The sequence below is a fragment of the Salvelinus alpinus genome, chromosome 7 (genome assembly GCF_045679555.1).
Source record: "Salvelinus alpinus chromosome 7, SLU_Salpinus.1, whole genome shotgun sequence".
NCBI lineage: Eukaryota > Metazoa > Chordata > Actinopteri > Salmoniformes > Salmonidae > Salvelinus > Salvelinus alpinus.
The window spans coordinates 41484127-41772484 of NC_092092.1; the positions used below are offsets into that span (position 1 = coordinate 41484127).

The 288358-nt window shown below is 43.6% G+C and overlaps 7 protein-coding genes and 1 pseudogene across 22 annotated transcripts; 6 read left to right on the forward strand and 2 right to left on the reverse strand.

Annotated features, from left to right (window-relative positions):
• The first annotated feature begins 6862 nt into the window (after window positions 1-6862).
• On the forward strand, window positions 6863-25417 carry LOC139581042 (autism susceptibility gene 2 protein-like). Of its 8 annotated transcripts, none has more exons than XM_071410364.1 (17): window positions 6863-8762; window positions 12255-12419; window positions 17512-17547; window positions 17672-17701; window positions 17815-17863; window positions 18036-18414; window positions 18619-18839; window positions 19078-19397; window positions 19509-19550; window positions 19709-19795; window positions 19882-19965; window positions 20196-20234; window positions 20687-20758; window positions 20971-21124; window positions 21613-21696; window positions 21796-22000; window positions 22165-25417. In XM_071410364.1, exons 1-17 carry the CDS (start codon window positions 8454-8456, stop codon window positions 23759-23761), a joined length of 3873 nt encoding a protein of 1290 aa, XP_071266465.1. In that variant the 5' UTR covers window positions 6863-8453; the 3' UTR covers window positions 23762-25417. The 8 variants fall into 8 exon arrangements, with proteins under 8 accessions (XP_071266465.1, XP_071266469.1, XP_071266470.1 ...); XM_071410368.1 differs by having other exon boundaries at window positions 19897-19965; XM_071410363.1 differs by having other exon boundaries at window positions 6868-8762; window positions 19697-19795.
• A 939-nt stretch (window positions 25418-26356) lies between these two features.
• On the forward strand, window positions 26357-58130 carry LOC139581043 (helicase SRCAP-like). The gene is made up of 32 exons (XM_071410372.1): window positions 26357-26579; window positions 28400-28474; window positions 28616-31779; window positions 33904-34158; window positions 34320-34505; window positions 34662-35001; window positions 37018-37202; window positions 37362-37440; window positions 37564-37653; window positions 37849-38025; window positions 38261-38472; window positions 39898-40075; window positions 40183-40319; window positions 40718-40887; window positions 41187-41379; window positions 41577-41713; window positions 41982-42168; window positions 42274-42601; window positions 42842-43063; window positions 43233-43397; window positions 45197-45346; window positions 45476-45916; window positions 45999-46141; window positions 47344-47654; window positions 47859-48061; window positions 50207-50376; window positions 50622-50818; window positions 50941-51055; window positions 51152-51277; window positions 51588-51770; window positions 51869-51952; window positions 52086-58130. The coding sequence occupies exons 3-32, from the start codon at window positions 28870-28872 to the stop codon at window positions 56322-56324; spliced, it is 12513 nt and encodes a 4170-aa protein (XP_071266473.1). The 5' UTR covers window positions 26357-26579; window positions 28400-28474; window positions 28616-28869; the 3' UTR covers window positions 56325-58130.
• A 1068-nt stretch (window positions 58131-59198) lies between these two features.
• LOC139581044 (syntaxin-4-like) lies at window positions 59199-71899 on the reverse strand. The gene is made up of 11 exons (XM_071410373.1): window positions 71664-71899; window positions 71156-71257; window positions 70686-70785; window positions 67053-67127; window positions 66856-66926; window positions 66644-66752; window positions 66394-66467; window positions 61030-61167; window positions 60637-60747; window positions 60456-60542; window positions 59199-60332 (listed from the first exon to the last, which is right to left on the reverse strand). Exons 1-10 carry the CDS (start codon window positions 71691-71693, stop codon window positions 60465-60467), a joined length of 888 nt encoding a protein of 295 aa, XP_071266474.1. The 5' UTR covers window positions 71694-71899; the 3' UTR covers window positions 59199-60332; window positions 60456-60464.
• A 6757-nt stretch (window positions 71900-78656) lies between these two features.
• On the forward strand, window positions 78657-200321 carry LOC139581045 (rho GTPase-activating protein 44-like). 2 transcript variants are annotated; one of them, XM_071410374.1, is made up of 22 exons: window positions 78657-78930; window positions 173869-173908; window positions 175353-175472; window positions 175571-175647; window positions 176024-176135; window positions 176327-176403; window positions 177250-177361; window positions 177473-177541; window positions 177867-177948; window positions 178438-178565; window positions 178660-178771; window positions 181307-181388; window positions 181552-181632; window positions 182246-182359; window positions 182620-182711; window positions 183267-183447; window positions 184863-184883; window positions 185431-185619; window positions 187598-188128; window positions 189261-189379; window positions 189587-189958; window positions 191059-200321. In XM_071410374.1, exons 1-22 carry the CDS (start codon window positions 78878-78880, stop codon window positions 191211-191213), a joined length of 2919 nt encoding a protein of 972 aa, XP_071266475.1. In that variant the 5' UTR covers window positions 78657-78877; the 3' UTR covers window positions 191214-200321. The 2 variants fall into 2 exon arrangements, with proteins under 2 accessions (XP_071266475.1, XP_071266476.1); XM_071410375.1 differs by lacking the exon at window positions 184863-184883.
• A 7054-nt stretch (window positions 200322-207375) lies between these two features.
• On the forward strand, window positions 207376-235083 carry LOC139581046 (nuclear distribution protein nudE-like 1-A). 6 transcript variants are annotated; one of them, XM_071410383.1, is made up of 10 exons: window positions 208139-208291; window positions 216933-217033; window positions 221246-221399; window positions 222639-222787; window positions 225279-225415; window positions 225661-225837; window positions 229735-229823; window positions 229967-230121; window positions 230499-230533; window positions 231772-235083. In XM_071410383.1, exons 2-10 carry the CDS (start codon window positions 216939-216941, stop codon window positions 231780-231782), a joined length of 1002 nt encoding a protein of 333 aa, XP_071266484.1. In that variant the 5' UTR covers window positions 208139-208291; window positions 216933-216938; the 3' UTR covers window positions 231783-235083. The 6 variants fall into 6 exon arrangements, with proteins under 6 accessions (XP_071266479.1, XP_071266480.1, XP_071266481.1 ...); XM_071410378.1 differs by lacking the exons at window positions 208139-208291; window positions 230499-230533 and adding an exon at window positions 207376-207460; XM_071410379.1 differs by lacking the exons at window positions 208139-208291; window positions 230499-230533 and adding an exon at window positions 207709-207854.
• A 7828-nt stretch (window positions 235084-242911) lies between these two features.
• LOC139581877 (armadillo repeat-containing protein 7-like) lies at window positions 242912-247396 on the forward strand (annotated as a pseudogene).
• Window positions 247397-248939: 1543 nt separating this feature from the next.
• LOC139581049 (uncharacterized) lies at window positions 248940-279248 on the reverse strand. Its single transcript, XM_071410387.1, has 8 exons — window positions 277835-279248; window positions 277563-277636; window positions 252530-252635; window positions 252136-252265; window positions 251914-252040; window positions 251667-251777; window positions 251505-251556; window positions 248940-251038 (listed from the first exon to the last, which is right to left on the reverse strand). The coding sequence occupies exon 1, from the start codon at window positions 279020-279022 to the stop codon at window positions 278273-278275; it is 750 nt and encodes a 249-aa protein (XP_071266488.1). The 5' UTR covers window positions 279023-279248; the 3' UTR covers window positions 248940-251038; window positions 251505-251556; window positions 251667-251777; window positions 251914-252040; window positions 252136-252265; window positions 252530-252635; window positions 277563-277636; window positions 277835-278272.
• On the forward strand, window positions 254054-277060 carry LOC139581048 (chondroadherin-like). Of its 3 annotated transcripts, none has more exons than XM_071410384.1 (4): window positions 254054-255097; window positions 265570-265733; window positions 265872-266018; window positions 275710-277060. In XM_071410384.1, exons 1-3 carry the CDS (start codon window positions 254312-254314, stop codon window positions 266011-266013), a joined length of 1092 nt encoding a protein of 363 aa, XP_071266485.1. In that variant the 5' UTR covers window positions 254054-254311; the 3' UTR covers window positions 266014-266018; window positions 275710-277060. The 3 variants fall into 3 exon arrangements, with proteins under 3 accessions (XP_071266485.1, XP_071266486.1, XP_071266487.1); XM_071410385.1 differs by having other exon boundaries at window positions 254061-255097; window positions 275550-277060; XM_071410386.1 differs by lacking the exons at window positions 265570-265733; window positions 265872-266018; window positions 275710-277060 and adding an exon at window positions 256090-256334 and having other exon boundaries at window positions 254061-255097.
• Window positions 279249-288358: the final 9110 nt, after the last annotated feature.

Below are 288358 nucleotides of genomic sequence, written 5' to 3' on the forward strand. Positions count from 1 at the left end.
TCACATCTTCTCCTGCTCCTCCCCTCCGGCGTACGACTTCGCCAGAATACTTACCACTGGTCCTGGGATTCATCATTACACACACCTGGCACTCATCATGACGCGCAGCCGTTAATCATGATTCACACCTGGACTTCATTACATTAATTTCCTCCCCTTTTTATGACACTCCCGTATGTTTTCTCACCAGTTGGTATTGTTCTTGTGTAGCCTTATGGAATTGTCTCGTTACTGGTTTTGTTTTATTAAATGTTTCACCTGCTTCCCACCTCACAGTTCCATTATTACAAGTGTCAATTCTTTAATCCTATTAGTTAAATAGAGTAATTATTTGATTGACTAAATGCTTATCATTTAGGTCTATTGGTAGTTATTTACACTATACACATACTGTAGCATATTCTTGGGTAACACCTTGACATCTCTGATCTGCTTGCCTCAATTAATTAATGCTAGAACATTGGTCGCCAGGATTAGCTATTTGTATTTAGTCTCTTAATAATTGCATAACGGTGCAAGTTAGATATGTTCATTATAGTCATACTGAGTAGGTGATGCAATGATTCGCTATCTTGCTGCATCCTCCAGAGGCGTGCACAGGGCCTGTTGCATTTATTTTTTACAGAAAACCACAGAACCACCACTGCAATATAGGCCTACACTCAGAAAAAAAGGTGTTATCTACAACCTAAAAATATTATTCTGCTCTCCCCATAGGACAACCCTTTTTGTTCTAGGTAGAAACCCTTCTGTGACAAAGGTTCCACAGAGGGTTCTACATGGAACCAAAAATACTTCTACCTGGAACCAAAAAGTGTTCTCCTTTGCTGACAGCAAAAGAACCCTGTTGGAACCCCTTTTTCAGAGTGTACTCAACAAGTTTAGCCTGTTAAGTTTACACCATTTCATTCTGTACCCAAACATCTGCCTGGTATTCAAGATAACACGCAACATAGCACCACCTCCTTCGAAGGTTTTCATAAACCTCTACTCAGACTTAAATAGCAGTGTTCCAAGAACCTCCACTAGGGGTGACTGTAGTATCCTCAAATGGACAAAAAGGAGACACGAGGGCTACCCACACTAATTTTAGATCCCAAGGGGTCTTTATTTTCATACTGTATGGTCTAACTCTCATTATCTTCTCATGTCTTTTCTTGGAACTCCATCCACACACACACAACTGTAGCATCTTGTTTACATTTCTCACATTTTAGGCATGCAGCTGAGGCATTGGATGGATCATGTTTCAATGAGATGGGCACAGGGGTATGTACAGTCCTTGTCAGTGTGGCGGCAAATTAGTTGAACAGGAGAAGAGGATGTGTTTGCTTGTGGAGGGAGAGCAGTGTGGGTGGTGGTAGAACAGCTGCGGTGACGATGATTGGTTTCTCTGGCTCATCACTTCTTGACCGAAATAAAGATTTAGAACTGAGTTAGACATTGCCATAGTACAGCCCAAAAACCTTCATTAACATACTCCCAGAGATATTCACTGAATGAAGTGGCCTACCATCATCAATGAAATACGTTATACTATAGCACATTCAATGACATTATTATTGTAGACTATAGGCTAATCCTGTATCTACCTTTTACAATACCGTAATCAATGAATGAAGTAGCGTACCCATCCAATTTCATTCATCAATAAGATAAATAATACTAGCACATTCAGTCACATAATTGTAGAATAGGCTACCCATTTATCAAGACTATATTAGGATCCCGTTATGATTTCATTGGTCTTGTCAGGCATGATTTTAGGTCTTCGATCAAAGTTGTATGTTGTACCTCGTTTCTCTTCTTCAGTGAAAAGTACCCCATTTAATTCAGTTTGAGTGTGAATGTCTAGGCTTAGTGACAGTGGAAAAATAAATCCATAGCTCCAGCACACCATGACATGTAGGGGTAGTGTATTACAATGTAAAATATGTATATATCCTATAGTACAATGGCATGTAGGGGTAGTGTATTACAATGTAAAATATGGATATCCTATTGCACCACGTGTATATATTTTCCATGAATCCATGAAATAAATAATAAACACATCAAATTATGTTATTGTACAATAGCCTACTCGACACAGTAAATAATATCGCCTATGTGCTTTCAACTCGTTATCAGCAAAAATTTATTATTTTCAAATAAACCAAATTTGCCTTATCAACACAGTAGGCCTAAATATATCACAACTTAAATATAGCCTATTTACTCCTCAATCGGATCAAAGACATCTTGGTAAATATTTTCATTGTCTATAAGGAAACTATCTGGGGCAGACACTCTCGAAAATCGCATCTGCCGCTTGTAATAAAAAAAAAAAATGTCTGTCACCGCTGAGCTGTCAAATACTGTGCCCGTCTCTCACCTTATGAACAGTCACTGCTATCCGGATTCCTTAGGAGGTCCCTAACCTGAACCCTAAACTATAACCCTTAACTAACAGTAAACTTAACCATTTTACACGTATACTTGATTGAGTGTAACGATCGTCCTGGAAAGAAGGTGACCAAAACGCAGCGTGGTAAGTGTTCATTGTAATTTAATAAAATAACCTGAAAACTGAAACAACAAAAACAACAAAGAGAGTGAACGAAACGAAACAGTTCTGTCTGGTGCAATAACACAAAACAGAAAACAACTACCCACAAACCACAGGTGGGAAAAGGCTTCCTAAGTATGGTTCTCAATCAGAGACAACGATAGACAGCTGCCTCTGATTGAGAACCACACCCGGCCAAACACACAGAAAAGGAAAACATAGAACACACAACATAGAATGCCCACCCCAACTCACGCCCTGACCAAACCAAAAATAGAGACATAAAAAGGATCTCTAAGGTCAGGGCGTGACAGTACCTCCCCCCCAAAGGCGCGGACTCCGGCCGCAAAACCTAAAGCTATAGGGGAGGGTCTGGGTGGGCATCTATCCGCGGTGGCGGCTCTGGAGCGGGACGTGGACCCCGCGCCACCTTAGGCTTGGCCCAAGGAGGACAGGAGGGCGACTCTGGCGGCTCCGGACAGGAGGGCGACTCTGGCGGCTCCGGACAGGAGGGCGACTCTGGCGGCTCCGGACAGGAGGGCGACTCTGGCGGCTCCGGACAGGAGGGCGACTCTGGCGGCTCCGGACAGGACGGCGACTCTGGCGGCTCCGGACAGGAGGGCGACTCTGGCGGCTCCGGACAGGAGGGCGACTCTGGCGGCTCCGGAAAGGAGGGCGACTCTGGCGGCTCCGGACAGGAGGGCGACTCTGGCGGCTCCGGACAGGAGGGCGACTCTGGCGGCTCCGGACAGGAGGGCGACTCTGGCGGCTCCGGACAGGAGGGCGACTCTGGCGGCTCCGGACTGGAGTGAGACTCTGGCGGCTCCGGACTGGGGATCGTCGCTGGCGGCTCCGGACTGGGGATCGTCGCTGGCGGCTCCGGACTGGGGATCGTCGCTGGAGTGGAGAGACACACAGGAAGCTTCGTGCCATGGATCATCACTGGAGGCTTCTTGCCATGGATCATCACTGGAGGCTTCGTGCCATGGATCATCACTGGAGACTTCTTGCCATGGATCATCACTGGAGGCTTCTTACCATGGATCATCACTGGAGGCTTCGTGCCATGGATCATCACTGGAGGCTTCTTGCCATGGATCATCACTGGAGGCTTCTTGCCATGGATCATCACTGGAGGCTTCGTGCCATGGATCACCACTGGAGTGGAGAGACACACAGGAGGCCTGGCTCTGGGAGAAGGCACAGGACTCACCAGGCTGGGGAGACATGCAGAAGGGTTAGGGCTTAGCACAGGCACAGGACTCACCAGGCTGTGGAGACATGCAGGAGGCCTCTTCCTTGGCCGAGGCACCGGATACACTGGGCCGTGGAGGCGCACTGGCAGTCTCGAGCGCAGAGCTAGCACAATTCGTCCTGGCTGGATACCCCCTGTAGCCCGGCAAGTGCGGGGAGCTGGAACAGGCCGCACAGGGCTGTGCTGGCAAACCGGGGACACCGTGCGTAGGGCTGGCACAGGATAACCGGGCCGAGGAGACGCACTGGAGGCCTGGAGAGCAGGGCTGGCACACTCCGTCCTGGCTCGATGCCCACTCTAGCCCGGCCGATGCGAGGAGCTGGGATATAGCGCACCGGGCTATGAGTGCGCACTGAGGACACCGTGCGCATCACCCCATAGCACGGGGCCTGACCAGTCACATGCTCGCCACGGTAAGCACGGGGAGTTGGCTCAGGTCTCCTACCTGACTCCGCCAATCTCCTCGTGTGCCCCCCCCAAAAAAAAGATTCTGGGGCTGCCTCTCGTGCACGTTTCCTCGAGCCAACTCCTTGTAGCGTCGCCGCTCCGCTTTAGCTGCCTCCAGCTCCTCTTTAGGACGGCGATACTCTCCCGGCTGTGCCCAGGGTCCCTTGCCGTCCAAGATTTCCTCCCATGTTCAGGAGTCCATTCCACCACGCTGCTTGGTCCCTTGGTGGTGGGTAGTTCTGTAACGATCGTCCTGGAAAGAAGGTGACCAAAACGCAGCGTGGTAAGTGTTCATTGTAATTTAATAAAATAACCTGAAAACTGAAACAACAAAAACAACAAAGAGAGTGAACGAAACGAAACAGTTCTGTCTGGTGCAATAACACAAAACAGAAAACAACTACCCACAAACCACAGGTGGGAAAATGCTTCCTAAGTATGGTTCTCAATCAGAGACAACGATAGACAGCTGCCTTTGATTGAGAATCACACCCGACCAAACACACAGAAAAAGAAAACATAGAACACACAACATAGAATGCCCACCCCAACTCACACCCTGACCAAACCAAAAATAGAGACATAAAAAGGATCTCTAAGGTCAGGGCGTGACATTGAGGTAGGAACCTCCCAAGGAATGGTTTGCACAGACCACCTGGGAAAGCCTTTGAACTCCTCTATTCGACTGAAAGCCACGGACACAACTCTTATTGGTTGTCTGATACTGGGAACTGGTAACCACACCGTCTGTGATTGGCTAACAATATTTAGATCTGTATACAGCGAGATAAGATAACATACCATCCCATGAGTTGTTGAGGGAAAGACAGATTACCTATAGATTGGACATAATCTTTTCTAGGCCATTAGCGATAACATGAAATACACAAGCCGTAGGCTACACTATACCTCAGGGTGGCTACATCGGAATGCCAGCTTGCACGCAAAAAACTGTACATTTCTAATATTTATGGTTGAGATTTAATCAATATAAATATAAACTATAAACCTTATGACTTTCATTAACACGCAGGCGTCACACAGAGGTTAGCCACGTGGTGGAACTGCTGCCTAGGTTTATTAACACGCAGGCGTCAAGCAGACATTAGTAAGGTGTTTGTATTATGTCATGTCAGTCAGACATTCAATGGTAGGCGGTTGCCGAGGCTTAATTCTGGCACATATCACCCCCTATAGAGGTGGTTTAAACTGTATTCTAATGTGGACTGCTTAAAGAACAGTATCAAGGGAAGGGCTTTATGCATGCTTAGTTCTTGTGTCTCGGGGGCCGCTGAGTAAAATTTGAAATGGAAGTTATGGAACTCCCTCGCGAGGTTCTTTTTATGGGGAATAGTCCTCAATGAAACTGACGTGAGGCTAAATGTGAAGAATTATACATTTGCCTCTGTTGGCCATCCAGTAGCCTATTAATGTATATGCCATTGTGGGCTACAATTTGATACAATAAATATGTTTAAATTACGATATCACTGGAGTCATTGCAAATCAATTTATGCCACTTGTGTAGCCTATGTGGAGCTGGCAAACCAATTTAATAAAGAGCCTATAACTTCAGTTTAATGTTGTTGTAGGTTTGCGTTATTATGCAATTATTAATGGACATCTTTAGTTAATTATATTGGAAATGCTCTATCGCAATTGCCAATCAGTTGTTAGAACGCATTAGATTGAAGGTAATAGGTGTCAGATTAGGCTACAGGTAAAACAAATTCAAAAAAATAAACACTCGCTGTTGTTGACAAGCATATTCAGTTCATATACATATTATTAATATTGAATTCAGTGATTGAAATTATGACCCCATCCTCAGCCTATACCAGCAGGCTATTGGGAAACACAAGCACTTCTTACCTCTTAATCGCCTCGCTATTCATGTTGAATAAATTAGTCTGTTAATTTGAACTAAGCAAGCTGCTAAATCGTTCAGTTCACATCTTGCCTACATCTTGTCTAGGCTACTGTAGACTACCTGACATGAGATCTAGGCCTATCAGGGGGCTATTGGCTACCTGTCTTTATCTAAGCAAACCATGGAAAAATGTAATTACAATCATAAACCCAGATTTTTGTCTGTAGCCTATGTCCATTGAAATGATAAATCAATCTCGCAAATGGGCCATTTGTAGTCTTAACAGTTGGCACATAATAACAGCACAATTGCCAGAAAATAGCATTACATTCGTTTTTTATGTTCATCAAAGTTTTTCTTGCTCAGAGATTTCGAGATCCTCTGTCCAACTTTCTAAACTCAAACTCTCCAGTCGGATTTATCTGTAGTTATGGACATGCGCAAAGGGGATTTATTTACCCCGTGTGCAAATGATCTGGCAAGTTCAATAAGGGTGAATTATCTTTTATCTTGTCACATATTCAAATAACTTTTTTACGTCATGTCATAGCTTGCAATAGTTATTATTTTGAGGAAACTCGAATTTTGCTTCTAAGGTAATTTCAAGTTACTATGATATTCCTTCTTAATTGGCTCGATAACGTTATCGGAGAAAACAAATTGTATAAATATGGCAGCAACTCTCTTACTGTGATTTTTTTTTAGGCTAGTTTCCAGGCATTTTGGGTAGGTTTTAAGTGGTCATTGGTCTAGAGATTTTAGCTTGACCTGGCAACCCTGACCCTGATAGGCGAGGACTCGCTGAAGCGCACAATGCACATTGACAAGGGTTGTCTCACAGATCTTCAAATTTCTTATTTGTTTCCAAATGAAAGGTCGTTAGAGAATCGTTCTATTTTGTTTGTACTTGAAGACTGGTTACGATATATTTGGTTCAACCGGAAATATCGGCAAATAATTCAACTTCCCCGGACACAAGTGGATTACACTGTGGGCCGCTGAAGGAGTTGTCCTGCCAAGGGCTTGGTCGATACCCTCGTTAATGGAACTCAAGACTGCGGCTTCAGTAGGGCCTTGAATAATTTAGTTTTTAATGGTTGTAGAGCAAAAACAAATTAGTGTAGGGAGAGACATCGATAACACACGAATAGTGGGTGACTAAACAGTCACCATATAACGTCAGATTTAGTGTAAAAAAAAAAGTATTGTTTGTGCATTAGCTAGGTATCAAAAATAGCTCGCTACCCAACTACGGCTAGCTAGCTAGCTACGTCTTTCTTTCATAATTCAACCATTCGTATTGGGCCCATCGTCAAGCTGGAGCAAATGTTCGCTTTACTGTCAGCTCCAGGGTAACAGCTAGTTGTGGATTTTGTGCTAATCAATACTTCGGAAGGTATTTAAATAATGTTTTTATTTACTATAACGTTGCCTACTCCGTGATAATTAGCTACTTTGCGTTTGCAATAAACTGGCTAGATAATTATTTAACTAGCTAGCTAATACTAGCATAATAAAGCACTTGAATACATTTAACGTTAGCTAGGTAGCAACTACCAAGTTAACGTAATTCTTATGTATGGCTAAAGTTGGCTACAAAAACAGTTAATCAAACTGTTTAACTAAAATGCTTGGAATACTTGTGGATGCACTAAATGAGCTAGTTATATAGATGCTTTAAATTGGCAACAAATGATCTTGCTCTGGTGATTTGGCAGTGGCAGGTAGCTAACGTTATCGTTCGTTAGCTAGTTATCATTGGCTAATGTGCGGTTTGTGCGATTTAACTAGGTTAGCTAATTTGTCAGCTCGTGCCGAAATTGTAATTAGAACGAGATGGGTGTGTATTTACATTGTAGCAGTACCTCACTAAATGTAACATTCGTATAAAATAGGTGTTTTTAGTTAATAACAACTAGCAAGTTAAGTTAGACAGCCAACTAGCGTTAGTCCTTTTTATTTACATACGCATATTTGGTTGTTGGCTTGCCAGCTAGCCTTCTTTGAGACTGCGAATTAGCCATGTCTTGACAGCTTAACTTGGATATACTTCTGCTGAACACACTAGCTAATACCACCAATTCTGGAAATACAGATTTCATCTTAGTGCATTGACATGACAGTCAAATTTAGCCGAGAGAAAGGCACAGATGCCATCCTGTCCGCAAAAGACACTAGTTAAATAGACTAACGTTACTTTTAACGCCATTTTAAACAGGGGCTCCGGTGTGGGCCTGTGTGGTGGTTAACTTTGGGCTAAGGAAAGTGCCTTCGACTGGGACGGATTTTTAAAAGTGCCTTAGGTCAAACGGACTGGTGCTGTTTGTTTTGACATGGAAGGTCCGAGTCAAAGCAATGGGTTCAGACAGAGCCGACGCTCCCGTTCTCAACGAGACAGAGAGCGGCGCAGGAGAAGAGTAGACCTTGCTGAGCAGCGGGCCACATCGCCCTCCTCGTGCTCGGAAAAGGAGCTTTGCGGGCCAGGATCTGTACTCGGTCCTGGAGGTAGAGAATGTCGACCCGGGTTCGCCGGCCCCAGACACAGGCCTCCTCGACGGAGGAAGCGCGAGTCGGTGTACTGTGAGGAGGACATCATCGATGGCTTCTCAATTGCCAGCTTCAACAGCTTTGAGGCCCTGGAGGTAAGTCTGTGTATTTCCTTGTGAGCACAATCCTACCCTACCACAATACTCATATGATGGACTTCAACTGTATCTAAATAACATTTGTCAATGGTCTCCACAGACGTGAATTGTCCTCCCTCAATCTCTTTACTTTAAACCCCCAGAGTCGATTTATGTGGCCCTGCATACATCTAATTAGCATAATAAAAACTACAATTAAAATCTGTCAGTTTAAGCTAAAGATGTTTTTTTGCATTGGATGCAATCTCAATCAACCGCATCTGCCGATGTTGCACTTCCGCATCTGTGGTGAAGGTTGGCAGAAGTAGTGTGTTTGTCAGACCATGAGACATCCCGAAAATCGTTGTCACGAAACCTATCATGATCCCTCTATGGAAAGATGAGACTCACAAACCCGATGACGTTCAAGCAAGTTGGGACTCATCTGAAGTCGGTACAGCCGATCTGCCAACTTCTGTCTGTAGCTTCCGAACAGTTTGGGCTACTGGCAACCTACATGTTGGTTGTTTTGCTCTAGGACACTCACAAGACTCATCTGAAGGTCCCCTTACCGGTTTAAAAAAAATGAATGGAAGTATATATGGAGATTGTTTATTGCCAAAAATAAGGGGTCAAATTTTTTAAGAATACTTTCCTGATCTTATCGCTCAGATATAGGACACACTTCAGAACAAACGTCCTTTTAGAATAAAATATTAAAACAGATCTGTTTGTCCATGTAGTGAATCTGTTATTCAATGTGTTTGTATGGGCTAATAGCAGTTCATCCAATTGCTTATTGTAGTCTTAACATTTGGTACATAATAACAGCACAATTGCCAGAAAATAGCCTAACATTCATTTTTTTATGTTCATCCAAGTTTTTCTTGCTCAGAGATTGAGATCCTCTGTCCAACTTTCAAAACTCAAACTCTCCTGTCGGATATATCTATAGTTATGCTCATGCACAAAGAACTATTTTACCAATAAGGCACAGGGGGGGGGTGTGGTATAAGGCCAATATACTACGGCTAAGGGCTGTTTGGCGCAATGCTGAGTGCCTGGGTACAGCCCTTAGCCGTGGTATATTGGCCATATACCACAAACCCCTGAGGTGCCTTATTGCTATTTATAAACTGTTTACAACGTAATTAGAGCAGTAAAAATACCTGGGTAGTTCGAGCACTGAATGCTGATTGGGTGAAAGCTGTGGTATATCAGACCATATACAACGTGCGTGACAAAACATTACTTTTACTGTCGTAATTACGTTGGTAACCAGTTTAGAATAGCAATACGGAACCCGCGGGGTTTGCAGTATATGGCCAATATACCACTGCTAAGGGCTGTATCCAGGCACTCAGCATTGCATCATGCTTAAGAACAGCCTTTAACCGTGGTATATTGGCCATATACCATACCCCCTTGTGCAAATGCTCTGGCAAGTTTAATAAGGGTGAATTATCTTTTCTCTTGCCACATATTAAAATGTACTTTTCCACGTCATGTCATAGCTTGCAATAGTAAGGCTAAATTCAAATTATCATAGCTAAATGATCCTTGGTATGACCTTAAAATAATTCCATATATAGTGCATTCAGATCCGTTTACTTTTTTCACACGTTGTTACGTTACATCCTTATTCTAAAATTGATGAATGTATTTTTTTTTCATCCATCTACACACAATACCATAATGACAAATTTAAAAACAGTTTTTTTTTAAACATTTTTGCAAATGTATTCAGACCCTTTGCTATGAGACTCGAAATTGAGCTCAGGTGCATCCTGTTTCCATTGATCATCCTTGAACCACCAGGACTCTTCCTAGAGCTGGCCGCCTAGCCAAACTGAGCAATCGGGGGAGAAAGGCCTTGGTCAGGGAGGTGACCAAGAACCTAATGGTCACTCTGACAGAGTTCCTCTGTGGAGATGGGAGAACCTTCCAGAAGGATAACCATCTCTGCAGCACTCCACCAATCAGGCCTTTATGGTAGAGTGGCCAGATGGAAGCCACTCCTCAGTAAAATGCACATGACAGCCCGTTTGGAATTTGCCAAAAGGCAGCTAAAGACTCTCAGACCATGAGAAACCAGATTCTCTTGTCTGATGGAACCAAGATTAAACTCTTCGGCCTGAATGCCAAGCGTCACGTCTGGAGGAAGCCAGGTACTGCTCATCACCTGGCCAATACCACCCCTACAGTGAAGCGTGGTGGCCGCAGCATGATGTGGGGATGTTTTTCAGCGGCAGGGACTGTGAGACCAGTCAGGGTCCGGGGAAGGATGAACGGCACAAAGTATAGAGGTCCTTGATGAAAACCTGCTACAGAGCGCTCAGGACATCAGACTGAGGCGAAGGTTCACCTTCCAACAGGACAACAACCCTAAGCACACAGGCAAGCCTATGCAGGAGTGGCTTCGGGACAAGTCTCTGAATGTCCTTGAGTGGCCCAGCCAGAGCTTGGACTTTGACAGAGCTTGAGAGGATCTGCAGAGAACAGGAGAAACTCCCCAAGCTTGTAGCGACATACCCAAGAAGACTCGAGGCTGTAATCGCTGCCAAAGGTGCTTCAACAAAGTACTGAGTAAAGGGTCTGAATACTTGTGTTTTTTTTTATTTTTATACATTTGCAAAAATGTCTCCACCTGTTTTTGCTTTGTCGTTATGGGGTATAGTGAGTCGATTGCGGGAAATCCACATTAGAATAAGGCTGTAACGTAACAAAATGTGCAACAAGTCAAGGGGTCTGAATACTTTCCAATTGCACTGTAGCTTAGACTGGGCTTAGACTGTAGAGGCTTAAAAGGACAAGTCCCACCTTGGAACTATTTTGGTTATCTCCTCACACCTCCAGGTGTGAATCAGTTGTGGATTGAGTTTCCAAAAATTCACAGTTCATTTACACCTTGTACACTTAGGTGAAGCAATCCGATCAATAACCACAATGAAAGAAATCAGACACAATGATCTTCTATGATGCGTTTCTTAACAACCTTAATTATTTGTGTACCAAGCACCCGGTGTCGATTACAAATAGCCTATGTTTATTAATCTGCTCGTCATTAGACCAACAATTCTTGTTGAATTGAAATGCCACACAATCCAGAATATAGCATGCTCTGAGGAGTTCAATGGCACAAATCCAGTATCCATGCACTGACCCATATGTCAACAGATCCTTCAAAGTGGAGTTTCTAAAACATGCAATGTCATTGTAACAGGAACTTATTGAGTCATCTGTAGGTTCCCTTACCAGTTCAGGCATCACTGACTGCTATTCATTTCCCCCGAAACATTTCTCAGTCAAGGCTTCCTCATTTGTTTTTTTTGGCCAATTTCAGTGGTAGGAATGTCCTTGGCGGTTGTCAAGGCAGAACATGGGCAGAGAACCTGTGTGGGAAATTTTGGGAAATAATAGGGAGCCAATCAACACACTGTCAACGTTTCAGTGAACCAAATAGTTTTGTACTGCTTGTTTAACACTGGGATGGATGCATCTTCTCTCCAGATGGACTGCTCCATGAAGCCTACCCAGCGTGCCGCCATGCTCATGGGAAGGGGGAGCAAGAGGAAGAGGGGCCCGGAGGAGAATGGTAAAAGGCCCCCCTCAGAGCCCGAGGAAGGGGCCCCACCTAGCTTCTCCCGCAGCTGTTGGAAGAGGAGAAAGATTGAGGTAAAGGTGTGCCGCATGAGATGTTATATGTAGTTGTCATCTCACATTTGGGTTTGAAAGTAGCTTATTCAAAAGCAGACCATGTCTGGTCTGGATCCTGTTGGTTTTGTTTGTGGGAACTAGCTGGCCGAGCTCAAATATTCAGACTGTGAAGTCATAAACTTGTAATGGCCTAGTGAGAGCACTAGCTGGCTACACACACCTGTTGTTGAAGAGTAAAACTTACTAGTGACATCTTTTTAGCACCCTGTTGGCTGAGCTTGTGATGAGTCGATGGGGATTTATTAACTCGAGGTCAGACAGACATGAGGATAATTTCAAGTTGCTAAATACCATGTCGCTGGGTAAGCTATATCTAGAGTACTGCTCTTTGACACCAGATTTTCATGTGGTGTGCATCCCAACCTAGTGACCGTTAGCCTACACAGCAAGTATAATTTGGGAATTCAAGGGTGTTGTCAACTATTTTAGTACTGAAATTATTGATGCACCGATATGACTTTTTTGACCGATAACCAATATTTTCCTTGCCAGAAAAAAACAATACCGATATTTAAAATTTTAGGTGCCTTTTAAGCATTCTAGTACAGTTAAATAGTTAACACACACATCTCAGTGCAAGAGGCGTCACTACAGTCCCTGGTTCGAATCAAGGCTGTATCACATCCGGCTGTGATTTGGAGTCCCATAGGGCGGCACACAATTGGCCCAGCCTCGTCCGGGTTTGTCTGGAGTAGGCCGTCATTGTCAATAAGAATTTCTTCTTATAGGACTTACCTAGTTAAATAAAGGTTACACACACCACACTGACCAAAAAGTAATTTTTTTGGCATTTACATATGTCCCCATTACCAGTAAAATATAATCAAAACCTATTACTTTCACTTACTTGCTGTGCTGTTTCATTGTTCATTTGTTCAGTCGTTTCATTCTCAACCAGGATTTCTATGGAACGATGTTTGGGTCTTTGCGTGTCAAAAAAGATGCACATCAAATAACACTATTTGACGTGTTAAATAAGTTTGTCGACCAATCAGGACCTGAATAATTTTAATTATATGTAATAATGACAATACCAACAATACTGAATGAACACTTTTATTTTAACTAATATAATACAGAAATAAAATAAATTTGGTCTCAAATAATTAATGAAACATGTTCAATTTGGTTCAAATAATGCAAAAATGCAGTGTTGGAGACGAAAGTAAAAGTGCAATATGTGCCATGTAAAAAAGGCTAACGTTTAAGTTCCTTGCTCAGAACATGAGAACATATGATATCTGGTGGTTCCTTATAACATGAGTCTTCAATATTCCCAGTTAAGAAGTTTTAGGTTGTAGTTAATATAGGCATTATGACGCGTCGACTATTTCTCTATGCCATTTATATTTCATATACCTTTGACTATTAGATGTTCATATAGGCACTTTAGTATTGCCAGCCTAATCTCGGGAGTTGATAGGCTTGAAGTCATAAACATCGCTGTGCTTCAAGCATTGTTAAGAGCTGCTGGCAAATGCAGTAAAGTGCTGTGTGAATGAATGCTTACAAGCCTGATGCTGCCTACTACTGCTCAGTCAGACTGCTCTATCAAATATCAAACCATAGACTTAATTATAATATAATAAACACACAGAAATACGAGCCTTTGGTAATTTATATGGTAAAATCCAGAAACTATCATTTCGAAAACAAAACGTTTATTCTTTCAGTGAAATATGAAACTGTTCCATATTTTATCGAAAGGGTGGCAAATTAATTACGGTCTTTGTTAGGAAGAAATTATGTTCTCAACGATCCAGGCGGCCCAAACTGCTGCATGTACCCTGACTCTGCTTGCACTGAACGCAAGAGAAGTGACTTTCTCTAGTTAATATTGCCTGCTAACATGCATTTCTTTTAACTAAATATGCAGGTAAAAAAAAAAATATATACTTTTGTGTATTGATTTTAAGAAAGGCATTGATGTTTATGGTTAGCTACATTTGTGCAACGATTGTGCTTTTTACACGAATCCGCTTTTGTTAAATCATCACCCGTTTGGCGAAGTTGAGGTAGGCTGTGATTTGATGATAAATTAACAGGCACCGCATTGATTATATGCAGGACAAGCTAGTTAACATCATCAACCATGTGTCGTTAACTAGTGATTATGTGATTGTTTTTTCTAAGATAAGTTTAATACTTGGCTCCTTGCAGCCACAGGTCCTTTTGATGCTGCACTCGCGTAACAGGTGGTCAGCCTGCAACGCAGTCTCCTCGTGGATTGCAATGTAATCGCCCATAATTGGCATCCAAAAAGGGCGATTACCGATTATGAAAACTTGAAATCGGCCCTAATTAATCGGCCATGCCGAATAATCGTTCGACCTCTAGTATTGAGTAGACTGATACCCCATTTCATTGATTCCCAATCCTTAGGTAAAGCTGTACAGTGCAATATGAATGTCAATACACACAATAGGCTGACTGGGGAGGAGATGTCACAGTCCCCTGATAAGAGCTACAACGCTAATATTTTCGTAAACGCTTCACGGTTGTGTTCTGTGGGTGTCACCGAGTAGACTGATACCCCATATCAATGCTTCACATTCCAACCTTGATTAACATTATCTAGTCTAAATATGGGATGATTCCACCAATTGTAACCTTCTGCATCACTTTCAAATAGGTACTTTTATTTTGAAGGCAAACTGCAAATTCCACTATTGTGCCTAATCCTTATTGTGGCTAGCTTCACAACACATAACCCAGTCCGGTCGAGCCTCACTAGCCAGATTAAGCTAGCTGACGGCTTATAACGTTAGCTTTGGGCAACCGGGTTAAGTAGCTGGCTAGCTATTTATTTTCATGAACTGAAGTTCAATTTCAATAGGTGAACAACAAGTGGCTACCTAGCTAATATTTACTCACAAGGATTCCTAAATCATTGCTAAGAATAATGAAAATGACTGCAGTTTCTACTGGTCATTGTTTTCAGGCTGGTTATATTGGTGTTAGCTAGGTACCAAGCTAAAGCTAACTAGCTACCCCAGAAGTTGCGGTCAAACAAATAATGCTTTATTACCAACGCGGTGTTGTAAACGCATCGTTCGTGGCCGGTGTTTGCAGACTTTTTTTGTACAGCTTTGACAGTGCTACTGATAGTAGTGGTGGCGCTTGGCTTGCACGTGCAAATTCAGAACACACAACATTCTATAATAGAACTGTTATTTGACATTTCAAATTAAAAGCGTATTTAACGCGTCAAATAGTGTTATTGTCAAATAGTGTTATTTGACGTATCTTTTTTGACACGCGAAGACACAAACGGTGTTTCGTAGTATGTCGTTGAAGGTAATAGCAGTGACACCATTACTCTAACTCCGGTAGGGAAACATCTGAAAAATAGCGCACTTGGTAGTGTGTACTGGTGCTCGACCAGTTGCGAAAGCCAACATCACCCACAACAGAGAACGGTTGATTGTCAAGGGCAATGAATTCCATTATCTTGGCGTTAATGGATTTTGCCTTTTGATTTGTCTCGCTTAAATGTTCTTACTCTTTCAAATGACTGCTCAACTTGTTGACTGCTTGATCCACACAGCAGACATTGTGGGCTAGGTTAGGAATGCTGTGTAGCGCAACATTTTACGTGGCGTCATTACGTCGTGTACCTACGTTATATAGGTATGCACGTCAGCTTTGACATCGGTTTTGCGTATCAGCGTTAAACTAGACATCGGGCCGATACGATGTTGGCATTTTTAGCTAATATTGTCTGATTCCGATATGTAAACCAATTCTTTTTCATATTTTTTATATTGTGCATCCCTACTATGTACATAGGGCAGCAGTCTCTAAGGTTCAGGGAAGGGTACCGGGTGGAGGCTGGCTAGTGGTGACTGTTTAACAGTCTGATGGCCTGGAGATTGAAGCTTCCAGGACCCAGTTGCACAGGGAGGGGTACAGACCCAGGGCCCTAAGCTTAGTGATGAGCTTGGAGGGCACTGGTGTTTAAGGCAGCTGTAGTCAATGAACAGCATTCTTACATAGGTATTTATCTTGTCCAGGTGGGATAGGGCAGTGCAATGGCGTCGTCCGTGGATCTGTTGGGGCGATATGCTAATTGTAGTGGGTCTAGGATGTCAAGTTGGAGGTGGTATGGTTCTTAACTAGCCTCTCAAAGCACTTCATGATGACAGAAGTTTGTGCTTTGGGGCAATAGTAATTTAGTTAAATTACCTTTGTTCCTGTACCCAGGAAAGCAAGGGTGGACATCTTGAAGCAAGTTGGGACAACAGACTGGGATATGGAGAGATTGAGTATGTCTGTAAACACTCCAGCCAGCTGGTCTGCACATGCTCTGAGAACGCGACTTGGGATGCCCTCTTGGCTGGCAGCCTTTCGAGGGTTAACACGCTTAAATTACTTACTCACGTCGGCCACGAAGAACGAGAGCACACAGTCCTCGTGATCGCCTGGAGCCTGTGTCGGCGGCTCAAAATTTTGTTCGAAACAGGCGAAGGTCTTTAGTTCATCCTGCAGCAAGGCGTCGTGGCTGGCTTTCCCTTTATAATTTGTGAATGGCTGTAGTCCCTGCCACATACATCTCGTGTCTGAGCTGTTGAATTGTGTCTCCACTTTGTCCCTGTACTGTCGTTTTGCCTCCGATTGCCTTACGGAGGTCGTAACTGGTCTGTTTGTACACGTCCATGTTCCCAATCACCTTGCCATGGTTAAATGCGGTGGTTCGTGCTTTCAGTTTTAGGTAAATGTTTTTTTGGTTTGGATAAGTTCTAATCATCAGTGGGAACAACATCCTCTATGCACTTCTGGTCTCAGAGGCCACCAGGAACATGTCCCAGTCCATGTGATCAAAACAATCTTAAAGCATAGATTCTGATTAGGAGAGTAGCAATGATCCATGGTCCGTGTTGCGCATGTACCATAGGAGATGCATTGATTAGTTTCGGTTGCAATTTCCTCGGATTTCCTTAAATAAAAGTCCCCGGCTACAATAAATGCGGCCTCCAATACTTTTGCAAGGCACTGTGTGTTGAAGGTGAATACCACCAATCTTACATATTAACTGTTATAATTTTTTTAGGGTGGGGGCATCCTCTTCTTGGAGACTGGCTACATCGTAAGTTTCTTTATACTTCTATCGATTACAATACATAAGATGACCATAGAATACAGCTGCGTCCTATAATTGTAGTTTATGAATGTTGTGGCACACCTAAATGTTGCTTTTTATGTTATTTTAGTGTGACACAGAGAGCGAGTCAGCAGATAAGGTGAGTACTGTTTGCATCAAACCGCATACAATTATGATTGTTGGGAGAGCAGTGTTTTTCCTGCTTATTATTGGGTTTAGATTTATTTGTGTTTTCCTCATCTCATCCCCTAGGCCTCCGACAGTGACATGGGGCCAATATTCATTGTCAGCACCAGGAAAGGTAAAATGCAGTTCTCCTCTTCCCATATCTGTATGCCTTTGCTTTATAAATATGCTCTCGTCATTTGGCGTTTCTTTTTTCTTTTTTTTATCCCAGTATACACTTATTTCAAAATATGCTGTGTCCTTTCTTAGAACAGTTTTTTTTCCTTCACGTTTTTGTTTAAGTGCAGTTCTTTCTCGGCCTGTAGTTTTGGAACCTATCCCTGTGAGCATGGCCTCTATGGGCAAAGGCTGCCCTACACTTCCGCTGCCAGGCCGCTGTGGCCTCTCCCGGCTGGCGGTCACCCCGCGCGTCTCTGGCCTGGAGCGCAGCCAGGAGAGGAGTCTGGAGCCGCCTTACCCCGAGCCCCTGTCTACCTCACCCTCCTTCTCCCGCCTGCCGTCCCTCTCCCCGGCCATGGTCGCACGGCCCGGACAGCTCAACGGCAGCAGCGATGGCCTTCGCCACAGCGCCCACCACAACCCCAGCCCGCCGCACTCCAAACACAAGTCCTTCCTCACCTTCCCCGGGCGACACCCATCCATCTACAGCATGGGCATCAACAACAGGTCAGTCACTGCCAGATCTGCCTAATAGTCAGCATTACTACTGCAGTAAAAATACTACTTCTTCCACTTTTATAAAACAACTGACAACTTTTTTTGACTTGCCTGGTTAAATAAAGGAAAAAATGTCAAATCAAGACTGCTGACGTAAGCACACATTTTCTTAAGGAAATGTATCTTTTATAGTCAACTTCTCTCTCTCTTTAGGAACAGTACATCAGTCAAGCCCCCATCCTCTTCTGCTGCTTCTTCCTCGTTGTCTATGCGACCCCCAACTCCCTCTTCCAGTATGTCGATGTCCCTAATCAGAGGTCCAGCGTCATCAGTATCTCTGCGCCCCCCTTCACGTGCTGGCTCTGGTGCCATGTTCACCCCCTCCCCTGGGCTTCCCCCTCCACCTCCTCTCCTCACTTCCCACTCAGGAGCAGGTACTGTACAGTTGGCACCAATGTGTATTGCTATTCACCTTTTTTCACAGCCTTAGTCAGATCTTCAACCATAATTGCAAATCTGTGCGTTGTTATTTATCAATCAGGTCTACTGCTAGCTTCATTTGGGTTCTTGGACAGCCTACTGTCACAGTGTTGTAAAATTAGTTATTTGGGCTCCATATCCACCTATTTAAAATATATTCTCCATTCCTCTCCATCTGTCCCACTACTGCAGACCAGGACCTGCTGCGCCAGGATCTGCTGCGCCAGGGCCTGAACTCTCACTTCCTGGCCTCGCAGGATCGCGAGGGCCGCCGCAGCGTACCTGGGGCTGAGCTCAACGGTGGCGGGCCAGGCCTCTCTACTCCCGGTGGCCCATCGGGGGCCAGCCCCAGCTCGGGCTCCTCAGGCCGCTCCTCCCAGGCCCAGCCCGGAATTCAGCCCCTGGCCTTCCAGTTCCACCAGCACAATCACCAGCACCAGCACACACATACGCACCAGCACTTCACCCCCTTCCTGCATCCCACCCCCTCCGCACCACCGCCTCAGCACCTGGTAAGCGATTACATTCTACCCTGTGAAATTGGGTTTCATAGAGCAGCTTCTGCTTTGAAATGCCAGTGTTGTGAATTTGTCATTAACCGCTTTTTGTGTTTTGTCTTTTAGTTTGAGAAATATGGCAAGATGGAGGGGCTCTACAGAAACACTGTGAGTTTACGTTTACATGCTCCAGAATTGGTTTGGTTATACATTGCTGTGGTGGTTGTTGAGATGAATGTGGTAAGACTTAGGCAGAATGGGGTCTGGGGTGTGTAGTTTTAACCAGCCTCTGCTTGTGTGTGTGGCTGATTTAGTTCTTTCCACAGTACCCTCCTCCCCCAGTGCCAGGCATCCAGCCCGTGCTTCCTCCCAATGGGCCCTTCAGCTCTCTGCAAGGAGCCTTTCAGCCTAAGGTGAGTGGAGCTTTAGCTACATAAGTCAATGGATGATATGTCATGTAGTGTCTGGATGACAAACTGTTTGCTGTGTTTTGATGCAGCCCCTTGTCCCCCAGGGAACAAGTCCTGAGATTACAGCTCGACTGGGGGTTGTGCCTCACCACCTGCAGCCCAAAGACCCCAGGGTAAGATGCGCAGTATAAAATGACCTTTTTGGAATATATGATGACTATGGTTACAACTGAAGCTTGTAGTCTAGGATTGAGCTGGGATCGATGGACAATGCACATGCCTCTAAAAGCATTATGTGCAAAGACTTGGGCCTAGTAGTCAGTGCAGGAAAGTGTGAATAACAAATAGTAAAAAGAGTTTAAAATCTTAATAAACATGGTTTACTATTCTTTTTTTTGTTTAGCTAACTGATCCATTTGGGACATCGTTGAAAGTCAGTAATGTAAGCAAAGCCAGATGCTTCATCATCACTTGAATACTTCATTTTTGAAAGTATTATGATACTGTACCGCTTTTTTTCTTACTCACTTTTGGTCATGACTGCTACATTTCAAAACTATTTGACTAAACGCCCTTGCACACCGTGTCTGATTTCTTCCAACTTTTGGCACACCTACTGTGAAACTCCCTGCAACTTTCCATCATTACTCATCTCAGAATCAGACGTTTAAAAAAAAGTTTTATTCGTCCAGGAAAAATAAACCGACCCATAATATATTGTTTATTACTGACGCTTGCCTTACTAAATTGTACCCCCCCACAATTCTAATGTTGATGAACATTTCATATGGCATACATTAACACCATCGCATCTGACTCGGTGTGCAAAGGCCTTGAGTCTTACTGCAAGCAAAACAGGGTCACCGAGTCAATAATGTGTTTTTGTCTACACAGAAACCAGGGAAGTGGTGTGCTATGCATGTACGTGTGGCGTGGATGATTCTGAGACATCAGAAGAAAGTGAAGGTGGGATTTTTTTACTACAATTCAATCTGATCCTATCAATTGTGATTTTTATCAAATAAGTAGAAAGTATTTCTGATTTAATTTGACCACTGAAGCATCTCAAACATTATCGGATGTGATCAACTCATCCCAAAAAATAATACTGGTCAAGTTGTCCATGTTTATTGAAAAAGCTATGGTCATTGCATTGACTGACCACTGTCCTCTCTCAGCTGATGCAGGCTGATCCGCACAAGCTGGACTTCCGTAACGAGATGCTGGCTCGTCTTCCGGGCGCCGGGGGCCTGGGCACACTGGGGCCCCTTGGTGGTGGCCTCCCCTCTGCCCACGACCTTAACCGACCTACCAGCCTCTTTACAGCCACTGGTGGGTGCTTGTTTTGTGTAGCAAGATAATGTTTGAAGAAAAGGTGCTGCAATTGTATTCACCATGAGTATAAAACTATGGGCTTTTTAAAGACCTCAGGCACAGAGGAAAGATTCCTTGACATTGCAAATAGTTAATAAATTATTTATAATTTTTAGTCTCCTTTTGTCCCCCCCATCAACGCCCCACCTCTTTCCTCACTCCAACTGTGCTCTCGACTGCTTCAAAGGGCGCATCTGTACCACTTGCACCCTCAGTAAACATTTCTCATTTTGATTCACCCACTCAAGGAACTGATTTGCCTACTCACAGGTCACTAAAACACCTTATTAGCCTAGATATTAAATTGAAAGCGTACAAACTCTTCAGCATGTGACTCTAATAGGCCCCAGTGAGTCTGAACACTAGTAGTGAATATTGCCAGAGGTCTAATGCTGTAAGGCTTGTGTCCGCATCAGTCCTGATGTTTATATGCTTATGTGTTGCAGATCCGTACGGCCGCTCACCTCCGTTCACCCCTCTCGGAGCCCTGGGCTCTGGTGCCTTCGGGGGACTGGGCAGCCCTACGCTGGGTGAGTCACCATTTCTCTTCCTCAAAAAAGAAGCATAGTTTGTCTTTACTCCTTTGTCCTTACTCTCCACTAAAATGACTAACTTTATTCTGTATCCAGCTAACAGCTCGGTGTTTGGCCACAAGGAGCCTCCTGCCGTCGGGGGCTTACCCAACCCTCATGACCCCTGGAACCGACTGCACGGTGGGCCTCCCCCCTTGGCTGGCCCCAGTTGGGCCAAGGGGGCTGAGAAGAGGGACGAGCGGGACACGGGGAAGGACATGGAGAGGAGAGACATTATTCACATCAAAGATGAGAAAGACAGGTGAGACACAACAGCCTCGACTATAGTTTATCGACTTAGTTCCTAAATATGCTTTTTGAACTCTGACTTATCTTTCTATAATATTTTTCAGTTCATGTTACTCTTAACAAATTCAATACTGGAATTGAATACCTCTCCCCAACCATCCTCTTATCTTTTTTCAGAGACAATATGCTATATGGTCGTCAACCTGTGCGGATGTCTCCAGTGGCCCCGGCCCTCACTCTCCAGCAGCACCGCAGCAGCACCCCTGTCTCCCACATCAACGGGCACGGGGGCCCTCTGGGAGGCCCCGGCGGTCTCACTGAGGATCTGACACGCAGAGATGGAGACAAAAGACTGCTCCTCTCAGTCTCCTCCAGGCCACCTCCTCTAGGCCCTTCATCCTCAGCAGCTACAATAGACAGAGACAGACCTCGCTCCTCCTCTTCCTCTGTGCTGACGACGACTCCGCCCTCTGGACCCGGCGCCCCCTCCCCCTTGGATCTGTACCCCCGTCAGCAGCCCGCAGCGCTGCACGGCCTCCACAGCGAACCCTCTCACTCATCACAGAGAGAGGGAGGCCCCCATGCCTCATCCTGTTCCTCAGCCACGGTCACCTCTCTGTCCCAGGGCAAGAAGCCTGACCGGACCAACACCCCGGTGCCCAAGCCTCCCCCCCTCTTTCCCCCAGTCAAGGTCAAGGAGGAAAGGAAGGAGGAACCAGAGCTCGTGCCAATCTCCTTGCCGCCGCCTCTGCCCCCCAGCCACAACTACGACAGGCCCAACAGCCGCCCTCACCACCACCGCTCCGCCACCCCCTCTTCTCTCTCTCTGACTTCCACGCCCGGGGTGCCCCTACCTCCTCCCACCCCGCACAACCCTCACCATCACCTCTCCCTCCTGGAGCGCTCCCGAGCGCAGGCCGCCATTGAGGCCTACCTGGGGAGCACACAAGGGGGTGGGGGGATTGTAGTGGGTCCAGGGGGGGAGAGGTTCTCCACCCACCCCCATGGCCCACCTCAGGGGCACGGCCAGCACCCCCACAGCTTCCAATGGGACCCATGGAGGGAGCTGGCTGCCCAACAACAGCAGCAGCAGCAACGCCGAGAGGCCATGGCCCTGCGTTCGGACCCCCACCTGGCGCTGCGCTCCGACCCCCACCTTGCCCGGCTGCTCCAGGCCCAGCACGCCCAGCGCTTCCTGGAGGCCGAGAGGGCGGCAGCCTTGGCAGCAGCTGTGGCTGCCAACAACCCTCACCACCACCCTCCTACCTCTACCTCCTCGGTCCGCCAGGAGTTTGGCCTGATGGCCCACCACTTTGACCGCCCTCCCCAGCTGGGGCCCCCAGGTGGCGGCCTAATAGATGAGCAGCAGCGCGCCCAGATCCTAAGGGAAGACTTTGAAAGGGCACGCTACTTCGGGATGCACGCTCACCCGCACCTCTCGGGCTCCCACCACCCACCGGGTTCTCACGCAGCCCACCTGGAGCAGCTGCACGCCGGGATGCTCTCCCACTCACATCTCCATCAGCCTGGAGCCTCCAACTCCTCGCCCCACCACCCCGGCCTCTACTCCCGCCTGGGGCCTCTCCACACTCACCACGTGCCTAATGGCATCCTGGCCAAGACCCCTGCTGGGCTGGTGGGGGCACTGTCCGTAGGCGCCCCCCCTCCGCTCATTCCATCTGTGACAAGCAGGTCTTCCACCCCGACCCGTAGACTGGGTGGGCCGGGGGACTTGGCACTGTACAGCTCTCACAAAGAAGGCGAGTCCAGATAGTACAGGAACACACCGGAGGAGTAGTAGGGAAATGTCAGGATTACTGTGCTGCTCTCACTGTTTCCTGTAAGATGGAAGACCTTTTAGGAACTACTACACACAGCTTACTCAGGCTCTAGACCAATCACGGTCTCAACACCCCCAAATGGTATTGCTGGTTGATTGGGTCGAAGGCGGTGAAGGGAAGGGATACAGAGATTTGTCAGGGTGACTCGGTACATTTATCCACAATGGTTCTATCAGTGCAATTTTAAGGTACATCCTGGTGTGTTATTATTTTAAGGTTTGTTTTTTCCATATGAGAGATATATACAATAATGATAGCTGTATGAAGAGGCAGAGGCTTTTCCAATTGAATATGATCAGGTTTGACGCAAGCTTTTTCAGGTTGGGTAAAATGAACTCCTAGAGAGATGTGCATATTTTGTACATGTGAATGGTTCATCCTCTCGTTCTAAGTAATGATCTATAAATCCCTCATGTTGGGCTGTTTTCTGGATGAGAGCTGAAGAATTATGGTAGAACATAGCGCTGGGACGATACCAAGGGGCAACACATTTTTCCATGGCCAAAATTAAAACACACAGCAGACCAAACTCTTTGGTCCGTTAAAAACCTGCCATGTGTAAAATATTGTGTGCTATAGCTTGGAGATAATTTTTTGACTCTGGATAACAACAATGTTTGTTTCTAACATTTAGGGCTATTTGTCTAAATAAGATTAATCCGCTTCGTGTTTTGTTTTCTTGCCACGATACTAACGAGTATCATGACACTGGTATCGTCCTGGCCCTAGTAGTATATTTCTATGGTTTTCTTTTTTTGTGTCCTCTGTTATTGTGAAAAGACTGTAGATTACCGATGAAACTTCTGAAGATTCTAAATCGATAAAGAACCATACGCTTCTGTACTTCGGTTCTCCGCTCCTCCCAAAAAATGACCCGCTCCCCTCAACTTCACCACTCCTCTGTGCTCTATGAACCTCTGTTCCAGCTCTTGTATTTAAAAGAATGATGTTATGAACTGTGCGGCCACGGTGGACAATGTCTAAAACTGAAACTTTCCCATTCACCTTTCTGACTCAACATTATGAGCAGGACCAGTAGTCTAGTGAAATTGCCTTTGTTATTATTATTATTATTGTTAACATTAATTATCTTCTATAATGATAATAAATATATTCACTGTTTTTTATGTTATTTGTCAGTGTTTTCAGGTATCACGAATGCACTCCCCTGTTAGTAACAAATTAAAGTTGTTCCAGATCAGGCAGTAAAAGTTTTTGTATGACTGAGAAAGGAAATGCTTGTGAACGTGAGTAAGACGCAACCATAAAAACCTCTGGCCTCTTCATGGATCAGATCTTTGAATACACTGAGGGAGCTTTGTGTTTGTGTCGCATCACATTTTGGACTATGAACGCCTGCCGGCAAGTCATTTTCACAGGGATGTTCAATGAACAGATAAATTATGTACGTGGAAGAATGGGACATCTACTGGACGATTGAGAACATAATTCGTAGACTTGTGCGTACTACACATGACTGGACTGAGAGGAGGAAAATACATTTGGGTCGATTATTTTAAGACCATTTTATACCTTTCAAACCCCTTCTAGAGACCACAAAGATGAATTATTAAATGAATTGTTGGTTACTTGATTGTGTGGGTCTTGTTTGTTCTGGTGCCTAAAAGAGTTCATCCACTTATTTTATTTAACAAAGCAAGTCAGTTAAGAACAAATTCTTATTTACAGTGACGGCTTAGGAACAGTGGGTTAACTGCCTTGTTCAGGGGCAGAACGGCAGATTTTTACCTTGTCAGCTCGGGGATTCAAACTAACAACCTTTCGGTTACTGGCCCAACGCTCTAACCACTAGGCTACTACATGCTGCCCCCTGACCACATATACTTAGATGTGATCATATTGTTATTCTTCATGCTTTCCAGACAATGTTAATTTGGAGAGAGCATACAGTGTGGATCTCCAACTCTGACCTTGGAGAGCAGGACTTTGTTCCGTCCCAGCATTAACACTTTAAGTAGTGAATGGTGGGCAACCACCTAGTTCAATTGCAACATCCTGATCCCTCTATACAATAGCTAAACTGTTCTGTGACCATTGAAAAAGTAATGGTAATTAATTTGCCCTGTCAGGGATACTGATATGACAATGGTGTAGTACTCATTGACACCTGTTTCACAATTAACGCTTTATCTATTATCTAGTATGATATTTGGATTTAGTGTGCTATTGAAAGGTAATTTTTTTGCATATTGAGTCCACTTGGGTTAAGTAGAAACCACAAATAAGTGCAGGAGTAGGGGAATTGTAAGCTTTTCTATGGAAAGAAACATTTGCCATAACCAGGTAAATGAATAAAATCCTAGTGGAGTACATTGAATAAAAATAAAATCTAACCAGATAATGGTAACATAAAACATTTCCCCAAATTATCATGGGATTTGCTATAATTTGAACTAAAGCAATGAATGCACTGTCTTACTTATCCCAAAAATTGCAGCGGCGCGCCGTTCAACTTCTCGCGAGATAATACTTTCTTCTGCACTTTGTCAGCAGTGGTTCTCCACCATTTCGCTGCGTCTAAAAGTCTCCTCCCCGCAACCACTAGATTCGGCGAGCCGAACCCGCTCTCTTTCAGTCCGTATTATAACTTCTTCCCACGGACCTACTCCTACCTCGTTGGGTACCGAGAGACAGTTTGGAATACTATCATCACGGATTGAGTACGATTTTATCCGGATGACGACTCCATCAACAAGAATTTTGTAAAAGAAAACTGGTCGGAAATTTCAGGTAGGTGGGAATTTAAGATGGCGGCCATGAGAAGGGGGGGTATGGAGGAAGTAGTAGGGGGCACCAGGGGGGCTTGTTCGCGGCGGGACACAGCATTCAGTTAATTCTGACAAATATATTTAGAAAATTGAGGTTTGCGAAAGTTTTCCTTGTCTGCATACTCCACTACAACACAGATTAAAACACAGGTGTCAATGACGGCGCAATTATAAAGTTGCAAATTATTTGGCTTGTTTACCTTCCCTGTAACGTTAGACTTTACCTGCAGCCAGAACATGTACTTCTTAGCATCATGGCCAAACTGTGGCATGGAATTAGCCTAATGCCAGCCAATTTAGCTGCGGCGCGAAAAGATTTAGCTAAAACTATCTGTACTAGCAAGGCTGCCACTAACGTTAGCTCTCCACAGAATAAGACGATACAAAATGAACAATGGCAATTTATATTCAGGCGAATATGTTTGAGTGTAATCACGTTGGCCATATTGGAATCAGTATAAAATGGATTTACACTAAGTCTACTTGGGATATCACTTCTCAACAGGAAAAGTTTTTAAAAAATAAAACAACTGGAGGACATCTTTTAATTCATAACTAAGTGTGCCTGTGTGGGATCACTCGAACCCCCCTTTATCCCCCTCGTAATCACTGCTACATTTTAGCGAGAAACATTGCAGCAACAATTTATTTTGTCAGTATTTTAATGAGGTAAATCATTTATATTGACTGACTATATAGCTAAATGTATGATTTCAATGTTTAGTAGTTGTGGTTATTTGACCCCGTGCAATGACGTCACAGGTAATTGTTGGGAAGCGGGTTTTAATTCGACTTTTTAAACCCCTTTTTCGCTCCAAGCGAATCAGAAATGCATTTATAAAGACCCAGACCATTACATAACTTCGGGTGGGATGGGGCGCGTGCGCGCCAAGTTGAAAGTATTGGGGCCAACAACGCTCATCTAGATATAAAGGCAAGCTGTATAGGTAGCTAGTCAACTAGCAAACATGCTAGCCATGTAGTTAGCCAACTAACAACAATAGTACCTAACTAGCTAAATCAACAGTTATTGAAACGATACAATCTGAAGAGCGCACGAAAACATTGAGCGCATGAGTGTCACGTTGCTACAGGAACACCTACATGTTCCCGCTGCACATGCCATGTCCAGATTATTTTAAACTACAATAAATTGCATTTGCAACAGTGTAATACTGTTGATTTGAATGGCTGGAGGCCCGTGCGTCAATTTGTGCGTGTAGCAATATGTTTGATAATGCCACATATCAGGGAAAAGGTCAGGGGTTACAAATGTATAAACCTAACAAAGTTGTTTTTGTTTTTTTATTAAGTCATTCTAGAGATTGTATTAAATATTTGATTCCAAGTAAAAAATATATTGCATTTGCTAGCAAGTAGTCGCTAAATCGAAACACATATGCAAAAGTCTGTTGGAAAATGTTGTGTTGTGAACTATGCCTCAAACACCTCACCTCCCCATATAATACAATGTTTGATTCATGAATAGTGTACAGTGTAACAATGTTGCCACCCTCATTCATTGGCCAGTATTGTGCAGTTTTGGAACTCTTCAGATAAAGGGGATGCCTAGCCAGTTGCACAACTGAATGCATTCAACTGAAATGTGTCTTCTGCATTTAAACCAATCCCTATGAATCAGAGAACTCTTCAGAGAAACACACATGGACCAGAGTAGAACAATAATTTGTGGTTCTATGATTCTATGGAATTGAAAATTGTATTATAGTCCAGAGAACAGCGGCATTGATCATTTTACTTACCACTTGTCTTTTTATTCAGAATATGTGGACGGGACCTTAATCAGCATCCTGGAAGTGGAAAGCACGGAAGCGCTGTGTCCCACACCGCAGACAGGTGATAAGTTCTTCCTTAACCAGAGACATTGACTAGTTTGACAAATTGTTCTTTGCTGGATACTTATTGAAATATTTGTCTATAAATGCATGTACTGTACTTCTATCCGTCAACTGAACTACATCCTCTCACTGCTTCCAGGTGCAGTGTGTAGCCGGAGCAGCACAGAGGGAGGAAGCTCTGGGGAGGAGGCGGTGCAGCAGCGCACCCCTCCGGCTGTGAATGTGCTGGGTGACAACCCCCAGGCTGCGCAAAATGTGGCCGCTGCGCCTCTCCCACCACTGGATAACACGACCACGTCACACCCTGAAAGACACGGACGCGTCAGTGAAAATAACACACCCACAGAGACTCACCCCAACGACAACACTAAGGACAGCCTTGAAAGAGGGGCAATGTCAGATAGTGGTGGTGGAGGAAGATTGGGCCCGTTGCACCCCAAGGACCCTAGTCTCTCTACAAAGTCCCATTCAGACAGACTCTCTGACACACAGACAGACGGAACAGCGCAATATTCGCATTATGTGTCACAAACTGATAACAGCAGCCACACAGACAGACAAACGACCGGTACAGAGTGGAGTGCTGCTGGACCAGGCCAGGACCAGGCTCTGCATCAGAGAGTTGCAGGTGGACTGGTGGTCGTCAGTGGGACAGAAAGGGGCCAGCCTCTCCCAGAGAAATTGGAATATAAACAAGAGACTGGAATCGAGGAACTTGGCAGAGAACACCCAGCTAGAAACCTTCCCTCTAAATCCTGCTCAACAGTGTCGCCACGTCCCCTCGGCCCAAATAAAGATACAGTCCCAGACCACAACGAAGACAGAGGGATGGAGCAGCCTCAAACAACTCCGCCGACTCAGGCAAATCAGGCCAGCGACATACCTCTGTCTGAAGTCCAAGAACAAGCAGGCATTCTCCCAAATTCTGAGCAGCCTATCCCCCCAGTGCTCATCACTGACAACAGTAAGAAGAAACAAACAGACATCTCCACAGAACCTAAAATCACGCAGAACTCAAATTACGACCAAGAAGAGATACAGGGAGCTAATGCGGTGGATCAGGGACCACAAGAATCTGAGAGATCTACAGAACCGTCTGAGAGTAGACATGTCACACTTGGGAGTTCACAAACGCTACTCCCAGACCCACCAACTGACATATCCGGGACCCCACAGTCAAGAGAAACATACTCTGGTCTTGTCCCCTACACGCCCCCTGGCAGTGGTAATTCCACCCCAGACTACACAACTGACAGACAGGAGAGTGAGCGCGATATCCAGACAAATCCCCCTCTCCCAACAGAAGAACGGATTGAGACTAACAGGGCAAAGGAGACTGAAACGGCCAAGCACTCACCCAACTTTACAATCCGGTCACAAAGCTCTTTTCTACAGGAGACAACAGCAACAACCCCTCCTATACACCACCTCTCCAGTACAGAAATAGAATTAATGCAGACAGAACAATCTATTGAAGTTCAGATGTCTAATCCTGACCACAAAACCAGGATGGAGACTCCACTGGTCTCTGAGCTCGTGCTGTCAGCTGATGCTCAAGGAGCTGTGATGCATGGAGGAGAGACCAGCCTGGAGTTGCCTGAGGAGGTCCAGGTGGATCACTGTGTCTTCCTGGAAGAACATCTTGTCAGTGGTGATACTGCTGTTATTGAATTCAACTCTGAGTATTCTGACAGAGAACCAAAGTCGTTTATTGAAGGGACCCATTCGGATATCGAAATGGACCCACTGGCTGCAGGAGAATTTGAGATTTATAGCTTTGTGGAGGAGGAGATTGCGATAGAAGTTGTTGGAGAGAGACCGTCCCTCTCCCCAAGCTACGAAGTAAACTTATTCACCCCACTCATGGAACACTCTGAGAATTGTACAGCCAGTGAGGGACGAGAAATACACCTGCTATCTCACCCTCAAGCGAGTAATGACAATGATCAAGTCATTATCCAGCATCAAAATGACTTTACCCCTAGTCTGTCCACACAAGATGTAGAGATGACTGATGAAGGGCAGAATTTTGAGCCCACAACTACTGAAATTGACAATACTGTGTTGGAAGATTCAAGTGAGGTTTGTGTAGTCCAAACTGTCACAGTATCAGATACTCCAGATGGACAGACGGACACCTGTACACAAGCTGCATTACCTTGTCTGGAGACCAGCACAGCTGTCTCAGACAATAGAGGGGTGAGCATTTCCCCAGCCACATGTCTGAGTGACACACAAACGCTGCCAGGGGAAACGGAAGTGAGAGCAATGGCCAGTACATCTTCTCTTGTCTCCCCAATGGAAGAATTAACAGAGGGGGTTGTTGTACAGTCAAACAGTCAACACAGTATTGAGGTCCTCTCGTCCCCAATTACCATACACTTGCCAGAGGGTAGAAAGCAGAATTGTCCTCTAAAAAAGGTACCAGGAGCCACCTTACAAAATACTACAGAACCCAAGCCCTGTGTTTCTTCTCATGAAGGGACCAAATATCCACAGCCCTGTCCAACACTGACAGAAACCCCAGTGGAGACCCAGCAGGATGTTTATCGTACCGTTAATGTGACAGCAACCGAGGCCAACCCAGAGGCTTCCCGGTCCACGCTCTCTTCTGGCATCATCGACCCAAAACTCCTCCTACTAAAGCGTGGGGACACCCCTCTCCTCAAACATCCTCCCTCCTTATTGTTGGTGGTATCTAGGCAGCAGAGCAGCAGCCTGACGCAGGCTAGCACTAGCAGCTTCAGCTGTGGCTCAGACACAGCACCTGTATTAGAGTGCCTTCCGAAAGCTGTGTCAGTCGCTGTGCCTTTGCCGGAGCCTGTGCCTGTAAGCAGTCATAGAGACCAGACAGAGCCCTCTGTCAAGAGAGAACCCACAGCAGCACCTCCTGCTATTCCCGCTACCAACACCCCATCCCAGTCCCGTATGACCCCTCCATCTACTCCCACACCATGCAAATCTGACAAAGAGGCCTTAACTCATCCACGGGCATCCACGGGCAAAGCAGTGACTGTGTCTCAAACCCTAAACCCTCTGAAAATCATCAATGCATCTTCCAAGCCCCTCTCTGCCCCCAAATTGCCCTCAACATCAGGCAATGTGACGAGGCGTAAACTCTCCAGTTCCTCCAGGGGTGGGAGCCAGTCCGGACCACCGCCTGTCATCCGGCCACGGCTAGCCGGTGTGAAGGGCCCGGGGCTCAGCAGCCCCACGGAGGAGAGCAGTGATGAGGCTGACCTGGCAGTGAAGGCCCAGCCTAGCCGCAGGAGCATGGTCAACCCCAGCCCAGCAGTGAGCAAGGTATGCCCCAAAATGGCTTTCTGTGTAGGCTTAGCTGTTTTCTTCAGATGTGCTGCCAAATCAGTGATTATATGGCTACGTATCAACAGAAACCATTCTTTTAGCATGAAAGATGGGCTAATGATTGCTCTGACAGTTTTCTTAAGCAGCATACAATAAACATTTTGCTACTGTACGAATAGTTGTTTATTATACTTATAATGAAGGCATAATGTGTTTAAATGCAATTTTGTGATATTCAATTCATCAAAAACTGAAATGGAGCTATATAAATCACATTTTAATTTTATTTGTCACATGTGCCGAATACAACAGGTAAACTTACCGTGAAATGCTTACTTACAAGCCCTTAACCAGCAATGCAGTTTTAAGTCAAATAAATACATAAATCAACACAATAACGAGGCTACATACAGGGGGTACCGGTACCGAGTCAATGTGCGGGGTACAGGTTAGTCGAGGTAATATGTACAGTACCAGCCAAAAGTTTGGACACACCTACTCATTCATGGTTTTTGCTTTATTTTAACTTTTTTTTTTTTTTTACAGACATCACAACTATGAAATAACACACATGGAATCATGTAGTAACCAAAAAAGTGTTAAACAAATCAAAATATTTTAGATTCTTCAAAGTAGCCACCCTTTGCCTTGATGACAGCTTTGCACACTCTCAGCGTTCCAAAAGGTGTCTAAACTTTTGACTGGTACTGTACATGTAGGTAGGGTTAAGGTGTCTTTGCAGCGAGTAGCAGCAATGTAAAAAAAAAAAGGGGGGGGGTTGGTCAATGCAAATAGTCCGGGTAGCCATTTGAAGAACTGTTCAGCAGTGTTATGGCTTGTGGGTCGAAGCTGTTAAGGAGCCTTTTGGAGCTAGTACTGGTACTGCTTGCTGTGCAGTAGCAGAGAGAACATAAACTCCCTTTTCAGTTTTGAAGAATTTGGAGCTTGATGGCTATGGTTAATTAAATGTAGCTGGCTGAGTCGGTGCTGCAATATCCACTATATATACAAAAGTATGTGGACACCCCTTCAAATTAGTGTATTCGGCTATTTCAGCCACACCATAATATTAAGCACACTGCCATGCAATCTCCATAGACAAACATTGGCCTTACTGAAGAGCTCAATGACTTCCAACGTGGCACTGTCATAGGATCCCACCTTTCCAACAAGTCAGTTTGTCAAATTCTGCCCTGCTAGAGCTGCCCCGGTAAAGGTGGCCCGGAAGTGGAAACGTCTAGGAGTAACCGGCTGAGCCGCGAAGTGGTAGGCCATACAAGTTGACAGAACGGGGCCGCCGAGTGCTGAAAAATGTTCTGTCCTCGGTTGCTCTGGAAGCAACGTCACACGATAACGGTTTGTCGGGAGCTTCATGAAATGGGTTTCCATGGCCGAGCAGCCGCACACAAGCCTAAGATCACCATGTGCAATGCCAAGCGTCAGTTGGAGTGGTGTAAAGTTCGCCACCATTGGGCTCTGGAGCAGTGGAAATGTGTTCTCTGGAGTGATTAATCATGCTTCACCATCTGGCAGTCCGACAGACGAACCTGGGTTTGGCGTATGCCAGGAAAACGCTTTCAGCATGTTTTCACTGTTTTCCAATTATAGCATTTCATTCTCAGTTCTCAAAATGGTTTCTCCATTTGTTTCATGCAGTGATCTTTCATATGCAGTGTTCTGCTTTAGTGATTAAGTTGGCCACGTTTTAAGCCATGTATGTTTTCCAGCATGAGCAGAGAAAGAGCAGGCCAGACAGAAAGGCCATTTTCACAAAGGCAAGCGGTGGGTGTCAGACGCTCCGATAGATCACACTTGCAGAATGCTCGCTGATCACTGAATGATTACATGAGATAGCAGGTTGTGTACACTGCAAAGTCTGTATGGGTGTAGGCTACAGAATAGTAATTTTTTGTTGTTTTGTTTTCAATGCAGCATGTGATTTCTTGAGGTATAGCCTACGGTATCGAAGAGATTTGTTGATAGCTTGATATACAACATGTTTGAGACAGATTTAGCTGTGAACTCTATGCATGTTTGCCTCTGTTCCAGTAGGAACAATCTTGTTATGGTCCTGCTCAAAAGTCCTCATTTCCTTCTCGCCGCCTTTCCCTCCGTTTCCAGGTACGCCAGTGGATAGCAGACAGGGTCACACAAAATTGGTCACCTGCCTCCTCATCCACTTCATACCCCTCTCCTGGCCTATCATCCTTCATTGACTGGACTCCCAGCACTACTCCCCTCATACTCCGAGGTGCCCAGGGCAGGTTCCTCTCTCCTCCCTTTATGGGCCCAGGAGGCTCCTCCCCATCGGACCCTGTCACTCCCCATCGACCCCGCATGGAGCGTCACGCAGACATGGCTGAACTAGCCAAACACGTGAGTCAGCGTTCTGATTTGGACCACGTCTCCTGCTCATCCTTCTGACCTTTGTTCCAAATTGTCAACTGTGAATAGTTTTTCATTTAATCAACTGTCTAGATTGGAACAATTTGAGTTTCTTTATTTCTATAATTCCGGATGTGAACTATGTGTTGTAGGAGGCGGAGATAGAGGGCAGGACCGTAGCGTTGAGGAGGGAAGGCTTTTGGTCTATGAAGCGACTGACCCGCCTGACGGAGCCGGTCCGGCCCAAGGTTCACTGGGACTACCTGTGTGAGGAGATGCAGTGGCTCTCGGCCGACTTTGCCCAGGAGAGGAGGTGGAAGAGAGGGGTCGCCAGGAAGGTAAGAAACCCTCTTATATCACTTTTATTTTACACCACTTGGCATCCATATTGCAGAGAGATTGGTATTACCTATTGTTTGCTTAACCACTGCCATGATTTCAGGTTAGGTCCAACAAGTTCAAAAGAACTCAATTACATATGCATGTTTCTCCAGGTGGTGCGGATGGTGATGCGACATCACGAGGAGCTGCGGCAGAAGGAGGAGAAGGCCAAGAGGGACGAGCACGCCAAAATCAGACGAGTCGCCTCCAACATAGCCAAGGAGGTCCGGGCCTTCTGGAGCAGTATTGAGAAGGTGGTGCAGTACAAGCAGCAGTCCCGGTTAGAGGAGAAGAGGAAGAAGGCTCTGGACCTCCAGCTGGACTTCATCGTGGGCCAGACAGAGAAATACTCTGACCTCCTCAGTCAGGCCCTGGAAACGGCACCGGCTGGGAACAGTGAACCTGCACCCTCACCACCCAGAAAATCTCTTCCACTTGTTGTGGATGAAGATGGTGAGAACTGTTTCTTTGCTAATTGTTTCTTGAGTATCCAGATTGCCACCATTCAGGCTCTCTAGTTATACCAGTGGAGGCTGCTGAGGGGAGGACGGCTCATAATAATGGCTGGAATGGAGTGAATGGAATGGTATCAAACGCATGAAAACCATGTGTTTGATACCAATCAACTAACTAAATTCCGGATATTATTATGAGCCGTCCTCCCCTCTTCAGCCTCCACTGGTATAACTAGAGAGCCTGAATAATTTACAACATAAGGAGGTTGTTGTAGCCACTGCTCTTACTTCAGCTGATGTGTGTTGTGCATCCTGGTGCAAAATGCCTTCTGCATGTCACCTGTTGGTGCTACACGTTGGTGACGGAGGTGTTGCTTTGAGACTTTGTGAAAAGCACTGTTTTAAAATGCAATGAATTGCTATTGTTGACCCAAAGCATCTTCTGTAAGATTCAGTTGCTAAGGTGTACACTAGTACTCTTCAGTGTGCCTCTGTTTAGTTTCCATTAGCAACTGTCAGACTCAGTGACGCCAGTCCAGCAACCCCCGCCACCGCGGAAATCTAATTAGCGGTCAAATAAAATCCCAATTTAAAAAAAAATCTGTCCGTTTTTAAGCTAGAGATATATTTGTTTTGCATTGGATGCGTCTCAATCCAACGCACATGACGGTTGCCTCCGTTTTGCTCTACGACCCCCACAAGCGTCGTGGGCCTCGTCTGAAGTCGGTACAGCCGATCTGCCAACTTCTGTCTGTAGTGTCCGAACAGTTTGGGCTACACACTAATATGACCCCACTGTAGAAAGAGGCGACTCACGAACATGTACAGTGCATTCGGAAAGTATTCAGACCCCTTGAATTTTCCAAATTTTGTTACCTTATTCTAAAATGGATCCCTCATCAATCTACACACAATACCACATAATTACAAAGCAAAAACAGGTTTTTAGAAATGTTTGCAAAAGTATAAAAAAACAACTGAAATATCACATTTACATAAGTCTTCAGACTCTTTACTCAGTACTTTGTTGAAGCACCTTTGGCAGCGATTACAGCCTTGAGTCTTCTTGGGTATGACGCTACAAGCCTGGCACACCTGTATTTGGGGAGTTTCTCCCATTCTTCTCTGGAGATCTTCTCAAGCTCTGTTTGACAATGATCCAAAATACACAATCAAGTCCACATTAAAATGGTTAAAATGCAACAAATTTGAAGTTTTGGTCCAGACCTAATCCCAATTGAGATGTTGTGGCAGGACTTGAAACGAGCAGATCATGCTTGAAAACTCCCAAATGTCGCTAAGTTAAAGCAATTCTGCATGGAAGAGTGGGCAAAAATTCCTCCACAGCGACATGAGAGGCTGATCAACAACTACAGGAAGCGTTTGGTTGGAGTCATTGCAGCTAAAGGTGTCACCACCAGTTATTGAGTGTAAGGGAGCAATTACTTTTTCACACGGGCATATGGTGTTGCGTAACATTGCTTATTAAATACATTAAATAAGTATGTAATTGTTGTGTTATTTGTTCACTCTGGTTGCCCTTTATCTAATATTAGGTTTTGGTTGAAGATCTGATAACGTTCAGTATATAAAAAAAAATATGCAGAAGTAGAGCAATTTATAAAGAGGGCAAATACTTTTTCACACCACTGTAGCTCAGTAGAACCCACCCCGGTTTAGACTCTTATGGGTTAAAGTGCAAAACTGATTCTCAGTGTAATTCCGTTATGGTGGAATTGTCCAAGGCAAAAGGACAGTCATCTCCTGCCTTCAATTTCTGACTAGAAACAATGCAATTATTGCATCTCTGAAGTGCAGTGACATTCCAGTCATCAGATGTGACTTAGTAGTTAGCATAATGGAAGCGAAGCTTTGCCAGAGATTGTAGACTGTTCAATGCTGTTCAAATAAGCATGATGCAGTGTCCTGCACAGTTTCTAGCCCAGGTGCCTTAACAGACTGGCCAATTGGAGACAAGGTTTAACGTTCCTCTCTTCCTTCGTTCCGCCTGCAGACAGAGACTTTGAGCCTCCGTGTGGTGGTGAGGAGGAGGATGATGATGAGGAGACCATCGACGTGGAGGAGGAACAGGATGGCAATGACCCTGAGACCCAGAGGAGGGAGATTGAGCTGCTGAGACAGGAGGGGACCATGTCCCTGGCAGAGCTGCTCAGCACCCTCAAACAGCCCCTTTCACAGGTGGGTACCACTGACACAGGAGACTGGGCAGAGCCCCTCACTCAAACACATGCATACTGCACTCCCATGCCCTTCCTTTGTATAAGCTGGTGCACATTAACCTAATTGTTCATACTTTAAAATCTTATTTGGTGGAGGCTGACTTTGTTCCTTCCACAGGACTCGGAAGAAGAGTGCTCAGACAATTTGTCCACAACAGTGGACGAAGACGCAGAGTTCACAGCCAATGAAGAAGATGGTAAGTGAGGCCTTGTTATCCAATTACAGTGAATGTTATATGCATCTAAAATAGCTCACTTGTCAATATATTGACTTGGCTGTGAGTATTGTGTAATTATTTGTCCCTGTCTGTGGTGCTCAGCTGAAGATGAGGAGGACACCATCGCAGCCCAAGAGGTGGTGGAGGGGGAAGCAGATCACGCAGGCGAGCTGGATGACTTGGCCAAAGAAGGTAACCTCCCACACTACTAAAATAGTACAACAGCTGTATCTGCTGCACAGATGTTGAGTCCAATGTGCTGTCTAGTTGTTTTTAAGCTATTGTCATTTCAAGCTCCACAAGTCACTTTTCTATTCCTATCTGTTGCCATGACGTCCATTATTCAAGACCATTCTAAACTTCATTTTCTTCCAATTCCTCTCCCAGGTGACATGACTGTGGAGGAGCTGCTGGAGAAGTACAAAGGAGCGTATGCCTCTGATTTCGAGGAGCCCTCGGCATCTGCCTCTCCTGCCAGCTCCGAGGAGTCTGAAAATTCTGTAGACGAGGAAGAGGAGAGCGAGGAAGACGAAAGTGACGTGGAAAGCAACATCACCACCTCAGGTACTGCCCACTGTAACAAAATAGAACATCTTTGCTCTCTAACCTAGCGAAAACTCTATGAAGCTTCACACTGAGCTTTCAGATTGAATTGATACTGTAGATGGACCTACAAACCAAAAACCTACTTTTTTCCAAGGGCTTTTACCTTATGGATTTGACTGTCAAGCTAGTGCATTTATCCTGATTTTATACCATGCTCACTGCATTACCCCTCTTCTCACCTATCACTCACCAGATAATGAGGACAGTGATGAGGAAGAGGTCATTGACAATGATGAAGAGGACAGTGATGAAGACGAGTGCGACGAGGGAATGGAGATCCTGCTGAAGGAGGGGGACCACAGTCCCCCTCTCCCAACCGGCCCGCGGCCCAAGAAGGAGATCAGCCACATTGCTGCTACTGCAGAGAGCCTGCAACCCAAAGGCTACACCCTTGCCACAACCAAGGTGGGTAACCCATGCCCTACAACACTGGCCAGATGATCAAACAAGGATCCTTTGCTATTAGTTTGTAGTTGACTTAAGGGAAAGGTTAGTATTGTTCCATTCGTTCCGTTCTAGCCGTTACAATAAGCCTGTCCTCCAATAGTAAAATACACTACATGACCAAAAGTATGTGGACACCTGCTTGTCGAACATCTCATTCCAAAATCATGGGCGTTAATATGGAGTTGATTCCATATAAAACATTTGTGCAAATTAATATAACATTCTAAACAGAAGTACCTTATTTATATAAGTATTCAGATCCTTTTCTATGACACTCAAAATTGAGCTCAGGTGCATCCTGTTTCCATTGATCATCTTTGAGATGTTTCTACAACATGATTGGTAAATTCAATTGATTGGACATGACTTGGAAAGGCACACAGATGACAGTGCATGTCGGAGCAAAAACCAAGCCATGAGGTCGAAGGAATTATCTGTAGAGCTCCGAGACAGGATTGTGTCGAGGCACAGATCTGGGTAAGGGTACCAAAAAGAACACAGTGGCCTCCATCATTCTTAAATGGAAGACGTTTGGAACCACCAAGACTCTTCCTAGAGCTGGCCGCCCAGCCAAACTGAGCAATCAGGCGAGAGGGGCCTTGGTCAGGGAGGTGACCAAGAACTCGATGGTTACTCTGACAGAGCTCTAGAGTTCCTCTGTGGAGATGGGAGAACCCTCCAGAAGGACAACCATCTCTGCAGCACTCCACCAATCAGGCCTTTATGGTAGAGTAGCCAGACGGAAGCCACTCCTCAGTAAAAGGCACATGACAGCCCTCTTGGAGTTTGCCAAAAGGCACCTAAAGGACTCTCAGACCATGAGAAACAAGATTCTCTGGTCAGATGAAACCAAGATTAAACTCTTTGGCCTGAATGCCAAGCATCATGTCTGGAGGAAAGCTCGCACCATCCCTACAGTGAAGCATGGTGCGTGGCAGCATCATGCTGTGAAGATGTTTTTCAGCGGGAGGGACTGGGAGACTAGTCAGGATCGAAGGAAAGATGAACGGAGCGAAGTACAGAGCGGTCCTTGATGAAAACCAAGATAACACAGGAGTGGCTTTGGGACAAGTCTCTGAATATCCTTGAGTGGCTGAGCCAGAGCCCGGACTTGAACCCGATCTAACATCTCTGGAGAGACCTGAAAATAGCTGTGCAGCGATGCTCTCCATCCAACCTGACAGAGCTTTGAGAGGATCTGCAGAGAAGAATGTATCGTCAAACCCAAGAAGACTCAAGGCTGTAATCGCTGCCAAAGGTGCTTCAACAAAGTACTGAGTAAAGGGTCTGAATACTTATGTGATATTTAAGTTGTTTTTTAAATATTTTTGCTAACATTTCTAAAAACCTGTTTTTGCTTTATTGTTTGTTCTTCGTCAATAGGTTAAGACTCCCATTCCGTTCTTGCTGGTGGGCCAGCTGCGTGAGTACCAGCACATCGGCCTGGACTGGCTGGTCACCATGTACGAGAAGAAGCTCAACGGCATCCTGGCTGACGAGATGGGCCTGGGGAAGACCATCCAGACGATCGCCTTGCTAGCTCACCTCGCCTGTGAGAAGGGTAAGACATTGAGTCATTCATACACTAATGTTTCAACGTTTTACCAGGACAATAGAAGAGATGTACACAACCTATATATCGGATACTAAATCAAGTTGGTTGTTCAGGTAACTGGGGGCCCCATCTTATTATCGTGCCAACCAGTGTGATGCTGAATTGGGAGATGGAGCTGAAGCGCTGGTGTCCTGGATTCAAAATCCTCACTTATTACGGCAGTCAGAAGGAGAGGAAACTCAAGAGACAGGTAAACAATCACCAAATCCCCTCGTAAATGGATACAAATCTTCACTGGCACTTACTAACTCGGGACTATTTCCTCACGATGACCTCTCTCCAGCGCACTCTGTTCTGGGCAGTCCTCTCCATCTTGTTTCACCCGTTGACGATTTTTGTAATTGTCTGCGTTAAACTCCCGCCTCCAGGTATTTCTTTGGCAACCTCTTTTCCTTTTCCCTTGCGGGTTCCAAAATAATCTTCACTGACGCTGCCTCATCTCCTTTCTGGTGCTCCCTGTCTCATTCCAACTGAACAAAAAGTCAGCCTTGCATACTGAAGTGGATAAAAGCCCTGGCCCACTGAAATGGATCAATTCAAGTGCCAGACCCTTTCGATAAGCTAATAAAAACGTCCTCTTTTTTTCAGGGTTGGACCAAGCCCAACGCCTTCCACGTGTGCATCACCTCCTACAAGCTGGTGCTGCAGGACCACCAGGCCTTCCGTCGCAAGTCCTGGCGCTACCTCATCCTGGACGAGGCCCAGAACATCAAGAACTTCAAGTCCCAGCGCTGGCAGAGCCTGCTCAACTTCAACAGGTCTGCACTAAGGGAGGAGGGAGGAGATGGTTATAGATGGCCAGTATAACTGTTGCCATTGAACATCATAATCCTAATTTATGAATGAATAAATAATAATAACACAAAGGATTCTTATAGCATTTTCTAAAAACCTTCAGACAAGTGCTTCCATTTCTCTGCATTCTTCCTTTACCAATATCAGTCAAAATTATGACAACAAAAGCTGAAAGTTCTTCGTCCAGTAGAATATAAAAATCTTTAGTCACAACCTCTGGTCATTATAACGTCTTTCTATGTTGTTTTTTTTCTGGCCCCAGTCAGAGGCGCCTGCTCTTGACGGGCACCCCTCTGCAGAACAGCCTGATGGAGCTGTGGTCCCTGATGCACTTCCTCATGCCCCACGTCTTTCAGTCTCACCGAGAGTTTAAGGAGTGGTTCTCCAACCCCCTCACCGGCATGATCGAGGGCAGCCAGGAGTACAATGAGGGCCTGGTCAAGAGGTTACATAAGGTAAGAACTCAGGCTGCTGTAGATGGAGGAACACGCAGTTGGTCAAGGGGGTGTGGATTGGTCTGAATATTTAGGAGGGTCCAGATTATCTGTTAAATAAGAATATACTATTTATTACCATGAACTGTTTTAGATGTTTTGAAAGACATTCTGTTCCCTAACCCGACATATCACCACTTTTTGTTTTTCCCTTCCAGGTGCTCAGGCCGTTTCTGTTGAGGAGAATCAAGGTGGATGTGGAGAAGCAGATGCCTAAGAAATATGAGCATGTGGTGCGCTGCCGTCTGTCCAAGAGACAGCGCTTCCTCTACGATGACTTCATGGCACAGGCCTCGTAAGTATCTATAGACAAGGGTGTTACTGGAAGCAAATTAATGCATTGCAGGAGAGCTCATTGGTTTGAAAATCTGCAAGTAATTAGCTAATGACCTGTATAGTCCTATTTCTAACATTTCCCAGAATGTTTTTACATCTATGATGTTGTAATTTAAACAGCTACTGTTGCTTAGATCATCTACTAGTTAGCATTGTATAGGAATCCTTTTTTTTTATTTTTTATTTCACTGTGTTTCTCTCCCTTTCTATCGCTCTCTCTCTCTTAGCACCCGGGAAACGCTGGCCAACGGTCACTTCATGTCTGTGATCAACATCTTGATGCAGCTCCGTAAAGTGTGTAACCACCCCAACCTGTTTGACCCGCGGCCCATCCACTCCCCCTTCATCACCAAGCCCATCGTCTTCCACACGGCCTCCCTGGTACAGAGAGCCCTGGAGATCTCCCCATTCAAGGTTAGCGTGTGTGTGTACGCACATAAACATTTAGATGCATACAAAATGCATTTTATACGTATTTAAACCTCCATAACCGAACCCCTCCACTCCTCTGTCCCTCAGCGCGGTGACCTGTCTTTGTTTGACCTGGTGGGTCTAGAGGGCAGCGTGTCCAGGTACAAGGCCGACGTGTTTCTGCCCCGCCGGAAGGTCAGCGGCCAGCTGATCCAGGAGGTCATGGAGTCCCCCGACCCTCCTCCCCGCCCCAAACCTGTCCGTATGAAGGTCAACAGGATGTTCCAGCCCTTACCTAAGGCTGATGGTTGCACGGTGCTGATGGTGAACAACCCTCGGCTCACCTGCCCGGTCACCCCTGCTGCTCAGGCCCCAAGGCCCCGTCTCATCCAGGATGTGACCCCAACCCTCACCCCTTCACCTCTAGTCCAACAAGGTTAGTACTAAATAGCATGGATTTAGAAGTAAATAATACATGAATAGTTGCTGATTTGACATTGAAAAGATCAACATGATCCAAGTGTTTTTTCTTTTTTCTTACGGTCCGATTTTAACATGCATTCCGTTCAACGTTTCTTGTGGAAACTTCTACACAGCCAGATAAACTATTGTATTCTACACAAGCCAGATCTAAAGTCATCCTGTCTTCTCTTCCCTTGTTTCCATGAACCCTCAGCGGTGTATTCAGTGGCACCCACTGCCCCTTCACGCCCGCCTGTGCACCCCAGCAGCCCCTGTGCAGTGGGAACTGTCGTGAGGTCTGGCTCCCCAATGCCAGTCCTGGCTGTGCGCTCGCCCACCGCCTCCTGCAACCCCGCCACCCATTCCACCCCTCCTTCCAGCAACGTCATGACCCAACGGGTTCTGCTCAGCCCAGACATGCAGGCCCGACTTCCCTGTGAGTACCTGCCATTCTCTCAAACACTCTTATCGGGCAACCAATGTGCGTGAAGAGTGCATAAGAACAAACTGAAAATGCACTGAATTACCTTTTTTTTTAAAATTTTATTCCTACTGGTGAAATGTCACGTCAACATTTATTTAATGACTCTCTTTCTCCATCTCAGCTGGGGAGGTAGTGAGTATCGCCCACCTGGCCTCGTTGGCTGGGCGTCCTGTGTCGTCGTGCCAGGGCAGTAAGCCTGTTACCTTCCAGCTGCAGGGCAACAAGCTCACCCTGTCTGGAACCCAGCTCCACCAGGTCCCTGTGGCCCCTCCACGCCCAGTACAAGGTCCACTCAGATCCTAACAGTAACTAAAGTATCATAGAGCAGTATATATATACAGTGGGGAGAACAAGTATTTGATACACTGCCGATTTTGCAGGTTTTCCTACTTACAAAGCATGTAGAGGTCTGTAATTTTTATCATAGGTACACTTCAACTATGAGAGACGGAATCTAAAACAAAAATCCAGAAAATCACATTGTATGATTTTTAAGTAATTAATTTGCATTTTATTGCATGACATAAGTATTTGATACATCAGAAAAGCAGAACTTAATATTTGGTACAGAAACCTTTGTTTGCAATTACAGAGATCATACGTTTCCTGTAGTTCTTGACTAGGTTTGCACACACTGCAGCAGGGATTTTGGCCCACTCCTCCCTACAGATCTTCTCCAGATCCTTCAGGTTTCGGGGCTGTCGCTGGGCAATACGGACTTTCAGCTCCCTCCAAAGATTTTCTATTGGGTTCAGGTCTGGAGACTGGCTAGGCCACTCCAGGACCTTGAGATGCTTCTTACGGAGCCACTCCTTAGTTGCCATGGCTGTGTGCTTCGTGTCGTTGTCATGCTGGAAGACCCAGCCACGACCCATCTTCAATGCTCTTACTGAGGGAAGGAGGTTGTTGGCCAAGATCTCGCGATACATGGCCCCATCCATCCTCCCCTCAATACGGTGCAGTCGTCCTGTCCCCTTTGCAGAAAAGCATCCCCAAAGAATGATGTTTCCACCTCCATGCTTCACGGTTGGGATGGTGTTCTTGGGGTTGTACTCATACTTCTTCTTCCTCCAAACACGGCGAGTGGAGTTAGAGCAAAAAGCTCTATTTTTGTCTCATCAGACCACATGACCTTCTCCCATTCCTCCTCTGGATCATCCAGATGGTCATTGGCAAACTTCAGACAGGCCTGGACATGCACTGGCTTAAGCAGGGGGACCTTGCGTGCGCTGCAGGATTTTAATCCATGACGGCGTAGTGTGTTACTAATGGTTTTCTTTGAGACTGTGGTCCCAGCTCTCTTCAGGTCATTGACCAGGTCCTGCCGTGTAGTTCTGGGCTGATCCCTCACCTTCCTCATGATCATTGATGCCCCACGAGGTGAGATCTTGCATGGAGCCCCAGACCGAGGGTGATTGACCGTCATCTTGAACTTCTTCCATTTTCTAATAATTGCGCCAACAGTTGTTTCCTTCTCACCAAGCTGCTTGCCTATTGTCCTGTAGCCCATCCCAGCCTTGTGCAGGTCTACAATTTTATCCCTGATGTCCTTACACAGCTCTCTGGTCTTGGCCATTGTGGAGAGGTTGGAATCTGTTTGATTGTGTGTGGACAGGTGTCTTTTATACAGGTAACGAGTTCAAACAGGTGCAGTTAATACAGGTAATGAGTGGAGAACAGGAGGGCTTCTTAAAGAAAAACTAACAGGTCTGTGAGAGCCGGAATTCTTACTGGTTGGTAGGTGATCAAATACTTATGTCATGCAATAAAATGCAAATTAATTATTTAAAAATCATACAATGTGATTTTCTGGATTTTTGTTTTAGATTCCGTCTCTCACAGTTGAAGTGTACCTATGATAAAAATTACAGACCTCTACATGCTTTGTAAGTAGGAAAACCTGCAAAATCGGCAGTGTATCAAATACTTGTTCTCCCCACTGTATATGAGTGGCCCGTGTCATAACTCTAGAATGTGTTGATATAGGCAGCCATATTGGTGTTCTATTAAATGTAGTGGTACAGTATCTATCCTATACTGCGCTGACAGGAGTGTCTAAATGGGTTCTTACTGTGGGCTCCGCAGGTAACTTCATGCATCTGGTGACCAGCGGAGGGCAGCACCACCTCATCAGCCAGCCAGCCCAGGTAGCAGTGTTCAGTTCAGCCAACACCCATGCTGCCACCCCCTCTCCCGCACCCTCGGAAATCCAGCTTCCTCTCAACGCTTCTCAAGGTACAGCAGCGTCCCCCTTCAAGACTACGGTCCCTGATCTGATCTTCTCTGGTTAGCTGTCTTTCACCCTGGACTCGTTGTTTAAGCGGTTCATGGATGGTCATGTTCTTACTCGTCTTTCCTCTCCAGTGCCCTCCTCCATGGTGACCAGCTCTGGGATTGTGAAGATCGTGGTACGCCAGTCAAGCAAGGAAGGAGGAGGTGTACCCACCCTGGCAGTGCCCCCTTCTCCCCGCGTAGCCCCCCAGGCGTCACCCTCCATACACCACCATGCCAATACCAACATTGCTCTGAGATCCCCCCTTGCACATTGCCACCCCGGACCCGTCACTGCTCAATACACCCTGGCCCCACCTAGAACCCCTACGTCGGTCACAATTAGAACCTCTACCCCAGCCCCTCCTCGTATCCCTACCCCAGCCCCTCCTCGAACCCCTATCCCAGCCCCTCCTCGAACCCCTACTCCTGCCCCACTTCAAAACCCTACCCCAGCCCCCAGTCAGTCTGAGCCCCCTCGCCCAGTGCTGAAGGTAGTAAAAGGGCCAGCCGAAACCAGCACAGAACAGAAAGGTGAGTTGATGAATGCAAATCATTTGAAAACTGTTTCTGTATTTACAATCCCTGTATTGAACAAGTCACTTCTCCTCTCTAGCTCGTCTGAATTCTTTGTCAACGCGTGAGGAGAGCAGCGACTCTAAATCAGCCGTTCCTAAATCAGGGTCCCATGTTGGTGGATTTGTCCCCCCTCGACCTCGGGCACAACCTCGCCCACATCCTCGCTCCCCCTTCTACATGGTACCTTCCACTACATCTGCTTTTATTTGTTTTACATATCTCTTTTTTCCCCCTTGCTACTTGTTTAAATCACCATGTAGGAAGTAATGAGGTTGTCATATTCTAGCATATCCCACAGTAGTACCTTTTTGAGTTATGTCAGTCATCAGTCCACAGCATAACTCTTAAACTGACTCCTGTCATGTTCCTTTAAAGAGACTTCATAACTTTTTTGTATATTTTTTGACAATGCTGTGCCGATCTGATCCCACGTTAACCTTGCAACCTGCTAATTCCTTGTTGTACAGACTAGTATGGCAAGAAAGCAATTGTGAGGATGTAATTGTATACTATGGAAAAAGTTATAGCCTACTTATGTTTGCATCAAATGTCCTACTCCTTGAAAGTCATGTAATAATTTATATATTGCATTTGCGTACGTGATAAATTATGATCGCTGGAAATCAACTGCAGTGTTGGATTGTTACATATCATGGAATACCTGTCTGCATGTTTATAAGGACAGATGGCATGGAATTATTTGATTTGGATGGATGGTTGATAAAACAGAAAGGCACTTTATTTATTTTTAAAGCAGGTGAAATTTGCAGTATACATTTCTCGAGAGTTGTATTCGTGCCTGTGATTCCCGTAATATATTCCAAAATTCAAACAAAATACACCAGCGACAGCATTTAGGAGATGCATAGTGTTTCTGATTAGTTTGACAATTGCCTTCTAATGTATTTGTCTGGCTACATTACCATCAATAGCGCACATCATTTTCTGCTTGGTTTCCAGATAAATGTAGCCTATTGAAAGAGAAATTAAACTACTACCGAGGCCTAATAGATCTAATTTTAAATGTTTTATTATTATGTTGCATGGATTTGATCAATGTGTTTTTGCTGTGATCAAAATAACTAATGTTAAGTGCATGTAACAAGGCAATCCCACTCATTTCAGCGCACGCACTCACTACATGAACGAGCGTGTCTCTCATGCACTAAATCATGCCAAGTGAAAATATAACGATTCTGTGCCTTTTGCCGCTGGGAGAGGACTGCAGATGGTATATTATTCATGCATGATCCGTACATTGACACGTTGAGTCCAAAACAGGCGGTTAAAAAAAATGAACACGTTTGTTTTCAGTCCTCTGGAGCGCCTATTAATTGTTGCTGTCTTATCAACTGACAAACTGTCCCTTTCCTCCCCGTCAGTCATGGCTGGCAGACAGCCGCAAGAAGCAGCGAGACAGCCGCCTGGCCCAAATCATCCGGATCAATGACCTGCACTGCAGCGCCAAGCCTGTGTACGGCCATGAGGTGCTGGACTTCCTCACCTTCCTCCCGGGCTCCTGCCCTGCTCCGGCCCCCAGGGCCCTGGGTCAGTGGGGCCGGTCGGGCCACACCGCCTGCTTATTCGCCCAGTCCCACAGCACCGTGGACTACTGGGACCAAAGCCGCGCCCTGAGGGAGGCCATCCACACCACTGAGGACAGGCTGCAGCTGCTCAAAGATGTGATAGAAAGGTAACAAAACTGGCTGCTGCTTTCCACTGTCTGGAACCACGAGACAGTCTAGATTTTTGTTCTAGCCCTTCACTAACACCATTTTTTTTTTTTTTTTTTTTACTAATCACCAAGCCCTTCATTAGTTAAATCCGGTGTGTCTGTTTTCAAACACTTTCTGTTTATCTTTCTTGTGATGCCTACCTGATTTTTCTACTCCTCCAGGTTTACGTTTGTGATCCCACCGGTGGAGGCTCCGACCATCACCATGCACAGCTGCCACCCCCCTCCATCTCTGAGCCACAAGCAGGCCGTGTTCACCTCGCTGCTCTCCTCCCAGGTGGCCCCGCTCACACGCAGTCTGCACCGCATCCAGTGCAACATGAGGACCCACTTCCCTGACCTGAGGCTGATCCAGTACGACTGCGGTGAGTCCCCACTCCTCAGACATCACACTTGTTTGTTCTATAGGACTTAACACCCTAGACTCGATTGACACACCAGTGCGTCAATCTAAAAAATATAAGAGTTAAAAAATGACCACTCTATGGAAAGGGGAGACTCTCACGAACACGATGGTGGTCTCAAGTGCAAGGGGACTCGTCTGAAGTCGGTACCGTTGATGTGCCAACGTGTGTTTTGACGCATCCGAACCGTTTGGTTTACAAACTAATGTGATCCCTCTGTGGAACTCGATGGTGTATTCCGTTATGCTCTATGACCCCCCCCACAATTGTCACGGGAATTGTCTAAAGGTAACTGTTACCGGCTTAAAAAATGTTTGGAAGTGTGGAGGTCGTTTTGTGCCTACCCTAAAGGGGTTCAAAATGTGTTACAAAATATTATTTATATATTTCCTGAGCTTTCTCATATCTACTAGATATCGGACATACACTTCAAAACCTTATTCGTTATGACATTTTTTTTTTACTGTCTTTTTTTTGCCATTTATGAATGTGTTTTTCTATGGGTTATAGTAGTAAAGGGCAAATTCAATATTTTATTAAATAATTGTTTTCAATTTTTTTGTGGATACCTAAAGGGCTCTTAAAATTCTAAATCAAATGGCTAAATGATTCATCTTAAAACAATTCCATAGGTCAGCTTAGAACAATAGTTGGGACCGGTACATCCTGTGTAAACACGAACTCACTTTCTTGACAACAAACATGGAGAACTTTGACGAAAGGCTATCAGAACAAGTTCATAAATAAAAATGTCTTTATGATACCTCGTGTTGGGATCTCCAAGACAGGGAAATGAGTTTCAACTCCTGGAAAGAGATTGGGAGATAATGGGGATAGATGTGGTAAAAAGGTCGATGGAATGCAGACCGTGGGGTAGAAAGACGCTGAATTGGTGCACGTTCAACAAATCTGATCAAACAAAGTGGATATTTCTTAAGTCTGTCATGCTGATTTGATGTATAGTAACAAGCCCACAATGTGGTTACTAAAATCCGATTTGGATATACACTGGAAAACATTATAACTGTGAAGTATTGGTCCCATGTTTCATGAGCTGAAATAAATGTAAAAATCCCTGAAATTTTCCACACGCACAAAAGCTTTTTTCTTTCAAATTTTGTGCACAAATTTGTTTATATCCCTGTGAGTGAGCATTTCTCCTTTGCCAAGATAATCCATCCACCTGACAGGTATGGCATATCAAGAAGCTAATTAAACAGCATGATCATTACACAGATGCACCTTGTGCCGGGGCAATAAAAGGCCACTTTAAAATGTGCAGTTTTGTCACACAACACATTGCCACAGATGTTTAAAGTTTTTGCGGAGCGTGCAATTGGCACGCTGACTGCAGGAATATCCACCAGAGCTGTAACCACGCCAGCCCAGGACCTCCACACCTGTCTCTTTCACCTGTGGGATTGTCTGAGGGGGGCCTATGGCCTATGCCCTCCCAGGCCCACCCATGGCTGCACCCCTGCCCAGTCATGTAAAATCCATAGATTAGAGCCTAATGACTGATTTTCCTTTAACTCAGTTAAAATCTTAGAAATTGTTGCTTTAAATATTTTTGTTCAGTATGTTGGACTAGTCGCTGCGTAACATTTAGAAGTTGTTGAGTAACTAGCACTGAGTAACTACGAGTGGTGCGGTGCAGACCAATTTATTGGATGCGTATGAAAGCTCGCTGAATCGCAAGATATATGAATGCTCTGACTTCTGCGGGGGCCGCATTGCAGCAAATGCGGTCCGGCCATTGCAGACATTGGATTGACCATGCAGAGTCTTTTAGGAAACTTGTCTTGTTTTAACTTGGCATTCGTTGAGGAATTTGAACTCTGACACCTCCCATCAGTTTGGCTGTGTGTTTGCACACACCATGACACGAAAAGCCACTGTGTTAACTAGGTGTTGTTACTTCGATTGCGGAACGGGACACAGTCTCTCTGGGTTCACTGGGTCAGGCTCAGGTTCTGTGTCTCTGGGTTCAGTTCCCCAGAGCAGCGTGTCTTTCAGTTGAAGACATTGTGGCATTTGTCTGAGGAAAAAAAGTGCTTTTAACTCAATACAGCCTTTGAGCAATAACACTGTGGTGTGTGTGTGCAGGTAAGCTGCAGACGCTCCACACTCTGCTGCGACGGCTGAAGGAGGGCCAACACCGCGTGCTCATCTTCACCCAGATGACCCGCATGCTGGACGTGCTGGAGCAGTTCCTTGGCTATCATGGGCACATCTACCTTCGCCTGGACGGCAGCACCCGTGTCGAGCAGAGACAGGTGAGTGGCGCTGTGACTCCTGAGCTCTATGGGATTCTGTTGTTGTGTTGGTCTTCAGCAACTCAGTCAGTTGGCGTCGATTCCATTTCAAAGGAATTTTCCGGCTATTTGGTTTCTTGAGTTGAATGGAATTGACCCGGAGTTCAACACTGTGCTGAAACTGCTAAAGGATGCTGACTGTCGGTTGAAAACCAAAAACATTTGTTTTCTCCTGTGTCCATCATACATCTTTCTCTCCCTCTCAGTCCCTGATGGATCGCTTCAACGCGGACCGCCGCATCTTCTGCTTCATCCTGTCTACGCGTAGCGGTGGCGTGGGGGTGAACCTCACGGGCGCCGACACGGTGGTGTTCTACGACAGTGACTGGAACCCCACCATGGACGCCCAGGCCCAGGACCGCTGCCACCGCATCGGACAGACCCGCGACGTCCACATCTACAGGTGCCCAGTTGAAACCCTCCACTGAAAGTCTCCAGAAACCGCATGAGCTGTCTGCGGACCCCGAAGGTATGACAATGTGTTGAACGTCTGGTGTGACTATTCTCCCCCCCACCCCCTTCCAGGCTGATCAGTGAGCGCACGGTGGAGGAGAACATCCTGAAGAAGGCCAACCAGAAGAGGATGCTGGGAGACATGGCGATCGAAGGAGGCAACTTCACCACTGCTTTCTTCAGACAGGTACGTCTCCACTGACACTACTCTTTGACGTCGTCCATTCGCTCTGACTTGAGGGCAGTTCAAAAATGAACTACGCTCCTCTCTCTCTCCTCTCAGCAAACCATCAGGGAACTATTTGATGTGACGGAGGGGGAGAAGAAGGAGATGATCGTGGAGCTCTCTGTGCCCCAGCCTGAGGAAGAGGAGACTGTCAACAAACAGAGCACCACCATCCTGGAGCAGGTCAGTCACAACCAACACACTGGCAATAACAGGATGTATAGGAGATTTACTGGTGTGTTCAGAGCATGTGTCTCTCAGACCATAGACGCCTGTTTATACCACAACATACAGCAGCAGGAGTCTGGAAGAGACCCAGAGACTAGCACCTGAGTGTTTGGATCATTACTGACTCCATACAAACAAGCTTTAAAAATATAATGAATAAACTTGATTATTAGAGGTCAAATGATTGTGTTATTTAAGTCAGCAAACATCAATCTTACTCCAGGTGGCACTGTTCCCATAAACTAATTTTCTCTCTCTGCCACAGGCCCTGTGTCGTGCCGAGGATGAGGAGGACATAGTGGCCGCCTCCCAAGCCAAAGCAGAGCAGGTAGCTGAACTGGCAGAGTTCAACGAGGCCATCCCATTGGACGAGGCTGGTGAAGGGAGGGACCCAGAAGAAGAGGAGCTCTCCAAGGCCGAGCAGGAGATAGCAGCTCTTGTGGAGCAGGTGATTGTTGCTCAATATCCCTGTTTTTGCCCTATCCTATCTGTTATTTGACGATGTGGAGCAAATCTGACCGCCTGTCTTTTTCCCCCATGTCTCAGCTAACTCCTATAGAACGCTATGCTATGAACTTCCTAGAGGATTCACTGGAGGATGTGTGCAAGGAGGAATTAAAGCAAGCCGAGGTAAGATTGCTATTTCTCAGTGCATTTAAGAGAGCTTGACATGTGTCCATGTTTAATTGGTTCACCCTATTACATACCTGAGTTAAAATAAAAAGCACTAGCAACTGCCCTTCTCTCTACTCTGTGTTTACAGGAGCAGGTGGAGGCTGCCAGGAAGGGGCTTGACCAGGCAAAGGAGGAGGGCCTGAAGCTGCAAGCAGGCTCCTCAGACAACGACGACGAGGACTTCTCATCACATCCAGCAGAGGAGCCCTCGACTCCCGGGTCGGGCCGCCGCCCACGCAAACACAAAGAGAAAGGCGCCCCCTCCACCAGGACCAGCGGCAGGCTCCGAGGGACCACGGCCTCCCCACCGCCCACTTCGCCAGAGCCCGACACCCCAACCACCACCCCAAGAGAAGTGTCTGAAAGACTCCGCTCTGCTCTGAGAGGACGAGGGGGGACCAAAGACACCACCACCCCGGCTCGCACAGAGCACCCAAGGGCCCACACCACCTCATCAAGGCTCCAGGAATCTGCCAAACCTGCAGCGACAACCCCGGCCTCTCCTAGAGACTCCAGTCTCATATCCGGGTCGGCAGCGCCACTTCTCCGGACCCAGTCCCACTCCAGTTCAGTGCCTTCCACTGCCACCAGTCCTCCAGCTGGGAAACCACTGACACAACCAGGGGAGTCAGACACCGAGTCACCCAGGAGGGAGCAGGGAGTGTGTGTCTCCTCAGATTCCATGTGTCCGGTGGACCACCAGTCATACTCTGCCCAGACCAGGGATTATGACAGCAGGGACCAGAAGTCCCTGTCTCCCCCCTTGGTGTGCTCTCTCTCCCGGTCGCCACGCAAGCGCCAGTCAGCCGACGGGGAGGTCCTGCTAGGCCTCCCGGAACATTCCCCGTCGGCCAAGGTCCTGCGGAAGCTCCCTGGTCGCCTGGTGACAGTGGTGGAGGACAAGGAGCCCAGGAAGAGGAGGAGAGGCAGCGGAACGGGAGGAGGCTCATCAGAGGAGACGGAGCACGCAGAGTCGGGCCAAGGCTCAGACGTGCCAAGCAGAGACGCTACATCCCAGGCCCCTGACAAAACCAACCAGTCCCCCAAAGAGAAAGAGAAAGGGACTGCCTCAAAATACTCCTCAAAGATCACCAACCTCCCAGAGGACCCTTTAAGACACACCCATCCTGCCAGAAACTACCCTCCTTACTCCCCACCCCACCACTCCCCTGACATGCCGGTGCTGAGGAACCTGCCGGTGCGGCGGCGGCTTGAGAGTGAGTCTCGCGTGGCGGCCCAGTTAGGAGAGCAGGGTCTGGGCCGAGGGAGAGGAGGGAACTACCACAGGAAAATGGACACTCAGCCAGGAAAAGAAGGCAACGCGTCCTCGGGCACTAATGTTGCTAACTCGACCCCGCCGTTGAAACGAAAGAGGGGCCGACCACCCAAGACTCCCCTCAGGGTGGTGGAACCCCAGCCAGAGCATCTATCCCCTCCCCACCCTAAGTTACCAAGTGAGGAGGGGAGCCCCCCCTTCTCCCCAAAACGCAAGAGAGGTCGTCCCCGTAAGAACTTGACTACTGTAACGAATGCAGTGGGTGCAGGAAAGAACTCAAACGCCCCCACTGCCAGCACCACCAGCCAAGCTGGTACCCTGTCTGACACTGCTGCTGCGGACACAGAGCCACTAGCCCCGTCTGCCCCCACTAAGCCTCAAACTGTGGCCACCTCTGCTGTCTGCACCAGCCAAGCCTCTCCGTCTACCAAAGCTGAGGACTCCACCGCAACATTAAAAGCAGACACTAAGACTGAGTTCCCTACCACAACCCCAACTGCTATCCTTGCGTCAAGCCCAGCTCAAGTCCTTACCACAACTGCTATTCCTGCGCCAAGCCGAACTCAAGTTCCCACCTCAATTCCAATCTCTGTCTCCACCTCAAACTCAACCGATGTCCCTGCCTCAAGCTCATCTTCCATTTCCACCTCTGTTCCAGTTGCAGTCCCCTCCACAAGCTCACCCACAGTCCCCGCCTTAAACTCAACCTCTGTTCCTGCCTCCAGCTCACCCACAGTTTCCACCCCAAGCTCACACACAATATCCTCATCGAGGATGACCTTTGGTCATGCCTCAAGGTCAACCTCTGGTCCCATCCGAATTCCAACCGCAGTCCTCACCTCAACACTGGCCCAATTCCTCACTTCAAGACCTAGAGTCACCACTTCACCGCCAGTCTCCACTTCTCCATCAATCTCCACAACAACTACCACACAAATCTTCACTCCTACCCCCAACAAGATTTCCACTCCTCCCCTCGCCCAAATCACTATCCCTACTCCAGCTCTAGCCCAAATCCCCAAAATTGCCACATCGGCCTCTACTCCAACCTGCACCCCCACACCAACATTCACACATGTCAAACCAACCCTTACTCCGGTCCCTACCGCAGTTGTCACAACCAATCTACCAACACTTAGTAAACCCACCACAACCTCAATCGCAAATCTAACCACAATTTCCACACCAGCCCCACCCAGAATTGTCACCACCGTTACACCAGCCCCAACCACAGCCGCCACAGCAGCTCCTGCCACAACCTCCATACCATCTTCTACCAAAATCACCACACCAGGCCCTACGCCAACCATCACGTCAACTGCTACACCAGACCCTACCACAACTGTCACAAATGTCAAACCAACCCACACACCGGTCCCTACCGCGATCACCACAGCCTCTGTTCCAATTCCCAACACCATCCCCGCAGCAGCCCCAACCAGAATTGTCACCACCGTTACAGCAGCTCCTGCCACAACCTCCATAACAACTTCTACCAAAATCACCTCCACACCAACCATCACATCAACTGCTACACCAGATCCTACCACAACCGTCAAACCAACCCACAGACCGGTCCCTAACGCGTACACCACAACCTCTGTTCCAATTCCCAACACCATCCCCGCAGCAGCCACAACCAGAACTGTCACCGCTGTTACTGCAGCCACTACCACAACACCAAACCCCACCCCTTCCCAAGTACCCACCACCATCACCACCAAAATCCACACCCAGATATCCACTCCAAGTTCAACACAAGTACCCCCCCTAGCCCAAATTCCTGTTACATCCAGCATCTCCACTGCTGTGGCTGCCACCGAGAACCAGGCTTTGGAGCCTGCTCCAGTGGAGACTGCCCATAACAGAGACTCAGAGAAGATAACAGACATGGAGGTAGAAGAGGATGGAGAAGAGGAGATTAGTGACTCTCAACCGAAAAAGAGGAAAGTGGAGAATTCTCTTGAAGCCAAAGACACTGTCCCAGAGGCCCCAGTGGCTCCTCGGCCAGAAGCAACTGATAAACAGAAGGTAGAGGAGAGCGTCGGCGACGACAGAGCCACCAGCAAGAAGAGGCCTCTCAGTCGCCAGAGCAGTCAGGAGTCTGTGCGCTCCTCCTCTCCCTCCTCAGTGTGTTCCACATCCACTCCCACACGGTCAGCCCAACACAAGAAGGGTGCAGAGAAGAGGGCACCTGCCAAGAGGATGCGAGGGGAGGTTTGCTCTGACCCAGAGAAGGGAGAGGGAAAGACAGAGAAAGATTTCACCAATGCTACTCAGAGGAGGCAGCCCAGGTCCTCCTCTTCAGACTCTGACACCTCTGAAACCAGGAAGGAGCGCCTCCTCAACCGCTCAGCCCAGAGCCGACAGGAGACCGAGGGGGATGGAGAGAGCAACGGGCGGATTGGAAGACCCGCCAGGAGCTCTGAACGTGTGGGCAGGACTGTGTCCAACAACACCGGTACTGATGAGTCTGGCAGCCAGACATCCTCTGTGAGAGTCACCCGGAAATCCTCTGTTCCTCAGCCCACCCCAGAGAGAAAACCCCAGTCCAACAGTGTGCCCTCTAGCCCTAGCCAGCCAGAGGTCCTAGGGAAGAGGTGTTCAGCCCTGAACGCTGCAGCCAAACTCCTTGCCATGCGAGGCAGAATCGACACCCCTGGCAGTAGGAAAGACCCTGCGGCTAAGACCAGTGGGCAGAATGCCACTTCTCCTGCTTCCTCTGATAAGAACCAGAAGTCCAAATCTAAAAGTGCACCAGCCACTCCGCAAACCAACTGCAACAACAAAGTAGGAAGCAGCAAGACAACAACCCCAACCCAGTCAAGCCGCACCGCCGCACGCTCCACCCGCCAGTGCCCTGGTCCCCTCGTCCCGGCCTTGGAGACGAACAGCAAGAGGGGGAGCAAAAAGGAGGAGAAGGAGAAGGAAAAGAAGAAGCCCTCCGAGGGAAAGGAGGAGAGTGAGCGGGAGGCGCGCTCGTCCAGGGGCCACAGTGCATGCAGCAGCATGAGTTGGCGGCAGCAGCAGGAGCCAGAGCAGCAGCAGTAGCCTCAGCTCCCAGAGCACCGGGCCCAGGCGCAACTACTCACGAGCACCCTCCTCCGGCAGTGAACGTGAACGCAGCACCGAGAGGGGCAGGAGGCGCAGCCACAGGAAGGAAGGAGAGGGCCGGGGGAGGGAGACCCGGAAGGAAAGAAAGGAGAGGCACGCCCAGAAGCGGGAGAGGCTTTCCCAGGAAGGGAACGCCGGCTCGGGAGAGGGCACCCCGGACAGGGTGCTGCGCAGCGTGGCGGCTATGGCAGCGGCTCAGGCCCGCACACCAGCCGCTAACACCCGCTCTTCCTCTGCCCAACACAGCAAGACATGATGGGAGGACTAGAGATGAGGAGTGAGGGATTCTGACTGGAAAAATAGAGGGGTAGGTTGTAACAGAGGGGAAATGACCTCTAAAGTTGCTGCTTTGTCTACACTGACAGACCAGAGCAGAACAATGAGTGTTGTGCAGGTCAGTGACCTCTCTCCCTCTTGGGCCCCTCTCCTCCCCCCAACCCACATTAAAGCTGGTCTCCTCTCCAGTTCAGCCATCATCAACTGGGGGAAAGGCTCAGGGATGCCAGACTGTCTGCAAAGAGAAAGGTGGCACCATGGTAGTGCCATTCCAGAGGTGAGGTGTCACTTCATACAGACAGTGGCTTGACTGCGGGGACTTTGTTGCGAGTGAGTAAATTGTTAGTTCACACTATGTACTGTAAAACATTTAAAAAGACTGGAATACTAAGAGATGTATGTGTCCGAGAGAGGTTTAAATTGTGCCCTATATACAGAGTTTATTCGCTGCCAGGGTTATTGATTCAAAATAAGCTTGTGAGTGACAGTTGTATCGTAAGATGAAGGTTTTAGACAGTTGGGTTCTGGACATATTGTGAACTGTTCTGTTTCCAGTCAGTTGATAAGTGATGGATATTTTATGGTTTCTTCCATGGAAATGGGAAGAGAGCAGATCTGTAAATGTGATCTTTGCTGCACTATGCTGGAGTTGGTCTTTGCTTGGGCCTCCCTATCTTGTGATTTTCTGCCGATCTTTTTAAATCCAGCCTGCATTTTTTATTTGCACATCAGACATGTTGTCCTCAGCATAATTTGAGTGCATCGTTGTGTAGTATATATATTTTTTTTTATACATACATTTCAATCAAAATACTACTATGTTCCTGTTACCTCACACAATGCATCTCTCAAGCTCTAAATATGTCTGTCTTTCTTGAAGATAGTACTTATTTTGCTTACTGGCAATGCAGAAACAGGAGCAGAACTTTGATTTAATTCTCCTCACCTTTCCAAAGTCAGTCAGACATTATGGTCAACGTCATGAAGTTGATCTAAAAGGGTATTGAATCAAATGAGTGCCTATTAGGCCGAGCAGGTGGACGGAGAATCCCAGTTTGCCTTGTCAAGTACCTGACGTTGGGGTGTTGTCATTAGTACAAAAAAAAAAAAACACCTGTAAATCACCCTATGCATCAGTGCTATCAAATTCTATATAATTATTTTTTACTATTGTCATTTCTTCATTGCTCCTCTTTCATGTAAGTACTTGGACAAAACATGTGAATAAAAAACTGGTACAGTTCCAGGTGGCTCTATATATTGTCAATTTACTTTGAGGACTTGCATTTGGAAAAGCTATTTTTGGCCAGGGTGCTGTTTTGAGTGAATGGGTGGAATATGGTAATGGTCTTATTTTGTTATCTTGATGTCTTTCATTTGTTACATTCCTCTGTTCCCTTGTAATTCCACATCGTTTTACTTGAAAGATTAAAAGACAATGAGTTGAATAAAAAGACCAAAAATGTATTGGGTGTTTGGATGTCTTACCTACCTTAGTTGAATCAACTGACTAATTTATGGAAAACAGCATCTGCTAAATGACTAAAGTGGAAATGTGTTTGTGCACGGTGCTTGTATTATACACATCTCATTAGGTGTCATGCAGGATTTGTTGTAAGATTAATATTGCTGGTTGGAATGTAGGCATATGGGGCAAATGTGTATTGAACAAAAATGTAATTGCAACCTGCAAATATTTTTCTGAGTTACAGTTCATAAGGAAATCAGTCAATTGAAATAAATTCATTAGGCCCTAATTTATGGATTTCACATGACTGTGCAGGGTTGCAGCCATGGGTGGGCCTCGGAGGGCAAAGGCGTGCTCACTTGGCAGCCAGGCCCACCCACTGGGGAGCCAGGCCCAGCCAATCAAAATGAGTTTTTTCCCCACAAGGGCTTTATTACAGACAGAAGTACCCACACACGATCCTGCAGGTGAAGAAGCCGGATGTGAGGCCAGTTGGACGTACTGCCAAATTATCTAAAACAACGGAAGCAGTTTAGCGTAGGGAAATTAACTTTGAATTATCTGGTGGACATTCCTGCAGTCAGCATGCCAATTGCACGCTCCCTCAACTTGAGACATCGTGTTGTGACAAAACTGTACATTTTAGAGTGGCCTTTAATTGGCCCCGGCACAAGGTGCACCTTAAATTGAACATGCTGTTTAATTAGCTTCTTGAAATGCACACCTGTCAGGTGGATGAATTATCTTGGCAAAGGAGGGATGTATGCACAATTTAAGAAGCTTTTGTGGTTATGGAAAATTTCTGGGATTTTTTTATTTCAGTAATGGGACCAACACTATGTTGAGTTTATATTTTTGTTCAGTGTAACAAATCTTTCCCTGTCAGGGATTTGCTTATGTAGCCACCATGTCTACAGTACATCAATCTGATGGCTATTGAGAACATATACAGTACTAGAAAGTGTTACATTTTAAATGCGCAAGATGTCCCTCCTGTGATATTTCTGAGGACTGTTTCCCTCAGGGAATATGCAGCAGTAGCAGAAGAAAAAGGCACAGAGACAAACCATACTCTGCAAACTTTAATCTGGGCAACAGTTAAACCCATTTAATTTGTTTAAATTGCTGAACATTTGATACAAAATTCAACAGCCACATAATGTGTTTCGCCAAATACTGTACAAGTATTTAGCTCCTCTAGTCACTTCATAGGGAGGAGCTAGTCAGCACAGAGAATTAAGGCTAGGGTAAAGTACCATGGCTGATCTCTTTACGGTTTGAAAAAAAATTGATATAAAATGGTTAATGAGTTCTTGAAGCAGAAGAGCATTGAATAATTAGAGCACAGATTCCATCCCTTCTTTAAAATAAGGTAGTGAGCTACTCCATGATCTCAGACAGAGCCCTTAGATGTCCGCAAACACAAGAAAATGTTAATTAGGAAAAAAGGCACCATAACTATAAGGGTTCCTATTACTGTGGCAAGACTAAACATAGCAGCTTCCATAATATTAAAAGTATAAATAAATACTGAAGTGGATAGGACAACATGGAGGCAGTGGGCCATTTGAGGCAGTGCTTAGACAACATTCTCCTAATGGGAGAGAAATCTCAAGTGCCAATTCTTTATAAAAGATCTCTATATACAAGGGTCACATGGAACCCATTTCAGACACCTTTCAAATTTGATAACTGCACGTCTTAATTACTCACCAAATAATAAATTGGCGATATACAATTATATTATTCTAGATCTGCATTTAAAAACAAGAAGCCCTAAGCGCTTAAAATGTTTTCTTTCGCTTTGTACTAATACAATAAGAATCACTTTAGCACTTTAGTTTTCCTGAGCAAATCTTGTCAGTGTCGGTTCAAATACTGCATTCTTCCTTGGGGACACGTAGGGGTCCAACAAGTTGAGTAAGTAACAAGTTGTCCACACATTTTCATTTAGGGTGCCATTGAAGAAAAGGGCACCACAGAGAGAGCCAAAAACAACTTCAGCATTGCTTTTTGCTGAAAGTGGGGCAGTTAACGTATGAGCATGAGACAATGGCTGTTTGTGTATGTGTGCCTCCCGGTCTGTGCCAGGGTATCGATAGTTAAGAAGTCAGTGATATCAATAAGACAGGACTTCTCTTCTTTTCAAGGTCCCAGGGCAAAAGTGGGTTAGAGGAAGATGACACTGCAAGGAAGAATTTCTAAAAAGTACAAAATAAGTTGATTGAATACATTGACCTAATCAATAAATAGTTCATAGTTTTGTATTTGCAGTAAATTAATGTTGAAATATGGCCATTTTGGCTAACTACAAGAGTACTCACATCAGGATCTCAGGAGAAGCTGATAGCCAATGAGATGGCTAAAATGAGGAGGAGAATGGCACAGCATAACGCAATCCATATCTTCTTCTGTAGAGGAAGAGAGCGATAGAAAAGGTAGTATCAATGTTCATTAGCTAACCTGTCCAATAATTGGCACAACAACCTTAAAATTAACTCCTACCTTGCGTGCTTTGTTTTGGTAGGTGACAGCTTTCGCAGTGTCTGCCACTGCCTTTTCCACATAGTTAGTTGAATTGATGATGTTGGCTTCAATGCGGTTGACCATCTCCCCCTGCATAACAGAACAACAGTTTGTCAATTCAGCAAACACTTCACTAAAAGGTATTTTGCCAACCAACTTTCTCAGGAACAAGTCTCCAAAGCCCATTTCACCTTTCTCCCCAAAGTGTGTGCACTTGTACTGGTGTGGGAAATAGAATTTGAAAAATGGATTCTGCCCATGCTTGCACCAATCCAAAGCTTTTAAACCTTTGACAGGGAGTTAACAAGTGCACACTTGGGTAAGAAAGGTAATAGGGCTCCAGTTTGTCCTCCTGGGGTGTGACAGTCTTACCTGAGCCTCCACCTCCATGGCCAGGTATTGGAACATGTCATGCAGGTCCCTAATGCTCCTTTCCAGTTTAAGGATCTCGTCATGCCGGGACTCAATCTCATTCAGCGCCTGCTTAGTGGCTTTAGCGTCGATCAGGATCTACAGGAGGGAGAGTAAATGTTACAATCAGGTTCTTTAGAGCCTGACAAAATGTCTGAGAAATGATATGACAAGTGTCTAGTTAACTGCTCATAAAACGTAACACATCTAGTCAAGAGAACATCACCTACGCTTGAACTGAAACAGCTGTAGTCACACTAAAGCAGGGGTGGCCAAAGGGTTCAATCTATGGGGTTCTCTTTCACAACTATGGTGACTATACAGATTTCTAAGAATGTCTCAGACACAGGCATTGCAATGAGGGCTTACCAAATCCAAACCTGTAGTCCAATGCAAGCAAACAAGAGTGTCTTAAAACAAATGTCATAATTTTACTCCAGGAGCATGTAGTGCCTTCAGAAAGTATTCAACCCCCTTGACTTTTTCCACATTGTGTTGTTACGAAGTCGGATTGATCGTCATTTTTTTTTGTCAAAGATTTACACAAAACTCTGTTCAGTGGAAGAAAACAATAATATATCTTGATTAGATGAGTATTCAACCACTGAGTCAATACATGTTAGAATCACCTTTGGCAGCAAATACAGCTGTGAGTCTTTTTGGGTTAGTCTCAAAGCTTTGCACACCTGGACCGTACAATATTAGCCTTTAAAAAAAACATTTTTTACGCTCTGTCAAGTTGGTTGTTGATCATTGCTAGACAGCCATTTTCAAGTCTTGCCATATATTTTCAAGCCAATTGAAGTCAAAACTTTAACTAGGCCACTCAGAAACATTCAATGCAGTCTTGGTAAGCGCTCGAGTCCAGTGTATGTATAGTTGTCCTTCTGTTTTAGGTTATTGTCCTGCTGAAAGGTGAATTTGTCTCCCAGTCTCTGTTGGAAAGTAGACAATCAGGTTGTCCACTAGGATTTTGCCTGTGCTTAGCTCTATTAATTTTATTTTTATCCTGAAAAACTACAGTCCATATCGATGATAATTATACCTCTAACATCATGCAGCCATTACCATGCATGAAAATATGAAGATTGGTAGACCGTGTTGTGTTGGATTTGCCCCTAGCAAATGTATAAAAGACAAAAGCTTTGTTTTGTTTCTTTGACACATTTTTTACAATATTACTTAAGTTCTTTATTGCAAACAGAATGAATGTTTTTGAATATTTGTATTCTGTACAGGATTCCTTCTTTTCACTGTCATTTAGGTTAATATTGTAGAGTAACTACAATGTTGTTGATCCATCCTCAGTTTACTCCTAAAAAAAAAATGAATCACTGTTGGCCTCATGGTGAAATCCGTAAGCAGTTTCCTTCCTCTCTAGCAACTAAGTTAGGAAGTATGCCTGTATATTTGTAGAGTCTGGGTGTATTGATACACTATTAGTGATGTGCAGTTCGCTAACGATTCGTTCTTTTTGAACGACTCTATACTGACTCGAGTCATGATTCGTTTTTCTGAGTGATTTGTTCATTTTAGTTGGATGTTTGACCTAACTTACTATTGCTGGCCGCAACGAGTCCAACAGCAGGATTAATACACGCTCCTCCGGCTCAGCAGCTCCAGAGACATGCGCCGACCACCAACTGTCTGTCATAAGCACGCAGGGAAATACTTCCCTACCAAGCAAAAGAGCAGTAACTACACATTTGGTCAAAAATTAGACATTTTTGATACATTAAATACATGCTTTATCAGGTGGACAAATATCCTGCCTCCACTGTGGTAAGAAAATGGGGCTCATTTCTGCAGTAACTGGAAAAAGTGGCAGTGAAACCAGGGACAAAAAGCAGTAACTGGAAAAAGCTCACTGAGCTTTGGGCTGCAGCTTTTATGGTTTACCTTGGTATTATTGATTGTTTTTTACTGATACAAGTATCAAACTATATGAAACAGACAGTCGTGTGCAATAAAATTAAAATAAACTATGGAAACCAGTGTATTCCAGTGGGTATACCAAGCAAGAAGGCAGTAACTTCCATCTAGGGTCAGAGGTCAAGGTCAATATGAATAAAAATGTCCTCATGTTAAGACAACAGATAACCACATCTCTAGTGGTCTGACTACAACTCATTTGGCTGGACAATTAAACTATAAAGCCATTTTTCTGAGTTCCACTCTATGAGCCATTACTGCTCTTTTACTTGTGTTGGATTCTAACTTCTAACTTGAAATATCCTTATTCATGTTACCATATTATAACTGAGTGTATGGAAATCTACTGAGTGAGAAAGGGTAGTGCAGAAAGATTACATTCTGTCAGAACATGTTATTATTAATCTCATGTATCCTATAGAGAGAAGGGCAACGGTTTGGTTTCAGTCACAGATAAAGTAGGACAGACGTGAGTTAGGGAGGAATTCTGGACGAGGTCAGGTCAGATGAAGTGAGAACGAACAGTCGTCACTTGAGTTCCTGCCGAGCAACAAAAATGTATTGACTGTCTAAATGTGCAAGGAAGAGACTCAGCCTAGAAGGAGGGTATAAATATACAGTACCAGTCAAAAGTTTGGACACAGCTACTCATTCAAGGGTTTTTCTTTATTTTTACTATTTTCTACATTGTAGAATACTAGTGAAGACATCAAAACTATTAAATAACACATATGGAATCATGTAGTAACCAAAAAAAGTGTTAAATGAAAATATATTTTATATTTGAGATTCTTAGCCACCCTTTGCCTTAATGCCAAGAGTGTGCAAAGCTGTCATCCTCTCAACCAGCTTCATGAGGTAGTCACCTGGAATGCATTTCAATTAACAGCTGTGTCTTGTTAAAAAGTTCATTTGTGGAATTCCTTTCCTTCTTAATGCCTTTGAGCTCATCAGTTGTGTTGTGATAAGGTAGGGGTGGTATACAGAAGATAGCCCTATTTGGTAAAAGACCCAGTCCATATTATGGCAAGAACAGCTCAAATAAGCAAGGAGAAATTACAGTCCATCAGTACTTTAAGACCTGAAGGTCAATCAATCCGGAAAATGTCAAGAACTTTGAAAGTTTCTTCAAGTGCAGTCGCAAAAACCATCAAGCGCTATGATGAAACTGGTTCTCATGAGGACCGCCACAGGAAAGGAAGACCCAGAGTTACATCTGCTGCAGAGGATAAGTTCATTAGTTACCAGCCTCAGAAATTGCAGCCCAAATAAATGCTTCACAGAGTTCAAGTAACAGACACATGTCAACTTTTCAGAGGACACTGTGTGAAATCAGGCTTTCATGGTTGAATTGCTGCAAAGAAACCACTACAAAAAGGACACCAATAAGAAGAGACTTGCTTGGGCCAAGAAACACGAGCAATGGACATCAGACCAGTGGAAATCTGTCCTTCTGAGATTTTTGGTTCCAACTGCCGTGTCTTTGTGAGACGCAGAGTAGGTGAACAGATGATCTCTGCATGTGTGGTTCTCACCATGAAGGAGGAGGTGTGATGGTGCTTTGCTGGTGACACGATCTGTGATTTATTTAGAATTAAAGGCACACTTAACCAGCATGGCTATCACAGCATTCTGCAGCAATACACCATCCCATCCAGTTTGCACATGGGACTATCATTTGTTTTTCAACAGGGCAATGACCCAAAACACACCTCCAGGCTGTGTAAGGGCTATTTGACCAAAGAGTGATAGAGTGCTGCATCAGATTACCTGGCCTCCACAATCACCCGACCTTAACCCAATTGAGATGGTTTGGGATGAGTTGGACTGCAGAGTGAAGGAAAAGCAGCCGAAAAGTGTGTGCAAAGCTGTCATCAAGGCAAAGGGTGGATACTGAAGAATATAAAATATATTTTGATTCATTTAACACTTTTTTGGTTACTACATGATTCCATGTGTTATTTTATAGTTTTGATGTCTTCCCTATAATTATACAAAGTAGAAAATAGTACAAATAAAAACCCTTGAATGAGTAGGTGTGTCCAAACGTTTGACTGGTACTGTATGTGCTTGTGTAAACATGTCTTTGTCTTTTCAGCTGTTTGACTCGGTGGATGAATAAACTTGGTTTGGGCTTTGACTAGTTGTTCGTTAGTTTGTCAGGACCTGACACTTGGTATAGCAGAATAGATCATGAGCATAGAGAAGAAAAATACATGTTTAGAACTGATAACTGATCACATGGTGCAAGAATGATCGCAATTAATTGATTATTGAATATTACGACGGACACAGCTTTGTAGAACCAAAACATACATAGCCTTTGCTCAACAAACTCAACCTCTAGAATAAATAGTTTGGGGAGGGCTGCAGTTTGCGAACGACATTGTGCTCATCACCTTCACGGACGGAGGTCAAGCAATGCATTCTGCCAACAGTCGTTCACAATCTCGTCCGGTTACAGCCACAACTAGACCTCGTTACAAACGTATCAATGCATCTTATTTGTATGCCTAGCAATCAAACAAATGTAGGCTACATTGTTTAAAGCACACGTTTACAAGTCTGTCACAAATGACAGCTCCAATAAGCTCCCCATGGTGAACGAGAGGGTTGTAGACTCACGTTTTCAGTTCCATTGTTTGCCAGTAGGGGGTTCTGCATGCTCTGGGCAATACTGACTCAAATGAACATAACCAGTCTAAAGATTGGTTCTTTTGACTGAACGAGTTGAAAATATCTGAGTCAGTAAAAACAGCCAAACTTCTCATCACTATCCAAAGCGTAATTAATAACTTCCCCATTCTCAAAGGGTTATTATTCAGTGTCTAAGTGAACTTACAGATAATTGTATGTGTAGGGTACAGAGATGGGCAAGTCATTCAAAAGTCCATGCAACTTATTATGTGACTTGTTAAGCACATTTTCAACTTGAAATTATTTAAGCTTGCCATAACAAAGGGGCTGAATACTTATTGACTTAAGACGTTTCAGTTTTAAAAAATTATTCATTTGTAAACATTTCTAATAATAAAATTCCACTGGCATTATGAGGAATTGTGTGTATATCAGTGATACAAAATCTCAATTTAATCCATTTTAAATTCAAGCTGTAACATGTGGAAAAACACAAAGGGGGTTGAATACTTTCTGAAGGCACTGTATATGCATTTGTCTTTGTCCCAAACCTAACACGAAAGAGCTTAACTAGACAATGCAATTTCGATGTTTTTTTGTCATTCTGTTATATCAGAAAAACACAGAGCCTGAAAAGTCATAGTTAACAGAAAATCACCCAACAAAAAAAAGAGAATAATGTTGTGAGATTGCCAGCAGGTGGTTTCATCATGAATCATGAATTGTGGTTAGTTTAAGTCAGTCAGTCATACTCACATTCTGTGTAAAAACATCAGTCTGTCCACTTTCAAGCATACCGTCCAACTCCTCATCTGTAACATTGGTGCCCGCTGGAGGGATATAACAACAATTACTGCTTTTGGGTATATTTCCTTTTCACATGAAATCACCATTGTAGATGAACTTCTACATTGTAGTCTTGAATTCAGAAGATAAAAATCCATGGTGTTGAAATCACTTTCTGATCAGCAGTATGATAACAGTAACAGATGACATTCAGACTTACTGATTTTGAGCTGCCTCTGTATCCTCTCCACGTTGCGATCTCTGTAGGAAGCCTGGATGATGTTACAGTGGCCCATCAACTCCACAAACTCTCGAGACAAGACACCATGCTAGAGAAAGAGAGGAGGCAGAGAGATGAAAGTGTTAAATTAATGTCAGCCTACTGTATATGGGATTACAATCAAGATTTTATTCATTATATAGAAGCCTCACTTGTGCTCTCTGCATCCTTAGGTTTATGGGAACATATCTCCCATCATCATCTCCTTTTTTGGGTTCAATGGCTGTAAAAATAAATAAATAACAATCGGTTGGATATTTTTGTATTCAGGTATATCCACTGGGGGCACCGAATCACCTGTGATCATTAGTCAATAGCTCACCATATAATTTCAGTTTAGAATACTCACTGTTCAGTTTCTTCTGGATCTGCATTGCCATTGTTTTGATTTCTTCCCGAAGGGTTTGGAGTTCCCTTTTCATACCTGAACGACAAAGAAACGTTACGACCTCACCTTTTATTTACTGTCAACAGGCAGAGTAACTAATCCCTCAGCCTGTAGGGAATAATGGTACCTAATAGTACGCTTAACAACAACTACTTTATCACCAAAAAGGAAAAATGCCCTTCAAACAGAGACACTTTTTAGTACAATGTGTCCCTTCTGACAAGACATGGAGGTCCAGTGTTCAATTGCATTTGAAGCTCATAGTGGCAGATCAAATTTGGTGTAAAATGAAAGGTAAGATTCTATATTTCTGAGAAATTTCTGAGTTAATGCATTTCTACATATTTCAACCATTTTCCCATCCTAAAAATGCTGAATAAGCAAAGGCTTTGATTTCTGGTCAAACAGATGGAAAAGGGGTCTTACGTCTAGCAGAGAAAGTCTTAGAAGGTATTAGAAGCACAATAATGTTGAAGTACCCTACCAACTAATATCAACATTTATATTTAGTTTTGCAAACTGATCTGCCTTCTGTAGGTTTAAGAAATATTGCCTAGTGTCTTGTCTTACCGTTACCAAAAAACCCATCGATCTTTGATATATTTTCTAATTAAATTAAAGTTCACAGAAGTAAAAAGGTACACCTACCAATTAGTTATAAGCAGTAATACATGAGGCCATGTTTTATGAAATTTTTTATCGGGAGGCAAAGCTACTCAAGTGTATGTCTGCTGTTATACAACAGTTTACCAGCATGAACAAACAAGATTCTTTCCCAAACCATACATTTTGCAACAAAACGTGAGGTTACATTCACTAACACTGCTTGTAAAGTGCAATTAGCGGCATTCTCTGGTCGTTAGTTCGATTCGTATTGACTGCCATGTAACGCAAATCTACCCAAGTGCTGGTTGATAGTTCCAGAACTTGAGGTTGCTATGGCAAACAGAAATGGTTGCTATGGAGGCTCTTACCGTTGCTAGCTAGCCAACACAGCTAACACAATCACTTCAGACTGCGGAACCCAAACCGGCTGCACGCGTGCGCCATCGTGCATAAATGTATTTTGTCCCCCTACACCAAACGTGATCACGACACGCAGGTTAAAATATCAAAACTAACTCTGAACCAATGACATTAATTTGGGGACAGGTCGAAAAGCATTAAACATGTATGGCAATTTAGCTAGTTAGCTTGCACTTGCTAGCTAATTTGTCCTGGGATATAAACATTAAGTTGTTATTTTACCTGAAATGCACAAGGTCTTCTACTCCGACAATTAATCCACACATAAAACGGCCAACCGAATAGTTTCTAGTCATCTCTCCTCCTTCCAGGCTTTTTCATATTTTAATTTATATGGTGATTGGCATCTACACTTTTACCACGACAACCGGCAAAGCATTTAGTCTTTCAATCACCCACGTGGGTATAACCAATGAGGAGATGGCACGTGGGTACCTGCTTCTATAAACCAATGAGGAGATGGGAGATGCAGGACTTTCAGTGTGATCTGCATCAGAAATAGAAAGGAGTTCTATTTCAGCCCGTGGCAACGCAAACGCTCGTTGGAGCAGTGTGGGTGCAATAATTGAATAATATAGATTTCTAAATTTATTTTGCAACGCTCGTGTCCGGTCTGGTCAGCATGTCGGCTGGAAAGACTGCAAACTAGTTGCGTTTCGTTTTACTTGTTCATTTATTTACATTTCTTTGTGTATCCATACAAATGATGCTGAATCATGATATAGACTGGCAAATGTCAGAGATAATGTCTTGATGCTTTTTACAGTGGAGATCAAGTTTCTAAATTGCATGACTGAGCAAATGAGACAGTGGATCTGTAAAAGTAATAGTAGTGTGTTGCTAGGTAATGACAAATGATGGCACTTTTTATGAATGTGGCCATGTGTATATTGTTTAGTATATCATGGGCAGGATAGACTAACAATGGGAATTTCAAACCACCCGTTGCATAAAATGTTTTAACTGATAAGAATTTGGTTTATGATTTATTAAGTTATTAAAAACGTGTCATTCTGTTACCAAATCGACCAAAAAAATCGGTAACTATGACTGCAACTGAATTAGCTACAATGAGAATTCATAGTATTTAATTTTATTTAACTAGGCAAGTCAGTTACGAACAAATTCTTATTTTACAATGACGGCCTACCCCGGCCAAACCATCCCCTAACCTGGACGACGCTGGGCCAATTGTGCGCCACCCTATGGGACTCCCAATTACGTCCGGTTGTGATACAGCCCGGGATCGAACCAGGGTCTATAGTGACGTTTCTAGCGCTGAGATGCAGTGCCTTAGATCGCTGCGCCATTCGGTAGGGTTGTTCCATGTCATTTCAGCAAGCCATGACACCCACCATCTCAGATTGTTCTGATATCATTTCTGTAGTTAGAAAACAGATAAGATTAGCATTCCTGCAACAATATTTTATTGAAATATAATTTGAACTTAAGCTAAATTAAGCTAATTGATTGCACCCAAATTGGCTATTTTAATTTATAGGATTCATATAATATTAAATAAATATAATAGTACCTAACATCTGATTTGGACCAAACGTTTTTCTAAAAGTAGCTAGGTTTCTATCCAATTGGCGACAGATTGTCATGCGAATATTCTAAAATCAGCATAAATAAAATATGCGCATTTCCCCACCAATGGTGCGTTTCCAGCAAACTGACTTGTTGCGGATAAAAATCTGTATGTGATGACATAGCGCACACAAATTGTACATTTTCACTTAAGTTTTCATGTACAGAATAAAAATCTAAAGTTCAATGTGTTTCCATTACATTTTCAATTCTACCGATAGTTGTGTCACAAAAAGCAAATATGCCTACTCCGGTCTTGCCGCGTGCGCTCTAGCCAGCTCGCAGATACAGTGCGGGTAGGTTAGTCTACATGAGATTATTTTTGTCGAAACGGCAGTCAAGCATCAAATCACCATGTCACCAGAATAAGACCCTCAATATTTATTGGAAAAAAGAGCATCAAGCTAATCACAGTGCACTTTCACCACTCTGTGAATTTCATCATCATTTATTTCACCTGTAGCCTAATAAATTGCATGCTTTCCCAAGTCATAGTGGGTGAACCATGCATCATATCACGTGACTCCAATAGGATGGTTATTATATCAATATTTGCACATAAAAAGGAGTTTCTGCCATTTCTCACATAATTAATTTTACCAACACAAAAATATATATTTGTCGAACGGACAAATAACCTGTTGCCATTTATAGAATTGCACCAAAACTTCCTGTTTCCATCACAGATCTACCTGTTACCAAACAAGTAAATATGTTTTTGTTAAATTCCCAGTGGAAATTGTTCAAAGTAGTCCTTGTGCATTGAGTTGTATGGTTTGTTTAACTTTGCAAATAATGTTTTTTGTTTGGTATACATTTAAAGTAAAAAAATCTCAGTGTCTGTGTCATTCTGTAACCGTGGAAATGCAATATTCTATGCATATCATATAATAACTCCTACATACATTACCACCATGCCATACATTTACATACAGCATATTAGCACTAATGTTAGTGTGTTAGTGTTGCTCTACTGACCGTCCTCTGGCAGTGCCACACCCAACACTGTCTTCTGTTTGTTCTCAAGGTCAGAGACCACCTTTTTAAGCATCTCCATTACCCCTCGAATCTCTTGGACCTGATGAGAAGGGATAAACAGGCTGGTAAATGTAATAGAAGCTAAACTGTGAACTAGTTTTTTTAGTGGCACTAAAGAAAAGACCAGGAGACAAATTCCGCATCACCCTGTGTGTCACTGACGAGCTGACTGTATTCGCATAACATGTACATTGGGCATACAGAAAAGCTACTGATTTTGACTTGACATTATTTCAGGCAGATCACATTAGAATGATAGTTTATGTTGGCACAACAAACTGTTCCTGTGTTTGGCATCCACAAGCCAAGATAAAAGTACTGCAGAGTAGCATAACATTGAAACTGACATCAAGTCACCATAAAAACGCAAACAGATGTCTCAACTCTTGAATTCATTTGCATGATTTCACCTTCTTGAAAAAAGCATCATTCTTCTCTTCCTTCACTGTAGAAATCCCCGGTTTGACCATAAGGGCCCTGCCCTCTTCCTCCTCGTCTGACGCCTCTGCGGTCTGGTGTGTGAGGAAGAGAGAATAGGGAAAGAATGGACACAATCATCACGTCATTAACAGGTAAATCCAACATGCAACCCATATTGAGTGCGGCATTGAACTTTCAATACACTTTTAGCCACTGGCCCATCCTTGGTTCTAGACCATCTTAACTATGCTAACTTAGCTAGATATCCGAGGTTTACAAAAAAACTAGCCAGGTTCGCCAATTTAAATCAATGTAGCTAGCACTAATAGCTAAAAGATAAAGAATACATTGGATACCCAATGAAATAGCTACAAATTCTGCATTTGACCATGCATAAACGTCTATATTCAAATTCTGCATTTGACCATGCATACACGTCTATATTCATTGATATTGGTTAGTATAAGTTAGCTAGTCTGTTTTTCTTTTTACACTCACATTTCCAAGTTCCTTAGTTCGGTCCCGCATTTCCTCTCAGTCCAAATGCAATGTATTAACGAAGATATTATTACGATATCCTATATCAAGGTAAATATTTGTTTAATCAAATGAGCAATAAAACACAAAAAAGTTTGTCATTCAACAAGTAAACTGCTACCACAGATATAAAACATATTTCCTGCTACTTCCTCTTCAGCTAGTATTTCAGAGAAAAACAGTCCACATAAGAACACACGCCACCTATCGTACTGTAGTTTAATATAGGTAATTGACGGCGCATGCGTGGATTTTTTAAACTTTCAAACAAGCCACTGCGTAATGTTGCCCTCTGCTGTAAACATGATCATATTTATAATTCAGTTGCGCTTAATTTTAACCTATTTAATCCCATCAGTCACAATAGTGACCGTAAAAAACGTTTCCAGTTATAAGCCTCTAAAATTTTTACTGAATGATATATCAATGCATTTCTAGCAAATATTGAAATAATAAAGGGTCTCAATGAAATATGTGCAGTGCCACATGTTTGTCAATTTTGTCAATTTTCACATGACCAGAGCTGTTTACTTCCTGGTTGCACCATGAGACGATGATGGCTGCATCAAAGCTCCCCCAAAAAAGGTTAGTAAAGTATGTTAACATAATGATAGGACAAAGATTTTTGGTACACATCATCTTTAAGGTGTCTAGTATTTATATATGCATTTGCAATTACTCAACTTTGTTCAGTGTGGTCATAGAATGAGTAAACATGTTAAGGCAACAATAGTGACAGGCAGGATAACACAGTGCATCTAGGTATACACATACTTATACACATACATAGTTCTTGTTCTACCTAACTGTCTACTCTGTTCTTTCTACTCTGTTTTTCACTTTGAGCCAAGTTCTGGATATGTTGCTCAGACAAGGCGTGCAACATTGCAGTTATCCCTCAGAGATTGTGATAGCGATGGGTCAGATATGGACTATGAGGGGGAGACAGGTAATTTGCCAGCCAGGCTGTTGAATGTATATGCTGAACCTATGCAACCTGATCATGACAGGAACAACGTTATCAGTGATTATGACCTACCCCTCACCACCCTACATTCTCCTTCCTGAGACTGGGTTGGGTCATGGACCCAGTGTCGTTCTTGGTGTTGCAGAGCAATCTCAGGTGCTTCAAGGTTGCAAGTTCCTTCATGACAACCTCTTCACTTCGCTTGCACTCCTCGATGAAATGACAAAAAGAGGATATGGGAGCTCTGGAATGATGAGGCAAAATCGTCTGTTTGATGTTCAATTCAAGCCACAGAAGGACTTCATGAAGTTACTCCGGGAAACCTCTGAGGTTCTGACCCAAGGAGACAGGTTGCTTGTCCGTTAGAAAGACAATAACATTGTCACAGTGGCAACAAACATGGAGGAGAAATACAGTGAGACCTCTGTCAAGAGATGAACAAGGAGCAATGTGCCTTTTGACAAAGTCCCACAACCAAAATGCATCAACCGATAAAATGAGCAAATGGGTGGTGTTGAACTTCACAACCTACAGGTTTCAAGATACCATATCTCCATAAGGTCTAAGAAGTGGTGGTGGCCCATCTTTTCATGGTCTCTCAACAGTGCACTTGTAAACAGCCATTTATTTTACAGAGATGTTATGGGAGGGACCATCAACCTGCTCACCTTCTCATGGATAGTGGCACAGTCTCTTATGCAAAAGTTTGGCATGAAACCACTGAGCCACGGAAGGAGATCTCTACTGCTGCTACTGTTGAAGATCAGGCAAGATATGACAAAGCTTCTCACTGGCCAATCATCACGATGCACCGGTTCCATAGATGTTGTCATTGTGACAAATGCACTACCTATGCATGTCAGAAATGCAAAGCGCCACTGCACATTGAGTGCTTCAAGATATACCACAGACAGTAGAAAAGGAGATAAGAGCGAATGAAAAAGGTCTGAAAAAGCCAATAAAAGACTAATTGAAAAGTCAATAAAGGGTGAGGAGAAGCAGTACAACGGACTCTAGGAAGAAAAGAAAAGTCAACAAAAATGGAAGAAGACAATCAAAATGACTGAAATGTTTTTGGAAAAGAGGATCAATTGATTCAAGACATACTGTATGACAGTAGGTCTGACTGATCGCAGTTCAAAATAGTGATGCACAAACTAATCGTGCACTTGGTTCTGAAGCCTACCTCTATAATGTATGTATGTATGTGTATAATATATATATCTTTTTTTGTAGGCTTCTACTTGAATGCATGTTCCACAGGCTACCTCTATCCTAAATGTTACCTTTATGTTCAATCTGAATGAATGACACGACTGCTATACAGTTGTTATTGAATGTTGCACTAAAATGTCACAATGACAATGTTACAATGAATATTGCACTAAAGTACAAGTTCAAATGTTACAATAAAGTTACAATATTGATGTTTCAATACATGTTGCACTAAAGTAACAATGATACAATAAAGTAACAATGTTGAAATACGTTGATGGTTGTTATTTTTTTGTCTTTGCTCTCAGTATTCATATCGGTGTTGTATAAGGGTTTTTGATATGTAAAATAGTCACACTAGAATGTGATGGGGCATTCTAGTAGCAATGCTGGGGACTGCCAGTGACAGAGTTTTAAATGTGTTAATAACTGGGCTGGGATATATAAGAATTTTCATGACTGCATAGGAGAAATATGTTAATTCAGTATACATCACATTATCCCACTTGTCACAATTGTGACCGACCATAAAACACACTTTTTCACCTACTTTTCCATGAAAATGTAAAAAAAAATATTGATTTGATTATTTCAAAGGCTTACTAAAATTCGGGATTAAATGGGTTAATTGTTGTACCTCACAACAAAATCTGAAAGTCCATTACCTACTGTTTGTAACATGACTAACATGCAGCCCAAAATCAATTTCAGATACTTCAATCTTTCAAAATGGCCTCACCTGGAATCTGTCCTTTGGAACACATTCCGGACTTTACAGCAAGTGAAATGCCTTTGTGCTAAACTGTATTTATTTGAGCCTGGTAAATCTATGAAGAGGCCTCCAGATCCACAAACGGAGAGGATCGGAAGTTGTACGCTCTGCTCTATAAAAGCTCTTGAGCCTAGCAGAAGGGAAAACAACCCAATCATTTTTCAATGCAAGGATAGATACAAGACACTGATCATCCACGTCAAATCAAATGTCATTTGTCACATGTGCTGAACACAACCTTAATGTGTAAAAAAAGTAAGCTAAATAAACTAAAGGTAAAATAGCAGCACAATAAAATAACAATACGGAGGCTATATACAGTTGAAGTCGGAAGTTTACATACACTTAGGTTGGAGTCATTAAAACTAGTTTTTTAACCACTCCACAAATTTCTTGTTAACAAACTATAGTTTTGGAAAGTCGGTTAGGACATCTACTTTGTGCATGACACAAGTAATTTTTCCAACAAGTGTTTACAGACAGATTATTTTACTTCTAATTCACTGTATCACAATTCCAGTGGGTCAGAAGTTTACATACACTAAGTTGACTGTGACTTTAAACAGCTTGAGAAATTCCAGAAAATGATGTCATGGCTTTAGAAGCTTCTGATAGGCTAATTTACATAATTTGAGTCAATTGGAGGGGTACCTGTGGATGTATTTCAAGGCCTACCTTCAAACTCCGTGCCTCTTTGCTTGACATCATGGGAAAATCAAAAGAAATCAGCCAAAAAGACCTCCACAATTCTGGTTCATCCTTGAGAGCAATTTCCAAACGCCTGAAGGTACCACGTTGATCTGTACAAACAATAGCATGCAAGTATAAACACCATGGGACCACGCAGCCGTCATACCGCTCAGGAAGGAGACGCGTTCTGTCTCCTAGAGATGAACATACTTTGGTGCGAAAAGTGCAAATCAATCCCAGAACAACAGCAAAGGACCTTGTGAAGATGCTGGAGGAAACCGGTACAAAAGTATCTATATTCACAGTAAAACGAGTCCTATATCGACATAACCTGAAAGGCTGCTCAGCAAGGAAGAAGCCACTGCTCCAAAACTGCCATAAAAAAGCCAGACTACGGTTTGCAACTGCACATGGGGACAAAGATCGTGCTTTTTGGAGAAATGTCCTCTGGTCTGATGAAACAAAAATAGAACTGTTTGTCCATAATGACCATCGTTATGTTTAGAGGAAAAAGGGGGAGGATTGCAAGCCGAAGAACACCATCCCAACCGTGAAGCACGGGGGTGGCAGCATCATGTTGTGGGGGTGCTTTGCTGCAGGAGGGACTGGTGCACTTCACAAAATAGATGTCATCATGAGGATGGAAAATTATGTGGATGGAAAATTATGTGGATATATTGAAGCAAAATCTCAAGACATCAGTCAGGAAGTTAAAGCTTGGTTGCAAATGGGTCTTCCAAATGGATAATGACCCCAAGCATACTTCCAAAGTTGTGGCAAAATGGCTTAAGGACAACAAAGTCAAAGTATTGGAGTGGCCATCACAAAGCCCTGATCTCAACCCTATAGAACATTTGTGGGCAGAACTGAAAATGCGTGTGTGTGAGCAAGGAGGCCTACAAACCTGACTCAGTTACGTCAGGAGGAATGGGCCAAAATTCACCCAACTTATTGTGGGAAACTTGGGGAAAATACCTGAAACGTTTGAACCAAGTTAAGCAATTGAAAGGCAATGCTACCAAATACTAATTGAGTGTATGTAAACTTCTGACCCACTGGGAATGTGATGAAAGAAACAAAAGCTGAAATAAATCATACTATTATTCTGACATTTCACATTCTTAAAATAAAGTGGTGATCCTAACTGACCTAAGACAGGGAATTTTTACAAGGATTAAATGTCAGGAATTGTGAAAAACTGAGTTGAAATGTATTTGGCTAAAGTGACTATGCATAGATAGTAAACAGAGAGTAGCAGCAGCATATGTGAAGAGTGTGAATCCAGTGAATGTACATTGAGCTTGTGCAAGAGATAAATACAAAAATAAATAAGGGGGTCAATGCAAATAGTCTTGGTAGCCATTTCATTAACTGTTCAACAGTCTTATGGCTTGGGGGTAGAAGCTGTTAAGGAGCCTTTTGGTCCCAGACTTGGCGCTCCGTTAGTGCTTGCCGTGGCGTGCGGTAGCAGAGAGAACAGTCTATGACTTGGGTGGCTGGAGTCTTTGAGAATTTTTAGGGCGTTCCTCTGACGCTGCCTCGTATAGAAGTCCTGGATTGTAGGAAGCTCTGTACTGGGCCGTACGCACTACCCTCTGTAGCGCCTTGCAGTCGGATGACGAGCAGTTGCCATACCAAGTGGTGATGCAACCAGTCAGGATGCTCTCGATGGTGTAGCTGTAGAACATTTTGAGGATCTGAGGTCCTATGCTAAATCTTTTCAGCCTCCTGAGGGGGAATAGGCGTTGTTGTCATGCCCTCTTTACGACTGTGTTGGTGTGTTTGGACCATGATAGGTCCCTAGTGATGTGGACACCAAGGAACTTGAAGAACAATCTGGTCTAAATGGCCATGTACTCTTTTAATCTCCCCCCGGCACAGCCAGAAGAGGACTGGCCACCCCTCAGAGCCTGGTTCCTCTCTAGGTTTCTTCCTAGGTTCCTGCCTTTCTAGGTAGTTTTTCCTAGCCACCATGCTTCTACATCTGCTTTCTCTTTGGGGTTTTAGTCTGAGTTTCTGTATAAGCACTTTGTGACATCTACTGATGTAAAAAGGGCTTTATAAATCAATTAGATCTGAAACTCTTGACCCGCTCGACTACAGTCTCGTTGATGTAAATGGAGGTGTGCTTGGCCCTCCTTTTCCTGTAGTCCACGAACAGCTCCTTTGTCTTGCTCACGTTGAGGGAGAGGTTGTTGTCCTGACACCACACTGCCAGGTCTCTGACCTCCTTCCTATAGGCTGTCTCATCGTGGCCACGCAGTCGTGGGTGAACAGGGAGTACTGGAGGGGACTAAGCACGCATGCACCCATCAGATCAGATTAAATCAAAACCAACATCAAGATATCTAGGGTAAGAAAACCCAACATGCCTTGTATAGGTATGATACTCTCATTAATTTAATTAATAAATGCTGTGTTGTTTGACAAGTCACAGTATTATCACTTTAAACGCATGTTCTCAGTGTAGTAATGTTTTGCATTACAATGCATATACTTGGGAAGTTCCCAGATATGGTAGCCTAATAATAAATAACTGCATAGCACCCAAAGTCATTTCTCTCTTCGATGACAGCATATTCCTTTGGATATTTTTCCTTGAGAACAGAAAGTGTATGTGTTGCTGTAAAAAGCTATCACAGACTTTTGCAGCCAATGCTAAGCACTAATTATGCCAATTAAATGAGTAAAGAATCTGTGTGGTATTCTGCTTTAATAGCCACAAGATGATGCTGTTTTCCTTAGTAAACCACAGAATATTTTTTTTCTGCAGACTAGGCCTACCTAAACTAGTTATACTATCTGACTGCTTTATTGTACTATCAACAAACCAAATTGTTCAACAAAAGGACATTTTAGGGACATGTGCCAGGGTCTGTGTGTGACCGACCAGGTATCAAACCAGGTTCCTCAGACATGATCTAACATGTTGTATTAGATGTATATGTCATCTAATATTGTAAGTAGATTAAATTGTATATACTGAAATGCTAAAAAGTACATTTTGGTACTTGGGGTCTGCAAGTAGACCTTGGCCCATACGAACAGTGAATGCCCACTCAATTCTTGTTTTTCAATGTAACCTACCTATAGAGCAATGGAATTACTTTTAAACTGAACAAGGGTGTTAGCTAGATCTTTTGTCAGGTTGGGAAAAAAAGTGTATACACCTTGTTTTAAACACTGTATCATGTAGAATTCATGATGGTCTCTTTGTAGGCTCAACGTTTGGTCGGTGGAACTACATTCCCCATACTGCGCTAGTGCGCAGTGTCGTGTCGTGAGCTGTCACTCTGCCCGGAGAAATTGGTTCAGCATCTCTGAGCTGTGGACTGCGTGACAGGGACCATAAAATGCGTTGAAATTGTCTCCCCTATTACTCTTTATTTGCGATGCGTTCCTTATGGCTATGATAAAAACGGATTGTTAAAAGGTGGGCTGTCTTGTAATTCTCGTTGGAGAACCGGACTGTTTGTCAATGAGATATGTGGAGTCGCTCTATCCATCGGTGTTAACGCAGAAAAATAGAAGATGAAGAAGCAATTCAATAGAATGCGACAGCTCGCCAACCAAACAGTGGGCAGGTAAGGGCACATATATTAAGAGACCCATTTAGTTGTGCAATCTTGGACGTACTTCGATGAGGCAGAAAAGGCTGCCTTTATATGCTCCATCCGACTTCTCGGTCGAAAATGATTGAATCTTACGTGAAGTTTGTATTTTGATGTTGCAGATGACATCTGTATGCACCACTGCTGGTTTTAGAAGTTTTCTTTATAAGGCCTTAATTGATGTAACAGTGGTCGCGCGGTTGACCATGGTTCGCGCGCACAATCGGGGAGTGTGCGAATGTGACACGACGCGAATGCGAGGCATTCTCTGCTTGGGTACTATGCCAAACTGATGTTGGACACCTGGACATCGCAAAAGCAAATTATTCAATGCTTTACTGTAATGGAATAGCATAATGCATAGCGTATGTAATTTAAAGGTAAAGTCCAAACAAAATCTCATATAGCCTAATCGCTAATCAAAGGAAGAGTCATTGATGTTGAAACTATGTTGTACCAAAATTCCTGGGTATTAACCGCATTTATTCATTACGTTCAAGAGTGCTATCCAACAATAGAAAATACATGTCGAAATTGCATAGCATTTGAAAACATACGGCTCACTGTAGAATGTAGACACAGGTTGCATGCCATTTGTCTGTTCTGTCTACTATGTCTTGACAGAAGGCCTGCAATATCAGATAGTCTGAACTGGTGTTTTCTCCTAATTTGAATATTTATGGGGGCAAGAATGTACCCCCTATTCAGTGAAATGAAATCCAAGATCTGTGTGTCTCTGTTACTACGGTAACAGCAGAGCCAAGAGCACTAGTGGTTTTTATGTCTCTTGGGTAGTGGTATTAGTGAGGCCAAATTGGGTTGTGAAAGACAGGGATACAGTAAGAGAGAATGGGACCCACCCATACCTTATACGGTAAATAGACTAACCAAAAATATAAACACAACATGTAAGGTGTAGGTCCCATGTTTCATGATCTGAAATAAAAGATGCCAGAAATTGTACATGCACACAAAAAGCTTATTTCTCTAATATTGTGTGCACAAATTTGTTTACATCCCTGTTAGTGAACATTTCTCCTTTGCCAAGATAAATCATCCACCTGACAAGTGTGGCATATCAAGAAGCTGATTAAACAGCATAATAATTACACAGGTGCACCTTGTGCCAGGGCCAATAAAAGGCCACTCTAAAATGTGCAGTTTTGTCACACAACACAATGCCACAGATGTTTCAAGTTTTGAGGGAGCGTGCAATTTGCATGCTGACTGCAGGAATGTCCACCAAAGCTATTATCAGATAATTGAATGGTAATTTCTATACCATAAGCCGCCTCCAACGTTGTTTTAGAGAATTTGGCAGTACGTCCAACTGGCCTCACAACCGCAAACCATGTGTATAGCGTTGTGTGGACTAGTGGTTTGCTGATGTCAATTTTGTGAACGGAGTGCCCCATGTTGGCAGTGGGATTAGGGTATTGGCAGGCATAAGCTACCGTCAATGAACACAATTGCATTTTATCGATGGCAATTAGAATGCACAGAAATACAGAGACGAGATCCTGAGGCCCATTGCCGTGCCATTCATCCGCCGCCATTACCTCATGTTTCAGCATGATAATGCACGGTCCCATGTTGCAAGGATCTGTACACAATTCCTGGAAGCTGAAAATGTCCCAGTTCTTCCATGGTTTGCATACTCACCAGAAATGTCACCCATTGAGCATGTTTGGGATGCTCTAGATTGACGTGTATTACAGCGTGTTCCAGTTCCCGACAATTTCCAGCAACTTCGCACAGCCATTGAAGAGAAGTGGGACAACAATCCACAGGCCAAAATCAACAGCCTGGTCAACTCTATGAGAAGGAGATGTGTCACTCTGCATGAGGCAGATGGTGGTCGCACCAGATACTGGCTGGTTTTCTGATCCATGCCCCTACCTACTTTTTTTAAGGTATCTGTGATCAACAGATGTGAAATCCATCCAGTCATGTGAAATCCATAGATTAGGGCCTAATGAACTTATTTCAATTGACGGATTTCATTATATGAACTGTAACTCAGTAAAATCTTTGAAATTGTTGCATGTTGTGTTTTATGTTTTTGTTTAGTATAACAGTCAAAGTTATGTCAACATTGTGTCTTTGTCGCATGACTGAAGAGCTTTTCTCTGTCACTGATGCATAACCCAATGCACAATCAATGTTGTGTTTGTTTCTCATTATTCTTCAGGTAATCAAAATTGCCAAACAGGACCTGCTAGTCAGATCAAACACAAAGACAATGATGTATGCACCACAACCAGATGAACTCGTTTTCGTTCTCAGGTTAATGACTTCCGTATTGTCAGTGTTGACTCTAACACAGCCCTGCGGTGGTAAAAGTATGTTACAACCACTTTGTTTTTCTTGCCTGAGTCTGAGATAATGTTAACGGATGACGCTGGCACACCTACAGGATATTCTATGTCATAACATCCTTATAGCATTGCCTGCTGACTTGCTCTTTAAGGCTTCGCTGAGTCAGTTAGTCAGACACTGATACAGACGCTGATCAATGCAAAAGGTATAACCTCTCAACAGAGTGGACTTGGCAGGCAGAGGTAATAAGAAACTGTGATGGAAGCAGTTTAAGGGAAAAGGGATACCTAGTCAGTTGCACAACTGAATGCATTCAACCGAAATGCATCTTCTGTGCGGGGGGCTGGCTTGATCAACATCATCGGTACCCGGGAGCAGTTGTTGTTGTCACGCCCTGATCTGTTTCACCTGTCCTTGTGCTTGTCTCTACCCCCTTCCAGGTGTCGCCCATCTTCCCCATTATCCCCTAGGTACTTATACCTGTGTTTTCTGTCTGTCTGTGCGAGTTAGTTTTGTTCATTCAAACCTACCAACGGTTTACCTTGCTCCTGTCTTTGATATAGTCCCTGTTTTCTAGTTTCCCGGTTCTGACCTTTCCTGCCTGCCCTGACTCTGAGCCTGCCTGCTGTCCTGTACCTTTGCCTCTACTCTGGATTACCGACCTCTGCCTGACCCGACCCTGAGCCCACCTGCTGTTCTGGTGCCTTTCACCCCCTCTGGATTATTGACCCCTGCCTGCCTTGACCTATCGTTTGCCTGCCCCTGCTTAATGAATAAACATTTGTTTATTCAACACTGTCTGCACTTGGGTCATACCGTAAAACGTGATAGTTGTTGGGGGTTAACTGTCTTGCTCAAGGGCAGAACAGCAGAGTTTTCCACCTTGCCGGCTATAGGATTTGAACCTGCAACGTTTTGGTTACTGGTCCAACGTGCTTAACTGCTAGACTACCTGGTTGTAAGTCAGTACTGGAACTAAGGAGGAGTCTTAAGACCATATTCTCCAACCACTATCATCTGGGCATTTAGAAAGGATGAGTCACAATTAAAAAAGCCTTGGGAGGATTCCTTTGTGACCATTGAATGCAATCTGGAGCTACAGTACCAGTCAAAAGTTTGGACACACCTACTCATTCAAGGGTTTTTCTTTATTTTGACTATTTTCTACATTGTAGAATAATAGTGAAGACATCAAAACGATTAAATAACACATATGGAATCATGTAGTAACCAACAAATATATTATATTTTAGATCCTTCAAAGTAGCCACCCTTTGCCTTGATAACAGCTTTGCACGCTCTTGGCATTCTCTCAACCAGCTTCACCTGGAATGCTTTTCCAACAGTCTTGAAGGAGTTCCCACATATGCTGAGCACTTGTTGGCTGTGTTTCCTTCACTTTGCGGTCCAACTCATCCCAAACCATCTCAATTGGGTTGAGGTCGGATGATTGTGGAGGCCAGGTCATCTGATGCAGCACTCCATCACTCTCCTTCTTGGCCAAGTAGCCCTTACACAAGCCTGGAGGTGTGTTTTGGGACATTGTCCTGTTGAAAAACAAATGTTAGTGCCACTAAGCACAAACCAGATGGGATGGCGTATCGCAGCAGAGTGTTGTGGTAGCCATGCTGGTTAAGTGGCCTTGAATTCTAAATAAATCACAGACAGTGTCACCAGCAAAGCACCCCCACACCATCACACCTCCTCCATGCTTTGTGGTGGGAACTACACATGCAGAGATCATCCGTTCATCTACTCTGCGTCTCACAAAGACACGGCGGTTGGAACCAAAAATCTCAAATTTGGACTCCAGACCAAAGGACAGATTTCCACCGGCCTAATTTTCATTGCTCGTGTTTCATGTACCAAGCAAGTCTCTTCTTATTATTTGTGTCCTTTAGTAGTGGTTTATTTGCAGCAATTCGACCATGAAGGCCTAATTCACGCTGTCTCCTCAGAACAGTTGATGTTGAGATGTGTCTGTTACTTGAACTCTGAAGCATTTATTTGGGCTGCAATTTCTGCAGCAGAGGTAACTCCTTTCCTGTGGCGGTCCTCATGAGAGCCAGTTTCATCATAGCTCTTGATGGTTTTTGCAACTGCACTTGAAGAAACTTTAAAAGTTATGGAAATTTTCCAGATTGACTGACCTTCATGTCTTAAAGTAATGATGGACTGTCATTTCTCTTTGCTTATTTGAGCTGTTCTTGCCATAATACGGACATGGTCTTTTACCAAATAGGGCTATCTTCTGTATACCACCCCTACCTTGTCACAACACAACTGATTCGCTCAAATGCATTAAGAAGGAAAGAAATTCCACAAATTTACTTTTAACAAGGCACACCTGTTGCGATCTCATTTAGTATCTTTGTAAGAGAGTCAACGCGTGCATGTTCCTCTGCCCTGTGGGTGCGGCCAGGTGTGGTGTGTTTATATCACCACACTCTAGTGACCGCATCAACATGTTGTCATATCCAGCTGTGTGTGTGTCTCCATGCATGCACAAGTGTGCGTGTGTACCTGTCTACTTTGAAAGCTGAAGCTGATGCATGGAGCACTAGCCCACTGAGGCGTAACACCCCGGTAATGAGTTATAACCTGTACCCTAAGAAGCAGAACTGTAGGGGCAATTAGTCATATTTAGAGGGTGGAGGCACCAGCAGGGCTCCTGACTGCTGGGCATCCATGTAAATGGGGATGTCTCTGTGACCTTGGCAGCTGCCTGGCTCACTCATTAAGCTATGGGGAAGAAGATGCATTACCGCAAAGGCTTTTTCAATTATATGTTGTACTATTTTAGTGTGGTCCTATGTAATGGTGTTGTATAAAAATGTGTCTGTGTGAAAATGTGTGACTGTCTGGGCTGTGGTGAGGAAGGCAACAGGCAAGTCACAAAGACAACAGCTTTAATTCCTCTGGCTGTTTTTTTTTTTATCTTCTCATTCACAGTTTTTGTGTTGATTGGACTTTCTGTGAGTGGTCAGGTCTTGATTGGGTTAAACTGTTATGTTAGCGGGAAGTGGCGGGATCTCTTTAAGAAAGGATGTTTTCATTTCAAAAACGTGAAAAAGAGATTTGCGTTTTGGAACTTTCGGCCATGCTGCTGGGTCAGCAGCGGAAGTGAAAGAATGTGGGCACTGATAAAAGAGCAAAAGGAAATGGGGGGAAACTGTTATGTTATCCCCATTCCCTGTTTTCCAGGAAATGAGGATGTCAGAAAATGGGTTCCTAATCCTCAGCAACAGTGAGAATTTTTTTTTTTTTTCACTTTAGGATTTGTTTCGATTATCAGACCCAAGGGGCATTATTTGCCTTCATACATTGCATTTCTGGCCTTACCATTACTGACTGACTGTCATTCTGCCCTGTTATGGCTGATGATTGAAGACGTTGGCGTAAATTGCATGTTATTCTCAAGGAAAAAAGCAGGCACGCCACTAATGTCTTCATTATTTTGGGGTATCCATCTTGTGCTTTTACTGTTTTCCATGTCAAAACAAAGTTGGAATGATGTATAACCGTGCCTGGAACCATTATTTGAATGATGAACGGGTTTGTTCAATGACAAACAACAAACTATACTTGTAACTTAGGGCAGCGTGTATGGCTTTTCTTTGGACCTTGGCTGTGGAGGTTTGAGTGCCATACTGGGGATGGTAAACCCTGTTCAAGGCCTTGTGTGAGGATAGGTGACATTGGCACTGCCTGCTACCTCAGGGTATGCAGTGTCCCACAAGACAGGCAAGAGAATGATGGGACATGGCTGCCAAACATTGCATGTGGAATCCCCAGGATCCCTGAAGTCTCATTGAAGACAGATCCAGAGTTTCTCTCTCGAGCTGCTGTACTTACAGTAAGCCAGGAGTCACCAACCCGTTGATCGCGGTCGACAAGTCAATCTTGGAAGCATTCAAAGTCGATCGCGAGGAGTTTTCAAAATCATAGAAAAAAAATCATAAACGTCTAAATGTTTTAATTTATTTATTATTATTTATAAATGTAATTTCAAATGAAATGCGCCATGTGTGAGCCCTGTGTGTAGTGATGGGGGTGGAGGGGCGGGGGAGGGGTAAATCTGGCCAATCAAATACAGTTTCTAGGTTTAATATCTGACAAATTATGTCCCTGACTCCTGCCTTAACTAGCTCAGGCACTTGTTGTAACGCTCACGAGCTATCAAGCTAATGATACGCAATCTAACGAAACGATGACATTTTCATGTAAGGATGGAAACGCGATTTTCTGTTTACCGTAGTTAAGGACAAAAAGATTTGCCTGATTTGTCACCAGGCTGTAGCGCTCGCAAAAAGGGGTAACGTGGAGCGGCACCACAACACCATTCACCCCAAGTTCAAAGAAACCTACCCGCTAAAGAGCACGCTTCGTTCAAAGAACGTTGACTAGCTCAAGTCTGTTGACTAGCTCAAGTCTGTATTGAAACCACGGCAGTCGCTTTTTTACCAAACCGACAGCTCATCCTGCGCACTTAAGATGAAGGCCTACTTTGTATCAGCATATCTCTGTGAGATGGCCTTTTCACAGATGAAAATAATCAAGTCAAAGAACAGGTCTTGTCTAACTAGTAGACATCTTACAGACAGTGTTAGACTTGCTGTGTCGAACTATGAGCCAGACTACAGAGCACTTGCTGATAGTGTGCAATCACAGCCGTCACATTGAATGTGTGTGTGTGGGGACTGTGATCTCATCCACAGCATTCAGAGTGAGTGAGTATTGCCTGTTTGAAATCTGTTGTCGGCTGTATTGTTTACAAAAGGATGTGATCTGTGTTGTGTGTTGTTCAAAAAGGGAAAGTGAGACAGTACTGTACATGATTGTCTTAGGCCTGTAATTGACTGATTATTGAGGTAATGAATGGTAGTAGGGACTGTGATTTGTGTGAAAATATTTTTGAACAATTGAATGAGTGTTGTCATAATATTTTGAGTGCTAGTTGCACTTACTTGAGTATTGTCATTTTGAAGTGTCTTGAAATATGATGTTTAAAAAGGGAAAGTGAAACTGTACATGATTGGCTTAGGCTTGTAATTGACTGATTATTGAGGTTATATATGAATGGTTAATGAGTAGTAGGCCTGTGGAAATATTGAAAAATGTAATATGACTGTTATAAAATGTTGAATCATAGTTGCACTTACTTCCGATTATACTATTTGTGTAATTAAATGAAAACTTTGCTTGTGACTGACAGGTAACAAAATAAAAGAATGTCAAAGTGAAACTACATTGTGGCCTTGTTTTGTCATCATTATTTGTAAGTGGTAGATCTTGGTTTACATTTGGACTTGGGATGTGATCTTTGACTTGAAAAGGTTGGTGACCGCTGCAGTAAGCCTATGTGTCTGTGACAATGCTCTGTGCATGTGCTATCTAACCAGTTAATGTCTCACCAGGGGCAATGATTGTGGTTCATCTCGGAGTTTGAGTGTTTTCTTAGCTTTGTTTCAGCGTTTCATCAATGCTGATACAAGGGCAGGCATGTGGCACTTGTCTGTGTCTGTCAGGGTATAGAATTCACCAGGGATTCTAAATCCACTCTGGAATTCGCTGTCAATCCCGGACTTTTTTTTACCACTGCGTGGATGTCCCCATGTGGCAAGCACTACTGTGTCCTTGTATACATATGAGAGGCATTGTTTTCTTGACCCTGTCAACCCTCAATACCATTAACTTGGTCTTGGTCTTGGTTTGAAGACCACCGCCACCCAACTGCTGGGTCTTAATGAGAGTGTCTTTCTACATGTTTTCGGGTTAGGACAAATTACTCCATAAAGGGGTGAACATGAATTACGTTAATCTGTTTTTCCTCCTCCCTGACTGCTGGACCATTCAGTTAAAAGTTAATGAACCCCATTTTTTCAAACATTGTACGAATACTCAACTTAATTCTACAGTGCAGTGAATGTATGGTCATTTTCAGGGCTTATGAATTGATAGCCCTTTACTTGGAACGTAATCAGTATTCTGTAGTGTCTCAGATGCCTCTTGCAATGACCATATGTTGTTGTGCATGCCCAAATTCAATCATTTATGTATGACAGACTGGGTTTAAAACCGGGGTTGTTTGCACACTATTGTGTTAACACTCTGAGCTAAAGCCTAGGCATTAGCAGGGGGTTGCTAATGTGAGTTCTGAGGTCAAACAAGATGCAGTGAGTGGTATATTGCTACAGGGGGTTCAGTAGTGGACCAGTTAATGGGAGCTGACAGAGGTGACGTTACCTTTCATAGTGTGAAGTGTTGCACCTCACCGGGGTGTTGAAAGGCGCTGCCATCATCACCTTCTTCACACACGATGAGTGTGTATGGGTACATCCTCGTTAATCATGGTGATAGGGCAGTAATAGATTCCTACAAGCAATTAGAGACGGGCCCCATCTCTGGGCTCCACTGTAATTATGAGAAAATGAAAGGTGCATGTCGCCTTTATATTTTTTTCAGTGTAAATGTGTTTTTGTACAATTTTCTGTGGAAATTGTTGAAAGTTGTCCTTGTGTATAGAGTTTGTTAACTTTGCAATCAATCGTTTTTGTTTGGCATACATTTGAAGATGATCATTTTTTTTTAAGTCTCAGCGTCATTCTGTTACCATAGAAGTGCCTCTCTCTCCATTTTTACATATCACTCTGACATCACTCCGTTTCCCCTGCAGTCGACCCTTTTTGTGGATCCTGATTGCTTCACAGAAAACAAGCCACAGCCTTTTAGAGCTGTTATATGCATGCCGGGAAAGTGACAGAAATTAAGGAAGAGAAGATAGGGGGATGGTATTGCCTCTCGAGATATGGTTCAGAAATGTGCCTCTCAGAGAGATGAAATGATCTTGTTTTCTGTGCTGATCATGATCAAACAGGACTTGCAACTTACAAGTGGTCCATAATGAGATCCTGTAGTTAGGGTTAGCGCCATGAGTTGTTCTTGGTCAGGTCACGTGGTCAGGGAAAACTCAGGGCCTTACCAGTACCTATACTACTGAAATGGCATAGGGCAATTTTAGACGGTAGTCTCAGTCAAAAATCATCTGAGACAGTTCGATTGTAAGGGCTTCTGAGTGTGTTTTTGTGGGACGTCATCAGCCCTGTTCTCTCTAACCTGTGGAGGCTCTCGGTCAGAGACGTTGCTGTCTGCAGCTGAGCGTTGCTGCAACCACTGTAGTGGGATGCTGGGAGACATGCAGGCGCTGCTGAGGGATATGAGTCGGAGCCCCTTAGGACCATGCAGACGCCACACCCGACCATTCTTTGCTCTTCCCGATGACAGCATCTTCTAAATCAGAGGATGGGAGGTGGACTGGAGGAAGCCAATGGTCTGGAACAGTGTGTTTCTCCTAGCTGTTTGGCCTGTGTTTATCAACGATGACAGACAGAAATGATAGCCTCAAAATGGCTGCCTTTTTGGTCATTTTGGCTCATACTTTGATTAGATGCCATGTCTTTCTCCGTGAAAGACCAAAGACAGATAGAGCTTGTCATAATGATGCAGCAAATCCTCAAAGAGTGATCTGTCATAGGAGCTGGAAGAGGGTGGGGGCAGGGAGGGAAAGGAACCAATGATGTGGAGTAAGTCAGAGAGGTGGCCAATGGGCATTGTAGCATGGTAAATTCTATGACATCCTTCCATTACCAGGGCAACCTGGGTGATTGAGTGAAGCTGGGCCAGGGATTCCTTACTCTGGCAGTGCCAGTGAGTGGCCTCACAACCCTCCAACACCTTTCCTGCATGCCCGCCTCTCTCCCCTGCCAAACTCTGGGATTTCAACATTACAAAACAGGACTCGACAATTTTACCCGCAGTGTGCCTAGAAAAGTAAGGATTATAGCTTTAATATCTCAAATATTTTGAATTGTGCTCTTAGATTTCTTTGTACGGGCCTACATTTTTCAACTTAGGCGCACACTTGCTCAGCATAGAGCCCTGCAAAAACTGATTGAAATCCCAACTTGCATGACTTTCTCTCTGGACACACTCTTAAATAAACATAAAACTTACTCTACACACAACGTCTTTTCGTTCAAGCTGACGAAATACTAATGTTTCAGAGTCAGAGGGTTTTACAGTGCATTCGGAAAGTATTCAGACCCCTTGACTTTTTACACATTTTGTTATGTTACAGCCTTATTCTAAAATGTATTAAATCGATTTTTTCCTGATCAATCTACACACAATACCCCATAATGACAAAGCAAAAACTGATTTTTAGAAATTTGTGCACATTTATAAAAACAATAAACGGAAATATCACATTTACATAAGTATTTAGACCCTTTACTCAGTACTTTGTTGAAGCACCTTTGGCAGCGATTACAGACTCAAATCTTCTTGGGTATGACGCTACAAGCTTGGCACACCTGTATTTAGCGACTTTCTCCCATTCTTCTCTGCAGATCCTCTCAAGCTCTGTCAGGTTGGATGGGGAGCGACACTGCACAGCTATTTTCAGGTCTCTCCAGAGATGTTCGATCAGGTTTAAGTCCGGGCTCTGGCTGGGCCACTTAAGGACATTCAGAGACTTGTCCCGAAGCTACTCCTGTATTGTCTTGGATGTGTGCTTTGGGTCATTGTGCTGTTGGAAGGTGAACCTTCGCCCCAGTCTGAGGTCCCGAGCGCTCTGGAGCAGGTTTTCATCAAGAATCTCTCTGTACTTTGCTCCGTTCATCTTTTCCTTGATCCGGACTAGTCCCCCAGTCCCTGCCTCTGAAAAACATCCCACAGCATGAAGCTGCCACCACCATGCTTCACCGTAGGGATGGTATTGGCCAGGAGATGGAGTGGTGCCTGGTTTCCTCCAGACGTGACGCTCGGCATTCAGGCCAAAGAGTTCCATCTTGGTTTCATTAGACTAGAGAACTCCAAGCGGACTGTAATGTGCCTATTACTGAGGTGTGGCTTCCGTCTGGCCACTCTACCATAAAGGCCTGATTGGTGGAGTGCTGCAGAGATGGTTGTCCATCTCCACAGAGGAACTCTGGAGCTCTGTCAGAGTGACCATCGAGTTCTTGGTCACCTCCCTGACCAAGACCCTTCTCCCTTGATTTCTCAGTTTGGCCGGGCGGCCAGCTCTAGGAACAGTCTTGGTGGTTCCAAACTTCTTCCATTTAAGAATGATGGAGGCTAATACGTTGTTGGGGGCCTTCAATGCAGCAGAAATGTTTTAGTACTATTCCCCAGATCCTGTCTCGGAGCTCTACGGACAATTCCTTCGACCTCATGGCTTGGTTTTTGCTCTGACATGCATTGTCAACTGTGGGACCTTATATAGACAGGTGTGTGCCTTTTCAAATCATGTCCAATCAATTAAGTTTACCACAGGTGGACTCCAATCAAGCACCGAAACTCAATTTTGAGTCTGAATACTTATGTAAATAAGGTATTTCCCTATGTCATTATGGGGTATTGTGTGTTGATTGATGAGGAAAAATATCTATTTAATCCATTTTAAGGCTGTAATGTAACAAAATGTGGAACAAAGTGACAGTGTCTGAATACTTTCTGAATCCACTGTAAAAAAAACCTGACTCTGAAACATTAGTATTTCGTCAACATGTACGAGAAGACGTTGTAACGTATACGCCGGGAGTCAGAAAGCAGGTGCAGAAGGTGAGTTTAATATGGAACAGGTACAAAAGAAAAAACATGGGAAGCGTACTGAACATGAGAGAAAAACAATAACACCTAAGGACTGATGACAACTGAGGGCTAAATAAAGGGGGAATAATCAGGGTTGTGATGAAGTCTAGGTGTGTCTAATAATGGGGCGCAGGTATGCGTAATGATGATTGCTAGGTGTGCGTAATGATGGGTTGCCAGGATGTATAGTTAGTAAATCAAATCAAGTTTCTGACCTTATTTACTTTGTTTTGTCTTTATTTTGTTGGTCAGGGCGTGAGTTGGGTGGGTATTATCTATGTTGTCTGTTTCTATGTGGGGTTTTCTAGTTTGGCCTGATATGGTTCTCAATCAGAGGCAGCTGTCATTCATTGTCTCTGATTGGGAACCATATTTAGGTAGCCTGTTTTCACTGTTGGTTTGTGGGTATTTGTTTCCTGTGTCAGTGTTTGTGCCACACGGGACTGTTTTCGGTTAGATTCTCTTTGTTATTTTGTATTGTGTCATGTTCAGTTGTTTCTATTAAAACATGGACACTTACCACGCTGCGTTTTGGTCCGATCCCTGCTACACCTCCTCTTCAGATGAAGAGGAGGAAATCTGCCGTTACAGCGCCGAATACAACTGTCATGATCGTCTTCTTGACAGAGATTGGACCAAGGCGCAGCGTGTGCAAAATACATCTTCTGTTATTGAGAAGAGAGAGAAAACACAAAACGAACACTATATACAAACTAACAAAACAACAAACGACCGTGAAGCTAAATAACGTAAGTGCACAGACAAGCAACAAACGTTCAACATAGACAACTACCCACCAAAAGCCTACTGCCTATGGCTGCCTTAAATATGGCTCCCAATCAGAGACAATGAATGACAGCTGTCTCTGATTGAGACCCAATCTAGGCAGCCATAGACATAACTAGACAACCTCACTCTTCTCTACCCCATACACATACAACACCCCTAGACTAAACAAAAACACACAAAGACAACCCACCCCAACTCACGCCCTGACCAACTAAATAAATAACAGAAAAAGGAACAATAGGTCAGGAACGTGACATAACCCCCCCCTTAAGGTGCGAACTCCGAGCGCACCAGCATAAAGTCTAGGGGAGGGTCTGGGTGGGCGTCTGTCCACGGTGGCGGCTCTGGCGCTGGTCGTGGTCCCCACCCCACAGTAGTCACTATCCGCTTTCGTAGCCTCCTCCAAATGGCCACCCTCCAAATTAACCCCACCGGACTAAGGGGCAGCACCGGACTAAGGGGCAGCACCGGACTAAGGGGCAGCACCGGACTAAGGGGCAGCACCAGACTAAGGGGCAGCACCAGACTAAGGGGCAGCACCAGACTAAGGGGCAGCACCAGACTAAGGGGCAGCACCAGGATAAGGGGCAGCTCCGGACTGGCTGGCGGATCCTGGCTGGCTGGCGGATCCTGGCTGGCTGGCGGATCCTGGCTGGCTGGCGGATCCTGGCTGGCTGGCGGATCCTGGCTGGTTGGCGGATCCTGGCTGGCTGGCGGATCCTGGCTGGATGACGGCTCTGGCGGATTCTGGCTGGATGACGGCTCTGGCGGATCCTGGCTGGATGACGGCTCTGGCGGATCCTGGCTGGATGACGGCTCTGGCTGGTCATGGCTCGCTGACGGCTCTGGCTGGTCATGGCTCGCTGACGGCTCTGGCTGGTCATGGCTCGCTGACGGCTCTGGCTGGTCATGGCTCGCTGACGGCTCTGGCTGGTCATGGCTCGCTGACGGCTCTGGCTGGTCATAGCTCACTGACGGCTCTGGCTGGTCATGGCTCGCGGAAGGCTCTGGCTGATCCGGTCTGGCGGAAGGCTCTGGCTGATCCGGTCTGGCGGAAGGCTCTGGCTGATCCGGTCTGGCGGAAGGCTCTGGCTGATCCGGTCTGGCGGAAGGCTCTTGCTGATCCGGTCTGGCGGAAGGCTCTGGCTGATCCGGTCTGGCGGAAGGCTCTGGCTGATCCGGTCTGGCGGAAGGCTCTGGCTGATCCGGTCTGGCGGAAGGCTCTGGCTGATCCTGTCTGGCGGAAGGCTCTAGCGGCTCCTGTCTGGCGGAAGGCTCTAGCGGCTCCTGTCTGGCGGATGGCTCTAGCGGCTCCTGTCTGGCGGACGGCTCTGTAGGCTCATGGCAGACGGGCGGCTTTGCAGGCTCATGGCAGACGGGCGGCTTTGAAGGCTCAATACAGACGGGCAGTTCAGGCGCCGCTTGGCAGACGGGCAGTTCAGGCGCCGCTTGGCAGACGGGCAGTTCAGGCGCCGCTTGGCAGACGGGCAGTTCAGACGCCGTTGGGCAGACGGCAGACTCTGGCCGGCTGAGACGCACTGTAGGCCTGGTGCGTGGTGCCGGAACTGGAGGTACCGGGCTAAGGACACGCACCTTCAGGCTAGTGCGGGGAACAACAACAGGGCACACTGGACTCTCAAGGCGTACTATAGGCCTGATGTGTGGTACCGGCACTGGTGGTACCGGGCTGAGGACACGCACAACAGGGCGAGTACGGGGAGAAGGAACAGTGCGTACAGGGCTCGAGACGCACATGAGGCTTGGTGCGTGGTACTGGTGGTACCGGACTGGAGACACGCAACTCAAGGCTAGTGCGGGGAGCAGGGACAGGGCACACTGAGTTCTCAAGGCGCACTATAGGACTGGTGCGTGGTACCGGAACTGGTGGTACCGGGCTGAGGGCACGCACCTCAGGACGAGTGCGGGGAGAAGGATCAGTGCGTACAGGGCTCTGGAGACGCACAGGAGGCTTGGTGCGTGGTGCCGGGACTGGAGGCACTGGGCTGGAGACACGCACCACAGGGAGAGTGCGTGGAGGAGGAACAGGGCTCTGGAGACGCACTGGAAGCCTGGTGCGTGGTGTAGGCACTGGTGGTACTGGCCTGGAGCGGGGAGGTAGCGCCGGAAATACCGGACCGTGCAGGCGTACTGGCTCCCTTGAGCATTGAGCCTGCCCAACCTTACCTGGTTGAATGCTCCCCGTCGCCCGACCAGTGCGGGGAGGTGGAATAACCCGTAGGCGAACCGGGACACCATGCGTAAGGCTGGTGCCATGTAAACCGGCCCGAGGAGACGCACTGGTGGCCAGATATGTAGGACCGGCTTCATGACATCCGGCTCAATACTCAATCTAGCCCTGCCAGTGCGGGGAGGTGGAATAACCCGCACCGGGCTATGCACACGTACAGGAGACACCGTGCGCTCTACTGCGTAACACGGTGTCTGCCCGTACTCCCGCTCTCCACGGTTAGCCTGGGAAGTGGGCGCAGGTCTCCTACCTGCCCTCGGCCCACTACCTCTTAGCCCCCCCCCAATAAACTTTTGGGGTTTACTCACAGGCTTCCTTGCTAGTCGCGTACCCTCATAACTTCGGTTCCTCTCTCCGGTTGCCTCTGCTCTCCTAATCGCCTCCAGCTGTTCCCATGGAAGGCGATCTCTTCCAGCTCGGATCTCCTCCCATGTGTAGCAACCCTTGCCATCCAATACATCCTCCCATGTCCACGAGTCCTGGTTACTTTGCCGCTGTTGTTGGTTCCGCTCACGCTGCTTGATCCATGGTTGGTGGGTAGTTCTGTCACGATCGTCTTCTTGACAGAGATTGGACCAAGGCGCAGCGTGTGCAAAATACATCTTCTTTTATTGAGAAGAGAGAGAAAACACAAAACGAACACTATATACAAACTAACAAAACAACAAACGACCGTGAAGCTAAATAACGTAAGTGCACAGACAAGCAACAAACGTTCAACATAGACAACTACCCACCAAAAGCCTACTGCCTATGGCTGCCTTAAATATGGCTCCCAATCAGAGACAATGAATGACAGGTGTCTCTGATTGAGACCCAATCTAGGCAGCCATAGACATAACTAGACAACCTCACTCTTCTCTACCCCATACACATACAACACCCCTAGACTAAACAAAAACACACAAAGACAATCCACCCCAACTCACGCCCTGACCAACTAAATAAATAACAGAAAAAGGAACAATAGGTCAGGAACGTGACAACAACAAGTGTAGATCTTACCGTGAAATGCTTACTTACGAGCCCTTAACCAACAGTGCAGTTCAAGAAGAGTTAAGAAAATATTTACCAAATAAACGAAATACAAAAATTATAAAAAGTAACAAAATAACATAACAATGACGAGGCTATATACAGGGGGTACCGGTACTGAGTCAGTGTGCGGGGGTACAGGTTAGAGGTCATTTGTACATGTAGGTAGGGGTGTAGTGACTATGCATAGATAATCAACAGCAAGTAGAAGCAGTGTACAAATCAAATGCGGTGGGGGGGTGGGGGTTCAATGTAATAGTCCGGTGGCCATTTGATGAATTGTTCAGTAGTCATATGGCTTGGGGGTAGAAGCTGTTAAGGAGCCTTTTTGTACTAGACTTGGTGCTCCTGTACCGCTTGCCGTGCGGTAGCAGAGAAAACAGTCTATGACTTGGGTGACTGGAATCTCTGACAACTTTATGGGCTTCCCTCTGACACCGCCTATTATATAGGTCTGGATTGCAGGAAGCTTGGCCCCAGTGATGTACTGGTGATGCTGACAGTAACCTTTTCACTGTATGCCAAGCAAAAACCATTGATTACAAAGTTTAACAAACCATACACCTATATGCAGAAGTCTACTTTGAACAATTGCCACCATACATTTTTACTGAAACACATTTAGGAACAGCGAAGATGAAAAGTTTGGTAACAGATGACAGTAAAATCTCCCTCAGTTTTTTATGTGACCACGATTTCCCAAAAAATCTGTTAAATATCTACTCCTAATTATGACTCAAAGATGTCTGCAGAAAAAATGGGGTGTCACCATACAGTTATGGAAGCCAATAGTAAATACACGGTTGAACATGGCACTGACAGGTTGGCATTACTCACTCGGTCCCAGGAGTAGTCTATTGGCACAGTGGAATCCTCCTTACAACATATACACAATCAAATCTCAATCAAAAAAATTCTCTGTGTCACGGAGGCGCTCCGCACTGCTAAAGCTAACTCTCTCTCCTCTGCTCTCATCCTTCTAGACCTATCGGCTGCCTTTGATACTGTGAACCATCAGATCCTCCTCTCCACCCTCTCCGAGCTGGGCATCTCCGGCGTGGCCCACGCTTGGATTGCGTCCTACCTGACAGGTCGCTCCTACCAGGTGGCGTGGCGAGAATCTGTCTCCGCACCACGTGCTCTCACCACTGGTGTCCCCCAGGGCTCTGTTCTAGGCCCTCTCCTATTCTCACTATACACCAAATCACTTGGCTCTGTCATATCCTCACATGGTCTCTCCTATCATTGCTATGCAGACGACACACAATTAATCTTCTCCTTTCCCCCCTCTGATAACCAGGTGGTGAATCGCATCTCTGCATGTCTGGCAGACATATCAGTGTGGATGACGGATCACCACCTCAAGCTGAACCTCGGCAAGACGGAGCTGCTCTTCCTCCCGGGGAAGGACTGCCCGTTCCATGATCTCGCCATCACGGTTGACAACTCCATTGTGTCCTCCTCCCAGAGTGCTAAGAACCTTGGCGTGATCCTGGACAACACCCTGTCGTTCTCAACTAACATCAAGGCGGTGACCCGTTCCTGTAGGTTCATGCTCTACAACATTCGCAGAGTACGACCCTGCCTCACGCAGGAAGCGGCGCAGGTCCTAATCCAGGCACTTGTCATCTCCCGTCTGGATTACTGCAACTCGCTGTTGGCTGGGCTCCCTGCCTGTGCCATTAAACCCCTACAACTCATCCAGAACGCCGCAGCCCGTCTGGTGTTCAACTTTCCCAAGTTCTCTCACGTCACCCCGCTCCTCCGCTCTCTCCACTGGCTTCCAGTTGAAGCTCGCATCCGCTACAAGACCATGGTGCTTGCCTACGGAGCTGTGAGGGGAACGGCACCTCCGTACCTTCAGGCTCTGATCAGGCCCTACACCCAAACAAGGGCACTGCGTTCATCCACCTCTGGCCTGCTCGCCTCCCTACCTCTGAGGAAGTACAGTTCCCGCTCAGCCCAGTCAAAACTGTTCGCTGCTCTGGCACCCCAATGGTGGAACAAACTCCCTCACGACGCCAGGTCAGCGGAGTCAATCACCACCTTCCGGAGACACCTGAAACCCCACCTCTTTAAGGAATACCTAGGATAGGATAAAGTAATCCTTCTAACCCCCCCCCCCTTAAAAGAGTTAGATGCACTATTGTAAAGTGGTTGTTCCACTGGATATCATAAGGTGAATGCACCAATTTGTAAGTCGCTCTGGATAAGAGCGTCTGCTAAATGACTTAAATGTAAATGTAAATGTAAATCAAATTTATTTATATAGCCCTTCGTACATCAGCTGATATCTCGTGCTGTACAGAAACCCAGCCTAAAACCCCAAACAGCAAGCAATGCAGGTGTAGAAACAATCTCTTTTGGTTGTTGACCTACAGTAAGTGAAGTGGCTCGACAGTATCAGAATGATGATAACAGAATGACATCATGGGTCCTTGATCTTTACTATAAAGTAATGCATAGTTATGAATGTCATTCTCTTGTATCCTGAACAGGTACACAAAGGTACAAAAATATCAGTGTCCTCCTTTGCATATTTGGGTATTAATTTACACACATTCTAATGAGCTCCACCCCAAACAGACCGGACCAAATCTATACCAATCATAGACATCTGTGTTTCACAAGTTTGGACATCACAGTACAGCACAGTAGAGTACAGTACAGCACATTACAGTACGGAGCACAGTACAGTAAAGTAAAAAATAGTAAAGTATAGTTCAGTAAAGTAAAGTAAAGTAGATAAGGGTGTAGTTCAGTACAGTACAGTAGGGCACAGTAGAGTACAATACAGTAAAGAAACACAGAGTAGAGTATAGTTCAGTAGAGTAGAGTATATTACGTTGTACTGTACTCTAATCGTATGTGCTGTATTAAACTCTACTTTTCTTTACGGTAACCTACTCTATTGTGCTTTACTGTACTGTACTGTACTGTACTGTACTGTGGTTTTTGACTACTATGCTTTCCCATTGTGGGCAATTCAATTGCAGTCATTTTGTTAAAGATTTTTTGGTTCCTCTGTTACCGATTTGGTAACGGAGTGACATGTTTTAATCACTTAATAATTCATACAGTGCCAGTCAAAAGTTTGGACACACCTACTCATTCCAGGGTTTGTCTACATTGTAGAATAATAGTGAAGACCTCAAAACTATGAAATAATGAATATGGAATCAAACTTTTGACTGGTACTGTAAATAAAATTGCTATCAGTAGAAACACTATAACTAGTGTAGGTCTACCTTTACTTGTTACTTTTGTGAACTTTCATAACCCTCCCTCATGAGGGAGAGAAATTAGAAAATGTCTTAAAGATATGTGGGTTTTTGGTAACAGAATGACAAGATGCTGTGCTTTAAAAAAAATGCTAGCGGCCATGACTGATGGCAAACAAGGGTTGTCTTGAGGGTGTGGTTTGATGTGGATGTTTCGTGGATGTGTCTTTGCCATTCAATCAAAACTAACAAGGCCAGTAGTGAGTACAGCGAGGTAAGCTAAGTTGGCTTTGCTATGGAGAGAACAAAGTTTTGAAGTTGAGGACTTCTCCCCTGCTAACTGATTCGCCATCTCAAGATGGTCAGCTAATTCAGTTCTATGTGTAGGCTAAAGCCTGCGCTGACCTTAACCAAGCTGACTGCAGCTAGCAAGCATAGCTTGGTGATAGCTGAAGCTGGCCATCCGATCTAGCTGATATTTCTCTCTAAAATCAGTTATGGCAAGATTGCAAGAGCCAGTGTCTGGAATATATATATTCCTATATATATATATATGTTTCATAAGACACTCGTTTTAAACACCTTGCTACGAAAGCAGCTTGCAACTTAGTTTCAACGTTTCATCACGCCCTGTAAATACATGTTACCGTGGAAACAGTATCAACTCCAAGTTGAATGCCCGGTCTTGAGTCGGCTCCGCTGTCCTACAACACAATATTCTATAACTGGCTAGTTTTGCCTTGTCTCCTCTCTCCTTATGTCCGCTGTCAGATCGTCCAGCAGGCAGAGTTCAATAACTACAGGCAGATGTGAGATGCAGGAGGATGGCACTCTTCTCACACCACTCTGTAGTCTACTGACCAATTCAAAGCTTCCTCCAGGAAGTAGCTTTGCATCGGTCACTAGCCTACAGAGTAATATGAAAAGAGTGACGATAACAGTGATGCACCAATTGCTGAGCTTATGTAAATAACAAAGTGTTTTGATAACTTTAAAGTGTAACAGAATAAACCATACTTCACATAATACTGTAGAAGCAGTGTTCTGCTTATATAAAGAATACTCCTATATCCGACCCAGCTCCTATATCACAGAGGGAGGGAGAGAGAGAAAGACTGTCACCATACAGTCATGGAAGCCAATAGTAAATACACGGTTGAACATAACATAATCAGAGAACCTGATTCGCAGCTAATTCACAAGGGACACATGCCAGCATGGCACTGACTGGTTGGCATTACTCACTTGGCCCCAGCAGTAGTCTAATGGCACAGTGGAAGGAAGGGTGCACCTCCTTACCACATACAAGACACACATATACAGTGCCTTTGGAAGGTATCCAGACCCCTTGACTTTTACAGCCTTATTCTAAAAGGATTTTTTTTTTTTAAGAAATCCTCAGCAATCTACACACAATACCCCATAATGACTAAGCGAAAACAGGTTTTTAGAAATGTTTGCACATTTATAAAGATTCAAAACAGAAATAACTTATTTAGATGCGTATTAAGACCCTTTGCTATGAGACTCGAAATTGAGCTCCGGTGCATCCTGTTTCCATGGATCATCCTTGAGATGTTTCTTCAACTTGATTGGTTGGACATGATTTGGAAAGGCACACACCTGTCTATTTAAGGTCCCACAGTTAACAGTGCATGTCAGCACAAAAACCAAGCCATGAGGTCGAAGGAATTGTCCGTAGAGCTCCGAGACAGGATTGTGTCGAGGCACAGATCTGTGGAAGGATAATAAAACATTTCTGCAGCATTGAAGGTCCACAAGAACACAATGGCCTCCATCATTCTTAAATGGAAGAAGTTTGGAACCACCAAGACTCTTCCTAGAGCTGGCCACGCGGCCAAACTGAGCAGTCGGGGGAGAAGGGCCCTGGTCAGGGAGGTGACCAAGAACTCGATGGTCACTCTGACAGAGCTCTAGAGTTCCTCTGTGGAGATGGGAGAACCTTCCAGAAGGACAACCATCTCTGCAGCACTCCACCAATCAGGCCTTTATGGTAAAGTGGCCAGACGGAAGCCACTCCTCAGTAAAAGGCACATGACAGCCCACTTGGAGTTTGCCAAAAGACACTTAAAGACTCTCAGACCATGAGAAACAAGATTCTCTGGTCTGATGAAACCAAGATTGAACTCTTTGTTATGAATGCCCTGCGTCACTGTAACGGCTTTCGTCTTCCTCCTCTGACGAGGAGTAGTAGGAAGGATCGGAAGACCAATGCGCAGCGTGGTACGTATCCATATTTATTAGAATACTTTTCAAGAATGAACAAAAACAATAAACTGACGAAAACCAACGAAGCTACAGTCCCGAACTAGTGAACACAGAAAAACCAGGAACACACGAACAGGAACAATCACCCACAAAACACACTACAAAACAGGCTACCTAAATATGGTTCCCAATCAGGGACAACGATTGACAGCTGCCTCTGATTGAGAACCATATCAGGCCAAACACAGAAAACCAACACAGAAATAGAAAACATAGATTACCCACCCAACTCACGCCCTGACCACACTAAAACAAAGAAAATACAAAAGAACTATGGTCAGAACGTGACAGTCACATCTGTAGGAAACCTGGCACCATCCCTACGGTGAAGCATGGTGTTTGCAGAATCATGATGAGGGGATGTTTTTCAGCGGCAGGGACTGGGAGACTAGTCAGGATCGAGGCAAAGATGAATGGAGCAAAGTACAGAGAGATGCTTGATGAAAACCTGCTCCAGTGCTCTCAGGACCTCAGACTGGGGGCGAAGGTTCACCTTCCAACTGGACAACGACCCTAAGCACACATCCAAGACAATGCAGGAGTGGCTTCGGGAGAAGTCTCTGAATGTACTTGAGTGGCCCAGCAAGAGCCCGGACTTGAACCTGATCGAAAATCTTTGGAGAGACCTGAAAATAGCTGTGCAGCAACGCTCCCCATCCAACCTGACAGAGCTTGAGATGATCTGCAGAGGGGAATGGGAGAAACTCCCTAAAGACAGGTGTGCCAAGCTTTTAGCGTCATACCCAGGAAGACTTGAGGCGATAATCGCTGCCAAAGGTGCTTCAACAAAGTACTGAGTAAAGGGTCTGAATGCTTATGTAAATGTGGTATTTCAGTTTTTGTTTCTCATAAATTAGCAAAAAATTCTAAAAACTGTTTTTGCTTTGTCATTATAGGGTATTGTGTGTAGACTGATGAGGGAAAAAACAATTGAATCAATTTTAGAATAAGGCTGTAACCTAACAAAATGTGGAAATAGTCAAAGGGTCTGAATACTTTCCGAAGGCACTGTACACACAGCACTGATTACATTATCAGTAGTGGTTTGTTGAATTCCAGGACAGATAGTATTTTTACCATTGACCAGATCAAATGTGGCCAACCTGATTCAAGTGTCCTCCATTAATCTGAAGCGAGACTGGAGTCAAGCCCCTGCCTCAGCCTTCTGTAACAGCTCCTGATATGGGGTTACCACAACGCTACTGAACAACAAATCCACCAGATTCTGTACATAGCCTGTGAATGAAATAAAATATAATTAAGTGATAATACGCTCGAAGCCGGTGTTTGGAGGATATATTGGCATGGGCATTGTTAGGCCCAAGACGAAGTACCAATATCATCCAAACACCGGTTTCAAGGGCATTATATTATTATATACAGCAGGTTACCAACATATTAAAATAATGATTATTCATACTAAAATAATGCATCTCCAAGCTGGCTACATCCTATGATTATCTAGCAAGCTAGTATCCAATTAAGTGCCAGCTCTGTATTGAACATAAATGCCATAGGTTGCAGTTAGCCTATTGGTAGCTAGCTAGCTAAAGTGCGATATGCACATCTTTCTCTGACATGCTACATCACATTACACGTTAGCTAGATGTATTTCACTTGCTCCAGTATCATTCCCCTTTAATCAAATCAAATCAAATTGTATTGTATTGGTAATATACACATGGTTAGTAGATGTTTTTGCAAGTGTAGCGAAATGTTTGTGCTTCTAGTTCTGACAGTGCAGCAATATCTAACAGGTAATATCTAACAATTCCACAACAAATACCTAATGGAATATGGAATGGAATAAATATAAATATATGGATGAGCAATGACAGAGCGTCATAGACTAAGATGCAATAGATAGTATAGAATACAGTATATACACATGAGATGAGTAATGCAAGATATGTAAACATTATTCAAGTGCCATTATTAAAGTGACTAGTGTTCCATTTATTAAAGTGGCCAATCAATGATTTCAAGTCTGTATGTAGGCAGCAGCCTCTCTGTGCTAGTGATGGCTGTTTAACAGTCTGATGGCCTTGAGATAGAAGCTGTTTTTCAGTCTCTCGGTCCCAGCTTTGATGCACCTGTACTGACCTCGCCTGCTGGATGATAGCTGTGTGAACAGGCAGTGGCTCGGGTGGTTGTTGTTCTTGAGGATCTTTTTGGCCTTCCTGTGACATCGGGTGCTGTAGGTGTCCTGGAGGGCAGGTAGTTTGCCCCCTGTGATGCGTCGTGTAGACCGCACCACCCTCTGGAGAGCCCTGCGGTTGTGGGGCGGTGCAGTTGCCGTACAAGGCGGTGATACAGCCTGACAGGATGCTCTCAATTGTTCATCTGTAAACGTTTGTGAGGGTTTTAGGTGACAAGCCAAATTTCTTCAGCTTCCTGAGGTTGTAGAGGCGTTGTTGCGCCTTCTTCACCACCCTGTCTGTGTGGGTGGACCATTTCAGTTTGTCAGTGATGTGTACGCCAAGGAACTTAACTTTCCACCTCATCAGTGGTATCATAGCTAGCCTCGCTAGCATGATCAAATAATGTTGTACGTGTTGGATGTAATCCATTCCTGGCCATCTGGCAATATTGTTGAAATGCATTGGAAGTTTTCACCAACTTTATGGATGCCCATTCTCACTCCTATTTGCTGAGCGAAATGTGTGTGCGTTGCACCCATATGCAGACTTGGCAACAAATGTCCACATGGCAGCTGGGGGCGTGTAGTCTCTGGTCAATTTGGCATCATTGGCAAACATGGGCATGTAAGTAATCCATACGAACTCACTAACAAAACTCAGTTTTGGACGAGACTGATTCTATAACCAAAGTTATCCTATTTACACTTTGTAGTCAATTTTGACACTCAAATTAATGTTTCTGACTCATATCGATGTCACTTACCTGTAGGCCGTTTTAAACCAGAGAAGTTGGTTCTGAGGGGCAGTTGACTTTTAAACCTACAGAAGGCAAGTAATTTATGCAAAACTAAATATAAATGTTGATATTAGTTGGCAGGGGCCTTTACCTTTTAATACTTTTTCTAGTAGATGTTTTTAAGACCCCCTTTCCATCTGTGTGACCAGAAATCAAAGCCTTTGCTTATTCCAGGATGGAAAATGGTAGGAAAACGTATCTATGCCTTCATTTCCACAAAATATAGACTCTTAGCTTTCGTTTGACACCACATTTTATATGCTCCTATAAACTTCACATGTTGGTGCTCATGGGTGCTTTTTCATGGAAATTACCTGTTGTAAAAATAGACGCTAGGCTAATTGTTGCCTGTTGGGATTGGGAGTAAATATGAATCCCACTCTGTGACCACATGCTCTTTCCAGTACGTTGACATCTAACTCAGAGTTTTCACATACGCTATACTGGAGTTTCGACTGCTGCCAAAGCTGTCAGACAAAGTCCAAAAGAAAATACATCACATCATGGTCCTCCTGTCGTTATCACCTCATTCAAATGGGAACATAAACATTTCAAATGCATTAATGGGATCTCTGGTTCCTAGTAGTGTTTTCACTCTCTTCTGTTATTAGATTAGTCGAAGGTAACGCTTTACATTATGTTCTTAATGTAATGTAGAAGCATTGTTATTACTATGGTAATATTACATTGCTACAGAATATAGAAGGAGGGGTCTTTATTCAACTTTCTGTTATAACAAAAAAAAATGACATTCAATACAATGCAATAACAAAGCAATTACATTGATGAGGTTTTATGAGTAATCAACAGTGTCTACTCCCTCTGTTCTTATCTCATTGCAGTTCATAAACATTCTCATAAAGCAATTGTGCTTGCATGGTCAAAAAAATCTCCTTCTCCCGCCCTCTCCAATCCAGCAGTGTAACAGTGAGGAATAATGGATGGAATTATAAATTAGGCTGATGTAGGAGAGAGAGGCCCTCCTCATTATATTCACATTAGCTTTATGCTCCTCTCAGGGAGCGCTCAAATCATTCCCCGCGTTCTAATGGGCAAGATTCTTCTTCTTTCATGCCCCTTTCCCTCCTCATATCCATCCTCCAAGGTCGTTTTTTCATTCGCTGTAATTGTGGCCTTTGCCCGACACACTATACCCCCCGTGGAGTGACATTCACTGAGCCTAATCTTCTCGGAAACAGGGAAATTGGCCAGTAGAGTTGGCTGCCTGGGTAGATAGTCATTGGTTTATTTTTCCTTTTACAGGGCTTTTTTTGAAGACTGAGGCTACGGATCCGGAGGTAACCGCCCCTGACATTGATTCAGCTTTGATTTAACTTTATTAAACGAGGACCATTCTCCAGCGTAGCTAGTTCTCTGGGCAGCCAAATGAGTAGAGCAGAGAATCCTGCATATGCGCAGAAGTTTCGGACCTCTAGCTGTTGGGAAGAGATGTCCTGGGAAGTCGGATCCGCAGCCACTCCGCTTTTGAAAATGGGGACCATTGTGACTGTGACTGATTGTGACCATTGTGACTGTGACTGATTGTGACCATTGTGACTGATTGTGACTGTGACTGAATGTGACTGTGACTGATTGTTTTGAGACTATTACATACGTGGGGGTTACAGACATTTCTGGGGAGTCACCGATATCTATTGTACAATTGGGTCACCTGTATAAAGGATAAAGTAAGGCCTACATTGAATCAGTCCGAGCATTAACCCGCGATAGCCGATACAGTTTTTTGGCTGTGTCGGAGGTGTAACTGCATTAGAGCTGTCAAATCGGTGAGTGGATACTTTTGTGGTCATTGTCACGAAGCCACCCCCGTCCCACTCATGTTTCAGAACAAGAAAGTGTAGCCTAAATAGAAATAATGACACTCAAATTGAAAATCATTAAACTAAATAATGAGGATTTCTATCAGGGGCGGCAGGTGGTTAGAGCGTTGGGCCAGTAACCGAAAGGTTGCTACATCGAATCTCCGAGCAGACAAGGTAAAAATCTGTCGTTCTGCCCCCGAACAAGGCAGTTAACCCACTGTTCCTAGGCCGTCATTGTAAATAAGAATTTGTTCTTTAACTGACTTGCCTAGTTAAATAAAGGTTAAATAAAAAATCTGCCTAATTGAGGTGCAGGCGTGTGCACATGTCTAACTGTATGTCTACGTGTGTCTAGATTTAGTACGTATTGTATGATTGTGGGTGTGTGTGTGTATTATAGATGTCTAAATAACCTCTAACACTATTCTTCCTACCTTTGACTGGAGTTTGCTTTATAACCCCCCCAGGTCACTTGATCCATATGGGATCAGGATGCCAAACCTCCTCTCCTCACCCAGCTGTCAGAGGGTGTGGCCACAGCGACCATGTAACCTACACTACTATACCTGCCTGTTAAACTTTAATGGCAAGTCAAACCTCAGTGGCTCAGGTGTCACCCATGCCAGCCGCTGGGTGAGACAGGGGCCAGGGGTGAGCTGTGGGGTACTGGGTAGGTCTATGGAGGAGAGGAGAGGAGGACTGGAGCAGGCACAGGACTGGCATAGGCCTATAACTGGCACAGCCTTTGAGGAGCTGAACTGTAGTGTGACCCAGGTCAGCCATGAGTGGTTGTGTAATACAGTGAGTGGATGTGCGGCAGAATCAAAATTACTTTACTTAAATATAGCAATTATGCAGAGACAGTAGATTGCTATTACAAAACCATGATATGTCAACCTGTCTCTATTTTGTTGACATTCTATATTCAACACTGCTGCTTTATCTCTGAGAACCCTGAGGTAGGTATAAACACTGCCTTGTAGTTGCAGTATTTTGGAAGTGGCTTCCTTTAGGCCTTTTACTTATGGCTATCTCAGACCAGCATCACTCTTGAGTGTTAAATTGCTGCCAGTCAGTGACCCACTGTAGAGTGCCTCAAAGGTAAGGGCTACTGAACTGTTCCCTTGCGGCTGGAATGACTGTCTTGATAGTGGCCTGTAGAGAGAGAGGGAGAGAGAGAGCGAGATAGAGAGGCAGAGAAAGTGGGAGGGAGAGCGAGAGGGAGAGTAAAGATATCAGTGTGAAAAGTGGCATTCTGGGAAGGGGAGTCCACTACAAAAGGCTGGCTAAGGGGTATGAAGCCTTGGCTCTCTGGTGGGAGTTACAGTATCACAACACTTTTATTTTTATTTATTTTATTTAACCTTTATTTAACTAGGCATGTCAGTTAAGAACAAATTCGTATTTACAATGACGACACTAGGGATGGGCAATAGAGGAGAGCGAGATAGAGAGGGATGGGAAATAGAGAGAGAGAGAGAGGGATCGTCTGAGGATGCCTGAAGGGAAACAGCAGTTGGCTGAAAGAAATCCTCCCCTTCATTTCCTGCCTCCCTCTCCGGAGCGTATGTCTCCCCTCAGTGCAGCATTAATTAACCCCTTCAATGAGTCGCTAGGTTTTGCTGTCGAATATCACTTTAATAGGCCCCAGACCACACGCTCTCATTTCCGGACAGGAATTCCATGGCAACAGTTGATTAATTCGCATAGGAGGCCTCAGTAGTGATGTAAAAATGTTGCATTCATGCGATATTTCGCCTATTTGAACAACATTATCGACAGTATCAGCTGGGGGAAATCATCATCCATGAGCATACTTCTGATTTATTTTATCATCTTTCCTACCACAACAGATTATGTTCTTTAATGTAGGATGTCATTTGAACAACAAAGTAGTGTGAAATAGGCTGTTATGGACCTTGGAATACCTCTATTTTATATTCCATAATTTAATAATTTAAATCAATGCAGAATTTGATTTAAATAATGCTGGAATTGCGTTGAGGGGAGCAATGTGCAGGACTGGACTGTGTCTTTCCAGGCCTGCGAGTGACTGTGCTAGCTGTGTCTTGCTGTGCAGAGATAGAAAACATTGTTACGAGCTAGCTCTTCCTGAAATTAACCAGAGACTTCCCTTCCCGACAGGGGCCTCACACACCTTGTAAAGAACAGCATCATAGCTAATGCGCTAACTGAGCTCAGTTCTGCAACACAAAGTACTTCTTCATAATAAACTAACATAATTGGACAGCGCTGCGCGAGCAGAGCTAAGTGCCCTTTAAAAAATAAATGCTAATCGACTCTTTTCTTTTTTGGATTGTAATGCTATTAGATTGGACGCGGAGACACTGTAAACTAGGCCACCGGCACCCTGTCAGACTCCACTGTCTCAGCTTTTCTTTTCTTTCTCTTCCCTCCACTTTTTAATAAGACTGGGTCGAATACTAAAATAACTGCTCTTGTTTTGTCCTTTTTTTATACATCCTCATCAGGATTGTATATTGCCCCACACAAAGTGAACTTCCAATTAGTGTCTTTAAATCAACATGGTGGCTAACTCCACACTAAATCCTGCAACAAGACAGGATGATTAATTGTTCATATTATAGCAATACTTTAGGCCATTTGCTTCAGTCTTATGACCAATGCGCCCTCTAGTGGCCTCATGGGTGGAATGTTATTAGTATTTTTCATAATTTCATAATTAATCAACATTAAAAATCTGATGTTTCTATGTCAAACAGTTTTGTTATATTTCAGTCTTTTGTGATGTATATAAAGTGCAATATTGCAGATGCAAACTCTAAATTTGATACAATTCAACACTATATCTGACATGATACAGGTATCTTCGTTTTTAAAAACCCATAACCATGTGTGTGAGGTGTATACTTTTGTTTCAAAGTAGATTTGTTTAAGACTACCAAGAAACACTTTGTGTGACCCTGATTTAGCCGGCTGCAGTAAAAGGCTAAAGAACTAAGTTACGTATTGTCTGTGACACTGTGTGCACCATGTTAATGACTTTCCTGTATAAGAAACTGCCACCTCTTGTATTGTGTTGGAGGAAAAATGCAGTGGGTGACACTGACAGCCAGACAGACAGTTCAGGAATGGGCGTGGCACACACACACCTACACACCCGTGACAAGTGACGACACCCACATCCTCTTACAGTATCACAAGTAAACGGGTGTGCTCTTACAGGTAACCAGAGAGAGAGCGATATGACTTGGCTAACCCTCACAGGCACCCTCTGTGTTTGTGAATTGTTGATGTTCCCTGCACCGACAAGGCAGCAAGGCAGTGGAGCTTATTTTAGCTCATGGACTTCAGTTGCCCTCTTTCTCTCTCTCCAAAAGTTTGTCTGCAAGCATCGCACAGCACCAATCATCCCTGCAACTCAGAGATTAAAGTCTTTGATGAAACATAAAGATGTTGCTCATGGAGTGATATGACATGATATGTCTCTATAATGAGCCAGCGCACAACAGGAGCAATGTTAGCCCAGATTCTGGCTTCTTTCAAGCTCTAAAAGCCGTCTTCTACCCCGCTCAACAGCTTTTTACAAGGAGTTTGGGTCTTTGTTGCCTCCCACTGCGAACATTTTCAGATCAGATAGAGGTAGATGGAGGTTGAAGGGGAGATCAAACTCTTGCACTAACAGAGCTACCTGTTTACCGCTCTATGTGATAGACAGGGTCACGGGTTAAAGGATGTCTTTGCACCCTAGGTGAACAAACAGGAACATACCAACAACAAAGCGTCAAATGAGACATAATATAGAGTGGCTCGAGTGAATGACGTGCGTGTGCATGTGTGAATAACTGATTGCAGTGATGATCTCTGCCAGCTAAATCCCTGGTTCATTGATCTCTGGATAGCTAGCTGGTTGGAAATTGATACAGGCCATTTCCCCTGTGTCCACACTGGTTTTATAGCAGTGAATATCTTTGTCACAGAGTGGCGATTTTAGCATGGAAATCTTGGTGGGGCAAACTCCCCCCAAAATGTTTAGATGCATGCCAGCAAAGCCACTACACAACACAACACTAAACAATACATTAATTGCACTATAACGCCGACAAGCGGTGCCCACAAACTGTTAGGGCCTACATAAAGCTGTCCCAACAGCAGAGCTTTCTTTTCAGCACTATGGAGTGAATCCTTACCACCGGTACACCTGGTTATCAGCGGAGCCTTGTCTGGCAGCGAAACAATTCATTCAGCCTAATTTACTGCCTTTTTAAAAAACATAGCTGATATGGCTGACAAAGGAAGGCACATGGGCTACTAACAGCTAACTAACACAACATACACTTAGTATTACTTTCTTAGCTACAGTATACATATCTCCCTGGCATATTACATAATTTATGCAGCAGCATATAATACATTCTTGGACTCACCTTGTTGTAATGTGCTCACTTGAACAGGAAGGTGGCGCGGCGGTCCTTCGTGGGCAAATTATGTCATCAAAGAAAGAGAACAATTTATATTCCCAGTCTGAGCTTGTTTATTCCCGACTTCCCAGTTGCAATGCTTGCAGTTAGCGATTCCTTCCAAACCACTCATTGTTGAATTTGCGATTTCCAACTTGTTGTGTAATGTTTATGTCCAATGGCCGATGAGCACCGATACATTTTATCTATAATTAATCTTCATTATTTTTCTTCATATGACAAGGATCAAAAAGGATTTGCCAGTAGATTGTCAACGTGATTCATGATGATGACTGCTAGCTAAGATTTTGAAAGTAAGATGTTGACATGATCAGTCCAATCAAAGCTACTGTACATATAACGTGATTTGACGTCATTTTATCTGTGGCTAATGACCTTGAGCCTTCGTGGAAGGGCACTACTAATGTAACTATATGGCAGGACCCAGAGGGCTAGAATTTTCGATGTCAACCCTTACTAGGGACTGGTGACGTAGTTTCCCCATGAGTGACAGAACACTGAGCCAATCACAGTGCAACTCTCCTATTTTCTGATTTGTTTAACACTTTTTTGGTTACTACATGACTCCATATGTGTTATTTCATTGTTTTGATGTCTTCACTATTATTCTACAATGTAGAAAATAGTAACAATTAAGAAAAAGCCTTGACTGAGTAGGTGTGTCCAAACTTTTGAGTGGTACTGTACATGACACTGTAATAGATGTCCCAGTGTTTGTCAACAGGTATGCCGTGTGGTGTATATTTCTGCCTCAATATACAGTATTTATGTAGCCTACATGTGTGCATAATGTGCCAAATATTGATTTAGTGCATTATTATAGGGTAAGTGTTAGAATAAGCCGCCTCAATATTTTTAGCAATAGGTGATAATATCTCATAGGAACTGATCCGTCGTCAGTATTGAGGATACCAGTGTTTGTCAACAGGTATCCTGTGTGGTGTGTCTCAATCTGTTATAGGTACAATATTTAAGGGTATTTAAGGATAGGCCTTTCCTTGGTTTGTGATGCAGACATTCTAGTCCCACTGAAGAAACCTGGGCCCAGTTTCCCAAGGTCATCGTTATAACCTTCATAAGAGCATCGTCAAACCTCCAACCTCTTTCCCAAAACCATCATTACTAAAGTTGCACTTAAAAAGGCTTGTTATTTAACGACAGCCTCAGACCACTCATAGAACAGCTAAGTGCATCGTGAGATGCTTTTTTGCACTACCATGTCACTTTATATACAGAAGATCTCCGCTAAACACAAACTCGAGATGTTTCTGTCTTTCTGTACGACAGATAACTTCATAACGAATCTGACTACAAATACAATGCCTTTGCAATTGTTACAAACAAGCGAAGGATATAAAGATGATTGTCTTAAAAGATTAATACAGTATAGGCTACATAGACCTACAGTTGAAGTCGGAAGTTTACATACACCTTAGCCGAATACATTTAAACTCAGTTTTTCACAATTCCTGACATACAAATTCCCTGTCTTAGGTCAGTTAGGATCACCACTTTATTTTAAGAATGTGAAATGTCAGAATAATAGTAGAGAGAAGGATTTATATCAGCTTTTATTTCTTTCATCACATTCCCAGTGGGTCAGAAGTTTACATACACTCAATTAGTATTTGGTATCAGGTCTGTTCAACGCTGGTCCGACCAATCTGATTCCACGCGTCAAGACTGCTTCGATCACGTGGATTGGGATATGTTCCGCATTGCGTCCAGCAACAATATTGACGAATACGCTGATTCGGTGAGCGAGTTCATTAGAAAGTGCTTTGACGATGTCGTACCCACAGCAACGATTAAAACATTCCCAAACCAGAAACCGTGGATTGATGGCAGCATTCGCGTGAAACTGAAAGCGCGAACCACTGCTTTTAACCAGGACAAGGTGACCGGAAACATGACCGAATACAAACAGTGTAGCTATTCTCTCCGCAAGGCAATCAAACAAGCTAAGTCCCAGTATAGAGACAAAGTAGAGTCGCAATTCAACAGCTCAGACACAAGAGGTATGTGGCAGGGTCTACAGTAAATCACGGATTACAAAAAGAAAACCAGCCCCGTCGCGGACCAGGATGTCTTGCTCCCAGACAGGCTAAATAACCTTTTTGCTCGCTTTGAGGAGAATACAGTGCCACTGACACGGCCCGCTACCAAAACCTGCGGGCTCTCCTTCACTGCAGCCGAGGTGAGTAAAACATATAAAAGTGTTAACCCTCGCAAGGCTGCAGGCTCAGACAGCATTCCCAGCCGCGTCCTCAGAGCATGCGCAGACCAGCTGGCTGGTGTGTTTAAGGACATATTCAATCAATCCTTATCCCAGTCTGCTGTTCCCACATGCTTCAAGAGGGCCACCATTGTTCCTGTTCCCAAGAAAGCTAAGGTAACTGAGCTAAACGACTACCGCCCCGTAGCGCTCACGTCCGTCATCATGAAGTGCTTTGAGAGACTAGTCAAGGACCATATCACCTCCACCCTACCTGACACCCTAGACCCACTCCAATTTGCTTACCGACCCAATAGGTCCACAGACGACGCAATCGCAACCACACTGCACACTGCCCTAACCCATCTGGACAAGAGGAATACCTATGTGAGAATGCTGTTCATCGACTACAGCTCAGCATTTAACACCATAGTACCCTCCAAACTCGTCATCAAGCTCGAGACCCTGGGTCTCGACCCCGCCCTGTGCAACTGGGTCCTGGACTTCCTGACGGGCCGCCCCCAGGTGGTGAGGGTAGGTAACAACATCTCCACCCCGCTGATCCTCAACACCGGGGCCCCACAAGGGTGCGTTCTGAGCCCTCTCCTGTACTCCCTGTTCACCCACGACTGCGTGGCCATGCACGCCTCCAACTCAATCATCAAGTTTGCGGACGACACTACAGTGGTAGGCTTGATTACCAACAACGACGAGACGGCCTACAGGGAGGAGGTGAGGGCCCTCGGAGTGTGGTGTCAGGAAAATAACCTCACACTCAACGTCAACAAAACAAAGGAGATGATTTTGGACTTCAGGAAACAGCAGAGGGAGCACCCCCCTATCCACATCGACGGGACAGTAGTGAAGAAGGTGGAAAGTTTTAAGTTCCTCGGTGTACACATCACGGACAAACTGAATTGGTCCACCCACACAGACAGCGTTGTGAAGAAGGCGCAGCAGCGCCTCTTCAACCTCAGGAGGCTGAAGAAATTCGGCTTGTCACCAAAAGCACTCACAAACTTCTACAGATGCACAATCGAGAGCATCCTGTCGGGCTGTATCACCGCCTGGTACGGCAACTGCTCCGCCCACAACCGTAAGGCTCTCCAGAGGGTAGTGAGGTCTGCACAACGCATCACCGGGGGCAAACTACCTGCCCTCCAGGACACCTACACCACCCAATGTCACAGGAAGGCCAAAAAGATCATCAAGGACAACAACCACCCGAGGCACTGCCTGTTCACCCCGCTATCATCCAGAAGGCGAGGTCAGTACAGGTGCATCAAAGCAGGGACCGAGAGACTGAAAAACAGCTTCTATCTCAAGGCCATCAGACTGTTAAACAGCCACCACTAAGATTTAGTGGCCGCTGCCAACATACTGACTCAACTCCAGCCACTTTAATAATGGGAATTGATGGAAATTATGTAAAAATGTACCACTAGCCACTTTAAACAATGCCACTTAATATAATGTTTACATACCCTACATTACTCATCTCATATGTATATGTATATACTGTACTATATATCATCTACTGCATCTTGCCATCTTTATGTAATACATGTATCACTAGCCACTTTAAACTATGCCACTTTATGTTTACATACCCTACATTACTCATCTCATATGTATATACTGCACTCTATACCATCTACTGCATCTTGCCTATGCCGTTCTGTACCATCACTCATTCATATATCTTTATGTACATATTCTTTATCCCTTTACACTTGTGTGTATAAGGTAGTAGTTGTGGAATTGTTAGGTTAGATTACTTGTTGGTTATTACTGCATTGTCGGAACTAGAAGCACAAGCATTTCGCTACACTTGCATTAACATCTGCTAACCATGTGTATGTGACAAATAAAATTTGATTTGATTTGGTAGCATTGCCTTAAAATGGTTTAACTTGGGACAAACATTTCAGGTAGCCTTCCACAAGCTTCCCACAATAAATTGGGTGAATTTTGGCCCATTCCTCCTGACAGAGCTGGTGTAACTGAGTCAGGTTTGTCGGCCACCTTGGTCGCAGACACATTTTCAGTTTTGTCCACAACTTTTCTATAGGATTGAGGTCAGGGCTTTGTGATGGCCACTCCAATACCTTGACTTTGTTGTCCTTAAGCCATTTTGCCACAACTTTGGAAGTATGCTTGGGGTCATTGTCCATTTGGAAGACCCATTTGCGACCAAGCTTTAACTTCCTGACTGATATCTTCAATATATCCACATAATTTTCCTTTCTCATGACGCCATCTATTTTGTGAAGTGCACCAGTCCCTCCTGCAGCAAAGCACCCCCACAACATGATGCTGCTACCCCTGTGCTTCACGTTTGGGATGGTGTTCTTCAGCTTGCAAGCCTCCCCCTTTTTCTTCCAAACATAACGATGGTCATTATGGCCGAACAGTTCTATTTTTGTTTCATCAGACCAGAGGACATTTCTCCAAACAGTACAATCTTTGTCCCCATGTGCAGTTGCAAACCGTAGTCTGTTTTTTTATGGCGGTTTTGGAGCAGTGGCTTCTTCCTTACGGAGTTATGTCGATATAGGACTCGTTTTACTGTGGATATAGATGCTTTTGTACCTGCTTCCTCCAGCATCTTCACAAGGTCCTTTCCTGTTGTTCTGGTATTGGTTTGCCCTTTGCGCACCAAAGTACGTTCTACTCTAGGAGACAGAACGCGTCTCCTTCCTGAGCGGTATGATGGCTGCGTTGTCCCATGGTGTTTATACTTGCATACTATTGTTTGTACAGATGAAAGTGGTACCTTCAGACGTTTGGAAATTGCTTCCAAGGATAAACCAGACTTGTGGAGGTCTACAATTTTCTGGCTGATTTCTTTTGATTCTCCCATGATGTCAAGCAAAGAGGCACAGAGTTTGAAGGTAGGCCTTGAAATACATCCACATGTACATCTCCAATTTACTCAAATGATGTCAATTAGCCTATCAGAAGCTTCTAAAGCCATGACATAATTTTCTGGAATTTTCCAAGCTGTTTAAAGGCACAGTCAACTTAGTGTATTTTACATTCTGACCCATTGGAATTGTGATACAGTGAATTATAAGTGAAATAGTCTGTCTGTAAACAATTGTTGTAAAAAGTACTTGTGTCATGCACAAAGTAGACGTCCTAACCGACTTGCCAAAACTACAGTTTGTTAACAAGAAATTTGTGGAGTGGTTAAAAAATTTGTTTTTATGACTCCAACCTAAGTGTATGTAAACTTCCGACTTCAACTGTATATATTTCAATTATATTGTAAATAATTGACACATCCATATAGCCTCAGTTTATTAGGTACACCACGCTCCTACAGACAAATGGCCGTGGCTTGCTAAATAAAGCAGGCAGAAAGGCATAGAGTTATTCAGTTAATGTTCGATTGAATGTTAGAATGGGCAAAATGAGTGACCTAAGAAACTTTGAGCGTCGTATGATCGTCGGTACCAATCGTGCCGGTTCCAGTATCTCAGAAACGGCCGGCCTCCTGGGATTTTCACGCACAACAGTATCTCGGGTTTCCTGAGAATGGTGCGACAAACAAAAAACATCCAGTCAGCGGCTGCCCTGTGAGCAAAAACAGCTCGTTGATGAGAGAGGACGAAGGAAAATGGCAAGAATCGTGCAAGCTAACAGGTGGGCCACAAACAGGAAAATAACGGCGCAGTACAACAGTGGTGTGCAGAACAGCATCTCAGAACGCACAACTCGTCGGTCCTTGTCACGAATGTGCTATTGCAGCAGACGACCACACCGGGTCCCACGCCTATCAGCTAAAAGCAAGAAGAAGTGGCTCCAGTGGGCACGCGATCACCAACACTGGACAATTGAGGGGTGGAAAAACATTGCCTGGTTCGACTAATCACAGTTCCTGTTGCTGATGGCAGAGTCCATGGCCCCATCCTACCTGGTGTTAACGGTATAGGCTGGTAGCGGTGGTGTAATGGTGTGGAGAATGTTTTCTTGGCACACGTTAGGTCCCTTGATACCAATTGAGCAACGTTTGAACGCCACACCTTGTAGGTTCAATGCCCCAAATAATTCAGGTTGTTCTGGAGGCAAAGTGGGGTCCAACCCGGGACTATATGGGTGTACCTAATAAAATGGCCACTGAGTTTATGTCAAGCGTGTGTGTGTGCAGGGATTCTCCTGCCATTTAAATCCTTTGGTGTGCTGCCTTAGCAGTGTAAAAAAAAAAAAAATATTATCTATTTTCAGGATGGAAAAATGCTTTCAGTGGTATCTTAAACATCTTAAACAAGATATAAAGTATGTAGAAAAGATAATGGACCTAAATATTATTTAATAATCTTTGAAAACTAACATTCACCAAAATAAAAGCTACACAGTCAGCGTAAATTTCAAATTCCAAAAACAATTACTTTAGCAGTATAGATTTTGTTATTATGTTTGAGCAAAAGAACACAGCATTAGCATAGAATTGCAGCTAATTCGCTTTTAAACTTGAAAAATTTCTCGCAGCCCCATTTGTGGAATTACAAGAAATTTGCTTAAAAATTCAGGAATTTCTCTACACCACCAAGATGGAGCATCTAAAGTTTTCTCTCAAATTCAGTCGTGCAGACAAGCCAACTGCATCCCCTGTCACGCCCCCTGCCACGACCACCACCTAAGCCTCTTTTTTATCTTGAAAAAAGAAAAATACCTGTGTATGTATATGTGTGACTGTGTGATAGCTACTTGCATATTTATGTATGTTGTGCTCATATGAAGTCTCATGCAGTCTAACTGCAGCTTACAAAACTGAGATAGAGAAGCTTGCTGCTTACAATGTCATGCCTGTGCTTGAATGTCCTTCCTTGAAGTAGACAATCTTTCTCTTACCTTCTTATCATCACAAAATTATATGTTATTATTGTTGGTTATCATTCCCCTGTTGGTTACCATCTGTAACAACAATCCTCACTATCGGTGCTCAATTTGTGCTGAATTGCTAAGCCATCTCCAAGACATGTGAGACATCCTGTATTCCCAGCATCTCTCTCCTGGTCTGTCATTTCAGAGCTGTAGAGAATGTGTACGTGTTTGAAGACAGATGAGAGGATAGGGATTTGCTGGGCTTCACTCGTGGGCCCCGAGGGCTGCCTTTCAGCCCAAGCATCTGGTGCCCATTCGGAGAGCCTTAGTATGCGCATGAAGTCACCGCTGACATTTTGAAAACCCGCTACGCATCCAGAACAGTAGATAAGATGAGGCATACCGATAGTAGAATACTTTTGGTCTGATGCCGAGATTGACGAAATCACTCCTAAGAGCCTGGACTCTCTCTTCATATTTCAAGACTGCATTAAGATATTGACTCAGAGACAGACCAAGCCCCGCTCAGTTAATACCTCCCATCCTTTCTAAGCGTTGTCGTCTTACTGTTGTCTATGCTGGCAGCAGTGGTGGCAGTTGGTGCCATTTAAGATGAGGGAGGATAATCATTTTTTTATGAGCATGGGCTTATTTCTATTACAGCATATTGGATGACGGTCATTCATATTCCATTCACCCAACTCAATGTAACATCGATTGGTTTAGGCTACTCAAATTTTCCCTATACCCATAATTGGAGGCTCCTCAGAGGAGGAAGATCCTCCTCAGTGAATTTCATAAAAATAAAAATGGTTAAACATTAAAAAGTTATCATTTTTAGATTAAACCGATGTTACATTGAATTAGGTGAATGGAATATGAATTACTTCTAATATGTTATACTAGAAATAAGGTCATGCTCATGAAAAAAAAATTGTCCTCCCAAATTTTTTTCCCCAATCAAATTTTATTGGTCACATACACATATTTAACAGATGTTATTGCGGGTATAGCGGAATGCTTGTGTTCCTAGCTCCAACAGTGTATTAGTATCTACCATTTCACAACAATACACAAATCTAAAAGTAAAAATATTAGGACGAGCAATGTCGGAGTGGCATTGACTAAAATACAGTGGAATAGAATACAGTATATACATATAAGATAAGTAAAGCACTATGTAAACATTATTAGTGACTAGTGTTCCATTATTAATGTGGCCAGTGATTACATGTCTATGTATATAGGGCAGCAGCCTCTAAGGAACAGGGTGGAGTAACCGGGTGGTACCCGTCTAGTGATGGCTATTTAACAGTCTGATGGCCTTGAGATAGAAGCTGTTTTCAGTCTCTCGGTCCCAGCTTCGATGCACCTCTACTGGTGCACCTGGTGAACAGGCTGTGGCTTGGGTGGTTGATATCCTTGATGATCGTTTTGGCCTTCCTGTGACATCGGGTGCTGTAGGTGTCCTGGAGGGCAGGCAGTGTGCCCCTGGTGATGCGTTGGGCCCTCTGGATAGCCCTGTGGTTGCGGGTGGTGGAGTTGCCATGCTAGGCCGTGATACAGCCTGACAGGATGCTCTCAATTGTGCATCTGTAAAAGTTTGTGAGGGTCTTAAGGGCCAAGCCAAATTCCTTCAGCCTTCACCACACTGTCTGTGTGGGTGGACCATTTCAGATTGACAGTGATGTGTACGCCGAGGATCTTGAAGCTTTCCACCTTCTCAACTGCGGTCCCGTCGATGTGGATAGGCGCGTGCTCCCTCTGCGGTTTCCTGAAGTCCACGATCAGCTCCTTCATTTTGTTGACGTTGAGGGTCAGGTTATTTTCCAGGCACCACTCCTCCAGGGCCCTTACCTCCTCCCTGTAGGCTGTCTTGTCATTGTTGGTAATGAGGCCTACTACTGTTGTGTTGTCATCAAACTTGATGATTGAGTTGGAGGCGTGCGTGGCCACGAAGTCATGGTTGAACAGGGAGTACAGGAGGGAGCTGATCACGCACCTTTGTGGGGCCCCTGTGTTGAGGATCAGTGAAGTGGAGGTGTTGTTTCCACCTGGGGGTGGCCCGTCAGGACGTCCAGGACCCAGTTGCACAGGGCAGGGTTCAGACCCAGGGCCCCAAGCTTAATGATAAGCTTGGAGGGTACTATGGTGTAGAAGGCTGTGAAGGGAGTAGTACACAGCGTTGTACGAGATCTTCAGTTTCTTGGCAATTTCTCGCATGGAATAGCCTTCATTTCTCAGAACAAGAGTAGACTGACAAGTTTCAGAAGAAAGTTCTTTGTTTCTGGCCATTTTGAGCCTGTAATCGAACCCACAAATGCTGATGCTCCAAATACTCAACTAGTCTAAAGAAGACCAGTTTCATTGCTTCTTTAATCAGAACAACAGTTTTCAGCTGTGCTGACATAATTGCAAACGGGTTTTCTAATGATCAATTAGTCTTTTAAAATGATAAACTTGGATTAGCCAACACAACGTGCCATTGGAACACAGGAGTGATGGTTGCTGATAATGGGCCTCTGAACGCTTATGTAGATATTCCATAACAAATCTGCCGTTTCCAGCTACAATAATAATTTACAACATTAACAATGTCTACACTGTATTTCTGATGAATTTGATGTTATTCTAATGGGCAAAAAATGTGCTTTTCTTTCAAAAACAAGTTCATTTCTAAGTGACCTCAAACTTTTGAATGGTAGTGTATATGTATATTTTGTGTATAATGTGTATATTTGTGTTGTATTGTGCAGGACGCATTTGAAAAATAGACCTTGGTCTCAATATGTCTTCCCTGGTAAAATAAAAATATATATGTATATATATATATTGCGGCTTTACCCAATCCCTCTACTGGCTCTGTGTTTATGTGACTGAATGATATCCCAAGGTGTAATTGGAAATGATCAATCGTGGCATGAAGCCATTGTCATTTCTTTGATGAGCTGGCTGACCTTTCCAGATTGTTAATGGCATATTGTGGCGCTCTGGAAGAGGGAATGACAAGGAACAAAATCTATGAAGTCACATATTAAAGGACCCCTATAGGGACTCTAAGAGAGGGTCATTGTAAAAGATGACTCCTGCACACACGATTACCTCTGCGTGTTTACTGTTGATGTTTCGGTACGTTGGTGACCTTTCTCAAGACAAGATGCAGGAGTATTATTTTTTACAATGGTGGAGGAAGAGTGACACTTGGCTAGTCTATAGTTATCAAGACCCTTCCTCACTCAGTTCATTCACACAAAGCAAGGATATGATGAGATAACCATGAATTCACTGTGATCTGTGATCTGATCCGATAAAGACACAGTGTGTGTCCCGAAATGGCACCTATTCCCTATAAAGTGCACTATGTTTGACCAGAACATTATGGAACCATATATAGGGAATAGGGTGCCATTTCAAACACAACCACAGTAACAATGCACACTGCTTTCCCATGCTATTGTGGAGGCAGAAAGGAATCATGATCAGCAGTGATACGATGAATATTTCAGCGTGATAGGATGGAATGTGGGTCGGAATGAGGGAGAGGCCTTGCAGGCAGCCAGAGCAGTGCAGCAGAGACCGTGTGCCATAAATATCCCTACTGTTTAACTGGTTCTGCTGTGCTTCATTAGAACTGTGTGTGTCTGCGGGGCTCGTGGTATAACGGGTACAAGTAAACCCAGAGGACCTCCACATTGCCTGGAGGGACCTTCTCTCTCTTCATCTGCAAGTCTGTGCAGCAGCAACAAGGAATTCCTCTATGCCTGTATTCTTCTACTTCAGGCTTTGTGGGTTGCTGACTGATAAAGGAATCTGTGTGCAGGGGAAGGGTGCGTGTGTGTGTGTGTGTGTGTGTGTGTGTGTGTGTGTGTGTGTGTGTGTGTGTGTGTGTGTGTGTGTGTGTGTGTGTGTGTGTGTGTGTGTGTGTGTGTGTGTGTGTGTGTGTGTGTGTGTGTGTGTGTGTGTGTGTGTGTGTGTGTGCGTGCGTGCGTATGCTTGTTTGCTTGTGCGCATGTACAGAAAGAGTGTTCTTTGTACATAATGGCACATTTCGCCGCACTTGTGGTTTGTGTGTGTCAGTCTCCTGCTCTAGTATATGCATGATGAGGCAATGTGCTTTTTTCAGTGAGTAATGTAGGTATGTGTTGTATCCATATGTGGGATTATGGGATAACAGCTCTGTGTTTGTGACCCATGTGGGTGGTGTGTTATACCAACACTTGTATCAGGGGAGTAACAGTGATGCTGGTCCCTGCAGACTGTGATATGAGAGAGGAAAAAAAGCTATGCACAAAATATTATAGATCTGCACACAAGAAGATGTAGCAAAGATATTTTTCACTCGACAGGAGATGGCTTACACAGACATTTTGGCTTAGCTGAACACACATATTTTTAAAGTCTTAATACATCCCATTTATGTGTCTTACCTGTGTTAGTGGCCATTGTCTTGGCTGTCATGTACGACGGCGGCTATTATAACTCTGTGCCGGCTGTATTATCACAGAATGTAAGGCTGGATTCCCTTCCTGAGAATGTTGCCTGGTTGTTTCTCTGGAGGGCTTTCACAGTGGGCGTCACTCTCACCTGTCACAATATTGTCCCTTTTTTTAAAGGAATACCTGTAGAAAAGTGCCTTGGTTAACAGACACACCTATAGTAAAGAGTACAAGGAGTTGTTGTTACTTTATTGTGACCTTGACGCTGGTTGGTTCTCTTGTCACTTAACATTCACTGTTAGGCTCTGTCACTCACTTCATATATGCTTGTATACCCTATGTGTGTGGTTTTGTCTATGTTATATTGTATTGTACATCTATCGTCAAAGACCCATAGTACCATAGTAAAGACATCCTCTCACGTCAACCACAAGTAAACAGCTGACGTTTTGTTCCAGTGCTTTTTCTATTACTATTTTACAATCGGAGTGCACATTCCTCTGAACCTCCCAGTCAGTCCGGCTGTGTCGTCCCTCCTTGAGGTATTCCCCCCACCTCAATGAGGATCCAAGCTGTGTCTGATAGGAAGACCGGAGCCATTCCTGGACTACAGACACAGACACACACACACACACACACACACACACACACACACACACACACACACACACACACACACACACACACACACACACACACACACACACACACACACACACACACACACACACACACACACACACACACACACACACACACACACACACACACAAACTCTTGCTGAGTCAGGATAGAGAAACTCCCAGGATAGCCAGCTGTACACCATTATTCATCTGATCCCACATTCTGAACATATTCTATACAGCCCTCCTAGAGATCTGTGAAAATTCAGGTTGTGTGTTTTTGTGTGCAACCTGGCCACATTAAACAGACGTTTGCTATTTTACGTAAATTGTTCTACCTGCATTTAGTATGATTTGTTATGTTACGTTATAAATGGAATCATGGTCTGGTTCCTTAAGACAGAAATTAAAGTAGGGTGTTGGTCGGGGAAGATGGGTGGCATATACCACAACCGTCTAGTAATTTAGCTAACCATTTTCCTAATTATCCTAACCTTTTACTTAAATTCTCTTAACATTTGGAGTTAGTTCTCCTAACCAGCAAGGTAAATTCTCCTAACCTTTGTCGTTATGATGCACAAGCAGCCTGGTCTCAGAAAATATACTATACATCCTCCATGACGCATGATAAGTTACATCATCCAATTCATATGATATTATATGACAGGGTAAGACCTATGATACTATACCTCCTCCAATTCGTATGATGTTGTCAAATCAAATCAAAATGTGAACATTTTGTTACATTACAGCCTTATTCTGAAATGTATTAAATAGTTTTTCCCCCTCATAAATCTACACACAATACCCCATAATGACAAAACAAAACTGTTTTTTAAATGGAAATATCACATTGACACAAGTATTCAGACCCTTTACTCAGTACTTTGTTGAAGCACCTTTGGCAGCAATTACAGCCTCTAGTCTTTTTGGGTATGACGCTAAAAGCTTGGCACACCTGTATTTGGGGAGTTTCTCCCATTCTTCTCTGCAGGTCCTCTCAAGCTCTGTCAGGTTGGATGGGGAGCATCGCTACACAGCTATTTTCAGGTCTCTCCAGAGATGTTCGATCGGGTTCAAGTCCGGGCTCTGACTGGGCTACTCAAGGACATTCAGAGACTTGTCCCGAAGCCACTCCAGTGTTGTCTTGGCTGTGTGCTAAGGGTCGTTGTCCTGTTGGAAGGTGAACCTTCACCCCAGTCTGAGGTCCTGTCTGAGGTCCTGAGCGCAGGTTCCTCAAGGATCTCTCTGAACTTTGCACCGTTCATCTTTCCCTTGATCCTGACTAGTCTCCCAGTCCCTGCCGCTGAAAAACATCCCCACAGCATGATGCTGCCACCACCATGCTTCACCGTAGGGATGGTGCCAGGTATCCTCCATACATTCAGGCCAATCTTGGTTTCATCAGACCAGAGAATATTGTTTCTCATGGTCAGAGTCCTTTAGGTGCCTTTTGGCAAACTCCAAGTGGGCTGTCATATGCCTTTTACTGAGGAGTTGTTTCCGTCTGGCCACTCTACCATAAAGGCCTAATTGGTGGAGTGCTGGTTGAGAGAATGCCAAGAGTGTGTAGAGCTGTCATCAAGGCAAAAGGTGTCTATTTGAAGAATATATAGTCAATATTTGCAGTGTTGACCCTTATTTTTCAAGATCTCTGGAATCCGCCCTGGCATGCTGTCAATTAACTTCTGGGCGGGCCACATCCTGACTGATGGCAGCCCATTCTTGCATAATTCAATGCTTGGAGTTTGTCAGATTTTGTGGGGGTTTGTTTGTCCACCCGCCTCTTGAGGATTGACCACAAATTCTCAATGGGATTACTGTCTGGGGACTTTCCTGGCCATGGACCCAAAATATCGATGTTTTGTTCCCCGAGCCACTTTGTTATCACTTTTGCCTTATGGCAAGGTGCTCCATCATGCTGGAAAAGGCATTGTTCGTCACCAAACTGTTCCTGGATGGTTGGGAGAAGTTGCTCTCGGAGGATGTGTTGGTACCATTCTTTATTCATGGCTGTGATCTTCGGCAAAATGTGAGTGAGCCCACTCCCTTGGCTGAGAAGCAACCCCACACATGAATGGTCTCAGGATGCTTTACTGTTGTCATGACACAGGACTGATTGTAGCGCTCACCTTGTCTTCTCCATACAAGCTTTTTTCTGGATGCCCCAAACAATTGGAAAGGGGATTCATCAGAGAAAATGACTTTACCCCAGTCCTCAGCAGTCCAATCCGTGTACCTTTTGCAGAATATCAGCCTGTCCCTGGTGTTTTTCCTGGAGAGAAGTGGCTTCTTTGCTGCACTTCTTGACACCAGGCCATCCTCCAAAAGTCTTCGCCTCACTGTGCGTGCAGATGCACTCACACCTGCCTGCTGCCATTCCTGAGCAAGCTCTGTACTGGTGGTGCCCCGATCCCGCAGCTGAATCAACTTTAGGAGACGGTCCTGGCGCTTGCTGGACTTTCTTGGGCGCCCTGAAGCCTTCTTCACAACAATTGAACCGCCCTCCTTGAAGTTCTTGATGATCCGATAAATGGTTGATTTAGGTGCAATCTTAATGACAGCAATATCCTTGCCTGTGAAGCCCTTTTTGTGCAAAGCAATGATGACGGCACGTGTTTCCTTGCAGGTAACCATGATTGACAGAGGAAGAACAATGATTCCAAGCACCACCCTCCTTCTGAAGCTTCCAGTCTGTTATTCGAACTCAATCAGCATGACAGAGTGATCTCCAGCCTTGTACTCGTCAACACTCACACCTGTGTTAACGAGAGAATCACTGACATGATGTCAGCTGGTCCTTTTGTGGCAGGGCTGAAATGCAGTGGAAATGTTTTTGGGGAATTCAGTTCATTTGCATGGCAAAGAGGAACTTTGCAATTAATTGCAATTCATCTGATCACTCTTCATAACATTCTGGAGTATATGTAAATTGCCATCATACAAACTGAGGCAGCAGACTTTGTGAAAAATAATATTTGTGTCATTCTCAAAACTTTTGGCCACGACTGTATTTGGGGCAGCAGACTCTGAGGTGCAGGGTTGAATAAGCGGATTGTTGCTGGCTAGTAATGGCTATTTAATAGTCTGACAGCCTTGAGATAGAAGCTGTTTTTCAGTCTCTCAGTCCCTGCTTTGATGCACCTCTACTGACCCTACCTTCTGGATGATAGCAGGGTGAACAGGCTGTGGCTCGGGTGGTTGATGACCTTGATGACCACCTCTGGCCTGCTCGCCTCCCTACCTCTGAGGAAGTACAGTTCCCGCTCAGCCCAGTCAAAACTGTTCGCTGCTCTGGCACCCCAATGGTGGAACAAACTCCCTCACGACGCCAGGTCAGCGGAGTCAATCACCACCTTCCGGAGACACCTGAAACCCCACCTCTTTAAGGAATACCTAGGATAGGATAAAGTAATCCTTCTAACCCCCCCCCCTTAAAAGAGTTAGATGCACTATTGTAAAGTGGTTGTTCCACTGGATATCATAAGGTGAATGCACCAATTTGTAAGTCGCTCTGGATAAGAGCGTCTGCTAAATGACTTAAATGTAAATGTAAATGTAATGATCTTTTTGGCCTTCCTGTGACATCGGGTGCTGTAAGTGTCCTGGAGGGCAGGCAGTGTGCCCCCGGTGATGCGTTGGGCAGACCGCGTCACACTCTGGAGAGCCCTGCGGTTGTGGGGCGGTGCAGTTGCCGTACCACGCGGTGATACAACCTGACAGGATGTTCTCAACTGTGCATCTGTAAAAGTTTGTGAGGCTCTTAAGGGTGAATTTCTTCAGCCTTCTGAGGTTGAAGAGGCTCTGTTGCGCCTTCTTCACCTCCTTGTCTGTGTGGGTGGACCATTTCAGATTATCAGTGATGTGTACGCTGAGGAACTTGAAGCTTTCCACCTTCTTCACTGCGGTCCCGTCAATGTGGATAGAGGAGTGCTCCCTCTGCTGTTTCCTGAAGTCCACGATCAGCTCCTTTGTTTTGTTGACGTTGAGGGAAAGGTTATTTTCCTGGCACCACTCTGCCAGGGCCCTCACCTCCTCCCTGTAGGCTGTCTCATCATTGTTGGTAATCAGGCCTACTACTGTTGTTTCGTCATCAAACTTGATGATTGAGTTGGAGGCGTGCGTGGCCATGCAGTCATGGGTGAACAGGGAGTACAGGAGGGGGCTGATCACGCACCATTGTGGGGCCCAGTGTTGAGGATCAGCAAAGTGGTGTTGTTTCCTACCTTCACCACTTGGGGGCGGCCCATCAGGTTGTCCAGGACCCAGCTGCACAGGGCAGGGTTCAGACCCAGGGCCCAGAGCTTAATGATGAGCTTGGAGGGTACTATGGTGTTGTACGACCACTATTCCGTTTGCAATGTAATGTAACATATCATACTAAAATAGATAAGATTTTGCAACCATGGAGAGGGAAATACTTGTCTATTTATGGAAAAATGACATTGATTAACTCTTTGGTCCTATCACATTTTACTTACTTACTAATGGCATTGCCTACTCCAGATTATTTGTTTTTAAAATCATATGAGCAAAAAAGATTTCATTTTATTTGGAATGCTAAGCAAGACAAAATTAATCGTGCCTATTTATATAATGAATATGAGTTTGGGAGGCTAAAATTATTAGATATTAAAGCTTTAAACCTCTCACTGAAAGCTTCACTCATACATAAATTATGCTTAAACCCAAAATGTTTCTCCAGTAGATTATTAAGAAAAGCTCATCCTTTGTTCAAAAATTGCTTTTTTGCCTTCATACAGATTAAAACTTCTCATTTCCGACTAATTGAAAATGACATTTTGTTTAAAGTATCGCCCTTTCTTAAACAAGCCATACAAAGCTGGTTACAATTTCAGTTTTGTCCTCCAGAAAGATAGAACAAATATTACAGCAAATGTTATGGTTAAACTCAAATATATGGATTAATTAAAAACAATTCTTTATGGGATAAAAAAAAATATATATATATTTATTAATGATATTATGACTAGAATTGGAGGAGTTATGTCACATATGCAGGTATTGAAAATATATGGGAATATCTGCTCAATCCAAACTTTACAACCAACTGATTGCAGCACTACCAAAAAAATGGAGGAGGCAGGTGGAAAAGGGAGAAGGTAGGGAACTTGTTTGCCTGCCATATATTAAAGATACAAATTGGCTGAAAGGAACTGGCATAAATAGAAAAATATACCAGTTTCATCTGAGGACAAAAATGTTGACAGCTGTGCCATACAGGTTGCAAAATATATGAGAGGAGATTTTCGATGTACCAATTCCATGGCACATGGTTTATGAACTGGTAAAAAAAAGTACACTTGATTCAACAGTTTTTCTATTTAAATTATGATATAGAATGCTATATATATGGGGCATACAACAATCTCTGCTCTGTAGATTTTGCTGCGAAGAGACAGAATCAATAGATCACTTATTCTGGTATTGCCCCTACGTAGCTTGTTTCTGGTCACAGGTTCAGGAATGGTTAAAAAATCACAACATGCACTTAAAATTAACCTTACAAATAGCAGTGTTGGGCGATCTGGAAAGCCATAGCCAATCAATAAATAATATAATAATACTCGTAGGAAAGGTTTTCATCTTTAGCTCACAATCTGTGGATAATATTCAAGCTTTTTTGAAGGCTGTATGGATTACAGTGGGGTCGTATCATTCCATCAGCTAGTTTCCCAACCACCTCCCTGTGTAGTCTGTTATATATATATAAATGTTTTTTGTATTTTATTAGGATCCCCATTAGCTGTTGCAAAAGCAGCAACTACTCTTCCTGGGGTCCACACAAAACATGAAACATAATACAGAATGCAGAACATCATTAGACAAGAACAGCTCAAGGACAGAAATACATACATTTTTTTTAAAAGCACACATAGCCTACATTTCAATGAATACACACAAACTATCTAGGTCAAATAGGGGAGAGGCGTTGTGCCGCGAGGTGTTGCTTTATCTGTTTTTTTATCTGTTTATTTGAGCAATATGAGATGGAAAGAAGTTCCATGCAATATGGGCTCTATATAATACTGTACGTTTTCTTGAATTTGTTCTGGATTTGGGGACTATGAAAAGACCCCTGTTGGCATGTCTGGTGGGATAAGTGTGTGTGTTAGAGCTGTGTGTAAGTTGACTATGCAAACAATTTGGGATTTTCAACACATTAATGTTTCTTATAAAAAGAAGACATTGTCTACCTCTAGCCTAATCTCTCATGGACAACGCACGTAGCATAAATAGCGATGTCGACAGACTGTGGGCATCAGGAATCTAGGAAAGAACCAGGTGCAGACTGTCGAGGTAACAATGTTTATTGTAGCAACAGGGGCAGGCAAAGACAGTTCAAGGTAGGCAGAGGTCGAAGATCCAGGGTAAGGCAAAGGTACAGGACGGCAGGCGGACTCAGGGTCAGGGACAGGCAGAGTTCAGTAATCCAGAGGTGGAGCAACGGTACAGGATGACAGGCAGACTCAGGGTCAGGGACTGGCAGAGGTCATAAACCAGGAGGACGAGGAAAGAAAGGCTGGGAAACGAGAGGAGCTGACAGGAAAACGCTGGTTAGCTTGAACGAACAAGACGAACTGGCAACAAACAGACAGAGAACACAGGTATAAATATACAGGGTATGATTGGGAAGAGGGGCGACACCTGGAGGGGGTGGAGACAAGCACAAGGACAGGTGAACCAGATCAGGGCGTGACAGTTGGATGCGACAACAAATGAGGAACTTTGTTCCGGTACACATATTTTTTGTCACTGATCATTTGGACAAATCACGATTTCTCAGGTGCTCGCATCTTTTGAATTTCGTAAGGGAAAGGGACATGAGAATTTTCGTTTAGAGGGGTGGAGACTTCGCTAGTCTCGTTAGTGTCTTTTCTTATGGGTGTCCGAGATTACCTGTAGCCTAGTCCCGTTTGTGCTCCCGTTTCTTGTCAACTCCTAATGGGCATTGTCACGCCAATTTGTTTTGTTTCCCTCTACCTATTCAACCGTATTCATTACCTCTACCTAGCCAAACATATTCATGGGTCGCACCTCCATCACTCGGTCGCGTCACAACATTGTTATGAACATTCTCAAGCCGCTCTCCACGATTCTAATGCGATTCTAATGATTATTTGAAAAAAAGTTGCATAAAAGGCATGAGCTCTGCTTTGTTTTTTGCGCAGGCTCCACACACTTCTTCAGTCTCTCATTCACAATTTGACATACACTTGATAATGCCATGAAATTCCCGGTGGCATTCCCTTTGTGTGGCCGTAATGCCCCCTAAAAAAATCCATACCTTTTACGTTCAGTGGCCGTTGTGCCCTTGGGCTGAGTATAATAATTATAATTCCCTTCTCCCGGCTGCGTGCTCCGAAGCACCTCTCACTCACATGACTCTCTAAGATAGCTCAATTCTTATTAGACAATGCCCGTCACATGATCGGCTCTTTCTCACAGGCTACAAGTGAAGACAGACACATCGGGGACACAACCGCGCGCATATTGAAGATTGAAACATTAGCCTATGTCAATTTAATATCCCCCATTGTACAAAAGTTGACCTATTCTGTGCGAGAAAGAAATATTCCAAACATAGTCTGTGTGAGGACAGACGCTGGGAGACGAGAAGCAAGTAGAGGGAGTGAATATTTTATAAATAACCGACATGTAACAAACAAAGGACAGCGTCTGGACAGGGGAAACAGAACACCATTAATGCTGACACAGGGATGAAACTGAGGAATAGACAGATATAGGGGAGGCAATCAATAAGTGATGGAGTCCAGGTGAGTCCAATGAAGAGCTGATGAGCGTAACGATGGTGACAGGTGTGCGTAATGATGGGCTGCCTGGCGCCCTCGAGCGCCAGAGGGGGAGCGGGTGCAGGCGTGACAGTCTGGAACATTTGTGGGATGTGATAGATCTCAAATTAATACAACCACTAGAATCAAAAACACTTTTTTAAGCAATGAGGCTGAAGCAACAGATTAGAAAGTTTATCTTAAAATGTTGATAAACTATTAGGCTATTTCTTCACATTATAAGCGCAGCTATGTGCATGCGGCAGGTGGCTATAAGCACGAATGTTCCAAAATTCCATCAATTAGCGGGAAAACACCATTCTCAAAAGTGACCGTAAATGCGATTATGTATGGGCTGTGTCGGGTTCACCTAGGGGTCATAAAAAGGGTTGTACCCAAATGTTTGATGTATTAGAAAAAATGTATTATGCTTATGTTTTATTAATAGAAGGGGGGGGGTTACATGTATAGGGTTTTAGACTACTGATTAACAATAGATATATTCATTGTAGAAGTTTAGTATTGTTCTACATTTGTATTTTAGTTTTCTCTCTCTCTTTCTCTGCCTCATTATAAAGAGGCCCTTAGACAGAACTCTGCAGGGGAGTGAAGGAGATAAGACTAGGTAAACATTCCACAATAAATCAACTTTGGGGGAAGGGGACATTTACTGCTAAGTGTTTCGCTAACAATAAAGGCCCTGTTTATACAGCTTTGTAGGCATGGTTTTGGTCCCAGGAGTAGAGGATGATGATATAGGCAGTGACATCACCAGGGCGCGACTTAGGGTTTAATAAAACCACTGGAGACCTTTTGTTGGGGGCAGAACTTACTCAGAAACATGTGTGCTATGTTCCTGTTTGTCAACTTTTGTCTGCAATTGCATTAATAAAGGTTTTTGAATGATTTAATTAAAGATATTGTCATAATGCTAATTTCACCAATGAACCAATGATTGACAAAGAAGGACGTAAGGAACGTACCCGAAAACAGATGCTTTTATTATAAAGTGAATTTTTAAGGTGATAATTATCGACCAATTAGGCTCTACACCCGTTGTAAAGCGGATTAATGTACTTCATTTTAAGAAGTTATTTGGCCACTTTAGTTGGGCGTCATTCCCAAGTGATAATATATCATTCACAAGTGATAGGCTAATATTTTCACCCATCAGACTATTTTTGATTTAATCTTGTCTTTACATATCCTCTTAAGGATCGGACCCTTTTTTTCCCTTTTCACCTCAAATGACATACCCAAATCTAACTGCCTGTAGCTCAGGACCTGAGGCAAGGATATGAATATTCTTGATACCATTTGAAAGGAAACACTTTGAAGTTTGTGGAAATGTGAAATTAATGTAGGAGAATATAACACATTATATCTGGTAGAATATAATGCTAAAAAAAAACATGCGTTTTTTTACAATCATCTTTGAAATGCAAAAGAAAGGGCATAATGTATCATTCCAGCCCAGGCACAATTTAGATTTTGGCCACTAGATAGCAGCAGTGGATGTGCAAAGTTTTAGACTGATCCAATGAACCATTGCATATCGGTTCAAAATCTAGCATCAAGACTGCCCAAATGTGCCTAATTGTTTTATCAATACATTTTCTGGGTAATAATTGTGCACTCTCCTCAAACAATAGCATGGTATTCTTTCACTGTAATAGCTACTGCAAATTGAACAGTCCAGTTAGATTAACAAGAATTTAAGCTTTCTGCCCATATCAGATATGTCTATGTCCTGGGATTTTTATTTTGTTACTTACAACCTCATACTAATCACATTAGTCTACGTTAACTCAACCGTCCCGCGTGGGGGACCCCGATCCCGTAGAGCAGTGGTTCCCAAACTTGTTAAAATCATTCTACCTCCAGCTGCGTACCCCCTCTAGCACCAGGGTCAGCGCACTCTCAAATGTTGTTTTTTGCCGTCATTTTAAGCCTGCCACACACACGCTACACGATACATTTATTAAACTTAAGAATGAGTGTGAGTTTTTGTCACAACCCGGCTCGTGGGAAGTGACAAAGAGCTCTTACAGGACCAGGGCACAAATAATAATATAATAATAATCAATAATTTTGCTCTTTGTTTAGCTGTCTTACATATAAAAATGTATTTGTTCATCAAAAAATGGGAATAACTCACCACAGGTTAACGAGAAGGGTGTACTTGAAAGGATGCACATACAGTTGAAGTCAGAAGTTTACATTCACCTTAGCCAAATTCAGTTGTGGCCAAAAGTTTTGAGAATGACACAAATATTAATTTTCACAAAGTCTGCTGCCTCAGTTTGTATGATGGCAATTTGCATATACTCCAGAATGTTATGACGAGTGATCAGTTGAATTGCAATTAATTGCAAAGTCCCTCTTTGCCATGCAAATGAACTGAATCCCCAAAAAACATTTCCACTGCATTTCAGCCCTGCCACAAAAGGACCAGCTGACATCATGTCAGTGATTCTCTCGTTAACACAGGTGTGAGTGTTGACGAGGACAAGGCTGGAGATCACTCTGTCATGCTGATTGAGTTCGAATAACAGACTGGAAGCTTCAAAAGGAGGGTGGTGCTTGGAATCATTGTTCTTCCTCTGTCAATCATGGTTACCTGCAAGGAAACACGTGCCGTCATCATTGCTTCGCACAAAAAGGGCTTCACAGGCAAGGATATTGCTGTCATTAAGATTGCACCTAAATCAACCATTTATCGGATCATCAAGAACTTCAAGGAGAGCGGTTAAATTGTTGTTTAAGAAGGCTTCAGGGTGCCCAAGAAAGTCCAGCAAGCGCCAGGACCGTCTCCTAAAGTTGATTCAGCTGCGGGATTGGGGCACCACCAGTACAGAGCTTGCTCAGGAGGTGTGAGTGCATCTGCACGCACAGTGAGGCAAAGACTTTTGGAGGATGGCCTGGTGTCAAGAAGCGCAGCAAAGAAGCCACTTCTCTCCAGGAAAAACATCAGAGACAGTCTGATATTCTGCATAAGGTACAGGGATTGGACTGCTGAGGACTGGGGTAAAGTCATTTTCTCTGATGAATCCCCTTCCCGATTGTTTGGGGCATCCGGAAAAAACCTTGTCCGGAGAAGACAAGGTGAGCGCTACTATCAGTCCTGTGTCATGCTAACAGTAAAGCATCCTGAGCCATTCATGTGTGGGGTTGCTTCTCAGCCAAGGGAGTGAGCTCACTCACAATTTTGCGTAAGAACACAGCCAAGAATAAAGAATGGTACCAACATATCCTCCGAGAGCAACTTCTCCCAACCATCCAGGAACAGTTTGGTGACGAACAATGCCTTTTCCAGCATGATGGAGCACCTTGCCATAAGGCAAAAGTGATAACTAAGTGGCTCGGGGAACAAAACATCGATATTTTGGGTTCATGGCCAGGAAACTCCCCAGACCTTAATCCCATTGAGAACTTGTGGTCAATCCTCAAGAGGCGGGCGGACAAACAAAAACCCACAAATTCTGACAAACTCCAAGCATTGAATTATGCAAGAATGGGCTGCCATCAGTCAGGATGTGGCCCAGAAGTTAATTGACAGCATGCCAGGGCAGATTCCAGAGTTCTTGAAAAATAAGGGTCAACACTGCAAATATTGACTCTTTGCATCAACTTCATGTAATTGTCAATAAAAGCCTTTGACACTTATGAAATGCTTGTAATTAGACTTCAATATTCCATAGTAACATCTGACAAAAATATCTAAAGACACTGAAGCACCAAACTTTGTGGAAATTAATATTTGTGTCATTCTCAAAACTTTTGGCCATGACTGTACATTTAAACTCAGTTTTTCACAAATCCTGACATTTAATCCTAGTAATAATTCCCTGTCTTAGGTCAGTTAGGATCACCACTTTATTTTAAGAATGCGAAATGTCAGAATAATAGTAGAGAATTATTTATTTCAGCTTTTATTTCTTTCATCCCATTCCCAGTGGGTCAGAAAAGTTTACATACACTCAATTAGTATTTGGTAGCATTACCTTTAAATTGTTTAACTTGGATCAAACATTTCAGGTAGCCTTCCACAAGCTTCCCACAATAAGTTGGGTGAATTTTGGCCCATTCCTCCTGACAGAGCTGGAGTAACTGAGTCAGGTTTGTAAGCCTCCTTGCACGCACACGCTTTTTCAGCTCTGCCAACAAATTTTCTATAGCATTGAGGTCAGGGCTTTGTGATGGCCACTCCAATACCTTGACTTTGTTGTCCTTAAGCCATTTTGCCACAACTTTGGAAGTATGCTTGGGGTCATTGTCCATTTGGAAGACCCATTTGTGACCAAGCTTTAACTTCCTGACTGATGTCTTGAGATGTTGCTTCAATATATCCACATAATTTTCCATCCTAATGATGCCATCTATTTTGTGAAGTGCACCAGTCCCTCCTGCAGCAAAGCACCCCCACAACATGATGCTACCACCCCCGTTCTTCACGGATGGGATGGAGTTCTTCGGCTTGCAAGCCTCCCCCTTTTTCCTCCAAACATAACAATGGTCATTATGGCCAAACAGTTCTATTTTTGTTTCATCAGACCAGAGGACATTTCTCCAGAAATGATGATCTTTGTCCCCATGTACAGTTGCAAACCGAAGTCTCGCTTTTTATTGGCGGTTTTGGAGCAGTGGCTTTTTCCTTGCTGAGTGGCCTTTCAGGTTATGTCGATATAGGACACATTTTACTGTGGAAATAGATACTTTTGTATCGGTTTCCTCCAGAATCTTCACAAGATCCTTTGCTGTTGTTCTGGGTTTGATTTGCACTTTTCGCACCAAAGTACATTCATCTCTAGGAGACAGAACACGTCTCCTTCCTGAGCGGTATGATGGCTGCGTGGTCCCATGGTGTTTATACTTGCATGCTATTGTTTGTACAGATGAACGTGGTACCTTCAGGCGTTTGGAAATTGCTCCCAAGGATGAACCAGACTTGTGGAGGTCTACAATAATTTTTTCTGTTGTCTTGGCTGATTTCTTTAGATTTTCCCATGATGTCAAGCAAAGAGGCACTGAGTTTGAAGGTAGGCCTTGAAATACATCCACAGGTACACCTCCAATTGACTCAAATGATGTCAATTAGCCTATCAGAAGCTTCTAAAGCCATGACATAATTTTCTGGAATTATCTAAGCTGTTTAAAGGCACAGTCAACTTAGTGTATGTAAACTTCTGACCCACTGGAATTGTGATACAGTGAATTATAAGTAAAATAATCTGTCTGTAAACACTTGTTGGAAAAATTATTTTCGTCATGCACAAAGTAGATGTCCTAACCGACTTGCCAAAACTATAGTTTGTTAACAAGAAATTCGTGGAGTGGTTGAAAAACTAGTTTTAATGATTCCAACCTAAGTGTATGTAAACTTCTGCCTTCAACTGTAAGTCACTGGTAACAGACACTTTTACATTAACAACCTGGTTGGTCGAAAGCTGAAGAGTTAAAAAAATTGACATAACAGCACAATTCCAAGAGCAACTCAGGCTGCCACATCACAATAACAAATTGAGAGACAGTTTACAACAGTTTATGGAGTGATTTTCCTATCGAAACTTCCAACTTCAACTGTAACTCTGCAATGTTGGATTGTATTGGAGAGAGTCTCAGTCTTAAAATATTTTACACACACAATCTGTGCCTGTATTTAGTTTTCATGCCAGTGAGGGCCGGGAATCCACTCTCACATAGGTACGTGGTTGCAAATCGTGGTTGCACATCTGGCAGTGGCTTCTGATTAAATTCAATTGTCACAGAACCGCTTGTTGCAATTTCTATGAGGCTTTCTTGTTCAGATATCGGTAAGTGGACTGGAGGCAGGGCATGAAAGGGATAACGAATGCAGTTGTTTGTGTCATCCGTTTTGGGAAAGTACCTGTATAATTGCGCACCCAACTCACTCAGGTGCTTCGCTATATATCACATTTGACATTGTCCGTAAGCTTTAGTTCATTTGCACACAAAAAATCATACAATGGAAAGACCTGTGTGTTGTCCTTGTTAATGCAGAAAGAGAAGAGCTCCAACTTCTTAATCATAGCCTCAGTTTTGTCCCGCACATTGAATATAGTTGCGGAGAGTGACTGTAATCCTAGATTCAGATCATTTAGGCAAGAAAAAACATCACCCAGATAGGCCAGTCGTGAGAGGAACTCGTCATCATGGTCCCGTGTGGCTCAGTTGGTAGAGCATGGCGCTTGCAACGCCAGGGTTGTGGGTTCATTCCCCACGGGGGGACCAGGATGAATATGTATGAACTTTCCAATCTGTAAGTCGCTCTGGATAAGAGCGTCTGCTAAATGACTTAAATGTAAATGTAATCATGCAAGTGGTCAGACAAGTGAAAATGATGGTCAGTGAAGAAAACTTTAAGCTCGTCTCTCAATTTAAAAAAAACATGCCAGTACTTTGCCCCTTGATAACCAGGGCACTTCTGTATGTTGTAAAAGCATTACATCGTCGCTGCCCATATCATTGCATAGTGCTGAAAATACACAAGAGTTCAGGGGCCTTGCTTTAACAAAGGTTTCCATTTTCACTGTAGTGTCCAAAACGTCTTTCAAGCTGTCAGGCATTCCCTTGGCAGCAAGAGCCTCTCGTGGATGCTGCAGTGTACTCAAGTGGCGTTGGGAGCAACTGCTTGCATGCGTATTACCACTCCACTATGTCTCCCTGTCATGGCTTTTGCGCCATCAGTACAGATACCAACACATTTTGACCACCAAAGTTCATTTGATGTCACAAAGCTGTCCAGTACTTTAAAAATATCCTCTCCTGCTGTCCTGGTTTCCAGTGGACATACCAGGAGCTGTGCCAGGCCCACCATGTCTACTGACTCATCCAGCTGTTATGCATAGAATTCACTGGCTTGTATGCGAAGCAGTAATTCTTTCAAAACATCTCCTGCCATGTCACTGATGCATCGTGAAACAGTGTTGTTTGATGAAGGAATTGTCTGTATAGTTTTTTGGGCCTTTCCCCCAGCATGGTCCCAGCCATATCCGCGGCAGCAGGAATAATTAAGTATGGGGCTTTCCTGTCCTAACCAATCGGTAACTCAACATATAAGACGCTTCCAGCCCCTTCTTATTAATGGTATCTGTTGCTTTTATACATGGTATCTGTTGCTTTTACTACTCAAAGGTCGTCTTAATTTGCGCTCAAAAAACTGGGATGTTTTGTTTCTAAATGTCTGCGCAAGAGTGAAGGTTTCATCGAGTTGTGAGATAGTACTTTTGCACATATAACAATTTGTGGCTGAAGAAAGGCACTACTCCCAATATAAGTGAACCCCAAATCAATGTAGTTCTCATTATATTTGCCCCTCTTAGATGGTCCAACGTCCCTGTCTGTTGTTCGGTGCTTTCCCGGGTAAGGAGGCAGTTCCTTTAGGCTGCATCAGATTCACAACTGTCATTGTCCATGCTAGCTGGGCCAACAACAAATGTAGAATTAGTGATGCTAGCATTAGATGTGCTCGTGGAAGCAGAAGAACTTGTGTCGTCGACAGGTGCAGGTGTAGTACTGCTGATACCACTACCAGTAGAGCAGGTATGTGTCTCTATGCCATACTTTTTTTTAACCATTTATCAATTTTCGAGCAAATGGAATGAGCACCAGCTACGTTTGGCTACATACGGACCATTAGTGGAATTCCCTTGAGAGAGTAACGGTTAATGTGATTGAATGTTAATTATTTGACTAGGCTACCTGTATTTGACATTGTGTTGTTATATTGGCTGAACACGAGATGGTTTCGTTTTATTTTTGGCAGTGAAACGAGGCTACTCAGGCGAGGAAATAAACCTCATGTACCCAAATGTATAGCCCCGTTGGAAAATATAAATAGACTGTTTGAAAATGTGAAGAAAAAAAACTACAACTAAATATAGTTGCACAGACTGAATATAGACTTTCTTTTTTTTATTGTGTTATTGACTGTACGCTTGCTTATTCCATGTGTAACTCTGTGTTGTTGTTTGTGTCGCACTGCTTTGCTTTATCTTGGAGTTGTAAATGAGATCTTGTTCTCAACTAGCTTACCTGGTTAAATAAAGGTGAAAAAAATAATATATATAAATATATACAGTGGGGAGAAGAAGTATTTGATACACTGCCGATTTTGCAGGTTTTCCTACTTACAAAGCATGTAGAGGTCTGTAATTTGTATCATAGGTACACTTCAACTGTGAGAGACGGAATCTAAAACAAAAATCCAGAAAATCACATTGTATGATTTTTAAGTAATTAATTTGCATTTTATTGCATGACATAAGTATTTGATCATCTACCAACCAGTAAGAATTCCGGCTCTCACAGACCTGTTCGTTTTTCTTTAAGAAGCCCTCCTGTTCTCCACTCATTACCTGTATTAACTGCACCTGTTTGAACTCGTTACCTGTATAAAAGACACCTGTCCACACACTCAATCAAACAGACTCCAACCTCTCCACAATGGCCAAGAGCAGAGAGCTGTGTAAGGACATCAGGGATAAAATTGTAGACCTGCACAAGGCTGGGATGGGCTACAGGACAATAGGCAAGCAGCTTGGTGAGAAGGCAACAACTGTTGGCGCAATTATTAGAAAATGGAAGAAGTTCAAGATGATGGTCAATCACCCTCGGTCTGGGGCTCCATGCAAGATCTCACCTCGTGGGGCATCAATGATCATGAGGAAGGTGAGGGATCAGCCCAGAACTACACGGCAGGACCTGGTCAATGACCTGAAGAGAGCTGGGACCACAGTCTCAAAGAAAACCATTAGTAACACACTACGCCGTCATGGATTAAAATCCTGCAGCGAACGCAAGGTCCCCCTGCTCAAGCCAGCACATGTCCGCGATAGGTTTGATAAATTCACCTCTGAAGGTGAAATGTGTACTTACATTCCCAGAGATAACACGAAGTGTCGTTTTGTTAGATAAAATCCTTTTTTATATCCTAAAAAGGTCCACACGATCGATTTTGTATTTCCACTCGTTCAATTTGCAAAGAAAGGAATCTGTGAAAATCTCACCCTAAACGTTGTTTCAACCAGTCAAATCGCGTTCGTATATATTCCTCATAGATCCTAGAACGTAACAAGACTTCACTATATCATTAGGGGTGTAGTATATCTTATAGGACACCATATTTGGTCAGAGAGCGACACCTTCATGGCACGCCGATGACGCGGGCGGTCTTCATTTGATCGACTGTATCTTTGTCAAATAAGCACCAATTGTGGTCAAACAAAGCTAGCTAGATAGCCAATGAGCTGGTTTTTATGGGAGTGAACCCTGTGTCTGTCGCAAAATGTAGGTGCTAACCTTTTGCGATAGCATGCCTTTTCCTTTTGGACAAAATTTAAAGAATATTCAGAGTTATGAAGTTATGAAAACTGATTGTTTTGCAAATGTTGAACTTATAATATGGCTACTAATACTGGAAAAGCTAAATCAAAGTCCAAGTATACAGATTTGACAATATTCTTGCAGAAAAATGTAATATGAATGCCAATGTCTCCTTCCCGGGTGACTTCACACTAAATGTCATGTGGTTCGCTCATGCGTCAAGTTACCCGTCTGAAACTTTGCACATACACTCCTGCCATCTTGTCGACACCATCGGAATTATAACCAGAGTGATGGCTAGAACTGGGACCTTTCTCTTGCATTTTAAAGATGGTGGTAGAAAAAGACGTTGTTTTTTTCTTTGTATTTTCTTCTACCAGATCTATTGTGTTATATTCTCCCACATTCAATTCACATTTCCACAAACTTCAAAGTGTTTCTTTTCAAATGGTACCAACAATATGCATATCCTTGCTTCAGGGCCTGAGCTAGAGGCTGTTAGATTTGGTATGTCATTTTAGGCGAAAATGTTAAAAAAGGGGGCTATCCCTAAGAAGTTTTAAAGGGTTAAAGTGGAAAAGAAGAGGGACTTGTACCTGAGTGACAGATTTCAGATGTGCTATTTGTGTTATACTCCCACGCCTCCCTCTTCCTCCATGTTCTCTCCCAGAGTGTGTAAGGTATCACCATGTATGGGAGTTAGGCCAGGTTAAGTGTTTTTGTGAGAGACAGTGACTAATGGTCTTAGTTCAGTGCTGGTCTATAGCCTCTGGATCCTAGCACAATGTACTAACTCCTCGCTAACCACAGAGCACTGGTAGTGTGGGATCTACCCCTGCAGCCATAGCACCCAACTCACTTGAGCTGCAGGTGGGTGAGTGACAGCCAACAGCCTGGCAGGTTATAGAAGCCTGCTGGGGCAGAGCACCATACAAATGCATCACTGTAAACCTGTCAGTAGTATGTCACACAAATCAGAGAACAGATGCCTGCAGCATTGAAGGTCCACAAGAACACAGTGGCCTCCATCATTATTGAATGGAAGAAGTTTGGAACCACCAAGACTCTTCCTAAAGCTGGCCACCCGGCCAAACTGAGCAATCGGGGGAGAAGGGCCTTGGTCAAGGAGGTGACCAAGAACTCGATGGTCACTCTGCCAGAGCTCTAGAGTTCCTCTGTGGAGATGGGAGAACCTTCCAGAAGGACAACCATCTCTGCAGCACTCCACCAATCAGGCCTTTATGGTAGAGTGGCCAGACGGAAGTCACTCCTCAGTAAAAAGCACATGACAGCCCACTTGATGTTTGCCAAAAGGCACCTAAAGACTCTCAGACCATGAGAAACAATAATCTCTGGTCTGATGAAATTAAGGTTGAACTCTTTGGCCTAAATGCCAAGCATAACGTCTGGAGGAAACCTGGCACCATTCCTACGGTGAAGCATGGTGGTGGCAGCATCATGCTGTGGGGATGTTTTTCAGCAGCTGGGACTGTGAGACTAGTCATGATCGAGGGAAAGATGAACAAAGCAAAGTACAGAGAGATCCTTGTTGAAAACCTGCTTCAGAGTGCTCAGGACCTCAGACTGGGGCTAAGGTTCACCTTCCAACAGGACAATGACCCTAAGCAGACAGCCAAGACAACGCAGGAATGGCTTCCGGACAAGTCTCTGAATGTCCTTGAGTGGCCCAGCCAGAGCCCGGACTTAAACCCAATCAAACGTCTCTGGAGAGACCTGAAAATAGCTGTGCAGCGACACGTCCCATCCAACCTGACAGAGCTTGAGAGGATCTGCAAAGAAGAATGGGAGAAACTCCCCAAATACAGGTGTGCCAAGCTTGTAGTGTCATACCCAAGAAGACTCAGGGCTGTAATCACTGCCAAAGGTGCTTCAACAAAGTACTGAGTAAAGGGTCTGAATACTTATGTAAATGTGATATTTCAGTTTTTTATTTATAATAAATGAGCAAAAATGTCAGAAAACCTGTTTTTGCTTCATCATGATGGGGTATTGTGTGTAGATTGATGATATATATATTTTTTTTAATACATTTTATAATAAGGCTGTAACGTAACAACATGTGGAAAAAATCAAGGGGTCTGAAAACTTTCTGAAGGCACTGTATACTGTGATCGGTGTCCTGACCTTCCAGTGGCCTGCAACAGTTTCTCTGTCCCTCTTTCCGTCATTTCAATCCTGTCTGCATAATTGTTTGCTCTGACCTATCCACTTTCATTACTATGCACTGAAATATGTCCATGTAGATTTGAAGACGCTTTTGTGCCGCATTCTTAGTCTGCACTGCAGTGAACTCTTGTAACTTGGGATGGGTTTTTAGGGTGTTCATCTCCTCTTACTTTCCTCCTCTCCCTCCCGGCACAGCTATTAGTCATTCTTTCTACTCAGTCTCTTGTTCAGTATGAGAACTTGGCAGTGTCTGAGCCTCCCCATGCTCCTGCTGTGAAGAGTCCAAATAACTGTCCCCACACAGGGTGCCAGAGTTCTCTCTGTCAACAAAACACAACACAACACTGGGGGGAGAGTTGGAGAAACAGGGGATGAGAGAGAAAGGAAGAATAAGGGAGAGACATGAATAGGGAAGGAGAGAGAGAAAGAAAAAGACAAGGAATGGAAAGAAAAGAGAGGGAGTGTGAGAGAAAGATAGAGTGACGTAGGATAGGAGAGTGAGAAACAAAGGGAAAGAGTATAGGTCCGTTTGCCAAATGTGTGATTCTCCAGAATAACACCATTGGCTCTGGTTCAGGCGTGATTGGGAAGTGAGAATTGAGTAGTAGCGAATCTGTAAAAACTGGCCGATGAACCATTGGTGTTGTTGGATGCAAGACAGTCCTCTGACCAGACGTTCACTACTCTGGGGAAGCATTCCCTGTTTTAATGCTCCTTGTAACATATTGACATATGGAAGTTAATAGCAGTCACTTCCTTACACTGTCCTCCATCACAACTACACAGTACCAAACATAGCCACGCTACTGTGGGCCTCTGCTATGTTTTATCGGTGTTGAAATATTGATGCTACAAGAGCATGAAGCATTAATGTTTCAGCGACACTCATCTGGGAGCAGCATAGCAACGCTACTTCCTGTTGCCAGTCTCATCATGGTTCTGGGCTAACCTTTGAACCATAATTGTGAGTTACTGTAGGTAAAACCACTTTCATTGTTTAGAGTAGCTCTCTGTAAAATGGCGACCCCTTGGAGAGTGAAGTAAGCTAGTAGACTTTTCAGATGTTGCTCGTCTTTCGGGTTAACACAAGAGGCTTTAAGTTTGGCTTGGCTAACAAGTGCCGTTTGTGTTTGTCAAGCTTTTTGAAAGTGTTTACAGACAGATTATTTCACTGTATCACAATTCCAATGGGTCAGAAGTATACACACACTAAGTTGACTGTGCCTTTACACAGCTTGGAAAATTCCAGAAAATGATCTCGTGGCTTTAGAAGCTTCTGATAGGCTAATTGACATCATTTGAGTCAATTGGAGGTGTACCTGTGGATGTATTTCAAGGCCTACCTTCAAACTCAGTGCCTCTTTGCTTGACGTCATGGGAAAATCAAAAGAAATCAGCCAAGACCTCAGAAAGAAAATTGTAGACCTCCACAAGTCTGGTTCATCCTTGGGAGAAATTTCCAAACACCTGAAGGTACCACATTCATCTATACAAACAATAGTACGCAAGTATAAACACCATTTGACCACGCAGCCGGCATACCGCTCAGGAAGGAGACGCGTTCTGTCTCCTAGAGATGAACGTACTTTGGTACGAAAAGTACAAATCAAACCCAGAACAACAGCAAAGGACCTTGTGAAGATGCTGGAGGAAACAGGTACAAAAGTATCTATATCCACAGTAAAACAAGTCCTATATCGACAACCTGAAAGGCTGCTCAGCAAAGAAGAAGCCACTGCTCCAAAACCGCCAGAAAAAAGCCAGACTACGGTTTGCAACTGCACATGGGGACAAAGATTGTGCTTTTTGGAGAAATGTCCTCTGGTCTGATGAAACAAAAATAGAACTGTTTGTCCATAATGACCATCGTTATGTTTGGAGAAAAAAGGGGAATGCTTGCAAGCCGAAGAACACCATCCCAACCGTGAAGCATGGGGGTGGCAGCATCATGTTGTGGGGGTGCTTTGCTGCAGGAGGGACTGGTGCACTTCACAAAATAGATGGCATCATGAGGATGGAAAATTATGTAGATATATTGAAGCAACATCTCAAGACATCAGTCAGGAAGTTAAAGCTTGGTCGCAAATGGGTCTTCCAAATGGACAAGCATACTTCCAAAGTTGTGGCAAAATGGCTTAAGGACAACAAAGTCAAGGTATTGGAGTGGCCATCACAAAGCCCTGACCTCAATCCCATAGAACATTTGTGGGCAGAACTGAAAAAGCGTGTGCGAGCAAGGAGGCCTACAAACCTGACTCAGTTACACCAGCTCTGTCAGGAGGAATGGGCCAAATTCACCCAATTTATTGTGGGAAGCTTGTGGAAGGCTACCTGAAACATTTGACTCAAGTTAAACAATTTAAAATGCTACCAAATACTAATTGAGTGTATGTAAACTTCTGACCCACTGCGAATGTGAAGCTGAAATAAATCATTCTCTCTACTATTATTCTGACATTTCACATTCTTAAAATAAAGTGGTGATCCTAACTGACCTAAGACAGGGAATTTTTACAAGGATTAAATGTCAGGAATTGTGAAAAACTGAGACCAAATGTATTTGGCTACGGTGTATGTAAACTTCCGACTTCAAATGTAGCTGTTGGAATGGAGGTCTTGTTTATAAAGCTTATCCCACAAATTTGAGGGCAGCAAGGGACTTTTTCCAGCCAAGCGACCCATGTTATTATCAAAGGATTTTCAGTGTCTCAGACTACTTTAGAAGACATATGCTAGTGACAGCCTGCAGTTTATGTATCTGATTATTTATCCAGTCATGTGTTTGTTGAAATAGAAAGTACAGCCAGGCCCAAAGGACATCCACTGAGATTAACACTAACACACACTGCAGCATACACACACAGACTTACATTTACTTAGATTTCAGCATACAAAGACACCTAGTACAAGTATGAAGACTCAATTAAGATTTTTTATTCCTCCCACTCACACACATACACACATTGCAGCACATGACCTTGAAGGCAGTGAAGAGATGTATTTTGTATTTTATTCTGGATACAGATTAGCTTCCTGGGGTCCAATCACGATTACGCAGTTACATACAATAAAACAGTACATAACACAACATATTATTACACACTACCATAAAATATCTACAATACAAAATCAATAATAAAGCCAAATAACAATATTAAAATGTATGTGTATGTAGAGTGCTTGTGTTAACATGCTCATGCTCGTGCGCATGCGTGTCTGTGTGCCTGTGTGTGTGTGTGTGTGTGTGTGTGTGTGTGTGTGTGTGTGTGTGTGTGTGTGTGTGTGTGTGTGTGTGTGTGTGTGTGTGTGTGTGTGTGTGTGTGTGTGTGTGTGTCTCTCTTCACAGTCTGTGCTGTTCCATAAGGTGTCATTTTATTTGTTTTTTTTAAATCTGATTTTACTGCTTGACTGAGTTACATGATGTGGAATAGAGTTCCATGTAGTCATGGCTCTATGTAGTACTGTGCTTTTCCCGTAGTCTGTTCCGGACTGGGGGACTGTGAAGAGACCTCTGGTGGCATGTTTTGTGGGGTATGAATGAGTGTCTGAGCTGTGCGCTAATCGCTTAAACAGTCAGCTCGTGATTTCAACATGTCAATACCTCTCACAAAGACAAGCAGTGATGCAGTCAATCTCTCCTCTACTTTGAGCCAGGAGAGATTGACATGCATATTATTAATATTGTCTCTCCGTGTATATTTAAGGGCCAGCTGTACTGCTCTGTTCTGGGCCAATTGTATTTTGCTTATGTCTGTCTTTTTTTTGGGGGGGGGGGGGATTTCTAGCTGCCCTATTTTTCCCCACTGTGCTATAAAAGATCAGAATCTTCCTATTCTCAAATTCTTTACAGATTGTAAATAGAGACCGACCAGCTCGATTCGGTCTTATGTATCAAAAATTGAAATTGTATTTTTTATATTGGATAAAAGTAGTGCTGGGCGATATGGCCAAAATATCATATCACGGTATTTAAAAGAAAATTGCCGGTGTGATGGTATTTGACAGTATTTTATGTTTTTAACTTATAACATTTCTAAATTTGCTTTATAAATAGTTCATGACCTCAGGGTGGCAACACATACATTCTAAATTATTTCAATGGGTCTTTCTCCATTCTGATTGTTTTATACTATTCAATTCAACTTCAACCCCAAAATATTTTTTTGCATTTTCATAAATTTCGGCATTTCCTGCACTCATTTGATTTAGGGTTAGGGTTAGGTACTGTTGCACAAACAACATGCTGATTTAGGTCTACACCATCACTGGCATTATGGTCAATACAGCACCTGCATTGATCATAACAGGCTGTATAACTAATTATGTTTGCTCTGACTCAGTACATTTATTAGCTAGCTACCTAGCGATTAGCATTATCGGCTAACAAGATTTAGGCCCAACTTGCTAAGAGAAGAGAAACTAGCTGTTTGCAGATGTAAGCAACACAAACTAATAGTGTAATTATAGAACACTACTGGATTTATATGAAGAAGCAAAGTGAAAACAGCATTGTTGTCATCAACATTGTTGCTTGTGCTGCATTGACCATGCAGACTGAACACACACACACACACACAACCACAAACTCATATGTTCAACGTTTGTTCCATCCCCGAGCCCAACTCAGGAGAAGACTTGATATGTGAATGCGTTTACAGTTTGGCTATTTAAGAAGGAATGCCAAATTGAGCAGGAATGGGAAGATTTTATTGACCAATATCTAGTCCTAGCTGAGTGACCTCAAATACCCCCCTCCCCCCCAACACCCACACAGGCTGGCCCCCCATTAAGGCCAATCTTCCCAAGCACCTCTGTGCAGTCAGACCATTTCATTATTCTGTGACTTGCTCCCCATGGGTTACTGCAGCCAGTGTTGCCAGCACTGCCGTGCCCTGAGTGGGGGTACTCCACCTGTATTCCCACCGGCTATGTACGAGGTCGTCAAGGTTCTCATTAGCAGCTTTGAGAAAATCCTTGTATATTATGCTCACCCATCCGGGGGCTATGGCTTTTGGACCTACCCTGCCAGGCAGGCTCAGACTCTTGAGGGGGCGGTGCTGCTTTAGTGGGTCTCTAACCGCGTTCACCTTTCTGTCATGGCTGTGTAGGCTACTTGCAGTAGGCCTATAATGGATAAGGACTTCTCCTTTGTGGGTGGGTCGCTCAGGTGGGTGTCTAGGATATTGGGTTGGCACTGTTCCATCATGATAGGACAAAAATAAACAAACAATATTTTAATTTTAAAATGTATATCTTTATCAGTCTTTGTGCTACTTGACCATATGACTGGGCAGTAGTCCAGGTGTGACAAAACTAGGGTCTGTAGTACTTGTTTTGTTGATAGCGATCTCAAGAAAGCAGAGGGGCGCTTTATTATGGACAGACCTTTCCTGATCTTAGCTACCGTTGCATCAATATGTTTTGACCATGACAGTTTACAATCCAGGGTTACACCAAGCAGTTTAGTCTCCTCAACTTGCTCAATTTCCACATTATTCAATACAATATTTAGTTGAGGTTTAGGGTTTAGTGAATGATTTGTCCCAAGTACAATGCTTTTAGTTTGTGAAACATTTAGGACTGTCTTATTTCTTGCCACCCATTCTGAAACTGACTGCAGCTCTTTGTTAAGTGTTGCAGTGATTTCACTTGCTGTGGTAGCTGACGTGTACAGTGTCGAGTCATCAGCATACATAGACACACAGGCTTTACTCAGTGCCAGTGGCAGGTCATTAGTAAAGATTGAAAAAAGTAAGAGGCCTGGACAGCTGCCCTTGGGAATGCTTGACTCTACCTGGATTATGTTGGAGAGGCTTCCATTAAAGAACACCCTCTGTGTTCTGTCAGACAGGTAACTTTCGATCCACAATATAGCAGGGGATGTAAAGCCATAACACATATGTTTTTCCAGCAGCAGATTATGATAGATAATGTCAAAAGCTGCACTGATGTCAAAACAGCTCCCACAATCTTATGATCAATTTCTCTCAGCCGATCATCAGTCATTTGTGTAAGTGCCATACATGTTGAATGCAATTCCCTATAAGCGTGCTGAAAGTCTGTTGTTAATTTGTTTACTGTGAAATAGCATTTTATCTGGTCAAAGTTTACTAAGGGTTGGTAACAGGTGGATTGGTTGGCTGTTTGAGCCAGTAAAGGGTGTTTTTCTTTTCTTGGGAAGGGGAATTACTTTTGCTTTCCCTCCAGGCCTGAGGGCGCATGCTTTCCTGTAGGCTTAGATTTAAGAGATGGCAAATAGGAGTGGCAATATAGTTCGATATCTTCCTCAGTAATTTTCCACCCAAGTTGTCAGACCCAGGTGTGTGTTCTGTATGTGTGTGTGCGTGTGTGTGTGTTTGTGTGACAGATCTCAGCTCAGTAGGTGTTGACAAATGAATGCTTGGCCTCCATCTAGCTCTACCACCACCGTGTTCCCCCATTAGAAAAACCACTCCTGTTTACTTTAAAACTGCATTCATCATCAGACGACATCTACACATTGCAGTTTTATCCACCCCCACTGTTGTGGAACGTTGTGCTACCATGGCAACCCATCCCCCACACCCCACCTCCATTGCTGCAGAGTGAAGCATGCTGGGTAATCTAAATTCACCTGGAAGAACCCTCTTCGGGGAGGCTTGAGTCCTTGAACTAATGGCTCTCCTTCTCAATAGACCATACTTTAACGTAAGAAGCAGAGTTACAAGGGGAAACACAAATCTACTAGCGTGAATAACAGTTTAGCTAACATTTCACTCCTTTACTCCGAGTGGAATGTTAGCTAAACAGACTGGTACACGGCTAAAAATCTACAGCATGATAACATTTACGGTAACATTTACCGGTGTGAGGCATGAACAAATGCATGCCTATCTGTCTCTTATATCAGTCCTTAGGCCTAGCAGAGTCACTGATTTTGTCATTGCCTGCTGCTTGTTCAAGCCACAGGGAGCACACATGACATGATTAACGCTTTATTCAGTGCTCTGTGCCTGTGGCAGGCAGGTGGGGGAAATCCAGTGTGTAATTGAATGGTGTTATGAAGAGCCATTTTATTTGGCCCAATGTGACTCTTCTCAAACAGGGCTGTTATTGGTTGAGTCATGCCATGATGTCATGAAGCAAAAGGGCGGTGGCTTGTGATATCAGACCATGCAGTGCGTCCATGAATCCAGAGAAAGAAAGTTGTTTTTGGAGACTGCTAATACTATCCTCCCATTTTGATTTTCGTTTCGATAGGAAAATCACTCCATACGCTGTTGTAAACTGTCTCTCAATTTGTTATTGTGATGTGGCAGCCTGAGTTGCTCTTGGAATTGTGCTGTTATTGTCAAAAAATGTTACTCTTCAGCTTTCGACCAACCAAGTTGTTAATGTAAAAGTGTCTGTTACCAGTGACTTACAGTTGAAGTCAGAAGTTTACATACACTTAGGTTGGAGTCATTAAACTCATTTTTCAACCACCACATATTTCTTGTTAACAAACTATAGTTTTGACAAGTTGGTTAGAACATCTACTTTGTGCATGACACAAGTAATTTTTCCAACAATTGGTTACAGACAGATTATTTTACTTCTAATTCACTGTATCACAATTCCAGTGGGTCAGAAGTTTACATACACTAAGTTGACTGTGCCTTTAAACAGCTTGGAAAATTCCAGAAAATGATGTCATGGCTTTAGAAGCTTCTGATAGGCTAATTGACATAATTTGAGTCAATTGGAGGGGTACCTGTGGATGTATTTTAAGGCCTACCTCCAAACTCAGTGCCTCTTTGCTTGACGTCATGGGAAAATCTAAAGAAATCATCTTAGATCTCAGAAAAAATTGTAGACCTCCACAAGTCTGGTTCATCCTTGGGAGGGATTTTCAGAGACCTGAAGGTACCAAGTCCATCTGTACAAACAAGAGTACACAAGTATAAACACCATGAGACCACGCAGCCGTCATACCGCTCAGAAAGGAGACGCGTTCTGTCTCCTAGAGATGAATGTACTTTGGTGCGAAAAGGACAAGTCAAACCCAGAACAACAGCAAAGGATCTTGTGAAGATGCTGGAGGAAACAGGTACAAAAGTATCTATATCCACAGTAAAACGAGTCCCATATTGACATAACCTGAAAGGCCGTTCAGCAAGGAAGAAGCCACTGCTCCAAAACCGCCATAAAAAAGCCAGACTATGGCTTGCAACTGCACATGGGGACAAAGATTGTGCTTTTTGGAGAAATGTCCTCTGGTCTGATGAAAGCTTTGATCTGATGGCATTAATGACCATCGTTATGTTTGGAGAAAAAAGGGGGAGCTTGCATGCCGAAGAACACCATCCCAACTGTGAAGCACACGGGTGGCAGCATCATGTTGTTGGGGTGCTTTGCTGCAGGAGGGACTGGTGCACTTCACAAAATAGATGGCATCATTAGGGAGGAAAATTATGTGGATATGTTGAAGCAACATCTCAAGACATCAGTCAGGAAGTTAAAGCTTGGTCGCAAATGGGTCTTCCAAATGGACAATGACCCCAAGCATACTTCCAAAGTTGTGGCAAAATGGCTTAAGGACAACAAAGTCAAGGTATTGGAGTGGTCATCACAAAGCCCTGAGCTCAATCCTATAGAACATTTGTGAGCAGAACTGAAAAGAGTGTGAGAGCAAGGAGGCCTACAAACCTGGCTCAGTTACACCAGCTCTGTCAGGAGGAAGGGGCCAAAATTCACCCAGCTTATTGTGGGAAGCTTGTGGAAGGCTACCTGAAACATTTGACCCAAGTTAAACAATTTAAAGGCAATGCAGCCAAATGCTAATTGAGTGTATGTAAACTTCTGACCCACTGGGAATGTGATGAAAGAAATAAAAGCTGAAATAAATAATTGTCTCTACTATTATTCTGACATTTCACATTCTTAAAATAAAGTGGTGTTCCTAACTGAACTAAGACAGGGAATTTTTACTAGGATTAAATGTCAGGAATTGTGAAAAACTGAGTTTAAATGTATTTGGCTAAGGTGTATGTAAACTTCCGACTTCAACTGTAGCTGGCTAAATAAAGGTTAAATCAATGTGTTTCTCAGTGGGTTCTGTCACACTCATTACCCTGCTCTGTCCATTAGGCAATCGGTTAGAGGAGTGCCTGTGAGCATACCACAGAGGCTAACCAGGGACCAGAGAGGAAAGTGAATTATGGGAGCCCTGGTTGGGCTGACTTGGCCTTGGGCCTTATCCGGTACCTACTGTACGTACTGTATCCTACACACACACACATACCCCTCTAGAGGTAATCAGTACCTTAAATCCCGCCATAGTGCTAATCTGCTTATTTTTTTAAAATTGCAATAAAGAAAACCAGGATAACCCCCCCACACACCATACTGCCGTAGGGGTCCCTGCACTTAACAACGTTAACATTGGATTTATCTCCCATTCATAGCTGACCGGTCCCTATTTAATGCTGAGGAAAGCCATTAACTAGTGATTTGATGTGATCCTGACACCACGCTAGCAAGCTTCAGTCAATTCATTAAGAGCTGCTACTTAGCTTTTAGCATCCTCCCATAGGGATGCACTGCACAAAGGGCTAACTAACAGCACCATCCAAGATCAGTAGCCTTTAGCCACTGTAGCCAATGATAGGACATTCCTTGGTCCTTGAGGCTGATTGAGATGAAGTACTAGGCAGATGAATGAATATTTGATGAGAGTAGTCATCCTCTGTGTGTGAAGTGTTTAAAGGGCCATTTAAGGTGGCTGGTCCACGGCCTGAACGAGAGATGGAGGGGCAGGGACCCATGTAGGGTTGAATGGCGGGAACCCAGTTAACGAGATTTACCGGGATTTGCCGCCCAAAACCACTCATTTTTTCTGAAATAACTGAGAGAAATCGTTAAATTACAATACATTATTTATTTGAACAGCATGGCGTGAAATGGAACTGTTAAATGATATGCAATGTCTAAATCTGGCTTCTCTATGGCCTCTGCATGATGAATCAACGCTCAGGGTGGTGACAGACAGCCCATCTCAGTATGGAGCGCATAATTATACTTTTTTTTTCTTTGACAGGTAGGCCTACATTTTGCTGTAGAATATCATGCTACAGTAGCCTAATATAAATACTTAATGTGTGTCTAAGTTACCCATCTCCATCTGGCTTTCAGGGGTCACCTTGTTTTTAATTGTAAAGATCATTAGATTTTTTATTGCAGCTGCAGACTTTTAAAACAGCCCAACACTCGAATATCATTACTTTAAATCTGTGCACGCATGAGCACTCTCGCAGTCTTTCTCTCTCTCCATCAACTCCATTCAAATTGCATCCAAAATGGATAATCCTGTTCTAGATTGATATATAGCCCTATATATAGATGTCCTAGCAGTATTAGCCTTTTATTTAGCTTATTAATGATGTGTTATGCACAATAAGCACAATATGCAACCACATGTGCTCCGCTGGCCTCTCCTTAAAAAAACGCTCCTTAGCTCTTGGAGTCCCATGCAGAAAAACCTAGACTAGAATGGCTTGCTGGAAATCATTTTTTGTTGTTGCATGTCTTATACCAATAGACTTCGAAGACGGACACAAGGTATTTTTTCCTGAATGTTAAATACAGCAGCCAATAGAACTCACTGGTAGTTTGAAAGAAGAGTGAACGTGCGATGGCAGTAGGCTATAGCAGTTATTATTATAATTATGTATTTAAATAAAAATACAATTTAAGGGGTAGATCAGCTGTAATATTGCAGATAGATTGTAGTTTCCATCAATGTAATTGCCTGCATCATTTCCAATCCCTCACATATTTTTTTTGTAAATGTGTGTGTGTGTGTGTGTGTGTGTGTGTATGTGTGTGTGTGTGTGTGTGTGTGTGTGTGTGTGTGTGTGTGTGTGTGTGTGTGTGTGTGTGTGTGTGTGTGTGTGTGTGTATAGCCTCGCTATTGTTATTTTTCTGCTGCTATTTAATTATTTGTTACTTTTATTTGAGATGTTTTACTTATCTATTTTTTACTTATTTAAAAAAATGTACTTTATTTGTCTTAAAACTGCTTTGTTGGTTAAGGGCTTGTAGGTAACATTTCACTGTAAGGTCTAAACTTGTTGTATTCGGCGCATGTGACAAATAACATTTTATTTACTGTATATATACACATCTAAAATATATTTTCCTTTATTATTTTCCACTAACCCTACCACCCCTTCCCTAAATGGAGTAAACTAATGAACAACAACACTTAGGCTCCTACTTCCAGCTTATACGTACTACATACATTGTCCGGACACAATCAAGAGATGGAGATGATCGCCTCGCTTCGAGTCCTTGGGAGACTATGCAGTATTTCGTTTTTTTATGTATTATTTCTTACGTTGTTACCCCAGGAAATCTTAAGTCTTATTATATACAGCCTGGAAGAATTATTGGATATAAGAGTGATGTCAACTTACCAACATTACGACCAGGAATACGACTTTCCCGAAGTGGATCCTCTGTTTGGACCACCACCCAGGACAATGGATCTTATCCCAGAAGCCGACTCAGAACAACGGCGCCGCAGAAAGGGCAGACGGAGCGGCCTCCTGGTCAGCCTCCGTAGACGTGTACATCGCCCACCGCTCCTGAGTATACTACTCGCCAATATCCAGTCTCTTGACCACAAGGTTGATGAAATTCGAGCAAGGGTCGCCTTCCATAGAGACATCAGAGATTGTAACATCCTCTGTTTCACGGTAACATGGCTCTCTCTGGATATGTTGTCGGAATCGGTTCAGCCACCTTTCCTTCTCCATGCATCGCGCCGACACAAATAAACACCACTCTGGGAAGAGGAAGGGTGGGGGTGTATGCTTCATGATTAATGACTCATGTTGTAATCATAACAACATATAGGAACTCAAGTCCTTCTGCTCACCCAAACCTAGAATTCCTTACAATCAAATGCCGACCATATTACCTCCCAAGAGAATTCTCATCAGTTATCGTCACAGTTGTGTACATTCCCCCTCAAGCAGACACCACAACGGCCCTCAAGGAACTTCAATGGATTCTATGTAAACTGGAAACCATATATCCCGAGGCTGCATTTATTGTAGCTGGGGACTTTAACAAAGCAAATTTGAGAACAAGGCTACCTAAATTCTATCAGCATATCGATTGTAGTACTCACAGGGGTAATACACTTGATCAATACTACTCCGTCTTCCGTGATACATACAAAGCCCTCCCCTGCCCTCCCTTTGGCAAATCCGACCACGACGCCATCTTGCTCCTACCGTCTTATAGGCAGAAACTCAAACAGGATGTACCAGTGACTAGAACTATTCAACGCTGGTCTGACCAATCGGAATCCACGCTTCAAGATTGTTTTGACCACGTGGACTGGGATTTGTTCTGGTCAGCCTCAGAGAACAACATCGATCTATACACTGACTCGGTCAGTGAGTTTATAAGGAAGTGCATTGGAGATGTTGTACCCTCTGTGACTACTAAAACCTACTCTAACCAGAAACCGTGGATGGGTGGCGGCATTTATGCAAAACTGAAAGCGCGAACCACCGCATTTAACCATGGAAAGAGGTCTGGGAATATGGCTGAATATAAACAGTGTAGTTATTCCCTCTGCAAGGCAATCAAACAAGCGAAATGCTGGTACAGGGACAAAGTGGAGTCGCAATTCAACGGCTCAGACACGAGACGTATGTGGCAGGGTCTACAGGAAATCACAGACTACAAAAAGAAAACCAGCCACGTCATGGACACCGACGTCACACTTCCAGACAAACTAAACACCTTCTTTGCCCGCTTTGAGGATAATACAGTGCCCCCCTCCTTCTCCGTGGCCGACATGAGTAAAACATTTAAACGTGTTAACCCTGTTAACCCTGTAAACGTGTTAACCCTGCTGGCCCAGACAGCATCCCTAGCCGCGTCCTCAGAGCATGCGCAGACCAGGCTGGTGTGTTTATGGACATATTCAATCGCTCCCTATCCCAGTCTGCTGTCCCCACATGCTTCAAGATGGCCACCATTGTTCCTGTACCCAAGAAGGCAAAGATAACTGAACTAAATGACTAATGGGGAATAGCACTCACTTCTGTCATCATCAAGTGCTTTGAGAGACTAGTCAAGGATCATATCACCTCCACCTTACCGGCCACCCTAGACCCACTCCAGTTTGCATACCACCCTAACAGGTCCACAGACGATGCAATCACCATCACACTGCACACTGACCTATCCCATCTGGACAAGAGGAATACATATGTAAGAATGCTGTTCATTGACTACAGCTCAGCATTCAACACCATAGTACCCTCCAAGCTCATCATCAAGCTGGAGGCCCTGGGTCTTAACCCCGCCCTGTGCAATTTGGTCCTGGACTTTGACAGGCCGCCCCCAGGTGGTGAAGGTAGGAAACAACATCTCCACTTCGCTGACCCTCAACACTGGGGCCCCACAAGGGTGCGTGCTCAGCCCCCTCTTGTACTCCCTGTTCACCCAAGACTGCGTGGCCATGCACGCCTCCAACTCAATCATCAAGTTTGCAGACGACGCGACAGTAGTGGGCTTGATTACCAACAACGAGGAGACAGCCTACAGGGAGGAGGTGAGGGCACTCGGAGTATGGTGTCAGGAAAACAACCTCTCACTCAACGTCAACAAAACAAAGGAGATGATTGTGGACTTCAGGAAACAGCAGAGAGAGCATCCCCCTATCCACATCGAAGGACAGCAGTGGAGAAGGTGGAAAGTTTTAAGTTCCTCAGGGTACACATCACAGATAAACTGAAATGGTCCACCCACACAGACAGTGTGGTGAAGAAGGCGCAATAGCACCTCTTCAACCTCAGGAGGCTGAAGAAATTTGGCTTGTCACCCAAAACCCTGACAAACTTTTACAGATGCACAATCGAGAGCATCCTGTCGGGCTGTATCACAGTCTGGTACGGCCCTCAACCACAACTGCACCGCCCTCAACCACAAGGCTCTCCAGAGGGTGGTGCGGTCTGCACAACGCATCACAGGGGGCAAAATACCTGCCCTCCAGGACACCTACAGCACCCGATGTCACAGGAAGGCCAAAACGACCATCAAGGACAACAACCACCCGAGCCACTGTCTGTTCGCACTGCTACCATCCAGAAGGTGAGGTCAGTACAGGTGCATCAAAGCTGGGACCGAGAGACTGAAAAACAGCTTCTATCTCAAGGCCATCAGACTGCTAAACAGCAATCACTAACTCAAGGAGGGGCTGCTTCCTACATTGAGACCCAATCACTGGCCACTTTTAAAAAATGGATCAGTTAAATAAAGATACATTAAATACAGACAATATCTTTACTTTTTCCCACTTACACTTGCCTCTTCCGTTTTTGCGGTAATTGTAATTTTGAGTAGAGCAGACTTTTCCATATATTTTTGTTAGCTGCATGTGTGACATACTGTAGTTCCACCAGTCCTATTTATGATATAATTTACAAAGAGTATAACATTGATTTTTTTTGATTTTTTATCAATTAGTATATTTGAGTTTAACCACAATATCTATTGTATTATTTGTTCTGTCTTTTCTGCTGGATTATACCGAAATTGCAGCAACATTTCTATGGCTTGTTTTAAAAATAGCGATATTTTGGAGATTATTTCATTTTTAAATACCCGAACGTGAGAGGTTGTATTCTGAATAAAGGGAAAATGCCAGTCTTGAACATTCTATAGCAGTTCTTTATTCAGACCCATAAACATTCAATCTTCGTGAAGAGAAGGGAATGCCTTCTGCATCTAATTCTAGTCCTATGTTATTCAAGGATGTCATTAGAGTGATTAAGATAAAGTCAACGAAACTCATTTAATTTAACTGTTGAAAGCAAGGAAGGAATGAAGCAACAATAGAGAGAGAACGATGAGGTAGGCTAATAACATTAGCGGAAATATTATGGAAGGTATATATGCGTCAGCCTGCTAATTATATAAATAGGCCCTATTATATTTCTAAATTAAAATAAAATTCACTATCCTATACTTTTAACTTTGTAGGCCGAATGTGCTGCACCAGAATCGCACGTTCTCTTCTGCTTTATCATGGTTTGAACGATGTGCTTAATTCCAGTCCATATAATACAGTATAATTCAGTACAGTACAGTAATACAGTTAACACTCAAAAGGATTAGCCCACTGGAGCTAGTTTAATTTATTCACCCTAGAGATAATATATAGCTAGCTACATCTATGGGCTTTTATTTTTTTCTGTTGTGCGTAAAGTGCAGTAGTCTATATCATAACGGATAACGGCACAATCATTTGGGCTTGGGCTCAATAAATGTCGTTAATGTATTTAATATATGGCTTATCAGGCTCAGGTAGCATCGGGTTTGAATTGTAATGCTGATCAAAGCTATAATCAAATCCAGACATTTATATGCTTTATAACGCTTTTGAATGACACTTCCGGTTTTGGCGGGAAATATCGGGTTACCCAGGAGAAAAGTGATTTATTCTCGGGATGGAACATTTTGTAAAATAACGGGTAAATATTCAACCCTAGACCCATCTCTCTCTCTCATAATTTTTCTCAATCAGTCTATTACCATGAAAGAGTTGTTTTCAGGTTAAAGATACATCAACTGCAGTTCTGCACATCTTTCTTCACCCTTTTACACATTTTGCATTAATCCCCATTTCTCTCAGCCAATGGCCCTATCCCTGACACCATCCCTCCCTCTCTCTCTCTCTCTCTCCTCCATAAGAAATTCCAGCAGTGACGTCAGAAACTGCTGCAGTGTTCAGTGTTTGATGCTAGTCCCTGACTGCTGTAATGGAACCTATTCAGATCTAGCTGACTGACGCCCTGATGCAGCGCTTTAACTGTACAGTATTCCAGTTTTTTTTAAACACCTGTAATTGACATTTCCTGCAATCTAGAGCTAAAAATTGCCTTATATAATAACAAATAAAGTAATATATATATATATATACAGTGCGGAAAGTATTCAGACCCCTTGACTTTTTCCATATTGTGTTACGTTATAGTCTTATTCTAAAATGTATGAAATAAAATAAAATAAAAATCAAGTTCCTTGGTGTCCACATCACCAACGAACTATCATGGTCCAAACACACCAAACAGTCGTGAAGAGGGCACGACAATACCCTTTCCCCCTCAGGAGACTGAAAAGATTTGGCATTGGTCCCCAGATCCTCAAAAAGTAGTTATTTTTATTGTGTTACTTTTTCATTTTCTTGTACTATTTTGACTTTAGTTTATTAAGTAAATATTTCTTAACTCTTTCTTGAACTGCATTGTTGGTTAAGGGCTTGTAAGTAAGCATTTCACGGTAAGGTCTACTACACCTGTTGTATTCAGAGCATGTGACAAATAGTGTTTGATTTGACAACATCCCATTATGACAAAGCAAAAACAGGTTTTTAGATTTTTTTTATTTTAAATAAATGTATTTACATAAGTAAAGTGAAGATGTCTGAATACTTTCCGAATGCATTGTATATACAGTACCAGTAAAAAGTTTGGACCCACCTACTCATTCAAGGGTTTTTCTTTATTTTTACTATTTTCTACATTGCAGAATAATAGTGATGACATCAAAACTATGAAATAACACATATGGAATCATGTAGTAACCAAGAAGTGTGAAACAAATCAAAATATATTTTATATTTGAGATTCTTCAAAGTAGCCACCCTTTGCCTTGATGACAGCTTTGCACACTCTTGTCATTCTCTCAACCAGCTTCATGAGGTGGAATGCATTTCAATTAACAGGTGTGCCTTGTTAAAAGTGAATTTGTGGAATTTCTTTCCTTAATGCGTTTGAGCCAATCAGTTGTGTTGTGACAATGTAGGGGGATACAGAAGACAGCACTATTTGGTAAAAGACCAAGTCCATATTATGGCAAGAACAGCTCAAATAAGCAAAGAGAAACAAAAGTCCGTCATTACTTTAAGACATGAAGGTCAGTCAATCCAGAACATTTCAAGAACTTTTAAAGTTTCTTCAAGTGCAGTCGCAAAAACCATCAAGCGCTATGATGAAACTGGCTCTCATGACGACCGCCACAGGAAAGGAAGACCCAGAGTTACCTCTGCTGCAGAGGATAAGTTCATTAGAGTTAAATGCACCTCAGAAATTGCAGCCCAAATGAATGCTTCACAGATTTCAAGTAAAAGACACATCTCAACATCAACTGTTCAGAGGAGACTGTGTGAATCAGGCCTTCATGGTCGAATTGCGGCAAAGAAACCACCACTAAAGGACACCAATAAGAAGAAGAGATTTCCTTGGGCCAGAAACACGAGCAATGGACATTAAACTGGTGGAAATCTGTCCTTTGGTCTGATAAGTCCAAATTTGAATTTTTTGGTTCCAACTGCCGTGTCTTTGTAAGACGCAGAGTCGGTGAACGGATGATCTCTGCATGTTCCAACCGTGAATCATGGAGGAGATGGTGTGGGGGTGCTTTGCTGGTGACTCTGTCTGTGATTTATTTCGAATTCAATGCACACTTAATCAGCATGGCTACCACAGCATTCTGCAGCGATATGCCATCCCACCTGGTATGCGTTTAGTTGGACTATCATTTGTTTTTCAACAGGACAATGACCCAACACACCTCCAGGCTGTGTAAGGGCTATTTGACCAAGAAGGAGAGTGATGTAGTGCTGCATCAGATGACCTGGCCTCCACAATCACCTGACCTCAACCCAATTGAGATGGTTTGGGATGAGTTGGCCCGCAGAGTGAAGAAAAAGTAGCCAACAAGTGCTCAGCATATGTGGGAACTCCTTCAAGACTGTTGGGAAAGCATTCCAGGTGAAGCTGGTTGAGAGAATGCCAAGAGTGTGCAAAGCTGTCATCAAAGCAAAGTGTAGCTACTGAATGAGTAGGTGTGTCCAAATTTTTGACTGGTACAGCATTTATCTTTTCTTAAATTATTATTATTTTTATTTTGGCGCAACCAGTCCACAAGGTGGCGCAGCGCCCATTCTTTAGCGAGAACCCTGGTATTAACTAACAGATAAAAAGGACCAGCACATAAGCCTATATGGCCAAGACCGGAGTCATATAACCTGAGTGTACAAAACATTTAGGAACACTTTCCTAATATTGAGTTGCACCCCCTTTTTGCCCTCAGAACAGCCTCAATTCGTCGGGGCATGGACTCTACAAGTTGTCGACAGTGTTCCCCAGGGATGCTGGCCCATGTTGACTCCAATGCTTCCCATTGGTGGACAATTCTTGATACACACAGGAAAAATATTGTGCGTGAAAAACACAGCAGCGTTGCAGTTCTGATACCTACTACCATACCCCGTTCAAAGGCGCTTAAATATTTAGTCTTGCCCATTCACCCTCTGAATGGCACACCTACACGATCCATGTCTCAATTGTCTTAATGCTTAAAAATCCTTCTTTAACCTGTCTCTTCCCCTACATCTACACTGATTGAAGTGGATTTAACAAGTGACATCAGTAAGGGATCATAGCTTTCACCTGGATTCACCTGGTCAGTCTATGTCATGTAAAGATGTTTCGTATACTCAGTGTGTACAGGGCCAATGCGATTTCTGTCTGATCTTTCCGAGAGCGCCACTTTCTCCTCCATAGCCCGTTGCTCAGTGAAAATCAACACTGTTTATTTCGGATAGTTTTCAGATAGTTTTAAAAACTTATGAAGATGCCACGAGAAAGCAGATATGCAATTTGTTGACACCACAACACAGTACATACCTGGATACACATATATCCAGAATGCCAATCAATAAAAATGTCTGTTAAATTCGCTGTGTTGTTTTGCTTGTTTTACAGCGTTTCATAGGGAATTGTTGGAGGCACTCTCGTATTGTTACGTCACCAACATTTTGAGAATAAGGCGCTAACATGGTAGCCATTCTAAAACCTGGCCAAACTCTCTCTATGGCTCTGGTCAAGACTAGGCTGACTCTCTTTTTTTTTGTTGATAAACTCTATAGTATACAGTCTTTATATTCTTACAACTGGAATAGTTCTATTAGTTACTGGCTACTTCCAAATGTAATCTAACCACCTTCTGTCTCCACCTGAAATGGTCAGAGCTGGCAGCCTCTGTAGCAAAAGTGTTGGTACTGTAACAATAATTGATGAAAAAGTAAATTAAGGTTTCCATAGAGAAGCCTCCATGTTCCTCCCCAGCCTCTCACGCCTCAGCTGTGATCCCCATACTACACTAACTATAAGGGCCAAGTCCCCATGGTAAATAAAACCAACGTCAGCAAAATAGACACCCAATATTCTGCTTTCTCTACTCCACCCTGTCTCTATCCCCCTTCTCTCTCAGCCCTCTCTATTCTTTATCCTTCCTTCCTCGTTCAATTCCACCTGGAACCACCTTCTGACTGGTGTTTTTTCAATGACGACCATCCTCTTTGCACATCTGTAGTGTGTGTGTGTGTGTGTGTGTGTGTGTGTGTGTGTGTGTGTGTGTGTGTGTGTGTGTGTTGGCTGGCTAAATATGTGCTAGTGAATGAAAAACATGTCTGCAGAGAGAACTAGAGCTCAGACGATAACAAAGCAGCTGCCATGTGGAATCTGCTGCTCTGAGGAGGCGGTGTTGGATTTCTCAGCCTATATCCCTCTGTGTCGTGTATGTGTAGGCCATGCATGTGTACATTAGTATTTCAAGTAGTTTTTGGCCTACAGATGGACATTTTGGCCCCGTTTTATTTTCTCTGTAAGTCTTTGTGTGCGTGTAGCATGATCCCACTGGGCACACACTGGTTGAATCAACGTTTCAGTGTAATTTATTAACGTATTGTGACGTGGAATCAACTTGGAAAATACATTGGATTAAAAAAATTAAATAAAAATATTCAACCAGTACTGTTTTCATCTAATTTCAAGCAGGTAAAACTTCAACTTAAATACTGTACATTGACTTGACATGATTAACAGGTTGTTACATCAATCTAATTTCAAAATAATCATCAGAACTATGTATACATTGAAACTGCGTTACAAATTCCACATAGAAAGATCAAAAAAATATATAATTTTTATTCTATATTCAACGTACTATGTTGTTGGAATTATGTTGAATTTTTGATTTGATTAGACATACAGTGTTTAATTTGACCTTGTTTCAATGTTGATAGTAAAATGGTATGTTTGAATCAACATTTCAACGTCATGCTATCAACCTAAATAAAGAGGTGTATTGAAATAAAATGTGAAGCCATAGTCCAATGATTTCTGCCTGAATAGTGACTCCTACTGGTGTATGAAATGTAATGCACATCAGTGAGAATGAGTCTACCATCCACATGCCTTCCTCTACTGTCTGTACTCTGCTTAGCTTCGGAAACAAGCTGTGTTTGTTTCAGCTGAGCTATCATGTTAACACATTTAGACATTGATCCGCTTCCATACTCATGTGTAAACTACCTAAATAACATTGAATAGTTGAAAGTAACTCCTCTGACTTTTCTTACACAAGCTGTATGTGAAAGTAAATTCGAAGTGAGGTTGGTTTATGTAGGCTACATTGACATCTGATTTGCCCAACAAAGGGCAACATCATTTCAACGTGTAGCTAGGTATACTATCATTCATCCATGGTTGATTGGATCATTGAAAGTATCTACCATTAGCCCTATGAATTGGATATTGTCTTGTACATGAAGGATGGTCAGTTGATTTCAAATGTTATTAATATGTTGGATTCACGTCTCTCATCTCAACCACAAATCTTTAAAGTTTGATTTGATTTAGTGCTATTCTTTCACTTAGATTTTTGGTAGAGATGGAGAAGTGAATTCAACATATCAATCATTAATTTGTAAAAAATAAAATAAAAAAAAACTGGATATTGAATTGTGAACACAACCAAATATCAACATTTGAAGGAGATGTGTCTTCTGCTTCGATAGTGTTCAGTGCCTTCAGAATGTTTTCACACCCCTTGACTTTTTCCACATTTTATTGTGTTACAGCCCAAATTTAAAATATATATTTCTTGTCACTGGGTTACACACAATCCCGCCTAATGTAAAAAGTGGAATTATGTTTTTTGACATATTTACCGATTTAATAAAAAATGAGGTGGAGGGTCCGTCATGGTCTGTGGCGGTGTGTCACAGCATCATCGGACTGAGCTTGTTGTCATTGCAGGCAATCTCAATGCTGTGCGTTACAGGGAAGACATCCTCCTCCCTCATGTGGTACCCTTCCTGCAGGCTCATTCTGACATGACCCTCCAGTATGACAATGCCACCAGCCATACTGCTCGTTCTGTGCGTGATTTCCTGCAAGACAGGAATGTCAGTGTTCTGCCATGGCCAGCGAAGATCTCAATTGCACTGAGCACGTCTGGGACCTGTTGGATCGGAGGGTGAGGGCTAGGGCCATTCCCCCCAGAAATGTCCGGGAACTTGCAGGTGCCTTGGTGGAAGAGTGGGGTAACATCTCACAGCAAGAACTGGCATATCTGGTGCAGTCCATGAGGAGGAGATGCACTGCAGTACTTAATGCAACTGGTGGCCACACCAGATACTGACTGTTACTTTTGATTTTCACCCCCCCCCCCTTTGTTCAGGGACACATTATTCAATTTCTGTTAGTCACATGTCTTTGGAACTTGTTCAGTTTATGTCTCAGTTGTTGAATCTTGTTATGTTCATACAAATATTTACACGTTTGCTGCTGAGTTTAGGTTGCATGTGCTCACTCTTGCATGGACTCACATCCTTTTTGAATGACTACCTCATCTCTGTACCCCACACATACAATTGTCAGTCAGGTCCCTCAGTCGAGCAGTGAATTTCAAACACTGATTCAACCACAAAACCAGGGTTTTCCAATGCCTTGCAAAAAAGGGCAGCTATTGGTAGAAGAGTACAAATAAATAAAGCAAACATTGAATATCCCTTTGAGCATGGGGAAGTTAGTAATTATACTTTGGATGGTGTATCAATACGCCCATTCACAAAAATATAAAAGAGTCCTTCCTAACGCTGTTGCCAGAGAGGAAGGAAACCGCTCAGGGATTTTACCGTGAGGCCAATGTTGACTTTAAAAACAGTTACAGGATTTATTGGCTGTGATAGGAGAAAACTGAGGATGAGTCAACAACATCGTAGTTACTCCACAATACTGACCTAATTGACAGAGTGAAAAGAAGGAAGCCTGTATAGCAGGGGTGTCAAACTCATTCCACGGAGGGCCTAGTGCAGGATTTGTCAACTGGGTTTGGCTACGGGCCCAATTTTTTCTGAGCTAATAGTCGGTGGGCCAGAACATAATTAGAATATAATATAGCACAATGAATTGGCCTACACTACAAATTAAACATATATTTTTTAACACATCTGATTAGTACATCATAAACTCAGTGACAATAACATAATAGTAACATAAAATCACCATGTCTCAATTATTATTTTTGTCTATTTCTCTGTGCATTGATCGGTGGGGAAAAACAGGTCTACGTAGCTTACTGTAGGCTACACTATTGTTTTTAACATCTACATTCGTTCAGAACAATTAGCCTGATAGCAAGAGAAAATGTTATATAAAAAAAAAAGGTGGATAATGAAAATTTAAGTTTCAGGGAAGAATGTACAGAGAGGTGTGTATTCATCTTACCACCTTTTCCCAATGCCAAGCCAGTGTGTCTTATGACTCTAAGCATGGAACTTTCAAAGTGGACTTCCCGCCCCAGAGAGGCCAGACACAGAAACATTGAAGCGTTAGCTGCAAGCTACACACACAGTTTTTTGGGCTGACAAATTCTGTCACTTAAACGGGTTAAATCTGCAGTTACAAGGAAGAAGGAAAACAGTTGTGGACATGGTGGAAGCTTGAGTTGTTTGGTTTGGACTTGTCATCTGGAAGGCTACTGCACACTGAAGAACGACAGGCAGAGGGATCAGACAACTTCTCCACCAGATCTGAATACTACAGCATGCCCAAGGATATCATTGTGTTTGTACATGATCCTCTCACAGTCCACCCAGGTGGAGTATTCTCCTCCCTTGCTAAGAAAACAATACCCTCGCTGGATGAGGCCGCAATTCAAACTGAGCTGATTGAATTCCAGATATCGAGCCACCTCAAATTAAATCAAACTTTATATGTCACATGCGCCGAATAGCTCAAGTGTAGACTTTACCGTGAAATGCTTACTTACAAGCCCTTAACCAACAGTGCAGTTCAAGAAGAGTTAAGAAAATGTTTACCAAGTAGACTAAAATAAAAAGTAATAATATAAAGTAACACAATAAGAATAACAATAACGAGGCTATATACAGGGGGCACCAGTACCGAGTCAGTGTGCGGGGGTACAGGTTAGTTGAGGTAATTTGTACATGTAGGTAGGGGCGAAGTGACTATGCATATATAATAAACAGCGAGTAGCAGCAGTGTACAAAAGGGAGGGGGGGGGGGGGGTCAGTGTAAATTGTCCGGTGGCGATTTTATTAATTGTTCAGCAGTCTTATGGCTTGGGGCTAGAAGCTGTTGAGGAGCCTTTTGGTCCTAGACTTGGCGCTCCGGTACCGCTTGCCGTGTGGTAGCAGAGAAAACAGTCTATAACTTGGGTGACTGGAGTCTCTGACAATTGTATGGGCTTTCCTCTGACACGCCTATTATATAGGTCCTGGATGGCAGGAAGCTTGGCCCCAGTAATGTACTGGGCTGTTCGCACTACCCTCTGTAGCGCCTTACGGTCAGATGCCGAGCAGTTGCCATACCAGGCCGGTGATGCAACCGGTCAGGATGCTCTCGATGGTGCAAGTGTAGAACCTTTTGAGGATCTGGGGACTCATGCCAAATCTTTTCAGTCTCCTAAGGGGGAAAAGATTTTTTCGTGTCCTCTTCACGACTGTCTTGGTATGTTTGGATAGTTTGTTGGTGATGTGGACACTAAGGAACTTGAAACTCTCGACCCCCTCTACTAGAGCCCGGTCGATGTTAATGGAGGCCTGTTCGGCCTGCCTTTTCCTGTAGTCCACGATCAGCTCCTTTGTCTTGCTCACATTGAGGTTGAGGTTGTTGTCCTGGCACCACACTGTCAGTTCTCTGACCTCCTCCCTATAGGCCGTCTCATCGTTGTCGGTGATCAGGCCTACCACTGTTGTGTCGTCAGCAAACTTAATGATGGTGTTGGAGTCATGTTTGGCCACGCAGTGGGTGAATAGGGAATACAGGAGGAGACTAAGTACACACTCCTGAGGGGCCCCAGTGTTGAGGATCAGCGTGGCAGACGTGTTGTTGCCTACTCTTACCACCTGGGGGCGGCCCGTCAGGAAGTCCAGGATCCAGTTGCAGAGGGAGGTGTTTAATTCCAGAGTCCTTAGCTTAGTGAGGAGCTTCGTGGGCGCTACGGTGTTGAACGCTGAGCTGTAGTCAGTGTACAGCATTTTCACATAGGTGTTCCTTTTCTCCAGTTGAGAAAGGACAGTGTGGATTGAGATTGCGTCATCTGTGGATCTGTTGGGGCGGTATGCGAATTGGAGTGGGTCTAGGGTGTCCGGGAGGATGCTATTGATGTGAGCCATGACCAGCCATGCCGGAGTCACCTCTTCACCGTTGACGTTGAGACTGGTGTTTTGCGGGTACTATTTAATGAAGCTGCCAGTTGAGAACTTGTGAGGTGTCTGTTTCTCAACTTAGACACTCTAATGTACTTGTCCTCTTGCTCAGTTGTGCACTGGGGCCTCCCACTCCTCTTTCTATTCTGGTTAGAGCCAGTTTGCGCTGTTCTGTGAAGGGAGTAGTACACAGCATTGTACGAGATCTTCAGTTTCTTGGCAATTTCTCGCATGTAATAGCCTTCATTTCTCAGAACAAGAATAGACCGATGAGTTTCAGAAAAAAGTTATTTGTTTCTGGCCGTTTTGAGCCTGTAATCGAACCCACAAATGCTGATGCTCCAGATACTCAACTAGTCTAAAGAAGGCCAGTTTTATTGCTTCTTTAATCAGAACAACAGTTTTCAGCTGTGCTAACATAATTGCAAAAGGGTTTTCTAATGATCAATTAGCCTTATAAAATGATTAACTTAGACTAGCTAACACAATGTGCCATTGGAACACTGGAGTAATGGTTGCTGATAATGAGCCTGTGTATGCCTATGTAGATATTCCATTAGCTACAATAGTCATTTACAACATTAACAATGTCTACACTGTATTTCTGATCAATTTGATGTTATTTTAATGGACAAAAAATTTGCTTTTCTTTCAAAAACAAGGACATTTCTAAGTGACCCCAAACTTTTGAACGGTAGTGTATATTTTTTTATTGTGAAAGATGCTGTTAAGCCTCATAGACTACCTCAGCCAGTTACGTTATTTTATATAGGCCTAGGCTCGGAAGAAATAGACTCCAATTAAGCCCTCTTGTTATGAGTAAAGTCACATTAAAATTAAGATTATTGTTGAAATGAATTACTCGACTGGTGTAGGATTTCTCCATCTTTTGCTGTGCAACTCTTGCATAACAAGTTAGCTATATTTTCAGCACCAGGCGCTGTTCACCTCCTATTGATTGCGCTGCGGTTGCAGCTTTGCGTTTCAGCACCAGAAAATGGTCCGCTGCCTGCTTTATTAGTTGACTGTCTCCTGTGTTCTCTCTCCTCATGAATTAAGTTAAAATGTAACTTTTGCATTATTTATGCAGGGTTTCTTCCTTCTTGGGAAATTGCATTTGGGAGTTTTTGCATTATTATTATTTTTAATGAGAATAATATTCATCATTATTCTATTTTTTTTGGGGGGGGGGCAAATAATATTGCTGCGGGCCGCCAGTTGGGGAACCCTGGCCTAGTGTCTGTAGCTTTTAGTTTTTTCCAAGTGTGGTGGAGTTCCTAATTTGTGACCTTAATTCATCAATCAAGTACAAGGGAGGAGCAAAAACCCACAGACACTCAGCCCTCCGTGGAATGAGTTTGACACCTGTGCTGTACAGAATAAAAAGTATTCCAAAACATGCATCCTGTTTGAAACAAGGCACTAAAGTAATTCTGCAAAAATGTGGCAAAAGCAATTAACTTTTTAGCCTGAATACAAAGTGTTATGTTTGGGGAAAATCCAATACTACTCATTACTGAGTACCACTCTCCATATTTTCAAACATAGTGGTGGCTGCATCATGTTATGTGTATGTTTGTAATTGTTAAGGACTGGGGAGTTTTTCAGGATAAAAATAATACATTAAATGGAGCTAAGAACAGGCAAAATCCTAGAGGAAAGCCTGGTTCAGTCTGCTTTCCACCAGACACTGGGAAATTAATTCACCTTTCAGCAGGACAATAATCGAAAACACAAGGCCAGATCTACACTGGAGTTGCTTACCAAGAAGACAGTGAATGTTCCTGAGTGGCCTAGTTACAGTTTTGACTTAAATCAACTTAAAAATCTATGGCAAGACCTGGAAATGAGTGTCTAGCAATGATCAGCGCCCAATTTGACAGAGCTTGAAGAATTTTGAAAAGAATAAGGGGCAAATGTTGCACAATCCAGGTGCGGAAAAATAATATTTAATACATTTTGAATTCAGACTGTAACACAACAACATTTGGATACAGTGGAGGCTGCGGAGGGGACGACGGCTCATAATAATGTCTGGAATGGAGTTAATGGAATGGTATCAAACACATCAAAGATGTGGTTTCCATGTGGTTGGTAGAACTTCATGGACTCCATTCCAGCCATTATTATGAGCTGTCCTCCCCCCAGCAACCTCCTTTTCAAAGAGTATCTTAAATATCCCCCTCCCCCCTCCTAGCTCTGAATTTGCTGAGAGCTACTTTACTGAGGAAAAATGTACTTACTATGCCTGTGATATGTGGTTGTCCCACCTAGCTATCTTAAGATGAATGCACTAACTGTAAGTTGCTCTGGATAAGAGCATCTGCTAAATTACTCAAATGTAAAATGTATGAATAATTTCTGAAGGCACTGTATATACTGTAGCCTATATTATGAATAACATATATAAAAGACAATATCCCAAAGGTAAAAGTTTATTATAAATATCATGAATTTGGCGTCCTATTTATAGGGGGAATGGTAACTACTGCTCAACTTCCAAAGATCCAATCAACCATAGACGAATGATAGTATACCTAGCTTCACGTTGAAATGATGTCCTTCACATATCAGCTTGTGTAAGGGAAGTTAAAGGAGTTACTTTCAACTATTCAATGTTATTTAGGGATCCTACGCGAATGAGTGTGGAAGCGGATCAATGTCTAAATGTTTTGACATGACAGCTCAGCTGAAAACAAACACAGCTTGTTTCCAAAGTTAAGGAGGGGTACATAGAGGTAGGCATCTGGGCGGTAGACTTGTTCTCATTGAAGTGCATTACCCCTAATACACCAGTAGGAGTCACTGTTCAAGCAGGAATCATTGGACTGTGGCTTCACATTGTTTTTTAATATAGCTCTTATTTCAGGTTGATAGCATGGCGTTGAAACAATGACGTTGATTCAGACTTACCATTTTACCATCAACATTGAAACAAGGTCAAATAAAATATGTCTAATCATATATGAAATTCAACATAATTTCAACCACCCAGTAAATATTGAATATAGGATGAAAAATATTCCATGCAATTGCAATGTATACATAGTTCAGATGATTATGTTGAAATTAGATTGATGTAACAACCTAGTCTGGTTAAGTCAATTAAGTTTTACCCTAATTTCAATGTTTACCATGCTGCTAGAAATGAGATGAAAACAGTACTGGATGGTGACTTTTTTCAAATCCAATCTACTTTCCATGTTGATTCCAGAGAGGGGCATGTCTGTCAGGATAACTCAACTCCTATTTCTCTTATGCAGTGGTTCGCCTGTAGACTGAAAGGACTCTACCTGGAACCAAATTATTCAAAGGGTTCTCTTATGGGGACAGCCGAAGAACCCTTTGAACAACCCTTTTTGGTTCTAGGTAGAAGACATGCACCATGTCCTGAGAAATTCTTAATCTTTTAGACATATTTTTGGACGCTTGACGCATTGCAAGTCCCGCTTTTCCCATCTCCTCATTGGTTTTTAGGAGCAAATACCCACGTGGGTGATTGAAAGATGAACTGAGGTCCACACTCCAGTCAAGAGAACTGTAGCCTTCTGTTCAGACAGGTTAAATCAGCGGTGTCAAACTCATTCCCCAGAGGGCTGTGTCTGCGGGTTTTGTTTTTTCCTTTCAATTAAGACCTAGACAATGAGGGGAGTTCCTTACTAATTACTGACCTAAATTCATCAATCAAGTACAAGGGAGGAGCGAGAACCCACTGACACTCGGCGCTCCATGGAATGAGTTTGGCACAAGGGTTAAATGTAAACTGAAATCTGGACACTGGCTGTAGGCCTATAACCTTTCACCTAGCCTTAATACTAACTCATGCAGAATTAAGCATTTCTTGCTGTAAAATTACACACCAAATGTAGGCTACATTTTGACTCGGGAACAGGAGAAATATAATTTCTTTCTTTCAGCATCTTGAGAGAATGCCAATGCGCAGTTAGATGCCATCTGTCACCGTCATAAAAGCTGACACGCTGGTTGTAGCTGAAAGCTGATAGTAGGATTTCAACCACGTAAAATATGCATCCAAGCCGAACTGGAATCTTATCAGAAACATGTTGGGTGGTTTTCACAGCTTTCTATTTTCTTACAACCGGTCAAACTGATGTCATTTGGAAATGTTGCAAAGAAAATCTCCCATTCTTTCAGAGGTAGGCGATTGCATTTTCTCCCCGGTCCCTAAACGTCTTTGCTCTGCAAAAGATGCAGAGATGACGGAGAAAACTTTTACCAATGTCAACTAGATTGAAGCATTCATTGGATTTATGACATTGTTCTGGTGAGCAAGGGTTCATTTAGTCTTCCAGGGAAACATCACGACAGAAGAGAAGCTGCATGTATCTAATTATAGACAAGTTGACTAACAAATAGCCTACCAAAATCTTGGAAATTCTAAGCAAACGTATATAAATCAGGCCAAAATAACATAGTCGTTCCTCCGTCTGACTGTAGCCTACTGCGCATTTTCTATTAGAGCATTTAGAGCAGCCTCAGACCCAGCCTGAAAAATGACTGTCAGTGTGTGTTTGTGTTTATGACTGTGTGTGTAATTGTGTGAGCGAAAGAGAGAGAGTGTTCCAATGTTGGCCGTCACAACAATTTACTTATTTGTAATGCACTCATTAAACCGTTCCTGTGATTGTATGAGGGAGTCATTAACTCACGGTTTAATTCATACGCTGGAGTAAATCTCATTCAAAGTCCTGTCCTTCTAATGGCTCAGGGATTGAATCCAAGAATAGAGGGACCCCGCCAGATCCATATATATATACCATTCTGGTACCCACTGATATGCCCTCAGGTTTACATCCAAGAAGAAGTACAGAAATGATTGATGATTGTTTATAAATGGAGTTATAAATTATAGTACCGTTGACACTGTACTATAATGTACTCTTCACGCACCCACTCATCCCACCCCACACACCTTCACCCACTAACACACAGCTTAATTTGCTCAGTATTGAAGTGTGTACTGCAGAAGACCTAAGCAGAAGACATAGGGAGCTACACGCTGCTACTCTTAGCACAGAGAGGCTGCTGAAGATGGAAAAAAGACCAAGTCTCCGCTCCAGCCTCTCCTGTTATTTATCACCTAGATCAGTGTTTCCAAAGTCCAGTCCTCAAGTACCCCCAACAGTACACATTTTTTGTCGTAGCCTCGGACAAGCACATCTGATTCATCTTGTCAACTAATCATCAAGCCCTCAATTAGTTGAATCAGGTGAGTTTGTCCGGGGCTACAACAAAAATGTGTGCTGTTGGGGCTACTCGAGAACTGGAGTTGGGAAACACTGATCAAGGTCAATACCCAGGGCCTGGCGAGCTGAGAGTAGAAACAACCTAAGTTATAGAACCGCTGCCATAGGAGTTGAACAAAATAAATGGGCACTGGCTAGGAGCATGAGCAGTAGTCCCATCCATCAGATCTAGATCTATGCTTGGCCTCTCATCACCCTCATTGTGAGTTGCAGCTGATCCCTCTGCAGAAATACAAGGCCTTTCTGTTTTTCTCTGCCTGTTCTCTCCTATTATGTTCTATTCCTGTCAGGGCACGGATACAGAGAGCCAGAGAGAGGAGCTGTTAGAGGGGGTGGAAGTGAGGGAATAGGTGAGAGAGTGAAAGGAACTGACAGTCAGGTCTCATTCTTGTCCCCCCCCCTTCCTTCTGACTCTCTCACTCTCTCTTTCCCAATTTCTCATTTCTGTCATTGCCCGAAACCAGTCAGTGTGCACATGTTTCCTCCCACACTCTGTGGGTATGTGGAAGAAAAGGCTGCAGGTATCTAGGAGCAGGGCTTTGCGCAGGAAAAGCAATTCTCAGTAAGTTTCTATAGCCACTGGCATTCAAGGGTTAGGGTGGAGTGCTTTCTCAATTGCTTGTTGGAGAAGGTAGGGGTTGATAGTGACATAGTTAGCATGATCTGTGTGGTTTGGAGTGAACTAGAGTTAACTGGGATTTTGTATTAGTTAGCCTTTGTGCGACTGATATCTGTGAGACCAATACACCACTTGTATTTATAGTAATAACAATGATAATGTAACGGCTGATTTCCTCCTCTTCGTCTGAAGAGGAGGTGTAGGGATCGGACCAAGACGCAGAGTGGAAAGTGTCCATGTTTTATTAACAAAATAACCTGAACACTAACAAAACAAAATAACAAAGAGAGTCTAACCGAAACAGTCCCGTGTGGCACGAACACTGACACGAAATACAAACACCCACAAAACACACGTGAAACCCAGGCTGCCTAAGTATGATTCTCAATCAGGGACAACGATTGACAGCTGCCTCTGATTGAGAATCATACCCGGCCGAACACAAACATCCCAACATAGAAAATCACACATAGACAAACCCACCCAACTCACGCCCTGACCAACTAAATAAATACAAGACAAAAGAAAACAGGTCAGGAACGTGACAGATAACTGTATTTGTAAAGTGCGTACATTACGCATTAGTGTATACATTGTGTCCATTTTGGGCAAATAATACCTCAGTGCTTTACCCTAACTGCCATGTTACTAGTGTTTACTTTCACGTTAAGTACGACTCTGCTGTTAAACCGTTTTGGACAAGAGTAGGCAGGGGTCAAGATCCTGTCTATATGGACTCAAGTGGCACTCGTTCCCTATCAATAAACGGACGTACATGTATTGTAATGCATGTCCTGCAGCAGGTGTTTATGTGTAGGCAGAGAGGGTAATCTCAGGCCATGGGAGTGCCTCGGCCACACCTTCCCATTTTCTTTTTTTCTTTGACTGAGTTAGTGTGTAATCTCTCCTGGGTTTATGCCACGTTCACCTGGTAGTCCGAAGTAGGAAACGCATTTCTGACTTGATAACTGGTTGTAGTTAAACAACGTGCCACGTTCAACCAGTTAGCAAATTGGACATTTCTGAGTTTCCTAGTACCCGACTAGCACGAGAACTGGTTGGCTTTGGATGAGAGTTTGCGTTTTGAGGGTGGAGACTTCGCTCGTCTTGTTACTATCTTTTCGCATACAATCTCGGTTTCCACTAGTTGCCACAGCCACAAAGTCAAATTAGTCTATATCGTAATTTTTTTTGTTGCATTTTGGTCTTAGTTGAAGACGCAGAGTAGGTGCCATTCTTTTTCAACTTCACTCCTTGCTGCCACTCTTCTCACCACCTGCGTATAGGAGACATACTGGACAGCCCTTGTTCTTACCACCCCCGTCTCCTTCACCCTAACAGGACACTTCAGAAATTTGGGTGCTTGTTCACCACCACAATTGCAGCATTCAGCTGGCATATAATACCCCTCCCGTCTACATCCACTTGACACATGACCAAATATTAGCTTTTATCACGCTGCATGGTTTTGGGAACGAAAGCTCTCACGGGGTATCTCATAAAACCCGAATATACCTGGGAAGGGAGAGACTCTTCATCAAAAAACAATAGAATGGATGTGGGCTTCCTCACTCCATCCACAGTTTATGACTTTGTGGCTGAGATCTCCCCCAATGTAAAGTGAACATTCCTGTTATATGGTTAGCTCAACAGATGAAAATGCCATATGTTTGTGATTTTTTATTTATTTATTACTCTACCTTTAGTGAGTTATTTTGTTTATTCACCTTAGTGAAAATATACATTCATGCTCATCCTCGTGATCTTAGCAACATCATTCTCCGTTATACCAAAGTAACTGACAAAATGGCAACTTAGCTAAGGTAAACAGAAAACCTATGTTTGTTGTACAGTATTGAGCAATATTCTGTGACAGTGAGTGATGAGGGAGTGGGTGACATAATTTGTCAGATTTCTATTCACTACACACCATAAATGTCCCAAATGGAGCTTGGCCTAGTTTGTTCTATAAGGCAGCCAAATGGCTGTTACTCAGAAGAATGTTTAAAAAAAATCTTTAGCACACTGTTTAGTAAAGTAAACCTTCCTGTTATATGATTAGGTCAAGGGATTATTAGGGAAATGAATTATCCAAATGAAAATGCCCTCTAATTACGTTGATTCATCGGTACGTGCATACATTTACCAATTCCCACGATAACTTGTAATATAATGTATCCCGAAATTCCCCATTCCATCCTAATCGTCTCTGTTTCTTCATCTTTATCGCAGAGCTGAAAAAACAGAAGTATTAAGCGAAGACCTTCTACAAGTAAGAAATGAGTAAAAATGTAATTTTGTGTGTGTGCATTTATGTGTGTGTTTGTGTGCTTATAAAGGCCTAATATACAGTACCTGTCAAAAGTTTGGACACACCTACTCATTCAATGGTTTTTCTTTATTTGTACTCTCTTCTACATTGTAGAATAATAGCGAAGACATCAAAACTATGACATAACACATATGGAATCATGTAGTAACCAAAAAAGTGTTAAACAAATGTTATATTTTATATTAGAGATTCTTCAAAGTAGCCACCCTTTGCCTTGATGACAGCTTTGCACAGTCTTGGCATTCTCTAAACCAACTTCACCTGGAATGCTTTTCCAACGGTCTTGAAGGAGTTCCCACATATGCTGAGCACTTGTTGGCTGCTTTTCCTTCACTCTGCCGTCCAACTCATCCCAAACCATCTCAATTGGTTTGAGGTTGGGTGATTGTGGAGACAGATCATCTGATGCAGCACTCCATCACTCTCCATCTTGGTCAAATAGCCCTTACACAGCCTGGAGGTGTGTTGGGTCATTGTCCTGTTAAAAAACAAATGATAGTCCCACTAAGCGCAAACCATATGGGATGGCGTATCGCTGCAGAATGCTGTGGTAGCCATGCTGGTTAAGTGTGCCTTGAATTCTAAATAAATCACAGACACTGTCACCAGCAAAGCACCCCCACACCATCATACCTCCTCCTTCGTGCTTCACGGTGGGAACCACACATGCGGAGATCATCCCATCACCTACTCTGCGTCTCTACAATGTAGAAATAGTCAAAATAAAGAAAAGTCTTGAATGAGTAGGTGTGTCCAAACGTTTGCTGATACTGTGGGTCTAGGATATGCCTGTTTGCTGTGTGTGTGTGTGTGTGTGTGTGAACTGCAAAGTAGGTCATACCTCTTTCCTGAATGTGAAACTCTAACCCTAAAACAGAGTATGCAATGTGTGAAATGGGTGTCGAATTCCCCAAGGCAAAATTCATCAGCAATGGGAGACAAAGTCTGAACATCCCCTCTGATTTACTGAGGGAGCCTGGTTGCTGTCTCTGTTCAGCTATTTCGTTCCATCCTTGCCACTCCTGTCATTTGGCAAACGGCAGGATTGGAATGTTATGTTAGCTGTAAAGACTGGTGCCCAGACTAGGCTACTGGCTATAATTGCTACAGATGAATGAAGTCGTCAATGGATGTGACATCGGTTCCACTGGATGGATTTCGGATGAGTGTAGCTGTTTAGGCACACTTCAGATTACCTGTGTGTGTGTGTGTGTGTGTGTGTGTGTGTGTGTGTGTGTGTGTGTGTGTGTGTGTGTGTGTGTGTGTGTGTGTGTGTGTGTGTGTGTGTGTGTGTGCGTGTGCGTGCGTGCGTGTGTTTGTTAGTGTGTCCGTCCGTAGAGAGATGCCCAGCTTACTGAGCCCTGTCCTACTGTCTGTCCATCAGGTGGAGAAGCGGCTGGAGCTGGTTAAGCAGGTGTCCCACAGCACCCACAAGAAGTTGACGGCCTGTCTGCAGGGCCAACAGGGGGTGGATGTGGAGAAGAGATCTGTCAGATCGCCCTCGGTGAGTCTGCCTGTATTTTTCCTTTTCCTTCTTGTAATGCTGACATTGATATGACAGTAGAGTGCGGTACATGTTCTTCTGTTCTATTTCCTGTGTAGAAAAAGCTACCCCTCACAACACTAGCACAATGTCTGGTGGAGGGAGCAGCAGTGTTGGGCGACGACTCGCTACTGGGGTGAGTGCACACACAAACAGACACAAATACACAAACGCACATACATTAATCGTCTGCCACATCCGTCATGGGATTTTTTAAAGTGTGCTGACATGGGAAACGTGGCAGTGTCACCCAGTGAACCAGGCCTGATTCATGATCATGACACATGATCAACAGCAGAGCGACTATTACGGTCATTGCTAGTGAAGACTGAGCTCTTGTCAAATGAATGACTTTATTGTATTGCATCAGCAAATTTTAACAGCATATAACACTTTTTTCCATTATTGTGAAGGTGTGGACTTTGCCATAGTGATAGCACGTACAGTAATACCACACAATTTCTAGTGAAATGATGTGCTATTTTCTCTGGCTTCACATTGGCCGGTTGCAGGAAGATGCTGAAGCTGTGTGGTGAGACACAGGAGAAGATGGCTCTGGAGCTCATCCTGTTTGAGTTCACCATTGAGAGAGACGTGGTGGAACCCCTATACGAACTGGCAGAGGTACTTACTGTAGACGGTCATGTACCACGGTCATGAAGACTACACCACTGCAAATGTATCTCACCTACAAAGCTACACAAGCTGTGAGAACATGATTCCTATGACAATGCCCGTGTGTCTCTATCCAATCTCTCACACTACAGAACAAACCAGAGTAAAGTGTCTTTGTTTTATGATGTGATTTCACTCAGGTGGAAATCCCCAACATCCAGAAACAAAGGAAACATTTAGCAAAACTGGTTTTGGACATGGACTCGGCACGCACAAGGTACGAGCTGCTCACTGACAGTGTGTGTGGGTGTCTGTGTCAGTATGTGAGGAGTCTCTGTGTGATTTTCAAGGTGCTTTTTTTTGTGTGTATCTGTGTGTGAAAAAGGATTTGTGATTTGCCCGTCGTTTCCAAAACAGAGAGAAACTCAATCCCCTGTGAACTGACCTCTTTACAGCGTTCCACGCGAACGTCACTGTTTGATCGCCCATATTGTACAGTGAAGATCTAGGCGTGGCCACATTCTCCACCCCTCAAATACTCACCTCATCATACCCCTTCACCTTAATATACCCCTCACCTTGGCACTCCATGGATCTTCTTTCTTTTACCTGGATTTCCTTTTACAGTCACGCTTCCAGTATACCTCAGTGTCTCTCCACTGCCCTTCCCGTATTCAGCACTGTGGCTCAGGGATAGACTGCAACCACAGCCTCTGCCTCTGTGCTGAGTCTGACCTATACATATTACACACACATTAGGGGCCAAGACATTGGGGAAATGTAATGCATTTTCCTCACAGAGCTCCTGCAGTTTCTTCTGCTGACCCAAATGTGTGCCTTGAGCTCCCCTGGCAGCAGTGGACATTATCTCTGCTCTGTGACTCAGACCTCTCAGACACATACAAATAAACCAGAGAGAGAGGGCGAGAGATACTATGGACAAGTGGGTAGGATAGAGAGGAGAGAGGGGAAGGCAGACAGAAAGACAGGCAGACAGATAGACAGACTGGGAAGTGAACAAGTGCACACTTAGGGCATAACGATAGAGAATTAGGAAGCAGCGGATGTCTATATGTTTGCATAGGATGTGTAATCCCGCCTCTTTCTTCCCTCCACCCCTCAGGTTCCACCAGTCCTCCAAGTCTGGTATGTCCAGCAACGTGCAGCCAGGGGCCAAGGGCGAGCACCTCAGAGAAGAGATGGAAGAAGCAGCCAATCGAATGGAGATCTGTCGAGTCAGTCTACATCTCCCTTTCCTCGCTCTCGTTCTCTTTCTAACGCTCCTCAAGATGTTTTCTCTGAAATCGCTGTTTATTTTCTGAAGTTATCCTTTTGTATTTTTCCAGGATCAATTATCTGCAGACATGTACAATTTTGTGGCCAAAGAAATTGACTATGCAAGCTACTTTCAGACAGTAAGGACTGAACGGTCTCTCTCTAATAGCACTCACTATGTCTTCATTGAGGTACAAACAGGGACATAGAAAATACACTAATCTCTCTCCGTCTCTCTCTATTTCCCGTCTCTCTCTCTCGGTCTCTTTGTCTCTTTGTCTCTTTGTCTCTTTGTCTCTTTGTCTCTTTGTCTCTTTCTCTCTCTCTCTCTCTCTCTCTCTCTCTCTCTCTCTCTCTCTCTCTCTCTCTCTCTCTCTCTCTCTCTCTCTCTCTCTCTCTCTCTCTCTCTCTCTCTCTCTCTCTCTCTCTCTCTCTCTCTCTCTCTCTCTCTCTCTCTCTCTGTAGTTGATAGAGGTGCAGGCAGAGTACCACAGGAAGTCGTTAGAGCTCCTCCAGAATATTCTGCCTCAGATCAAAGCCCACCAGGGTGAGTCTGTCTGCCCAGTGCCCACCCGGCCGCCCTCACTCATTATTACACACACATTATGCCAACTCTGTCCTCAGTCAACCCTGCAGTAGGAGCACTGGTGCACATCTTCTCTCTATTCATCATGGTTGATCAATTCTGTTTAAATAGTTCTGTTTAGTCCGTTTTGGAGATGGAAATTAAATTTGTGAATTTGAATTTGAAAAGGGACATTTTTTTTTTTTTATGAAGACGTTTCAATTCATGAATGGAATTTCAATTAACACAGAATTTCTGTAGTTTAAATGGAACTGACCCCAACCCTGATATTCACAATGCACCCATATCTGTGGTTGCAGTATGCTTTTCGTTAACTTTTTATGTATAATTTAAAGTCAATAGGGACTGCTCAGAAGCTATGTGTATGAGTGTGTATGAGGCAACCTTAGTAATAACCTGATTAACCTGCTGACTGTGTAACCTTGGTGCTGTGTGTGTTGTGGTTGACAGAGACCTGGGTGGAGAGGCCGTGCTATGGGAAACCCTTAGAGGAGCACCTTGCCCTCAGCGGGCGGGACATTGCCTTCCCCATCGAAGCCTGTGTCACCATGCTGCTGGAGTGTGGCATGCAGGAAGAGGTCAGTGTGTATTCCACACTATCAGTATGTCTTCCCATTACCAAGTGACAACATACTGATTAGCCTAACCTCCTGTGACCCTGTCCCATTCCAGGGCCTGTTCAGAGTAGCGCCCTCGGCCTCCAAACTGAAGAAGCTCAAGGCATCTCTAGACTGTGGGGTGATGGACGTACAGGAGTACTCTGCAGACCCTCACGCCATCGCAGGTGAGTTGGCAACCCAACACCCCCAAATACATCACTTCCTTTCACTCTGCTCTGTATTATCATGGCAGCTGACATTGTCATGGAGATCGTCTCGAACCCTGCCCCTAGTCTGTTCGGGTTATCAAGGGCTCCCTGTCAACCTAAGAACTTCAACTTGGGTCTTATACACAGCCTTCTTAAGATCCTGGCTGTGTGAGTACCTGTGAATACACAGACCCTGAGTGAGCCTTGAAAAGAATCCTCTCTGAATCCTCTTCCGTGTTCATTTCTATTGATTCCATGTTAACCAGGGTGATACACAGAACCAGCACCAAAAGGAAAGCCCATTTGCAACCCTCTCCTGAGGGGAGAGTAGTACCAAGGCGGATTCATGTCCCACGTCACCCAGTCTAAACACATCAGAATCAAGTCAACAGCATAGCGCTTTCTAACAAAGTGAATAAAAAAAAATATATGTTTTATTGTCACATACACCGGATAGGTGCAGTGACATCTATTGTTTTACAGGGTCAGCAATAGTAAAGATGCTCCCTGGAGGGATTCAAACTGCTTTGCATTTAATGTGTTTATCTAGTGCAGATAGACACACACACCGCCATGCCTACACATACAGTTGAAGTCGGAAGTTTACATACACTTAGTCATTAAACCTCGTTTTTCAACCACTCCACAACTTTCTTGTCAACAAACTATAGTTTTGGCAAGTCGGTTAGGACATCTACTTTGTGCATGACACAAGTAACTTTTCCAACAATTGTTTACAGACAGATTATTTCACTTAAAATTCACTGTATCACAACTCCAGTGGGTCAGTAGTTTACATACACTAAGTTGACTTAAACAGCTTGGAAAATTCCAGAAAATTATGTCATGGCTTTAGAAGCTTCTGATAGGCTAATTGACATCATTTGAGTCATTTGGAGGTGTACCTGTGGATGTATTTCAAGGCCTACCTTCAAACTCAGTGCCTCTTTGCTTGACAACATGGAAAAATCAAAAGAAATCAGCCAAGACCTCAGAAAAAAATTGTAGACCTCCACAAGTCTGGTTCATCCTTGGGAGCAATTTCCAAACGCCTGAAGGTACCACGTTCATCTGTACAAACAATAGTACGCAACTATAAACACCATGGGACCACGCAGCCGTCATACCGCTCAGGAAGGAGACGCGTGCTGTCTCCTAGAGATTAACGTACTTTGGTGCGAAAAGTGCAAATCAATCCCAGAATAATAGTAAAAGACCTTGTGAAGATGCTGGAGGAAACAGGTACAAAAGTAACTATATCCACAGTAAAACGAGTCCTATTTCGACATAACCTGAAAGGCCGCTCAGCAAGGAAGAAGCCACTGCTCCAAAACTAGACTACGGTTTGCAACTGCACATGGGGACAAAGATTGTACTTTTTTGAGAAATGTCTTCTGGTCTGATGAAACAAAAATAGAGCTGTTTGGCCATAATGACCATCGTTATGTTTGGAGGAAAAAGGGGGAGGCTTGCAAGCCGAAGAACACCATCTCAACTGTGAAGCATGGGGGTGGCAGCATCATGTTGTGGGGGTGCTTTGCTGCAGGAGGGACTGGTGCACTTCACAAAATAGATGGCGTCATGAGGATGGAAAATTATGCGGATATATTGAAGCAACATCTCAAGACATCAGTCAGGAAGTTAAACGCTCAAGCATACTTCCAAAGTTGTGGCAAAATGGCTTAAGGACAACAAAGTCAAGGTATTGGAGTGGCCATCACAAAGCCCTGACCTCAATCCTATAGAAAAGTTGTGGACAGAACTGAAAATGTGTCTGCGACCAAGGTGGCCGACAAACCTGACTCAGTTACACCAGCTCTGTCAGGAGGAATGGGCCAAAATTCACCCAATATATTGTGGGAAGCTTGTGGAAGGCTACCTGAAATGTTTGTCCCAAGTTAAACCATTTAAAGGCAGTGCTACCAAATACTAATTGAGTGTATGTAAACTTCTGACCCACTGGGAATGTGATGAAAGAAATAAAAGCTGAAATAAATCATTCTCTCTACTATTATTCTGACATTTTACATTCTTAAAATAAAGTGGTGATCTAACTGACCTAAGACAGGGAATTTTCATAGGATTAAATGTCAGGAATTGTGAAAAACTGAGTTTAAATGTATTTGGCTAAGGTGTATGTAAACTTCTGACTGTACACTCTACACACAGAATGGTGGCACAGCTGTTGTGGTTTCCTCTGTACCATCAGAATGCAAGGGACATCCTGAAGTCCTGGTCTATCCTTCACATAGAATACATCCCCAGGAGAAATAGTTGCATTAGAGACCTACACCCCCCCCCCCCCCTTTCTCCATCTTTCTGTGTCTGTGTGTTTTATGAAGTGTCTCATCCCTTGGTACTGACGTCTTTAGGCCTACACAGTAGCCATTTTACAATTTCTTACTCTCTTACTTCAAGCTCTCCCTCTCATTTTCAACACACACACCACCCTCATCCTCTCTGTTTATCCGTCTAACTTTCACTCACCCTCCTATTGTCTCATCCCAACAGGTGCTTTGAAATCCTACCTACGGGAACTCCCTGAGCCACTGATGACCTTTGAACTTTATGATGAATGGATCCAAGCTTCTAAGTCAGTGTCAATTTGTAATGGTGCCGCCATTAGTTGATGTCTATTCATTGTGTTTGATTCATACTCTGTGCTGCTGATTCTTTATTTACTCGAAAAGTATGAGATCATTGGATGTGGGGTTTCTCTTTCACGCTAAGCTGTTATTTTGTGGTTTGTCTGGCAGCATTCAAGACCAGGACAAGAGACTCCAAGCCCTCCTCACAGCCTGCGAGAAACTACCCCTGGCCAATGGCAACAACTTCAAGTGAGTCGCCCTATCTGGGTTTCGCTTTGTCTCTGTCCCGCACCCATTTCACTCTTTCTTGGCACTTGCCTGACCATTAAATGATTTCAGTTTCAATCACCTTTCACTGTTTCTATCCTTCGCTGCTCTTATCACATCAGCTGTTGCACTGAACTGGTGAAGAGTTCATCGTAGCCTTCAAGCAGCCAGAACTGGGTGTGCTTTTTGTGTTTTTCTGTGTTGGCTGCTTGATCAAGGATAGCATCATGGAATATTGTTTGCAGGAGCTTGACATATGATCAAAAGGAGTGGGAGTAGAGGGTGTACGGGTGAAACAGAAATCCAAAGGCTGACAGACTGCAGTGCTTGTCAGTGTCATCGTTGAATCTCACTTAATGGGCTTATTTTTAGGTTGTCTTCTTTCGCGAACACCTGTCAAACCTGTCCTTGTCATAGCCCAATTGAAATGAGCTGCCTGGGGGTTCTGTCTGAACAATCGGTTCATCTTAGATGAGCCAGAAAACAACAATCTGTAGGATTCAGAGATTTGTCAGCCAATGCAGTAGACAGTACGTGAATGATCATGATCGAAAAAAACATAAACGTCTTGTTTGTTTTATTGTTTCTTTTTCAGGTATTTAATCAAATTCCTCGCCAAGTTAGATGACTACCAGGATGACAATAAAATGACTCCTGGGAATATTGCAATAGTCTTGGGTCCCAACCTGCTGTGGACAACGCAGGAAGGGTAGGACTTCACCTATCTTTAACACACTATTTAGTCACACCATAGAGACTATACATAAAGTACCTTATTTTAAAAGCATTTCCTGGTCATTGATAGTGACTTAAAGAGATAAAACGGTCCAAATTAAATCATACTCATATCTCCAAGGTTCAAGTTAATAATTTCCAGTGTTGAACAGTTGCATTGAATTCACTGTCTGGCAATCGCTCTTCATCAAATTAAACTAACTCCTCCATACCTCTTCCTCTCCCTCCCTCCAGGAGCATTACAGAGATGATGACCACTGTGTCCCTGCAGATTGTAGGCATCATTGAGCCCATCATCCAGCACGCTGACTGGTTCTTCCCTGGAGGTGAGAGAGGACACAGTATCTGTTCAGCTTCTGTAAGCCACGACCGCCTATCTCATCCATTAGAATGTAATACTGTTGCTTTAATGTCCCTGTATCACCCGCTGTATGTGGGTAAATGGAAACCGGCACCTGCTCGTACATATACAGTATGACAGTCAGTCAGCTTAAGTAGCCGTAGGAGACCTATTCACAATTTTAAGAATCAGTTCTTATAACGGGATACATGTTTATTGTCACAAAAGTAATCAAATCAAATGTATTTATATAGCCCTTCTTACATCAGCTGATATCTCAAAGTGCTGTACAGAAACCCAGCCTAAAACCCCAAACAGCAAGCAATGCAGGTGTAGAAGCACGTGGCTAGGAAAAACTCCCTAGAAAGGCCAAAACCTAGGAAGAAACCTAGAGAGGAACCAAGCTAGGAGGGGTGGCCAGTCCTCTTCTGGCTGTGCCGGGTGGAGATTATAACAGAACATGGCCAAGATGTTCAAATGTTCATAAATGACCAGCATGGTCAAATAATAATACCTCACCTATCGCTTTCCTCTCTCTCAGAGATTGAGTTTAATGTCACAGGAAACTATGGCAGCCCGGTCCACACCAACCACAACGCCAACTACAGCTCCATGCCCTCTCCGGATATGGACCATTCCGATCGCAAGCACAATGACCAGAGCCGACGTCCCCTCAGTGTGGCCACTGACAATATGATGCTCGAGTTCTATAAGAAGGATGGGTAAGAAGATCCGACTCGTGTTGTACCTGTCTTGCCCTAACTTTTCCATCTCTCTTAAATCCCTCTTTCTGAAGTCAACTACCTAACCACCTGTCTTCCCTTAATGTCCTTGCTGAACACTCTTAACTGGAACATGAACCATTGGACAACAAGGATTACTCGTGATGTTGGTTATTGCAGTAGAGTTCAGAATTAAGGATAGTTGTGTTGACATGTTAATGGGGACAATGGGCCTTTAGAGGTATGGATGAGCAGATGAAAGCTGATGGCTTGATCGACTAGTGAGAGATTTGAGTGTTGTGTGAAAGCTATATGCCTTAGATATAGCATCATGCCACCTTTCCATGTCAATAGTTTTTGTTTCTATAATAATATAACCCCGTACACTCAGTGAAAAGGAGAGCTTAGTAAAGAGTTCAGTCTGGGTATGAGAGGGGTGGAGAGAATGTCACTAAATTATTCTTCATCTTGGGTGAGAGCGAAAGAGAGAAATGCACTAAGACAGACAGAACAGGGAGCTCAGAGAAATATGTTGGTCTATGGTGGTGCAGTAAGCAGTCTTGTGCTGTACGGAGAATTCGTTTCAAGTCGATCATGTTTTCTCTCTCTCTTTTCAAAATAACTCTCTGTCTTGTCGGCCCCTGTTCAGCAGACATCTGAGCCCCTCAGCTCGGGGGCCACGTAAACCCAGCTAATTAAACTTGGCGAGGACTGTGTTGGGACCAACACACTGCTCTCATTAGAAACACACGCCCCTCCAGATAGAGCAGGAAGATCAGGACAAGGAGAATTCGGCCCCCTAGTACAAACTGAGACCAATGAGGAAGTAGCATTCCCAGAGTTGATGTCCAAATTAAAATCCATACCTCTGTTATGGTTTTACTCACCCTGGGCCTTTCGCTAAAGCACTATGGGAGATGTCATGCCGTGTCCTTGACCGTTTCTTTGCTTGGTGTGTAAGATTGTCATTGATTCCAAAAATATCTGAATATTACGTAGCCTTTAACCATCCATAGTTGTACATTGCTTTTTTATAGTAAACAAGCACATTGACCACTGCTGCAAGTGACTTCCTGTATGTTGGTGTTATTTTGGGGTATTTATTACGTTGGTGGGGAAATGTTGGCCTAATTGGTTAATTGGCTCACTGGTAGGACATGCTTGGAGCTCTTTTGGGAAGGAATATCTTCACCCCTCAAATCCCTCACCTCATGACTCCCAGCATGACATCCATCCCGCATAACCCCCTGCAATCCAAGCCTGAAGGTTCGACCTGGTGATCCTCCATCTTGGATCCAACCCCTGACCTGACTGCTCCCCCAGTTGCTTTGATATATATGTCGTGATGCTTTGAATCAATTAACAGAGGTTCTCATGATCCTTACCTTTTATTGTGATGTTTTTGTCCTACCAAGCAGCGTTAGGAAAATTCAAAGGTACGGTACTTACTCTGTTCTTCTCGCTGTTTACCTTTGTCTGAACTGTCTGTGGAAAGAAAGCCTCTCTCTGTCATCATTTGTCTGTCAGTATTCCAGTAGTATTCCAGTCATGATTATTCTATCGTCCAAATGACACACTTGTAATCCTATAGTTCAACATTCCCTACAGAGTGCTGTTGACAGACAGTGCTACCAACTAACTGTTGTCAAGTTCCTGTGTGTACAATGTTATCACACTGTGTGGTTTATTTACTTAAAATGCATCGTGGCAATTTCTGGCATTTGATGTACTCGTTTGATTTGCTTTGACAAGTGCAAATGGCAATAACAGGTGCCAACATTTGTTTGTCACACAGAGACCAACCATACATACACCCACACTGTGACACATTATTACAAATGTCTCCTTTCCCTAGTGTGTCTATGCATACTGTTCGGTAAGGAGTGTCCTGGCGATTGTGAGCACTACAGGATGAGGCTCCCTGGGCTTGGCTGACCTCTGACCACTGTATTTGATTGACTGTGTGTGTCTGTCCCTCTGCAGCATGGGGGTCAGGGTGATGGACACTTCTTGGGTGTCGCGCAGGGGCTCGTCGTCAGTGCGTAAAACCTCCTCCACGCCCCCGAGTATGCAGCCACCCCTCCCTCCCTCAGATGCTCTCATACCTGAGCAGGGGGAGCTCTCTGCGTCCCCCTCACCAACCCCTCCTCCCGCTGGCAGCGACCGTGCCAGGTAAGGCTGTTGTTGCCCCCCCACTCCAATTTACCCCAATCCTCGCGTCCTGAAACTTACATCGACATGGCGTTGTCTACTTTTTCTGTCTGTTTTTTCTGTCTGTTTGTCTTCTAATTCTCTTTCCCATGCATCGTCTTCACCTTTCTGTGAACCAACGCCCAGTTTCATGTCAAACTTGGTTTGAGCTTGTGTGATGTTGTTTTCATTGTGGTCCTTGTGCTTGAGCTTCAGAGTTTCTAGAGCCCTTTGAAGTAAAATTTGTGCTTGTTTAGTTTCATATACAGGTTGTACCAGAGGGTTGTTTTTTGGTAGAAGGATATAAAGTATTATTTTTATTAGTTTTTCAGATAGCACTTTTTTTATCCATTACCCATGAAATTGTAACAATGTGAGCAAAGAAAAGGCTCACCTCATCTCAGAGGTAGCTTGCCAATGCAGCATGTACATGTTTTTCATTTTTTATCTATCAGAACAGGTTTCATTAACACCTAACAGCCTAACGTTACTCCTTATAGTCCAAAGACGATTACACGTTCTGTTTAAAGGCGATTTGTCTCTGGAAGCCAAAACAGCCAAATACTTCATCTAACTTGAATCGATTCTCAATTGCGGAATGGTCCTAGAAACATAAATCCCTCTACTTTCATGTCACATCAAAATCATTTCACAAATGCTAAATACCTACTTACTGTTTTTACTGTTTTTAACACAGTTGCAGCCGACAGTATTTTTCAGTGACAACACGTTTGTGGCTTCAGTCTTCCGTTTACACACAACGTGTTCGGAGATGCAGATAGCTTATTAGCACACCCCTCTGTCTTCCATCTGTTTTCCGTAAACAAGCGTTGTCACATGGAAATATGGCCGTGTGGGAACCCTAACCCTATAAAGGTGTAAGTTAACCTTTTGTTTTTTGAAAAACATTTCTTGCTGATATGAAGGATACGTTCCTTATGTTTCCTAAACCGTACCGCGAGTGATGTGTGTCAACGTTTAGAGCAACCATTGGGGGCTCGTAAAAAATTTCCCTGGTCACGGCCTCCCGAGTGGCGCAGAGGTCTAAGGCGTCACTACAGACCCTAGTTCAATCCCAGGCTGTGTCACACCCGGCCGAGACCGGGAGACCCATGAGGCGGTGCACAATAGGCCCAGCGTCGTATGGGTTAGGGGAGGGTTTGGCCGGCCGAGATTTCCTTGTCCCATCGTGCTCTAGCGACTCCTTGTGGCGGGCTGGGCGCCTGCAAGCTGACTTCGTTCGCCAGCTGGATGGTGCTTCCTCCGACACATTGGTGCGGTTGGCTTCCGGGTTAAGCGAGCAGTGTGTCAAGAAGCAGGGTGGTGTTTCGGAGGACGCATTGCTCTCGATCTTCACCTCTCCCGAGTCCGTAGGGGAGTTGCAGCGATGGGACAATTGGATTACACGAAATTAGGGAGAAAAAGGGGTAAAAGTATATATAATAATAAAAAAGATATATAATAGTAATAATTCCTGTTCAGAAGATACGATCGTCAATAGGCGCTAAAGCAGTTAGCGTCTATGAATGGGATATGCTCATGTAAGATGGGAAGAAAAAAAAATATTGCATTTGTCAAGCAGTTTTAGGATTTGTGCTGAATGAATATACTGTATGGCATGGCCTGTATTAATGTTTTTCCTTTGCTCTTTTTTCTTTTCAATTTTTCTATTTCCTTAGACCTCTCTCTCCTCACCCTCTTAACACGACTCTGTTCAACGTTGGTTGACTAATTCCTTCCCTGATACAAAAACCCGCACTTGTTCCCCTTCACACTTAACTGCACTGGTTATTGAGTGTTCACAAACATGCCAGAATGGCCCACTGGACTTCCTCACATACAGTATATTTTTTTATACAATGCTTTTCGTTCCACAACAAGAACGTGCCAATATTGGCCTCTTCCTGACTCAAGAACAATTCAATTCCCTGTGAAATCATTTACATTTTTATCATTGCAGCTCCGATGATGCGTCATCCACTTGGTCGGACTCCTGTTATGCCTACCCCTCTCCGGAGGAGGAGAGGCCCCCTCCCCCTTACCCCTCTTCTTCCTCTTCTTCCTATTGCTACCCACCTCCTCACCATTTCTACCCCCGAGCACCGCAGTGCGCGCGCCCTGTCGCCCCCGGTCCCGAGTCCGTGCCTCCCGGGCCGTCTACCCCACCTCCCCCACGCTGGTCTAACTATAGCCCTCACCCACTGCTCCCCTCCTCGTGCCCCTCTCCCTCTCCCTCCCCACAGCAGCTTGATATCAACTCTAACCCCAAGCCCAGCTCCCTGCACCTGCCTAAACAGAGTTCCCTGGCCGAAGCTCTGCATGCGCCCCCACCGTCAGAAACTAACGTCTCCCCCCTCTACATCAAAACCCCCCTCGTGCTAACCCGACACGACCCGTCCCTCGTTCCCCACCCCCCTAACTTTCCCCTGTCCACACCTCTTCCGTGGGCCGCCTGTGCCTGTAGCCGAGAGAGAGGAGCCAAGCTGACTGGGTAAATACTATGTCACATCGTCCGGCCACTCCTAGAACCGGGACACAAACTCAGTCTTCGTAACACACACAGGCTTGAGTGGCTCATATTGACAAGATGAGGGATATTGGGAGACAAACGGGAGAGTGAGAGAGAGGGAGCTCCAATATGCCAACATCCTGTTTTATACATTTTGTTCATTTTCTCATTCTGTTCTATTGGAGCGTTTTAGTACCTTATTTTACAGGAGGATGTTGCCAAGCAACAAACAATATTCAAAGCTCTCAGCGATAGCAGAATATAGTGGGTGTTAATGAGTCATTTTAGTGGGCCCAGTTGGCCTTGGATGGTAGTTGGCTAGTTTTGTTTTTGAATAGGAATTGGATTTAGAGTGACTAAGTGAAAAATATGGATGAGCTGGGCATGATTCCTAACCAATCATTGGCCTTCATCGGAATGGGGTCTTTTACATCAACAGCCATAAGGAATGTTTCAATGGATAGCTCCACCCTAACTCCAAATCCCTCCAGTCCCGATCACCCATCCTCATCTGCTGTCAATAGGCGGGGGAATTTGGAGCTGGGAGAGCTGTCACTCCCATCCTATTATCAACTGGTTAGGTTTTTTCCTTCAAGCTCTCTAACCATTGGCATTCTGGCTGCATAGTGCCATAAAAGGCAACACAAATCTATTAAACCTACAGGCTTGGGCTTGGATTTTTGGGGGGTTTATGCTCCACTGCAATATAGCTGGTAGTGCGTATACTTGCAGTAGTGAAAGTGGTCACTCAGATTATTTGACGTTGAACTACGGGGATTTTCATTCCTATGGATGTCATGACATGTGCAGGAATAAGGTCAATATATTCAACCTGATTGGCAATTGTTAGCTACATGGCGTTCACTGCTTACTGACAGGCAATGAACACGGACACACACACACACACACACACACACACACACACACACACACACACACACACACACACACACACACACACACACACACACACACACACACACACACACACACACACACACACACACACACACACACACACACACACACACACACACGTGCATGCACACACAACCTGAAGATGATGCTATGAAAATGACATATTGTTGTTCATATATCCTTTTCGCCTCCCCAGTACTCTGATGAACAAGGAGCTCTCTCCAGTGATTGGACAGAAGGGCTTCCAGGGAACAGCACCCTCTGGTGGGCCATCACAGCCCTCTTCTGAACATAGCCCTCACACCCTGAGAAGAGGTACTGATGGAAGAAGGTTTTGTGTGTGTGTGTGTGTCTGTGTGTGTGTGCGTGCGAGGGTGCGTGCATGTGTGCGTGCGTATGCATGTGAGAGAGACTGTGCTATGTACAAAGCAGCCAGAGTGTTTTGTTTTGGCTGGTCACCTCTCAATTACAATCTGTGTTGCTTTTCTCTCACACTTGGCATTCTGTCTGGTCTCTCCACAGCTAAAAAGCTGGCCCCCATCCCACCTAAGCACTATTCTCAGTCTGGGGGAATGTCTGACCAGTCCACAGGTCAGCCCTCTCCAGTCAGCCTGTCCCCCACCCCTCCTAGTACCCCTTCCCCGTATGGCTTTGGCTACCCTCAGGGCTACGCCACCATCGGCTCACCGGGACAGGCCCAGACCGCCACCCTCTCCTCCCCTCCCTCGCTAGCCGGCACCCTCACCAAGGCCAGGCCCACTCCCAAGCCTCCCAGGCAGAGGCCCAGCCTGCCCCCACCGCAGCCCCCCAGCACCCCTGGCTCCAGCCCACAACCCCTGGAGCACAGTGGTGGCCTGCTGGATGGATTGTCTCCTGGGGAGAGCATGTCCACAGGTAAATGCTTCAATGGAGTTTCTACACACTAGGAGCCCGCTTATACACTCTCATCTCTGGTAAAGGTGGAGCGTCTCATTCTCCAGTGTGCCTGACAGCATTTTAATCATAGAATTTATTTAATAGGATCTCTGTGGTTTTAATGTGGTTTCTGCAAATGGAACTCTTTTCTGTCATTTTTTTAAATGACTGATACTTTTTGTGTAAAACTGCAGGGAACAGGTTAAAAGATTCTAATCAATATCTCTTATCTTGTTCTTCCATATTTTTCATTATTTTGTCTACTATTATCGTCTGTCTACAGCGGTATGAGGCGAATGGTTCAATATGGGCTAAATGTGAAAGGGCCTTTTAGGGTAAGCAGGAATTCCAGTATTGTACTAAAGCCTCACCCTCCCGCCCCTCCAACCAACCAACCGTCCGCCATCCTGGCTCACTGTGGAGCTGCATGGCTCCAGCTCTCTGTATATATACCTGTATACATGACGTCTCATATGTATATATCTATATATCTCTGAATTGTTCAGTCCACCACTAACCAATTTCGTTGCCCTTTGCATGGTGGCTGAGACTGGCGCGATGCATGGCTTGTGGATGTGTCTGAAAGACCGTCCACTGACTCCACTTCACACAGAAGATTGACGTCATTTTACTATCCCAAGAAGCTTTCTTTACTGTTTTTACTCCGAAACCATGCCACATCCCACCACTGTCCTCTTGCTTACACTCTGCAAAGTCACCCCCCCCCCCCCCCCCACACTTCCTGTTGTCCACTCACTGGTTGTTGTCCATTTCAAGTGTTACACAATGGATGTCATCATTCTCACATGACTGTGAGATCAAAGACAAAGTATAAATGCTTGTGGTGACTGCGCTGGACACTGTTGGGGAATTGTTGTTATCCACACCTTGAACAAATGTTCTTTCTTCACATGAAATTTGCAGTATTACAAACCTACCCCGAGCACCTCCCTACTGTGTGTAATGCATCATTCAGCATTGACTTAATCATGTCTGGGAACAGACTTATTCTAAGCAACCCTTATTTTCTCTATCTCTTATTCTCTATTCTCTTCTCATGTTGATCTTTGACCACTCAGACTCTTTCTGCAACCTGGATATCCCCATCATCAACGTGGAACTGGATGGCATCTTCGATGAGCCTAAGATGGTCCCCTACAGGAACTCAGTGGCGGTGGTCCAGCCTACCCCCAAGACAGAGTCAGAGGAAGAGTCTGAGAGCACGATACTATGACATCACGAGTTTCCACCCCCAGCCCTACTGTTCCAGCCTGTCCCCAGGACCCGTTCTCTGACCTTTGACTCAATGGGACTCACTCCAGACCTCACCTCCACCCATAGCGACCAAACACCGGGTTCAGCCCTGTAAAACAAAGTTAATCTTATAACCTGAAATATATATGAATACAGAAAATACATACAGTATATCCACATCCAGAGAGTTTCTCTCTGAGACTGTGGGGGGAGGAACTTTTGATACACAGAATCGGACACAATGCTTTGTTTTTATGTTGACTGGATTCCTTTGATTCTGTCTGTGGTGCGTTAATTTTTAAGACTTTTCTTTTTCAACAATTGCGTTTATTTTTCATTACTTTTGCCTTATTTGAGTCATTTGCAATATTGCCTCTAACTTCACATACAAGACATGAAAATGATTTGCTCGGTGGAATGGATTCTACTCTTGTGAGTGTAGTAGTAAAGGAAAGGGACAGTAGATTTCTGATTTCCTCTCCCTGTCACCAAGTCTATAGCATTCCTTTTGACGCCATCCTAAACCATCCCTCGTACTTTGAGATCACTGGCAACCCCTTGTTCCTTCCTGGCTGAATGTGTGTTTGTGAATTGTGTGATGTGTTTGGAAATGTGCTGCATCATTAAGTGGCGAGTTCTGCCATAGAAAATATATATGGTACTGCAAGACCAGTTTGAGCTTGAATCCCCAATCACACTGTTCAAAGGGAGATTAAGATTGCATTTGGCTGTTAGATGGGAAGTTAAATATGGGTAATATAGTATTTACTATTTAAAATTACTGTTTATACTGTACATTTCAGAGTATATGATATTAACAGTGATACAAGAGATATTATATGTGTCATATAATATAAGAATACAAACATAGGTATACAGATATAGAATTATAAATACGGTATTACAGATATTCTACAGTATAGCATGTACTTGATTCTACATTATCATAGGAGAGGCTGTAGAGGGAATGGGACATAGAAACAGAACAAACAGAATAATTCTATATAAAAGGAATGCTGAAAAGTGAGTATGAGTGGAATGTGCAGGGTGGGACTATACCTCCTCTCTGTGGTCTGCCCTCAGCCTCAGCTTCTTTAACAAGCGCCCTGAGAGCCTTATCTGGCAAGAGCCTGTCACTGGGGCGCCTTCTCAGCTGTTTGAAAGCCAATATTGAACACTTTTTTTGTTAGAGCAAGTGTGTATATGAGTGCGGTCCTGTATGTGTGGGTGTTATCCTGAATATAGATACATTTCTTCTGGTGCTAGAACGTATGTTTATATTCTATCACGCAGGGAATAAGAATAGGCTCTCATTGAAATTATACGGCGGTTACTGTTTCAGTTCCCTATACCCCCCCCCCTTTAGTAAGAGGAATCCACCATATAAGGAATTTGATGATGAGGAATGTGAATAAGTATTTGTTGTTGTGCTGAAAGTATTTATAACGATGATTACGGTGCAGAGGAGTATGATTGACATCCACAACACGTAATATCAATGTTCCAATCTGATGATCCAGTAATGGGGTTCAAAGGTGAGGGGCCCGCCCATGACCAACACAAACCTATGGTCTCCTTAGAAACGTTCCATCCATAACACTGATTAGTGCTTGGAAGCCACAATAAACGCTGCTCTTTCATGCACTTACGTTCAAGTGCTATATATTTTATCCATCACAACACTATTGTAAATACTGAAGCCTCTGTGTATGTGTGTATATAAAAAGGCGAGAGGATGAAATATATACAGTACCAGTCAAACGTTTGGACACATCTACTCATTCAAGGGTTTCTCTTTATTTTTACTATTTTCTACATTGTAGAATAATAGTGAAGACCTCAAAACTATGAAATAGCACATATAGAATCATGTAGTAACCAAAAAAGTGTTAAACAAATCAAGTATACTCCCTTTGCCTTGATGACAGCTTTGCACACTCTTGGCAAGAATCTAAAATCTAAAATATATTTTGATTTGTTTAACACTTTATCGGTTACTACATGATTCCATAGTAGGTAGTAGGAGTAGGTGTGTTCAAACTTTTGACTGGTACTGTATATATTTCATCCTCTCGCCTTTTTATATTCACACATATATACAGTTGAAGTCGGGAGTTTACATACACCTTAGCCAAATACATTTAAACTCAGTTTTTCACAATTCCTGACATTTAAACCTAGTGAAAATGTCCTGTCTTAGGTCAGTTAGGATCACCACTTTATTTTAAGAATGTGAAATGTCAGAATAATAGTAGAGAATGATTTATTTCAGCTTTTATTTCTTTCATCACATTCCCAGTGGGTCAGAAGTTTACATACACTCAATTAGTATTTGGTAGCGTTGTCTTTAAATTGTTTAACTTGGGTCAAACGTTTCAGGTAGCCCTCCACAAGCTTCCCACAAAAAATTGGGTAAATTTTGGCCCATTCCTCCTGACAGAGCTGGTGTAACTGAGTCAGGTTTGTAGGCCTCCTTGCTCGCACACACTTTTTCAGTTCTGCCGACATATTTTCTATAGGATTGAGGTCAGGGCTTTGTGATGGCCACTCCAATACCTTGATTTTGTTGTCCTTAAGCCATTTTGCCACAACTTTGGAAGTTTGCTTGCGGTCATTGTCCATTTGGAAGACCCATTTGCGACCAAGCTTTAACTTCCCGACTAATGTCTTGAGATGTTGCTTCAATATATCCACATAATTTTCCATCCTCATGACGCCATCTATTTTGTGAAGTGCACCAGTCCCTCCTGCAGCAAAGCACCCCCACAACATGATGCTGCCACCCCCGTGCTTCACGGTTGGAATGGTGTTCTTCGGCTGCAAGCCTACCCCTTTTTCCTCCAAACATAACGATGGTCATTATGGCCGAACAGTTCTATTTTTGTTTCATCAGACCAGAGGACATTTCTCCAAAAAGTATGATCTTTCTTTGTCCCCATGTGCAGTTGCAAACCGTAGTCTGGCTTTTTTATGGCGGTTTTGGAGGAGTGGCTTCTTCCTTGCTGAGCCGCCTTTCAGGTTATGTCAATATAGGACTAGTTTTACTGCGGATATAGATACTTTTGTACCTGTTTCCTCCAGCATCTTCACAGGGTCCTTTGCTGTTGTTTTGGGATTGATTTGCACTTTTCGCACCAAAGTATGTTCATCTCTAGGAGACAGAACGCGTCTCCTTCCTGAGCGGTATGACGTCTGCGTGGTCCCATGATGTTCATAGTTGCGTACTATTGTTTGTACAGATGAACGTGCTACCTTCAGGCGTTTGGACATTGCTCCCAAGGATGAACCAGACTTGTGGGGACTACAATTTTTTTCCTGAGGTCTTGGCTGATTTCTTTTGATTTTCCCATGATGTCAAGCAAAGAGGTACTGAGTTTGAAGGTAGGCCTTGAAATACATTCACATATATACCTCCAATTGACTCAAATGATGTCAATTAGCCTATCAGAAGCTTCTAAAGCCATGACATAATTTTCTGGAATTTTCCAAGCTGTTTAAAGGCACAGTCAACTTAGTATATGTAAACTTCTGACCCACTGGAATTGTGATACAGTGAATTATAAGTGAAATAATCTGTCTGTAAACAATTGTTGGAAAAATTACTTGTGTCATGCACAAAGTAGATGTTCTAACTGACTTGCCAAAACTACAGTTTGTTAACAAGAAATTTGTGGAGTGGTTGAAAAACGAGTTTTAATGACTCCAACCTAAGTCTATGTAAACTTCCGACTTCAACTGTATATATGAATATATGAAAAATATAAATATTGATTTAAAGTATGTATATATATATATATATATACAGTATATCACAAAAGTGAGTACACCCCTCACATTTTTGTAAATATTTGAGTATATCTTTTCATGTGACAACACTGAAGAAATGACACTTTGCTACAATGTAAGGTAGTGAGTGTACAGCTTGTATAACAGTGTAAATTTGCTGTCCCCTCAAAATAACTCAACACACAGCCATTAATGTCTAAACCGCTGGCAACAAAAGTGAGTACACCCCTAAGTGAAAATTTCCAAATTGGGCCCAATTAGCCATTTCCCTCCCCGGTGTCATGTGACTCATTAGTGTTACAAGGTCTCAGGTGTGAATGGGGAGCAGGTGTGTTAAATTTGGTATCATCGCTCTCACACTCCCTCATACTGACTGGTCACTGGAAGTTCAACATGGTACCTCATGGCAAAAAACTCTCTGAGGATCTGAAAAAAAGAATTGTTGCTCTACATAAAGATGGCCTGGGCTATAAGAAGATTGCCAAGACCCTGAAATTGAGCTGCAGCACGGTGGCCAAGACCATACAGCGATTTAACTGGACAGGTTCCACTCAGAACAGGCCTCGCCATGGTCGACCAAAGAAGTTGAGTGCACGTGTTCAGCGTCATATCCAGAGGTTGTCTTTGGGAAATAGACATATGAGTGCTGCCAGCATTGCTGCAGAGGTTGAAGGGGTGGGGGGTCAGCCTGTCAGTGCTCAGACCATACGCCGTACACTGCATCAAATTGGTCTGCATGGCTGTCGTCCCAGAAGGAAGCCTCTTCTAAAGATGATGCACAAGAAAGCCCGCAAACAGTTTGCTGAAGACAAGCAGACTAAGGACATGGATTACTGGAACCATGTCCTGTGGTCTGATGAGACCAAGATTAACTTATTTGGTTCAGATGGTGTCAAGCGTGTGTGGCGGCAACCAGGTGAGGAGTAGAAAGACAAGTGTGTCTTGCCTACAGTCAAGCATGGTGGTGGGAGTGTCATGGTCTGGGGCTGCATGAGTGCTGTCGGCACTGGGGAGCTACAGTTCATTGAGGGAACCATGAATGCCAACATGTACTGTGACATACTGAAGCAGAGCATGATCCCCTCGCTTCGGAGACTGGGCCGCAGGGCAGTATTCCAACATGATAACGACCCCAAACACACCTCCAAGACGACCACTGCCTTGCTAAAGAAGCTGAGGGTAAAGGTGATGGACTGGCCAAGCATGTCTCCTGACCTAAACCCTATTGAGCATCTGTGGGACATCCTCAAACGGAAGGTGGAGGCGTGCAAGGTCTCTAACATCCACCAGCTCCGTGATGTCGTCATGGAGGAGTGGAAGAGGACTCCAGTGGCAACCTGTGAAGCTCTGGTGAACTCCATGCCCAAGAGGGTTAAGGCAGTGCTGGAAAATGATGGTGGCCACACAAAATATTGACACTTTGTTACTTAGGGGTGTACTCACTTTTGTTGCCAGCGGTTTAGACATTAATGGCTGTGTGTTGAGTTATTTTGAGGGGACAGCAAATTTACACTGTTATACAAGCTGTACACTCACTACTTTACATTGTAGCAAAGTGTCATTTCTTCAGTGTTGTCACATGAAAAGATATACTCAAATATTTACAAAAATGTGAGGGGTGTACTCACTTTTGTGATATACTGTATATATATACATATATATATATTTTAACTTGTCCTTGTTGTTCTGGTCCTGACCACAATATTGCCAGATTCACACATAACAAAATGCAGTAAGCGTTGCACAGTTATCAGTCACAAGTTTTATACAGTACAGTAGTTGTAATAGCAGTGACATAGATTCAAGGTTAAATCTATTTTAGAGGAATGTTAGATTAAAAGTGCAGAGTCATCAGCCTAGAACGTAATGATATACGGTATGTCTAAACGGAAAGTGCTGCATCACAGTGTGCAGCAAGTCTGACTAGTAGAGATATTATAAGGGATGTATTCATGATTGTCAATTGGTAAGTAAAACGAGGACCACCATCCCTTGAGGCAAAAACCAGTTGAGTCAACATAGTTTCCTAGTTATTCCAACCTTACAGTACAGAGTACAGTGAGGGAAAAAAGTATTTTATCCCCTGCTGATTTTGTACGTTTGCCCACTGACAAAGAAATTATCCGTGTATAATTTTAATGGTAGGTTTATTTGAACAGTGAGAGACAGAATAACAACAAAAAAATCCAGAAAAACGCATGTCAAAAATGTTATAAATTGATTTGCATTTTAATGAAGGAGATAAGTATTTCACCCCCTCTCAATCAGAAAGATTTCTGGCTCCCAGATGTCTTTTATACAGGTAACGAGCTGAGATTAGGAGCACACTCTTAAAGGGAGTGCTCCTAATCTCAGTTTGTTACCTGTATAAAAGACACCTGTCCACAGAAGCAATCAATCAATCAGATTCCAAACTCTCCACCATGGCCAAGACCGAAGAGCTCTCCAAGGATGTCAGGGACAAGATTGTAGACCTACACAAGGCTGGAATGGGCTACAAGACCATCGCCAAGCAGCTTGGTGAAAAGGTGACAACAGTTGGTACGATTATTCACAAATGGAAGAAACACAAAATAACTGTCAATCTACCTCGGCCTGGGTCTCCATGCAAGATCTCACCTCGTGGAGTTGCAATGATCATGAGAACGGTGAGGAATCAGCCCAGAACTACACGGGAGGATCTTGTCAATGATCTCAAGGCAGCTGGGACCATAGTCACCAAGAATACAATTGGTAACACACTACGCCGTGAAGGACTGAAATCCTGCAGCGCCCGCAAGGTCCCCCTGCTCAAGAAAGCACATATACATGCCCGTCTGAAGTTTGCCAATGAACATCTAAATGATTCAAAGGACAACTGGGTGAAAGTGTTGTGGTCAGATGAGACCAAAATGGAGCTCTTCCCCATCAACTCAACTCGCCGTGTTTAGAGGAGGAGGAATGCTGCCTATGACCCCAAGAACACCATCCCCACCGTCAAACATGGAGGTGGAAACATTATGCTTTGGGGGTGTTTTTCTGCTAAGGGGACAGGACAACTTCACCGCATCAAAGGGACGATGGACGGGGCCATGTACCGTTAAATCTTGGGTGAGAACCTCCTTCCCTCAGCCAGGGCATTGAAAATGGGTCGTGGATGGGTATTCCAGCATGACAATGACCCAAAACACACGGCCAAGGCAACAAAGGAGTGGCTCAAGAAGAAGCACATTAAGGTCCTGGAGTGGCCTAGCCAGTCTCCAGACCTTAATCCCATAGAAAATCTGTGGAGGGAGCTGAAGGTTCGAGTTGTGAAACGTCAGCCTCGAAACCTTAATGACTTGGAGAAGATCTGCAAAGAGGAGTGGGACAAAATCCCTCCTGACATGTGTGCAAACCTGGTGGCCAACTACAAGAAACGTCTGACCTCTGTGATTGCCAACAAGGGTTTTGCCACCAAGTACTAAGTCATGTTTTGCTGAGGGGTCAAATACTTATTTCCCTCATTAAAATGCAAATCAATTTATAACATTTTTGACATGCGTTTTTCTGTATTTTTTTGTTGTTATTCTGTCTCTCACTGTTCAAATAAACCTACCATTAAAACTACAGACCACTTTATCAGTGGGCAAACGTTCAAAATCAGCAGGGGATCAAATACTTTTTTCCCTCACTGTATATTCCCCAGTGGAGAAGACTAATATTATCCTCTGAAAGCAATACAGTTCAACTCAACCCAATGCTTACTAGGCAGTTCCAGAACAAAAAGTTTGAATTTCTAAACGATAAAACAAAGTGCAATTACAGTATTTATGAACAGAGAAACCTCAAAGATTAAGAGGGTCCCATGTTTTTTTTACTGTTTATACTGATGTTTTATTGATTTTGTCTTTTTTCTATTACTCTTAATTCTGCCTGTAGTGATGCAACAAATGCTAATCATGCCATATTATTTTGAGGAATTCAAAAAATATATACTATAGACAAAATTGCATTTACATTATTGAAAGCTGTTCTTACAATTTGGATGTGCTGAAGTGGATGTTTGTCGGTGGTGATAATGTGCTGTTCTGTGGCTGTTCTGTTCATGAGTGATGGTTTGTACATATTTATTTGAAAACACAACTTTATTAACATCAGAAATCCTGTCTATCAAGGGCAGTGGTTGGTGAGAGATTCCACAGAATATTTCCACTGTGACAGTTTTTCTAATCATGCCCTTTGAGTTACTGTCAGATAAAAACATGTTTTTTCAATGAATAGGAGGAATGTACTGGTGACTATTTGGACTATTTGCCTCAGGTTGCTTTAAGGGGGAATTCTGTGTGTTGTGGATGTAGTTTTAACAGGGTGGACAGATGTTTGGTAGTGATGTGAACAGGCTTGGGGATTATGACTAGACATTGTTCTATGTGTGAAAATCAGCAGCATGATTTTTCATCATGCTTGTGAAATTTGTCTTATCTTTGGTTCTATTTACCTGTGCTTGTCATATTTATTTTTATATGTGAAAAGAAAAAAAGAGCCTTGCAATGCAGGTAGAATTATTCAGTTTTGCCCTATGATCAGTTTATCGGTCCACAGTTCTTGTATTGCATTTTGCTCCGACTTCCATCCTGTCAATCAACTATTCACTCAGCAGAGCCAAATAAATATGAGGTAGGCTACTGTACATCTAAGCATGGTTTAATAATTGCCAAACTGAATTACTTTATACAACTTGGAGACAATATAGCATCTAACTTTTAGCTTTTTTGCCTAACGAGTCAAGACGGAATGACACTGAATGGATGACTTGTATTTATTTTTGTCTGTAAACATGGAATGTTATTCTCTGAGGATAACCTTTATATCGGCATAAATCAATCCAATTATCCATCAGATGAACAAATCCTCCTGATTTATATTAGGCAAAACAAAGATACGCCTTTTTTATTGGCCAATCAGGCAAGCCTGAAAAAATGTGAGATATAACACACCTGGTTTGCCTGTATGAACATTTGCAAATTATGACACAGTGGTGCATGCAGCTATTGTTTGATAAGCAAGTACATCTTCATGAATGTTTTTGCATAGTTTATGTTCAAATAATACATTTATACAAGGGGGCCAAAATAAAAGGGAAGGTTTGATGATCCAGAGACATTGTTTTTAGATATAAAAAGGCCCTAATGTACATGTCAACTGTGGTGACATTGGGGACACTGAAATAAGACATACCCTCTCCCAGTCAGAGCAGAACACTTGCTGTGGACAGGTACTGTAAGATTGGAAACAATCCTCATCAGAATGTTAAAACTATTAAAAAGATTTTTTTGTATGATTTGGGTTTGGTGTGTATTTAATCATGCCTTGTGAGTATGGTGTGTGTGGCAGTATGTTAACAGGAAAGAAAATACATCCAATGCCAGTTCACATTTAGTAAAATATTTATCAAATATTTGCAATATACAACAAAACCAATCCCGCAGTCCCTGTGTATTTTAAAGCTATAGTATTAGGAGCAAGGAAAATTATTTTGAATTTAATGTTCCACACAGTCCAGATTAATGGCAGTTCTCAATAACACATCCAAATAACCAGGCATGAACCCTGCCAACATATTGAGTAGGAAACACATGAAAATGTCCATTTGTATCACATCAGAAGTCAGAATTCACATCTAAGGTGCTCAGGTGGAGGCCAAGTACGCTCTGTGGAAATAATATAAAATATGTGAATGAATCATCCTAACAGACAGTGTCCACAAAATCAAGTCTACATGCAGAGGCCTTTGTCAAGGACAAGAACACAAGACAAAGACAAGGAATAAGATGAGTAAATAAATATAGCTGGGAGCAGTAATGAACAGGGTTCTCAGAAAGGACACAAGATCAGTTGGATAAAAAAGCAATCTATAGGTACTGTGTGGCCATATTTGAATGCAGCAAAAAAAAAATCTCAAAACCATTAAAGACTGACTGAGTCTAAATAAAAAAATCTGACATCTGAGGATAAAAAACAAATCTGAGGAGAAGATGATTGCAGATGATTTTGAGCATTAGCAACACATATGCAAATAATTCGTTGTTAATAGTTTCCTTGCATTTTGAAATATCAATACCACATTAAGTGTGGTTCATCTTATGGACGTCCATGATAGCAAGGACACGTTTCAAGTTGATAGGCGACTGTGGAGTGGATAAACAGTGGTTTAAATGGACACGTAAAATCTGATTTCTTATTTGTCAATAACTCAGACATCCTTTGACCAATCCCTTTTCTCAAACTTAGTTAAGACATGTACCATGTGCCTGCATTCCACATTTCGTGTAATTTGGTCCTTCATGAGAAGATTTTTGAAGTATTTTTAGCATATTTTAGCATATAAGCATATGTGCTAATATGCATCGACTGGTAATGTAATCTTTGAATGCATAAACGTTATTTTCTCACATTCTTTAGTGACTATTGTGATGAGTCCAAAGTCCAAATTTGGAGTGAATCTGACTTTCATGAGGAGAAGATTTTTCATGATTATTTTAGACTTGGGTATGTCATTTTAGGCGGAAATTTAAAAAAGGGTCCGATCCTTAAGAGGTTGCATTAGCATTACATAGTCAAAAAAGTGAATTCTTAACACTTTCCTTATTTTTTAAGATATCAATGCCAAACTTAACATGGTTCAACATGGTAATGTATTTTTTACGACCCTAAAACATTTTAAATTGATAGGCCATGGTGGAGTGGGATTTAAATGGACACATAAAATCGGATTTCCTGATTTATCAGAAACTCAGACATCTATTAACCAATCCCTTAGACACCTACATACAATGTTTCAAGTCTCTAGGTCAAACGGGGCGAGGGATATGAGGGTTTAAGTGAGACTGCTTATAACAGCGGTCTCTATAGGCCAATCGGTGCCATTCTTTTTGACCAAGTTACTCATGGGCTTTAGTTTCTGTGTGGCAAATTAGAAAACAAGTTACCAATCTATGCTTGAGTTATTTGACCATGTCAAATAATAATAATAGAACTCAGACAATAACAACAGGTATTCACAGGTACGCTGTGAACCCCAAATTATATGCACAGCATAACCTCAGAATCTCTGGGGTACACAGCAATATATGGTGCCGGAATCCAAATATCCTTCATTCAGAGACCCAAATTATATGCACAGCATAACCTCAGAATCTCTGGGGTACACAGCAATATATTGTGCCGGAATCAAAATATCCTTCATTCAGAGAGAATCCATTCAAAGTCATTCAGGTCAAAAGTGAGATGATGCATGCAATGTTAGACTTGTGCATTGGTTTGATGTGACATACTGACAGACCCATACCTTTGACCTTTGGGCCAAACACTAAACCGCTTCCAAACACGTGCCCTTTGAACAATCACAGAACATACAGCATGTGGTAATGTTTAGGTATCAAAGTTATCAGGTAATGTGACCCATGTAACAATCTGAAAGCCATTGACTTTCATTGGCAATTTGTTCAATTAATTAATGTACTGGAACTTCATATAACTTATTAAATTCACTGAATTCAAATGGAGTTAACCAACCCTGTTGATGAGTGTGTAAAGTCCTGCTCACCAGAGTCCATGAGGATGTGGCGAAGGGTGTGTTAGGCCCGCAGGTACACTCTTAGAAAAAAAGGTGCTATCTAGAACCCTAAAAGGGTTCTTCTGCTGCCCCATAGGAGAACCCTTTGAATCTTTTTTTGGTTCCAGGTAGAACCCTTTTGGGTTCCATCTAGAACCCTTTCCACAAATGGTTCTACATGGAACCCAAAACGGTTCTACCTGGCACCAAAAAGGGTTATCCTATGGGGACAGCCGGAGATCCCTTTTGGAACCCTTTTTTCTAAGAGTGTACTACTTGGGGCTTAGAAGGTCTCCTCTGGACAGGTGCTGGACCAGGACATCCTGAGGAACTATCATCTCTGGTATCTCATCCAACACAAAGCCCAGGGGCATCTTTGAACCCTGTACCCATAGAGAGATGATGGAGGCACCAAAACAAATGGTCAGTCAGGGATAAGGGATTCCAAATTTAAATCTATAGAAGGCCTAATTTCTTTCAAAAATAGCATGTGGCTGATAACTATCTATCATTAGATCTTCCCCACAATGAACCCAAGACGTGATTGGATAAGTCTGTCTCTATAGTTTGACCACCAATGGCAATGCTGCAATTGATGACTCACCTTGGTTGCTTTGAGGAGGAGGTTTCCCAGCTTGAGCAGCATGGACAGGGCAGTGCTGACCAGTGTTTCTGTGTCCTCCTCCTCGTCATCAGCCTGTCCCTACTCAGAGCCCCACCCACCCTGGGCTGCACGTTCAGCACCTTGCAGCTCTACTGCTGAAACAGCCTGTTGTGAATGTAATGTGACATCACCAGGACCCTGGGCGCCTCGATCAGGACGCTGCATGACGATGACAGGGACCATGACAACATCAAGACAGCATGTCAAACAATGTTTATGGCCAAGTTTTAGTCAAGCTATAGTGACTTTGTTGTTTTAGCTGATTAGCTGTTGTTGTCTCACCCGTTGTTGTCTTAGCTAGCTCTCCAAATCAACACCTGTGATTACTTTATGCCTCGCTGTATGTCTCTCTCATATGTAAATATGCCTTGTATACTGTTGTTTAGGTTTAGTTATCATTGTTTTAGTTTACACTCATTATACCTCTGATACCTCCTTTGTCCCACCTCCCACTCATGCGGTGACCTCACCCATTATAACCAGCTTATCCAGAGATACCTCTCTTATCATCACTCAGTGCCTGGGCTTACCTCCGCTGTACCCGCACCCCACCATACCCCTGTCTGCACATTATGCCCTGAATCTATTCTACCACGCCCAGAAATCTGCTCCTTTTATTCTTTGTCCCCAACGCTCAAGGCGACCAGTTTTGATAGCCTTTAGCCGTACCCTCATCCTACTCCTCCTCTGTTCCTCGGGTGATGTGGAGGTAAACCCAGACCCTGCGTGTCCCCAGGCACCCTCATTTGTTGACTTCTGTGATAGAAAAAAACTTGGTTTCATGCATGTCAACATCAGAAGCCTCCTCCCTAAGTTTGCTTTTCAATCTAAGCTAGATGCCCTCAATCTCACACAAATCATCAAGGAACCCAATTTGTAGGTCGCTTTGGATAAGAGCGTCTGCTAAATGACTTAAATATAATGTAATGTAATGAATAGTCCCCACGATATGCAACTGTTCAGGGAAGTCAGGAACCAATACACACAGTCAGTCAGGAAAGCAAAGGCTAGCTTTTTCAAGCAGAAATTCGCATCCTGTAGCTCTAACTCCAAAAAGTTTTGGGACACTGTAAAGTCCACGGAGAACAAGAGCACCTCCTCCCAGCTGCCCACTGCACTGAGGCTCTCTTTCGTAGTCGTCTGAGATCCCTAAAGATTGGAAAGCTGCCGCGGTCATCCCCCTCTGCAAAGGGGGTGACACCCTAGACCAAAAATGTTACAGACCTATATCCATCCTGCCCTGCCTATCTAAAGTCTTCGAAAGCCAAGTTAATAAACAGATAACTGACCATTTCGAATCCCACCGCACCTTCTCCGCTGTGCAATCCGGCTTCCGAGCCGGTCACGGGTGCACCTCAGCCACGCTCAAGGTACTAAACGATATCATACCCGCCATCGATAAAAGACAGTACTGTGCAGCCGTCTTCATCGACCTGGCCAAGGCTTTCGACTCTGTCAATCATCGTATTCTTATCGGCAGACTCAATAGCCTTGGTTTTTCTAATGACAGCCTCGCCTGGTTCACCAACTACTTTGCAGACAGAGTTCAGTGTGTCAAATCGGAGGGCATGTTGTCCGGACCTCTGGCAGTCTCTATGGGGGTACCACAGGGTTCAATTCTCGGGCCGACTCTTTTCTCTGTATATATCAATGATGTCGCTCTTGCTGCGGGCGATTCCCTGATCCACCTCTACGCAGACGACACCATTCTGTATGGCTCTTCCTTGGACACTGTGCTAACTAACCTCCAAATGAGCTTCAATGCCATACAACACTCCTTCCATGGCCTCCAACTGCTCTTAAACGCTAGTAAAACCAAATGCATGCTTTTCAACCGTTCGCTGCCCGCACCCGTCCGCCCGACTAGCATCACCACAGTGGACGGTTCCGACCTAGAATATGTGGACAACTATAAATACCTAGGTGTCTGGCTAGACTGTAAACTCTCCTTCCAGACTAATATTAAACATCTCCAATCCAAAATCAAATCTAGAATCGGCTTTCTATTTCGCAACAAAGCCTCCTTCACTCACGCCGCCAAACTTACCCTAGTAAAACTGACTATCCTACCGATCCTCGACTTCGGCGATGTCATCTACAAAATAGCTTCCAATACTCTACTCAGCAAACTGGATGTAGTCTATCACAGTGCCATCCGTTTTGTTACCAAATCACCCTATACCACCCACCACTGCGACCGGTATGCTCTAGTCGGGTGGCCCTCGCTACATACTCGTCGCCAGACCCACTGGCTCCAGGTCATCTATAAGTCTATGCTAGGTAAAGCTCCGCCTTATCTCAGTTCACTGGTCACGATAACAACACCCACCCGTAGCACACGTTCCAGCAGGTATATCTCACTGATCATCCCCAAAGCCAACACCTCATTTGGCCGCCTTTCCTTCCAGTTCTCTGCTGCCAGTGACTGGAACGAATTGCAAAAAATGCTGGACTTTTATTTCCCTCACCAACTTTAAACATCAACTATCTGAGCAGCTAACCGATCGCTGCAGTGGTACATAGTCCATCTGTAAATAGCCCACCCAATCTACCTACCTCATCCCCATACTGTTTTTATTTTATTTACTTTTCTGCTCTTTTGCACACCAGTATCTCTACTTGCACATCATCATCTGCTCATTTATCACTCCAGTGTTAATCTGCTAAATTGTAATTATTCACTCCTATGGCCTATTTATTGCCTACCTCTTCATGTCTTTTGCACACACTGTATATAGACTTTATTTTTTCTACTGTGTCATTGACTTGTTTATTGTGTTATTGGCTTGTTTATTGTTTACTCCATGTGTAACTCTGTGTTGTTGTCTGTGTCACACTGCTTTGCTTTATCTTGGCAGGTCGCAGTTGCAAATGAGAACTTGTTCTCAACTAGCCTACCTGGTTAAATAAAGGTGAAAAAAAAAAAGAATTGCAGTACATTGCAAACAAATTGGACTTTTAGATAGCATTGAACCTGACTATTGAATATAGTTCCTGTAGTCCTACCAGACAATAAACCCCCTGCCAAAAAACTGTTCTGCCAACTCTGACTTTAGCCTACAGCGCATTGCTATATTTGCGGGTTAGTGTCAGGTGCCAGCCTCAGATTTTCACTTTATTACATATAGTCGTGCGGTTGCAAATGGGCTATTAGCAATTGTGGGTGGGTGTGGGTGAACCCGTGAACCCGTGCACCACTACTATGGCTCACAACTGTGGTGCTATGAGTTTGTTTGGAGAGCACCCATTTCATGCACTGAAAAGTTCATTTTTCCAGCACTGCAGCACAACCTGCCAGCACACACCTTTCAAAGGGCCCTCTAGCCCTGTGGGATTACTCCAGTTTTGCAAACAGCAAATTTGACATTAGTTGTTTGGACTTGTTACTAAGCAACGTGTGTGGACTGGGGATTTGGAAAGAGGGGGAGCGAGTGGAAAGAGGCAGGGATATGCACCTGTGTGCGAGCTGGATGCAAGACAGGTTTTTTTATTTTATTTTATTTAACCTTTATTTAACTAGGCAAGTCAGTGAAGAACAAATTATTATTTACAATGACGGCCTACCCCGGCCAAACCCGGACGACGCTGAGCCAATTGTGCGCCACCCTATGGGACTCCCAATCACGGCCGGATGTGATCCAGCCTGGATTCGAACCAGGGACTGTAGTGACACCTCTTGCACAAGCCCGAGGAACTTGCGTATAATAAAGCCTTTAATAATAAAGCATATAATAAAGTATATAATAAACAGCCTATAATAAACAGACGTGTCCAGTGAATAAGTTAGCAACAACAAAAAAATCTCCCAGAATGTTGTACATGAATAGGAGAGTATATGACTAGATCACCCCCACAAATCAACCAATTAATTCACCACTCAACAACAATATATAATTCTGCTTCGAGATAGTTTGTTGTTACGTTCTCAGTCAAACACTGTAGTAGCTTAAACATAATCAATCATATAGAACACTGGGCTATATATTAACTGGTCGGCTACAGAACCGTGTAATTGGAAAAACTATTAATTGAAGACGTGCATTGCAGCTTTTGACCACCAGATGATGCTTAAAATCTATTCTGATGCACTTGTCCTGCTCTAGTGCGTGTCTTGTCCTTGTATGAGGAAGGCTGCGCGCGTGTCCCAGCCTAGCATCAACAGTTTCTCCCGAACAGAGTACGGATGGGAAGTTCTATGGAGGTAAAATATTGACTTCTTAATACAAGCATGTAAAGTATGAGTTGCACCTGTAGACTGAGTTTTGTAGTTATTTTGAGAATAAATGCAACACGTGATGTGTGAATAAATACAACACTTGCAAACATGTAAATTGATATGTGAATATATTCAATAAGATTTGCAAGCACGCAGCTACATTTCAGAATGAATACAACTCATTTAGTAAACTTGCGACTGGTGAATCTTCTTCTGTGAATCAAAACTACATTTGTCGATGTCGAATCTGAGTTTTGGCACACATTTTGCGACTAACCTGTGCCAAAAGTTTAGCAGTTAAAAAAAAATAATCTGCAAGCAAGCACCAAAGGAAAGACATGAGCTCTGGTGGACAGGACATTTTCTTCCGACCAATCAGGTGAGGTGTTGACATTCTTGAACGTGCTTTCACGTTTTACTCGAGTTCGTTGAGGAGATGCGGTGTATGTTTTGGTTATACAAAGCTGTTTTTATCATAATATTCAATAATCAATTATCAGGTGTGAACATGTATTTTTCTTCTCTATGTTCATGATCTATTTCCCTGCGCGCATATGACAGACGAGCGTGTATTAATCCTGCTGTAGGACCTGACTCATTGCTGCCAGCACTTAACAGTTACAGTAGGTCAAACAACCCCCTAATATGAACGAGTCACTCAGAAAAACGAATCATGACTCTCGAGTCAGGAAAAAAAGAGTCGTTCAAAAAGAACGAATCGTTAGCGAACTGCACATCACTACAGAGAACCACCAAGAGGACAACTATGGACTGAAAACCATCGAAAGGGGCAATACACCGACTGGAAATGTTCAAGTATGTCGCAATATGTATGTATGACATTGTGTTGGGATTTTACACAATGTAATCGTTGTCTTTATTATCGCAAAATGCAAGAAAATACAATTCCTTCGAATTGATGGGGGTAGCTACCAGTAAGTAGCTAGCTAGTTAACGTTAGCCAAGCGTCACCCCGTGTGGCTAGCGACTCGGAGACCGGGCATGTTTGACAGCTGACAGTTTGGTTTTGACAGTTCATTTTGGCGTACTACCTTGTAACTAATGACAGCAAACTAAATGACAATGCTATACTTTATTTGTTATAGATGGATAGATTTGTGTAGTATTATTTTTCCACATTCCAGATGGCCTTGAAATGGGCTTGTCATGTCGGTGGTTTTTCTGGCAGCAGATGTTCTTCACGTTAAGGATTCCTGTTAGAGATGATGATGATGATGATGATGCAAGAATGAGATCATGCTGTAGCTAGCTAAAGCGTTCAGTAAGATCCAGTATATTCACCATATAGCCAGCCTATTCTTTACTATTATTCTGCACCACATTTTGTGATATCATTTTTGCCAGATAGGAGAATTTCTCCTTTTCCCACTAAATAATTCAGCGGTAATAGAAAACGTGTCAGGCACTGCATGCATCTTCCTGTCATGTGGACTTAATATTATAATGAGTAGTGGCCTTCAAGTACAAGCTACATTACCTCTTTCTCTCCTCTCCAACTCCCTTCTCTCAGTCCTAGGGTTGCAATGGTTCGGAAACTTGACGGTAAATTCTGGAAATTTTCCATGGGAAGTTAAGCCCTGGAATTTGGGGAATTGTGCATAAATTCATCAACAAAGTTAGCTTTTAACAGTTAACCTTTTTTTGTGGGATACACAAGGCAATTCTAGGTCTTGTGGCATATTTTGGTTAAACTATCCCCAATTCAAATGGAATTGCTACCCTCTGCATGCACAGTGCATTCTTCCATCACATGTGCAGTGCACTCATCCATCATATATATGTACAGCTGATTCTCAAGATCTTGCCCACTAATGAGATGCTATTGAGCTCACGCTACTACACTGTCTGAGCCAAGGACTACATGCTTTCTGGTAAGTTTTGATGGTAATACTGGGTGGGGTGAATATATTTTATATGACATAATGTTTTGTTAATTAGTAAATAGTAGCCTACAGCAAAGTGTGTTTAAATAATTTCTAACTTGTTAACAATTTCTGCTAGTTAGTTTTTGCTACCATGTGGGTTTTAGCTTGCTTGAGCCTGCTAACTGAGGAGTGTTAATTCAACAGTTTCCATACATGTTTCATTTTAAAACATTTATCTTACAAAGGAGTTGTTTAATCTAACTGCTTAACTATTTATCTGTACATGGATTGTGTTTTTTTTTTTTTTTTTACTCTTTTTTTCTCATCTTTACAGGAAAATGCCACGGGCACTATCTGATGTGTGGAGACATTTCACTGCAGCTAATGTAGAAGGAAAAGCTGTGTACATTTGCAAATACTGTGCCAAATCATATGTGAAGAATGCAACAGAGTCCCTCTACTTCTATTCGAGGTGAAAATGATGAATCAGACACTTTATTCGATAGCAACAGCTCATGGTCCTCCTGAAATCAGAAGTTTTTTTGACTCAATGGAGGAACGTAGTCAGAGAAATGCTGATGAATGTCTTGCTCGAGCTGTGTATGCAACTGGTTCACCTCTGATGCTCACAGGGAATGTGTATTGGAAGAGATTTCTGAATGTTCTTCGCCCAGCATACACCCCTCCAACCAGACATGCTTTATCTACTCATTTGCTGGATGCAGAGTTCAACAGAGTTCATGTGAAGGTCAAACAAATCATAGAGAAAGCAGACTGTATTGCAATCATCTCTGATGGTGGTCGAATGTTCCTGGGCAAGGAATAATTAACTACATCATCTCCACCCTTCAACCAATATTCTACAAGAGCACAGACACAAGGGACAACAGAAACACCGGTTTCTACATTGCAGATGAGCTAAAGGCAGTCATCAATGACCTTGGACCACAGAAGGTATTTGCACTGGTGACAGACAATGCTGCGAACATGAAGGCTACTTGGTCTGAAGTGGAGGAGTCCTACCCTCACATCACACCCATTGGCTGTGCTGCTCATGCATTGAATCTGCTCAAGGACATTATGGCACTGAAAACAAGAGAGCCAAGGAAGTGGTTTGGTATGTGAAGGGTCATCAAGTTATAGCAGCAATCTACCTCACCAAGCAAAGTGAGAAGAATAAGAGCACCACATTGAAGCTGCCCATCAATACATGTTGGGGTGGTGTTTTCATCATGTCTCCTGGAGGGGAATTAGTCTCTCCAAGAAATGGCCATATTACAGACTGCCGATATGGACAGCCCCATCAAGAAGATCCTCCTGGATGATGTATTTTGGGAGAGAGTGATAAGCAGCCTGATACTCCTGAAACCTATAGCAGTAGCCATTGCACGGATTGAGGGAGACAATGCCATCCTGTCTGATGTTCAGACTCTGCTTGCAGATGTAAGAGAAGAAATCCGTATTGCCCTGCCCACTTCACTGTTGCTCCAAGCAGAGGAAACTGCAGTTCTGAAATACATAAAAAATCGTGAAGACTTCTGCCTTAAGCCCACACACGCCGCAGCGTACATGTTGGACCCCAAGTATGCTGGCAAGAGCATCCTGTCTGGTGCAGAGATCAACAAGGCCTATGGTGTCATCACTACCGTGTCTCGCCACCTTAACCTGGATGAGGGCAAGGTTCTTGGCAGTCTGGCGAAGTACACTTCCAAGAAAGGGCTTTTTTTGCAATATGGCAGTTGTGCCAACATATCTCATCAATCAACTGGTGGAAGGGACTTTGTGGGTTTGAGGCTCTTTCCCTTGTTGCCTCCATCATCGTCCAAATCCCACCAACATCAGCCGCCTCAGAGAGCAACTGGTCCTTGTTTGGGAACAGACACACCAACGCACGCAACAGGCTGACCAATACAAGGGTTGAACAATTGGTGGCCATCCGGGCAAATTTGAGGCTTTTTGAGCCTGACAACGAGCCATCCTCAACAAGGTTGGAAAGTGAAAGTGAAGATGAGGCCTCTGAGACTGATGTTCAAGAGGTGGAGAAGACATGGAATCCTGAGAAAGCTTTAGTTTCTAGACTATCATTTTACAGATGTATGTTGAAAACATTTTTGGGAGATGCGATGGATCATTCAATATTCCCTTTCTTTTGTTGTTCAGTGAAATCATCCCATGTGAAGAGTCAACTCATTTAATTAAAGTTCCATTTGTAACTACTTTTTTTTTCTATTGGAAGGATTTAATCATTTGCAATTATGTCTACTTATGATCAGGTAAAATGTTTCTGTCTCCATATGATATGGTAAATAGATCTAATGCAAAAAACATCTACATTTAAATGGTATTAATATTAATTCGCATATATTCCCGTTAATTCCCATGTAAAGTTTCCACCTCTGAATATTCCCCAAAATGTGCAACCCTACTCAGTCCACATCCCTATTTTCTACAACTCTCTTACCACCCATCACCAACTCTCCAGACAGAAAAACACTTTCAAAGTAAGGAGTAAGGAGAGTACATGGCAATTCCACTGCAATATTCTGTTCATCCTTGTATGATTTCTGTACAGCAAATTGAGCTGTTCTACTGCCTCTCTCTCAAGGCTCAGTCTGGCTCAGTCCTTTGTGGCCATCAAACTATTTTGTCACTACATTCAATATAATGTCATTCCAGAGTAGAGGTCAGTCAGTCAGCAACATTTTGTTCCCAAGGTTTTATCAGAATGCCACTAACTACTGCACAACAGAAGCGTTGTCCATCTCTCCCTATTTACCTCTCGCTCTTTTTCCTTGAGTTGTCGGCTATCTGGCTATTGGTTGCCCACCTGCATAAATCCCATACCAGGGCAGGAGACGACAAGAGAAGTGTCAGTAGTACGGTGACTTTCTCAGTTTGTTGTAGGGATTGGTACGATTATTCGAATATCCGAATGGACATTAGTATTCGAATACTTGCAAGAGTATTCATTTTTGTCAACAAAAAAAAGAATAATCATAGGCCTATTTTACAATGAGAAGACTTAGATCATTTTATTGAATGACAATGTGAGACAATGTGACATTTCTACACACAAGGATATACCATGACATTTGAAATCCTTAATTTAATAAAACAAACTTGTGAATGTCGTTTTTTAAATTTTTTATAACGTGGTATACATCTCTTACCCTACGAGGTCTAGAGCCTGCTGGTTTTCTCTTCTACCTGATAATTAATTGGACCCACCTGGTGTCCCAGGTTTAAAATCCATAATTAGAAAGGAACAATGGACAAACGGAGTGGAACAGGCTTCGCGGTCCAGAGTTGAGTTTGAGGGCCGTATAGCCTACACAGGTTTCACACGTGTACTGTAGCTTTATTTTGTTGGCACTACAGTAAGATGCTCCATGTGTAGCAACGTGAAGTGGGAGATCTCTAATCAATGCACACAGAATATGGAGTCACTGATGAATGTGACTCCTGGCTAGGCCTGTTGCGGTGACCGTATTTCCGCCACACCGGCGGTTCCACGTCATGAAGGCAGTCAAATTCCACGTGACTGTTTAGTCACGGTAATTAAGCTTCTCCAAGCTCTGATGCTGCTGATGGTCATTAGTAGCCTACCAAACTTGCTAACTGCCTGGTACTCAGCACTCTATTGTCCCCCTAATCACTCTACATCAATGCAAATGTGATTCAAAATCTAATCAAACAGTTCATGAGAGCTCATGTTGAGCAACATTTCTATTGGCTATGCAATTGTGTGAGGAAACAGAGTGATGGCCTCTTAAAAAGAGGAGGATCCCATCAGGTTTCTATAGGCTAGGCCTACTATATTTATTTCTCAACTTTCCTAATATTAAGCACATTGCTTATCTTTACAACAGGAGTGTAGCCTACCTGGCTGGCATGAAAATGAACCACGGAAAAGCATCCTCCATTCACTATTTAAGTGCATAGATGACATGTATTTTTTCCCCCTGCCCCTGTCTCGAGATGGGTGCATGATAATGGTCCTTTCTAAATCAAAACAAATTTCACACATATGATTTACTATATGTAAAGACAATATTAAATTAAGAATATTCTGATGGGTGACAATATTAGTTTATCACTTGTGAATTATATTCAGTGCATTCGGAAAGTATTCAGACCTCTTCCCTTTTTCCACATTTTCAAAAATTGATTCAATAAAAATGTTCCTCATCAATCTACACACAATACCCCATAATGACAAAGCGAAAACTGGTTTGAACTCTTTGGCCTGAATGTCAAGCGTCACATCTGGAGGAATCCTGGCACCATCATGCTGTAGGGATGTTTTTCTGCGGCAGGGACTGGGAGATTAGTCAGGATTGAGGGCAGGAACAGAGCAAAGTACAGAGATCCTTGATGAAAACCTGCTCCAGAGCGCTCAGGACCTCAAACTGTGGCGAAGGTTCACCTTCCAACTGGACAATGACCGTAAGCACACAGCCAAGACAACGCAGTAGTGGCTTTGGGACAAGTCTCTGAATGTCCTTGAGTGGCCCAGCCAGAGCCAAGACTTGAACCCAATCGAACATCTCTGGAGAGACATGCAAATAGCTGTACAGCGGCGCTCCCCATCCAACCTGACAGAGCTTGAGAGGATCTGCAGAGAATGGGAGAAACTCCCTAAAAACAGATGTGCCAAGCTTGTAGAGTCATACCCAAGACGACTGGAGGCTGTAATCGCTGCCAAAGGTGCTTCAAGAAAGTACTGAGATATGGTTCTGAATACTTATGTAAATAAGGTCATTCAGATTTTTAAATCCTTAATACATTTGCAAAAATGTAAAAAAAATACTGTTTTTGCGTCGTCATTATGTGGTATTGTGTGTCGGTTGAGGAATAAAACAATTTAATAAATTTTAGAATAAGGCTGTAACGTAATAAAAAATGTGTAAAAAGACAAGGGGTCTGTATACTTTCCGAATGCACTGTATTATTACTTGTGAATGATGCCCAGCGTTAGGCAAGAAAAATTCCTTTTTTTTGCAACTAAAGTGGGCAATTTTTAAAATTAAGCACATTCATTTGCTTTACAAGGGGTGTAGAGCCTAACTGGCATACATAAGCAGTGTGTGAGGTTCAAGTTTGGGGAAGATCATTTTCACCATAAAATGCACCTTTTATAATAAAAGCATTACATGCATAATCGCGTTTGCGGTCACTATTGATAATGGTGTTTTCCCGCTAATGGAACACTCGCGCTTAGCCTACTGCTGTGTGTGCATTGCTGTGCTTATAATGTGAAGGAATAGCCTAACAGTTTATCATATTTGAAGCTAAATGTTCCGTAAAATATTTGTTTTGATGCTAGTGGTTGTATTAATTTGGGATCTATCACATCCCACAACTGTCCCAGACTATGTTTGGAATATTTATTTCTCGCACAGAATAGGTAAACTTTTGTACTATGGGGGATAGTAGATAGATTAGTGCGTTTGCTGTTCATTAGGCCTACTCATCTTGTTGGCTGACGAAAAGTAAATGTGGACAGTTCTTCCAATATCTTTAATATGCATCTTGGAATTGAATAAGAACGTGAGCAGTTGCATCCCCAAAGTGTCTGTCTTCACTTGTAGCCTGTGAGAAAGACCTGATCACGTGATGGAGAGCCATGTGAGGCACTTCAGAGCACGCAGGAAGAATGGAACAACGGCCGCTGGCCGCAAAAGGCATAGATTTCTTTTTAGGGTGCATTACGGCCACACACAAGGGATGCCGCCGGGAAATTCCAGTCATTATCAAGTGCTTGTCAAATTGTGAATGAGAGACTGATGAAGTGTTTACATACAGCCTGCACAAACAACTAAGCAGGGCTCATGCCTTTCAAATCATGATTACTCGCATCGTACAGCCTTACAATGTCTTAAAATCTAAACATATAGCCCAACGTTTGTAGAACAACTAAAGTTACATAACTCTAAATTAAGCATATAGGAGTACCTATTTCTTTTTTAACCGCTCAACACAGAATAGCCGCATGTGCCCACTCCCTCAAATCATTTGGAGAAAATATCCTTTATTTTTTTATTCAGCTTTGTTCAATTGTATTCTTCATACTATAAAATAATGTCACAGAATTCTAACCAAATCTTGTCTGCTAAATGAACTAATGTAGCCCACAGCCATATGACATAACCAGATCAGGACCTTAATTAAGGACAACTCAGAGTATGCTATTCTGTTCTTCTGAAATAGACTACATTTTCTTCATTAATGTTTCTTTAGACCTGTCTAAAATGAACAATGGATTTATTGTGAAGGTGTAGGCTATATTACATGGATTTATTAGACTAGTAGATGTTCCAATGGTCTGCATCAGTAGGTTGTGTGTGGAAGGAAGCCAGGAGATGCTAAATGTGTTTGTTAATTAACGGTAAGTTACCGTGATACCGACGGTTATTTGCTTGATAATCACCGGCTGACGAAATTTCATGACCGCCACAGCCCTACTCCTGGCCACACTTTTTTTTACATCCAGGGAAATTAGAATGTCTCGTTTTCTACTGCAACCTATTTCCCATTTTTTACATTTGAATCAAGAAAGTTATTTGGAGCTTAATACTGCAACAGCAGTTGACACAACAGATCTCTATGTATAGGCTAACACATCGCTTTTTAAATTCTGTTTTCTAATTCCAGGACACTCAAATATGCGTTGTTACATCCCTTTTTTCTGTGCTAGGGGAAATTAATACAGTTATTTTAGTAACCCACCCTGTTTGAGGCTAGGGACTCAGACAGGCCCTTTGATTAGTTCCCAGAAAAATCATTGATCTACAGATTTCTGCGTCCTGATGGGACCTGATGCTACAGCCCAGGAGTTGATGTCTGTCTTATTAGGCGATAGATCTAAGCTAGATAGGCTACAGCTTGCAGTCCTAGGAGTCCAACTAACTGGCCTGGGAAGTTCAAGAGCTAGGCAACCTGCGGAAGAGCCAGCTGCTGTGGCTTTGGCATACAGTGCATAATAAATGATTACTAAATAAGAGTTGAAATTGCTGAGTTGAAAATCATTCCAGTGTGTTTTGTAACTATACAGAAGAGAGAGAGAGAGAGAGAGAGAGAGAGAGAGAGAACGAGCGGGGGCGCACATCCATTACGCATAAACACACACTATGGCACTCGGTTACAACTGTACAAAAATAGCTTGAGAGGATGTTGAGAAGGTATCGATTGGAGAGGACAGAGCAGGGTACTTCAGGTCATTCTGTCAATGTTTCTAATGAAGAATGTCCTGTGTCACTGATGGATGCTCTGTGTACTCTACTGTGGTCCTAATCCTTTTTGGAAACATATCTAATGTACCATATTTGCTCTGGTGGTTGTTTGTCTATATGACGATGATGTATTGCCACTCAACTTTTGCAACCCAACAGTGCTACTGATAAATATAATTGTTTGTTTGTACAGTGCTTCTACACCTGCATTGCTTGCTGTTTGGGGGTTTAGGCTGGGTTTCTGAACAGCACTTTGAGATTTCAGCTGATGTAAGAAGGGCTATATAAATCCATTTGATTTGATTTGTGTAATATAAATTGTTTCTGTTGATTTTCCAGATCTAAATGTATATCATGAACACAGATATGATTCCAAAATTCACCTCGAAAGACGAGGAGATTGACTTCTGGAAGACTCTTTCCCTCAAGTACAAGAAAAAGTAAGATATGCACAAATCATGCCTTTTATGTTACATTAATGCTATATCTAAGATCATCAGGCTTCTTTTACTTGAACTCACCAGAAACTCAGAAGTATGACAGTATGTTGGAATCCTGTGGTTTCACTATATATACAGTGGGGAGAACAAGTATTTGATACACTGCCGATTTTGCAGGTTTTCCTACTTACAAAGCATGTAGAGGTCTGTAATTTTGATCATAGGTACACTTCAACTGTGAGAGACGGAATCTAAAACAAAAATCCAGAAAATCACATTGTATGATTTTTAAGTAATTAATTTGCATTTTATTGCATGACATAAGTATTTGATACATCAGAAAAGCAGAACTTAATATTTGGTACAGAAACCTTTGTTTGCAATTACAGAGATCATACGTTTCCTGTAGTTCTTGACCAGGTTTGCACACACTGCAGCAGGGATTTTGGCCCACTCCTCCATACAGACCTTCTCCAGATCCTTCAGGTTTCGGGGCTGTCGCTGGGCAATACGGACTTTCAGCTCCCTCCAAAGATTTTCTATTGGGTTCAGATCTGGAGACTGCTCCAGGACCTTGAGATGCTTCTTACGGAGCCACTCCTTAGTTGCCCTGGCTGTGTGTTTCGGGTCATTGTCATGCTGGAAGACCCAGCTACGACCCATCTTCAATGCTCTTACTGAGGGAAGGAGGTTGTCGGCCAAGATCTCGCGATACATGGCCCCATCCATCCTCCCCTCAATACGGTGCAGTCGTCCTGTCCCCTTTGCAGAAAAGCATCCCCAAAGAATGATGTTTCCACCTCCATGCTTCACGGTTGGGATGGTGTTCTTGGGATTGTACTCATCCTTCTTCTTCTTCCAAACACGGCGAGTGGAGTTTAGACCAAAAAGCTCTATTTTTGTCTCATCAGACTACATGACCTTCTCCCATTCCTCCTCTGGATCATCCAGATGGTCATTGGCAAACTTCAGACGGGCCTGGACATGCGCTGGCTTGAGCAGGGGGACCTTGTGTACACTGCAGGATTTTAATCCATGACGGCGTAGTGTGTTACTAATGGTTTTCTTTGAGACTGTGGTCCCAGCTCTCTTCAGGTCATTGACCAGGTCCTGCCGGGTAGTTCTGGGCTGATCCCTCACCTTCCTCATGATCATTGATGCCCCACGAGGTGAGATCTTGCATGGAGCCCCAGACCGAGGGTGATTGACCGTCATCTTCAACTTCTTCCATTTTCTAATAATTGCGCCAACAGTTGTTGCCTTCTCCCCAAGCTGCTTGCCTATTGTCCTGTAGCCCATCCCAGCCTTGTGCAGGTCTACAATTTTATCCCTGATGTCCTTACACAGCTCTCTGGTCTTGGCCATTGTGGAGAGGTTGGAGTCTGTTTGATTGAGTGTGTGGACAGGTGTCTTTTATACAGGTAACGAGTTCAAACAGGTGCAGTTAATACAGGTAATGAGTGGAGAACAGGAGGGCTTCTTAAAGAAAAACTAACAGGTCTGTGAGAGACGGAATTCTTACTGGTTGGTAGGTGATCAAATACTTATGTCATGCAATAAAATGCAAATTAATTAGTTAAAAATCATACAATGTGATTTTCAGGATTTTTGTTTTTGATTCTGTCTCGTTCATAGTTGAAGTGTACCTATGATAAAAATTACAGACCTCTACATGCTTTGTAAGTAGGAAAACCTGCAAAATCGGCAGTGTATCAAATACTTGTTCTCCCCACTGTACCTGTACTTTAAATCCTGAGTACTTGTGAAAGGAAATTCCCCATCCAGACTTGTTACATTGACCTCTTAGCCTAGCTCTCCTCACTCTTTCGTTTTTAAGAGCATTAATGAATGACCGATACAGTTTAACCTGTGAAAGTCCTTTATGTAAGACCATGTTAGGAATGTCCTTCAATACTCCTTTATACTTCCAAAGGGACAGATCTGGTTTCACATTAGAAAATCTCTTAAGGCCTCCCGAGTGGCGCAGCGATCTAAGGCACTGCATCGCAGTGCTTGAGGCAGCACTACAGACCCAGGTTCTATCCCAGGCTGTGTCACAACCGGCCGTGAACGGGAGTCCCATAGGGCGGAGCACAATTGGCCCAGCGTCGTCCTGGTTAGGGGAGGGTTTGGCCGGGGGGGCTTTACTTGGTTCATTGCACTCTAGCACAATCATCAGTTGAACAGTGTTTTCTCCGACACTTTGCTGCAGCTTGGCTTCCGGGTTAAGCAGGCAGGTATTAAGAAGAGCGGTTTGACGGGTCATGTTTCGGAGGACGTATTACTCGACCTTCGCCTCTCCCGAGCCTGTTGGGGAGTTGCAGCTATGAGACAAGATCGCTATTGGATATGACGAAATTGGGGAGAAAAAGGGGGTAAAATACCAAAAAGATATATATATATATATCTTAAGTCTACACTGAATGGGATTATGTAATAGCGGTCTTAGATGTATGTTTTCTTTTCCCATCTGTGCGAGACTGGCAGTGGGCGACAGATGTGACTCTGTGGTCTATTTCTCTCAATGAACATCCTCATCACACAGCACAGGCGCACTGCTGTTTTGATACAAAAGACTGCTGATAAGATCGCAGTGGACAGCAGACACACCCAGCGCTAGGGGAAACTACACCCAGTTATATGAGACTCTATGAACATTTACACCCAATGGGAATCAAAGCCACTCCCCTTTTGTATCGCTCAATAAATGTGTGTTTAAGATTGTCATGAATTTAGTAGTGAAGCAACAATAGATGCTCTTGCTTGAGGATTCCCCTAAACACTGTTGCAAAAAATTTGGCCAATAAAGAGGATGCTCGGGTTCCCTGACAGGTCAGGGATATCTGAAAGGGACATTCACCTCTTGGGCAAAACAAGCAGTTCAAAGACCGCTGATGCTGTGTTTGGAACTAACCACAGATGGAGGAAGTGGTGACCTGCTGGGGTTTTAAAGTTAAAGAGCCCACTTGGCTTTCCCCTTCAAAACACCACTGCCCCCAGGGTAGCAACACAGGACAGACAGCCCATAGCAGGAAAGTGGGTGCTGTTTCCAGGCCCCCCTTCCACCGTGTCCCACCGGTCACATGCCTGTAGCGTGCAATGCCGATGGCCCCCGGACACAGCCATTTTTAGAGCAGCTGTGTGTCCATGGCTTTAGAGGGCGGCAGACACTTACTTACATAACCCCATTCAACCCAACCCCCACCCTGAAATGCTACCCTGTCCTGGCCACATGCCCACAGTAAACAACCCAACCTTTTGGTTATTTATAGAATATCTACTTTTGCTCTGGGTAGTAGACAGACAGCCTGTTACCGTTTTTGAGAGGCCACGGTGGACAAGTGATGTGATGTGGTGTTAGGAAAGTCAGAGGGTTCTTTGATTGCCTGGATCACGATCAAGCGTAACAGTGCAAATTCTGTGTGGGCTTTGTGAAGCGGCCGGGATCTGCGCTTTCAATTTCCACTGTTTAAATGGCCTGAAGACAGTTGTGTATGTTTAAGTACCTACTGTATGTCATGTAGGATTTTCATGTTATTAGATAAACAAAGAAGATTGGTCATTTATGGGTTGCTAGTTCCTGTTACTGTCTACAAAACAGGATACGCTTTGACTTTAAGAAGTCTTGTAGATCGTAGATACCATTCATCATAGAAGGCTGTAACATGATTTTGTGATTTCTATTTTTAAAGATATGCTCCGGAACTTTGGTGAATACTGAGTATGTTTTAAACCTCCCGCTATGAGCAGGATTACTGTCTTACCGCAATTAGCCTAGCCACAAAATCCCTAGTTTGAAAGCGACTGTTTCTCTGGAAGCTGTGCTGCGCCATTTTCCCCCATGTGGTCCAGCCTCCTAGCAATTTGAGTTCAACCAATGAGCGTCAGCCCCTCACCATATGAGTGACAGCTAGCAAAAGTCACATCATGCACCCACAGCAGAGCAAGAGAGCGAGAGGGCAATGATGTTGTTGCACATAGCTGCACATGTGACGTTGTACTCAATTTTCGGGGACCACTTTTGGCTTGTGAGCTCTACTTTCAGAACTATTGGTTAAAAAGTATACAGAAGTACAGGAGCGTTTCTTTAAGTCTTATATACTTAACCTGGGTACTTTCATTTCATAGTAAAAACCAAATAAATACTAATGGACTGTTAAATAACAATGTTGTTGTACTAACCATGTCCTCCGGTGGTGTCTGCCCTGTCAGTTGCCAGGAGGCCCAGGAGGAGCTGCTGGAGTTTCAGGAGGGCAGCAGAGAGCTGGAGGCAGAACTGGAGACCCAGCTGGGCCAGGCCGAGCACCGCACGAGAGTCCTGCACTCTGAAAACAGCAGGCTTAAGAACGAGGTGGACTCACTCAAGGTACACAAGAGGGACACAATACACTAGATCGGCTCAAGTTAAAAAAAAGACATATTGTTATTGGAATGTGAGTTTACCGCATGAATTGACAAGAAAATATTTTAGAGGCGCCTTTAGCGTTCATGCTCCTCTTTTGACAACCTAAGAAACACGCCATACCCTTGACATAATAGATTATTGATGACTATTTGAAGCTGCCTTATATCATCATGGCTTGTCCTTTATTGCGGTCTCCAGAGAGGAGGCACGTTTCGTTAGCATGTGTCTGTCAGTATTCCAACCTATAGAAGTTATTAATGACGTATCAGGCATGTTCAACAGTAAAGGAGACAGGGTTCTTAGACAGAAATCGTATCAGTCAGGCAGACAAGGAACTCTCTTTCCCAATCTTGCTCTGATCACTACTATGGGGAATCGGCACCTGTGCTTTACTGCCCCTCGACATCCTGTTATATCCAGCTGTGGTTCATTTGCATGAAACGTATCATTCTCATACACAATGCATCAGCAGCACATTCATTCTCATGCAGTAATTAGCGCTGGGATGAGTGTGGCTCTGTGTCCATGTTCACATTACGACTCAAGCCATGCGAGTCACCCCACCGGTGATGGCGAGATTGTCTTCTGTTCTGCTTTATTTTCAACTGTCTGGTGGTTATTCCAGGCAAGAATCAAGTATTGCTTTCATGCCTTTGTTTATGGAAAATACCACAGCAATGACTGGTTTTCTCATTCTGATGCCAGAGACTGTGTCTGCGACTGTGTCTGTCACCTTGAGTAACGCCTTGTTATGAGATACGAGCTACTTGACGTAGCCTAGAATGTATGTGCTGATGAATATGTAGTTCATGTAAAACGGCATTTCAGGACAAAGCAGGATTTGTCTGGCCCAGGTTAGTGGTTCATTGATTCAGACTTGACATATCCAGTAGATATAGGTCAGAAAGACTGGCAGACTCAGTCACATTTATTGAGCTGAGCTCCAGAGAGCTGGAGCAGAAGATAGGGGGTCACATCATCATCCCATACCCTGAGAACACTGGAGTAAATGGAGCATAACGGAGTGCTCTGTAAAATAGATGACAGAATGTAGGTTACCACGGTGGTTCCCTCCACTGTCTGGGTGTGCGTGTGACTGCGAGGTGTTAGGAAAATAAAGCTTTAACGTCCTTTGCCTATTTAAAATTGTCTCCCTCCCTTTCTTCTCTCTCCATCTCTTGACCCCCCTCCCCCCTCCAGGAAAAACTGGAGCAGCAGTATGCCCAGAGCTACAAACAGATCAACATGCTGGAGGATGACCTGGGACAGACCCGGGGCATCAAAGAGCAGCTCCACAAATACGTGCGGGAGCTCGAGCAGTCCAACGACGACCTAGAAAGAGCCAAGAGGTCAGCAAAGAGACCAGACCACTACACAGTATCTAACAGACAGTTACTGGATACAGCATTAGAAGAGGAGCTGTAGAAGTCGTCATAACCTGATATTTACTGTATACTTCAGGATGTTTGTTTTGGACGAAAAAGGCAATAGTAGAGATAATATCTACCAGTAGTACTAATCTAACAATAGATGCAAAAGTATTCATCCTCTTTCAGAACACAAACTCATACATTAACCCCATGCAGAGAGGTGCTGATGAATGCTGGAGGCTGAGATGCTTGTTGCATGTTTCCTAATTAATTTCCCACTGTGCTCTTCATTGGGAGTAATCGGATGACTGATGGAAAATCCCCATTCCAATTAAAACATGCCTCTGGCCCAAATGGGTCTGATTGCTGTAAATTCCCTGGCCAGTTTATTAAGTACACCACCCCGTTCACGAAAATGGATCGCTCCTACAGACAGTGAGTCACGTGGCCGTGGCTTGCTATATAAAGCAGGCAGACGGGCATCAAGGCATTCAGTTACTGTTTGATTGAACGTTAGAATGGGCAAACGACTGAGCGTGCTATGATCGTCAGTGCCAGGCGCGCCGGATCCAGTATCTCAGAAACGGCCACCCTCCTGGGCATTTCACGCACTACATTGTCTACGGTTTACCGAGAAACAACCACAGTCAGCGGCAGTCCTGTGGGCAAAAGGAGCTCGTTAATGAGAGTAGTGTTGTCACGATACCAACATTTTACTAACGACACCAGGCCAAGTATTACAATGCCAAGTAATTTCGTAATACCACAGCGGGAAAATTCAGTGGCCTCGTCTCCTGTTCGACAATTGTTCCCGTTTTCTAAACGTTATGTGCATGTGCTACACACAAAAACCTGTCACTGATATTCACACTTCTACTCAATACAACACATATAGCATTTAACTTCACACTGTATAATAAAATACTGCATAGAATGGCATGGACCCATGCCAAATCTTTTTAGTTTCCTGAGGGGAAATAGGCTTTGTCGTGCCCTCTTCACAACCGTCTTGGTGTGTTTGGACCATTCTAGTTTGTTGGTGATGTGGACACCAAGGAACTTGAAGCTCTCAACCTGCTCCACTACAGCCCCGTCGATGAGAATGGGGGCGTGCTCGGTCCTCCTTTTCCTGTAGTCCACAATCATCTCCTTAGTCTTGGTTACATTGAGGGATAGGTTGTTATTCTGGCACCACCCGGCCAGGTCTCTGACCTCCTCCCTATAGGCTGTCTCGTCGTTGTCGGTGATCAGGCCTACCACTGTTGTGTCGTCTGCAAACTTAATGATGGTGTTGGAGTGGTGCCTGGCCATGCAGTCGTGGGTGAACAGAGAGTACAGGAGGGGACTGAGCACGCACCCCTGAGGGGCTCCAGTGTTGCCGATCAGCGTGGCAGCTGTGTTGCTACCTACCCTCACCACCTAATGATCTGCATGTCATTGTGGCAATAAGGAGAAAATGCTGCATGAAATCTTCTTTACTCTTCAGTTGTAACACACACACTCCCTCCCTTACACACTCTCAAACTTATAAACACACACACACCACTCTGATATAGTTTAGGCCTATATGAATCCTTTGAAACACGTCTCATGAGTAGCAGACCTTTTTCCTTTCTTCCAGTGCCAATCAAATTTGCCTAGACCTACTGTCAAGTTACTAGGTTGTTAGCTAGCTAGGTAAAATGACTGATTAATGTTGTCCTTTATCAAACCAGTAATTATCGGCCCAGGATTGGTTTTAAAATGATATCGCGAAGGAAGAAAAAAGGTAGCTCTGGTTGTATGGCTCATATTTCTTAAATATTTTGAAATAGGGAAGAGCTGTTTTCTTTGATGTAAACCTAACAACTTTTAACTTTTAGCAACTCAGTGCTTTCTTACATCATGAACACTTGAACCAGGAAATGTAGACAATCAGTGAACATAGTAAGGGTCATACTAATTAGAGTTAATAAGGGATTAAAAAGTATAACTGTTTAAAAAAAACAATAGTTTACAGCATGTTGAATATATGGGACTATTATTTACATCATATTTCAAAATGATTCATTATTGTATGATACATGATATTAACGTCATGAATCGTTGTTTCATTTCATTTTTGTTTCATTGTTTCCATTTCATGTAATCTTTTGGTTCAAACAATGCTTAATAAGCATCATCGACATGTGGAATATGATATGTGCAAGCTGGTAAGCTGTGGAAAGAATATGTCCATTCAGCAGACATGTTAATTTAGCACTGACCTCTGTTAACCAAGAACAAAAATCATGCATCATTTAGTCAGAGGCTCGATTTATGTTTGCGCAGTTTGTCCATGAGAGATTAATTTAGCACTAAATAGCAATAATGCATCACGGTGGAACACGGGTATCAGTGTATGTTTCAGCATGTGCCTTTTGTGTACAGAAGCCAAGAGTCCACTGAACAGCGTTTTCCTTTGAATTAAATTATTTATTTATTTCTGCAGGGCTACAATTGTGTCCCTGGAGGACTTTGAGCAGCGTCTGAACCAGGCTATCGAGAGGAACGCCTTCCTGGAGAGCGAGCTGGATGAGAAGGAGTCCGTCCTGGTCTCAGTGCAGAGGTTGAAAGACGAGGCCAGAGGTGCTTATTGATCCGTTTTCACTCAAACCCCTGCCTGTCTTCACTCATTAGAAAATTAGCTGTTCCCTTTTCTCTTTCATCTTCTCAGTGATATGTGTGAAATGAATAGAACCCATGTACTCACAGCATTAGCATTGCTTACAGCCACAAATTATTGTTGGGAGAGACTATCGCACCATTAACCTCAATTTGAATGTCTGGTCTGACTTCGTCTTAAATAGTCTGTCTGTCTGCTTGTCTGTCAGACCTGCGTCAGGAGCTCGCCGTCCGAGAGCGAAGTACGGACGTAACCAGGATGTCGGCGCCCACCTCACCCATCCAGGAGGACAATGACAAGATGGATTACTCTGTCCAGGCCTCACTGTCTCTCCCCGCAACGCCGCTCGCAAAGAGTCTGGACAATGCCTTCGCCAACCCCACAGGTACCCTTTTGCTCTGACCTCAACACTGTCTCCTTTTTTATGTGAAGTATACTGTATGTCAATGACTATTATATTGGCGAACGTACAATCACGGGATAACAAAATGGACGAGCTCCGTTCGAGACTATCCTATAAATGGGACCTGAAGAACTGTAATATCCTATGTTTCTCGGAGTCGTGGCTGAACAAGGACATGGATAAGATACACTATATATACAAACCCCTTCCAATTAGAGGATTCGGCTATTTCAGTACACCCATTGCTGACAGGTGTATAAAATTGAGCACACAGCAATGCAATCTCCATAGACAAACATTGGCAGTAGAATGCCTTACTGAAAAGCTCAGTGATTTGACGTGGCATCGTCAAGGGATCCCACCTTTCCAACAAGTCAGTTCGTCGTTCCCACAGTGACCGTACGTACATATCCCAATCAGAAGCCATGATTTATAGGCAACATCTGCAATGAGCTAATGGCTAAAGCTGCCACTTTCAAGGACAAGGACACTTCTAAGAAATCCTGCTATGTCCTTTGAAGAACCATCAAACAGGCAAAGCCTCAGTACAGGACTAAGATCGAATCATACCACACCAGCTCTGACACTCGTCAGATGTGGCAGGGCTTGCGAACTATCACGGATTACAAAGGGAAACCCTACCGCCAACTGCCCAGTGACGCAAGCTAAATGCCTTCTATGCTTGCTTCGAAGCAAGCAACACTGAACCATGCATGTAAGCACCAGCTTTTTCAGACGACTGTATGATCACGCTCTCCCTAGTCGATGTGAGTAAGTCCTTTAAACGCGTTAACATTCAGACGGATTACCAACACACGTACTCAGAGCATGCGCTGACAAGCTGGCAAGTATCTTCACTGACATTTTCAACCTCTCCCTACAGGGGGCTGTAATACCTACATGTTTCAAGCAGACCACCATAGTCCCTGTGCCCAAGAACTCCAAGGTAGCCTGTCTAAATGACTATCGCCCCGTAGGAGTCGCATCCGAAGCCATGAAATGCTTTGAAAGGCTGGTCATGCCCCCATCAACAGACACCCTGGACCCACTCCAGTTTGCATACCGCCCCAACAGATCCACAGATAACGCAATCTCTATTGCACTCTACACTGCCCTTTCCCACCTGGACAAGAGGAACACCTATGTGAGAATGCTGATCATTGACTATAGCTCAGCGTTCAACACCATAGTACTCTCCAAGCTCATCACTAAGCTAATTACCTGAACACCTGCCAATACAACTGGATCCTGGACTTCCTGATGGGCCGCCCCCAGGTGGTGAGGGTAGGCAATAACACATCTGCCACGCTGACACTCAACACCCCTCAGGGGTGCGTGCTTAGTCCCCTCCTTAACTTTCTTTTCACCCTCGAATGTGTGTGACATGACTCCAACACCATTCTTAAGTTTTCCGACGACACAACGGTGGGAGGCCTGATCACCGAAGACAGTGGGGCAGCCTATAGGGAAGAGATTAGAGATGCCAGGACAACAACCTCTTCCTCAATGTCAGCAACACAAAGGAGCTGATCGTGGACTACTGATCGCTGGAGGAATGGGAGGAAGGAATGTACATGAATAATGGTCTGCATGCCATTGTGGCAGTAAGGGGAAAACACTGCATGAAACGTTCTTTACTCTTCAGTTAACACCAGCGCACACACTCTCCTTCCCTTACACACACACTCCGTCTCCCTCTCTCTCATAAACACACACCACATAAACCACTCTCTCTCTTCCGGGATGCTGGCCTTCTAGGCAGAGTTCCTCTGTCCAGTGTCTTTGTTCTTTTGCCCATCTTTACTTTTTATTGGCCAGTCTGAGATATGGCTTTTTCTTTGCAACACTGCCTAGAAGGTCAGCATCCCGGAGTCGCCTCTTCACTGTTGACGTTGAGACTGGTGTTTTGCGGGTACTGCTTAATGAAGCTGCCAGTTGAGGACTTGTGAGGCGTCTGTTTCTCAAACTAGTCACTCTAATGTACTTGTCCTCTTGCTCAGTTGTGCACTGGGGCCTCCCCCTCTTCTTTCTATTCTGGTTAGGGCCAGTTTGTGCTGTTCTGTGAAGGGAGTAGTACACAGCGTTGTATGAGATCTTCAGTTTCTTGGTAATTTCTTGCATGAAATAGCCTTAATTTCTAAGAACAAGAGTAGACTGACGAGTTTCAGAAAAAAGTTATTTGTTTCTGGCCATTTTGAGCCTGTAATCGAACCCACAAATGCTGATACAAATACTCAACTAGTCTAAAGAAGGCCAGTTTTGTTGCTTCTTTAATCAGGACAACAGTTTTCAGCTGTGCTAACATAATTGCAAAAGGGTTTTCTAATGCTCAATTAGCCTTTTAAAATGATGCACTTCGATTAGCTAACACAGCGTGCCATTGGAATACAGGAGTGATGGTTGCTGATAATGGGTCTATGTACGCCTATGTAGATATTCCATTAAAAATCAGCCGTTTCCAGCAACAATAGTCATTTGCAACATTAACAATGTCTACACTGTATTTCTGATAAATTTGATGTTATTTTAATGGACAAAAAATTTGCTTTTCTTTCAAAAACAAGGACATTTCTAAGTGACCCCAAACTTTTGAATGGTAGTGTATATGTACAGTACCAGTCAAAAGTTTGGACACACCTACTCATTCAAGGGTTTTTCTTGATTTTTACAATTTTCTATATTGTAGAATAATAGTGAAGACATCAAAACTATGAAATAACACATGGAAGTAACCAAAAAAGTGTTAGATTCTTCAAAGTAGCCATCCTTTGCCTTGATGACAGCTTTGCACACTCTTGGCATTCTCTCAACCAGCTTCATCTGGAAGTTTTGAAGGAGTTCCCACATATGCTATGTAGTTATTTGCTGCTTTACCTTCGCTCTGCGGGCCAACTCATCCCAAACCATCTCAATTGGGTTGAGGTCAGGTGGTTGTGGAGTCCAGGTCATCTGATGCAGCACTCCATCACTCTCCTTCTTGGTCAAATAGCCCTTACACAGCCTGGAGGTATGTTGGGTCATTGTCCTGTTGAAAACAAATGATAGTCCCACTAAGCGCAAACCAGATGGGATGGCGTATCGTTGCAGAATGCTGTGGTAGCCATGTTGGTTAAGTGTGCCTTGAATTCTAAATAAATCTTTGACAGTGTCACCAGAAAGCACCATCACACCACCTCCATGCTTCACGGTGGGAACCACACATGCAGAGATCTTCCTTTCACCTACTCTGCGTCTCACAAAGACATGGCGGTTGGAAACAAAAATCTCAAATTTGGACTCATCAGACCGTGCGTTTGGCTCAAATGCATTAAGAAGGAAAGAAATTCCACAAATTAACATTTAAGGCACACTTGTTAATTGAAATGAATTCCAGGTGACTACCTCATGAAGCTGGTTGAGAGAATGCCAAGTGTGCAAATCTGTCATCAAGGCAAAGGGTGGCTACTTTGAAGAATCTCAAATATAAAATATATTTTGATTTGTTTCACACTTTTTTGGGTTACTACATGATTCCATATGTGTTATTTCATAGTTTTGATGTCTTCACTATTATTCTACAATGTAGAAAATATTAAAAGAAAGAAAAACCCTTGAATGAGTAGGTGTCCAAACTTTTGACTGGTACTACATATCTACCTAATTACCTTGTACCCCTGCACAACGACTTGGTACTGGTACCCATATAGCCACGTTATCGTTAGTCATTGTGTATTTTTTATTACATGTTCCACTTTTCTATTATTTTGCTATTTTCTTTCTCTCTGCATTGTTGGGAAAGGTCCGTAAGTAAGCATTTCACTGTTAGTCTACACCTGTTGTTTACAAAGCATGTGACTAATAAGATGTGATTTTGATTTGTATATTGTATTCATTTTCCAGAGTTGTCCAATGTCCTTGGTAACTCACTGACTCCCTCTGCTAGAATATCAGCCCTCAACATTGTCAGTGACTTGCTACGGAAAGTGGGGGTGAGACATACATCTTTCTATTTGCACACATTCGCTATTTGCTGTATACTCTGGTACACTAAGACTGTGTCTTATACCATATATCGACCTCTTGCTAATAGTGGAAGGCCTATATCTTTTTGCATTCTCTACGTCCATCTCAGGCTCTGGAGTCTAAGCTGACAGCCTGCAGGAACTTTGCCAAGGACCAGAAAGCCAGGAACTCTTATGCCATCACGGAAAACGGAAATGTGATCAACGGCAACACAGCCAAGTTCTCCCATACACTCCACACGACATCGTCATACTACGACAAAACGTAAGTCGAAGCCAGATTCAACTACACTCTCTGTGACTCTCTCACACACACACACACACACACACACACACACACACACACACATTGCTCATTTGTGAGGTACAGGAGATTGAAGATATGGTTTTCCGAGAAAGCCACTTTGTAAAGGACAACATTTCTTAGATGTCAAATCTTTGTTTTGGTTATAAGCCTAATGCATTAGTCATTTTCTCGATTTATTGTTTGCTGTGTTAAGACCCCTCTGGTTTTACAGTTAGATTTCTTAATGTTGATGTTGATCCATTTGACAGTAGAAATGTGTATTTGAAATGTGTTGACGTTGGAGGAGTTATGGAGGTTGACAAGGTCTCTCAGATCCATGTGTTTTTCCCCAGCAGGAGAGAGAGGGTCATATTCCCTGCATTAATTCTGGGTAATGATCTTCCTCCTCTCATGATGAGTGTGGGTCACCTGCATGCTGTTTGATTAACAAGCCTCCCTACTTTTCTCTTGTAGCGCTGGGGTAGACTCACTCTATGGGGTTAGATAACTGCTCTGGGTGGCGGTACATTTCTCTGCTTCCTAACACTGCTGATATACAGTAGATGTATCTCCTTCCCATTTAATATATCTGTATGTTTGCTGGTGTGTTGGTAGCTTTCATGGTAGTGTCTTCTTTGGATCAATAATCATTTTGGGGGGGATATTGATTCTCAGTTTTGTGGTGTGTAGGAGAAAGCATGTATTGTAGTGCAATGGAAAGTTGGTTGTGGTACACTTTTTGAATTTTGTGCTCAATTGTTGTCAATTAACTACAAACTACTGCATGTGAACAATACATTTTTGCAGCTGATTCTAAAGTTAAAAGTAACCTTTTCCTGTTCTTATGTAGCCGGTGCTGTCCTTCTGTTTTTCCTTATTGATGTTGTCTTTCAAGGTATGAATACTATGTCCCCTGTAGAGGTGGTGTGACTTTGTGTAGAGGTTGTAGTGACATGGTGTTGTTTCTACTGTGTGAGGAACTATGGATATGAGCTTGACTGAGCATGTTGAGCAGGACATGCTCACAAGGACAGGGTTTGGATTTCACCGCAGGGAGGAGTCGAGAAGCTATAAATAAAGCTCTTTACTAAAGAGCACACTGTCACTGTGCCATACTATTCAGAGTACTAGCTAGCTAAATAGATAAGGAATAGGATTCCAGACACGGGAGTTTGAAGTGGAGTACATTAACACACAACACACTTACATTTTTAAGCAATTTTTTTAAGGAGTGGGGCAGTCCCACTTCTTTCGCCCACTCCTTTCGTCATTTTTTTTAGCTCTATTGTAGAGAGATTTCAGTGGAAAGATGGGGGAGCCAAAGGGCAGTGGGCCGGATTCGAACCCATGCCGACTCTGGAATGTACTTTTTTTTATATGGTCAAAACTAGGTTGAACAAACTCCACTAGGTATTAAAAGAGAGGGGAGGGAGCATGTGTATGGTTTTACATTTGACTGGCAATACCTAGGTATTAGGCTAGGCAGATTTTATGTTTGCTATGCTAATATACCTGTTTTACCACCGCATAGTATGAATCCAGCAAGGTTCATTTTGTAAGTAGCAATAAGTGAGATGTTGCCTAACCGTCAGTAGACCAGACTAACCCATGTTGTGTTTGTGTTTACAGCAGGGCGGTGAATGGCCTGGACCCTGGCACACTGACAGCCATCACAGCACCCCCCTCTCCCTCCCCCCCTGACCTACTGCCTCTCATTGTGTGATGGTGACAGACAGTACCACTGCCAAGCCCCCCCCCGCCCCCCCAACACCTTCCTCCTCCCTTCTGCCATTGGACAAGAATATGTCTTAAAACAGAAAACATTGTGTTGACTTTCAAGTGAGGACATAAAAATGGCCGGCACGATTAAACACTTTTCACATACTGTAATACTGGCCCCTCTTTGCAGTCACTACATATTAACAGGCTGTCTTTGTGTCATTCTGACCCTTTAGTGCTTGTGGGGCTATTGTAGAGGAAACGGTGAGGGATTCAAATATACATTGAGTGTACAAAACATTAAGAACACTTCCTAATGTTCAGTTTTACCCCTTCCCTTTTGCCCTCAGAACAGCCACAATTAATCTGGGCATGGACTCTACAAGGTTTCGAAAGCATTCCACAGGGATACTGGCCCATGTTGACTCCAATGCTTCCCAGAGTTGTCAAGTTGGCTGGATGTCCTTTGGGTGGTGGACCATTCTTGATATACATTGGAAACTGTTGAGCATGAAAAACCCGGCAGGGTTGCAGTTCTTGACACAAACCGGTGCGCCTGGCACCTACTACCATACCCCATTCAAAGGCACTTAAATCTTTTGTCTTCCCATTCACCCTCTGAATGGCACACATACACAACCAATGTGTCACTTGTCTCAAGGCTAAATTTTTTTTTATTTAACCCTTCTCCTCCCCTTCATCTACACTGATTTGAAGTGGATTTAACAAGTGACATCAATAAGGGATCATAGCTTTCACCTGAATTCACCTGGTCAGTCTGCCATGGAAGGAGCGGGTGTTCATAATGTTTTGTACACTCCGTATGTTTTATTTAACCGTTGCGATTTGTTAGTGCGTGGCAAGAGATACTGTACCAGTTGAGAGACTATAGATTAGTCAGAAGAAATAAGATGCACATGTCTGTATTACTGTATCTAGCAGCTTTGCCTCAGGCTGTGGAGAGACCCTATCTCCTGCAACTTTCCATCTGTTATTTTCCATTTATGAATGGAAAACTACGGTTAATGACTTGGCAGCTGGCACAGGGGTGTAGATGTGTTTAATAGCCTGGAATGATCCTTCACCACATGGACCTGCTCCTAACAAGCTGACATATTGCCCATCAATAATTGATGGTGGTTTAAATATCCTACGGCAACCTCATCTGCCTTTCTGACCTTGAGTTTAATTCCAGTAACCATTTGAAGAATCTAATATTTTACAGTTTTGTTTTATTTGTGTGTCTGTGTTAAAATTGAATGGAAACCGTAAACGTGTTGGCTTAAACATGTTCTAAAGGGATGATGAAGGAAATCCTCCTTGTCTCGTTGTGGTGAGTATTCTGGGCTTCCTGCTCTGTTTAACCATATGACAACGTGCACAGTATTGGTCATATTGATCACATATTTAAAGATGTCCACTTGAGTGGTGCTGTCATGGTGTTTTAGACCACTTTTGCCAGTTTTGGGATTTTAACTTAAAGTTTTTCTTAATTTTCAGTGTTATGTTATTGAAGAAAAAAAGAAGTTTATACAGTGCATTCGGAAAGTATTCAGACCCCTTGACATTTTCCACATTTTGTTACGTTACAGCCTTAATCCTAAAGGGATTCAATTGTTTTTTTCCCTTATCAATACACCATAGGAATAAGGAAAAACAGGTTTTTAGAGTAAAAAAAAAACCCTGAAACATAAAATGAAAAATGAAATATCACATTTGCACAAGTATTCAGACTCTTTATTCAGTACTTTGTTAAAGCACCTTTGGCAGCGATTACAGCCTTGAGTCTTCTTTGGTATGACGCTACAACCTTGGCACACCTGTATTTGGGGAGTTTCTCCCATTCTCTGCAAGATCCTCTCAAGCTCTGTCAGGTTGGATGGGGAACGTCGCTGCCCAGCTACTTTCAGGTTTCTCCAGAGATGTTAGATCAGGTTCAAGTCCGGGCTCTGGCTGGGCCACTCAAGGACATTCAGAGACTTGTCCCAAAGTCACTCCTGTGTTGTCTTGGCTAGGTGCTTAGGGTTGTCCTGTTGGAAGGTGAACCTTCTCCCCAGTCTGAGTGCTCTGGAGCAGGTTTTCATCAAGGATCTCTCTGTACTCCGTTCATCTTTACCTCGATCCTGAGTAGTCTCCCAGTCCCTGCCGCTGAAAAACAACCTCACAGCATGATGCTGCCACCAACATGCTTCACCGTAGGGATGGTGCGAGGTTTCCTCCAAACATGACGCTTGGCATTCAGGCCAAACAATCTTGTTTATCATGGTCTGAGAGTCCTTTAGGTGCCTTTTGGCAAACCAAGTGGGCTGTCATGTGCCTTTTACTGAGGAGTGTCTTCCGTCTGGCCACTCTACCATAAAGGCCTGATTGGTGGAGTGCTGCAGAGATGGGAGAACCTTCCAGAAGGACAACCATCTCCACATAGGAACTCTGGAGCTCTGTCACAGTGACCATCAGGTTATTGGTCACCTCCCTGATCAAGGCCCTAGGAAGTCTCGGTGGTTCCAAACTTCTTCCATTTAAGAGTGATGGCCACTGTCTTCTTGGGGACCTTCAATGCTGCAGACATTTTTTGTTATCTTTCCCCAGATCTGTGCCTCGACACAATCCTGTCTCGGAGCTCTACGGAAAATGGCTTCGACCTCGTGGCTTGGTTTTTGCTCTGACATGCACTGTCAACTGTGGGATCTTGATATAGACAGGTCTGTGCCTTTCCAAATCATGTTCAATCAATTGAATTTACCACAGGTGGACTCCAATCAAGTTGTAGAAACATCTCAAGGATGATCAATGGAAACAGGATGCACCTGAGCTCAATTGAGTCTCATAGCAAAGGGTCTGAATACTTTTTTTTATATACATTTGCAAAAAAATCTAAAAACCTGTTTTCGCTTTGTCATTATGGGATATTGTGTGTAGCTTTGAGGACTTTATTTTTTAATTTTTTTTAATCAATTTTAGAATAGACTAACGTAACAATTTGGAAAAAGTCAAGGGGTCTGAATACTTTCCTAATGCACTGTATGTGTTGGCAACCTATATTTTAAGTAAGTAGCACTTCATCCTGTGCAAATATTTTCCTCGTATTTTCACATTTATTTGATCAGTTTTATTCAATTGCAATATTTCCTGTTTGTATGTTTGTTTTAATGTACATAGTTTTGTTAATTTATTTCAGATCTTTTTATGGGATGATGGGTTCAAATAAACATTTTGATTATACATCAGTCTATTCGTCATATGTCATGATGTAGGATCAGTTGTCTTCAAATGTTGAGAAAATAAAAATATATAAAGCTAACTTCAGGGAGCCAACTATAAATCAACTTCAGAGAGTCCACAATCCAAATAACAGAAATTCAATCCTATCATCATACGACGAGCTAAATACAGATTGTATATTGGAGTTTTCCTTTGACCTAGGCCAGGTTTGAATCCGATCCACGCTATAGGGCATCTGCGCTAGACAGACGAAAATGTGCCTTTTTAATTATGTTTAATACCCGCGCTGTTGGCTGTCTAGTGCAGTTGCGCTACAGCGCAGTTTGGATATAATTTGGCCCTAGTTTTGAGGGCAGCTCCGCCTGAACAACCAGGACTCGGGGGTAGACGTAACATAGTAAACGAAAATCGAATTCGTATGATATCAAGTTGTATTTGTCACAACAGGTGTAGACTAACAGTGAAATGCTTACTTACAGCTCCTTCCCAACAATGCAGAGAGAAAGAAGATAGAGAAATAATAGAAAAGCAAAACATTTAATAATAGATACACAATGAGAAACAATAACTTGGCTATACAAGAGGGTACCAGTACTGAGTCAATATGCAGGTGTACATATAACTAGAAATAAAGTGACAGATAATAAACAGTAGCAGCAGCGTATGTGATGAGTCAAAAAAGGTTAGTGCAAAAAGGGCTAATGCAGATAGTCCGGGTAACTGTATAGCTTGGGGGTAGAAGCTGCTCAGGGTCCTGTTGGTTCCAGACTTGGTGCATCGGTACCGCTTGCCGTGCGGTAGCAGAGAGAACCGTCTATGACTTGGGTGTCTCATTCTTAAATGGAAGAAGTTTGGAACCACCAAGACTCTTCCTAGAGCTGGCCGCCAGACCAAACTGACCAATCGGAGGAGAAGGGCTTTGGTCAGGGAGGTGAGAAGAATGGGAGAAACTCTCCAAGTATAGGTGTGCCAAGCTTGTCGTGTCATACCCAAGAAGACACGAGGCTGTAATAGCTGCCAAAGGTGCTTCAACAAAGTACTGAGTAAAGTGTCTGAAGACTTAAATGTGATATTCCAGTAAATGTTTTTATTTGCAAAATTTCTAAAAACCTGTTTTTGCTTTGTCATTATGGGGTATTGTGTGTAGATTGATGAGAATTATTATATATTTTTTAATACATTGGCTGTAACGTAAGGCTGTAACACCAAATGTAGAACAAGTCAAGGGTCTAAATTCTTATCTAATGCACTAACTGCGATGCATCCGGTTGGCGTTTCCACTAGTTAACAAATATGGTAATGATAGGAAGCCCAGTGGCCGGCAGTGGAAGGAAATGGCGCGAGATGGATTTTGGCCTACATTCTGCCAATTTTCTCATCGATGAAACATTTGATCTCCATACAGTTTTGTTTCCAAAACTACAATCAGTAACACACAGAGTGGACTAAGTTTAGTAGACTTTACCCTATGCCAAAGTTTCTTTGCCATTGTTTAGAAGGAGTGCACGGACGAAATGAGTAATTGCACACGCATTTCACAGAGTGCAAATAAATGCTAGAACGCGCTCTGCCCACATTGCTTGTTCTACCCGCTATGATTAATTAGTTCCCGTTGGAAACGTCAGGTCTATTTTGGGTTAAACATCTTTGCCAAGACTACATTAAAATGGCAGAAGCCCTCAAAGGCGCTGCCCTATGGCTTGAACCAGGGTCCTCTGCCTCGCCAACACACATGACCGCCCGATTGACAACGTACAAGTACAAACCAATTCGATAGCACCATTTCAAGCTAACTGGAGTGAGCAAGGTCGAAGGACCCCACTTCGACCTTCTCTATTGCGGTTTGAGGAAGTGAGGAGAGTGTGCAAGGAAACGAGGGAAGGTGCATTGAGAAAGAGTAAGATTAAATAATGAAAACGCCGTTGGGTGTAAACTCTGCCCACTGACTGTTCAGTCACATTTGTTCTGCCTTCAAAACAGTTCTGACGAAAGCATTTCGCTACACCCGCAATAACATCTGCAAAACACGTGTATGTGACAAATATGTGATTTGATTTGACTAGGAACAAGACTGAATGAGAAACTCCACGGAACCTTTAGTCCACACTGCCACCTGGTGGATGACCTTTGTACTTGTAAATTAAATAAAACTACACGAAAACTATTCCAAATTGTTTTCTTTCTAAATTAGGATGTAGTTTCAGATTATTTTATATGTAGAAGGGATCACACTAAATAATTCCCCCCAACATTATCATGTGTTCATTCAAACAGAAAGGAAACCAGCAAACGCATACATTGGCAGTGACAATTATCTAAGCCAATCTATTTTAAAAGTAGTCCATCTAATCCAGTTTAACCACTGTCAAAAGAACAGGGGACCTCAAATTGTTATTTAAGAGTCTAGACGAAATGTTCAGGATTCTACATGTTTCGAAGCTATGCATGAAACATGTAGAATCATGATCATTTTGTCTAGACTCTTAAATAACAATTTGAGGTCCCCTGTTCTTTTGACATAGCTGGCAAGAAAATAACATACCAATGGTGTGAACAACACAGTAATCCCCTTTCAATTATAGGCATTTAATCACATTCATATCATACGTTTCTAAATGAGTTGCATATACTGAAACAGTCCCTCTCAGTGGGTAGAACTAACAGGAGAAGATAATCCATTCTGGGTGCACATTATGTTTTGCCTGTGTTTACAGTTGGTTCCTTCACAGCTGTAACTTATCATCATACGAAGGAAAAGGGTCCAAAACAATATGATGCTTTGCTCATTTAACAAGTCTAGTAGTGATGTTGCAGCAGCCAGCAGCAAACGTTTTAAATTGTACCCACAACCCACATACCTTATTGCCTTTCTTAGACAATGATTTAGAGGGCCATGAAACACTTCAGTTAGGTGAACTTTCCACATTGAAAACCTTCACAATAACGATGCTCTTGACATTACTTTTTGCTCACAGTCATCTGTCCATTTGTTTGTTGGAAGATTCCCTCACCACAAAAGGCCTGTATGGTACAACCCCCAGTCCCCCACCAAAGGGAGATTGTCCTTTTGTCTTCCATGCAAGCGCCTCCATCCAGAGCTTTATTTAAACATTTTATTGAACCTTTATTTAACTAGGCAAGTCAGTTAAGAACAAATTAATATTTACAATGACGGCCTACACCGGACGACGCTGGGCCAATTGTGTGCCGCCCTATGGGATTCCCAATCACGGCCGGTTGTGATACAGAGGTGGGACCAAGTCACTATTATTTGAGTCACAAGCAAGTCTCAAGTCACAAGATTTGAATCTCAAGTTGATTCCCAAGTAGAACGGGTCGAGACTCGAGTCCTGTGCATTCTAAAAGCGAGTCAAGTCAAAAAAATATATATACATGCAACAACTTGTTCAACTACAAGTCTTTGTCTATTTACTACCAGACAGCCCTTTTCATTATTTTGTCTACAACACATTTTGATTAGCCTAATTAATTGTAAAATAGGGATCTTGTAGTAGTCATAAGGGCATGACAGCAGCAGGCAAGGCAGGTTGACATGTTCAGTGTAGATTTATTTACAGGCCTTGGTGCTCCAAATGGTGATAGTGCCATATCATACAACATATACAATTAGATGTATCAAATATACACAGACAATAGCTCAAAACAAATAGTTTTATAACAAAAGTATAAAGGCAACACGTAAAGTTTTGGTCCCATGTTCCATGAGCTGAAAAAATATAATAAAAAAAAAATAATAAAAAAAATCGCTGACATTTTCCATATGCACAAAATGATTATTTCTCTCAAATTTGGTGCAAAAATGTGTTTATATTCCTGTTAGTGACCATTTCTCATTTGCCAATATAATCCATTCACCTGACAGGTGTGGCATATCAAGGAGCTGATTAAACAGCATGATCATTACAACACCTTGTGTTGGGAACAATAAAAGGCTACTTTAATAAGGCCACTTTTTTATTTTTATTTTACCGTTATTTTACCAGGTAAGTTGACTGAGAACACGTTCTCATTTGCAGCAACGACCTGGGGAATAGTTACAGGGGAGAGAAGGGGGATGAATGAGCCAATTGTAAACTGGGGATTATTAGGTGACCGTGATGGTTGAGGGCCAGATTGGGAATTTAGCCAGGACACCAGGGTTAACACCCCTACTCTTACGATAAGTGCCATGGGATCTTTAATGACCTCAGAGAGTCAGGACACCCGTTTAACGTCCCATCCGAAAGACGGCACCCTACACAGAGCAGTGTCCCCAATCACTGCCCTGGGGCATTGGGATCTTTGTTTAGACCAGAGGAAAGAGTGCCTCCTACTGGCCCTCCAACACCACTTCCAGCAGCACCTGGTCTCCCATCCAGGGACTGACCAGGACCAACCCTGCTTAGCTTCAGAAGCAAGCCAGCAGTGGTATGCAGGGTGGTATGTGCAGTGTTGTCACACAATGCAATGCCACAGATGTCTCAAGTTTTGAGGGAGCATGCAATTGGCATGCTGACTGCAGGAATGTCCACCAGAGCTGTTTCCAGATAATTTAATGTTAATTAATTTCTCTACCTGTTACGTCCGTTGTTAGAAGGAGACCAAGGTGCAGCATGGTAGGCGTACATTTTTATTAAAAATGACACCAAAAAACAACAAAATAAGAAAATGAACGTAAAGCTATATGCAGTGCAGAAAGCAACTACACACAAACAAGATCCCACAACTGAAGGTGGGAAAAAGGGCTGTCTAAGTATGATCCCCAATCAGAGACAACGATAGACAGCTGCCTCTGATTAGGAACCATACCCGGCCAACAAAGAAATAGACAAACTAGAATGCCCACCCAAATCACACCCTGTGACAGTAACCCCCCCCCCCCCCCGCCACCCAAAGGTGCGGACTCCGGCCGCAAAACCTGACTCTATAGGGGTGGGTCCGGGTGGGCATCTATCCTCGGTGGCGGCTCCGGTTCGGGACGTAGCCCCCGTTCCGCACGCTGATCCCTCCGCTTCCGTGGAACCAGACCGTGGATCGTCGCCGGAGACTCCGGACCGTGAATCGTTGCCGGAGGAACCGAACCGCGGATCATCGCCGAAGGCTCTGGACTGCAGACCGCTGCTGGAGGCTCTGGACTGCAGACCGCCGCCGGAGGCTCTGGACTGCAGACCGCCGCCGGAGACTCCGGACTGCAGATCGTCGCCGGAGACTCCGGACCGTGAATCGTTGCCGGAGGAACCAAACCGCGGATCATCGCAGGAGGCTCTGGACTGCAGACCGCCGCTGGAGGCTCTGGACTGCAGACCGCCGCTGGAGGCTCTGGACTGCAGACCGCCGCTGGAGGCTCTGGACTGCAGACCGTCGCTGGAGACTCTGGACTGCAGACCGTCGCTGGAGGCTCTGGACTGCAGACCGTCGCTGGAGGCTCTGGACTGCAGACTGTCGCTGGAGGCTCTGGACTGCAGACCGTCGCTGGAGGCTCTGGAATGCAGATTGTCGCTGGAGGCTCTGGAATGCAGACAGTCGCTGGAGACTCTGGAATGCAGACCGTCTCAGGAGGTTCCGTACTGTGGACCGTCTCAGGAGGTCCCGGACTGTGGACCGTCTCAGGAGGTCCCGGACTGTGGACCGTCTCAGGAGGTTCCGGACTGTGGACCGTCTCAGGAGGTTCCGGACTGTGGACCGTCGTTGGAGGTTCCGGACTGTGGACCGTCGTTGGAGGTTCCGGACTGTGAAACGTTGCTGGCAGCTCTGGACTGGGGACTGTCGCCGGAAGCTCTGGACTGGGGACTGTCGCCGGAAGCTCTGGACTAGGGACTGTCGCCGGAAGCTCTGGACTGGGAACTGTCGCCGGAAGCTCTGGACTGGGAACTGTCGCCGGAAGCTCTGGACTGTGGAGGCGCACTGGAGGCCTGATGCGTGGGACCGGTACAGGTGGCACCGGGCTGATGACACGTACCTCAGGGCAAGTGCGGGGAGGAGCACAGGACGTACTGGACTGTGGAGGCGCACTGGAGACACAGTACGTATGGCCGGCGTAGGATATACTGGGCCGTGGAGGCGTACTGGAGGTCTGGAGCGTAGAGCTGGCACAACGCGTCCTGGCTGGATGCTCACTTTAGCCCGGCAAGTGCGGGGCGCTGGCACAGGATGCACTGGGCTGTGAAGGCGCACTGGCGACACAGTGTGTAGAGCCGGTTCCCAGTCCAGAGCTTCCGGCATTCTCTCAACCAGCTTCATGAGGTTATCACCTGTAATGCATTTCAATTAACAGGTGTGCCTTGTTAAAAGTTAATTTGTGGAATTTCTTTCCTTCTTAATGCGTTTGAGCCAATCAGTTGTGTTGTGACATGGGAGGGGTTGTATTCAGAAAATAGCCCTATTTGGTAAAAGACCAAGTACATATTATGACAAGAAAACCTCAAATAAGCAAAGAGAAACGACAGTCCATCATTACTTTAAGACTTGAAGGTCAGTCAATCTGGCTCTCATGACGACCGCCACAGGACAGTAAGACACTGAGTTACCTCTGCTGCAGACGATAACTTCATAAAAGTTAACTGCACCTCAGATTGCAGCCCAAATAAACATGTTTGGTTCCCAACGTGAAGCATGGAGGAGGAGGTGCAATGGTGTGGGGGTGCTTTGCTGGTGACACTGTCTGTGATTAAAATAAATTCAAAAGGACAATGACCCAAAACACACCTCCAGGCTGTGGAAGGGCTATTTGACCAAGGAGAGTTATGGAGTGCTGCATCAGATGACCTGGCCTCCACAATCACCTGATCTCAACCCAATTGAGATGGTTTGGGATGAGTTGGACCGCAGAGTGAAAGAAAAGCAGCCAACAAGTGCTCAAAAATACTCCTCAGCAAAATCATCCTGTTGTCCCGCATTTGGGTATCATAAATGTGGTCACCCTATTTACGACAGGCAGTTGATGTTGTTTAATGGTAGACAACAACCACTGGCCACGAAATTTTGCAAAATGTTCTCATTCCACTAGTATCTTGCAAAAACATGGGCAACATCTATAGTAACCTCCCCCACTGAGGTATAATAAAGGGACCTCTCCAAGCATGCAAAAGCTGCACTTACAATGACTTTATCCGGATATTCATTACAAAATACATTGGTTAAAACTATTTAATCTTGTGATATTTTATTTAAACTATTTAAATGATAAAGCATACACATGAATATAGTTGCCACCTATTCACCAATAAAGTAAAACACAGTAACATCCTCCTCCTCAAAAGCAAACTAAATGTGCATTTTTGGTGGAACCAGTGACATTAAAGGGGCAATCAGCAGTTGCTACATACATTTATGGACTTACAAATGAATGATTTGTACCCATTGATTCTTGAAGAATATAACTTATAAATGCCTCATGACCTTAGTTCAACTGTCGTACCTCATCAGAACCCCAAAATGTACACTTGTTTTACTCCAACATTTGTAAACAAAGAAATGTAAACACTATAGCCTCAAAACATGGTTAAAACTATAATTTGTGTATCATGGTTGGTCAGTCATTGCATCCATAGCGCTATGAATTTGAGAGTGGTTTCATTTCTCCAGCCCCATCCCTTATCTTTTCACCGAACCAGGGGCGGGGAGTCAGCTTTGTTATTGTTTCTACTGCTGATTGCCACTTTCAGGACCGTGTCCTGGTAGGGAAACAATTATAAGACAGACCAATGCATCCCAAGCATCCAGCAACAACACCTAAATTAAAAAATGTATGTTTTATTTATCTGGAATGAACGTTCGTCATTGTAAATAAATGAGTCAATCGTTTACTTATAGTACCTATGACGAACACATGATGTTGGCAAAAGGACGTTCTGTGACGAGATTTGATCGGTTCACTGAGTTTCGGGACACAGACAGTGACGGTACGTTTCCAGCTTGGTTATGCAGGCGGCCATGTGGTTAATAGAATGTGTAAATATTGATGTAACTACAAGAAAGAGCATGTGTTGGCAAACTTCGCCAACTTTGCCTACAATCCGAGGAATCTGGAGGACCTGAGAACCCTTCAGGTGACTGAACTCTTCTTGGACATGCTCACAGAGGAGAATGAGAATGGCTGAGTATGGCACAAGTGACACTTGTTGTGATATATATATATATAGAGAGAGAATGTTTAAATGATACATACAGTTGAAGTCGGAAGTTTACATACACCTTAGCCAAATACATTTAAACTCAGTTTTTCACAATTCCTGATATTTAATCCTAGTAACAAATCCCTGCCATAGGTCAGTTAGGATCACCACTTTCTTTTAAGAATGTGAAATGTCAGAATAATAGCAGAGATAATTATTTATTTCAGATTTTATTTCTTTCATCACATTCCGGGTCAGAAGTTTACATACAGTGGGGCAAAAAAGTATTTAGTCAGCCACCAATTGTGCAAGTTCTCCCACTTAAAAAGATGAGAGGCCTTCATCATAGGTACACTTCAACTATGACAGACAAAATGAGGAAAAAAAATCCAGAAAATCACATTGTAGGATTTTTAATGAATTTATTTGCAAATTATGGTGGAAAATAAGTATTTGGTCACCTACAAACAAGCAAGATTTCTGGCTCTCACAGACCTGTAACTTCTTCTTTAAGAGGCTCCTCTGTCCTCCACTCGTTACCTGTATTAATGGCACCTGTTTGAACTTGTTATCAGTATAAAATACACCTGTCCACAACCTCAAACAGTCACACTCCAAACTCCACTATGGCCAAGACCAAAGAGCTGTCAAAGGACACCAGAAACAAAATTGTAGACCTGCACCAGGCTGGGAAGACTGAATCTGCAATAGGTAAGCAGCTTGGTTTGAAGAAATCAACTGTGGGAGCAATTATTAGGAAATGGAAGACATACAAGACCACCGATAATCTCCCTCGATCTGGGGCTCCACGCAAGATCTCACCCCGTGGGGTCAAAATGATCACAAGAACGGTGAGCAAAAATCCCAGAACCACACCTAGTGAATGACCTGCAGAGAGCTGTGACCAAAGTAACAAAGCCTACCATCAGTAACACACTACGCCACCAGGGACTCAAATCCTGCAGTGCCAGACGTGTCCCCCTGCTTAAGCCAGTACATGTCCAGGCCCGTCTGAAGTTTGCTAGAGAGCATTTGGATGATCCAGAAGAAGATTGGGAGAATGTCATATGGTCAGATGAAACCAAAATATAACTTTTTGGTAAAAACTCAACTCGTCGTGTTTGGAGGACAAAGAATGCTGAGTTGCATCCAAATAACACCATACCTACTGTGAAGCATGGGGGTGGAAACATTATGCTTTGGGGCTGTTTTTCTGCAAAGGGACCAGGACGACTGATCCGTGTAAAGGAAAGAATGAATGGGGCCATGTATCGTGAGATTTTGAGTGAAAACCTCCTTCCATCAGCAAGGGCATTGAAGATGAAACGTGGCTGGGTCTTTCAGCATGACAATGATCCCAAACACACCGCCCGGGCAACGAAGGAGTGGCTTCGTAAGAAGCATTTCAAGGTCCTGGAGTGGCCTAGCCAGTCTCCAGATCTCAACCCCATAGAAAATCTTTGGAGGGAGTTGAAAGTCCGTGTTGCCCAGCAACAGCCCCAAAACATCACTGCTCTAGAGGAGATCTGCATGGAGGAATGGGCCAAAATACCAGCGACAGTGTGTGAAAACCTTGTGAAGACTTACAGAAAACGTTTGACCTCTGTCATTGCCAACAAAGGGTATATAACAAAGTATTGAGATAAACTTTTGTTATTGACCAAATACTTATTTTCCACCATAATTTGCAAATAAATTCATAAAAAATCCTACAATGTGATTTTCTGGATTTTTATTTTTTTGTCATAATTGAAGTGTACCTATGATGAAAATTACAGGCCTCTCTCATCTTTTTAAGTGGGAGAACTTGCACAATTGGTGGCTGACTAAATACTTTTTTGCCCCACTGTACAATTAGTATTTGGTAGCGTTGCCTTTAAATTGTTTAACTTGGGTCAAACGTTTCGGATAGCTGTCCACAAGCTTCCCACAAGCTTCCCACAATAAGTTGGGTGAATTTTGTCCCATTCCTCCTGACAGAGCTGGTGTAACTGAGTCAGGTTTGTAGGTCTCCTTGCTCGCACACACCTTTTCAGTTCTGCCCACAAATGTTCTATAGGTTTGAGGTCAGGGCTTTGTGATGGCCACTCCAATACCTTGACTTTGTTGTCCTTAAGCCATTTTGCCACAACTTTGGAAGTATGCTTGGGATCATTGTCCATTTGGAAGACCCATTTGCGACCAAGCTTTAACTTCCTGACTGATGTCTTGAGATGTTGCTTCAATATATCCACATAATTTTCCAGCATCATGATGCCATCTATTTTGTGAAGTGCACCAGTCCCTCCTGCAGCAAGCACCCCCACAACATGATGCTGCCACCCCCGTGCTTCACGGTTGGGATGGTATTCTTCGGCTTGCAAGCCTCCCCCTTTTTCCTCCAAACATAACGATGGTCATTATGGTCAAACAGCTCTATTTTTGTTTCATCAGACAAGAGGACATTTCTCCAAAAAGTACGATCTTTGTCCCCATGTGCAGTTGCAAACCGTAGTCTGGCTTTTTTATGGCGGTTTTGGACGAGTGGCTTCTTCCTTGCTGAGCGGCCTTTCAGGTTATGTCGATATAGGACTCGTTTTACTGTGGATATAGATACTTTTGTACCTATTTCCTCCAGCATCTTCACAAGTTCCTTTGATGTTGTTCTGGGATTGATTTGCACTTTTCCCACCAAAGTACGTTCATCTCTAGGATACAGAACGTGTCTCCTCCTGAGCGGTATGACGGCTGCGTGGTCCCATGGTGTTTATACTTGCGTACTATTGTTTGTACAGATCAACGTGGTACCTTCAGGCATTTTGAAATTGCTCCCAAGGATGAACCAGACTTGTGGAGGTCAACAGTTTGTTTTCTGAGGTCTTGGCTGATTTCTTTTGATTTTCCCATGATGTCAAGCAAAGAGGCACTGCGTTTGAAGGTAGGCTTTGAAATACATCCACAGGTACACCTCCAAGTGACTCAAATTATGTCAATTAGCCTATCAGAAGCTTCTAAAGCCATGACATCCTTTTCTGGAATTTTCCAACCTGTTTAAAGGCACAGTCAACTTAGTGTATGTTAACTTCTGACCTACTGGAATTGTGATACAGTGAATTATAAGTGAAATAATCTGTCTGTAAACAATTGTTGGAAAAATTACTTGTGTCATGCACAAAGTAGATGTCCTAACTGACTTGCCAAAACTATAGTTTGTTAACAGAAAATTTGTGGAGTGGTTGAAAAATGAGTTTTATTGACTGCAACCTAAGTGTATGTAAACTTCCGACTTCAAATGTATCTACATACCTTAGTCCAGATGTTCAAAAGGGGAGGAGAGCGCATAGATGCAAGAAGGAATTATACAACGATCTCGCTACTATGAAAGTGAACTGTGTTTGCGTGTGATCAGGGGTGTATTCCTTTCGTCGATTCTGTTGAAAAATGTTTCTTAAACAGGAGCAAACGAAACGGGGCTAAACATACCTGAATTTGTCCAATAAAAACTCTCGTTTGCAACTGTTGGACTAATGATTACACGCTAGATCAGCTAGATGCAGGCGAGAGTGTGCAAGGCGGAATTGAATGTGTCAATGTGTGTCACCTTGATTACAAAAATGTATCTTGACCTGTGCACCTATGTTGTAAACTTTTATTCATATGCTAGGTTGTAGCAACTTCATGATGGGTATGGAGAAAATTTGAGTATCATGTAGTAGCCGAAACCTATCGATGTTACATTGAGCTGGTTGAATCCAATATGCTGTAATAGAAATAAGGCCATGCTCATAAAAAAATGTATCATCCTCCCTCATCTTAAACGGCACCGACCGCCACTGCTCTCCATCACTCAATAATTCTGTGTATTTCTAGGGGTCTATGTAACCCGATCGGGAGTACAGTGGCCAGATCCTACAAAGGGAAGCCATCCCTTATGTAAAGGGTTGTCTATTAAGCCGGCGTGAGGAAACTGTGCTATCAACATGAACCTTACCATGACCGCCTCACGCTCCCAAACCACCAACGCCGCACTGCTACAATGCATGCTGTTCTTCTCCATCTCCCATAGCCCACGCCTGCGTAACTTGGCCTCTGTGTTCCTCCAGGACTGCTGCACTAAGGAGCAGGTGGCCAGGGCAGAGGCACCTATGCAGGGACACTATCCTACAGCACTGGGATCCCCCTTCCTAAGGACTAGGCTAGTTTGGAGACATGATAGCTAGATCAGATGTCTTTTTCATGATATACAATTCATAGTTACAGTCTTGTCCATCGCTGCAACTCCCCTTCCCACTCGGAAGAGGCGAAGGTCGAGTGCCATGCGTCCTCCGAAACACGACCCTGCCAAGCCGCACTGCTTCTTGACACACAACTCACTTAACCCGGAAGCCAGCCGCACCAATGTGTCGGAGGAAACACCGTCCAGCTGGCGACCAAAGTCAGCTTGCAGGCACCTGGCCTGCCACAAGGAATCATTAGAGCCTAATGGGACAAGGAAATCCCAGCCGGCCAAACCCTCCCCACATCCCGCATGACGCTGAGCCAATTGTGCGTCGCCTCATTGGTCTCCCGGTCACAGCCGACTGTGACAAAGCCTGGGATCGAACCCGGGTCTGTAGTGATGCCTCAAGCACTGCGATGCAGCGCCTTAGACCGCAGCGCCACTCGGGGGGCCTGGATATTTGAAATGATATTATGCTCTTTATGAGAGGAACAGAGAATCACATAGGTGTGCACAATGACTGATGATGCAGGACTTTGTAACAAACATACTTTCCAAGACTTAAAATTGCTTTACACTTCAATGCCACATGAGGGAGACAGTACCACTGGTTTGCTTTGCCACATTGAAGGCTGTGAAGTGAACTGGCTCTGTTGCTCTCAGCTATTGACAACTTGGACTTTAGACTCAGTTGACTTAGTCAACTCACTTCATCCCAGGTAGTCATTGCTGATTTAGAGATGACATAAGCTATTATGTCCCTTTGATTGGATTTACTCAGCATGTTCAAGGGGATTGGACGAAGCAAGGCACTGCACAGAATAAGTGATCTACAAATCACAATGTATCCCAAACAGCTTCTGAAGAATAGCCTTGTTACTGATCCTATGGAATGTGGGGGTTGTCTGAATATCACAGATACTGCCGTGTCATACTGACTGGGTGGTTTGGGCTGTTCTGGTGCTCCACATCCCAGTTGGCCTGGTCATAGTCGAAAGTGTTCATAAAATATATTTTGGAGCAGTCAATATCACCAAAGCTGGTCAATATTGGGCCAAAATCTCCGGCAGTCATGTCTGTGATCCAGTACTATGCTGGTCAATGACATACAGTATTGACATACAATATGGTCCCAAAGAAAAGTCTCTGCATTCAGTAAAACAAATCTCAATATTTGTAAAACTCAATGCATTCCTGAGATATACCCATATGTATTTTCCATTTGATTTTCAAGTATTTGACTAACCCTCAGCAGGCCTCGAAGGCACCTGTGATCTTTTGGCCCTCTGATCTGTTCCAGGGCAGGGTCTGGGTCTCTCATCCAGAAGAATTGCAGACCTGGCTCAGACAAGTGTCATGTGCAGAGCATATGTATCATGGAAAAATAAACCTGAGAGGAAATCCTTACCAGCTGTATGTCTGCATGCCTCTATAGGTGTGTCCGAGAGGTGTTCCACAGGCTTAACAGCCGTCCACCTTCCACTGAGATCAATGGAAGAGCAAAAAACATTTGTCCTCCAATAAAAACAGACACACCTACGTCCGACTTTTAATGGTTCAGTACATGTTTTATTTTAAGAAACTATTCAGATCCCTTCACTTTTTCCACATTTTGTTATGTTACAGCCTTATTCTAAAATGGATTAAATAAAAAAATCCTCTTCAGTCTAAACACAATACCCCATAATGCCAAAGTGAAAACAGGTTTTTAGAAAGTATTCAGACCCTTTGCTGTGAGACTCGAAATTGAGCTCAGCTGCATCCTGTTTCCATTGATCATCCTTGAGATGTTTGTACAACTTGATTGGAGTCCACCTGTGGTAAATTCAATTGATTGGACATGATTTGGAAAGGCACACACCTCTCAAAATAAGGTCCCACAGTTGACAGTGCATGTCAGAGAAAAAAACAAGCCTAGAGGTCTAAGGAATTGTCTGTAGACCTCAGAGAGAGGATTGTATCGAGGCACAGATCTGGGGAAGAGTACCAAACATTTCTGCAGCATTGAAGGTCCCCAAGAACACAGTGGCCTCCATTATTCTGAAATGGAAGTGGTTTGGAACCACCAAGATTCTTCCTAGGGCTGGCCGCCCAGCCAAACTGAGCAATTGGGGAGAAGGGCCTTGGTCAGGGAGGTGACCAAGGACCCGATGGTCACTCTGACAGAGCTCCAGAGTTCCTCTGTGGAGATGGGAGAACCTTCCAGAAGGACAACCATTTTTGTAGCACTCCACCAGTCAGGCCTTACTGGTAGAAGGAAGCCATGGTGGAATGGTAGAAGGAACCCTAAATGGTGGCCAGAAGGAAGCCACTCCTCAGTAAAAGGCACATGATAGCCCGCTTGGAGTTTGCCAAAAGTTACCAAAAGGACTCTCAGACCATGAGAAACAAGATTCTCTGGTCTGACGAAACCAAGATTAAACCCTTTGGCCTGAATGCCAAGCGTCATGTCTGGAGAAAACCAGGCACAGCTCATCACCTGGCCAATACCATCCGTACGGTGAAGCATAGTGCTGTGGGGATGTTTTTCAGTGGCAGGGACTGGGAGACTAGTCAGGATCGAGGGAAAGATGAACGGAGCAAAGAGAAATCCTTGATGAAATCCTGGTCCAGAGAGCTCAGGACCTCAGACTGGGGTGAAGATTCACCTTCCAACAGGACAACGACCCTTAGCACACAGCCAAGACAATGTAGGAGTGGCTTCGGGACAAGTATATGAATGTCCTTGAGTGGCTCAGCCAGAGCCTGATCTAACATCTCTGGAGAGACCTGAAAATAGCTGTGCAGCGATGCTCCCCATCCAACCTGACAGAGCTTGAGAGGATCTGCAGAGAAGAATGGGAGAAACTCCCCAAATACAGGTGTGCCAAGCTTGTAGCGTCATACCCAAGAAGACTCGAGGCTGCAATCGCTGCCAATGGTTCTTTGACAAAGTACTGAGTAGAGAGTCTGAATACCTATGTAAATGTAAAAATGTAAGTTTTTTTTATACATTTGCTAACATTTCTAAAAACCTTTTTTTTCTTTGTCATTATGTTGTATTGTGTGTAGATTGATGAGAGAAAAAAAAATGATTTTAATAAATTTTTGAATAAGATTAGCATTACGAGAAAGTGAAAGGGTCTGAATACTTTCCGAATGCACTGTAAAAAGGCAGGTAGAGATCCTTCAACTCTCAACTCTTGGTCCCTAGAGATTTGGTCACATGGCTAAAAAGTGTAAAACCTTTATTTGGTGTAAAAAGCAGCTTTTTGTAAGTCTGTAAATCACAGATTGATGAGGTGGTTTTCAAGGCTGTCACAAGATAATCAGGTTTGGTCCTAAAAACAGAACAAAATCATTTGGCCGTCGGTGTTAAGCTGACTGTGCTGTGTAAGGCACTTTGCTGTACATGGCCTCACTTTCCTGTTAACCTGTGCCTGCTAAAACATAACATTGGTCCAACAAGTTCTGCAAAAATGTTGGTACATTTGAGCTCAACACAATGGCTTGGCTTTGATTCCAGCAAGTGCTTTGGCAGAGTGAATCAAAAAACATAGGACCTGCATCTGAGGTAGAAGCCTTAGACTTTCTCCCATTCCTTCATAGTCCTTCACAGAGCCAGAAGCTTCTCTGTCTGCTCACGCAGTCTACTATTCTGTATCTGAAAGAAGAATTAAAAAGAAAGAAGAGAATAACTCTTTATATTAAATACACGTTTAATGTCGGGGGGGGGGGTGTTCTTAGATCGAACAGACAGTCGTGGTGGTTCGTGACTCCTTCCAACGTGACGCCCTCTGAATGGGTTTAGCAGGACTGCTGCGTGCAGAGTGCTTCATCTCACTTCCCTCCTGTCTAGAGACATGCAGGGCCGGGCTACTCAAATGGCTTTCCATTTCTAAAGGATTTTAAAGTGTCCCTCGAGAGAGACTGAGGGCCACGAGGAATGGGCGAGGTAATGCAATCGACGGCTCATCAAAGATGATTGTACTTAAACCTCCTGAATATATCTTCAGAATTTTTTGTGTAAACAAAAACAAACTTTGGTCGGTGTCTCCCTTGTTTTATGTAGAAACATATGGAGCGTGTAAAATGAGCATTGAGCAAGAGTGTGTGGTTTAAGAGATTACCTTTCCTGAAACGGCGAGTGGGTAGCCCTTCACAAATGTCACAGTGTGGGATCTTGAAATGAGCAATTTGATATGGGAAAGAAGAGAAACAGAATAACATTACATTTTGGGGGATTTAGCCACGGGAGGAAGTCTCTGGGCCTTTTTATTTAAATCTTTCACCTTTCCCTTGCAGTAAACTTTGATGTCCTCAGCACTGCAATCCTGGCTCTCCGTCAGCTTAATGCAGGCACACACCTCCATTCCCATACGCCCACCCTTTATCCCTATCACCTGAGAGAGAGAGCAAGAAAGAAACAACATTAGCTGTCCTTAGTCTACAGCCACTGACAAAAGGACAACATTTCCCTATAAAACTATCCCTCTGCTTCTGTTCAAGCAAATACAAACAAACAGATACAGAATTAACCTGTGTTTCCTGGACTTTAGGGCGGGTGTGTAGGAACTGCTCAATCTCAGCTGGGTGTATGTTCTCCCCTCCTTGGATGATCATGTCCTTGATTCAGTAGCCATACTTGTCGAGACTGGCAAAGTCACTGCATATTGGTGTAAGGAGGACACGTGTGACACTTTAGTTAAAGGAGAGACATTAGTGTTTGGGAGGGGTCTGGGACCAGACATGTCCACTCACCCAGCCTTAAACCAGTGGTCTTTGGTGATGCACTCGTCTGTCTTGGCAACGGTCTTCCCAGTACTCCAGCATCATCCAGTAGCCCCTGAGAAGGCTTGAGGTCTCCAGAGCCAGGGTCAACTACCTTAGCCTGAGAAACAGCAGTGGTAAGAACAACAGGGTGTGACTCTCAAGGTACCACAAGGTAATAAAATCATGCGCGCAGCAGTTCTATGTTTGTGCATAAGACATGTACATGTGTAGACATGCTTAATAGACATAGCTTGGAAGAAAGGCATTTCACTGTACTCTTGCACGTGACAATAAAACTGTAACTTTTATTATCCAAGAAGTATATTTAAGTTGAAGACATTCAAACATATTCACATAAATGACTCAGGTGGATGAGACGTACCTCTAAGTTATTGGTAATGCATCCAAGTGTGTGACTTTCTCGCCAAGTTGTCTAATGGGAAGCCACAGAATGTCACGGGGCTGTTCTCCATAGTTCCATGGGCAATCTGTCAATCAAAAAAGAAACCACACCGTTAGAGCTCAATTAAACATACAGTATCACCACACCGCTATTCATGACTATCTACAACCCTGTCAAAAGTGATGTTATTTGCAGAGGTAGTCGGGTAAGGTGACTGAGGGGGCATGGAAAAGTATGTCTGTATGCCAGTGCCCACTGTCTGGTGGAGAGTTCCCTGTCAGCGCTGGAACTATGCTGTTCACACACCGGGCCCAGCTGAGTCAGCAGGCCAGGGCATGGGAGCACAGTGAGGTGTCACTGTTTACATCCATGAGTGAGTCCTCCTGATAACCTTTTCTTGATAACTGGTTTTAAATTGACACGTTTTAACTAGGTCAACTTGTAAATTGAGTGAAGTGACGACAAAGACTTTGGCATCTGGACCAATGGAGAGTCAGCAGCGGTAACAGCCTTTGACGCGCTTGCTAGATGATTGATCTGCTGCCACATGAGCCCATCCCTCTGAGGGTGAAATTTTCAACTCACAGGTGTAAGTCCAGTAGTGATGGAGTGGCTGAGTAGGGTCATGACTGGTGAACAAAGAAGCATTGCAGGAGCTGTTTGGGGATGTGGACGGTGAGAAATTCACTCGGACAGCCAGGAGAAAGATGTTCCCGATAAACCGCTAGATTTGTTGAGTAAACTCAAGATTTCACTTATCATGAGAGTGTCCATCGGATTCATAAACGCACCCGTTGTTGTGAATTGAAAAGGAGTCCAGCCGCTTGCCAACCATCTGGGGATGATTACGGGCTCCTTTTCCTCCGACCGCAGACTGAAAAACAATAGACATCTGGAACCCTAAACACTGCCACCTTAACCTCTTACCTGCCGTCTGACTGCACACTCACTAACTCACTCAGGCAAATATTTAATAAATGACTTTAGAAATATCTCAATGACCACGGCCAGTGGAGGGCTCCTTATCTACCCAACAAAAACCCAGGTAACCTGTATAGGTATACAGACCATTGCTACTGTATAGTGGCAGTCAAAAGTGCATGAACCACCAAGACACTGTATTTGATAACTTCTTGAGAGTGCAATGTTTACACAATTGTTCTGCTTATATTACTAAAATGACCAAGTATTAACTAGAGATCATTTGCGTGCTAAACATAACAAGCAACAGAAAATGATGCACACACACAAACTATTTGCTTAAATGTCTCATGCAGAAGATCTGAAAGCTTTTTACAAAGTTTAACCAGAAGTTAGTCAAATTGATTGACTACGGTCAGTGGAAGATCCTGACCTGTCCTCCTGCATGTGCAGGGTTAAACTGTCAAAGACACTTGACTTCCCCTTGCAGCCCCGCGGTCTCCACGTAACACCCTGGCAAGCCCTTCTCAGTTTTTTTCCTTAAATAAATGTTATAAATAGTGCTGTGTTCTGTTGACTGCCGTGCCGTCCTCCTCTCAAAGCCCGGAGTGAATATTTTTTGCGCTGCCCTCCTCTCTCAGTCACGTGCACTCTCACTCTCCCCCTATTTCACACCATCTCACCTCTTGCCTTCCCTCTCTGAATCCTCTCTCTTTCTATCTCCCTAAGTCTTTCTGGAGGAATTTCTAGCTTAGAGTGCCTGTCAAGCAGTAAGAAGAAGCTCTCAAGAAGACAGAAGACAGACAAGGTGGAGAGACTGAGCAGAGTAGTGGCGTCAGTATGCCGTGTGTGAGCTTCCTGTTGGTGGGGACTTGCTTGCTGGTCCTCGGCCCGGCTGTTTGGGGCGCCCCCAGCCAGTGCCCGGCTCAGTGTCACTGCCATGGGGACCTGCAGCATGTCATCTGTGACAACGTGGGGCTGAAGAAGATCCCGCAGGTGTCCGAGGCCACCCGTCTGCTCAACCTGCAAAGGAACAACCTGGGCAGCCTGCCCACCGGCTCCTTCGCCAGCAGCAAGGGTCTCATCTCGTTGCACATGCAGCACTGCCAGCTCAAGGAGATTGGTGGCCAGGCCTTCAAGGGACTCAAGAAGCTAATCTACCTCTACCTGTCCAACAACGAGATCACCAGCATCAAGCCAGGTGCCTTCGAGGACCTCACCGAGCTCACTTACCTCTACCTGGATGGCAACCGCATCAGCGACCTGCCTAAGGGAATCTTCTCACCCATGATCAACCTGTTCATCCTGCAGCTCAACGACAACAAGCTGCGTGACATCAAGCCAGGCACCTTCGCCGGAGCCAAAGACCTGCGCTGGCTGCACATGAGTGGCAATGAGATGAACTCGCTGCAGCCGGGCTCTCTGGACGACGTGGAGAATCTGGCCATCCTGCACCTGGACAGGAACAGGCTGTCCACCTATCCTGGCCTGGCCATGAGCAAGCTGAGAGTGGTGGAGGAACTGAGCCTGGCCAAGAACCCCCTGAGGAGCATCCCCGACAACGCCTTCCAGAGCTTCGGACGCTACATGGAGAAGCTGCACTTGGATGGCATGGGGCTGGAAAAGGTCAGTCTCATATTGTTTAAGGGGAGGGGGGTACTTTTATGGCTGCACAAAGAGCTTATTGATTTGGGAAGGGAGAGAGTTTGGCAATTGAGAGTTTAAGACAGGGCTGCCCAACCCTCTTCCTGGAGATCTACTGTCCTGTAGGTTTTCAGTCCAACACTAATTTAGCATATCTGATTCAGATAGTTAAGGTCTTGTTGACAGGCTAGTTAAGGTCTTGTTGACAGCCAGCTAATTAGCAGAATCAGGTGTGTTAAATTAGGGTTGGATTGAAAACCCACAGGACGGTAGATCTCCAGGAAGAGGGTTGGGCAGCCCTGGTTTAAGAGTAGCGCAATGCAATAGTAGGATGGCGTAGAAGCAGTATATGATTCTATTACTATGAGAGAGCATTGCAAGTTTAATTTCATGCAACACAGGTCTCAACGATTAGAGGCACCATGAGCCATTCGGTAGATATAAAAAACTGTATTCTTGTCCTAAAAATTCTAGCAGCCCTGCGGATTAGGGAGGCTTGTTGTTTGTTTGTTTTGGTTCAGGCTTGCCATATTTCATTTGCTTATATATATGTACATTCTGGCTAGACACTGGCCAACTCCCCATTTTCCAGTAGTCCAAAGTTGTTTCTCTTCTCCCAGTTCCGTGGTCACATACTGTAGGCCAAGGGCAGGTGGTAATGGGAGGTGGTTTAGCCGATCTCTGCCATTCATCATATTTTGACTGACCTTTCAGGTTTACGAGAGCGCAGGATACGGAGACAATTTTTATGCTTTGGTTGTTGTGCTTTCGCCCCATCTGTCTCATTGTATGGTAATAAAATCCTTATGATGACTTATCCACCCATATGGGAAGAAAGCAGGCCACACGTGGTCAGGATGAGACCAGCGGGATCTCTGTGTCTGGTTGTTGAAAAACGTTCTACTTGTGATGTGCCACTGTACTGTAGATGCCTTGCTTAAAATTGTTTTTTTTCTGCTTCCCTGATTGCGGAGTCATTAACCAGGTTTCCATCCAACCAATCGGGAAAGGGGCTCCCAAGTGGCATAGCTGTAAGGCACTGCATGTCAGTGCTAGAGTCATCTCTACAGATACCCTGGCTCAAATCCAGGCTGTTTCACAACCGGCTGTGATTGGGAGTCCCATAGGGCGGCGCACAATTGGCCCAGTGTCGTCCGGGTTTGGCCGGTGTAGGCCATCATTGTAAATAAGAATTTGTTCTTAACCGACTTGCCAAGTTAAATAAAGGTTAAGTAAAAAAGAAAAAAAGAAATGCAGTTTATTAGGCTACAGATGAAAGAAGTTGTGGTGAAGGTGATAAGCTTGATGCTCCTTTCCAATAAATATCAAGGGTCTTAAATCTGGTGACATGATGATCGATGCTTGGCTGCAGTTTGACAGATACAAATAATATTGCTCTTGTCCATAGTAATCTCATTATGTAGGTTGCGTACCCGCACATTTTTATATATATACACTGCTCAAAAAAATAAAGGGAACACTAAAATAACACATCCTAGATCTGAATGAATGAAATATTCTTATTAAATACTTTTTACTTTACATAGTTGAATGTGCTGACAACAAAATCACACAAAAATGATCAATGGAAATCAAATGTATCAACCCATGGAGGTCTGGATTTGGAGTCACACTCAAAATTAAAGTGGAAAACCACACTACAGGCTGATCCAACTTTGATGTAATGTCCTTAAAACAAGTCAAAATGAGGCTCAGTAGTGTGTGTGGCCTCCACGTGCCTGTATGACCTCCCTACAACGCCTGGGCATGCTCCTGATGAGGTGGCGGATGGTCTCCTGAGGGATCTCCTCCCAGACCTGGACTAAAGCATCCGCCAACTCCTGGACAGTCTGTGGTGTAACGTGGCGTTGGTGGATGGAGCGAGACATGATGTCCCAGATGTGCTCAATTGGATTCAGGTCTGGGGAAGGGGCAGGCCAGTCCATAGCATCAATGCCTTCCTCTTGCAAGAACTGCTGACACACTCCAGCCACATGAGGTCTAGCATTGTCTTGCATTAGGAGGAACCCAGGGCCAACTGCACCAGGATATGGTCTCACAAGGGGTCTGAGGATCTCATCTCGGTACCTAATGGCAGTCAGGCTACCTCTGGCGAGCCCATGGAGGGCTGTGCGGCCCCCCAAAGAAATGCCACCCCACACCATGACTGACCCACCGCCAAACCGGTCATGCTGGAGGATGTTGCAGGCAGCAGAACGTTCTCCACGGCGTCTCCAGACTGTCACGTCTGTCACATGTGGTCAGTGTGAACCTGCTTTCATCTGTGAAGAGCACAGGGCGCCAGTGGCGAATTTGCCAATCTTGGTGTTCTCTGGCAAATGCCAAACGTCCTGCACGGTGTTGGGCTGTAAGCACAACCCCCACCTGTGGACGTCGGGCCCTCATACCACCCTCATGGAGTCTGTTTCTGACCGTTTGAGCAGACACATGCACATTTGTGGCCTGCTGGAGGTCATTTTGCAGGGCTCTGGCAGTGCTCCTCCTGCTCCTCCTTGCACAAAGGCGGAGGTAGCGGTCCTGCTGCTGGGTTGTTGCCCTCCTACGGCCTCCTCCACGTCTCCTGATGTACTGGCCTGTCTCCTGGTAGCGCCTCCATGCTCTGGACACTACGCTGACAGACACAGCAAACCTTCTTGCTACAGCTCGCATTGATGTGCCATCCTGGATGAGCTGCACTACCTGAGCCACTTGTGTGGGTTGTAGACTCCGTCTCATGCTACCACTAGAGTGAAAGCACCGCCAGCATTCAAAAGTGACCAAAACATCAGCCAGGAAGCATAGGAACTGAGAAGTGGTCTGTGGTCACCACCTGCAGAACCACTCCTTTATTGGGGGTGTCTTGCTAATTGCCTATAATTTCCACCTGTTGTCTATTCCATTTGCACAACAACATGTGAAATTTATTGTCAATCAGTGTTGCTTCCTAAGTGGACAGTTTGATTTCACAGAAGTGTGATTGACTTGGAGTTAAATTGTGTTGTTTAAGTGTTCCCTTTATTTTTTTGAGCAGTGTATATATATTTTTTAACTAGGCAAGTCAGTTAACAAATTCTTATTTACGTTGATGGCCTACCGGGGAACAGTGGATTAACTGCCTTGTTCAGGCGCAGAACGACAGATTTTTACCTTGTCAGCTCGGGGATTCAATCCAGCAACCTTTCGGTTACTGGCCCAACGCTTTAGCCATTAGGCTATCTGTCGCCCCTGAATTCACTGTATCTGTGAGCTGTTGGCTACAGCGCATGTGCTAAGACCAGACTGTGTACATTTGCTATATAACGCAACAGTTTTTGTGACAAATCCATCAGAGCAGTTAAAAATGTGATGGAACCCCATTTTTCATTCGGTACATGGGAATTTAAGGTGGGAAAATGTGCATATTGTTTTATGCAGATTTTTGAATATTCACATGAAAATCGGTCACAAATTGGATGGAAACCTAGCTACTGACATATTTTTAAACTGACGATTATCACGGGTGCTTTCCCGAGGGTTTGGAAAGCGGCCCATGTGCTCCCTCTCCACAAAGGTGGTGACCCCTCCGACCAAAATAATTATTGCCCCATCTCAAAAATGTCTAGCAAACTTTTTTGAATCATTAATCAAATCAAATCAAAGTTTATTTGTCACGTGCGCCGAATACAACAGGTGTAGTAGACCTTACAGTGAAATGCTTACTTACAGGCTCTAACCAATAATGCAAAAAAGGTGTTAGGTGAACAATAGGTAAGTAAAGAAATAAAACAACAGTAAAAAGACAGTCTATATACAGTAGCGACGCTATAAAAGTAGCGAGGCTACATACAGACACCGGTTAGTCAGGCTGATTGAGGTAGTATGTACATGTAGATATGGTTGAACAGAGAGTAGCAGTAGCGTAAAAGAGGGGTTGGCGGGTGGTGGGTGGCGGGTGGCGGGACACAATACAGATAGCCCGATTAGCCAATGTGCTGGGGCACTGGTTGGTCGGGCCAATTAAGGTAGTATGTACATGAATGTATAGTTAAAGTGACTATGCATATATGATAAACAGAGAGTAGCAGCAGCGTAAAAAGAGGGGTTGGGGAGGGTTGGGGGGGCACACAATGCAAATAGTCCGGGTAGCCATTTGATTACCTGTTCAGGAGTAAAAACTGTTGAGAAGCCTTTTTGTCCTAGACTTGACACTCCGGTACCGCTTGCCATGCGGTAGTAGAGAGAACAGTCTATGACTGGGGTGGCTGGGGTCTTTCACAATTTTTGGGCCTTCCTCTGACACCGCCTGGTGTAGAGGTCCTGGATGGCAGGCAGCTTAGCCCCAGTGATGTACTGGGCAGTACGCACTACCCTCTGTAGTGCCTTGTGGTCAGAGGCCGAGCAATTGCCGTACCAGGCAGTGATGCAACCAGTCAGGATGCTCTCGATGTTGCAGCTGTAGAACCTTTTGAGGATCTCAGGACCCATGCCAAATCTTTTAAGTTTCCCGAGGGGGAATAGGCTTTGTCGTGCCCTCTTCACGACTGTCTTGGTGTGTTTGGACCATTCTAGTTTGTTGTTGATGTGGACACCAAGGAACTTGAAGCTCTCAACCTGCTCCACTACAGCCCCGTTGATGAGAATGGGGGCGTGCTCGGTCCTCCTTTTCCTGTATAATCATAATCATCTCCTTAGTCTTGGTTACGTTGAGGGATAGGTTGTTAATCTGGCACCACCAGGCCAGGTCTCTGACCTCCTCCCTATAGGCTGTCTCGTCGTTGTCAGTGATCAGGCCTACCACTGTTATGTCGTCTGCAAACTTCATGATGATGTTGGAGTCGTGCCTGGCCATGCAGTCGTGGGTGAACAGGGAGTACAGGGGGGGACTGAGCACGCACCCCTGTGGAGCGCCAGTGTTGAGGATCAGTGTGGCAGATGTGTTGCTATCTACCCTCACCACCTGGGGGCGGCCCGTCAGGAAGTCCAGGATCCAGTTGCAGAGGGAGGTGTTTAGTCCCAGGATCCTTAGCTTACTGATGAGCTTTGAGGGTACTATGGCGTTGAACACTGAGCTGTAGTCAATTAATATTATTCTCATATAAGTGTTTCTTTTGTCCAGGTGTGAAAGGGCAGTGTGGAGTGCAATAGAGATTGCATCATCTGTGGATCTGTTTGGGCGGTATGCAAATTGGAGTGGGTCTAGGGTTTCTGGGATAATGGTGTTGATGTGAGCCATTACCAATCTTTCAAAGCACTTCATGGCTACGGATGTGAGTGCTACGGGTCTGTAGTCATTTAGGCAGGTTGTCTTTGTGTTCTTGGGCACAGGGACTATGGTGGTCTGCTTGAAACATGTTGGTATTACAGACTCAATCAGGGACATGTTTAAAATGTCAGTGAAGACACCTGCCAGTTGGTCAGCACATGCCCGGAACACACGTCCTGGCCCTGTGTTTTTTCTGATGATGTCAAGTCAGGTTTCCTAGATATTACAAAAGGTATCCCACAGGGATCGATTTTAGGTCCTGTATTTTTTACTGTCTATATAAACAATGTTGGTATATCTGCAAAAACAATTAACATAAACCTATATGCAGATGCCATTGTTGTGTGTGCTATTGCATCCACGGTTGACCAGCCTCTTATTTCAATCTGTCTTCATTTCTTTGCAGAAAGCCTTTGTTGAACTGAAATTGGTACTTAATGCAGGTAAACCAAGTATACATGTTATTCTCCCAACCACATAAAAATGTATCTGAGGATTTATGCATATGTACATTGGATGGCGCCCTCATTGATCATGTCCCTGCTTATAAATATCTGAGCATCTGGATTGATGAAAATCTATCTTTCAAAAAGCATGTTGACGAGTTACAGTAGTTAAGAATTAAAATGGGCTTATTTTATACGAATAGGTCATGCCTTTCATTAAATAGCACAAAACAAATCATTCAGTCAACATTCATACTGGTTATAAACTATGGGGATATTGTCTATATGAATGTAGCTGCTACTGTATTGAAGCCATCGGGCGCAGTTTATCATAGCGCACTACACTTTATTACAGGCAATAGGTTCCATACACATCACTATACTCTTTATCAGAAAGTAGGCTGGCCCTCTTTAAAACTTTGTAGATCGATGCATTGCACTCGTTCTTTATAAAGCCTCCTGCATAAACTTCCGCCATACCTTACTTCATTGTTAACTGATAGACTTACGAGATTCCAGACCCGGTCTCAGGGATGGCTAACTCCGGAGATTCCTTTGATCTCCACTGAGTTAGGTCGATCTGCTTTTAGTTTTTTTGCACCTTGCTCTCCAAGGTTCTCTAAAATTGGATGAATCGGTGCCTCTAGGGCAATTCAAAAGGCTGATTGAGGACCTTTTTACTGAACAACGTGTTTATTTTCTATGGTTGCGTTTTGCTTTTAGTGTATTGATGTGTATATTGATGTGTATTATTCATGTGTTTCGTGTATATTGATGCTTTTGATGTGTATTGATGTGTATGCAGGGCTCATCTGAGAAAGAGACTTGGTCTCAGCATGACTCCCGGTTGGAAAATAAAAACACACAAAAAAAAAACTGTTGATTGTGTTCTTTGATCCTGATTGCTCTGCTCGGGGTATGGTGTGGTGAAAAGAGAGCATCTTTCAAAGGTCAAGGTTATTATAGTTTTGTGATATTTCTATTAATTTTTCGATTTTTATTTGAATTCAGTTTAGTTTCAGTTAGTTTTCATTTAGTAAAAATATTTCTATATAGTTTTTATATTATTTAGTTGCAGTGTTGGATAGAAAGCATTGCCTGGGAGGCTACATTTTGTTGTATAGTTTCTTTTTGTATTTTTTTATTTGGGGGGGGGGGTCACATCTTGCAACTGGGGGGGGCAGTAATACGTACGGTGATGGGTCAGGTCATAGATTAGGGGTTCTGTTAAATCCACATCACATAAGATCAGCTTTACAGCGTGATTAAAATTTAAAGGCAATGTTTCCACTTTAGCGGAGACACCATTCACGGTAAACGCTGCATATGTCAGCTCAATCTGAAATGACCTTACAATTTCAATTGCAGATTCTCTAACGCTGAAGCGTTGAATAGAGCCCTAGATTTAAAAGGAATAGCGCCGAGACTGGTGCAAAAAATATGCCGAAAGGGAACTCTCTCGCCCATGTTTATGTTACACCCCTGAAAAAGGGTAGAAAGAATCACGATAGTGATACGGAATGTTTACTCATTGAACGTTTAGTGCAATGAGAAAAAGACCGCGAATTCTCCGTGAACTTGAGTGGAGACCAGAGCAATCGATCTCAGGCTCATAGATTAAGAGCATTTAGTAGATCACAGATTAGCACTTTTATCCACGACAACATAAAGGAATCAACATAACGTTTACACATTCCTCTCACAATTCGTACTCTTTGTATGCTTGACGGATTTTAACAGAATTATATAAATGTTATCAATCTATCAACTAATACTGACTGCATGATCTTCTTAACCTTAGATGTTTTAAGATCCTCACATACTATGAATTTACTAATACGTTTTAATGTATAACAGGCTATTAGTATTTCCTTTAACCTGTCACATTTACACCAATCGAATGCTTTTTAACTTTTGTAGTACATGTAAGTACAATCAAGTTAGCTACCTAGCAGATTTTTTTCCATGTTAGCTAGGCCTATTTGTAACATCACCATCTCCTAGTCATATTTACCCGCTAGATTCAGTAGCTTGAAAACCCCATTAGATCTAGAAAAAAAACTAAAACATAACATAATTCATGATGGTTTTTATTTAACTTTTTTGGGGGGAGGCAAACATAGTTTCAGTATAGTGTTAGTTTTTCAAATGGGTTAATTATTTCCTATCAGTTTACAAAATATTTTTTTCTTGATTAGTTTTAGTTTTAGTTTAAGTTTACTCTGCATCTGAGATTGTGTGGGTCTGGAGTTTTGCACAGTGGTAGAGAGCATTGGTGTTTTAGTATTGTGTAGCTCCATTCCCATATGTAGTTGGTTGGTGGACAGTTGGTGTTGAAGATTGGATTCATGTCCAATCTAGCTTTGTGAGGACAAGAAGTGATGTTGGAGGGCTGAGGTCCCTGCTCTTTACATTAAGGAAATACATGGGAATGATATGGGCAGCATGTACATCTTCCCAACTGGGAGATTCCAAACAATCACCTAGTAGCATCATTACAAACCGCTGGTATGGACCACACTCTTCAGCATGTACTGTAAACCCAAACACACCGTCAGACAGGGGTTCCCCAAGGCACATACAGAAAGCCCAAGATATCATTGACCATACAGTGAGGGGGCGGTGTTGACGCAGTGATGGATCATTCCTGAGGTTCACGTTGGTGTTTGAGGTGGGTGACTGCCTCATGACACTTAAATGGTGCAGTCTGAAGAGGCTTTTAAGATCTGGCTAGTTTCCATCCTTTGGGGAGTCACTATTTACAAATCGAGTGATGCATAGATGTCCCCTATAATCGCTCCAGTCTATGGCAGAGAAGTTTGAACTATCATACAGACACCCCAAGGCTACAGAGTTCATGGAACAACAGCAGGCACAGTCCAGGTAGCACTGGAAATGGTTTCCTATCTAGAGATAACACAGCCAACCCTTCACCTAGTAACTCATAGCGTAACAATGTAAAATGTAACAAGGTTGCATGATCGCTATCTCCCTCGGCTGACCAACCCCAATCAAGGCCTGAGTGGAGAGATGAGAAGGCCTCGAGAGAGACTCAGATGAGAGCTTTTCTGCCTAATTCCCAATGAACACACTGCCCGTTATAACTCCATATACTGACGGAGGGACTACCTTGCTGCATACATTCCAAACTCAAAGTTTATTCAACACTAGGAGTGAATCTAATATTTGAGTGTACAGTATCCACGCTACAGTATGAAGACATCTCTCTGGCAGACTGTATACCTGTGAGTTAGAGTGAGGGAAAAGCAGCGGGAGATGTCGAGGTTTTGGGGTGGCGGGGAACATGGTTATTTTGAAGGTGTTTTGTTTTTGCTTGGCCATATCCAAGCATGTCCCAGCCTAATTCTTACACAAGTGTTATTTTCAGCTTTGTGCATTTTTTTGCCCTCAGCACGAGGATCCTACAAACAGGTCAGTAAGGTTTAGGAGAGAGGTAAATAGAGGCAGGGTGTTCCGTGGCCCATGAAGGACAAGTATTTTTAGCTTGTACATCGCCCCTCAGTTGAATGGACAATTGGGCCCTTTGCAAGCCTTCCTGGCAGAGGAGTGGCTCAGAGAGAGAGGGAGCGTGAGAGAGAGAGAAAGCATGAGAGAGTGTGAGAGAGAGCGTGAGAGAGAGAGCGAGAGAGAGCGCGAGAGAGAGAGAGAGAGCGTGAGAGAGCGAGAGAGAGAGAGAGAGAGCGAGAGAAAGAGAGCGAGAGAGAGAGCGAGAGAGTGAGAGAGAGCGAGAGAGAGAGAACGAGAGCGAGAGAACGAGAGCGAGCGAGAGAGAGAGCGAGAGAGAGCGAGAGCGAGAGAGAGCGAGCGAGAGAGAGAGCGAGAGAGAGAGAGAGAGAGAGAGAGCAACCTGGCCATGCTGGAAGTCATCCATCTTCCATTGCCTCAAATTACCAGAAATATCCACCTCGGTGCTCGCGAACCTCCGCAGTGGAAATTTCCAAAAAGACGCCTCAATCAATAGCTTCATCTCTTATAGACATACATAACTCATCCCCCCAAAGCAAAGCCCACCCTCCTCTCACAGCTGCCCCCGGACCTCCTTCCTTCCCTCTCTCCTCCTGCTAGAAGGCTAAGAGCCAAACTTGACATGGTGAGCATCAGTTCATCTTGCACCTCTGTGAAGTTTTTAGCGGCCTCACAAACGCATATGAAGTTTAGGAGAAGAGAGGGGTGAGACAGTCAAGTTTACATAAGCAACGCTGCAGGAACCAGTTATGAGTGGAGGCTTTCATGACAGAGTGACTCTGCTGTAGGAAAAAAAAAAAAAAGGATTCCCTCTACCAAACATCTCGGTCTGCCCTCTGACAGATATTATGGATGAGGTCTAACTACAAAGGTAGAACAAATTCTACATCCATCTATCAGCAGGCTTGGTGTGACCTCAATGCCCTGTGAGAGTGTCTCAGTCGGTAGAGCATGGCGTTTACAATACAGGGGTTGTGGGTTCGATTCCCATGGGGGACCCGTACGAAAATGTATGCACTCACTACTTACTGTAAGTCGCTTTGGAGAAAAGCTTCTGCTAAATGAAAGGGGAGATTTACCTGATATACTGGTTGATTTTAGGGATTTCAATAGTTGAATTTAGGGATGTCAAATGAGCCGTGGGAAGCTATTATACATGCAATTAATTACTTTTGAAGGACAAGACTGTTCTTGGTTATGTTTTGAATATCTTGTCAAAGTCGATCTCTTTTAATGAAACTAAAAAGCCTCTTATACTGTGTCTGTGTCTCTGCCTCTAGTTCTCTGACGCTGCATTCAACGGAGTGACGGCCATCAAGTCTCTGCACCTGGACAACAACAAGCTCAAGTCCCTCCCCAACAGCCTGGAGTTCACCACTATCACCAACCTCACGCTCTCCAACAACCCCTGGAGCTGCACCTGCACGCTTGCCCCTCTGCGCAAGTAAGGAGCTCATATTTAACCTGGCTAACAAGCCAAACGTGGTAGCCATATTGTACCACACTTTTCCTCCAGTAATTGGAAAATGTCCCGTCCTTTTCCAAGACCCTGTGTCTAATTCTCTCTGTTTCCCCCCACTAGGTGGATGGACTCTAGCCGCCAGCGCCCTGATGCGCTCTGTGTCTCTCCGTCCTCACAGAGAGGAAAGCAGATCAGAGACAGCTCTGCCTTCAGCAGCTGCAAAGTCAAGACAAAGAGAGCCAAGAAGGGCACGCGCCATTAAAAGAGGTAATCTGACCGGTGATGACTCGACAAATTACAAAACGAGTCCGCAAATAGGCAAGTTAAACCTCAGTTAAGTGAATTTATGAGCTGAAGCTAGCAAGCTTCCCACTGGACACAAACTGGTTGAATCAACGTTGTTTCAATGTAATTTGTCATCGTATTGTGTAGTGGAATTCATGTGGAAAATACATTGGATTTGAAAAAGGTCTTCAACCTAAACTGTTGTTTTGAGGGTGAAATTTCAAGCACAGGAATATCATCATGTTAACCAAATTTCAACATAGAAAACCCTATAAAATATGTTGAATTTGTACCATTAAAACCATGTCAGATCTTCAACGTTATATCCACTATCAGAAAAAAACTATGGGCTGGATAATTGATTTATCTACAGCTACCCTATGGTCTCCCATCCAGGGTTTTAACCAAGCACAGCCCAGCTCTGATATTTTCACTGACTATTACCAATGTGCTATTGTGAGAATGATAGTTGAGAGATCTCCACTTAAAAATAAAATTCATTTGACCAGCCACGAGTGGAGCAGCGGTCTAAGGCACTGCATCGCAGTGCTGATGTGCCACTGTAGCCTCGGGTTTGATCCCAGGCTGTTACAGCCGGCCGTGACCGGAAGCCCCATGGGGTGATGCACAATTGGCAAGGTGTCGTTAGGGGAGGGTTTGGCCGGGGGGGGGGATTTCCTTGGCTCATCGTGCTCTAGCGACTCCTTGTGGCGACCGGGTACCTGCAAGCTGAACTTGGTTGTCAGTTGGATGGTGTTTTCGCCGACACATTGGTGCAGCTGGCTTCCAGGTTAAGCGAGCAGTGTGTTAAGAAGCAGTGCGGCTTGGCAGGTCATGTTTCAGAGGACGTATGACTCTCGACCTTCGCCTATCCCTAGTCCGTGCAGCGATGAGACAAGATCGTATCACGAAATTGGGGATAAAAAGTAATTCCAAAGGGTAGGTTTAACTTCTACTTGCACACCATCCCGGATCCGGGAGCACCCCCCACAGTAAAAAAGCTGACTAGCATAGCCTAGCATAGCGTCACAAGTAAATACTAGCATCTAAATATCATTAAATCACAAGTCCAAGACACCAGATGAAAGATACACATCTTGTGAATCCAGCCATCATTTCTGATTTTTAAAATGTTTTACAGGGAAGACACAATATGTAAATCTATTAGCTAACCACGATAGCAAAAGACACAACTTTTTTTCTCACCATTTTTTTCCTGCATAGGTAGCTATCACAATTTCGACCAAATAAAGATATATATAGCCACTAACCAAGAAACAACTTCATCAGATGACAGTCTGATAACATATTTATTGTATAGCATATGTTTTTTTAGAAAAATTTGCATATTTCAGGTATAAATCACAGTTCTACATTGCAGCTGCAATCTGAAATAGTGCCGAAGCAGCCAGAATAATTACAGAGACCAACGTCAAATACCGAAATACTCATCATAAAACATTTCTGAAAAATACACAGCGTACAGCAAATGAAAGACCAACATCTTGTGAATCCAGCCAATATTTCAGATTTTTTAAGTGTTTTACAGCGAAAACACAATTTAGCATTATATTAGCTTACCACAATAGCCGGAAACACAAGCCGTTTACCAGTAGCAAAGGTTAGCGATCGTAACAATCCAGCAAAAGATATATAATTTTTGACTAACCTTGATATACTTCATCAGATGACAGTCCTGTAACATCATATTACACAATGCATATACAGTGGGGAGAACAAGTATTTGATACACTGACAATTTTGCAGGTTTTCCTACTTACAAAGCATGTAGAGGTCTGTAATTTTTATCATAGGTACACTTCAACTGTGAGAGACGGAATCTAAAACAAAAATCCAGAAAATCACATTGTATGATTTTTAAGTAATTAATTTGCATTTTATTGCATGACATAAGTATTTGATACATCAGAAAAGCAGAAGTTAATATTTGGTACAGAAACCTTTGTTTGCAATTACAGAGATCATACGTTTCCTGTAGTTCTTGACCAGGTTTGCACACACTGCTGCAGCGATTTTAGCCCACTCCTCCATACAGACCTTCTCCAGATCCTTCAGGTTTCGGGGCTGTCGCTGGGCAATACGGACTTTCAGCTCCCTCCAAAGATTTTCTATTGGGTTCAGGTCTGGAGACTGGCTATGCCACTCCAGGACCTTGAGATGCTTCTTACGGAGCCACTCCTTAGTTGCCCTGGCTGTGTGTTTCGGGTCGTTGTCATGCTGGAAGACCCAGCCACGACCCATCTTCAATGCTCTTACTGAGGGAAGGAGGTTGTTGGTCAAGATCTCGCGATACATGGCCCCATCCATCCTCCCCTCAATACGGTGCAGTCGTCCTGTCCCCTTTGCAGAAAAGCATCCCCAAAGAATGATGTTTCCACCTCCATGCTTCACGGTTGGGATGGTGTTCTTGGGGTTGTACTCATCCTTCTATTCCTCCAAACACGGCGAGTGGAGTTTAGAGCAAAAAGCTCTATTTTTGTCTCATCAGACCACATGACCTTCTCCCATTCCTCCTCTGGATCATCCAGATGGTCATTGGCAAACTTCAGACGGGCCTGGACATGCGCTGGCTTGAGCAGGGGGACCTTGCGTGCGCTGCAGGATTTTAATCCATGACGGCGTAGTGTGTTACTAATGGTTTTCTTTGAGACTGTGGTCCCAGCTCTCTTCAGGTCATTGACCAGGTCCTTCCGTGTAGTTCTGGGCTGATCCCTCACATTCCTCATGATCATTGATGCCCCACGAGGTGAGATCTTGCATGGAGCCCCAGACCGAGGGTGATTGACCGTCATCTTGAACTTCTTCCATTTTCTAATAATTGTGCCAACAGTTGTTGCCTTCTCACCAAGCTGCTTGGCTATTGTCCTGTAGCCCATCCCAGCCTTGTACAGGTCTACAATTTATCCCTGATGTCCTTACACAGCTCTCTGGTCTTGGCCATTGTGGAGAGGTTGGAGTCTGTTTGATTGAGTGTGTGGACAGGTGTCTTTTATACAGGTAACGAGTTCAAACAGGTGCAGTTAATACAGGTAATGAGTGGAGAACAGGAGGGCTTCTTAAAGAAAAACTAACAGGTCTGTGAGAGCCGGAATTCTTACTGGTTGGTAGGTGATCAAATACTTATGTCATGCAATAAAATGCAAATTAATTACTTAAAAATCATACAATGTGTTTTTCTGGATTTTTGTTTTAGATTCCGTCTCTCACAGTTGAAGTGTACCTATGATAAAAATTACAGACCTCTACATGCTTTGTAAGTAGGAAAACCTGCAAAATCGGCAGTGTATCAAATACTTGTTCTCCCCACTGTAGGTTTTGTTCGAAAATGTGCATATTTAGCAGCACAAATCGTGGTTATACAATGTGATTAGTAGCAACATTTCAGGCAATCTGGCCGACGCCATCTTGGAGAGGCACCTAATCTAATCGATAACTAATCGTAAACTTGACTAAAAAATACAGGTTAGACAGCAAATGAAAGACACATTAGTTCTTAATGCAACCACTGTGTTAGATTTTTAAAATTAACGTTACTCGACATTCAGCGTGCGTTACAGCGAGACCATGCCTAAATCAATGGCGGACTAATAATTTTACATCTTTCCACAGATATACGAATTAACATCATGAATAGCTCTTACTTTTGGATGATCTTCCATCAGAATCTTGGGCAAGTGGTCCTTTGTCCAGAACAATCGTCTTTTGGTTGAAAGATGTCCTCTACTCCTGTAGAAATTAGCTGCTAACGCCGATGTACCGGAGAGGTGCCCAACTCGTGATAACGGCTGACAAAGAAACTCCAGAAAATCGCAATAAACTGCTATAAACTGCTATAAGTCGGTTTAAATTAACTACCTTATGAAGTTTTTAAGACAAAAAACAAATTAAATCAGAGCCGGAGATATAGAACTGCTAAACCGAAAGCTTTTGAAGACGCCATGCCGGTGTCCCTCATGCGTCAGGCGCCTCGTCGAAAAGGTCGGTACTTCCGTTCCAAGAGGTTTTATACTCCCCCAGATGGTGCTATCCGCTCCATTCAAAGTCTCACCGCTTACTGACATCTAGGGGAAGGCATATGCAGTGCATGTAGCCCCATAGCTTATAAGGGAATTTATAAACCGACCCTGGAACAGAGACCTCAATTTCAGAAATCTCACTTCTTGACAGGAAGTGTGCTGTAGAATGAGTTCTGTTTCACTCAGAGAAATAATTCAAACGGTTTTAGAAACTAGAGAGTGTTTTCTATCCAATAGTAATAATAATATGCATATTGTACGAGCAAGAATTGAGTACGAGGCAGTTTAATCTGGGAACGAAAAATCTTCAAAGTGTAAACAGCACCCCTTATTGAGAGCAAATTAAATGTGACCATACTTTATCACTCAGTGCCTTGAGAAAGTATTCATACCCCTTGACTTATTCCACATTTTGTTGTGTTACAGCCTGAATTCAAAATGGATTAAATCTATTTTTTTCTCAGCCATCTATACGTAATACCCCATAATGACAAAGTGAAAACATGTTTGTAGAAAATGTTTGCTAATTTATTGAATAAGAAATGCAGAAATATCTTATTTATACAAGTATTCACACCCCCGAGTCAATACTTTGTAGAAGCATCTTTGGCAGCAATTACAGCTGTGAGTCTTTCTGGGTAAGTCTCTAAGAGCTTTCCACACCTGGATTGTGCAACATTTGCCCATTATGTTTAAAAAATATATATAAATCAAGCTCTGTCAAATTGGTTGTTGATCATTGCTAGACAAGCATTTTCAGGTCTTGCAATAGATTATTCAAGTAGATTTAAGTCAAAACTGTATCTCGGCCACTCAAGAACATTCACTGTCTTCTTGGTAAGCAACTCCATAGTGGGCCTTAGGCTTTAGGTTATTGTCCTGCTAAAAGGTGAATTAATCTCCCAGTGCCTGGTGGAAGGCAGACTGAGTCAGGTTTTTCTCTAGGATTATGCCTGTGCTTAGCTCCATTCTGTTTATTTTATATCTGTAAAACTCCCCAACCCTTAACAATTACAAGCATTACCCATAACATGATGCAGCCATCACTATTCTTGAAAATATGGAGAGTGGTACTCAGTAATGTGTTGTGTTGGGTTTGCCCCAAACATAACACTTTGTATCCAGGACATAAATATATTGTTTTGCCACATTTTTTGCAATATTACTGTTCTTTACTTATTGCAAACAGGATTCATGTTTTGGAATGTTTTTATTCTGTACAAGCTTACTTATTTTCAATCTGTCAATTAGGTTTGTATTGTAGAGTAACTACAATGTTGTTGAGCCATCCTCAGTTTTCTCCTATCACAGCCATTAAACTCTGTAACTGTTTTAAAGTCACCATTGTTGAAATCCCTGAGTGGTTTCCTAGGAAGGACACCTGTGTCTTTGTAGTAACTGTGTGTATTGACACACCATCTAAAGTGTAATTAATAACTTCACTATGCTCAAAGGGATATTCAATATCTGCTTTTTTTCATTTTTATCCATCTACCAATAGGTGCCCGTCTTTGCGAGTCATTGGCAAACCTCCCTGTTCTTGGTGGTTGAATCTGTGCACTGCTTGACTGAGGGACTTCACAGATAATTGTATATGTGGGGTACAGAGATGAGGTAGTCATCCACCAATCATGTTAAACACTATTATTGCACACAGAGTCCATGCAACTTATAAAGCAAATGTTCACTCCTGAACTTATTCAGGCTTGCCATAATAAACGGGTTGAATACTTTGAAAAACATAATTCCACTTTGACATTATGGGGGCGTTGTGTTAAGGCCAGTGACAAAAAAATCTCAATTCAATAGATTTTAAATTCAGGCACTAAGACAACACAATGTGGAAAAGTCAAGAGGTGTGAATACTTCCTGAAGGCACTGTATATCATCAATCATGCTATTTAGGCATATATATAATTTGCAACCCTAACAGCTATTGTTTAAATTCAACCCCGAATTCAACAAAAAAAGACAATACAATAGACTTACGATTTCAGGCGCTTGCTGATTTAAAATTGTATGATATGATATTTAGTGATACTGAATTTTATTTGGTTGTCAACGCAACCAAATATCAAGATTTGCAGGAGATGCATCTTCTGCTTGGAAAGTTTCATCTGTGCCACTGGACTTCGTCTGGCTTTAATTCCAGTTGGTCTACAAATGAATAATTGATATGTTGGATTCACTCCTCCATCCAACCAAAAAAATCGAAGTTAAAGAATAGGACTAAATCAAATCAAACTTTATTTAAAGTTGCACTAAGCAGAAATCCCTGCCCCAATCTCTGGTTGCTAAATCTCTAATAGTTTGCCTAATTTCAGTTTGTGTGACAAAATAAGCTAGTATAGTGTAGAGAACTATTGTACCATCTAAACCGCTGTGAAATATATTTTCCATAATCAAAAATATTGTTGTTTCAGCTGTTTGAAGCTGGTGTACAAACAAAACTTAAGAATGGGAAGCATAGAAATAGCTTATATAGAACTGATCTACCGCTTTAGACTTACTTTCAAGTTGAATGATAGATTTATAACCGATATTTCTATGTGATTTTGGTCACGTTGCCCAAAAATGTACATATTGCCACTTTAAAGTGCATTTAAAGTTTGATTTAGTCCTATTCTTCGATTTTATTTTGAGATGGAGACTTGAATCCAACATATCCATTATTAACTTGTCAACAAACTGGAATTAAAGCCATACTAAATCAGTGGCACAGATGGAACTATCCAAGCAGTAGATAAATCTCTTTCAAATGTTGTTTGGTTGCGTTATCACTTTTGAAATACAATAAATAACCTATTAACTTGTCAACAAGGTAACAAATGATGTGTTGGATTCACGTCTCCAACGCAAACAAAAATAAAAGTAAAAGAATAGGATTAAGCCAGTGGCTTAGATGGAACTTTCCAAGCAGTAGATACATCACATTTAAATGTTAATATTTGGTTGTGTTGTCAACCAAACACAATTCAATATTACTTTTGTAATACAGTAAATAGTATCTTACAAACAAATGTAAAATTACATTTACATTTACATTTAAGTCATTTAGCAGACGCTCTTATCCAGAGCGACTTACAAATTGGTGCATTCACCTTATGATATCCAGTGGAACAACCACTTTACAATAGTGCATCTAACTCTTTTAAGGGGGGGGGGGTTAGAAGGATTACTTTATCCTATCCTAGGTATTTAAATTGAACCTTAAAATGAGTCACACATCCATGGCCACATTTGAGGTTACTGTAACTATACATTTCTTCTTACGTAATCATATAAAGCATGTATGTTCAAGATAGCATGAGTACAGTAGGTCGTCACAGGTCTGTGGAGATCTTAACAATTACTGTAATAATCTGCTCAGAATCTTGACTGCCATTGATCACTTGCAATATGCACTTTTAATGTAATCTCAACTGCAATCCAGGTCATTTGGTTCTGCTATAAAATTGATAACAAATTCACAATGATAACAAATTAATCTGTTGTATAAATAAACCTAATATCTGACATTGTATTACCATTTGAACTTTGCTGTGCTTTTAATGGGTTGAAAGCACAATGATAGACATTTGAATTGACAACTAAACCAAAAATCAGACATTGTTTTTCCTTTGGTATTTGGTTGTGCTTTAAGAAATTCAACTTGCATTTGGCTTATTGAGTGAGTTGAATGCACAGGGCATTAGGAAAGTATTCAGACCGCTTGTTCTAAAATTGATTAAATAGTTTTTTCCCCTCATCAACCTACTGTTGATGATATATACTGTAATATTTCAGTTACATATACATTTGCAAAAATGTCTGAACCTGTTTTTGCTTTGTCATTATGGGATATTGTGTATATCCCATAATGACAAAGCAAAAACAGGTTCAGACATTTTTGCAAATGTATATGTAACTGAAATATTACAGTATATATAAGTATTCAGACCCTTTACTCACTACTTTGTTGAAGCACCTTTGGCAGCGATTACAGCCTCGAGTCTTCTTGGGTATGATGCTACAAGCTTGGCACACCTGTATTTGGGGAGTTTCTCCCATTCTTCTCTGCAGATCCTCTCAAGCTCTGTCAGGTTGGATGGGGAGCGTCGCTGCACAGCTAATTTCAGGTCTCTCCAGAGATGTTAGATCAGGTTCAGGTCCGGGCTCTGGCTGGGCCATTCAAGGACATTTAGAGACTTGTCCCGAAGCCACTCCTGTGTTGTCTTGGCTGTGTGCTTAAGGTCGTTGTCCTGTTGGAAGGTAATCATTTGCCCCAGTCTGAGCGCTCTGGAGCAGGTTTTCCTCAAGGATCTGTCCGTACTTTGCGCCATTCATCTTTCCCTTGATCCTGAAAAGTCTCCCATTCCCTGCCGTTGAAAAACATCCCCACAGAATGATGCTGCCACCACCATGCTTCACCATAGGGATGGTGCCAGGTTTCCTCCAGACATGACCCTTGGCATTCAGGCCAAAGAGTTCAATATTGGTTTCATCAGACTAGAGATTCTTGTTTCTTCTGGCAAACTCCAAGCGGGCTGCCGTGTGCCTTTTACTGAGGAGTGGCTTCCACCTGGCCACTCTACCATAAAGGTCTGATTGGTTTAGTGCTGCAGAGATGGTTGTCCTTTTGGAAGGTTCTCCCATCTCCAAAGAGGAACTCTGGAGCTCTGTCAGAGTGACCATCGGGTTCTTGGTCACCTCCCTGACAAAGACCCTTCTCCCCAATTGATCAGTTTGGCCAGGCGAGCAGCACTAGGAAGAGTCTTGGTGGTTCCAAACTTCTTCCATTTAAGAATGATGGAGGCCATTGTGTTCTTGGGGACCTTCAATGCTGCGGAAATGTTTTGGTACCCTTCCCCAGATCTGTGCCTCTACACAATCCTGTCTCGGAGCTCTACGGACAATTCCTTCGACTTCATGGCTTGGTTTTTGCTCTTATATATACAGGTGTGTGTCTTTCCAAATCATGTTCAATCAATTGAATTTACCGCAGGTGGACTGTTTTTGCTTTGTCATTATGGGGTAATGTGTGTATATTGATTTTTTTATTTAATACACTTTAAAATAAGGCTGTAATGTGGAAAAAGGGAAGGGGTCTGAATACTTTCCGAATGCACTGTAGGTTGAAATCTTATTGATCAATGTTTCAACCAAATATTACCCAATTAGCCATACTGAAATGACGTGGTGTGCCCAGCGGGTTATGAGTTTCTCAGTATCAGACTTGCGAGAGTTTAAAGTCATGAATTTACCGAAGTACATCTTGACAAAGGGTTTTGATTATTGATACACATTTCACATTTTTGCTGGTCCCTTTCAGGCTTCAATGCTTTCCTCACAGCTTGTATTCATATAAAGGTGGGAATTTGTGTGTGTAGGACACAACATGACTTTGGCTTGAGACAGTAGCACTTAATGTCGGGGGATGGTTTGGGACCTGCCTAGCTTGACGTTCTTCTTTCCCTTTCCCTGTTCTTTCCCCCAGAACTCTCTGTCTGCTCGTCAGAGTCTGTCCCCTGGCTGTTCTTTTTCCATCTTGGCCTTGGTGTCCTGTCCAGAACAGAACAGCGTGTCCCGGTCATGGCGTTGACCAGTAGGATGGCAGACTGTTTGACTTGGCTGCTGATGTTTATGTCTTTCTACAGGAGACGCTGTCTGAGGGGAAAGGCCTGTCCAGGTGACGGGCTTGGTACGTGTGCAGAGAAAGAAAGAATGCAACTCTAACTGCTACTTCAAGACTGTCCATCTCACTATCTGCCAAATCTCAATTTCACATGTACACACAGGGAGTGATACATGACACACACACATGCACACAAAAATCACAAACAGAAAACCAAAAGGCTTACACGAAGCAGAGACTCAAGAAAACACTTGTACACAAGGGGAAGAATTGTGTGGTTCAGTTCACAGACAACATTCACACAACCCACACACACAACATACACACAACCTTTATCAATACAAACACACACCTTTCTTTCATCCCACTCTCTTTTCAACGGCTGAGGAATTTGTCAAGCATCCTACAACCAACACTCAGACAAACAGCCATGTTGACTCTCCTCGTCTCGCTCTCCCTGACGCCAGCTTTACACCTTCACCTTTCAGGACCCTGCCGCCTACTGCCACAGCAATGGCCTGCATAATTCCCCCAAATTCCCCCAAAAAACCTAAATGGAATGCTCCAGGCCAGGTCTCCCTTTATTTACTATGGGTCACTCGGCTGGTCATGTCTCGCTGTCTCGCTTTTCCTGTGAGAAATTCTCTGTCAGACTGAGGAAACATCCTGAAAGGACTGTGACCGTAAAACGGACGTCGACGTAGCGTGACCCCTCTCAAACTCTGACCAAAGGTAAACGACACATCACAGCGCAGGCGGCTGAGGACTTTTTCTGAAAGGGTTTATGAGACAACGGAGCGATGGCAGGTCAAAGTTGAGAAGGAACAGTCAGAGACGACATGACCAAAGAGAGGACTCCAGTTCTCCAGCAGTATCTTTCGTTTAAAGACTGAATACATACAAAGGACAATCTCCCTAGAGATACAATGATACTTAATTCTTACATGAATTAAGTTTAAAAGGGTTTGCAATGCATTTAAATCTGTTATCACAGGGGAAAATAGTGTACAGTTCAAAATGGATATGAGAAAAGGTGGCAGAGGTGTCATGTCTTTGACTAAATAAGTAATATACTAAATATTTTGCCTTTTCCATCCCCCCTGCTGTGGCAATGCTTCATTTGTTAGCGGACACATCCAGACACACTGTGTTCCATTTCATTTAAAGTAATTGATTGACATTGAAAAAATATACTTTTTACTGCTAAGTCAATGGATTGTCTATAAGCATCAAACACTTACCAAACTCTGTGAGTATCATAACTCTTAAGATTTGACTCTTCTTTTTTTTATGTATATTGAACATCATAAATGTATTTTTTTTCGACTTTCGGAGGTGAACAACTCACATCCAATAAACATCGAAGAAATAAAGATGTTATCTTGTCTGTCTTGATTCCATGTTCAACTACTGTGCGTAAACAGATGAACACATTAACAGAGAGACAATATCATAGGGATAGCCAACCTTACTCCTGGGGAGCTACATGGTTTGCAGGCTTTTGTCCCAGCGTAACACTAATACACCCGATTCAGCTAATCAAAATATTAATCTGTAGCTTATTAGTAGAAGCATGTGTGTTAGTGCTGGGCTAAAACAAACACATGCAGTAGAGTTGGCCAACAACCCTGCAATGATGAATCTGGAAGGACGTTTGCGTGTTAAAATGTCTCCCTCTAACGAAAAAATATATTAACTGCGCCCTGCAGTGACGGTCCTGAAGGGCAAGCTCACAGCTCGTTTTGAGCCTTCCCTGCTAACCAGGGACTGACTCGGGCCAGGGAAACCATGTGAGTGAACTCTCTGGACAATCACTTATATCCAATAATCAATTAACTTAAAGTAATCAATTAACTTAAGAAAAACATTACTCACTAAGAGTTCCTTAACGCCCATGGTAGAAATGACTTTCACTACTTCAGGTGGACACAGGGAACCAGCCATGATGCCTAAAATGCAGAAACAAACACATATATGTCATCTAAGACATACATTTGCTATCATCAATTCCAAGATTCCAATACCGGTCCTCTAGGACCCCCGAGTATGCAGGATTTCAAACCATCCTAACTAATGTTCAATACATTTGATTTCAAGAATATGATTAGAACAGAAACCAATGACCGGAGTTTAACATGATCTCTTACCTCCCTCCACTGACGACAAGTTGAACTTGGCCAAGTCAGGCTGGCCCAGCATGTCGACAAAGGTAAGGTACACCTGGGGGGGGGGGGGAGGAAGAGTGGAAAAACTTGATTGAGGGACAAAAATAAACCTACACCACGGTTTACTGTCCCAGAAAACTTCTCAATAACAATGAATGAATGTTCTCCACCAGGACTTAGATATTTCTGCCATACCTTTCACTCTCCATAGCTGCCAGGTTGGCACATCACCCGTTGTCTGGAATCATATGTGTCTGTGTGGGCAGGGCACTCATTTACATTTAAGTCATTTAGCAGACGCTCTTATCCAGAGCGACTTACAAATTGGTGCATTCACCTTATGATATCCAGTGGAACAACCACTTTACAATAGTGCATCTAACTCTTTTAAGGGGGGGGGGTTAGAAGGATTACTTTATCCTATCCTAGGTATTCCTTAAAGAGGTGGGGTTTCAGGTGTCTCCGGAAGGTGGTGATTGACTCCGCTGACCTGGCGTCGTGAGGGAGTTTGTTCCACCATTGGGGTGCCAGAGCAGCGAACAGTTTTGACTGGGCTGAGCGGGAACTGTACTTCCTCAGAGGTAGGGAGGCGAGCAGGCCAGAGGTGGATGAACGCAGTGCCCTTGTTTGGGTGTAGGGCCTGATCAGAGCCTGAAGGTACGGAGGTGCCGTTCCCCTCACAGCTCCGTAGGCAAGCACCATGGTCTTGTAGCGGATGCGAGCTTCAACTGGAAGCCAGTGGAGAGAGCGGAGGAGCGGGGTGACGTGAGAGAACTTGGGAAAGTTGAACACCAGACGGGCTGCGGCGTTCTGGATGAGTTGTAGGGGTTTAATGGCACAGGCAGGGAGCCCAGCCAACAGCGAGTTGCAGTAATCCAGACGGGAGATGACAAGTGCCTGGATTAGGACCTGCGCCGCTTCCTGCGTGAGGCAGGGTCGTACTCTGCGAATGTTGTAGAGCATGAACCTACAGGAACGGGTCACCGCCTTGATGTTAGTTGAGAACGACAGGGTGTTGTCCAGGATCACGCCAAGGTTCTTAGCACTCTGGGAGGAGGACACAATGGAGTTGTCAACCGTGATGGCGAGATCATGGAACGGGCAGTCCTTCCCCGGGAGGAAGAGCAGCTCCGTCTTGCCGAGGTTCAGCTTGAGGTGGTGATCCGTCATCCACACTGATATGTCTGCCAGACATGCAGAGATGCGATTCACCACCTGGTTATCAGAGGGGGGAAAGGAGAAGATTAATTGTGTGTCGTCTGCATAGCAATGATAGGAGAGACCATGTGAGGATATGACAGAGCCAAGTGACTTGGTGTATAGCGAGAATAGGAGAGGGCCTAGAACAGAGCCCTGGGGGACACCAGTGGTGAGAGCACGTGGTGCGGAGACAGATTCTCGCCACGCCACCTGGTAGGAGCGACCTGTCAGGTAGGACGCAATCCAAGCGTGGGCCGCGCCGGAGATGCCCAGCTCGGAGAGGGTGGAGAGGAGGATCTGATGGTTCACAGTATCAAAGGCAGCCGATAGGTCTAGAAGGATGAGAGCAGAGGAGAGAGAGTTAGCTTTAGCAGTGCGGAGCGCCTCCGTGACACAGAGAAGAGCAGTCTCAGTTGAATGACTAGTCTTGAAACCTGACTGATTTGGATCAAGAAGGTCATTCTGAGAGAGATAGCAGGAGAGCTGGCCAAGGATGGCACGTTCAAGAGTTTTGGAGAGAAAAGAAAGAAGGGATACTGGTCTGTAGTTGTTGACATCGGAGGGATCGAGTGTAGGTTTTTTCAGAAGGGGTGCAACTCTCGCTCTCTTGAAGACGGAAGGGACGTAGCCAGCGGTCAAGGATGAGTTGCTGAGCGAGGTGAGGTAAGGGAGAAGGTCTCCGGAAATGGTCTGGAGAAGAGAGGAGGGGATAGGGTCAAGCGGGCAAGTTGTTGGGCGGCCGGCCGTCACAAGACGCGAGATTTCATCTGGAGAGAGAGGGGAGAAAGAGGTCAAAGCACAGGGTAGGGCAGTGTGAGCAGAACCAGCGGTGTCGTTTGACTTAGCAAACGAGGATCGGATGTCGTCGACCTTCTTTTCAAAATGGTTGACGAAGTCATCAGCAGAGAGGGAGGATGGGGGAGGAGGGGGAGGAGGATTCAGGAGGGAGGAGAAGGTGGCAAAGAGCTTCCTAGGGTTAGAGGCAGATGCTTGGAATTTAGAGTGGTAGAAATTGGCTTTAGCAGCAGAGACAGAAGAGGAGAATGTAGAGAGGAGGGAGTGAAAGGATGCCAGGTCCGCAGGGAGGCGAGTTTTCCTCCATTTCCGCTCGGCTGCCCGGAGCCCTGTTCTGTGAGCTCGCAATGAGTCGTCGAGCCACGGAGCAGGAGGGGAGGACCGAGCCGGCCTGGAGGATAGGGGACATAGAGAGTCAAAGGATGCAGAAAGGGAGGAGAGGAGGGTTGAGGAGGCAGAATCAGGAGATAGGTTGGAGAAGGTTTGAGCAGAGGGAAGAGATGATAGGATGGAAGAGGAGAGAGTAGCGGGGGAGAGAGTATGAGAGTATCACCCTCCAGTCATAGCCCACTCGCATGCCAAAAAAGTAGTCATTGTTGACGATGTTGTGGTGGGAGAGGGTGGCACCTTTGGGGTTTCCCGTCGTACCCTAACAACAGACAAAAAAGTATGTCAGAGAAATAGCAAAAACAAAGCAATGCATATACAAATTAATTTGAATAGGTCAACTGGAGCATGCATCATTACTCAATACTGTGAGTTATTCAGATCGATGTCAACAAACAATTTAACATTCACAGTGTAGATTTGTTGAATACCATGACCAAGAAAAGATTAACTGTGAGTGCAGGATCCAATAGGAAGAATGAAGAGAGAGAGAGAGTATGCAGTTAGTTAAAGTACCGATGTGAACTGAATGTTGATGGGGTCGTCAAAGGACAACTTCTTCTGCAGCTCATCCAGCTGCTGCACGTGTTTCCTACTCCCTGCCTGCATCACGTCCTCCGGATGGTACATCCCCAGCTACTGGCCGTCTGTCACTATTACTGTGTGGAGGTCTGGGAGTCTGAGGAGGAGGCGTCACGCTCAGTGGCATGCAATGTTACAGAACGTTCACATAGATGTAGAAAAGACAGACACGCCTCAACCATGTAGCATAGGGAATCATGCCAGCTCTAATTAAGATATTTCTATCTGCAATGTTCAAAGTGTTGTACCCTCCAGAACAGGATGCAGGTTTTTTGTGGGTATTGTGCTTTGACCATCACTCAATGTAACTGATAGTTGAGAATTCATCAAAAGAAGAAAGCAGTGTGGTCATACCTGGCACTCTTGACAGATCCTGTGATAGCAGTGTCCATCTCTGGACAGCTCTATCTGAGAATGCCACAGTACTTCTGGGTCTTAAACTGGGTCGGGAACATAATGGCATTGCATCCCACCTGGGTCAAGACCAGCAAAGAAGAGAATATTACATTCACCTGCTTGCATTACCACCTGCATAACACTTATTACCACCAATGAACATCAACATCATTATCATCATAAAATGTTTCAAAAGCAATCAGCGGCCCATCCTACTTAAGAGCTCCAAACCCAGTGCTGTTCTCATTGAACAAAACATATGACATGAAATGACTGCCAACTCAAATGACCCACCTTCCTCAAAGCAAACTGAAACTCCTGCACCTGATAGGTTGGGTTAACAGACGCCTGTCAGAGAGAACAAAACATAACCACTGAAAACATCTTCTTTAATGTACCCACAAAGAGGGTGCAAAAACTAGCACGTTTTTTCCTATTAAGATTCCTCCTTCTACGTGCCATCAGTGTCAGTGCACACCAGTATGATGCCAGCCTTGGCTGTGGCAAACTAGAACAGGACCCACTCATGTGTTGGGTCCCCACATGCCCAGTCTGTCCCCCCTCTTCAGTCCCAGGGCCAGGATGCCTGCAGTAGCCTGGTCCACCTGAGCCATAAGGGGGCAAAGTCAATGCATAACTGGACACTAGAAAGTGATTCATAGATTCACAGCAGCATTGATGAAAGAGACAGAGGAATGGAAAGAGACAGAGGCCCCCCTTTTGTAGGCTCGCAGACCAATAAAAATAAATATACAGTACCAGTCAAAAGCTTGGACACGTACTCATTCAAGAGTTTTATTTTAACTATCTTCTACATTATAGAATAATAGTGAAGACAACAAAACTATGAAATAACACATATGGAATCATGTAGTAACCAAAAAAAGTAGCCACCCTTTGCCTTAATGACATCTTTGCACACTCTTGACATTCTCTCAACCAGCTTCATGAGGTAGTCACCTGGAATGCATTTAAATTGACAGGTGTGCCTGTTTCTTTCCTTCTTATTGTGTTTGAGCCAATCAGTTGTGTTGTGACAAAGTAGGGGTGATATACAGAAGATTGCCCTATTTGGTAAAATACCAAGTCCATATTATGGCAAGAACAGGTCAAATAAGCAAAGAGAAACGACAGTCCATCATTAATTTAGGACATGAAGGTCAGTCAATTTGGAAAATTTCAAGAATAAGAAGTTTCGTCAAGTGCAGTTGCAAAACACATCAAGCGCTATGATGAAGCTGGCTCTCATGAGGACTGCCTGTAAGGGAGTGTGTAACTGGCTGCAGGGAAGTCAGGCGCAGGAGAGCAGAAATGGGTAGCAAACCTTTATTGAGGCGAACAAAAACACGGCACTCAGAAAACTAAACACACACGGGTTACAATAAACCGGCGCAAACCAGCCTGGAGTACACATACATTTACACATAACAATTCCACACACAGACATGGAGGAAAACAGAGGGTTATATGCAAGACGAGTAATGAGGGAATGCAAACCAGGTGTGCGGGAAAACAAGACAAAACAAATGGAAATGAAAGATGGATCGGCGATGGCTAGAAGACCGGTGACGTCGACCGCCGAATGCCGCACGAACAAGGAGAGGGACCGACCTCGGCGGAAGTCGTGACACTGCCTCAGGAAAGGAAAACCCAGAGTTACTGCAGAGGATAGGTTCATTAGAATTACCAGCCTCAGAAATTGCAGCCCAAATAATGAAACCACTACTAAAGGACACCAATAAGAAGAAGAGTATTTTAGTATTTACATTTTTTATGTATTATTTCTTACATTGTTAGCCCAGAAAATCTTAAGTGTTATTATATACAGCTGGGAAGAACTATTGGATATCAGTACTACGACCAGGAATACGACTTTCACCTAGGGTATTTGAACTGATTCCAGAGGCTGACCCAAAAAAATGCCCCTGGAGAAGAGGTAGACGGAGCGGTCTCCTGGTCAGACTTTGGAGGCGTGCACACCACCCACCGCTTCTGAGTATATTACTCTCTAATGTCCAGTCTCTAGATAACAAGGTAGACGAAATTAGGGCAAGGGTTGCTTTCCAGAGAGACATCAGGGATTGTAACATACATATTCACGGAAACATGGTTCTCTCGGGGTATGCTGTCGGTAGCTGGTACAGCCACCTGGATTTTTTGTGCATCACACCGACAGGAATAAACATGTCTCCGAGAAGAAGAAGGGCGGGGGTGTATGTTTCATGATTAACGTGGTGTAATTGTAACAACATACAGGAACTCAACTTCTTTTGTTCACCTGACCTAGAATTCCTCACAATCAAATGCCGACCGTATTATCTCCCAAGAGAATTCTGCTCAGTTATTGTCACAACTGTGTATATCCCCCCCTCAAGCCGATACCACGACGGCCCTCAAGGAACTTCAATGGACTTTATGCAAACTGGAAACCATATATCCCAAGGCTGCATTTGATGTAGCTGGGGATTTTAACAAAGCAAATTTGAGAACATGGCTACCTAAATTCTATCAGCATATTGACTGTAGCACTCGCGCTGGAAAAACACTGGATCACTGCTACTCTAACTTCCGCGATGCATACAAGGCCCTCCCCTGCCCTCCTTTCGGCAAATCTGACCAAGACTCCATTTTTCTCCTCCCTTCCTACAGGCAGAAACTCAAACAGGATGTACCCGTGCTAAGGACTATTCAAAGCTGGTCTGACCAATCGGAATCCACACTTCAAGATTGTTTCGATCACATGGACTGGGACATGTTCCGGGTAGCCTCAGAGAATAATATCGACGTATACGCTGATTCGGTGAGTGAGTTTATAAGCAAGTGTATAGGAGATGTACCTACTGTGACTATTAAAACCTACCCTAACCAGAAACCGTGGATAGATGGCGGCATTCGCGTAAAACTGAAAGTGCGAACCACCGCATTCAACAATGGAAAGGTGACTGGGAATATGGCCGAATACAAACAGTGTAGTTATTCCCTCCGCAAGGCAATCAAACAAGCGAAATGTCAGTATAGAGACAAAGTGGAGTCGCAATTCAACGGCTGAGACACGAGACGTATGTGGCAGGGTCTACAGACAATCACGGACAACAAAAGGAAAATCAGCCACGTCACGAACACCGACGTCTTGCTTCCAGACAAACTTAACACCTTTAACCGCTTTGAGGATAATACAGTGCCACCGACGCGGCCCGCTACCAAGGACTGTGAGCTCTCCTTCACCATGGCCGACGTGAGTAAGACATTAAAATGTGATAACCCTTGCAAGGCTGCCGGTCCAGATGGCATCCCTAGCCGCATCCTCAGAGCATGCGCAGACCAGCTGGCTGGTGTGTTTACGGACATGTTCAATCTTTCCCTATCCCAGTCTGCTGTCCCCACATAATTCAAGATGGCCACCATTGTTCCTGTACCCAGGAAGGCAAAGGTAACTGAACTAAATGACTATCGCCCCGTAGGACTTACTTCTGTCATCATGAAGTGCTTTGAGAGGCTAGTCAAGGATCATATCACCTCCACCTTACCTGTCACCCTAGACCCACTTCAATTTGCTTACCGCCCCAATAGGTCCACAGACGATGCAATCGCCATCACTGCACACTGCTCTATCCCATCTGGACAAGACCCCATCCTGTGCAGTTGGGTCCTGGACTTCCTGACGGGCCACTCCTAGGTGGTGAAGGTAGGAAACAAAACCTCCACTTCGCTGATCCTCAAAATCTGGGGCCCCACAAGGGTGCGTGCTCAGCCCCCTCCTGTATTCCCTGTTCACCCATGACTGCATGGCCATGCACGCCTCCAACTCAATCATCAAGTTTGCAGACGTCACAACAGTAGTAGGCTTGATTACCAACAACAACGAGACAGCCTATAGGGAGGAGGTGAGGGCACTCGGAATGTGGTGTCAGGAAAATAACCTCTCACTCAACGTCAACAAAACAAAGGAGATGATTGTGGACTTCAGGAAACAGCAGAAGGAGCACCCCCTTATCCACAGACGGGACAGCAGTGGAGAAGGTGGAAAGTTAAGTTCCTTGGCGTACACATCAAGGACAAACTGAAATGGTCCAGCCTTCTTTGGCTTGTCACCTAAAACCCTCACAAACTTTTACAGATGCACAATTGAGAGCATCCTGTCGGGCTGTATCACTACCTGGTATGGCAACTGCACCACCCACAACCGCAAGGCTCTCCAGTGGGTGGTACGGTCTGCACAACGCATCACCGGGGGCAAACTACCTGCCATCCAGGACACCTACAGCACCCAATGTCACTGGAAGGCCATAAAGATCATCAAGGACAACAACCTCCCAAGCCACTGCCTGTTCACCCCGCTACCATCCAGAAGGCGAGGTCAGTACAGGTGCATCAAAGCTGGGACCGAGAGACTGAAAAACAGGTTCTATCTTAAGGCCACCAGACTGTTAAACAGCCATCAATAACATAGAGAGGCTGCTGCCTAAATACATTGGTCACTTTAATAACGCCACTTTAATAATGTTTACATATCTTGTATTACTCATCTCGTATGTACACTACCATTCAAAAGTTTGGGTTCACTTTTTGTTCACTCCTTGTTTTTGAAAGAAAAGCAATTTTTTTGTCCATTAAAATAACATAATATTGATCAGAAATACAGTGTAGGCATTGTTAATGTTGTAAATGACTACTGTAGCTGGAAAAGACAGATTTTTCATGGAATATCTACATAGGCATACAGAGGCACATTATCAGCAACCATCACTCCTGTGTTCCAATGGCACGTTATGTTAGCTAATCCAAGTTGATCATTTTAAAAGGCTAATTGATCATTAGAAAACCCTTATACAATTATGTTAGCACAGCTGAAAACTGTTGTGCGATTAAAGAAGCAATAAAACTGTCCTTTAGACTAGTTGAGTATTTGGAGCGTCAGCATTTGTGGGTGCGATTACAGGTTCAAAATGGCCAGAAACAAAGGACTTTCTTCTGAAACTCGTCAGTCTATTCTTGTTCTGAGAAATTGAGACTATTCCATGCGAGAAATTGCCAAGAAACTGAAGATCTTGTACAACGCTGTGTAGTACTCCCTTCACAGAACAGCACAAACTGGCGCTAACCAGAATAGAAAGAGGAGTGGGAGGCCTCAGTGCACAACTGAGCAAGAGGACAAGTACATTAGAGTGTCTAGTTTGAGAAACAGACACCTCACAAGTCCTCAACTGGCAGCTTATTTAAATAGTACGCGCAAAACACCAGTCTCAACGTCAACAGTGAAGAGGCGACTCTGGGATGCTGGCCTTCTAGGCAGAGTTGCAAATAAAAAAAACATATCTCAGACTGGCCAATAAAAAGAAAAGATTAAGATGGGAAAAAGAATAGACACTGGACAGAGGAAGACTGGAAAAAAGTGTTATGGACAGACTAATCTAAGTTTGAGGTGTTCGGATCACAAAGAAGAACATTCGTGAGACGCAGAAAAAAATGAAAGATACTGGAGGAGTGCTATACACCATCTGTCAAGCATGGTGGAGGCGATGTGATGGTCTGGGGTTGCTTTGGTGGTGGTAAAGTGGGAGATTTGTACAGGGTAAAAGGGATCTTGAAGAAGGAAGGCTATCACTCCATTTTGCAACGCCATGCCATACCCTGTGGACAGCGCCTAATTGGAGCCAATTTCCTCCTACAACAGGACAATGAAAGCACAGCTCCAAATTATACAATAACTATTTAGGGAAGAAGCAGTCAGCTGGTATTCTGTCTATAATGGAGTGGCCAGCACAGTCACCGGATCTCAACCTTATTGAGCTGTTGTGGGAGCTGCTTGACTGTATGGTACGTAAGAAGTGCCCATCAAGCTAAACCAACTTGTGGGAGGTGCTTCAGGAAGCATGGGGTGAAATATTTTCAGATTACCTCAACAAATTGACAACTAGAATGCCAAAGGTCTGCAAGGCTGTAATTGCTGCAAATGGAGGATTCTTTGACGAAAGCAAAGTTTGAAGGACACAATTGTTATTTAAATTAAAAATCATTATTTATAACCTTGTCAACGTCTTGACTATATTTCCTATTCATTTTGCAACTCATTTCATGTTTGTTTTCGTGGAAAACACATCAAAACACTAAGTGACTCCAAACTTTTGAACGGTAGTGTATATCCTGTATTTTATACCATCTTGCCTCTCTGTCATTGCTCATCCGAATATTTTTATGTATATTGTCACAAGCCGGCTCATAGCCTGTGACAAAAATGAGGGGACACGAACAACAGGTATAGGCCAATTTAAAAAGGTTCTTTATTATAAACAAAACTATTAACTGAGAAAAAGGAATGAGGTGTGGAAGTATTATAATGTAAGGTGTATGTAAAGTGCATGGATGCGTGAATATGTGTGTGTGAACATGACTGAGTGAAAACTATGCAAAACTACAAAGGAACAAACAAATCATGAGCATACCTGGAGGAGCAGAGAGAGAGAGAGAGAGAGAGAAGTGATTAGTGAAACAGTTTATAAATACCCTGAGCCCAGGTGACTCCAATCACTAACGACCCTCCTCTGCCTGCAGGAGGAACCGCCCCCTGCACTGCAGAGGAGGAGCCGTGACAATATATTCTTATTCATTTGCTTAGACTTTGGAGGAATTGGGTAGTTGTTGTGGACTTGTTAGATATTGCTGCACTTTCGGAAGTAGAAGCACAAGCATTTCGCTACACTCGCAATAACATCTGCTAACCATGTGTATGTGACCAATAAAATTTTATTTTATTTGGTGTGGTTCCCACCGTGAAGCATGGAGGAGGTGTGATGGTGTTGGGGTGGTTTGCTGGTGACACTGTCTGTGATTTATTTAGAATTCAAGGCACACTTAACCAGCAGTGCACGCAGACCAGGTCGCCGACGGTGCGGCTGGCTTCCGGGTCAAGTAGTATAATAAAAAAATCCCCATCAAAATCCGTCAGTTTTAGCAGAGAGGAAGAGGTAGAGAAAGGCCCAACTCGGCGGAAAATCAGTCTCCCTCCAGTAGGTGCCATTTTTTTGTTGTTTGGCCCACCAAGCAAGGAGTATTTGTATGGAGGTCAATGAGAGAGTCGAATTTGGTAAACCCCCAAAAATGTATGGCTTATTTGCTACATGAGGTTTATTTGATTGAATAGAAGTT

Bases quoted from the DNA above. Each gene is read 5' to 3' on its own strand.
- LOC139581042 (XM_071410363.1), top strand. From the start codon at position 8,454: ATGGAAGGTCCGAGTCAAAGCAATGGGTTCAGACAGAGCCGACGCTCC. The intron at 18,840-19,077 runs GTACTGTACAGT...CCACTACTGCAG, and splicing joins CACTTCCCACTCAGGAGCAG to ACCAGGACCTGCTGCGCCAG. The intron at 21,697-21,795 runs GTGAGTCACCAT...TTCTGTATCCAG, and splicing joins ACTGGGCAGCCCTACGCTGG to CTAACAGCTCGGTGTTTGGC.
- LOC139581043 (XM_071410372.1), top strand. From the start codon at position 28,870: ATGTCAGATAGTGGTGGTGGAGGAAGATTGGGCCCGTTGCACCCCAAG. The intron at 37,441-37,563 runs GTAAGTGAGGCC...TGTGGTGCTCAG, and splicing joins CACAGCCAATGAAGAAGATG to CTGAAGATGAGGAGGACACC. The intron at 51,771-51,868 runs GTGATTGTTGCT...CCCATGTCTCAG, and splicing joins TAGCAGCTCTTGTGGAGCAG to CTAACTCCTATAGAACGCTA.
- LOC139581044 (XM_071410373.1), bottom strand. From the start codon at position 71,693: ATGCGGGACCGAACTAAGGAACTTGGAAAT. The intron at 66,753-66,855 runs GTGAGGCTTCTA...CTCTTTCTCTAG, and splicing joins TAAGGATGCAGAGAGCACAA to CATGGTGTCTTGTCTCGAGA. The intron at 60,543-60,636 runs GTAGGAGTTAAT...CTTCCTCTACAG, and splicing joins ACCAAAACAAAGCACGCAAG to AAGAAGATATGGATTGCGTT.
- LOC139581045 (XM_071410374.1), top strand. From the start codon at position 78,878: ATGAAGAAGCAATTCAATAGAATGCGACAGCTCGCCAACCAAACAGTG. The intron at 175,473-175,570 runs GTGAGTCTGCCT...TTTCCTGTGTAG, and splicing joins GATCTGTCAGATCGCCCTCG to AAAAAGCTACCCCTCACAAC. The intron at 182,712-183,266 runs GTGAGAGAGGAC...CCTCTCTCTCAG, and splicing joins TGACTGGTTCTTCCCTGGAG to AGATTGAGTTTAATGTCACA.
- LOC139581046 (XM_071410378.1), top strand. From the start codon at position 216,939: ATGTATATCATGAACACAGATATGATTCCAAAATTCACCTCGAAAGAC. The intron at 225,838-229,734 runs GTACCCTTTTGC...TTCATTTTCCAG, and splicing joins TGCCTTCGCCAACCCCACAG to AGTTGTCCAATGTCCTTGGT. The intron at 229,824-229,966 runs GTGAGACATACA...CGTCCATCTCAG, and splicing joins ACTTGCTACGGAAAGTGGGG to GCTCTGGAGTCTAAGCTGAC.
- LOC139581048 (XM_071410384.1), top strand. From the start codon at position 254,312: ATGCCGTGTGTGAGCTTCCTGTTGGTGGGGACTTGCTTGCTGGTCCTC. The intron at 255,098-265,569 runs GTCAGTCTCATA...CTCTGCCTCTAG, and splicing joins ATGGCATGGGGCTGGAAAAG to TTCTCTGACGCTGCATTCAA. The intron at 265,734-265,871 runs GTAAGGAGCTCA...TCCCCCCACTAG, and splicing joins ACGCTTGCCCCTCTGCGCAA to GTGGATGGACTCTAGCCGCC.
- LOC139581049 (XM_071410387.1), bottom strand. From the start codon at position 279,022: ATGACGGATCACCACCTCAAGCTGAACCTCGGCAAGACGGAGCTGCTC.